A 288,358-nucleotide genomic window follows, 5' to 3' on the forward strand; every position below is an offset into this window, starting at 1 on the left:
AATAAAAAGAGAAAAAGAATGGCAATCATTAAAAAGTTAGGAAACAACAGATGCTGGAGAGGATGTGGATAAATAGGAACACTTTTACACACTTGGTGGGACTGGAAACTAGTTCAACCATTGTGAAAGACAGTGTGACGGTTCCTCAAGGATCTAGAACTAGAAATACCATTTGACCCAGCCATCCCATTACTGGGTATATGCCCAAAGGATTATAAATCATGCTACTATAAAGACACACACACACATATGTTTATAGTGACATTATTCACAACAGCAAAGGCTTGGAACCAAGCCAAATATCCATCAATGATAGACTGGATTAAGAAAATGTGGCACATATACACCATGGAATACTATGTAGCCATAAAAAAGGATGAATTAATGTCCTTTGTGGGGACATGGATGAAGCTGGAAACCATCATTCTGAGCAAACTATCAAAAGGACAGAAAACCAAACACCGCATGTTCTCACTCATAGGTGGGAATTAAACAATGAGAACACCTGGACACAGGACAGGGAACATCTCACACTGGGGCCTGTCGTGGGTGGGGGTCTGGGGAAGGGATAGCATTAGGAGAAATACTTAATGTAAATGACGAGTTAATGGGTGCAGCAAACTAACATAGTACATGTATACCTATATAACAAACCTGCATATTGTGCACATGTACCCTAGAACTTAAAGTATAATTTAAAAAAAAAAAAAAAAGAATACAGGATTGGCTTGTTTTTTTGTTTTGTTTTGTTTTTTGTTTTTTTGGGTTTTTTTTGACAGAGTCTTGCTCTGTCTCCCAGACTGGAGTACAGTGGCACGATCTCAGTTCACTGCAACCTCCACCTCCTGGGCTCAAGCGATTCTCTGGCCTCAGCCTCTCCAGTAACTGAGATTACAGGTGCACACCACCACACACCCAGCTAATTTTTGTATTTCTTGGTAGAGACGGGGTTTCACTATGTTGGCCAGGTTGGTCTTGAACTGCTGACCTCATGATTCACCCACCTCGGCCTCCCAAAGTGCAGGGATTACAGGTGTGAGCCACTGTGCCCGGCTGATGGACCTGTATTACTACTATTACTATTATTCTTATATCCATTTCACTAATGTGGAAATGGAGCCTCAAAGAAGTTATGCATGTTACCAAAAATTGACTAATAGCTGACCCTGAATTTGGACATAAACCTATCAACTCCAAGCCCGCAAATGCTCTGTGGAGTGCTCTACTCTGAGTTAAAAGGACACTTTCCTAGACCATATGGGAGCAGAAGTCCTCAGTTCTTTCATGTTCTTTCATCCAATTCTATCAATGGGACAGTTGTTCTACCATAGCCAAATCGCTAACAGAGCATTGATTCTTCATTTTAGCTATTGGGAGTGCTCTAACTGCTCGCTGAATTTTTCAATGTACTTCCAGACAATGAGTGAGTTTTGGGGAGAATAACGAAATGTGAAGCAGCTACAGAGAGGTGATGTCACCTAATGGAATATGTCCTATGTTAGTTCTCCCAACTTGGATTATAGGCCCCCATCACACCTCCCAATTGTTATCTAAATAGCAGAGACTCTTGGCAAGTCACTTAACCTCTCTGTGCTTCTAATAATAACTACAATAAAACCAGTATCACCTGAAAAAAAAAATGCTTAACATAATTTAACCATTACTGAAATTCAAATAGGGAGACAACATTTCACAGCCACTAGGATTGCTGGTGTGAAAGTTAATTATTCAAATTGAGTCATTCTTGTCATACCCAAATAAATCAGTCAAGGGGCCACAGGGAAAAAGCCCTGGGAGCTCATAGCACCTGATCCAAAAATTAAATCTTCTATAAGCCCAGCTGCTGAAATGGCCTGCTGTAACCCCAAGACCAAGTTTACCTAGCAGCTGCTGAAACAACCTGCTGGGACCCTAACACTGGTTTTACTTACCACCATCACTCACTAATCAGAGCTAGCAAGAAGCTTGCTATCTCCCAAAAGCTTCTCTAGTGTGAACGAACTTTCTTTCAAAACAATAAAGAATATGTCTTTTTCTAATAACATTTCCAACATTCTCTTTGGGACATACTGAGGACAACTTGGTCTGTGTGTATGCCCTAAATTGCTTTCCAAATAAAACATTTTAAATGTAAAAAAAAAAAAAAAGGTTGCATCAACGTTCATCAAATATATTGGCCTGAAGTTTTTTGTTTTTGTTTTTGTTGTGCCTCTGCCAGGTTTTGGTATCAAGATGATGCTGGCTCCATAGAACACGTTGAAAAGGAGTTACTCCTTCGTAATGTTTTGAAATAGTTTCTGTATGAATTGTACCAGCTTTTCTTTGTACACCTGGTAGAATCTGGCTGTGAATCCATCAGGCCCCAGGTTTTTTTCTTAGTAGGCTATTTATTACTGATTTAATTTTGGAGCTTGTTATTGGTCTTTTGAGGAAATTTATTTCTACCTGGCTCAGTCCTTGGACAGTGTATGCGTCTGGGAATTTATTCATCTCTTTTGGGTTTTCTAGTTTGTGAGAGTAGAGGCATTCATAGTAGTTTATAACGTTTGTCTTTTTTTTTTTTTTTTCTTTTTGAAGGGATAAGTAGTATCATTTTATTAAACATTTCTAATTCTGTTTATTTGAATCTTCTCTTTTTTTTTTTATTAGTCTAGCTAGTGGACTAATTTATTAAATTTTTCAAAAAACCAACTCCTGGATTTATTGATCTTTTGAACTCTTTTTCCTGTCTTGATTTTCTTCAGTTCAGCTCTGATTTTGATTTGTTTTTATCTGCTGGTAGCTTTGCAGTTGATTTATTCCTGCTTCTCTAATTATTTTAGTTGTGAAGTTAGGTTGTTAATTTGAAATCTTTCTAACTTTTGATGTGGGCATTTAATACTATAAATTTTCCTCTTAACATGCCTTACCTGTGTCTCACACATTCTGATATTTTGAATCTTTGTTTTCATGATTTTAAAAGAACTTCTTGATTTCTACCTTAATTTCATTATTTACCCAAAAATCATTCAGGAGTATGTTGCTTAATTTCCATGTAATTGCAGTTTTGAGCAATTTTCATAGTCACGACTTCTATTGTTAATAGTATGTTTGGCATGATTTTAGTTCTTTTATGTCTGTTGGGGATTGTTTTCTGTCTAATTATGTGTCAATATTAGAATATGTGCCACGTGGCAATGGAAAGAATGTATATTTTGTTGATTTGGGATGGAGAGTTCTGTAAAGGCCAATTAGATCCATTTGGTTTAATGTTAAGCTCAGGTCCTGAATATCTTTGTTAATTTTCTGCCTCTATAATCTGTCTAATATTGTCAGTGGAGTGTTGAAGTATTCCACTATTATTGTGTGGGAGTCTATGTCTCTTTGTCTCTTGGTAGGTCTCTAAGAACTTGTTCTGTGAATCTGATTGTTGCTGTGTTGAGTTCACATATATTTAGAATAGTTAGGTCTTCTTGCTGAATTGAACCCTTTATCATTATGTAATGCCTTTGTCTTTTCCGTCTTTTTTGATCTTTGTTGGTTTTAAATCTCTTTAGTCTGAAATTAGAACTCTAGCCCCTGCTTTCTTTTGTTTTCCATTTGCTTAGTATATTTCCTTTCATCTCTTTAATTTGAGCCTATGAATGTCATGATGTGTGACATGGGTCTTTTGAGGACAGTATATCATTGAGTCTTTCTTTTGTATCCAGCTTTCCACTCTGTACATTCTAAGTGGGGCATTTAGCCCACATGCATTCAAGTTTAGTATTGGTAGATGTGAATCTGTTCCTGTCATTGTGTTGTTAGCTGGTTTTTATGTTGGCTTGTTTGTGTGGTTGCTTAACAGTGACACTGGTCCATGTGTTTAAGTGCGTTTTTGTATTAGCTGATAGCAGTCTTTCCTTTCTATATTTAGTGCCCCTTTCAAGATCTCTTGTAAGGTATGTCTGGTGGTAAGATATTGCTTATCTGAAAATGATCTTAGTTCTTCTTCACATAGGAAACTTAGTTTGATTAGATATAAAATTCTTGGTGGAAATTTTTTTGTTTAGGAATGTTGAATATAAGCCCCAATCTCTTCTGGCTTATAGGGTTTCTGCTGAGAGGTCCACTGTTAGCCTGATAGGGCTTCCTTTGTAGGTGACTTGCCTTTTGTCTCTAGAAGTCTTTGCATTTTTTCTTTTATTTTAACATTGGAAAATCTGATGATTATGTATCTTGAGGATGAACTTCTTGTTTAGAATCTTGCAGGAGTTCTCTGTAGTTCCTGAATTTTACTGTTGACCTCTCTAGCAAGATGGGGGAAGTTTTCATGAACGATCGCCTGAAATATGTTATCCACATTTTTCACCTTCATCCCCTTCCTTTAAAACATGCCAATGATTTGCAGGTTTGGTCTTTTTACATAATCCAATACTTCTTGGAGGTTTTGTTTATTCCTTTTTATACTTTTTTCTTTTTTTTTTTCTTACTGCCTTATTTCAGAGAACTACTTTTTAAGTCCTGAGATTCTTTCCTCAGCTTGGTTTATTCTGCTGTTGATAACTTGTAATTGCATTGTGAAATTCTTGTATTGTGTTACTTAGCTCTGATCCATTAGGTTCTGTTTTATACTGGCTATTCATCCTTCAGCTACTGTGTTACTTTATTGTGATTCTTATTTTCCTTGGATTGGGTTTGTCATCCTCCTGAATCTCAATGAAAAATATGGGACACTTCACAAATTTGTGTGTTATCCTTTTACAAGTGCCATGCTAATCTTCTTTGTATCATTCCAACTTTGGTATATCTGCTGCCAAATTGAGCATGATAGTGTATTTTCAACAAGGCCCTTTTGCTAATATCAATTTATATAACAAATTAGTAAAATCATATTATTCCCTTTTTAACAAGTATCCTGCTGGGAATGATGGCTCATAACTGTAATCCTACCACTTCGGGAGACAAAGGCAGGAGATTTTCTTAATCTCAGGAATTCAATATCAGCCTGGGTTCCATCTCTACAGAAAATAAATTTACAAAACATTAGCTCAGTGTGGTGGTGCATGCCTGTAGTTGAGCTACTGGGAAGCCTGTGGTGGAAGGATCACTTGAGCCCAGTAGACTGAGGCAACAGTGAGCCATGATCATGCCACTGTACTTCAGCCTGGGTAACAGAGCAAGACCTCTCTCAAAAGCAAAACAAAAGAAAACAAATATCCAAGGTCTTCTGTGGTGTCAATGTTGCTAATTTCCATTCACATAAACACTATGTTGTTATGTCTTAATGTTTTAACACTATTTTAAAATATTTAAAGTTAATGCAGTGTTTATATTTACACAGAGTCATGATATTTTTATTTTACTTTACCAATCATAAACTTAATGAAAATTTGTGAAGAGGTTATTGCTAATTAAACTTATAAACTAAAAACTTTCCAAGGCGGGTCTCAATCAATTTAGAAGTTTATTTTGCCAAGGTTAAGGACATACTCAGAAAAAATAAGCAAGGAATTATAGAAACAGTCTGTGGTCTGTGTTTTTATCCAAGGATGCCTGAGGGCTTCAGTATTTAAAGGGAAAAATTGGGCTGGAGGACACAGATGGAGGGTCTAGTAATTCACATGTTGCAAGAGAAAAAGGAGTAAGTGGAGGAATAGTTAATTTTGTATTCTAAATATCAGAGGGCCTCTTCTCCTCCAAAGGAATGCAGCTCCTTGACAGCAACGGAACAAAGCTGAATGGAGAATGACTTTGACGAGTTGAGAGAAGAAGTCTTCAGACGATCGGTAATAACAAACTTCTCCGGGCTAAAGGAGGATGTTCGAACCCATAGCAAAAACTAAAAACCTTGAAAAAAGATTAGATGAATGGCTAACTAGAATAAACAGCATAGAGAAGACCTTAAATGACCTGATGGAGCTGAAAACCATGGCACAAGAACTACGTGATGCATGCACAAGCTTCAGTAGCCAATTCAATCAAGTGGAAGAAACGGTATCAGTGACTGAAGATCAAATGAATGAAATGAAGTGAGAAGAGAAGTTTAGAGAAAAAAGACCAAAAAGAAACAAACAAAGCCTCCAAGAGATATGAGACTATGTGAAAAGACCAAATCTACATCTGATTGGTGTACCCAAAAGTGATGGGGAGAATGGAATCAAGCTGGAAAACACTCTTCAGGATATTATCCAGGAGAACTTCCCCAACCTAACAAGGCAGGCCAACATTCAAATTCAGGAAATACAGAGAACACCACAAAGATACTCTCGAGAAGAGTAACTCAAGACACATAATTATCAGAATCACCAAGGTTGAAATGAAAGAAAAAAATGTTAAGGGCAGCAAGAGAGAAAGGTTAAGTTACCCACAGAGGGAAGCCCATCAGAATAATAGCGGATCTCTCAGCAGAAACTCTACGACCCAGAAGAGAGTGGGGGCCAATATTCAACATTCTTAAGAAAAGAATTTTCAACCCAGAATTTCATATCCGGCCAAACTAAGTTTCATCAGTGAAGGAGAAAAAAAATCCTTTACAGACAAAGCAAATGTCGAGAGATTTTGTGACCACCAGGCCTGCCTTACAAGAGCTCCTGAAGGAAGCACTAAACATGGAAAGGAACAACCAGTGCCAGCCACTGCAAAAACACGCCAAACTGTAAAGACCATCAATGCTAGGAAGAAACTGCATCAACTAACAAGCAAAATAACCAGTTAACATCATAATGACAGGATCAAAATCACATATAAAAATATTAACCTTAAATGTAAATGGGCTAAGTGCTCCAATTAAAAGACACAGACTGGCAAATTTGATGAAGAGTCAAGACCCATCAGGGTGCTGTATTCAGGAGGCCCATCTCATGTGCAGAGACACACATAGGCTCAAAATACAGGGATGGAGTAAGATCTACCAAGCAAATAGAAAACAACAAAAAGAGCAGGGGTTGAAATCCTAGTCTCTGACAAAACAGACTTTCAACCAACAAAGATCAAAAGAGACAAAGAAGGCCATTACATAATGGTAAAGGGATCATTTCAACAAGAAGAGCTAACAATCCTAAATATATATTAACCCAATACAGGAGCACCCAGATTCATAAAGCAAGTACTTAGAGACCTACAAAGAGACTTAGACTCCCACACAATAATAATGGGAGACTTTAACACCCTACTTTCAACATTAGACAGATCAATGAGACAGAAAGTGAACAAGGATATCCAGAAATTGAACTCAGCTCTGCACCAAGCAGGCCTAATAGACATCTACAGAATTCTCCACCCCAAATCAACAGAATATACGTTTTTCTCAGCACTATATAGCACTTATTCCAAAATTGACCACATAGTTGGAAGTAAAGCACTCCTCAGTAAATGTAAAGAACAGAAATTGTAACAAACTGTCTCTCAGACCACAGTGCAATCAAACTAGAACTCAGGATTAAGAAACTCACTCAGAACCACTCAACTACATGGAAACTGAACAATCTGCTCCTGAATGACTACTGGGTACATAACAAAATGAAGGCAGAAATAAAGATGTTCTTTGAAACCAATGAGAACAAAGACACAACATACCAGAATCTCTGGGACACATTTAAAGCAGTGTGTAGAGGGAAATTTATAGCACTAAATGCTCACAAGAGAAAGTAGGAGACATCTGAAGTTGACACCCTAACATCACAATTAAAAGAATTAGAGAAGCAAGAGCAAACACATTCAAAAGCTAGCAGAAGGCAAGAAATAACTAAGACAAGAGCAGAACTGAAGGAAGTAGAGACACAGAAAATCCTTCAAACAATCAATGAATCCAGGAGGTGGTTTTTTTGATAAGATCAACAAAATTGATAGACCCCTAGGAAGACTAATAAAGAAGAAAAGAGAGAAGAATCAAACAGACACAATATAAAATGATAAAGGGGTATCACCACTGATTCCACAGAAATACAAACTACCATCAGAGAATACTATAAACAACTCTACGCAAATAAACTAGAAAATTTAGAAGAAATGGATAAATTCCTGGACACATACACCCTCCAAACACTAAACCAGGAAGAAGTTGAATCTCTGAGTAGACCAATAACAGGTTCTGAAATTGAGGCAATAATAGCCTACCAACCAAAAACTCTGCAGGACCAAACATATTCACATTTGAATTATACCAGAGGTACAAAGAAGAGCTGGTACCGTTCCTTCTGAAACTAGTCCAATCAACAGAAAAAGAGGGAATCCTCCCTAACTCATTTTATGAGTCCAGCATCATCCTGATACCAAAGCCTGGCAGAGACACAACAAAAAAAGAGAATTTTAGACCAATATCCCTGATGGACATCGATACAAAAATCCTCAGTAAAATACTGGCAAATGGAATCCAGCAGCACATCAAAAAGCTTATCCACCACGATCAAGTTGGCTTCATCCCTGGGATGCAAGACTGGTTCAACATACACAAATCAATAAATGTAATCCATCATATAAATAGAACCAAAGACAAAAACCGCATGATTATCTCAATAGATGCACAAAAGACCTTCGACAAAATTCGACAGCGCTTCATGCTAAAAACTCTCAATAAACTAGGTTTTGATGGGACATACCTTAAAATAATAAGAGCTATTTATGACAAACGCACAGCCAATATCATACTCAATGGGCAAAAACTGGAAGCATTCCCTTTGATAACTGGCACAAGACAGGGATGCCCTCTCTCACCACTCCTGTTAAACATAGTTTTGAAAGTTCTGGCCAGGGCAATAAGGCAAAAGAAAAAACTAAAGGGTATTCAATTAGGAAAAGAGGAAGTCAAATTGTCCCTGTTTGCAGATGCCATGATTGTATATTTAGAAAACCCCATCGTCTCAGTCCAAAATCTCCTTAAGCTGATAAGTAACTTCAGCAGTCTCAGGATACAAAATCAATATGCAAAAATCACAAGCATTCCTATACACCAATAACAGACAAACAGAGAGCCAAATCACGAGTGAACTCCCATTCACAATGGCTTCAAAGAGAATAAAATACCTAGGAATTCAACTTACAAGGGATGTGAAGTACCTCTTCAAGGAGAACTACAAACCACTGCTCAATAAATTAGAAGAGGACACAAACAAATGGAAGAACATTCCATGCTCATGGATAGGAAGAATCAATATCTTGAAAATGGCCATACTGCCCAAGATAATTTATAGATTCAATGCCATCCCCATCAAGGTACAAATGACTTTCTTCACAGAATTGGAAAAAGTTACTTTAAAGTTCGTATGGAACCAAAAAAGAACCCTCATTGCCAAGACAATCCGAAGTCAAAAGAACAAAGTTGGAGGCATCACACTACCTGACTTCAAACTATACTACAAGGCTACAGTAACCAAAACAGCATGATACTGGTACCAAAGCAGAGATATAGACCAATGGAACACAACAGAGACCTCAGAAGTAATACCACACATCTACAACCATCTGATCTTTGGCAAACCTGATAAAAACAAGAAATGGGGAAAGGATTCCCTATTTAATAAATGGTGCCGGGAAAACTGGCTAGCCATATGTAGACAGTTGAAACTGGATCCCTTCCTTACACCTTATACAAAATTAAATTCAAGATGGAATAAAGACTTAAATATTAGACCTAAAACCATAAAAACCCTGGAAGAAAACCTAGGTAATGCCATTCAGGACATAGGCATAGGCAAGGACTTCATGACTAAAACACCAAAAGCAATGGCAACAAAAGCCAAAATTGACAAATGGGATCCAATTAAACTAAAGAGCTTCTGCACAGCAAAAGAAACTGCCATCACAGTGAACAGGCAACCTACAGAATGGGAGAAAATTTTTACAATCTACCTATGTGAGAAAGGGCTCATATCCAGAATCTACAAAGAACTCAAACAAATTTACAAGAAAAAAATCAAACAACCCGATCAAAAAGTGGGCAAAGGATATGAGCAGATACTTCTCAAAAGAAGACATTTATGCAGCCAACAGACACGTGAAAAAATGCTTACCATCATTGGCCATCAGAGAAATGCAAATCAAGACCACAATGAGATACCATCTCACACCAGTTAGAATGGCGATCATTAAAAAGTCAGGAAACAACAGGTGCTAGAGAGGATGTGGAGAGATAGGAACACTTTTACACTGTTGGTGGGACTGGAAACTAGTTCAACCATTGTGGAAGACAGTGTGGCGATTCCTCAAGGATCTAGAACCAGAAATACCATTTGACCCAGCCATCCCCTTACTGGGTATATACCCGAAGGATTATAAATCATGCTACTATAAAGACACATGCACATGTATGTTTATTGCTGCACTATTCACAATAGCAAAGACTTGGAACCAACCCAAATGTCCATCAATGGTAGACTGGATTAAGAAAATATGGCACGTATACACCATGGAATACTATGCAACCATAAAAAAGGATGAGTTCATGTCCTTTGTAGAGACATGGATGTAACTGGAAACCATCATTCTCAGCAAACTATCACAAGGACAGAAATCCAAACACCACATGTTCTCACTCATAGGTGGGAATTGAGTAATGAGAACACTTGGACACAGGGTGGGAAACATCACACACCAGGGCCTGTCATGGGGTTGTGGGAAGGGGGAAGGATAGCATTAGGAGATATACCTAATGTAAATGATGAGTTAACGGGTACAGCACACCAACATGTCACATTATACATATGTAACAAACCTGCAGGTTGTGCATATGTACCCTAGAACTTAAAGTATAATAAATAATAAATAAATAAATAAATAAATAAATAAATAAATAAATAAATGTGTTAATGTTGGCAAGTTAAATAAATAATAATGCTCAACAAATTTAAAACAGTCATAATTATACCAAACATAGTATTGGACTGTTGAGCAATAAAAATAGAAGTGAAGACTAAGACAATTCCTCAAAACAATGCAATTACATGAAAATTAAACAACATGCTCCAGAATGATTTTTGGGTAAAGACACCAAATTAAGACACCAAATCAAGTAGTTCTTTGAAATTAATGAGGACAAAGATACAACATTTCAGAATCTCTGGGACACAGCTAAGGCAGTTTTAAGAGAGAAATTCATAGCACTAAATGCTCACATCAAAAGTTAGAAAGATCTCAAATTAAAAACTTAAATTCACAACTGAAAGAATTAGAGAAGGAAGAACAAATTAACCCCCAAGCTAGCAGGAGACAAGAAATAACCAAAATCAGAGCTACCCTGAAGGATATCAAGACACAAACAAACTCATTCAAAATATCAATGAATCCAGATTTTTTTAAGTAATTTTATTTTTGAGATGGAGTCTCACTCTGTTGTTCAGGTTGGAGTTCAGTGGCATGATCTCAGCTCACTACAAGCAGCAAGGCATTCGAGACGTGACATGACTTATTCTGAAAGCATTCAGTTATATGCATTAACAAAGAGATGGTTGTATGTTTAAAAGGGAAGCAGGGCATAAAAGTTAGGAAAATTTGTAACCTCACCATGTGGTAGAAAAGAAAAACTATTTTTCTGGAAAGGAAATCAAGCCTGATGCAGAAAGTTGCATAAGTAACAAGGAGCTGAATGTTAATAGCCAACACAATGGGGAAATGTCTCCAGGGCATGTCAGAGATCTTCACAGCAGCCCCTCCAATCACATGCCCAGAGGCCTAGGAGGAAAAAATGGTTTCACCGTCTGTGCCCAGAGCCTCGCTGCTCTGTGCAGCCCTGAAATACGGCACCCTGCATCTCAGTTACTTCAGTTCCAGCTGTGGTTAAAAGGGGCTAAGATACAGCTTGCGCAATTGCTTCAGAGAGTGCAAACCACAGCTCTTGGTGGCTTCCACATGGTGTTAGGCCTGCAAGTGTGCAGAAGACGAGATAAGGTTTGGGAACCTCTGCCTAGATTTCAGAGGATATATGGAAACACCTGTATCTCCAGGCAAAAATCTGATGCAGAGATGGAGCCCTAATGGAAAACCTCTGCAAAGGCAGTAAGGAAGGAAAATGTAGGGTTGGAGCACTCACATGGAGTCCTCACTGGGCACTGCCTAGTAGAGCTGTGAAAAGAAGGTCACCATCCTCCAGACTACAGAATGGTAGATCCACCAACAGCTTGCACCATGCACCTGGAAAAGCCACAGGCACTCAATGCCAGCCTGTAAAGGCAGTTGCAGGGGATGTAGCCTGCAGAACTACAGAGGTGGAGCTGCCCAAGGCCATGGGAACCCACCCCTTGCATCAGCATGCCTTGGATGTGAGACATGGAGTCAAAGGAGATTTTGGAGTTTTAAGGTTTAATGACTTCCTGACTGCATTTTAGACTTGCATGGGACCTCTCTAGTTCCTTTGCTCTGGCCAAGTTCTTCCAGTTGAAATGGGAACATTTATCTAATTCCTGTACTCTCAGTGATTCTTGGAAGTAACTAACTTGCTTTTGATTTTACAGGCTCATAGGCACAAGTGACCTGCCTTGTCTCAGATGATACTTTAAAGATGTACTTTTGAGTTAATGCTGGAATGAGTTAAGGCTGGGGGACTGTTGAGAAGGCACGATTGGTTTTGAAATACGAAAACAACATGAGATTTGGGAGTTCCACATGGCTGAAGAGGACTCACAATCATGGTGGAAGGCGGAGGAGGAGCAAATGCACATCTTACATGGTGGCAGGCAAGAGACCGTGTGCAGGGGAACTTCCCTTCATAAAACCCTCAGATTGCCAGGTATGGTGGCTCACCCCTGTAATCCCAACACTTTGGGAGGCTGAGGTCAGTGGATCACCTGAGGTCAGGAGTTCAAGACCAGCCTGGCCAACATGGTGAAACCCCATCTCCACTAAAAATACAAAAATTAGCCAGATATGGTGGTGGGCAGCTGTAATCCCAGCTACTCAGTAGGCTGAGGCAGGAGAATCACTTGAACCCAGGAGGTGGAGGTTGCAGTTAGCCAAGATTGCACCATTGCACTCCAGCCTGGGCAACAAGAGTAAAACTCTGTCCTGAAAAAAACAAAAAAATACCCTCAGATCTCATGAAACTTATTCACTATCACAAGAATAGCATGGGGAAAAGCTGCCCCCATGATTCAATTACCTCCCACTGGGTCTCTCCCATGACATGTGGGGATTATGGGAGCTAAAATTTAAGATGAGGTTTGGGTGAGGCTAAAATTTAAGATGAGATTTGATGAATTTAAGATGAGATAGCCCAACCATACCACTATGTCTTTAGAAAATTTTAAATTCATATCTTAAATTTTTAACAAACATTTATGTTGGTTTTCATTTTTCTCTGGCATCTTTTTCAGTAGCTTAATAATCAACCTTTTGAATTTTTTTATCTGGTATTTCAAAGATTTCGTCCTAGTTTGAATCCATTGCTGGAGGGCTAGTGTGATCTTTTGGGGGTGTTATAGAATCATTTTGCCATTTTCCCTAAACTATTTTACTGGTTTCTTCTTATTTGGGTAGACTATTTTTTTCAGTTATTTTTCTTTTTTTTTAATTTATTTTTTATTATTATTATACTTTAAGTTGTAGGGTACATGTGCATAACGTGCAAGTTTGTTACATATGTGTACTTGTGCCATGTTGGTGTGCTGCACCATCAACTGATCAACTCGTCAGCTCCCATCAACTCGTCATTTACATCAGGTATAACTCCCAATGCTATCCCTCCCCCCTCCCCCCTCCCCATGATAGGCCCCAGTGTGTGATGTTCCCCTTCCCGAGTCCAAGTGATCTCATTGTTCAGTTCCCACCTATGAGTGAGAACATGCGATGTTTGGTTTTCTGTTCTTGTGATAGTTTGCTAGGAATGATGGTTGCCAGCTGCATCCATGTCCCTACAAAGGACACAAACTCATCCTTTTTTATGGCTGAATAGTATTCCATGGTGTATATGTGCCACATTTTCTTAATCCAGTCTGTCACTGATGGACATTTGGGTTGATTCCAAGTCTTTGCTATTGTGAATAGTGCCACAATAAACATACGTGTGCATGTGTCTTTATAGCAGCATGATTTATAACCCTTTGGGTATATACCTAGTAATGGGATGGCTGGGTCATATGGTACATCTAGTTCTAGATCCTTGAGGAATCGCCATACTGTTTTCCATAATGGTTGAACTAGTTTACAATCCCACCAACAGTGTAAAAGTGTTCCTATTTCTCCACATCCTCTCCAGCACCTGTTGTTTCCTGACTTTTTAATGATCGCCATTCTAACTGGTGTGAGATGGTATCTCATTGTGGTCTTGATTTGCATTTCTCTGATGGCCAGCGATGATGAGCATTTTTTCATGTGTCTGTTGGCTGTATGAATGTCTTCTTTTGAGAAGTGTCTGCTCATATCCTTTGCCCACTTTTTGATGGGGTTGTTTGTTTTTTTCTTGTAAATTTGTTTGAGTTCTTTGTAGGTCCTGGATATTAGCCCTTTGTCAGATGAGTAGATTGCAAAAATTTTCTCCCATTCTGTAGGTTGCCTGTTCACTCTGATGGTAGTTTCTTTTGCTGTGCAGAAGCTCTTTAGTTTAATGAGATCCCATTTGTCAATTTTGGCTTTTGCTGCCGTTGCTTTTGGTGTTTTAGACATGAAGTCTTTGCCCATGCCTATGTCCTGAATGGTACTACCTAGGTTTTCCTCTAGGGTTTTTATGGTATTAGATCTAACATTTAAGTCTCTAATCCATCTTGAATTAATTTTCGTATAAGGAGGAAGGAAAGGATTCAGTTTCAGCTTTCTACTTATGGCTAGCCAATTTTCCCAGCACCATTTATTAAATAGGGAATCCTTTCCCCATTTCTTGTTTCTCTCAGGTTTGTCAAAGATCAGATGGCTGTAGATGTGTGGTATTATTTCTATTTATTTTTTATTTCACTTTTTAAAAATTTCTTTCCCCCACCCTTAAGGATGTGACTTTAATATTTACAGCTTATTGTAGCCTAACTTGGCTCTTGGTGCTTTGAACTGTACAGACTGTATGAGTTCCTTGGTTAGAGAAAGTCTCTATAATGATTTCCTCAGATGCTGGTTCCAATAGCAACGTGCTTGGTGTTTAAGCACGTTCACTGTCTCCTATAGTGTATAAATGGCAGAGGTCTCTTGAAACATCTCTTTCTCCCATGGTGTGTATTTACTTATTTAGATATTCCTCAGTATTTTATTTACTAGGTTGAATAGTTTAGGCTTCAGGCCAAGAGTGGAAGTGTCCACAGTTATAAATTGGCTGTGGCTAAAGCAGGTGGGTAAATGCCATACCAAATGGTGGAAAGAGGTCCTGGTCTTCACAGGGGTGGCTGGGAAAGCTTTCAGTGAAATGCACTGAGGTCTTATCAGAGAGAATGACCAGAGCTTCCTCACCTATTTTGACAAACCAGCAGAAAAGCTATCCACCTCCCAGACACACTCCTGACCCCATGCTCCAGCTATTCGAATCATATAGGCATCTCTTTTATATGCAGAAATGTTGCTGTTCCAAGTAGAGAAGAATTGTGACTTTATCTCTCATGCAAGCCTGCACCTGGAGGGTGCTCTTCCTGTGGGGTTGCAGTCACCTTGAAGTGTTCTAAAGAAGCTGTCTGTAGGTGCACCCACACCAAGCTTTCATGGGAAAAGCCCCAGCTATGTCTGCAGTAGTAGAGGAGGGGATAAAGAAGTCATGTTCTCCAAGACCCTTCAGGAGCACCAGGGATGCCTGACTGTTGGGGTAAAGCTGCAGTCTTTCCCTGATAAGCCCAGCACTGCAACTATGCCTCTGCTGAAAGAAACCTTCCACCAGCGAAAATATCTAAGACTCAAGTCCTGTTGTCCAGATTCTTTTTTCCCATGGGGTACTCCCTTGATGTGGTAAACTTCCCTTTCTCCCTAGGAGTAGAATACCTGAGAGCCAGACTACTTTGAATGCTGTTTCTCCTTTGGGTCTGGTCACCCAGTGGTGTAGCTGTCACACTCCAGGCTGGTGCTAGGGGATGTCTGCAAAGGATTCAGTGATGTTACCTGTCCTCAAGTCTCCCAGTATCAGGTACCAGCACAAGCTCTAATGATGGTGGCAAGAAAGTGGTGTAGACTCTGTGAGATTCTTTGGTTATAGACAGCCTTAGTGTGTTAGCTTTCTCAAATACCACTTACAGTAGTAATGAACAAGTGACATGGACAGACTCAGGACCTCCTGTTTAACCACGGCGGTGCAGGCTATGGTAATAGCTAAGGTCATGTACAAGTTTTCTCCTTCCTGGGCTCAGTGCCATTCTACCTGGAGATGCTGTAATGGACTGGATTGGCTGACCTTCAGCCAGGAGGTGACGCTTTCAAAAGAGCAGTAGCTGTGGTAGTAGCAGTGGAATTTATGCTTGCCTTATAGTACCCAGGGGCAATACTCTGGTTTCTCAGGTGATAGGCAGGGCTATAAATCTCCCAAAAGTTTCTGTCCTTCATATTAAGCTACCGGGGGTGGGGGCAGTGGAAGGGCAAAGCCAAGTTGGGGCTGGGTCAGGCAGGTCCTTGCTCAGACTCTCCAGGTGCAGAGCAAGCAATGGCCCTGTGAAAGTCAGGGGTCAGTTTCTGGCCACTGGGGTAATGTTCCACCAAGCACCATAACTCTCTGCTCCACAGAAGAGTTCAGACAGGGAGTGAGAAGTACCAGGTGGCAATAAGTCCCACCCAGCTCCCACACACGTAGCAAGGCAGATCTCCCACATGCAGTTTTCCACTACCCACAGCAAGCTAAGTTCCAGGTCGTCTACACTCAGAACTTAAAACCGCCCCATATCATCAGCTTTCCCCATGAAGACAGAAACCACTGCATTCAGGTCACACCTCTCCCAGTCTGCTGGCACAGCCAGGGCACCCAGCTCCTGCGCTTGTGGCTGCAGCACACTTCCCACTCACCTCCTGGTTCTGGCCAAGGCGCTTCTGCCCCACTAAAGGTTACAGCATAAAATTCAGTTGGGAGCTTCTTTCAACCTGTGACCACTGCCTGAGTTAGTTGGCAGATTTCTGTGAGGTCTCCTGTGAAGCAGAATAAGGAATGGCTTCCTTGGACCATGCTGAAGATGGGAATGCAGGCAAGTTTCTTCCCACTGCCATTCCTACTTTTATATTTCTCACCACTCTCTTACTCAGTTCTGGCACAGGGTAGGGTTAAGACCTTCCCCTGTGGTCTGGATTTCCATTTTCCCAGATGGGGGTGTATATTCTGGAGGCAGTCTCTCTCCTCTCACATTCTGGGGATGTAACAGTTTTTCACCTGGCTCACGGTGTAGGTGGCAGCCTGCTGCTTCTTTAAAAGAATCTATGGATTTTAGTTTTCCTGTTAAGTTCTTGCATTGTTTCTTGGGGGAAAAAGTTCACAGTGTGAGTATCTACACACAATTTTGTGTTTTCAAGTGGGAGAGGCATGCGAACATTGCCTTGAATCTGCCATCTTGGGGGGGAAAAACCCACAAGAGATTTTAATGGAAAAATCAAAACTGGACTGATAATATTTTTATTTTAATTTGTAAGAAAGACATAATATCTTCCAGGTAAATCAAAAAGAAAGAGCAATCCTCTGAATTATTCTGATTCATACATTTCAACCTGAAATTGGAGGAGAGTAGATGGTACTAAAGTAAGCCTGACTAAGAAGTTCTAAAGCTTATCAACATCAGGCTATCTCTGCATAGTGCCAGGCATGTGGTTGGAAGCTGAAATATTCAAACACCCAGATGTTTGGCTAAACAACATCAGATTTCTAAATATTTAGGAATATCCAAATTTTTAAATGCTTTGTTTTCAGTTGCACTTCACGTTTAGATGTTACATGGAATCTTAAATACAGAAAGAAAAGAGTGGAGAAAATTTTCCATACAAACTCTAGGCATTTAATTCTGTACTAAGAAAAAAAAGACCTACTGGAGATCAAGCATGAATACTGGGAAAGTTACACACGGTATAACCAATCACAAATGAGCAATTAAGCAAACAAGCAAGCAAACCCCCAGCCATACCATAGCCAAAGCATGAGTAGCTTTGCAAATACCTGTTATTGAAACAACCGAAGTCAAATTGGACTGAACCATAACATAAAAAGTCATTTATACTAATGGTAAAGTCAGTATTACATGGTGGTTAAGAGCAGGAATTTTCAAATCACCAAGACCTAGGTTTAAATTCTGGCTCTGTAATCTTCATTAGCCTCAATATCTTCACCAGTAAATAGGGATATAAATAGGTCTTGCCTCATAGGGCAATGTGAACATTAATGAGATAACGCATTTAAAGTCCATAGCCTAGTGTTTGACATATGGTAAATACTTGATATATGTTAGCTTTAAAAAATATGAGCTTTTTTGTAGAATTATAACATAATAGGAAGCTAGTTTGACTATTTTCACACATGGATAAGTCTTTGTAATTATTCACGATAAACTCATTTACCTACAAATGAGTCACACACCTGTAGATAAATAGAATTTCAATAAATTAGAGACATTATAATTTTTATTTCAAACAAAAACTTATGCAACTTTGTCAACAAAATATAAATATCTAACATAGTGAGATTTTACTATTGCCTAAAACATATTTTGCAAATAAGTTATCATTCCCCATTTGTACTTAAAGAACATTTACCTGAATAAAAATGTTTTTAGAGATAGCATCATACTGTTAGATAATGGAGATTCAAAAGAGATATAAAATTTTACATCTCATATTATGATAGCTTGGCTTTACAATGTCACTAAATAAAGACATACAATATAGAAGAGGGAATAAAGAATAAATTACATTTAAAGAATATGCTCATATTCATTCAAATCAAGTAACTTGCAGGTTCAAGTAAACAGAAAGTACCCTCAATTCATTTTATGCACTGGTTATATTTTTTTAAAGAGATAACCAGTAAACAATATCATACCAAAGTAATACTTTTTTAAAAAAAATAATTTTCCAAGAAATGTCATGTGGGCCAAAAGAGTAATACATTCCAAATTTCTGTAGTCCATCAGTTATTCCTCCAGATCCCTAGCCAATTTGCCTTCTTAGCTGTAAGGGGGAGGTTTAGTAAGGAGTAGGACTACTCCATGTTGGTTGGAACTGGAAGTCTCAATATTTAATTTTAACAATCTATATAAACTATAGGGGAACACCAAAAAAAAAAAAAAAAAACTTATTCAGCTAATTAACTTGAATATGCTTACTTTCAACAAACCATGTTGTATGTATTAAAATTTACTATGTTGAATTAGTCATAGTAAAACATTTTCAAATTGCTTGTCCTCCTCATTTTAAAATGATAGAATTAAAAAAGCTACTATAGTAGGCAACTTCTAAGAAGGCCCTCAGTGATCCCTACCTCCTGGTATACACATCCTTGTGTCTACTCTCCTCCCCTTAAATGTGGGCTGAACTTCATAACTTGCTTCTAACAAACGGGATACAGCAATAGCAATGGAATGTCACTTCCGAAATTAGGTTACAAATAAACTGTGACTTCCATCTTGTGCACCTTCTCTTTAACCTCACTCACATGCTCTGAGGGAAGTCAGCTATCATATTGTGAGCATCCCTATGGAGAGGCCCACATGGCAATAAACTGATATCTCTAGCCAACAGCCAGGCAGAATCTGAGGCCTGCCAGGAACCATGTGAGAGAAGTTGGAAGCAAGTCATTCCCAAGTTGAGCTCTGAGATGACAGCAGCTGCCAACATTTTGAATGCAACCTTGTAAAAATCCCCGAGTCAGAGGCTTTCAGCTAAGCTATGCTCAGATTCAAGACCCACAAAAGCCATAACACAAATGATTGTTATTTGTGTTACAGTTGATTGTATAAGCCTCTAAGTTTTAGGGTAATTTATTACACAGCAATAGATAAATAATGTTGCTACTAAAATCAATAATACACCAATTGCAGAGATTCACTGGAGTCCAGGTTTTATTTTCACTCACTTCCATTCCATATTTTACCCATTTGTATCTAAGAGCTATGATAATGACATTTTAATTATGTTTATATTTTGTTTCCATCATTTATTTCTGATATAGGTGGGTGCACATTTTAGAAAGTTCATGAGCAGTATCTTTTTCACTGACAACTGAATAATATATACTTTTTCTTTTTTGTCTCTATGCAATTTATAAAACATAGAGGAAAATCTCCTTAGATCTATGAAGGTGCTGGGTAGAATGAGGAAAAGGGATGGGTGATTAGATTACACAAGATGACCTTCAAGTTCCTTTCCATTGCTAAAATTCTATGACTCTATAAGAAGGAAAATTTTTTGTCATGTTTTTCTCTTCCTCCTCCTCTTCTCCTTCTCCTGCTCTCCACTCTTGAGCAATGTATATGCTCAATATGAACTACATGGTTCCTTTTTGGAGGTGAAAGGCTAGAAGCATCTGTGCTCAGGTAGTCTCCCAAGTATGCAGCTGTCACTGTTCAGTACCTAATGTGGCAACTGCCAGAGCAACCTGGAAAGGTGCCAACTTCTACTGAAAGGCTGCTCCAGTTGGGCAAAAGCCCGGTTGGAGCAGAGAATCTCATAGAGTATATCATAGAAAGAAAATGTTTTTCTGCCCTTGACAGTTATGGTAAGCGTATTGTTGCAAGGTTTGTATTTACGAGGGGACAATCAGGGTAAATATTTTTCTATAATAATGATAACTTGCATTTATCTAGTGCTTTATGCTTTGGGGTTGGTCAAGCAAGAAAAGTGAAATAAAGAGATTAGATCAATTGCCCATATACATACACAGCTGTGACCTAATCTGTAGACCTGAGTCAAGCCTACAACTTGTCTTTAGATTCCTGGTTCACTGACCTTTAATTATTGTGAGGCTCTGTTTTAAACACAATATTATTTTCTAGGAAGGGATAATAAGTCAATCAAACAAATTGCTAATATAAAAACATTGTACTATATTTTTTAAACAGATAGATCATTGTATCATAGTTTTATTTGAAAGAAAATTGAATTCCATATAAACAAGATGGTAGTCAACTTCAACTTGAATGGCCATAACTCAAGGATGAAACACTAATGGTTTTGCAAAGTTTTATAAAATGATGTACAAGAGTCTAAAGGTAAAATAGTAGGGCAATTTATTTAAAGGAGTTAGCACAATAATTAACTCAAAATTTCTTTCTAATATTCTGAGAATATTTGCATTCTGATATCTTAGTTGGCCTCTCAAAGTAACATCACTACATCACAATTTTAAATATACCCTTTGATTAAATGATACTGTGAAATAACAACTGGAAGAAATCTGCAGCCTGAAATAGCTTGGAGCATTAAAACAAGTAAGAGGGTTTTATTGAGTACACATGGACATATGTATATTTGAGGATGAATGGTGCAAGGAGGGAGAGAATTCAAAAACTCCTTATAAGGTACTATGTTGATTACCTGGATGATAAAATAATCTGTACACCAAACCACTGTGACACAATTTACCTATATAACAAAACTGGACATGTACCCTTGAACCTAAAATAAAAATAATAAATAAGTAAAATTTTAAAAATTAATAAAGTAATAAGGTTTTGAGGTTGGCCATTTTTAATAGCCAAATGCATTCTCTCATACATATGTGTTTTTAATTCAAGAAACAAAATGCATGGTGTTAAATTTTTTAATACTATCTTTATTGTAGCAGCATTTCAAAACAAAAAAAAAGCCTAAGTAATATCAAATTCTAACCTTCACTTTATGCCAAATTCACTTCTAATCATTGCTCATTGGTGGAGATTGTTTACCTATTTTTAAAAATTGATATCATATAATTTGTTATTAAAATGTAATTAGATTTCAAATGATCAGTACTAACAATTGGTACAAATAAAAATTAAATACTCAATGTTGGTTAATTTAAACATTTGCTGGGTGAGTAATTCTTTCAAAATAGCAGCTTAATACAAGATCTTATCTAATAGAAACCATACACAAAAACAACAGAGACAGCGAATCTTATCTTTCAAGTTGGTACTCAACTTGAAATTTTTGAATATTTAGATACCAAGAAATTGGCATCATTGACCTTCAGGGTTAGAGTGGGAAGCAGAGCAATAGTGGAGGATTAGAGTTGTAGAAGTAGTCAGCTCCTTAAGAAGACTAGAGAACTAGAGAATGGTAGGATATTTAAGTAGAAAGACAGAAAATGCAATGATAGTTTTTTAAAAAATTGAATATAATTCAAAACCTTTTTAAAAACACAAGTCAAAAAATCTTTTTTTGGTCTAGAATATTTTATGTATGAATTTAAATTTAATACCACTATGAAATGATAAATATAATAGTAATAAAATATATGATATACAAGTAAAATATTTTGTCTTTAAAATATTCACAATACATCTGTGGAATGTGCATAAAGAAAATTTAACTCAAGGTGCTCTATGTTTTTAATACCTTCATTTTATAAATGACATACAGATCGTCTAGCCTATCAACAGGATTCTGAACATCTAATACCAATTAATGGCTAGTTGCCATGACACAGATATGAGAAATGGGATCAGTACATGGCATAACAGATGGCATTATTCCATACAGATGGTGCTTTGTGCTATATTAAGTAAATTTGTAGAACTGAGAAACATATATTTATGTTTTATGGTGCCAGTATCCTATAAATTGTGACGCAGATAAAATACAACACAGAATTTGGAGACAAAGGAGGGTGTCTTGTTGACTAAGAATATTTTTCGATAGCTACTAGACTAAAAAGTGATTTTTGGTTATGGAGCACCATCTAGAGGAAATGTAAGAAAATGTCCTTAAGCAAGAATGGAGTAAAATGAAAATCAAATTTGAAACAATCACATAAAAAAACTCTAAGGAACCAACAACTTTTAGTATTATATATAATTTTGAAGCTCTACCATCATCCAGTCATCGATTATTTTTTACTTAAAAAGTAACTTTTTAAAATTATTTTTTCCATAGGTTATTGGGAGTACAGGCGGTATTTGGTTACATGAGTAAATTCTTTAGTAGTGATTTATGAGATTTTGTTGTACCCATTACCTGAGCAGTATACACTGCACCCTATTTGTAGTCTTTTATGCCTCAACCCCCTTTTCACCCCTCCCCCCAAGTCCTCAAAGTCCATTATATCATTCTTCTGCCTTTATGTCCTCATACCTTAGCTCCCACATATCAGTGAGAACATACGATGTTTGGTTTTCAATTTCTGAGTTACTTCACTTAGAATGAAAGTCTCCAATCTCATCCAGGTCACTGCAAGTGCCATTAATTCATTTGAAAAAGTAAAGTCTTAATAGTGTTTTATATGACGGTTTATTTATAATTTCTATTTCTTTTTTTTTTTTTTTTTTTTTTTTTTTTGAGACAGAGTCTGGCTCTGTCGCCCAGGCTGGAGTGCAGTGGCCGGATCTCAGCTCACTGCAAGCTCCGCCTCCCGGGTTCACGCCATTCTCCTGCCTCAGCCTCCCGAGTAACTGGGACTACAGGCGCCCGCCACCTCGCCCGGCTAGGTTTTTGTATTTTTTAGTAGAGACGGGGTTTCACTGTGTTAGCCAGGATGGTCTCGATCTCCTGACCTCGTGATCCGCCCGTCTCGGCCTCCCAAAGTGCTGGGATTACAGGCTTGAGCCACCGCGCCCGGCCTATAATTTCTATTTCTTTCTGAGGAGTTTTCTACAACACAGTTCTTTTTAGAATGACAGAACTGAAAAGGACTTTAGAAATCATGTGGGCCACTTTCTTCCTTTTACAGGTGAGGAACATGAGGCTCAGAGTAGAGAAATAGCTTTCTAAGGGTCTTAATTACATTAATGATAGGACAAGGATTAAAATATAGAAAGTCCTTTCTCATTGTAACACACTACCCTTTAAACTGTATCATGCTGAATACACAGATTTTACTTTGGATTAAACAAAAGATCAACAAGACTACTGAAACTTCTCTAATCCTACTAAAATGTATACCACAGAGTGACTATATCCTCATCCTCCTAATATAGTTTTAAAACACATCTATTTGTATGTAATGGAAATCAATCTTTTTCCCTTCTAGTTTATAAACCTGTTATAGCTGAATAACTGATGAGTTTTTGGTAGGTTATAACATTAAGCAACATAAAAACTGAATTGTCGAGTATAAAATGGATAAAGCTAATAACTGTTTCCCCAATTAAGAATGAGAACTTTTTGATCCACCACCCTCCACTGGTAATAATAATTAACATATAACTCGTTTCTACTGGAGAATTACTGAAATGAAAGAAAGGTCGGTCCATGTGATTAGTAGAAGGTATGCTGGTTTTGTTGTCAGAGATCTGGATTTGAAACCCAAATACACCACAAGCTGCATAAATTTGGACAAGTCATTGAAGTGTCCTAAACCTCAGTGTCTTCATATGCAGAAGAAACTTTTAATAATACCAACTTCTAAGGGTTGTTATAGGAATTAAAGTGAGATAATGCCTGCAGAACCCTTAGCACAATGCATGGCTAACAAATGTTTACTTCTAATTGAAAGAAAAGCAATGCCAAGAATTAGTAAATTTCATATTAATTTCTAAAAACAAATGAAGATTTCTTGAGTATAATATTCCCTGCCTAAAAACTGACTGTTATGTGGGTCGGCGGGAGGGGTCCTCAGACCTCTGTTAAAATGCAAATGTAGGGGTCCTATTTTGAATATTGGAATCAAGGTCATTGGGGTTGTTTTTAACATAAAACTGCATACCGTGAATCTCAGAATAGAGTTGCAGTGGTTCTCAATCAGGGTGATTTTCTCCCCAGAGGATATTTGGCAATGTCTGGAGACACTTTTTGTTGTCCAACTTAGGTAGGGGTATGGTACAGACATCTAGTGGGAAGAGATCAGGAATGCTTCTAAACATGCTACAGTGTACAAGACGGTCCCCGCCCAACATACACACACACACTAAATTATGCACCCAAAAATGTCAACTGTGACAAGGTTGAGAAACCCTGGATTAATGTATGAAAGTTACAGTTTATCAGAAACTAATAATGAATACAAGTTTGATAAATATTTGAAGCATTTGCTGTGATAGGCACTTGAACAAAATAAAAGTTTTCATCCATGAAGTCTTAAAAATCAGAATATAGTATGCCATTTAATATATGGAACATATATGGAATGTTCAGGTATAGGTTCCATATACCTGAAAATGTGTCCATACCATCTAGAGATATTTGTAAAGAACTTTATTGGCCTAAGACTTTCAACTGGCCATCTTGATTTTTTTTTTTTCATTTCTAGTTACTCTAAATAGAAACAGATTCATTATAAAACTTTAGATCACGGCCCCAGGCTTCAAGTAGCTTACAATTGAGCTGAAAGGTAAGACATGCATTCAAGAAAGTCTACTATTCAGGAGTCCTGTCTATCTCATTCACCCCTATATCTCTTGTGCTTGGCACAGCAGCTTGGAATACAAAATACTCAATAAATAGTCTTAAACGGAAATAAAACAACTAGGGAACAAGGTCCAAGAGTATAGGTTCAAGTAAAATATTAATAAAAAATTAATGTTGTAGAATTGAGAGAAGGGAAAAATCTGTATAACTTTAGTAGTAAAAATAGGTCAGGAAAGTTTCCTTTAAAGGGGTAGATGTTAAATAAAATATAAAATTGTAGACAATATAAATATAAAAGTAGATAATTTGAGGTTCTAACTTCTGCTTGCTTAAGTTTAGTCATTCTCCCTTAAACTCAATGGTCTAGCTAATTGATCTGAAACTATATGGTCTGAACTAATTGAATTTCTTCCCAAAACATCATGTTCTCTATGACACTTAGGTTTTTATACATGTTGTTTTTTCTGTCTGGAACTGACTTTCCAACCTTATCCACCCCTTCAATCTTCTTTATGTGGTTAACTCCTACTCATCATTCAGGTCTCCACTAGATATTACAGTCTCTGGGAAATCCTCCATGAGCTCCACCAAGATTAGGTTAGGAGATTTTTTTATATTCCAATAATACTTTCTACTTCAACTGCAGCCCTTGCCACACTGTATGATAATATTCTGTTTACATGTCAGTGTTCGCCATCGGTCAATAAGCTTGCCATGTGCAGGAAATGTGCCTTGTTCACCTTTGTATTTCAAATATCTACGACATTGCCTAGCACAGAGTAAGCATTCAGGAAATTTTGTTGGATCAAAAAAAAATGAATAATATAGAACTAAGATGAGGAGAGATGATAGGACTATAAACATAATTTGGAAGTCATTAAATCAGAGATGGTAGTTAATGCCAAGAGACTGTGAGTTATCTAGAGAAGAGAGAAAACAGAAAACAGCCAAGGGCTAAATATTCACACTTCGGTAATAACAACTAAGAAACATGAAAATAAATTAGAGTAAATAAAGAAAACAGAAGGAACAGTTGGAGATTCAGGAAGACAAATGGAATGGTATAGTATAGTAGAAACCAAAGTTGGAATTTCAAGAGGATTCTGTCCCAAGCAGCAAAACCACAGGACAGAGAAAGGTGGTTATATTTCACATTTTTTCCACAGTAGCAGTAGTAATAGAAGCCTGATTGAAGAGATTAAGGAGGAAATTAAGCTAAAAAGGCATAGAGACTTCAGTATGAGTCTTAGTTCAACTAGGAGAGAGAGAAAGAGAGAGACCACACAGTAATTTGAATAGAGGGAAGTTTAAGATAAAGAATGTTATATAATAACAGCAGATGAGAATAATGAGGGATTGATTAGAAAAAAGTAAGGTGACCTCTAAAGAATATAGGAATAGCAAAAATAAGGAGCAACTACTACTTCTAGGGTTGAAATAGAGTACCCAAGGAGAGCATTCCCACCCAACTCCAGCCGAGGGCTGAGATCCAGACCTTGTTGGAGTGGACACTACCATGAAAGATCAGTCACTGTGGCATTATGCTGGTGGAACTTGCTAGAAATTAATCCTTTAGGGCTTACTGGAAAATCACCCTCTAAGGAGCCTGGGAAAGCTAATCATGCCAATGTGTCTCATTTGGAAGCTGTCTGCTAGAATAATGCCTGAGGGGCAAGGAGTGTCAATGGAAACTGGGAGGTGAGCACTGAAGAAGCTGCCCATGGCATAGAAGCTGGGCAATGGGGAAACTTCCATATGCCTTAGGTGTCTGCAGGTAAAATCTCCAGTGAGAAAGACGGTAGAGAAACTGATGTCTTCGTGTGAGAGCCAGATTTTGTTGGGGTTGATAAACAGGTTTTAGGATAAAGTGAAATTTGCCTACAAAGAATCAGGGGCTTCACAAATCACCTTACTAAGAAGAAAAAGAGAAAATATAGGACAACTGAGAGTAAAATGAAGTGGGGATGTGTTGAATGAATATTTGTATCTTGAAAGAGGTAACAGAAATAAGAGACTTGCATCTTCATTGAATGGATATCGAAAATTTAAATGGAAGAAGTAGTGGGATGGAACTAAAGATTACAGTCATAGAATTTTACAGCCAGGAGTACACTCACTGTATAGATATTTTTTAAAAGCTTAAAAGTATTAGGTGATTTTTCCACAGTTGTACCATTAATGGAGGAGCCAGGATTAGAACAAAAGTTTTCTGACCCTCACAGTATTACTCTTTCTACTGCATCATGCTGGAAAGGGCTATTTTGAAAGAAGTAAACTACTAATTAGCCATCAGAATTTCAAAGGATACACATAAAATGCACTTTGATGATGTTAGCTCAGGTGGGAAGCAAGGTTACTCAAACTAAGAAATTCATATCAAACACATTTGTAGAAAGATTTTAGTATTGTAATGCACTTTGAAGAAAGAGTAGGTACTTGAGGACTAGTGATTTAACTTTATCATTTAAAATGTAAAACGATAGGCTGGGCATGGTGGCTGTCACCTGTAACCCCAATACTTTTGGAGGCCAAGTCAGGAGGATTGTTTGAGCCCAGGAGTTCAAAACCAGCCTGACCAACATAGTGAGACATTTCCTCTAAAAAAATCTTTAAAAATTAGTGGAGCATGATGATGCACACTTGTAGTCCCAGCTACTCGGGATGCTGAGGTTGGAGAATGGCTTGAATCTTGGAGATCAAGGCTGCAGTGGGCCATGATCACACTGTGCCCAGCCTGACCATCTCTTAAAGATGAAAAACTAATGCTGTGGCCAAACTCTCTTCCTGGATGTGCAGAAGCCATCCCAAGATGAGTGGGGTTGCGAAGGAAGCCATCATGGTCCTGAAAAAGAGCCTAAACCAGGCTTGCTAAGTCTGAATTTGGAGCAGCAGAGACTCCCATTGATCTGAGTTCATGGAATATCACTTCCTTATTGGAGGTGAAACTCATTGAGAAGATAGATGACCACCTGACCCACCTCTACAGGCTGGCAGGCTCCAGACCTGGCTAATAAAAAGCTTCTTGTTGACAACTGGGATTCTCCCAAGCCCAGTGACCTATGACACCCAACAGCCTTCCCATGATCCTTCTGAACTGGAACTTGTGCCAAAGTCACTTTCTCCAGTGTAAGACAGCTTTTTAACCACCCTAGAACTCTCTCCTAGTTGGTAGACCAAATGAAAACAATAAAACCTCTTTTTTTTTCTGCCATAAATAATACAGACAGACAGATAGGTGATTGAATAAAAGATATATATTTTAAATAGCTTTCTTAGTGCCTAGCAATAACCAATTAAAACAACATAAATTGGTGAGAGAAGACTTCTTTCAGAGGTCTTAACAGAGCCCTGATATTTACCAGCACTGTGACCTTGAGCAAGCCATGAAATCTCTTGGAGTCTTAATTTCCTTATCTCTAAAACGAGCATAATAAATGCCTACTACACAGAATTCTTGTGAGAACTATAAATAATACATGCAAAGGTCTAGGCCAATGCTTAGCATATAATGGGTACAAAGCAACATCGATCTATAAGAATTCCAGAAGAATTAACATTACTGAGTGAATTAAAATTTTAACAAGGAATATGTAGAATCTTTGTAAAGAAAACTTCACTAAAACATATAAATGTGTAATTAAGTGAATCAAGAAACATGACAGTGGCCACTGAGTGGAAAAAATGTAAATAAATAAATAAAGCAAATGGAAAACAGAAAAAAAAGCAGGGGTTGCACTCTCAATTTCAGACAAAACAGAGCTTAAACCAACAAAGATCTAAAAAGACAAAGAAGGGCATTACCTATAAAGGGTTCAATTCAACAACAAGATCCTACTATCCTAAATTTCTATGCACCCAACACAGGAGCACCCAGATTCATAGAACAAGTTTTTAGACATCTGCAAAGAGACTTAGATTCGCATAAAATAATAGTGGGAGGCTTCAATGCCCCCACTTACAGTATTAGACAGACTAAGGCAGAAAATTAACAAAGATATTCGGGACCTGAACTCAGCACCGGATCAAGTGGATCTGACAGACACCTAAAGAAGTGTCCATCCAAAAACAACAGAATATACATTCTTCTCATTGCCACATGGCACATATTCAAAAACAGATCACATGATTGGATATAAAACACTGAATGACTTTTGTTTGTTTGTTTTTATTATACTTTAAGTTCTAGGGTACATGTGCACAATGTGCAGGTTTGTTACATATGTATACATGTGAAATGTTGGTGTGCTGCACCCATTAACTCGTCATTTACATTAGGTATATCTACCAGTGCTATCCCTCCCGCCTCCCTCCACCCCACGACAGGCCCCGGTGTGTGATGTTCCCCTTCCTGTGTTAAGTGTTCTCATTGTTCAATTCCCACCTATGCATGAGAACATGCGGTGTTTGGTTTTTTGTCCTTGCAATAGTTTGCTGAGAATGATGGTTTCCAGCTTCATCCATGTCCCTACAAAGAACATGAACTCATCCTTTTTTATGGCTGCATAGTATTCCATGGTGTATATGTGCCACATTTTCTTAATCCAGTCCATCTTTGGTGGGCATTTGGGTTGGTTCCAAGTCTTTGCTATTGTGAACAAAACACTGAATGACTTTTGAGTAAAGAATAAAATTAGATCAGCAATCAAGAAGTTTTTTTTGTTTGTTTTTTTGTTTTGTTTTGTTTTTAATGGAGTTTCACTCTTGTTGTCCAGGCTGGAGTGCAATGATGCAATCTCGGCTCACCACAACCTCTACCTCCCAGGTTCTAGCGATTCTCCTGCTTCAGCTTCCTGAGTAGCTGGGATTACAGGCATGTGCCACCACCCCCCGGCTAATTTTTATATTTTTAGTAGAGACAGGGTTTCTCCACGTTAGTCAGGCTGGTCTCAAACTCCTGACCTCAGGTGATCCGCCTGCCTTGACCTACCAAAGTGCTGAGTTTACAGGCGTGAGCCACCATGTCTGGCCAAGTTCTTAAACCACCAATGATATTCTTCATAGAACTAGAAAAAAAAAAATTTAATTCATATGGAACCAAAAAAGAGCCCAAACATCAAAGGCAATTCTAACCAAAAAGAACAAAGCTGGAGGCATCATGTTACACAACTTTATATTACAGGGTTACAGTAATCAAAACAGTGTGGTACTGGTGCAAGAACAGATACATAGATGAATGGAACAGAATAGAGAGCCCAGAAGTAATGACACACACCCACAATTATCTGATCTTTGACAAAGCTAACAAGAACAGGAAAAACCAAGATAGAACTCCCTATTCAATAAATGATGCTGAGATAACTGTCTAGTCATATGTAGATGATTGAAACTGGACCACTTCCTTGACTTAAATATAAAACCCAAAACTGAAAACCCTGGAAGACAACCTAGGCAATAACATGCTGGACATAGGAATGGGCAAATATTTGGTGATGAGGATGCCAAAAGCAATTGCAACAAAAGCAAAAATTGACAAATGGGAACCAATTAAACTAAAGAGCTCTGCACAGCCAAAGAAACTATCAACGGAATAAAGAGACAGCCTACAGAATGGAAGAAAATTTTTGCAAATATACATTCAACAAAGGTCTAATACCCAGCATCTACAGCGAACTTAAACAAAATTACAAGAAAAAAAACATTGAAAACTAAGCAAAGGACAAGAATAGGCACTTTTCAAAAGAATACAGACATGTGGCCAACAGGCAAATGAAGAAAAGCTCAATATTACTGACAATTAGAGAAATGCAAATCAAAACCACAATGTGATACCATCTTGCACCAGGCAGAATGGCTATTACTGAAAAATAACTGGTGTGGGAGAGGTTGCAGAGAAAAAGGAATGTTTATATACTGTTGGTGGGAATAAAAATTAGTTCAGCCATTGTGGAAAGCAGTATGGCAATTACTCAAAGACCTAAATACAGAAATAACATTTGGCCCAGCAATCCTTACAACAAATATACCCAAAAGAATATAAATTGTTCTATCATAAAGACACATATACATATATGTTTATTGAAGCACTATTCACAATAGCAAAGAGAGTGAATCGACCTAAAAGCTTATCAATAGTAGACTGGATAAAGAAAATGTGGTAGATACATACCATGGAATACTATGCAGCCATAAAAGAGAACAAGATCATGTCCTTTGCAAGAACATGGATGAAGCTGGAAGCCATTTTCCTTAACAAACTAGTGCAGGAAGAGAAACCCAAATACCGCATGTTCTTACTTATGAATGGGAGTTAAATGATGAGAACTCATGGACACATAGAGGGGAACAACAAACGCTAGGGCCTATTGGAGGGTGGAAGGTGGAAAGAGGGAGAGGATCAGAAAAAAATAACTAATGGATACTAGGCTTAATACCTGGGTGATCAAATAATCTGTACAATAAATCCCTATGACACAAGTTTACCTATATAACACAACTGCACATGTACCCCTAAACTTAACATTTTTTTTAAAAAAAGAAACATGATAGTAGTCACTAAGTAGTATAAAAGTTAAATAAATAAATAAATAGAAACATGACAGGTTGAGTGCAGTGGCTCATGCCTGTAATCCCGGCACTTTGAGAGGCCCAGGTGGGAGGATCACTTGAGGCTAGGAATTTGAAATGAGCCTGGGCAACACAGCAAGACCCCATCTGTAAAGAAAAAAGAAAGAAACATAACATACACAGCACAATTGCAGTCAATATCCTCAATGTAAAATATGAGAGTGGAGAAGAAAAACATGACAACATTTTTCTGAAGTTTCTCTGAAAAAACAAATAGAAGATAATGGCTTAAAAATGAAAAAGAGAAAAAAATCTTATGTGTGAAAGCTAGCCTTGTCAGATATTAAAATTTAATGTAACCTACAATGATTAAATTAAAATAATATTGGCACCAGATCAATGGAACAGAATAGACAGTGAAGAAACAGACCTTAGTATAACACTTTAATAGATGGCAAAGAGAGTATAATGCAACAATTGTGAAAGTAAAGATATTTAATAAATAATGTTGGAACAACTGCTTGGCTATTTCATAAACAATCCTCTCATATCATATAAATTCCAGCTGGATTAAAAGTAGTTAAATTTTCTTAATACAAAAAATCAAATTATAAAAATTTAAAATAGTAGAAAAAAGGTTGATTATGTAATAAATTTCAGGATGAGGGGTCACTTTCTAAGTTTAGGAACAATGGGAAATAAATTATAAAATAAAACAATAGATAGGATTGAATTTTATAAACTCTTCATCATTAACAACATAAATCAAATTTTAAAAGAACAAGATTGGAAAAATTACCTGCAACAAATATTACAGAAAGGTGGCTACAGTCTTAATATATAAATAGTTCATACAAATTGATAAGAAAAATACAAAAACTCCAGTATATAAATGAATAAAGGACATAAGTAATTAGATGATTCACGGGAGATAAAACATAAATGGCTAATGAAAAAGTAACATGTTTAATTTCACTAAATCAAAGAACTTCAACTAAAAATAGACAATAACGATTTTACCTAATCTATTAGAAACATATGTATGATGGTTTCGTGATAAAGCACTTTCACACACTACTGGAAGAAATAATAAAATTAGTGGGATACAGTGGCATACCTTGTAGTTCCAGCTACTTGAGCAGGAGGATTACTTGAGTCCAGGAATTCAGGGATGCAGTATGCTGTGATCTTGTGTGTGAATAGCCACTCCACTCCAGCCTGGGCAACATAGTGAGATCTTGTCTCTGAAAAAAATTAGTGGGAGTATAAATTAGTATATTTCTGAAAAGTAATTTGGTATTATTTTTGGAGAGCTTTTAAAAATGTTCATATTAGGCCAGGCACGGTGGCTCACACCTGTAATCCCAGCACTTTGGGAGGCCAAAGTGGGTGAATCAGTTGAGGTCAGGAGTTCAAGACCAGCATGCCCAACATGGAGAAATCCCATCTCTACTAAAAAATACAAAAACCAGCCAGGCGTGGTGGTGCACCTGTAGTCTCAGCTTCTTGGGAGGCTGAGGCAGGAGAATCACTTGAACCTGGAAGGTAGAGGTTGCAGAGAGCCAACATCACACCACTGCACTCCAGCCTGGGCAACAGAGCGAGACTCCATCTCAAAAAAAAAAAAAAAAAAAAAAAAGTTCATATTATTTAACCCAGTAATTTAAGTTTTATGGAACTATCCTAAGGACCTAATCCAAAATACAGACAAATATTAATGCATGATTATGTCTAATAGTGCTTTAGTTATTATAATAAAGGGAAATAAACCAACATAGAATATTAAGCTAAAGTAATTATAGTATGTCCAAACAATGTAATTCTTCACAGCTATTAAAACAAATTAATGAACAGTTTTTAATGACATAAGAAAACATTTATGCCATACTGTCAAATGAAATGAAAGCAGAAATCAGACAATTTTGGAAACAAATAAGGCATAATGTCAGGTTGGAAAGAAATGTGACAAAATACTAAGAGTGGTTCTTTCTGAGTGGTGAGATTTTCTATTTATGTGATAGTGTTGAAATACTTATTTTTATATTAAAAGGACAAAACATGTTTACTGTTAAAAATATATTTAAAAGTTCAGAATATAAAAATTGAAAAGTAATCAGAGCGCGGCTGAGCGGCCCCGCAGCCAATCCCGGAGGAGCGGCCGGCTGGCGTCCGCCGCGCCCAGGAGTTGGGGAATGTCCTACAAACCCATCGCTCCTGCCCCCAGCAGCACCCCTGGCTCCAGCACCCCTGGGCCGGGCACCCTGATCCCTACAGGAAGCGTCCCGTCGCCGTCGGGCTCAGTGCCAGGAGCCGCCGCTCCTTTTAGACAGCTGTTTAACGACTTTGGACCGCCTTCCATGGGCTACGTGCAGGCTACGTGCAGGCGACGAAGCCACCCGGCGCCCAGGGCTCCCAGAGCACCTACACGGACCTGCTGTCAGTCATAGAGGAGATGGGCAAAGAGATCCGGCCCACCTATGCTGGCAGCAAGAGCGCCATGGAGCGCCTGAAGAGAGGTATCATCCATGCTCTGGCCCTAGTCAGAGAGTGCCTGGCAGAGACAGAGCGGAACGCCCGCACGTAACAGGAAGCGCCTCGGCCTCAGCGTCTGGACCTTTCTCGGCCACTGCAGAGCACCCGCTTCTCCCTGGCCTTCATCCCGAGTTGCATTAACCATCCTGGGCTTCCTGTCCTGTGTCCCTTGGTGGGTCCCCTCCAGGAACCAAAGAGCGGCTCTCACTCCAGGTGGCAGCACTAAGGACATCCCCCCACAACAAGAGTTAGCAGCGAGGTCCCCATGAGTCCCGCCCATGACCTACCAACAGTGTTGCCCACCGGAACTTTCTGTGGTCCCCACCGCTCAGCCCTTCCCAGCCCTTCTCCCACTTTGTCCTGAGCCGCCTTCTCCCCCAGCAGGGGCTCAGGCCTGGCACCTCACTGCCTTGTGTCCTGAGCCATAGTGACTCTTTTATCATGCTGAATTCTGCCAAACTTCTAACTAATACCAATAATGCCAAACTAATACCAATACTACTCAAACCAGTTTTTAAAAAATAGAGCACAAGGGAACACTTCCAAACTCATTCTGCAAGGCCAGTAGTACCCTGATACCAAAACCAGACGAAGACACATCATAAAAAGGAAACTACAGGCTAATATCTCTGATGAATATTAATGCAAAAATCCTCAACAAAATACTAACAAACTGGTTTCAACAATAAATTAGAAAGATAATTGATCATGACCAGTACCATTTATTCCTGGGATGCAAGGAGAGTTAAATATGTGCAAATCAATCAGTGTGATACATCATATCAATAGAATGAAGGATAAAAACAATCTGATCATTTTAATTGATCCTGAAAAACACTGATAAAATTCAACATCCCTTCATGATAAAAACCCTCAAAAACTAGGAATAGAAGAAATAAATGTCAACATAATAAAAGCCATATATGACAGACCCACAGCTAGTATCCTACTGAATAGAGAAAAACTGAAAGGCTTTTCTCTAAGATCTAAACATGACAATAATACCATTTTCACCACTATTATTCAACATAATACTGGAACTCCTAGTAAAAGCAATCAAACAAGAGAAAGATATAAAAGGCATCAAAATTGGAAAGGAAGAAGGTGGATCACTTGAGCTCAGGAGTTTGAGCCCAGCCTGGGCAACATAGTGAGACCCCCTCTCTACAAAAAATACAAATATTAGCCAGGCATGGTGGCACACACCTGTAGTCCCAGCTACTTGGGAGGCTGAGGCAGGAGAATTGCTTGAGCCTGGGAGGTGGAAGTTTCAGTGAGTTGAGATTATGCTATTGCACTCCAGCATGGGAGACAGGAGTAAAACATTATCTCAAAAAAAAAAAGTACAAAAGATTTGAATAGACATTTCTCCAAGAAAACATACAAATGGCAAACAGACATGAAAATGTGCTCAACATCATGGATCATCAGAAAAATGTGAATCAAAACTACAATGAGATATCATCTTACCCCAGATAAAATGGCTTTTATCCAAAAGTCAGGCAATAGAAAATGCTCACGAGGATGTGGAGAAAAGGGAACCCTTATACACCATTGGTGGAAACGTAAATTTACATTTACATTTGGAATGGAAATGTACAACCACTATGAAGAACAGTTTGGAGAGTCCTCAAAACTAAAACTTGAGGTACCATATGATCCAACATCCCCACTGCGGGTATATACCCCCACCCAAAAAATAAATATATATATTGAAGACACATCTGCACTCTTACGTTTGTTGCAGCACTATTTAAAATAGCTAAGATTTGGAAGCAACCTAAATGTCCACCAATAGATGAATGGATAAGGAAAATGTGATACATATACACAATGGAGTACTATTCAACCATAAAAAAATGAGATCATGTCATTTGTAACAGCGTGGATGAAACTGAATATTATTATGTTAATGAAATCAGCCAGGCACATAAAGATAAACTTCACATGTTCTTACTTATTTGTGGGATCTAAAAGTTAAAAAAAAATAGATTTCATGGACATAGACAGTAGAAGAATGGTTACCAGAGGCTGGGAAGTGTAGTGGGGGACTAGCAGGGAGGTGAGAATTGTTAATGAGTACCAAAAAACAAAAATAAAATAATGGTCTCTCTGCCCGGGTAGGTCTAGCAGTGTTGGACACACACATCCCACTAGTGGTTGGGGTCACTGGCATTGGTTGAATATCACCCCCAGCTTTGGCCATGGCCATGGGTGAGATTTGGCACCCAGAGCCTCCAGGGGCCTCAGCTTGTTGTACACTGCCCCATGTGCAGCAGTGGAACCCAGGCCCTGATGGGCACTGTGGCCTCTGCCCCAGTGTGGCCACTCATGTGGTCTAGCCCCTGGGTCTGGCCTTCAACCCCTAAACCTGTCTTCTCTCTGCAGGAAACTGATCCTCTCACACCTGAGCCCAAAACTGCCAGGTCTGTGGAAAGGGGGAGACTCAGCTGGCTCTGTTTTTCAAATAAAACTGTTTGTCTAAAAGAAAAAATTTTAAAAAAATGGATAAAACCTACTATTTGATGACACAACAAGGTGACTATAGTCAATAATAAGTTAATTGTACAGTTTAAAATAACTTCATGGATGTAATTGGATTGTTTATAACTCAAAAGATAAGCGCTTGAGAAAATGGATGCCTCATTCTTCATGCTGTGATTATTTTACATTTAATGCCTATATGAAAACATCTCATGTACTCCATAAATATATATGTATACCTACTCTGTACTCACACAAATTAAAAAATAAAAGAAAAAGTGTAAACCAAAAATAAAGCTCTAAGCCCCCCAACTATCTAAACAGACCCCTGTTCTTAGTTGAAGGTATTCCAAAATCAACCTGATAAACTGGTTTTGGTCATGATGGGAAGTGAGGGAGGTGTGTAAGACATGACTCACAGCTGACCAGCATACACATCAACAAAAGACCTTAAGAATGACAGAACAGACTCTTTAAGTCTAATAATAAAAAATTAAAAAAAAAAAAAAAAAAAAAACATTTACAATCTATTTTCTCTGAAGTGTGCTACCTGGGGCTTCATCTACATGATAAAACCTTGGTCTCCACAACCCCTTATTATAATGCAGACACTCCTTTCTGTTGATTCCAGGTCTTCATATAATAACTCTTTCAAACAATTGCCAATCAGACAATCTTTTCATCCACCTATCACCTGAAAGTCCAGACTTCCAGTTGTCCCACCTTTCCAGACAAAACCAATGTACATTTTACATGTATTGATCGATGTTTTATGTCTCCCTAAAATGTATAAAACCAGTTGTAGCTCAACCACCTTGTGCACACGTCGTCAGGGGCTCCTGAGACTGTATCATGGGCATGTCCTTAACTTTGGCAAAATAAGCTTCTAAATTGATGGAGACTTGTCTTAGATACTCTTTATTTTACAAACTGGTAACCATGAAGGAACTCTGAGTAGAGGTTCCCCTGACCTTTGTCAAATCTCCTATCCATGCTTGGTAACAGTTTGAGCTATCGTTATTGCTCAATCTAATAGAAAAAATTTACTGGCTTTGGAGGCCCTCCTACAGAGAATCTCTGGTCTCCCAAAATTTTGTTAGAATCTGAGATTTATTTTGTTGTATGACTCCTTTTCTGGAGTTGTACTTTTTTCCAACAAGGAAGGTGAGTTTTCCTGATTCCATAACAATGGAAAGCAGGCAACTCCCTCTGGGGTTTCAGCTCGCCTCCAACAGGGAAGATGAGTTTGAGGTTTTTTTCTGCTTCTAAAATAGTACAGAGCAGTCTTATGCATGGGCCCCATTCCTAGATAAGCAGCTTAGTTCGGTTTGTCTGTCTTGAAAGTTCTCCTTAATGACTAAATGTTAAAACTGACAACCAACTGGTTTTAATTTCTGACCATTAGAGTACTCAGCAATCACATTGTTTTGGTTATTCTCCCATTGGATTTGGCCAACTCTACCCAACTTGGTCAAACCTAAATGAGAATTCCAAATTATGGGGAATAAGGCTTCCGAATTGGCTAAAATTCCTCACTGCTGTAGGATAAAAAAAAAACCAAAAACAAATCACGTACTTGGTTTCTCCATTCACTTCCTTTCTTTAAAAAAAAAAAAAAAAATGTTCTGGCCGGGCGCGGTGGCTCAAGCTTGTGATCCCAGCCCTTTGGGAGGCCGAGATGGGCGGATCACAAGGTCAGGAGATCGAGACCATCCTGGCTAACACGGTGAAACCCCGTCTGTACTAAAAAGTACAAAAAACTAGCCGGGCGAGGTGGCGGGCGCCTGTAGTCCGAGCTACTCGGGAGGCTGAGGCAGGGGAATGGCGTAAACCCGGGAGGCGGAGCTTGCAGTGAGCCGAGATCGTGCCACTGCATTCCAGCCGGGGTGACAGAGCGAGACTCCGTCTCAAAAAAAAAAAAAAAAAAAGTTCTTTCAATTACTTTTCTTCGCCCTATTCCTCCCTCCAATTTTGCCATCTTCAGTACAAAGTTAAAAATCTAGAGAGGGCTTCTAATGCTCAGACACCTTAAAGAACTCAGAATAAAGGTGCCATTCATGCCCCTTTTGTGGTGTTCAGCTTTCTTTGTGGAGTTGCAAGAGTCATGAGTAGATTCTTAAGTCTTGTATTGCATTAACTCACCTCTTTGAGTTTGGGGGGAATCAGAGATTATCTTGTACTGCGAGAATTTGACCTTGATGTGTGTAATGGCAGGTGAGAGCTACAAAGTTAGGGGATGGCTGAGGATAGTTTTCAGGAAGGGGTCTGGGCTGAGTATTTTCTCCTGGGAAGTTGCTGTTTAGCATCCTAATTCTAGTTTGAAGGTGCATTCTAAAAGGTCTTCTCCATTGCCTTTTTCTAAAGACAAAGAGAGTCATCCCCTTTTGGGTATCCCATTTGGTTTCCAGTTCAGAGGTGCATTTCAAAGGGTCTTCTCCATTGTTTTTTCCTCCTGAAATTAAGGTCAGTTGGTTTGTCTGCACATTTGCATGAGGAACTGAACTGTAATTTGCATAGACAAATGAGAGACTGAGCTACTTGGCTTCAAAAAGAAAGGGGATTTAGCCCCTCCCAGCCAAAAGGCACCCCTGGGTGACTGGGGACTGAGTGGGAGTGTCTGAAGGTTGACCGCCCACCCCCCACCTCCCCTCCCACCCCCCCCCTCCCCACCCCCCCCCACCCCCCCCCCCTCCCCGCCACAATGTGAAGTGGCCCTACAAGGAACCAACAACATTTGTTTAAAAAGGCCTTGTCCGGAAAATGCATATAAGAGCTGATCACTAGGCATTTTGAGCGCTCTTGGAGGTGGTAGACCTCTGGTGAGAGAAATTGCGACATGTAAGAGGGCAGAAATGACTCAGTGGTGAAACACTGTGGAGTCCCACTGACAATCAGAACACATTAATACACACAAACACACACACACACACACACACACCCGTAGGCCACAACTCAGGTCCTCTTTTTTAGAAAAAGAGGTGAGAAACAATCTAAGAATGAAGAAAGAGGCTGGGCATGGTAGCTCACACCTGTAATACCAACACTTTGGGAGGCTGAGGCAGGAAGATCACTTGAGGTCAGGAGTTCGAGACAAGCCTGGTCAACATGGTGAAACCCCGTTTCTACTAAATATACAAAAATTAGCCGGGCGTGGTGGTGCATGCTTGTAGTCCCAGCTACTCAGGAGGCTGAGGAAGGAGAATCACTTGAGCCCAAAAGGCAGAGGTTGCAGTGAGCCAAGATCATGCCACTGCACTCCAGCCTGGGTGACAGAGCAAGACTCCATCTCAAAATAAATACATACAAAAATACATAAAAATGAAGAAAGAGAAGGAGAATGATCCTCTTTTTGGTAACCCATTGGTATTATGGTGCCTCTACTTGCAAGTGTGTGGGTAAAATGGAAAAGTTTGAGGGCATTTCAGGTTTTTTAGTACTCCAGTTGATTACATATTATGGTCTGCTGTACACATTTTAAACTGATGAGCAAATTACATCCAGGAAAAATTCAAAGCCCAAAGATCAACCTGCAGCTATAGAGTTCCTAAGCTCTCTATTTCTCTATTTTTTTTTCTGCCTGCTATAAATCTGTTGTTACTTTTCTACTGAGGTGAAAACTACTGTTTGGATCCAACTTTTTCTTTGTGTTTATTTTTTGTTTTTGTGAAGCAATGGGTTTGTATTAATATACAATGGCTAGAGTTCCGAAGTAAAATATATGAGATCCTTGTATGAGTGTGTTGTGTGGGTTTATGTATACATGCATGTATTTTGTTATGTGTTGTGGCCACAAGGTACCAAATTGGATTAAAGTTAAAGAGTATTCATAAATTAAGTAAGTGATAATCCCAAATGCTTTTCAAGTTCATGTGACTTAAGTAAAATTTTCTATAAATAAGCCAAATATAATATTATTGGTAAAGTAATAGTAGAAATGTCTTAAGAATTGTCAACACTTTTAGTTGCATTTATTGATGAAGCAGTTTCATTCTTATGCTTGCCAAATACTATAAAATGTCAAAATTTGGCATAAGGGTTATAAAACCAAAAACATAGCCCCAAACAGAATGATCTTCGCTTGTGCAATTTTTGATAAGTAAGACAATTAATATTGTTGGTTCAATGAAAAGAGCTAACTTCTGAATTATTGGTAAAATACCCATATACTTCACCTCAAGTTTCTTATGTAGGTAAAAATCTGAAATTTATAGGCTATAAAAATATTTAACAGGGAAATAACTTTAAATAATGACTAACACTGTTTTCATACATAATCTAGGTAAACCATTAAAAATAAATAAATTTGTCAAGAAAATATAATGGAATACATGCTCATAAATACACTTGTAATATAATCTATGTTAATAGATATTTATTAAATGTCTGGGTAATTTCCAAATTATAAATTTATAGGAACACATTTTTTAAAAGAATGTGTTCCTATTAAAAGGTAAATAATTTTTGTCTAATTCAAAAGTTATTTAAAGGTTACATACAAAACACAGTGAAAAGAACCAGGAAGTAAGAGAGATTTAAAGAAAGTTATAGGCCAGATGTGGTGGCTCACGCCTGTAATCCCAGCACCTCGGGAGACTGAGGTGGGAGTTCGAGACCAGCCTGGCCAACAGGGTGAAACCTCGTCTCTACTGAAAATACAAAAAAGAAAAACTAGCTGGGCTTGGTGGCGCGCAGCTGTAGTCCCAGCTGCTTAGGAGGCTGAGGCGGGAGAATTACTTGAACCCAGAAGGTGGAGGTTGCAGAGAGCCAAGATCGCACCATTGCACTCCAACCTGAGTGACAGGGTGGGTGAGGCTCTATCTCGAAAAAATAAAATAAAAAATAAATAAGTAAAGTTATAGATATAAAGAGGTATTGTTAGTATGAAAGGTGAAAAGAAAAATGACTTTGTATAAGAGAGAAACTTGTCTGGTAAATTTCTGTCCCAAAATAAAATTACTGGTTGTTTAAGAATGGTGGATATTTAAGACAAAACAGATAGTCCAAGCACATCATAAATGTTCTGTGTAAATTGTAATAAGAGTCACAAAAAAAATATTTAAAAAGTCTTGTGCTTAAATTGGCTATAATTAAAGGAAAATGACAACAGTCTTCCTAGAAATTAGCATTTGATGTTAAAAATACACTAACGTAAAACTCAAGTATTGGTTAGAACAAGATTTTCTTAAAAACATTGACGTATTTTTTTATTTTATTTTATTTTATTTTTTTTGAGACGGAGTCTCACTCTATTGCCCAGGCTGGAGTGCAGTGGCATGATCTTGGCTCACTGCAACCTCTGCCGCCCGGGTTCAAGTGATTCTCCTGCCTCAGTCTCCCGAGCAGCTGGGATTACAGGCGCCTGCCATAGCGCTCGGCTAATGTTTGTAGTTTTAGTAGAGACGGGGTTTCACCTTGTCGGTCATGCTGTTCTCGAACTCATGACCTCGTGATCCGTCCATCTTGGCCTCCCACAGTACTGGGATTACAGGTGTGAGCCACTGCACCGGGCCTGACTTAATTTTAACGAAAGATGTTTTTAATTTTAAAATTCTGTAATTTGTTATTTTTCTAAATTCTTTAGATTGATACCTTAGAAGTTCAACTTCTACTGCATCTTGCTGCCTCAGCTCTCCCTTTTGAGAAGGCCTGGGATAGTAAATCACTCCTTCAACTTTTATTGGCTCCTGTAACGCTTTTTTTTTTAAAAAAATTAATAGTCTAAAGTAAGGGAGAGAATTTTTGAAAACAGGGATGTAAAAATGTTATAAGATCTGCCTTTTTCTGTACGTCTGTTATGTCTATATGTTTTATATGTATCATGTGAAAGTGATATTTCACTACCAAACCATATGAAAGAGTTCTAATCAATTGGCTTAAAGAAAAGTAAGTACTTATCAGGCTAATAAAAACTAGCTCTGATGCCTTTTAGTTCACATGACTTTAGTAATATTTGGTAAGATAAATTTGGTAAATTTAATCTTAAAATTCTCTCCAGTTGCTTAAAATTTTAAAAAGCATGTTATGTTAACTTAAGTGATCCTCAATTTTTTGCACTGGGAATCTGGTTTACTAAGAGATAAAATAAGAGAGTAAAAAGTGATTTTGGTGAAGTTTATAAAACACAAGAATGTGGTTTTTGCTAGTTTAGAGGCTAGGGGTTTTTTTTTTTGTTTTTTGGGGTTTTTTTTCTAGTTTAGAGGCGATTCCAAACTTCTAAAAATATACAGGCAGCCGGGCGCTGTGGCTCACACTTGTAATCCCAGAGCTTTGGGAGGCCAAGGCAGGCAGATCGCCTGAGTTCAGAAGTTCAAGACCAGCCTGACCAACATGGCGAAAGTCCGTCTCTACTAAAAATACAAAAATTAACCAGGTGTGGTGGCGTGCATCTGTAATCCCAGTGACTTGTGAGGCTGAGGTAAGAGAATCACTTGAACCCGGGATGTGGAGGTTGCAGTGAGCCAAGATCGTGCCACTGCACTCCAGCCTGGGAGACAGTGAGACTCCATCTCAAAAAAAAAATATATATATATATACACACACACACACACACATTCATATATATACACACACACATACATATATACACACACACACACACATACAGACAAAACTAAATGAATAAAGAGAAAATCAAAGGGTGGGAAATTAGAAACCTTTGATTCCTTGGTTATTATCTGTACAGTGTAAAAGTGTAAAATGAAATTAAAGAATAATGCTGAGGCTGGGCGGAGTGACTCATGACTGTAATCCCAGCACTTTGGGAAGCCGAGGTGGGCGGATCACCTGAGGTCGGGAGTTTGAGACCAGCCTGACCAACAGGAAGAAATGCCATCTCTACAAAAAACACAAAATTAGCCAGGCGCGGTGGTGCATGCCTGTAACCCCAGCTACTTGGGAGGCTGAGGAAGGAGAATCGCTTGAACCCAGGAGGCTGAGGTTGCAGTAAACTGAGATTGCACCATTGCACTCCAGCCTGGGCAACAACAGCAAAACTCTGTCTAATAATAATGATAGTAATAATGCTGAGTTGGACCTTGATTCTAGAGAGAGCTCAGATTTAAATCAGTCTAAGTTTACACCACCAGCCTGAAAGCTGCACCCCAAGGGCAGAATTATGCAGGGCAACAGAAAGGAACTCTCAAACCTGTGGTTACCAAGATAGTCAATATGAGGGAAGGGCAAAACCAGTCATAGAGTATAATGTAAAGAAATGGTTCCATTTTGTAGTTTTGTGTCATCCACTTCCTGAGAACCCTTTAATAGAATGTAAAAATAACTACTTTAAGGGCAGTATCTTATATTTTAAATGCTACAGAATGAAAGAGCATGTTTGGGTTGTTACAGAACCCATAGCTTACTATTAGACAATCACTGATGATTATATGTGATCCAGATGAAGAGCAGGTTATTTGTGAGAGAACAATCAGCCCAGTGGATTGGATGAATGCCACTTAAGGTCTGTTTACCCTGAGAAGGGGATTTCCCACCTCTCTCTATAAAATACCAAGTGAAGCATCCCAGATGAAGTAACTGATATTCCTTATATGCAAGCCATGTGGGACTGGATTTATGATAACTAAGATATGTTTCCACTGAATATGCCTATTACCCAGATCATGGTAAAAGCTGTGGTTAAGGGGGCCCCTTCTATATGGGCACCCTGGATGACATTACGTCTGCAGAATCAAACAACTGTTTAAGAAGCCTTATCAAATTTTCTGTCCTTCATGGGTCTTACAGATGTTAATAGAACATTACAGTAATTAACCACAACAAAAAAGGGAAAGGCAAAAGGGAGTCAAAGGACTCATCCCAGAATGGTGGAAATCGTTAGATGTTTATTAAGAAATGAAATGAAATGAAAATTGATGGAGTTACGGCAAAGGTCTTTACAACACCATCAAAGGTTGGGTGAAACAAAGGGAGTCCCTGCTAGGGAGTCCCTGCTGGGTCCCCCCTACATGAAAAGGTCCCACATCACTTTCTTACATTTGCCCCATGTCGGAGGAATTTAAGAAAAAAACAAAAGGGAAAAGGTATAATGAGCAAGCTAACATTACCTGGGGCAAAGCTGAGTTGAGTTAAGGTAAAGATTGACAAATGAGCTTGAGTCTCTTGGCTCAACTCCATGCTGGGAACCCAAATCCTTTTCCACCAGAAATGGTAAAATGGTCTGGTAGTAGACAAGAAAAGTTCCTGGGACCAGAACATAAAAATGTAAAGACTGATAGGATTATGAAATTTGAGACGCTTAAACAGGCTTTTTGTAAGGTAGTTGTGACTCCTTTACCTAAATTTCCTATGAAAATGGGAATTGTACCTCACTACGGGATGTTTTCCCTATCTAGTACCATAAAACTGAAGGCATGTAAATCTGACCTTTGAGAAATGTTCATTGGATACACTAAATGGGAACTAGTAAGATTGCCTGAGCCTACAGAATATAGGGTGGAAGCTAGAGTGCTGGTCAGGACAAATCCTTCATTTGTTAGCTCTTTGTGGAGCGTTTATTGGGGCTTATGACAAAAGCCTGTGAGCACTTTCCAATGATAACTACTGGAAGTTTGGACTAGAGAATTTCCACTTAAGGTATATTTACTGCCTTGCTATGGAATACTAACTAAAGCTACCCCTATGCTAACAAAAATAATAGTGCCCCTAAGATTTCCATGATAAAATGAATGTGGTTTTTATAGGATCATGCTATCTGGGGATGCAAGGAGGAGGTATTCATTAGCGGGGAGCCTCTTTTTCCCTGAGGACTGGCTCTAGCAATGTGAATAGCTGCTAGATTTTTTCAGTGCCAGATAAACAGCTCTCATCTGACAAGAGCTGGTTGGCTTGTGAATGGCAGTTCCAAGGTGAACAAACAACATTTTGTTTGAAAGTCTGCTGATTTGGTTAAAGGAGCGTCATGAAAATATTTTTATTTATTTATTTATGTATTTATTAGTTATTTATAGTTTAGAGCAATTGGGTAAAGTATGTTTTTGTAAGCAAATTTACCTTTCTCTCTATCTGAGGTCTCCAAAATTTGGAAACTGTTCATGCATATTCTGATTTCATAACAATATAATTTGCATAAGTTTACTAAGAGTCTTTTTAAAAAGAAAATAAGACAATTGGAGACTCTGGTTATTTTTCCAAGGCTTTGACTAGAATAACACATTTTTAGGTAAAGTTCAGCAAAGCCTACTTGAAAAGAGCCTATATCGTCAAACAATTCTTGCTGCACTTTGTGTAAATAATCAGGCCAAGTATAATAAGCCTAAAACTTATTTCACACACAAATTGGTCTTACTGTAATTTCTCCTTAGTAGAAAAGGAGGACTAGAGGAGAGAAATTGTTTCAAAGGAAAACTATAACACCTTTTACTAGACTACAGCCTTGAATTTTGTTTTTGAGTGAAAATTGAATCATGAATTATTTCTGGGCTACAATAATATTCTAAAGAGTATCAGTATAACTTTCTTCATGTTTTTAGTTGGTATCCTAATGGAATAGGTTCCTTTTTCTGTTCTGACACGCACATTCTCTTTCTATTGTCAAACTATTGTTATTTATTTCTCGTAGTTTTACTTCTTCTGAGAAAATCAGAATCATGTATTCAGAAGACTAGAGATGATTTGAAAAGGCCTGCAAATCTTTGTCATTTTGAATCCCACTGGATCCGGTTAGTTTTTCACTGCAAATGTCCTACTGCTAAACCTATACGAACAACTTTCCTCTAGGCCCAGGGACTATCCCAGAAGAAGTGGGTGTGTGAGATTATAAGGGCCAGTTTTGAGGAACAGAATTAATTCAGACCCTGCAAATCAAGGATGGGTACTTGGATGCCTAAACAGCTGGCAAAATACGGGACTTTGTCTTCTGGATAATTACATGCATGGCACCATTTCATCCATCACAACCATAAAGAATTTTCTGCTTTCTGTAGAATTAAAAGAAAATTATTACTGAGAGGATATAAAGATACCTGTGATGAAGCCTACTGGGTATAATAGTCCCAGTTATGATATTTATCCAGATAGATATAGACTTAAAAAAATTATCAGCCACCTTAGGACAAATTGCTAAAAGAGGGCAAAAAGCATTGTGGCACAAGTCTCTAAACTCCTTAGCCAAAAAGTTTTAACAAGGCTTATGTTTTGTACAGATAATTGTTACATTGTAACTAAAACCAAGACCACAGTAGCTCACTATATAGAAGTTAAAAGTAGATAAGTCAGTTTTGTAACCTCACATTTGACTTTTTGTTTGGTGACTTTTATATACAAAATTTTAAGGGTTAATAAATGCCTGTTGATGTCCATTCCTGTTTGGCCTAGAACATTTAAATTGGCTATAAATCTTTTTTTTTTTTTTTTTTAGTTTAATGTATTTTAATAGCAAACTTACAGGAACAGCACAGAAGACAGACAACATTAAAAACATGTACTTGCATGTAGGACAACTCAGAAAAGTATAGTGAATGGATGGAATCTACTGTACAATAAAAATGCTACAAACACCATTTAGTTGCCATCAATAAGAAATTTACTTGTTTTAAAAAAATCCAAATGCTGGCATTGTCCAGAAAAATTTAACAGGTTTATTTATAATTATTATAAAGTTGAACCGCTGAAACTTGTTCACTGAAACATTTTAACTTGCATTAATGCTTTACGCCTCTGCATTTATATTAAAAATTCACACACAAATGAAAATGGAAAAACTGCCAATACCTGATTTCTGTCCCCTATTTTTCCACTCACAATCATATACTTAGATACCTTTTGACCCCATAGAAAAAAAATATCTAACGTTCAGAACTACCAATAACAGGAAGAAGAGAATTTTTTTTTTTTTTTTTTTAAGAATGAAATGTTTCCCATCATAGTGGATTCTTAAGCACGTTCTCCACGTATGCGGCGTGCTAGCTGGATGTCTTTTGGCATAATTGTTACACGTTTGGCATGGATAGCACACAGGTTGGTGTCTTCAAAAAGGCCAACCAGATAGGCCTCACTTGCCTCCTGCAAAGCACCAATAGCTGCGCTCTGGAAGCGCAGATCTGTTTTAAAGTCCTGAGCAATTTCTTGCACCAGACGCTGGAAGGGAAGTTTGCAAATCAGAAGTTCAGTGGACTGCTGATAACGTCTAATTTCACGGAGTGCCACAGTACCAGGCCTGTAACGATGAGGTTTCTTCACCCCTCCAGTAGAGGGCGCACTCTTGCGAGCGGCTTTTGTAGCCAGTTGCTTCCTGGGTGCTTTACCACCGGTCGATTTGCGGGCAGTCTGCTTTGTACGAGCCATGGTACAGAGACCTCCTTACTTACTGGCTATAAATCTTTTGGCTCTAAGTCCCTTGGCCCTAGGGTTCCCACTGAGGGAGAGGATGGACCTGGGCCAGGCAGCCATGCTGCCTGAGTAATACTATGGGTCAAAACAGAAGTTTGGTGGCCATCAATGTAACTTCTGGCAAATCTTGGCCAGAAAGGGGAGAATATCAACCAAAAATAAAATTCTAAGCCCCTCAACCATCTGAACAGACCTGCTTCTTGGTTAGGGGCATTCCAAAGTTAACCTGAAAAACTAGTTTCATCCATAATGAAAAGTGAGAGAGAAGTGTCAGACATGCCTCACAGCTGACCAGCATTCACATCAACACAGACACCTTAAAACTGATAGAACAGGCCGGGCGCGGTGGCTCAAGCCTGTAATCCCAGCACTTTGGGAGGCCGAGATGGGCGGATCACGAGGTCAGGAGATCGAGACCATCCTGGCTAACACGGTGAAACCCCGTCTCTACTAAAAATACAAAAAACTAGCCGGGCACGGTGGCGGGCGCCTGTAGTCCCAGTTACTCGGGAGGCTGAGGCAGGAGAATGGCGTGAACCCGGGAGGCGGAGCTTGCAGTGAGCTGAGATCTGGCCACTGCACTCCACCCTGGGCGACAGAGCGAGACTCTGTCTCAAAAAAAAAAAAAAAAAAAAAAACTGATAGAACAAGGTCAAGTGCAGTGGCTCATGCCTGTAATCTCGGCACTTTGGGAGGCCAAGGTGGGTGGATCACCTGAGGTCAGGAGTTCAAGAACAGCCTGGCCAACATGGTGAAACCCTGTCACTACTAAAAATACAAAAATTAGCTGGGCGTGGTGATGCGTGCTTATTGTAATCCCAGCTACTTGGGAGGCTGAGGCAGGAGAATTGCTTGAACCCAGGAGGCACAGATTGCAGTGAGCCGAGACCATGTCATTGCACTCCCGCCTGGGCAATAAGAGCAAAACTCAGTCTCAAAAAAAAAAAAAAAAAAAAAAAAAAAAAAAAAAAAAAAAAAAAAAGACTGATAGAACAGCCTCTTTAAATCTAGTAAGAAACATTTACTATCTATTTTCTCTGAAGCCTGCTACCTGGGAGCTTAATCTACATGACAAAACCTTGGTCTCCACAACCCCTTATTATAACCCAGATTCCTTTCTATTGATTCCAGGTCTTTAAGTAATAATTCTTTCAACCAATTGCCAATCAGAAAATCTTTGAATCTGTCTATGACCAGGAAGCCCCCACTTTTAGTTGTCCTGCCTTTTCAGAACGAACGAATGCACATGTTATGTGTATTGATTGATGTTTTATGTCTCCCTAAAATGTATAAAACCAGTTGTAGCTCAACCACCTTGTGCCCATATTTTCAGGACTTCCTGAGGCATTGTCATAGGCATGTCCTTAATTTTGGCAAAAGAAACTTCTAAAATGATTGAGACTTGTCTCAGATACTCTTTTGTTTACAAAGAGAATATTAATTTTTAGGCTTTGTATGATAACTTAATTACTGAAGATAAATTATGCTTCCTCAGTGACAACAAAGATAAACTAAGTCAGCTAATATAATATAGGCTTTTATTTAGATTACTTCACATCATTCCCCACCTAACAATTCATTACAATTTTTCCTGTTGTCAATGTGTTGAATCCCTGTAATTTGTACTGAATCCCCTCACATATACTCTAAATCTTCGGAAATCCATGGCAAATATCTTCATAAGTTTATTAAGAAACCAGGACCAACGAGCAAACACAGGTTCCATACAAACTGATAAAATCTTGGGCCTTTAAATTAGAGATTTAGGGTTCTCAAAACAGTCACTACAGACAGGATTAGCTACAAACGGTGTTAATAACTGTTTCACACAAGCAAATATTGAAGAGATAACTATAATACTTTTCCCCTTGAGAAAGCTATGGTACATGACTAGGTTTATAAAATACTGTAATGACTACTTCACTCAAGACTTACATTATAATTTTACAGAATTAAGATAGTCAATATTAAGATAGAAAAAGCAATGTGCTGGTTACTTCACCATTTTTAATAATAAAATAAATATTACATCATACAATGCAGAGTCTGAGAAGAGGTACAAAAATTAAAATGTAGAAATTTGATTTGTAAAAGAACATCAGAATCAGATACATCCCCTCTCCATAGAGGGCTCTGCAGTGAGGCCACAGGTAGGGTAACACCCTCCTGGCAAAAACAACTTGCTGGCAGTGTCTCTCAGGACTGTTGTCTGGCCTCTCCCAGGGCACAGGGAGAGATAAATTGCACTGAAAAAAAAGAGCTCAGCCGGGTGCGGTGGCTCAAGCCTGTAATCCCAGCACTTTGGGAGTCCGAGACGGGCGGATCACGAGGTCAAGAGATTGAGACCATCCTGGTTAACACGGTGAAACCCCGTCTCTACTAAAAAACACAAAAAACTGGCCAGGCGAGGTGGCGGGCGCCTGTAGTCCCAGCTACTCGGGAGGCTGAGGCAGGAGAATGGCATAAACCCGGGAGGCGGAGCTTGCAGTGAGCCGAGATCCGGCCACTGCACTCCAGCCTGGGCGACAGAGCCAGACTCGTCTCAAAAAAAAAAAAAAAAGAGAGAGCTCAGCTTCCCAGAATCAGAGTTGCCTTGGGTTGGGTGGTGGTGAAGGCAGATATCAGGCAGAAGTTTTGCAGGGATAGCAGGACACAAACTGCAGCCTGGAGCAGCTAGAGGTCCTCAACCATGCAGAGAAATAGACAAGTTTACCATTTTAAGTGAGTTCTCCTTACTTAAAAGACTTTCATCTAGTTTCCGGGAAAATATAACAAAGGGCTTATAAACTGCTTTCACTTGATGCATAAGGCTCAATGTTCTTGGGAGTTAAAAGGAATGTGGTTAACATTGTCCAATGCCTTGAGGAGACAGATAATAAATAGGGGAGATGAGGCACAGATAAATGCAATTGACTCTTAAATAACAGACTACTTTTAAAAAGTAAAATAGCAACTGAGAAATGTTCAAATGATGAAGGCATCTTCAGGTGGCTTCCTTTGTCATTCCCTGTTTTGGCTTGCACTTATTTTTCCTTTTGGTATTTTTCAAATTTTTTGTTTTTGTCTTTACAATTGTGAAGATATCTGGAGTCTCCAGCGAACTCAGGACTCTCAGCTACTTAGGCTTTTGTGTGTCTGTTTTTCATCTCAGCAGTCTTCATTTTACTTGACTGCTATCCTTAAGAAAAAGAAACAGGTAATTATTAAACATTTCCGGGACATAACAAGTATTAGTAATAGCTGAGAAGCCACTAGATACCAGGTACTTAGAGAAGTATGTAGAATTCAGTAAAAAAGTCCAATCTCTTCATCAAGGAACTGGTATTCCAGGGTATAATGCTCCTGTAGAAAAATGATGTCAAAAATCAAGCTTTAAATTATGTATATGTCATTACCTTCCGAAGTAGCAATGAAAGACACATAAGAGAGCATAAAGAAAAAGAGTGCAGGCCCATGTAAAAAACCCAGAATACTAAACATCCTTCCAACCCCACTATCTTATGGATGAAGACAATTGGCATAAATAGCATTACTTTAATCTATTTATCTAAAACTTTCATGTTTAGAGAAGGTAAACATGAGAGTATTCCAGGTTTGAAACTGACTGGTTTTCATAATTGTAAAGTTAAGTAGGTAGACACAGTCTCTTGGTGTACAAAAGGAATTAAGTAAAAGGTAAACATGGCAAAGTCATTTGGGGACAGAACACTCTCTGAGTGAAATTAACCCAGCGTATATCACTGGAGGGTTATCAGCTGGAGGATTATGTTTAAGAAAATCATTATGGCTTACTTCTGCCAGAGAGGGCAGGGAGAGGAAAAGTCCACTTCATATTTAGGTTTGCTCTAGTTATCTGAAGGATCCGGATGGAACTGAAGCCTCTGTCTTACTTATTAAATAAATATGGGAACATAAACATAAATAAAAGAGGGTCCCATAATCTCAAAAGCATAAAGATTTGGAATGGCTGAAAAAAGAGAATGAGTTTGTGAACTAAACCACAAAGCATACAAATTTCCCATAGACTTTTGCCATTATTGCAGACTTGCTCCCTGTGTTTTACTATGCCTGTAGAAATACCCTGGAGGCTTTGAGTGAAAGCAGAGCCATTTCAGGAACATAACCTAGCTATGGATAATCTCTCTACACTGGTGCTACTCTATGCCCATATGGCATTTGAGTGTCCTCAATCTTTTTATTTGTTAGATAGGGTAGTAGTAATGCCAATGTCTACAAAGCAGTTTATTGGTTTTAAGAGATTCTGCTTTATTTATTATTAGGTTTAATAAATATAACCACAGGTAGTAAATGCTAGAGGGTAACTAAATACGGTGAATCTAGAGAAAGAAGGGTTATACTACAAAAAGTACTTAAAATATTATTTTAAAAAATACCTTCAGGCAGAGCAAGTGGCTCACACTTGTAATACCAGCACTTTGGGAGGCCGAGGTGGGTGGATCACCTGAGGTCAAGAGTTCAACACCAGCCTTGCCAAGATGGCGAAACTCCGTCTCTATTAAAAAATACAAAATTAGCCGGGCATGGTGACAGGCACCTGTAATCCCAGCTACTCGAGAGGCTGAGGCAGGAGAATCGCTTGAACCCGGGAGGCAGAGGTTGCAGTGAGCCGAGATCGTGCCAGGGCACTCCAGCCTGGGCGACACAGCGAGACTCCATCTCAGTACACTTTGTTCTAAGTCATTACAGCAATAAAAGACTGAAGTAGAATCTCCTTTCGGTAGGGCTAATTAACAAACATGCCCCAAAATGAAACTGTTTTCTTTGGAGAGAGGAGAGTTGTAATGATAAGTCTTTGCAGAATATATTCTACAATTGTGACCACATATATCTGGTCGAATATGTTTATACTGTTGGAACAAACTAGAAAAGAACTACAAGAAGGTACAGTCTAGAGAATGGAAAATGACAGGGTAATATTAACACCTTTAATTATTAAACTTAATTTTGCCATTACTTTAAAGAGAGTATGTTTAGCTTCCAAAGCTACTCATTATTTAGTGTGTTAAAGCTAATAAAAGGCCAAGTGCAGTGGCTCACGCCTGTAATCCCAGCACTTTGGGAGACCGAGGCAGGTGGATTACTTGAGGTCAGGAATTCAAGACCAGCCTGAACACCATGAAACCCCGTCTCTACTAAAAACACAAAACTTAGCCAGGCGTGGTGGCACACTCCTGTAATCCCAGCTGCTCAGGAGGATAAGGCAGGAGAATCACTTGAACCCGGGAGGCGGAGCTTGCAATGAGCCGAGATTGTGCCACTGCACTCCAGCTGTGCAACACAGCAAGACTTCCTTTAAAAAAAAAAAAAAAAAAAAAAAAAAAAAAAAGCTAGGCCGGGCACTGTGGCTTAAGCCTGTAATCTCAGCACTTTATGAGGCTGAGATGGGCAGATCACGAGGTCAGGAGATCGAGACCATTCTGGCTAAAACGGTGAAACCCTGTCTCTACTAAAAGTACAAAAAAATTAGCCGGGCGTAGTGGCGGGCGCCTGTAGTCCCAGCTACTCGGGAGGCTGAGGCAGGAGAATGGCGTGAACCCGGGAGTGATTTTGCAGTGAGCCAAGATCGCGCCACTGCACTCCAGCCTGGGCGACTGAGCTAGACTCCGTCTCAAAAACACAAATAAACGAACAAACAAACAAAAAAGCTAGTAAAAATATCCTTCCCTTTCAAAGGTTTTGCTATATTCTGTTTCCATTACTAACCACTTCCCCTCATATACTTCAGCAAATATATTCCTTATATAAATATTTAGCTATTTACCAGTTTTTTATTTTTATTGAGATATAATTCAATATCATATACTTCCCTTTTTTATTTTATTTATTTATTTTTGAGACGGAGTCTTGCTCTGTCACCCAGGCTGGAGTGCAGTGGCACGATCTCGGCTCACTGCAAGCTCTGCCTCCTGGGTTCATGCCATTCTCCTGTGTCAGCCTCCCAAATAGTTGGGACTACAGGCGCCCGCCACCATGCCCGGCTAATTTTTTGAATTTTTAGTAGAGATGGGGTTTCACCGTGTTAGCCAGGATGGTCTCGATCTCCTAACCTCGTGATCTGCCCGCCTAGGCCTTCCAAAGTGCTGGGATTACAGGCATGAGCCACAGTGCCTGGACTTTATTTTTTAGACAGGGTCTCTCTCTGTCACCCAGGCTGGAGTGCAGTGGCACGATCTCGTCTCACTGCAGCCTCAACTTCCTGTGCTAAAGGAACCCTCCCAACTCAGCCTCCCAAGTAGCTGGGACCACAGGCATTCACCACCACGCCCAGCTATTTTTTTAAATTTTTTTAAATTTTTCGTAGAGACAGGGTTTCACCATGCTGCCCAGGCTGGTCTTGAACTCCTGAGTTCAAGTGATCTGCCTGCCTCAGCCTCCCAAAGTGCTGGGATGACGGTGTGAGTCACTGCACCTGGCCCCTACTTTACTTATTTAAAATACACAACTCTGTGGATTTTAGTACATTCACAGAGTTATGCAATCATAACCACAACCTATTTTAATTTTTCACTATATATTTAATTGACATAAAATTTTATATATTTATCATCTTTGACATATTTTGAAGTCTATATACATCTGTTACCTCACATAGCATTTTTGTGGTGAGAACACTTAACATGCACTCTCTTTGCATTTTTCAAGAATACAGTATATCTTCACTAACTATAGCAATCATGCTATAAGTAGATCTCTTAAACTTATTCCCCCTAATTGTAATTATGTTTTCTTTGACCAATATCCTCCCATCCCCTCTCCCCCTTAATCACTTCAGCCTCTAGGAACCACCATTATACTCACCACATATATGAGTGAAAGCATATGATATTTGTCTTCCTGTGCCTGGCTCATTTCACTTACTATCCTCCAAGTTCATCCATGGTGATGCAAATAGCAGGATTTCCTTCTTTTTAATGAATGAATAGTATTCCAATGTGTATATATCATATTTTCCTTGTTCATTTATGTGTTGATGGACAGCTGGGTTAATTCCATATCTTGGCTACTGTAAATAATGCTGCAATAAACGTGGGAGTGAAAATACCTTTTGTATATACTGATTTCATTTTGTTTTGATATATAACCAGTAGTAACATCATATAGCAGCTCTATTTTTAACATTTTTAGGAACCTCCATAAAATCTGCATAAAGGTTGTACTGATTTATATTTCCACTAACAGTGTTACTACAAGAGTTTCTTTTTCCTTACATGCTTGCCAACACTTGTTATCTTTTGTCTTTTTGACAATAGCTTGTCTTCATTTGCTTGATGTTGCTGTAACTAAATATTTGAGACAGGTAATTTGTAAAAAATAAAGGTTTATTTAGCTCATGATTCTGGAAGCTGGGAAGTCCAAGATTGACAGGCTGCATTGGTGAGAACATTCTTGCCAGTGGGAACTCTGTAGAGTCCCTGATGGTGCAGGAAATCACATGACAAGAGGGCTAACCATGCTAGCTCAGGTATCACTTTCTCCTCTTATAAACCCACTAATGCTCCACCCAAACACCACAGTCAGATTTCCCACCCTCTTAATACTGTTAAAATTAGTGTGAAATTTCTATATGAATTTCAGAAGGCACAAACCACCAAAATGTGACATAGCCATTCTAACAGGAGTGAGGTGACATCTCATTGTGGTTTTGATTTGCATTTTACTGATGATTAGTTTTCTTGAGTATTTTTTCATATACTTGTTGGCCATTTGTATGTCTTCTGTTGAGAAATGTCTATTCAATCCTTTTGTTTGTTAATCAGGTTGTTTTCTTTTTTTTTTTTTTTTTTTTTTTTTTTTTGAGGCGGAGTTTCACTCTGTCGCCCAGGCTGGAGTGCAGTGGCCGGATCTCAGCTCACTGCAAGCTCCGCCTCCCGGGTTCACGCCATTCTCCTGCCTCAGCCTCCCGAGTAGCTGGGACTACAGGCGCCCGCCACCTCGCCCGGCTAGATTTTTGTATTTTTTAGTAGAGACGGGGTTTCACCGGGTTAGCCAGGATGGTCTTGATCTCCTGACCTCGTGATCCGCCCGTCTCGGCCTCCCAAAGTGCTGGGATTACAGGCTTGAGCCACCGCGCCCGGCCAATCAGGTTGTTTTCTTGTTACTGAGTTGTTTAAGTTCCTTATATATTTTAAATATTAATCCCTTATCATATGTATAGATTGCAAATATTTTCTCTTATTCTATAGGTTGTCACTTCACTCTGTTGATTGTTTCCTTTGCTGTGCTGGAGCTTTTTAGTTTGATGTAATTCCATTTGACCATTTTTGTTTTTGCTATCTGTGCTTTTGAGATTTTATCTAAAAAAATCATTCTCCAGACCGATGTCATGGAGCTTTTTCTCAATGTTAAATTCTAGAATTTTCATGGTTTCAGTTAATAGTTTCGGGTCTTACATTTAAGTGTTTAATCCATCTTGAGATGCTTTCAGTGTATGGTGAGAGATAAGAATCTAATTTTACAGGCAGATACTGGTTTTTATGTCACCTTACATTAAAAAGCCCCCTTTCCCCATTTTGTGTTTCTGGCACCTTTGTGAAAAATTTATTTGCTCTAAATGCACAAATTTATTTCTGTGAAGAATGTCATAATTGTCTTGATAGAAATTGCATTAAATCTAGATAGTACTTTGTGTGGTATGGATATTTTAACAGTATTAATTCTTCTAGTTTATGAACACAGAATAGCTTTCCATTTATTTGTGTCTTCTTTGATTACTTTTCAAAATTTATTATTATTATTATTTCACTAGTTTTGAGGAACAGGTAGTGTTTAGTTACATGGATAAGTTTTTTAGGTGAGGTTTCTGAGATTTTGGTGCACCCATCCCATCACCTGATTAGTGTGCATTGTACCCAATGTGTAGTATTTTATTCCTCACTCCCTCCAACCCTTCCCCGCAAGTCTCCAGAGTCCATTATGTCATTCTTATGTCTTTGCATCCTCATAGCTTAGATCCCACATACAAGTGAGAATATATAATGTTTGTTTTTCCATTCATAAGTTACTTCACTTAGAAAAATGATCTCCAACTCCATCAGGTTGCTGTGAATGCCATTATTTTATTCCTTTTTATGGCTGAGTAGTATTCCATGGTATAACACATTTAGGCCAAGCACAGTAGCTCATGCTTGCAATCCCAGCACTTTGGGAGGCCAAGGCAGGTGGACTGCTTGAAGTCAGGAGTTAGAGACCAGCCTGACCAACATGGGGAAACCCTGTCTCTGCTAAAAAATACAAACATTACCTGGGCATGGTGGAATGCACCTGTAATCCTAGCTACTCGAGTGGCTGAGGCATGAGAATCACTTGAAAAAAGGAGGTGGCAGTTTCAGGGAGTCAAGATCACACAACTGCACTCCAGCCTGGGTGACAGAGTGACTCTCTCTATCTATATATCTATATCTCTATATATCTATATCTATATATACACACAACAGAATGACTCTATATATCTATATAGATATATAGATACACACACACACACACACATATATATATATAATCTTGCATATCACATTACTTTATCCACTTATTGGTTGATGGGCATTTAGGCTGGTTTTATATTTTTGCAACTGTAAATTGTACTGCTTTAAACATTTGTGTGCAAGTGTTTTTTTCATATAATGACTTATTTTCCTCTGGGTAGATACCCAGTAGTGAGATTGCTGGATCAAATGGTAGTTCTACTTTTAGTTATTTAAGGAATTTCCATACTGTTTTCCACAGTGGTTGTACAGTTTACATTCTCACAAGCAGTTCCCTTTTCACCACATACACACCAATATCTAATTTTTAAAAAAAATTTTTTACTTATGGTCATTCTTGCACAAGCACGGTGGTATTGCATTGTGGTTTGGATTTGCATTTCCCCGATAATTAGTAATGTTGAGCATTTTTTATATGTTTTTTGGCCACTTGTATATCTTCTTTTGGTAATTGTCTATTCATGTTCTTAGCCAACTTTTTTATGGAATTAATTATGTTTTTTTTTTTTTTTCCTTTGCTGACTTGTTTGAGTTCCTTGTAGAGTTTGGGTATTAGTCCTTTGTCAGATGCACAGTTTGCAAATATTTTCTCCCACTCTGCGGGTTGTCTGTTTATTCTGCTGATTATTTCTTTTGCTGTGCAGAAGCTCTTTAGTTTAATTCGGTCCTATCTATTTATTTTTGTTTTTGTTTTTGTTGCATTTGCTTTTGGGTTTTTGGTCACGAACTCTTTGCCTAGGCCAATGACTAGCATAATTTTTACAATGTTATCTTCTAGAATTTTTATGGTTTCAGGTCTTAGATTTAAGTCTTTGATCCATCTTGAGTTGATTTTTGTATAAGGTGAGAGATGAGCATACAGTTCCACTTTCTCCATGTGGCCTGCCAATTATCCCAGCACCATTTGTTGAATAGGATATCCTTTCCCCACTTTATGTTTTGTTTGCCTTGTCAGAGATCAGTTGGCTATAAATATTTGGCTTTATTTTTGAATTCACTGTTCCATTGGTCTGTATGCCTGTTTTTACACCACTATCATACTACATTACAAGGTAAGTATAGCCTCATAATGTAGTTTGAACTTGGTTAATGTGATGTCTTCAGATTTGTTCTTTTGCTTAGTCTTGTTTTGGCTATGTGGGCTCTTTTCTGGTTCCATATAAATTTTAGGATTGTTTTTTCTAGTTCTACGAAGAATTATAATGGTATTTTGATGGGGATTGCATTGAATTTATAGATTTCTTTTGGCAGTATGGTCGTTTTGACAATATCAATTCTACCCATCCATGAGCCTGGGATGTGTTTCCATTTGTTTCTGCCGTCTATGATTTCTTTCAGCATTCTTTTGTAGTTTTCCTTATAGAGACCTTTCACCTCTTTGGTAGGTATGTTCCTAAGTTTTACTTTTCTTAACAGCTGTTGTAAATGGTTTTGAGTTCTCTATTTGATCTCAGCTTGGTCACTATTAGTGTATAGCAGTGCTACTGATTTGTGTACATTGATTTTGTATCCTGAAACTTTGCTGAATTAATTTATCAGATCTAAGAGTTTTATGGATGAGTCTTTAGGGCTTTCTATTTATATGATCATATCATTGGCAAACAGCGACAGGTTGATGTCCTCATTACCAATTTGGATGCCTTTTATTTCTTTCTCTTGTCAGATTGCTCTGGCTAGGAATTCTAGTACTATGTCGAATAGAAGTGATGAAAGTGGGCATCTTTGTCTTATCCCAGGTCTCAGGGGAATGTTTTGAACTTTTATCTCTTCAGTATAATATTGGCTGTGTGTTTTCCATAGATCGCTTTTATTACCTTAAGGTATGTCCCCTTTTTGCCATTTTTTGCTGAGAGTTTTAACCATAAATGAATGCTGGATTTTGTTAAATGCTTTTTTCTGCATCTATTGAGATGATCATGATTTTTGTTTTTACTTCTATTTATGTGGTGTATCATATTTATTGACTTGCATATGTGTAACCCTGAATCCCTGGCATAAAACCCACTTGATCACGATGTATTATCTCTTTGATATGTACTGAATTCTGTTAGCTAATATTTTGTTGAGAATTTTTGCATCTATGTTCATCAGGGATATTTGGTTTGTAGTTTTCCTTTTTGTTATGTCCTTTCCTGGTTTTTGTATTAGGGTAATGACTGGCTTCATAGAATGTTTTAGGTAGGATTTCCTCTTTCTCTATCTTTTGAAATAATTTCTATAAGATTGGTACCAATTCTTATTTGAATGTCTGATAGAATTCAGCTGTGAATCCATCTGGTCCTGGACTTTTTTTGTTGGCAATTTTTATTACTGTTTCAATGTCATGAATTGTTATTGGTCTGTTCAGAGTTCCTATTTCTTTCTGGTTTTATTTAGGAGGGTTGTATATTTTCAAGAATGTATCTATCTCCTCTAGGTTTTCAAGTTTGTGCATATAAAGGTGTTCATAGTAGCCTTGAATAATATTTTGTATTTCTGTGGTATCAGTTGTAATATCTCCCATTCATTCCTAATTGAGGTTATTTAGACCTTCTCTCTTCTTTTCTTGGTTAATCTCACTAATTGTCCATCAATTTTGTTTATCATTTCAAAAAACCAACTTTTTGATTTTTTATCTTTTGTATAATTATGCTTTGATTTAATTTAGTTCTGTTCTTATCATGTTTTTTTTTTTTCTTCTGCTAGGTTTGGGTTTGGTTTGTTCTTGTTTCTCTAGTTCTTTGAGGTGTTGGCTTAGATTGTCTGTTTGTACCCTTTCAGACCTTTTGATGTAGGCACTTAACGCTATGAGCTTTTCTCTTAGCACCGCTTTTGCTGTATCCCAGAGGTTTTTTTTTTTTTTTTTTTTTTTTTTTTGAGACGGAGTCTCGCTCTGTCGCTCGGGCTAGAGTGCAGTGGCCGGATCTCAGCTCACTGCAAGCTCCGCCTCCCGGGTTTACGCCATTCTCCTGCCTCAGCCTCCCGAATAGCTGGGACTACAGGCGCCCGCCACCTCGCCCGGCTAGTTTTTTGTATTTTTTTAGTAGAGACGGGGTTTCACCATGTTAGCCAGGATGGTCTCGATCTCCTGACCTCGTGATCCACCCGCCTCGGCCTCCCAGAGTGCTGGGATTACAGGCTTGAGCCACCGCGCCCGGCATCCCAGAGGTTTTAACAGGTTTTGTCACTATTATCATTCAGTTCAAATAATTTTTTATTTTCCATTTTGATAACATTGTTGACCCAAGGATTATTCAGGGGCAGATTATTTAATTTCCATGTATTTGTATAGTTTTGAGGGTCCCTTTTGGAGTTAATTTCTAATTTTATTACACCATGGTCTAAGAGGATACTTAATATAATTTCAATGTTCTGGCCGGGCGTGGTGGATCACACCTGTAATCCCAGCATTTGGGAGGTTGAGGCAAGTGGATCACTTGAGGTCAGGAATTTGAGACCAGCCTGGCCAACATGGTGAAACCCCATCTCTACTAAAAATACAAAAATTAGCTGGGTGTGGTGGCGTGCACCTATAATCCCAGCTACTCAGGAGGTTGAGCCAGGAGAATTGCTTGAACTCAGGGAGTGGAGGTTGCGGTGAGCTGAGATTGTGCCACTGCACTTCAGCCTGGCCAACAGAGGGAGACTTTGTCTCAATAAAAAGAAACAAAATAAAATAAAATAAAGTAAATAATTTAGATTTTTAACAATGTACTGAGTCTTTTTTAGTGGCCTATCATATGGTCTATCTTGGAAAAAGTTTCATGTGCTGTTGTAAAGAGTGTATACTTTTCAGTTGTTTGGTAGAATGTTTTGTAAATATCTGTTAAGTTCATTTGTTCCAGGGTATAGTTTAAGTCCATTGTTTCTTTGTTAACTTTCTGTCTTGATAACCTGTCTAGTGCTTTCAGTGGAATATTAAAGTTCTCCACTATTTTTGTGTTGTTATCTCATTTCTTTTGTCTACTAGTAATTGTTATATAAATTTGGGAGCTCCCATGTTAGGTGCATGTATATTCAGGATTGTGATATTTTCTTGTTGTACTGACCCTTTTATCATGATACAGTGCCCTTCATTGTCTTTTTAAACTGTTGTTGCTTTAAACTTTGTTTTTTCTAGTATAAGAACAGCTATTCCTTCTCAATTTTTTTTTTTTCATTTGCATGGAATATCTTTTTCCACCTCTTTACCTTAGGTTTATGTGAGCTCTTATGTGTCAGGTGAGTGTCTCAAAGATAGCAGACTTTCTCTTTGAGACAGCAGACTGTCTCAAAGACAGCAGAATAAAAATTGGTAAATTTTTATTCATTCTGCCATTCTGTATCTTTTAAGTGAAGCGTTTAGATAATTTACATTCAATATTAGTATTCAGATATAAGATACTGTTTTATTCATCATGCTAGTTGTTGCCTGAATATCTTAGTTTTTTTTCCCACTGTGTTATTGTTTTATACGTCCTGTGAGATTTATGCTTTAAGGGGCTTCTATTTTGGTGGATTTCGAGGGTTTTTTTCAAGATTTAGGACTCCTTTTAGCAGTTCTTTTAGTACTGGCTTGGTAGTGACCAATTCTCTCAGCATTTGTTTGTCTCAAAAAGATTTCATCTCTCCTTCATTTATGAAGCTTAGTTTTGATGGATACAAAACTCAAGGCTGATCATTGTTTTAAGGAGGCTAAAGATAAGACCCCAAACTTTTCTGGCTTACAAAGTTTCTGCTGAGAAATCTGCTCTTAATCTGATAGGTTTTCCTTCATAAGTTACCTGATGCTATTGCATCACAGCTCTTAAGATTCTTTCCTTCGCCTTGACTTTAGATAACCTGATGACTATGTGTATAGGTGATTAACTTTTTGCAATGAATTTCCCAGGTATTCTTTGAGCTTCTTGTATTTGGATGTCTAGATTCCTAGCAACACTAGAGATTATTTCTTCAATTATTCCCTCATATATGTTTTCCTAACTTTTAGATTTATCTTCTTCAAGAACACCAGTTATTCTTATATTTGGTTATTTAACATAATACTAAATGTCTTGGAGGTTTTGCTTATTTTTTTAATCTTCTTTTTTTAGTTTTGTTTTGTTGGATTGGGTTAATTCAAAAGCCTTGTCTTTGAGCTCTGAAGTTCTTTTTTTCTACTTGTTTGCTTCTATTCTTGAAACTTTCCAGTGTATTTTGCATTTTTCTCAGTGTGTCTTTTATATCCAGAAGTTGTGATTGTCTTTTCTTTATGAGATCTATTTCTCTGGAGACTTTTTCATCCATATTCTGTTATTTTTTAAATTTCATTAAATTGGTTTTCATTCTCTGGTGCCTCCTTGAGTAGCCTCATAATCAATCTTCTGAATTCTTTATCTGGAAATTCAGAGATTTCTTCTTGGTTTGAATCCATTGCAGGAGAGCTAATGTGATATTTTGGGGGTGTTACAGAACCTTGTTTGGTCATATTACCAGAATTACTTTTCTGGTTCCTTCTCATTTGGGTAGACTGTTTCAGTGGAAATATCTGGAACTCAAGGGCTGCTGTTCAGATTCTTTTGTCCCATGAGGTGATCCCTCGATGTGGTACTCTCCCCATTCCTTTATAGATAGAACTTCCTGAGAGCCAGACTGCTGTGAGTGCTATTGCTCTTCTGGGTCTAGCCACCTAGCGGGGCTACCAGTCTCCAGACTGTTGCTGGGGAATGTTTGCAAGGAGACCTGTGATGTGATCCATCTTTAGGTCTCCTAGCCATGGATACCAGCACCTGTTCCAGTGAACATGGCAGTGGAGTGAAGTCAATTCTGTGGGAGTCCTTGGTTGTAGTTTTTGTTTAGTGTGCTGGTTTTCTCAAATGCTGGTTATGTTAGCAGTGAAGTTGTCATGTGCAACACTCTGTTTACCCAGGGTGTTGCAGGTGGTGGAATTAGTGGTTGTTATCCTTCTTTGGCGCAGGTTTCTTCTGTTATGACTTGTTTTAACTGCTTGAGTTGGTTGGCTTTTAGCCAGGAGGTGGTGCTTTCAAGGGAGTACTAGCTGCAGGAGTAGAAGAGGGATATAATCTTGTCCTACATTGGCCTGAACGAATGCTTGGGTTTCTCAGGTGATGGGCAGGGCCATAGCACTCCAAGAGAGTATGTCTTTTGTCTTCGGGGGTTTTGTCTCTCTTGCAACATTCCCAGTGGCAAGCCACTTCTTTCAAAGGGTCTGTGAATTTTTTGGTTTTCTTGTTATGCTCCTGCGGTGGTTCTTAGAGCAAAAGTTCACAGTGTGAGTGTCCAGATGCTGTTCTGTCCATCTAAGCAAGAGCTGCATGTTAGCCCTGTCTCCTGTCCGCAATTTTTTTCTCCCCTCTTCAATTTCTTTTATCAGTGTGTTATAGTTTTCAGCATAGATCTTTTACCTCCTCGGTTAAATTTATTCCTAAGGATTTTTTTTGTAGCTATTATAAATGAGATTGTTTTATTTCTTTTTCAGATAGTTCACTGTCTTATTTCTTTCTCTTTCATAATTGACCTGGATAGGACCTTCAGGACTATGTTAAATTGGGCAAAAGTAGGTATTCTTGTCTTGTTCCAGATATCAGAGAAAAAAAGCTTTCAGTTTTTCCCTGTGGAATACGAGGTTAGCAGATTTGTCATAGGTGGCATCTACTTTAAGATACATATTTTCTTTTCTTTTTCTTTTTTTTTCCATTGAGATGGAGTCTCACTCTGTCATCCAGGTTGGAGTGCAGTGGCACAATCTTGGCTCACCACAAACTCCACCTCCTGGGTACAAGCAATTCTCGTGTCTCAGACTCCCAAGTATCTGGGATTACAGGTGTGCACCATCGCACCTGGCTAATTTTTGTATTTTTAGTACAGATGGGGTTTCACCATGTTGGCCAGGTTGGTCTAGAACTCCTGACCTCAAGTGATCTGCCTGCCTCAGCCACCCAAAGTGCTGGAATTACAGGTGTGAGCCACCATGCCTGGCCAAGATACATATTTTCTATACCTAATTTGTTGAGAGTTTTTATCATGAAAAGATGTTAGATTTTTTTCAAATGCTTTTTTTTGCATGTATTGAAATGATCATAAAATTTTTATACTTTATTCTGTTACTATGATATATTATGTATGTTGATTTGCATCTGTTGACCCCACCTTGCATCCCTGGGATGAACTCTCATTTGATCATGATGAATGATCTTTGTAATATGTTCCTGAATTCAGTTTGCTCATTTTTTTTTGAAAATTTCTACATCTATGTTCATCAATGATACTGGCCTACAGCTTTCCTTTTTTGTCTGGTTTTGATATTATGGTAAGGCTGGCTTCATAGAATGAGTTTGGAAGTATTTCCTCCTCTTCAATTTTTTGGAAGAGTTTGAAAAGAATTGGTATCGGTTCTTTAAATCTTTGGTAGAATTCAACAGTGAAGCCATCAGCTTTGTGCTTTTCTTTAATGAGAGATTTTTCATTACTGATTCAATCTTCTTACTTATTATTGCTCTGTTTAGGTTTTCTATTTTTCATAATTCAATCTTCGTAGGATATGTGTCAAACAAATTATTCATTTATTCTAGGTTATCAAATGTTGGCATGTTATTGTTCATACTAGTCTCTTATGACCCTTCGTATTTCTGTGATATCAGCTCTAATATCTCTTTGTTCATCTCTTATTTTATTTGAGCCTCCTCTCTTTTTTCCTTAGTCTAGTTAAAGGTTTGTTGATTTTGTCTATCTTTTCAAAAAATCCAACTCTTCATTTTATTGATTTTATATTGATTTTTCATATTGTTTTTACAGATTCTATTTTATTTCTGCTTCAATCTTTATTATTTCTTTCTTTCTACTAATTTTAAGTTTAGTTTCTTCTTGTTTTTCTTATTCCCCGTGATGTAACATTAGGTTGTTTATTTGAGATTATTCTTCTTTTTTGATATAGGTGTGTATTGCTATTAACTTCTCTCTTAGAATTGCTTTTGCTGTATCTCATAGGTTTTAGTACATTGTGTTTCCATTTTCATGGAATAATGACCTTAAGGGGTAATGCAGGTAATATCTGAAAAATAATTTTAATTTCCCTTTTAACTTCTTTATTGACCCATTGGTTATTTAGGAACATGTTGTTTAATATACATGTATTTATGTATTTTCTGCAGTTCTTTCTGTTATTGAATCTAGTTTTATACCATTTTTGTCAAAAAGATATTTGAGGCCAGGCACTGTAGCTTATGCCTGTAATGCCAGCACTTTGGGAGGCTGAGGTGAGAGGGCTGCTGGCGCTCAGGAGGTCAAGATCAGCCAGGACAACATAGCGAGATCTTGTCTCAATAAATTAATTAATTAATTAATTAATTAAAAAGTTAGGCAGGCATGATGGTATACACCTGTAGTCCCAGCAGAGGTGGGAGGATCACTTAAGCCTAGGAGGTGGAGTATACAGTAACACATAATCACAACACTGCACTCCAACCTTGGCAACACAGTGAGATCCTGTCTCAAAAAAATAAAACAAATACATGATATGATTTCAATTTTCTTAAATTTGTTAAGACTTGTTTTGTGGACTAAAATATATATTTTTTCTCCCAGAGTGTTGCACGTGCAGTTCAGAAGAATGTGTATTCTACAGCTGTCAGATGGAATATTCTATAAATATCCGTTAGGTACATTTGTTCTAGAGTGCAGTTTAAATCTGATGTTCCTTTGTTGACCTTCTGTCTGGATGATCTGTCCACTGTTGAAAGTGATGAGTTGCAGTCCCATAATGTTATTATTTTGCAGTCTATCTCTCCCTTCAGATTGATTAATATTTGCACATGTGTAATATGTGTGTAGATGCTTCAATGTTGAGTGCATATATATTTACAATAGTTATATCCTCTTGCTAAATCGACCATTTTATCATTATATAGTATTTTTTGTCTCTTTTTACAGTTGTAGTTGGCCGTCAGTGACACAGGCTAAAAGTTGAGTTCATTTTGCAGGGGCTAAGTGTTTTCCTCTGGCATCGAGGCAGGTTTGTAGACTCAGTCCGAGGGACCAGTCTGGAGTCAGGTACTATGGGGTATGCCCAGTGCTGGGTTTTACTGTGGCAGGCTCGGTATTGGGGTCTAAGGCAAAGTTTCTCTCTTTTCCTCAAGAGGATGGTATGTGTCTCCACTCCGTGTTGCATGAAGTTGTGGAAGAGATAATGCAGGTAATGTCACACTGTTCTTTCTACCCTCTCCAATGCATCTTTTTTATTATGCTATAACCAAGTACTGTGATCTCTCATCTGGTTCTCTTAGATTTTGTGAAGGTATTTTCATGTATGGAGAGTTGTTCACACTGTTGTTTCTGCAGGGAGATGACTGCTGGAGAGTCCTATCCCACCATCTTGCTCCAGTTTCTCTATGTCTTACCACAATCAATTTTAGAACATTTCATCACTTCCCCCCAAAACCCACATCAATTGGCAATCACCCCCATTTTACCCCAAGTCTTTCAGTCCTGGCAACCAATAATCTACTTTCTATCTTAATAATTATTCTAATCTGGACATGTCATATGTGGTGTTTTTTGAATGAATTCTTTTACTTAGTATAGTATTTTCAAAGTTCATTCATGTTTGTACCATACATCAGTACTTCTTCTCTTTAAATTGTGGAATAATATTTTATTGTGTGAATATGCTATATTTGTTTACCATTCATCAGTCGATGGACATTTAAGTTGTTTCCACTTTCTTGCTATTATGAATATTCATGTACAATTTTTGAGATGGGCATATGTTTTTAATTCTCCTGAGTATATATCCAGAAGTGGAATTGTTGGGTAACCCTGTTTAGATAATTGAGGAACTGCCAAATAATTTTCCAAAGCAGCATATGAAGGTTCCAAATTACATTCCTATCAGCATATGAAGGTTCCAATTTTGCCACATCCGTGTCAACACTCATTATCTATTTGATAACAGCCTTTATACTGTGTATGAAGTAATTTTGATTTGTATTTCTCTTTTGGCTAAAGAGGCTGAGGATCTTTTCATGTAATTATTCAATGTCTTTGTCTATTTTCTAGTTGGGTTATTTACCTTTTTATTTTTAATTTCTAAGAGTTTTTTTTTATATATTCAAGCTCCTTATGTCAGATACATAATTAGCAAATAATTTTCCCATTATGTCGGTTTTCTTTCCATATCCTTAATAGTGCCTTTTGACACACAAAAGTATTTTATTTTGATGAAGTCTAATTTTTATATATATATGTATATATATACTTTTTTTTAACTTGAGCTTTTGGTGTCATATCTAATAAACCATTTTCTTTTTTTTTTTTTTTTTTTGAGACGGAGTCTCGCTGTGTCTCCCAGGCTGGAGTGCAGTGGCGTGATCTCGGCTCACTGCAAACTCCGCCTCCCAGGTTCACGCCATTCTCCTGCCTCAGCCTCCCAAGTAGCTGGGACTACAGGCACCCGCCACCACGCCCGGCTAGTTTTTTGTATTTTTAGTAGAGACGGGGTTTCACCATGTTAGCCAGGATAGTCTCGATCTCCTGACCTCGTGATCCACCCGCCTCGGCCTCCCAAAGTGCTGGGATTACAGGCTTGAGCCACCGCGCCCGGCCTCTAATAAACCATTTTCAAATCCAAGATTATGAAGATGTACATCTATGCTTTCTTTTAATGGTTTCATAGTTTTAGCTGTTACATTTATGTCTTTGATCCAGTTTGAGTTCATTTTGTATATGGTGTGAAGTAGAGCTCCAAATTCATACTTTTTCATGTGGATATCCAGTTGTTTTAGCATCATTTGTGGAAGAGACTATTCCTTATTCCTTCCCCCATTAAATTCTTTTGAAATTCTTGTCAAAAGTCAATTTACTAGAAATGTGAAGGTGTACTTCTATACCCTCAATTATTTTCTATTGATCTATGTCTATCCTTATGCCAGTATTTCACTGTCTCAAATACTAAAGCATTGTAGTAAGTTTTGATACCAAGAAGTGAGTCCTCCAACTTTGTTCTTTTTCAAGTCTCTTTTGACTATTCTGGTGCGTTTCATTTCCAAAATAGTTTTAGGATCAGTTTGCCAGTTTCTGGGGGGGGGGAGGGGAACCACCTGGGATTTTTACACGCATTGTATCATTAATACATCTGTAAATTAATGCAATGCCTGTAAAAGTATTGCAGTATTAACAATAGTGAGTCTTCTGATACATAAACATAGACTCCCTTTCCATTTGTTTGGTCTTCTTTAACTGCTTTTAACCATGTTTTTGTGGTTTTTAGTAGAGAAACCTTGAATGGCCTTGGTTAAATTTATTCTCAACTATTTGATTCTGTTTGGTGCTACCGTGAATGGAATTGCTTTCCTAATTTTACTTTCAGAGTGTTCATTGAAAGTATACAAAAATACAACTGATTTTTGTACATTGATTTTTTTTTAATCCTGAAGATTTACATAACTTGTTTATTTGTTATAATAGATTTTAATGGATCATTTAGGTGCTCTATATAAAAAATCATGGCATCTATAAATAGAGTTTTTATCTTCCCTTTCTAAACAGGATGTCTTTTATTTCATTTTCTTGCCTAATTGCCCTTGCTAGAACCTGACATAAAATGTTGAACAGAAGTGATGAAAAGAGACATCCTTTTTGAGTTTAATCCCTAAGATTAGTTAAGAATAAGCTCAGTCTTTACTCCATGAAGTATTATGTTAGCTCTGGGGTATTTTATAGATGCCTTTTGTCAAGTTGAAGTAGTTTCCTTTTATTCCTAGTTTATTCAATGTGTGTATGTGTGTGTTTGTGCGTGTTTATCATGAAGGAGTGTTAGGTTTTGTCAGATGCTTTTTCTGCAACTATTAAGATAGTCAAGGGGCCAAGATGGCCGAATAGGAACAGCTCCGGTCTGCAGCTCCCAGTGAGACTAACGCAGAATGTGGGTGTTTCTGCATTTCCAACTGAGGTACCCAGTTCATCTCATTGGGACTGATTAGGCAGTGGGTCCAACTCACGGAGGGCAAGCAGAAGCAGGGTGGGACATCACTTCACCCAGGAAGTGCAAAGGACCAGGGACCTCCCTCTCCCCACCTGAGGGAAGCCACAAGGAACTGTGCTATCCAGCCAGGATACTATGCTTTTCTCACGGTTTGCAATCTGCAGATCAGGAGATTCCCTTGTGGGCCTAACCACCAGGGTCCTAGGTTTTAAGCAAAAAGCTGGGCGGCTGTTTGGGCAGACACCAAGCCAACTGCAGGAGTGTTTTATTTTTTGTACATTAGTGGCTCCTGGAACCCCAGTGACACAGAAACACTTACTCCCCTGGAAATGAGACTGAAGCCAGGGAGCCAAGTGGTCTTGCTGAGTGGGTCCTACTCCCATAGAGTCCAGCAAGCTAAGCACCACTGGCTTGAAATTATCCCTGCCAGAACAGCAGTCTGAAGTCTGGGATGATTGACGTGTGTGTGTGGTGGGGGGGGGGGAGGGTGGGCGCGGGATGGGGGGCGGGCGCGTGGTGTCAGCCATTACTGAGGCTTTAGTAGGCGGTTTTTCCCTGACAGTGCTAAGGAAGCTGGGAGGTCTAGGCTGGGTGCAGAAAAGTGGCTGTGGCCAGACTGCTTCTCTAGATTCCTCCTCACTGGACAGGGTATATCTGAAGAAAAGGTAACAACTCCAGTCAGAGGCTTATAAACAAAACCACCATCTCCCTGGGACAGAGCACCTGTGGGAAGGGGTGGCTGTGGGCACAGCTTCAGCAGATTTTATCATGCCTTCCTGCTGGCCCTTAAGAGAGCAGCTGATCCTGACAAGAGGGATTCTCCCAGCACAGTGCACCAGCTCTGATAAGGGACAGACTGCCTCCTCAAGTGGGTCCTAACTGGGAGACATCTCCCAGCAAGAGTCGACAGACACCTCATACAGGAGAGCTCTGGCTGGCATCTGGTGGGTGCCCCTCTGGGAGGAATCTTCCAGAGGAAGAAACAGGCAGCAATCTTTGCTGTTCTGCAGCCTCTGTTGGTGATACACAGGCAAACAGGATCTGGAGAGGACCTCCAGCAAACTCCAGCAGACCTGCAGAAGAGGGGCCTGACCATTAGAAGACAAACTAACAAACAGAAAGAAACAACATCAACATCAACATAAAGGACCCCTCACTAAAATCCCATCCAAAGGTCATCAGCCTTAAAGATCAAAGGTAGGTAAATCCACGATGAGGAAAAACTAGCACAAAAATACTGAAAATTCCAAAAACCAGAATGACTCTTCTCCTCCAAAGTATCACACTCCTCTCCAGCAAGGGCACAAACTGGATTAAGAATGAGACAGACAAGGTCGGGTGCAGTGGATCATGCCTGCAATCCCAGCACTTTGGGAGGCCGAGGCGGGCAGATCACAAGGTCAGGAGATTGAGACCATCCTGGCTAACATGGTGAAACCCGTCTCTACTAAAAATACAAAAAAAAAAAAAAAATAGCTGGGTGTAGTGGCGGGCGCCTGTAGTCCCAGCTACTTGGGAGGCTGAGGCAGGAGAATGGCATGAACCCGGGAGGTGGAGCTTGCAGTGAGCCAAGATCATGCCACTGCACTCCAGCCTGGGTGACAGAGAGAGATTCCATCTCAAAAAAAAAAAAAAAAAAAAAAAAAAGATTGAGACACATGAATTGACAGAGTAGGCTTCAGCAAGTGGGTAATAACAAACTCCTCTGAGCTACAGGAGCATGTTCTAACCCAATACAAGGAAGCTAAGAACCTTGATAAAAGGATACAGGAACTGCTAACTACTATAACTACTTTAGAGAGTAACATAAATGACCTGATGGAGCTGAAAAACACAGCATGAGAACTTCGTGAAGCATATAGAAGTATCAATAGTTGAATTGATCAAGTGGAAGAAAGTCTATCAGAGACTGAAGATCAACTTACTGAAATAAGGTATGAAGATAAGATTAGAAAAAAAGGAATGAAAAGTAACAAACAAAGCCTCCAAGAAATAAGGAACTATGTGAAAAGACCAAACCTACGATTGATTGAGGTCCCAGAAAGTGACGGGGAGAATGGAACCAAGTTGAAACACACACTTCAGGATATTATCCCAGAGAACTTCCCCAACCTAGCAAGATAGGCCAACATTCAAATTCAGGAAATACAGAGAACACTAATAAGATACTCCTCGAGAAAAACAACCCTAAGACGCATAATCATCAGATTCTCCAAGATTGAAACAAAGGAGAAAACATTAAGGACAGCCAGAGAGAAAGGTCAGGTTACCTACAAAGGGCAGCCCATCAGACTAAAAGTGGATCTCTCTGCAGAAACCCTACATCCAGAAGAGAGTGGGGGCCAATATTCAGCATCCTCAAAGAAAAGGATTTTCAACCCAGAATTTCATATCCAGCAAAATTAAGCTTCATAAGTGAAGGAGAAATAAAATCCTTCCCAGACAAGCAAACGCTGAGGGATTTTGTCACCTCCAGGCCTGCCTTACAAGAACTCCTGAAGGAAGCACTAAAAATGGAAAGGAAAAACCAGTAACAGCCACTGCAAAAACAGGGCAAATTATAATGACCAATGACACCATGAAGAAACTGCATCAACTAATGTGCAAAATAACCAGCTAACATCATGATGACAGCATCAAATTCACATATAACAATATTAACCTTAAATGTAAATGGCTAAATATCCCAATTAAAAGACACAGACTGGCAAATTGGATAAAGAGTCAAGACCCATCAGTGTGCTGTATTCAGGAGACCCATCTTATGTGAAAAGACACACATAGGATCAAAATAAAAGGATGGAGGAATATTTACAAAGCAAATGGAAAGCAAAAAAAAAAAAAAAAAAAAAAAAAAAGCAGGGGTTGCAATCCTACTCTCTGATAAAACAGACTTTAAACCAACAAAGATCAAAAAAGACAAAGAAGGGCATTACATAATGGTAAAGGGATCAGTGCAACAGGAAAAGCGAACTATCCTAAATAAATATGTACCCAATACAGGAGCATCCAAATTCATAAAGCAAGTTATTAGAGACCTACAAAGAGACTGAGACTCTCACACAATAATAGTGGGAAGCTTTAATATCACACTGTCATTATTAGATAGATTAACAAGACAGAAAATTAATAAGGATATTCAGGACTTGAACCCAACTCTGGACAAAGCAGACCTAACAGACATCTATAGAACTCTCCACCCCAAATCAACAGAATATACATTCTTCTCAGTGCCACATAGCACGTATTCTAAAATTGACCACATAATTGGAAGAAAAACACTCCTCAGCAAACACAAAAGAACTGAAATCATAACAAACAGTCTCTCAGACTACAGTGCAAGCAAATTAGAACTCAGGATTAAGACACTCACTCAAAACCACACAACTACATGGGAATTGAATAATCTGCCTCTGAATGATTACTAGGTAAATAACGAAATTAACACAGAAATAAGTAAGTTCTTTGAAACCAACGACTACAAAGAGACAACGTACCAGAATCTCAGGGACACAGCTAAAGCAGTGTTAAGAGGGAAATTTATAGCACTAAACGTCCACAACAGAAAGTGGGAAAGATCTAAAACTAACACCCTAACAGCACAATTGAAAGAACTTGAGAAGCAAAAGCAAATAAATTCAAAAGCTAGCAGGAGACAAGAAATAACTAAGATCAGAGCAGAACTGAAGGAGATAGAGACACAAAAAGCCCTTCAAAAAATAAATGAATGCAGGAGCTGGTTTTTTGAAAAGATTAACAAAATAGATGGACTACTAGCTAGACAAATAAGGAAGAAAAAAGAGAAGAATCAAATAGGTACAATAAAAAATGAAAAAGCGGATATCACAGAAATACAAACTACCATCAGAGAATACTACAAAACCTCTATGCAAATAAACTAGAAAATCTAGAAGAAATGGGTAAATTCCTGGATACATACACCCTCCCAAGACCAAACCAGGAACAAAGTGAATCCCTGAATAGACTGATAGCAAGTTCTGAAAGTGGGGCAGTAATTAATAGCCTACCAACCAAAAAAACCCAGGACAAAACAGATTCCCAGCTGAATTCTATCAGAGGTACAAAGAGGAGCTGGTACCATTCTTTCTGATACTATTCCAAACAATAGAAAAAGAGGGTCCCTTCCCTAACTCATTTTACGAGGCCAGCTGATACCAAAACCTGGCAGAGACACAACAATGAAAGAACATTTCAGGACAATATCCCCGATGATGGATGCAAAAATCCTCAATAAAATACTGGCAAACCAAATCCAGCAGCACATCAAAAAGCTTATTCACTACAGTCAAGTCAGCTTCATCTCTGGGATGCAAGGCTGGTTCAACATATGCAAGCCAATAAACAGAACCCATCACATAAACAGAACCAATGACAAAAACCACGATTATCTCAATAGATTCAGAAAAGGCCTTTGATAAAACTCAACATCCCTTCATGCTAAAAACTTTCAATAAACTAGGTATTGATGGAATGTATCTAAAAATAATAAGAGCTATTGATGATAAATCCAAAGCCACTATCATACTGAATGGGTAAAAGCTGGAAACATTTCCTTTGAAAACTGGCACAAGACAAGGATGCCCTCTCTCACCACTCCTATTCAACATAGTTCTGGCCAGGGCAATAAGGCAAGAGAAAGAAATAAAGAGTATTCAAATAAGAAGAGAGGAAGTCAAATTGTCTCTGTTTGCAGATGACATGATTATGTACTTAGAAAACCCCATCATCTCAACCCACAAACTCGTTAAGCTTATAATCTACTTCAGCACAGTCTCAGGATATAAAATCAATGTGCAACAATCACAAGCATTTCTATACACCAACAATAGACAACCAGAGATCCAAATCATGAGCAAACCCCCATTCGCAATTGCTACAAAGAGAATAAAATAAAATAATAGAATACAACTTACAAGGGATGTGAAGGAACACTTCAAGGAGAACTACAAACCACTACTCAACAAAATAAAGAAGGACACAAACAAATGGAAAAGCATTCCATGTTCACGGATAAGAAGAATCAATATCATGAAACTGGCCATATTGCCCGAAGTAATTTATAGATTCAATGCTATTCCCATTAAGCTACCATTGACTTTCTTCACAGAATTAGAAACAACTACTTTAAATTTCATATGGAACCAAAAAAGAGCCCATAAAGCCAAGACAATCCTAAGCAAAAAGAACAAAGCTGGGGGCATTATGCTATGTGACTTCAAACTATACTACAAGTCTAAGGTAACCAAAACAGCATGGTACTGGTACCAAAACAGATATATAGACCAACAGAACAGAACAGAGACCTCAGAAATAACACCACCCATCTACAACCATCTGATCTTCCACAAACCTGACAGAAACAAGCAATAGGGAAAGGACTCCCTATTCAGCAAATTGCGCTGGGAAAATTGGCTAGCCATATGCAGAAAACAGAATCCAGACCCCTTCCTTACACCTTATACAAAAATTAACTCATGATGGGTTAAAGACTTAAATGTAAAACCCCAAACCATAAAAACCCTAGAAGAAAACCTAGGCAATACCCTTCAGAACATAGGCATGGGCAAAGACTTCATTACTAAAACACCAAAAGCAATGGCAACAAAAGCCAAAATTGACAAATGGGATCTAATTAAACTAAAGAGCTTCTGCACAGAAAAAGAAACTATCAATCAGAGTGAACAGACAACCTACAGAATGGGAGAAAATTTTTGCAAGCTACCCATCTGACAATGGTCTAATAGCCAGAATCTTCAAGAAGTTAAAAAAAAATTACGAGAAAACAAACAAACAAACAACCCCATCAAGAAGTGGGCCAGGGATATGAACAGGCATTTCTCAAAAGAAGACATTTAGCGCCGGGCACGGTGGCTCATGCCTGTAATCCCAGCATTTTGGGAGGCCGAGAGGGGCGGATCAAGAGGTCAGGAGATTGAGACCATCCTGGCTAACATGATGAAACCCCGTCTCTACTAAAAATACAAAAAATTAGTCCGGCGTGGTGGCGGGAGCCTGTAGTCCCAGCTACTTGGGAGGCTGAGGCAGGAGAATGGCATGAACCTGGGAGGCAGAGCTTGCGGTGAGCAGAGATCGCGCTACTGCACTCCAGCCTGGATGACAGAGCGAGACTCCATCTCAAAAAAAAAAAAAAGACATTTAGGCAACCAAGAAATATATGAAAAAAGGCTCATCATCACTGGTCATTAGAGAAATGCAAATCAAAACCACAATGAGATACCATCTTATACCAGTTACAATGGTGATTATTAAAAAGTCAGGAAAGAACAGATGCTAGTGAGGCTCTGGAGAAATAGGAACACTTTTACACTGTTGGTGGGAGTGCTAATTAGTTCAACCATTGTGGCAGACAGTGTGGCTATTCTTCAAGGATCTAGAACCAGAAATACCATTTGACCCAACAATCCCATTACTTGGTATATACCCAAAGGATTATAAATCATTCTACCATAAAGACACATGCACATGTATATTTATTCTAGCACTATTTATAATAGCAAAGACTTGGAACCAACCCAAATGTCCATAAATGATAGAATGGATAAAGAAAATGTGTCACATATTCACTATGGAATACTATGCAGCCATAAAAAAGAATGAGTTTATGTCCTTTCCAGGGACAAGAATGACACTAGAAGCCATCATTCTCAGCAAACTAAAACAGGAACAGAAAACCAAACACTGCATGTTCTCATTCATAAATGGGAGTTGAACAATGAGAACACATGGGCACAGGAGTGGAACATCACACACTGGGGCCTGTCGGGGGGTGGGGTGCAAGGGGAGGGAAGGCATTAGGACAAATACTTAATGCATGCAGGTCTTTAAGCCTAGATGATGGGTTGATAGGTGCAGAAACCACCATGGCACCTGTATACCTATGCAACAAACTTGCATGTTCTGCACATGTATCCCAGAACTTAAAGTAAAATTAAAAAGAAAAAAAAAAGATGGTCATGTGAGTTTTGTCTTGTATTCTGTAAATATTGTGTATTACTAATTGTTTTTCACATGTTATACTTACCTTGCATTCCTTAGATAAATCCCATTCGATAATAGTTTATAATCCTTTTTATATGTTTGAACTTATATTACTGGGATTTTGTCAGATTTTTGCATCTATATTCATAAGATATAAAATTGACAGGTTTTTTGGCTGGACGTGGTGGCTCACACCTGTAATCACAGCACTTTGGGAGGCTGAGGCGGATGGATCACTTGAGGTCAGGAGTTCGAGACTAGCCTGGCCAATCTGATGAAACCCCATCTCTACTAAAAATGCAAAAATTAGCCAGGCGTGATGGCACACGCCTGTAATTCCAGCACTTTGGGGAGGCCGAGGTGGGCTGATCATGAGGTCAGGAGTTCAAGACCATCCTGGCCAATCTGATGAAACCCCATCTATACTAAAAATACAAAAATTAGCTGGGCGTGGTGGCACATGCCTGTAGTCCCAGCTACTCAGGGGGCTGAGGCAGGAGAATAGCTTGGACCCAGGAGGCGGAGGTTGCAGTGAGCCGAGATCGTGCCACTGCACTCCAGCCTGGCGACAGAGTGAGACTCTGTCTCAAAAAAAAAAAAAAAAAAAAAAAATTTTTCATGATGTTTTTGTTTGCTTGTGACATCAGGGTAATACTGGCCTTATAGAATGAGTTGGGAAATGTCCACTTCTCTTTCATTTTTTTTTTTTAATTTATTTATTATTATTATACTTTAAGTTGTAGGGTACATGTGCATAACGTGCAGGTTTGTTACATATGTATACTTGTGCCATGTTGGTGTGCTGCACTTCTCTTTCATTTTTTTGAAGAATTTTAAAGAATTGCCATTAATTCTTATTTATTTATTTATTTATTTAGAGACAGAATCTCACTTTGTCACCCAGGCTGGAGTGCAGTGGTGTGGTCATGGCTCACTGCAGCCTTGATCTCTTGGACTCAAGTGCTCCTTCCACATCAGCCTCCTTAGTAGCTGGAACTGCAGGCATGAACTACCACACTTAGCTAATTTTTGTATTTTTTCTGTGGACATGAGGTTTCACCATGTTGCCCAGGCTGGTCTCGAACTCCTGGGATAAAGCAATACATCCATGTTGGCCTCTCAAAGTGCTGAGATTACAGGTGTGAGCCACTATGTCCAGCCTATGAATTCTCCTTTAAATGTTTGATATAATTAACCCGTGAAGCCATATACGTGTAGGCTTTATTTGTTGAAAGGGGTTTTTTTTTTTAATTATTAGCTCAATACTTTTATTATAAATATATTTAGAATTTCTATTTTTTTCCTTGAGTCCATTTTGATAGATTATGTATTTCCAAGAATTTTCCATTTCATTTAGGTTATCTAATTGGTTGGCATACACTTCTTCTCAATATTATAACCCTCTCTCGTTTCTGTGAGTTTGGCAGTAACATCTCTTTTATTCCTGATTTCAGTAATTTGAGCCTTCTCTCTTTGTTTTTCCTTGGTCAGCTTTTATTGTATTCATCTCAAAGTAATTTTCTAATTTCTCTTTGACTCGTTATTTAGGAATGTGCTATTTTCTTTTCTTTTCTTTTCTTTTCTTTCTTTTTTTTTTTTTTTTAAGTGACAGAGTCTCACTCTGTTGCCCAGGCTGGAGTGCAGTGGCACAATCTCAGCTCACTGCAACCTCCGCCCCCGGGGTGCAAGTGATTCTCCTGCCTCAGCCTCCGAGTAGCTAGGATTATAGGCGCCTGCCACTGCACCAAGCTAATTTTTGTATTTTTAATAGAGACAGGGTTTCACCATCTTGGCCAGTCTGGTCTTGAACTCCTGACCTCCTGATCTACCCATCTTGGCCTCCCAAAGTGTTGGGATTACAGGCATGAGCCACTGTTCCCGGCCTTCATTTTTTTTTTTTTTTTTTTTTTTTGGAGATGGAGTCTCACTCTGTTGCCCAGGCTGGAGTGCAGTGGCATGATCTCAGCTCACTGCAACCTCTGCCTCCCAGGTTCAAGCAATTCTCCTGCCTCAGCCTCCTGAGTAGCTGAGATTACAGGTGCAGGCCACCACACCGGCTAATTTCTGTATTTTTAGTAGAGACGGAGTTTCATCATGTTGGCCAGGCTGGGCTTGAACTCCTGACCTCGTGATCTGCCTGCCTTGGCCTCCCAAAGTATTGGGATTACAGGCATGAGCCACCACACTGGCCTTGTTATATTAATCCTATTTATAATTTCTTGTTCTCTGCATCTGTTCCTGTGGCTTTAAGGTGCCATCTGGAATTACTTCCATATCCCAATACGGCTTTGTTCCAATCCATCTTCTTTTTGCTGTTATTGACAGATACATAATATTTCTATATGTTATAGGCTGAACCATGCATTACATACACATTGTTTTATAAAACTGTTTTCTAAATAATTTAAGAAAGAATAAATACGCATTCATATTCCCTTTTATAATTACATAACTATCTTTACCATTGCTCTTTGTTTTTCGTGTGGATTTGAATTACTTTCTGGATTCAGTTGCTTTCAGCATAAACAACTCTCTTTGGTATTTCTTGTAATGTAGGTCTGCTAGAAACAAACTTTCTCACTTTATGTGGAAAAGTTTTTTTTTTTTGAGACGGAGTCTCGCTCTGTCACCCAGGCTGGAGTGCAGTGGCCCGCTCTCTGCTCACTGCAAGCTCCGCCTCCCGGGTTCGCGCAATTCTCCTGCCTCAGCCTCCCGAGCAGCTGGGACTACAGGCGCCCGCCACCTCGCCCGGCTTATTTTTTTGTATTTTTAGTAGAGACGGGGTTTCACCATGTTAGCCAGGATGGTCTCGATCTCCTGACCTCGTGATCCGCCCGTCTCGGCCTCCCAAAGTGCTGGGATTACAGGCTTGAGCCACCGCGCCCGGCCCATGTGGAAAAGTTTTATTTCATCTTCAATGTTAAAGTTAGCTTTGCTGAATATATGATTTTTGTTTAATGAATGTTTTCACTGGGCACATTGAGTATGTTATCACACTGCCTTCTGGCCTCCATTGTTTCTGGTGAGAAGTCAGCTTTTAATCTTCCTTTGTAAATTTCTAAGTGATGAGTCATTTTTCTCTTGCTGCTTTCAAGATTTTCTCTTTGTCTTCTAGCATTTTTATTATAATATGTCAGCTTGTGGATCTCTGCATTTATCTTACTTGCAGTTCATGGAGCTTTCTGCATGTGTTGATTAATGCTTTTCAAGAAATTGGGAAGTTTTTAGCCATTATTTCATTATTTTTTTCTGCTTCCTTCTCTTTCTTTCCTTCTAATAGTCCCCTTACACATATGTTGGTGCATATAATGTCCCATAATTCTCTGAGGCCCTCTTCATTTTCCTTCATTCTTGTTTTCTCTGCTCTTTAGAGTTAATATGCTCTATTAATCTGTAATCAAGTTTGTTAATTCTTTATTCTCCCAGTTCAAATGGACTCTTGTTCCCTCTAGTGAGTTTTTCATTTCAATTATTGTTCTTTTGAACCCCAGGATCTCTATTTCATTTTTAAAAATATTTCCTCTTTTTATTTATATTCTCTGTTTGATTTGACATTAACAACACACCTTCTTTCATTTCTTTAATACTAGTTTCCTTTAGTCCTTCAAATATATTTATCATGGTTACTTTGAAGACTTTGTCTACTAAATCTGACATCTGGTAATTTTCATAGGCAGTTTCTGTTGCCTGCTCTTTTGGTAGTGTACAGTTTATACTTTCCTGTTTATTTGCATGCCTCAAAGTTTTTTGTTAGAAACTAGATATTTTAGATAACATATTGTAGCAACCCTGGGTATTTGTTCTTCCCACTGCAGGTCTTATTATTTTTGTGTGCTTATTAACCTCATTGTGTGAAACTGCTGATGTTGTTGGTCAGGGGGTACAGTCTTGGGTAGGCACATAATTACCCTGGGATAACACTGATTTTGGCAGGGCTCCCTTTAACTGCCTCTTTCCCCGATCACAGCCAGCTCTTATATCACTCTAATTAGCTGCTGATTGCTGTTTTGTTTTCGACAACACCCTGGGGCATAAACTGCTTCACAGACTGATCCAATCAAATTTGGGCACCTTAGTAGGAATATTTTCTTAGGTTAGTGTTTAGGACTTGCTCTGACTCTTGGAGGACTCTTTTTTGCTGCCTTTCCCCTCTGTCTTCTCTCCAGTAAACTGGCTGGCCTACAGTTTAGCCTATAATTTTAATAAATTTATCAGTTTTCTCCCCCTTCTTTGTTCTTGACAGCACCCTTAGGCTTGAATTTTTCCACACCCAGTTGCAAATAAAGTCAGTTATTTTAGGGAGAGATTCAGAGCTCTTTCTTTTAAGGCCTACCTTTCCCTTCGGGCAGAATCTCTGAGCCGAAGTTCTGGTCCTGGAGACTGGAACAATGGCACAATTCTCTCTGATATCTCTGCTTGAGAATACCAGTGCTTGGTGGAGGAAGAAGACAATAGCCCTAAATCTCTTTAGCTTGCCTCTCTTAGAATACATCTACTGCTCCTTAATCCAGGGCCAGGGAGATTGATGCCCTAGTATGCTCAGTACCACCAATGCTCAAGATTTAGCTTTGTCCTATGGTTAGGGGCAGGGTGGAAAAAAGGAGCCACCACCTCTTGGCCATACCAAACCAGAACTTAGCCTCAGCAACAGGTAATTGGGGGAAGCATGAGAAATGGTGATGTCCTGCTCCTCCTAGGAAGATAGCCCTCTAACTGAGATCTAGGAGGAATAAGGAGTCTTGTATTTTTGGATATTTCAGTCTAGAGTAGAGCTCCCCTCTTCACTGGGCTGGGAGGCAAGGTTGGAAGAGTGGGTTTTGGTTCATTTACCACAAACTTTCACTGTTCTTAAAATTTTGGCAGCTTTTTCTTGAATAAATGATTTTTCATTTGTTTAATGTCATTAGAAACATTTCTTGAGACTTTAGATGATTGTTTATATAATTTTCACCAGTTTCACTATGAGCTGGTTCACAAAGTTCCTCAGGCTGCATGACAGAAGTGGCATGTATCAATTTACATGTAATGTTAGTATAGATGTAGGTGGAATTATACTATATTAGTTTGTTTTTGATATCTCATGTCTTTTTTGTTCTATTCCTCCTTTCCTGCTTTCTTTGGTACTAAGTAAATATTTCCTAGTAAAATTTTTGGCCGGGCGCGGTGGCTCAAGCCTGTAATCCCAGCACTTTGGGAGGCCGAGACGGGTGGATCACGAGGTCAGGAGATCGAGACCATCCTGGCTAAACCGGCAAAACCCCGTCTCTACTAAAAATACAAAAAACTAGCCGGGTGAGTTGGCGGGCGCCTGTAATCCCAGCTACTCGGGAGGCTGAGGCAGGAGAATGGCGTGAACCCGGGAGGCGGAGTTTGCAGTGAGCCGAGATCACGCCACTGCACTCCAGCCTGGGCGACAGAGCGAGACTCCGTCTCAAAAAAAAAAAAAAAAAAAAAAAAATTTTTGATTTTTTCCACTATATTTTAAAAATTTTCTTAGTGGTTGCGCGATGGTTTGCCATATGCTTCTTAGCTAATCAGAATATACTTCATTTTTTAAAATTTAATTTAATTTTTTTTAGAGACAAGGTCTTGCTCTTTTTCCCAGAGGTGAGTGCAGTGGTGCAATCACAGCTCACTGCAACCTCAAAATCCTGGGCTCAAGTGATCTTCCCACCTTAGCCTCCTGAGTAGCTGAACCTACTGGCGTATGCCACCACACCTCACTATTTTTTGTTTTTCTTTGCAGAGACAGGGTTCTCACTATGTTGCTTAGGCTGGTCTCAAACTTCTAGCCTCAAGTGATCCTCCCACCTTGACCTCCCAAAGCACTGGGATTACAGGTATGAGGCACCATGCCCAGCCTTATATTTCATGTTTCTATTATCTCTTTTGAGGTATACAAATGCTACTCTTTTATAGCTCTATTCCCTCTTGTCTCTTTTTTCCATTATTATTCATATTACATCCATGCAATATGTTAAAATATGTTAATATATTATGATGCATGTAACATATTAAACATAATACATTATTTTAATTATTACTCTATATAATTTTTTTAAAAAGCTGAGATAATAAAAGGAAGCAACTATTTACTTACAGTTATATTAATCTTATTGATTTAACACATCTGTTCTTCCATCTCAGTATTTCCTACCATTTTTCTTTTCTCCTGTCTTCCTAGGGAGAACCATTAAGTTTTTAACATTTATATTCCATTAGAATGTGATTTTTTTCTTTTTTTAATTTGAGATAGAGTCTCACTCTGTTGCCCAGGCTGGAGTGTAGTGGTGCAATCTTGGCTTACTGCAACCTCTGCCTCCTGGGTTTAAGCAATTCTTGATTCTCATGCCTCAGCCTCCTGAGTAGCTGGGATTACAGGAGTGCACTACCATATCCAGCTAAGTTTTGTATTTTTAGTAGAGACGGGGTTTTGCTATGTTGACGAGGCTGGTCGTGAACTCCTGGCCTCAAGTGATCTGCTCGCCTTGGCCTCCCAAAGTGCTGGGATTACAGGCATGAGCCACTGAACCCGGCTTAAAATATGCTTTTTAAAGACCAAAGTAAAATAAAAATGTGTTGGTGGATTGAATTGTGTCCTCCCAAAAGATGTCCATGTCCTAACCCCAGTAATTGTGAATATGATCTTACTTAGAAATAGGGTCTTTGTGGGTGTAATTAAGTTAGGGTTCTGGAGATGAGATCATCCTGGATTAAGGGTGAGCCTGAAATCCAATGACTTATAAGAAAAGGGAGAGGAAGATTTGATATGTCATATGAAACAAGGCCTTATGAAGGCGGAAGAGGACATTAGAATTATGCACTCACAAACCAAGGAATGCCAGGAGCCACCAGAAGCTGGAAGAAGCAAAGGATTCTCCCCTAGAGCATGGTCTTGGCAAACACCTTGATTTTGGACTTCTGGCCTCCAGAACTGTGAGAGAACAAATTTCTGTTGTTTTAAGCCACCCAGATTGTAATAACTTGTTATGGCAGCCCTAGAAAACTAGTATACCTACCAAGTAAACATTCCAGATTTATCTTCTACGTAAATCAATTTTTGCTTCAGTTTATAAAAACTTTCCTCCCTGTCCATGTAAGACTTTGGCCACAGGGTTTAGAGCAGTGATTCTATTGTTACAAAATACTTCAAACATTAGTCCTCATTTATTAGTATTGATCTTGAACAACAAACAAACACATTTCATGGGAACACATACATTTCAATAACTTTCCTATTCCCTATCTAGGCATTACAATCAAGAAAGTAGCAGGGAAGTTGTGCCAGTTCATCAATTTGTTGCTCATCATCTCCAAATTCACCATTATTGACTGCTCTGTGAAAATGGATCTGAGCCATTTAAGTATTTTTCCTTTTGTCAGCTGGCACTGAAGCTTTTCCAGTAGAGGAAACTGGAAAGATGGTGCAGAAAGAAAAGCTTTTGCTCCCTGCTTCTGGCCGGCTTACTGGGTAGGGTGTTCCTGCAGCTTGTGCAGCTCTCTGCAGTGGCTGGCTTCTGTGCTGCAGTTTTGGCAGCATCAGGCAGCTTCCCGTGGCACCCTCCCTCTTGCAGTTTTTGTAGTAAAGTTCCTCTGCTGAAATACTTCCCTATGAACATCCTTCTCAGGCACTCTAGTAGGCTAATTGCAGAGGGTGGGTTTCCAGCAAGTTCTAGAATGCAGAGTTCCAGTAATTTCCAGAGGTTGGCGTTTCAGCAAGTTCTGCCTGTAAGGAAATACAGAATCTTCTGGCCGTAGAGTGAGTCTCCACTGGCTATGTTCTCTCCAAGAAGGTCTGGATCTCAGCTAAGGGCAGAGAGTAAGCGTGGAGGGTGCTTCATCTCAGTTCCAGGGGTAGTGGCTATCATATCTACTATTATATACTTGCTATATCTATGGTATTTAGAGTTCTCTTTACTTCTTACTTCTCTTTACTTCTTGCTAGCTAAGCCCTCATCATTCCAATTTCCTGTTATCATTAATAATTATTTATCCTAAACTTCCCTTATTCAAATGATCATGGGCTTTTTCCCTCCTGAATGAACTCAGACTGATACACAGGCGATCATGGAATCGCCACATAAATTTTGAAAGAGTACACAAATATATTTTCACATGAATTTTATAACAATTCCTTGAAGTAGACATGGCAAGTACTATTTATTATTCACATTTTACAGGTGAGGAATGAGGTTCACAGGCTGTGAGTGAACCAAAGTCATAGTCATTTTTATCATTTGTAAAATGAGAATAACAATCGAACCTGTCTCCTAGGGTCATTGTAAAGATTAAATGAGGTAAGCACGTAAAAGTGCTTAGGAGATGATAATGGCTTGTTAAGTGTTAACTGTTACATACAGGTCAAACATCCCTAATATAAAAATCCAAAATTCAAAATGCTCCAAAATCCAAAATTTTTGAGTGCCAACATGATGACACAAATGGAAAATTCCACATCTGACCTCAAGTGGAGGATCACAGTCAAAAGGCAGTCAAGACTTTGTTTCATGCACAAAGTTATTGAAAATATTATATAAAATTATCTTCAGTCTATGTGTATAAGGTATAAATGAAACAAATAAAATTCACATTTAGACTTGGGTCCTATAGCTGAAATATCTCATTATGTATATGCAAATATTCCAAAATCTGAAAAAGTCCAAAATCCAAAGTATTTCTGGTCCCAAGCACTTTGGATAAGGAACACTCAACCTGTACATTATACTTGAACTATAAAAGTATTCAGTCCGGTATTTTGCCAAACTACTTGCAATAAGTTGTCTGGGTCTCATGTATCTTTTTGTATCATTTTGTTTTATCAATTATTCGTATTTGTTTTGTCAAGTTGCATAGCAATAACAACCAAAGATAAGCCTATCACTTCACAATTACCTCCTGTGGTTATTGCTTTCTGAGGAAAAAAAAAAAAAATTACAAGTGAGAGCTAATCAACCTAGGCTAAGTTTGGTTAGCTTAGAAATTCAAGGCCCACTGTGGTCAATGGCAGAGCTCTGAGTGAGGCAACCCAATTCCCAAGAATATAGTCCTAAATTTAGATGAACCTTCAAATTGGAATATTTCAGTGTAAATAATACATGCAACTTAAAATGCATTTCTAGTCTCATCAGGTTTAGGTGAGGGAGTGCGGTGAGGACAGGATGTTAAGGGAAAGTAGGGAAGGAAAGGACCTAGTTTACTAATCTGTGTCAATTATCATACCAACCCCTTTGATCACTGAAGATTTCAGCAACCAAATACTGAAGGTCAGTGCGGTACCAAGAGTTGGGGTTATATATTAAACAGTGTAGTCCCGAACCTGTAGAAAACTATTGAAACCTTGCATAGAGATAGGCAAAAATACAGAAAGATTATTGAAAACTCTTGGTTAAAGTACTTCAGTAGTATTTGAAAACACAATAGGAAATTACCCTGTAGGAATGGGATAGATACGGCACGTGTTAAACTTTCAGAAGGGGGAACATGCTTTACGGTTGATTGCAAATTTCTCATGCAATACTTGTCAGAATCTGGGAGCATTTTAAGTGGTCTTCTAACAATATAAGCCCCGTATTTTTGACTGGTAAGTACAACATTTTCATTTGGTTACTACTACTACTACTAATAATAATAATTTTAAACAGAAACAAGTCACGACCAAATAGCGACTCTTATCCTCCCCCAGGCATAAAACCCTTTAGCCAGCTAGCCGCCTTTCCACGGGGTAGAGTGTAAACAAACAAATAAAACCGCTTTGGTGCCGGGAGGAAAAAGGGGAAAGGAGTCGAGTCAAAACACCTTCTCTCAAGTTCCTCAGGATCAACCCAGGGGGAAGGGTCCTCCACCGGAAAGGGCCGGATTGCCTTCACAGGAAGGGCAAGTCACTCCGGAGCTCGCAGACGCGAATGCCACCACAGAGTTCCAAGACGGCTGCCAGAGCGTCGGCCGTCAGTTAGCACCTCCCCCTCTTTCCCAGAGCTGTAGCTAAGCAACCATCGGGCTCCCGGAGAGTCTAGGCTCGGCTGCTGTATTAGTGCCTCTAGCGGGGAACTATGAGCGCTGCAAAACCCTATCACCATTTTTACCCTCCCCTCTCTCCACCCCCTTTGCCCCCGCCCACCTCTTCGCCACTTCGGCTCCTCCCTCTTCTTCTCGCTCCGTCTATTTCTCTCTCTCTCTCCGCCCCCCCCACCCCCCGCGTCTCTCTCTCTCTCTCTCTTTCTCTCTCTCTCTCTCTCTCTCTCTCTGTACTCTCTCCCTCTCTCTTCTCTCTCTCTGTCTCTCTCACTCACTCTCTCCCTCTCCCTCTCCCTCTCCTCTCTCTCCTTCCTCCTCCGCCTCCTCAGCTCTTGGGCTAGAATATCTATGGGTCGAAACGTGATGCGATGAATTCGAGAGAGAGCGAAACTAGGACGAGGAGTGCGGCGGAAGCGGCGGGACTCCCGGGCATGGGGGCTTCACCACAATAGAGGCAGCGCCCCCACCCGCCCCCGCCAGCCCCTCCGGAGCGAAGCCCCCAAACCCCCTCGGGAAAAGGATGGCGGCGGCACCTACCCAGATCGAAGCCGGTGGGTAGCTGTGTCGGGGGGTGGGGGGTGCTAAGGGAATGGGGGCTTAGCGCGAAGGCTGTCAGTTTCTTTTGAAAAAGCTTCTATTTCTCTTCTCTTCATCCCTCTCAACCTCTTTTCCCCCTTCTTCCCCAGAGCTGTATTACCTGATCGCTAGGTTCTTGCAGTCTGGACCCTGCAACAAATCCGCTCAGGTAAGGGGAAGAAAGAGATCTGGGAGTCGTGGTGAATGATCCCAGTGGGGAAATCGAGGCAGCGGGACGAGCAGTTCCGCTGAGGGTGAGGGATAGGCCGGCCTTGACTAGTCAAACAGTCAGCGGCTGGGCTTTAAGTGTGGAGGGAGGAATGGGTTGTTGGCCCGAGCTGCTCCTCATATCTGTGTTTCCCTTTTGCTCAGGTGCTAGTGCAGGAGCTCGAGGAGCATCAGGTACGGAGCCCCTTCGGGAAGGGTGGGGAGGGTTGAGGTGAGACTGGAGGAGAAGGGGAGGGCAAGTCAGGGGCGGAAGACTGGCCGGGATAGAGGCTTCGATCTGGGTACCCGTTGCTGTTGTCACCGGGGTGAATTGGCTTCTTCCCTCAAAAGGGGCAGACAACGCTGGGGTCTTAACTCGTCTCCGCTTTATGCTTGTGGGAGGCGGTTTTTCAGGATTTCCTTCTCCGCGGCCCCCCTTCCCCCCCATATACTCGTCTAGCTCTGAGCCAATAGCTATCAGGCCGAGAGAAATAAAGACGCTAAAGTGTTGAGGCTGGGACACAGGTTGGGTCCAGTTGATGGGGAGCGGAGGCTTTTCCTTCATCATTTGCCCCCCCCTTCCCCCTTTCTTTTCGTCCGGCCCCCAGCTGATTCCGCGCCGCTTAGATTGGGAGGGGAAAGAGCACCGAAGAAGCTTCGAGGATCTGGTGAGTAAAGTTTTCATTTCAACTTAACCTAACTCTTTCACCACTCCCTCCCCACCTTGTACCCCCAACCCGCTCCCCACCTCTCAGCCGACGAGGTTCTAGAGCTCAGTGCAGAGCCAAAGAACGACTGCCCCTTCCCCCATCCCTGCTAGTCGGAAAAAGGGTACCTTGCCCTCCCCTCGGCCCTGCTTGTTTCCACCCGAAAACTTTGAAGAATGTGAGTTGATTATCAGAGGTGCCGTGTTGTGGATTATGAATATGTTACAAACATTGGGGAAGGCCCATTGTAGGCGGAAAAGGGAGAGAAACCAAGGGGTTATCTTGGGGCACGTACTAAGGTCTGACGCTGGCCAATGACAGCGTTGGTAACAGCCCGGAGTTCCGGATTAGTGGAAGAAAACTGGTTTCTGGTTGGTCCTGGCCTGAAATACGGGAACTAAGGCCAGGCTTGGTCTTTTTTTGCGGGGGGGTTAAGGGGGAGGCGTGGGAGGAAGGGGCTCTGGAGGGGAATTGACGGACCAGGGATTAGGAAAAACGACATAATTAAAAATAATAAGGAACGTCAAGCCAATTTCAAATTTTGCCGGTTAGGTGATGGTCTACTGAGTAAAAGCATAATCGTTATGTATCTCTGATTTTATAAGCTCATTCAATCACCAGTTAAGTCGCATTTTCATAGACCCGTTTTCACTAAATAAAAACTGAGTTATCACTTTTTGAGAATTGGTGAAACACGATTTTGGGTTTACAGGGAGACAACAATGGACATATTTGAAAATGGAATATACTTTAGTGAAGGACCAAAGGCATTGGATTGTCTGCGTTGTTTCTTCTGCAAATATAATTCATAGTATAAATATACTTTGTATTCAGCATTGACACACAAAAACAGGTGATCCTTTTTATTTTGCGGGGGAGGTTCCCTTGTGTTAGCTGCTGCCACAGTGCATTGGAGGGTAGTGAAAGGAGAAAGGAATGATGTTACTAAAATCTAAATTCAGCTATCTTTCCTTCAAATAAGATCCAAGTGGAGGAAAATCGGACAAAGTTAAAGAAAGTTGGAGGTGTATGGTAGACTCTAAATATAAATGATTTAAAATTTGCTTGCAATAAGACTATATTTAAATTGCTTTAGTGTTCATTTTGTTATTTTTATATTATAACAGTGAGGCCACATTTTTATCAAGTCTACCGATTGTATAGTTTTCTTATATTTTGCAAGTCACAGAAAATGGTATAATTGTGATAAGGGTAAACTCGACCATCTGTACTATTATCAGTAATAATTTCTCATATGGAGAAAAATTAGTTTTGAAAAACTTCATGTACTGCCAGGTTAATTTGTAGTCAGTCTTTCTGTTGGACTTAAGTCTTTCCCTCCCCCTAAAAGAGGCAAAAACAACAATGCCTACTAATATGTTTTAACACTTAATGACTGATACAGGTTTTTGTATATAGTTTCAATACTGAGGTGTATTGAAAATGTTTTCCTTTACATTTGTCCCTCTCACAGCCTATATGTGTTTTTTTAAGCAAGTGACAAAGGAGATTAAAAGGAAAAAGCTTTTTTGAAACTAACTTGACGGTAATAAAAATGAAATGAAAATCAAAGTAATTAAAAAATAGAGTCTCCTGACCAAAAAAACCCCAACCACCCAGTTTACTAGACTTTTCCTCATATTGTAAAGACATATTTTTACATAATTGTGATCAGTGTCTATTTTATGCTTCATATTTTTCTTAACATTGAAAAATGTACTTGTGTATTTGAATACTCATCATTATTTTAATGGTAAGAAAAAATTCAGTTGTATTTAAGGTACTATATAATTTGAACCAAGCTTCCAGCTGAGCATTTGAGCTACTTCCAGACTTTTACTAATAACTTTGCATAGTTAGGTGGTCTTTTTCTGCTTTTCACTTTCTCCCCTATCCCTTCTGCCCCCAGTTATTTTCCTGGACTTTATTCCCTAAAGTGGAGTTACCAGGTCAAAGGGTATCATGAGTTTTATAGCTCTTGTCATATATTGTTTGCTCTCCAGAAGACTGTACTAATTTATAATGTCATAATCTAGGTATTTAGAGTGAGTTTTTTAATAGTTTTAAATCATTCGGTTTCTTTAATATTTAATAGATGTCAATAGCTCTTGGTTGACTTAGGTAGCTTTTTTTCGTTACTAGTGAGGCTTGACCTTTAAGGAATTAAAAAAAATTGTTAATTCTTACATATATTCAATTTTAATCTATCTTCTAAATATTTTCTGTTTTTATATTTTCTTATTTTTTTATGTACACAGAGTTTCTTCTATTGTTTGAACATTATAGTTTAGATACTATGGTTTTCTTTTACATGTCTATGGACTTCTTTGTAAGGGAAGATGGGCAGGGTTGAGTGATAATTTGAACAGACGTGTAGTGGCTGAGAAGGGAATGTGCAGTGTTGGTTTGATTGCTAGTTTTGTCAGTAATATTGTTGATTAAAATTATTTCACATCTGAGCTGATTTTGAGTGGCTTCTTTGTAGAAGAGATGGGATACTTTTTCTTGGGGTAGGTTTTTTTTTTTTTGGATGGAGTCTTGCTCTATCACCAGGCTGGAGTGCGGTGTTGGGATTTTGGCTCACTGCAGCCTCCGCCTCCCAGGTTCAAGCGATTCTCCTGCTTCAGCCTCCCAAGTAGCTGGAACTACAGGTGCGCGCCACCATGCCCAGCTAAATTTTGTATTTTTTAGTAGAGACGAGGTTTCACCATGTTGGCCAGGATGGTCTTGATTTCTTGACCTCACGATCCGTCCACCTTGGCCACCTCAGCATCCCAAAATGCTAGGATTACAGGCGTGAGCCACCGTGCCCTGCCTGGGGTAGGTATTTTTTAAATTGCCATTGGAATGATGGATTTATAAAGTGTGGTCCTTGATTTAGCTGCATGTTTTGGATTGAAATTTAGGGCAAAATATTAATAAATAGTATCATCTAGATTTATCTGGAATATTACATTATATAACAGTACTACAAACTTAAGGTGTATTGAGGTATGAAAAGGAAAGAAGACAAGTGTACAATGAAGTGTTAACTAGGATATCAACATAGTAAATTGGGGTTGCATGGCCACGTATACTGCATATATGAGACAAAAATTCTGCCTTTTTGTTCATATGTATACTTGCATTTGAACCGATTGTCATTAATGCTTAACTTAATTTATCCAGAATAATATTAAGGTAATGATAAATTGGATTTCTTCAACATTTCATTACTGTTGGTAGTTGTAATGAAATCCTTACCTTCTGTTTTCTGAAACAATCATCTGATTCCGTGTTTACACTAAATTACATATTCTAGAAATCCTTGCCTTCTGTTTTCTGAAATGGTCGTCTGATTTAGTGTTTAGTGTTTTACTCGTAATTTTGAACACAAAGGAAGGTGCTTTTTTCTTAAAGCTGCTGGCAGTTAAGTATTGACGTATCCTGATCTGAAATGTCATTTAAAAAAGAATCTGTACATGAAGCTTCTTGGTCAGTTTATGTTGAACTGTAAGGTTTTTGAATATGGCATTTAAAATATAACACTCTCAATTTTCCAGAATTTTAAGTAATAATAGAGGGAAAATTTTGAAGTTGTGATTGTTTCTGAATTTTGATCTGGGCACTTTATTTTCTGCTTCCTAGTTGGCTGTTACCACATAATAGAGTTAGATTTGCTTCTTGCAATTCTTCTTAAGGTAGATAATTTGAATAATACAGACGTCCTTTCATTTGTGGTGACCTTATTGAGTTGTTGGCTAATTTATTGCTTCCTCCTTGGAGCATTATTGGGGACAACAGAGTAATCAGGGTTGTGTGTATTTAAATGAACAGTTCCTGTTAATCTGTAAGTTTTATATATTGAAATGGTGATTTGGAAACTTTTTAAAAACTACAAAGATTTTAAAATCATTTTTAGGAGACTCCTATTGTAAGATTGAACCAGGGCCTGGTGTGGTGGCTCATGCCTGTAATCCCAGCACTTTGAGAGGCTGAGGCAGGTGGATCACTTGAGGTCAGGAGTTCAAGACCAGCCTGGCTAACACGGTGAAACCCCGTTTCTACTAAAAGTACAAACATTAGCCGGGTGTGGTAGCTCATGTCTGTAATTCCAGCTACTCAGGAGGCTGAGGCATGAGAAATGCTTGAGCCCTGGAAGCAGAGGTCGCAGTGAGCTGGAATCGAACCACTGCACTCCAGCCTGGGTGACTGAGACTCTGTCTGAAAAAAAAAAGAAAAAAAAAAAGACTGAACCAAAGTTATAAATATGTTTAGGTATGGTATATAGTTTTACATTTATTTCGCATTTTCATCTGTAAAACTGAAAGCACCAGTTAGTGCTTACATTTGGAATGACATAAATTGTATTACTCTCATTTTATATGCAAAATACTAGAAGTAATTTTATGCTTTTTATGAAAAAACTTTTATAAAGATTGTTTGTTATTGTCCTTAAAAAGTATACATACATCTATGATTATATGTTGTTGTAAGAACTTGCATCTGCATATAACACATTCAAGTTCAAAAGTGTTTTCACATTATCTCATTTGATCCTTACCAACTACTTTAAAACACTGTATTTAAATTCCAGATATACCTGTATTCTTTTCTTAACCAGCTGTTGTTCTCCAATTACTAATAATATGTTAAATTGTCAATGAGAACAGCAGAATGATCTTTGAGTGCTGGTAGCATAGTTATTGCATCTGTAAGTGTGGAAGCAGTTTAAGCATGTGTGATTTATTAACTGCCATGTGGACATAGCCATAGTTAGGAAGAATAGGATGCATCATGGGATATCAAAAAGCATTCTCTGCTCAACCCCAGTGCAGTGTATTGTGCATAAAATGCTTAACTGATAGGTATTATGACAGATAGAGGTCAATATCTGGAAATCAGTATTCCTGACTACTCCTGACTACTGACTTCCTTGAGCCACCACGTGCTTTCTGAAATATGTTGGCTTTAGTTATTTGTCTAGATAGATCCTTGGCATTTTTTTTTTTTCCACATATGGGCTTGTACTTTCAATGATTTAAAATCCTTTTGGAGATTTATCATTAATCTTAGGATAACTGGTATCTCAGTACAAATGAGGTATTGTGAAAGTGAAGAGAGCTGGTGTTAGGGACTAATACTTTGGATTCAGTGAATTTGCCTTAATGAAATTTTGCCCTGAGCATCTTTGTCATATTTGAATATTAGTTTTAGTTCCTGTGTTTTAGTTTTTGTTTTACTACTGATGTTGATTACTGATTGATTAATGAACACTTTTCTTTTGGTAGGCAGCAAAATAGTATTCTAAAAAGGCAGTTTAGTGTTTGTGTCATAATTTAGAGATGACCTTGCTTGACATTTCTTACGTGGGATTTTGTGAGTAGTAGAAAAGTCCCTAATATTTAGTATTTAGTAAATATTTAGTATTTACTTGTTGAGTGACCCTAGGGAAATTACTTAAGCTCTCAGAGATTGAATTTCCTCAATTATAAAATGAAAATTTCCCATTTGTTGTGGGGAACAAGTGAGTTAAAGGTGAAAGAATGCGTTTTGTTAATTGTAAAATGCTGTGCAAATGAATTGTTCACTGTATTTTAAAATTAGGATAGAGAGACCGAACAACCAGCATGGAAATCTGGAGAACTATGACCACAGATGTTATATTTTCTTAGTTGATGAAATATCACCCCCTAATTTTCTTAATTTTTTAAAATTTATTTTTATTTTTTTAAGATGGGAGTCTTGCTCTGTCGCCCAGGCTGGAGTGCAGTGGCGCTATCTTGGATCACTGCAACCTCCGCCTCCCAGGTACAAGTGATTCTCTTTCCTCAGCCTCCCGAGTAGCTGGGATTATAGGCGTGCACCACCAGGCCTGGGTAATTTTTGTATTTTCAGTAGAGATGGGGTTTCACCATGTTGGCCAAGGCTAACATTGAACTCCTGACCTCCAGTGATCCACCCACCTCGACCTCCTAAAGTGTTGGGATTATAGGCATGAGCCACCATTCCTGGCCCTTAATATTTTTATAAAGTAAGGGGCATATAAAACAGTACTATAAAAAAAGAATATTTAAAATATTAGTGTCAGAATTGAACTCAGAATGAGTGAGCTGTGTCTGTGTTAACACAAACATGAATGTATGTCAAAAGATATTTAGTGTAATTTATATAGGTGTAGTACTCACTTTTTTTTTTAAAACAAATGGGAAGTTTATTGTGAGTCTTTCAGATGTCTTATTGCAGGGATTCTCAACCCTTCTGATTGTATACTGAATTTATTTTCTATATATATATATATATATATTTTTTTTTTTTTTTTTTTTTTGAGACGGAGTCTCGCTCTGTCGCCCAGGCTGGAGCGCAGTGACCGGATCTCGGCTCACTGCAAGCTCCGCTTCCCGGGTTCAGGCCATTCTCCTGCCTCAGCCTCCCGAGTAGCTGGGACTACAGGCGCCCGCCACCTCACCCGGCTAGTTTTTTTGTATTTTTTTAGTAGAGACGGGGTTTCACCCTGTTAGCCAGGATGGTCTCGATCTCCTGACCTCGTGATCCGCCGCCCGTCTTGGCCTCCCAAAGTGCTGGGATTACAGGCTTGAGCCACCGCGCCCGGCTATTTTCTATATATTATTGAGATTTATTTGTTTATTTATTGAGACAGAGTTTTGCTCTGTGACCCAGGCTAGAGTGAAGTGGCAGTCACTGCAACCTCCACTTCCCTGGCTCAAGCGGTTCTCTTGCCCTAGCTTCCAGAGTAGCTGGGATAACAGGCATGCACCACCACACGCAGCTAATTTTTTGTATTTTTAGTAGACATGGGGTTTCATCATGTTGGCCAGGCTGGTCTTGAACTCCTGACCTCAAGTGATCAGCCCACCTAGGCCTTCCAAAGTGCTGGGATTACAAGCATGAGCCACCACGCCTGGCCTATTTACTCGTATTTTAAGTTACCCTGTTTAAGGTGTTTTCTCAGCTGGGCTTGGTGGCTCATGCCTGTAATCCCAGCACTTTGGGAGGCCTAGGTGGGTGGATCATGAGGTCAGGAGTTCAAGACCAGCCTGGCTAAAATGATGAAACCCTTTCTCTACTAAAAATACAGAAAATTAGCCAGGCTCGGTGACAGGCACCTGTAATCCCAGCTACTCTAGAGGCTGAGGCAGGAGAATCCATTGAATTCGGAGGGTGGGGGTTTCAGTGAGCCGAGATCTGGCCACTGCCCTCCAGCCTGGGTGACAGAGTGAGACTCCGTCTCAAAAAAAAAAAAAAAAAAGATGTTTTCTCATGCCCTTTAGTATGTGCCATTGTGCTTTACAGTTAGCTGAGTGTCAATTATTTGTTCAGTTTTCTTAACTTTTCTTAGAAGCATGGTATATATATTTTTGGTTTATTTTATCTGCTAGTTGGTACTGAGTTCTTTTGTTGGACTTTTCTCTGCTGAGCACCTACTAGAATGTGGGTGGGTTCCCTGTCCTTGTCTTAATTTCATCTACCCTCAGGCTATAGTGCTTTTAAGTGCTTTCTTGAGATAGTATAACCCAGAGAATACTTGACCCTAGGAGGGTCGCTTCTGGTTGTCTCTTTCTTGAGGAAATCTTACAACTAATAAAAAGAAATGCTATGCATAATGATTAGCATTTTCAAAGGAGAGTGATAGGAAGTTTTAACATTTTGTAAGTGCGACTAGAGAAAGGCCTGCCTGCTGTCTTCTTTTTTTTTTTCTTTTCCTGCCCAGTTTTTCACTTCTCTTTCAAATTCAGCAACCATTAAAACACAGCATTTGATTTAGGTTATTGTAGACATGAAAAACAGAAAACCCAGTTTTTTTTTATGATTTCTTTTATGTGCAAAGAGAAAAACCAGTTAATTTTTTATGTTTTTTTCCAGTCTTGGTTTTTTTTTTTTTTTTTTTTTTTTTTTTGGTACAAGTATTTGTATTTTTTTTTTTTTTGAGGCAACATCTTACTCTGTTACCCAGGCTGGAGTGCAGTGGCTGGATCATGGCTCACTGCAGCCTTGACCTCCGGGGCTCAATCGATCCTCCCACCTCAGCCTCTGAGTAGCTGGGACTACAGGCGTGCACCATCATGCCTGGCTAATAATTTTATGTTTTGTAAAGACGGGTTCTCACTTTTTTTTTGCCCAAGCTGGTCTTGATTTCTTGGGCTCAAGCGGTCCTCCTGGGATTACAGACCTGAGCCCTGTACCCTGAGGTTTTTCATTAAAAAAAAAAAAAGGCCTTCTTAATAAGTATATATTATGCGCTACCTACCATGCAAAATTTTACTGGGTTGGGGTGCCTTTCTCTTTGTTTGGAATGCCGTCCTTTCTCTTTCTGTCTTGTGAACTTTTCATATATTTTTCAAGGGTGAAACTGGACATGAACCCTTAAACCTCTACGCAAAATTAGGTGTACCTTACTTCTTTGCTTCTTTAGTTCTCTGTACTGACCTCTGGGCACTTGCAGCTTTAATTTGTTTCTACTTACTATTTTGTTTGCTCCTCTGAGACTATGGGTTCCCTTAGGGCAGCGATTTAATCTTTCCATTGCTTTCCTATACTTTAAATGGCTGAATGAATGCATGAGTGAATGACTGTGTTTGTCCTAACCGAATTTTAGGAGATAGTTATCATTACTCTTTTACAGATGAGGAAGTTCAGGTTGAGAGGCTAAGAAACTTTGCCTAAGGTCACATAAGTAGTAACTGGGGATGCTGCAAAGATTCAAATCAGTCTCTCTACTAGATCATACTACCAAAAAAGAGTAACAGCTAGTAAATTGTAGAGCCTGAATAATCCAGGCTCTCAGACTTCAAAGTACCCTGCTTATCTCTGTAGTACACTTACATTGATATAAAGCTTTGCTGTATTTTTCAAAATCCATTTTGTTTTCTGTCTCTAAAGAGCAAAATATTATGTGACTAACTTTTGTATATGCCTGTTCTGTCCTCTAAATGAATCAATCAATCCCAGGCAAAATGTTACATTTTACTTTTTTTTTTTTTTTTTTGAGGCGGAGTCTCGCTCTGTCGCCCAGGCTGGAGTGCAGTGGCCAGATCTCAGCTCACTGCAAGCTCCGCCTCCCGGGTTCCCGCCATTCTCCTGCCTCAGCCTCCCGAGTAGCTGGGACTACAGGCGCCCGCCACCTCGCCCAGCTAGATTTTTGTATTTTTTAGTAGAGACGGGGTTTCACCGTGTTAGCCAGGATGGTCTTGATCTCCTGACCTCGTGATCCACCCGTCTCGGCCTCCCAAAGTGCTGGGATTACAGGCTTGAGCCACCGCGCCCGGCCACATTTTACTTTTTGAGCATGCAATCCCAGTTTGCTTCTTCATTTAGCTTCTGTAGCCACAGTCTTGGAAAACAAATAGCTTATTCTCTGCTATATTTGTTTTTTAGAGTTACTTGTCTGATACTATTATTTTTAAAAGCCAGGGTAAACAAATACTTTTGGTGTTTGAAAATTAGTATTTCAAATGTAGCTCCTGGTGCAGTTCTGGCCTCCTGAGATTCCCTACCTTTCACGTTTTATTCAGTGCCCAGCTGGATTTCTTTTAACTAATTATGATGAATAGTATCATCTCAGTGAGTTTTCTGGTTTTCTCAGTTGTCATAATGATTCTGAAGTATGGTAATTCAGTTATTAGATTTGCTCTTTAGGTCAGCCAGTCTAACTATCAAGAAGGTTTATAATCTAGGGTTAATTTAATGTCTTTCAGTTTATTCAGATTTACAGTTCTCATTGCTTTGCAGCTTTGTGTTAATGATCTCTATCATCAATTTTTCAACTGCCTTAAGGGGACAGTAGTAGAAAGAGCAGTGGGCAGAGAAACCCAGATTCCTGTCTTGTTTCATTGTAACAATTGGACAAGGCACTTTACTTCTTCTGTAAGGTGTGGGGTTAGGTTGATTATACATAGGGATCCTTTCATTTCAGAGATTCTATAATTTAACTTTTAGAGCTGTTTTATAGAATAATACAGAAGTTTGAATTATACTCTTAACAAAAACCTTTTTTAGTAGAGATGGAGGTCTCACTATGTTGCCCAGGATGGTCTGGAACTCCTGGCCTCAAAGTGATCCTCCCGCCTCTGTCTCCCAAGTGCTGAGATTACAGGCGTGAGCCACCACACCCGGCCTCGTATTATACTCTGGTTTCTTTTTGTGTTTTTTTTTTTCCCGTATTATACACTTAAACTTTGTTTATAGAGAATGTTTTTCTTCTGCAAGCCTCAGAGCACTTAACTGTTCCGTGTTGGCCATTATATTCCAGAGAGATAAATGTAGTTAAATGACTGAAATTAGAATGTTTGAGCTTTAAACAAAAAGAGTGATTTATAATATTAAGACATTAATTTTATAGGCCATTATATAACAATATAGATTTATTTAAAAATGTAAAAAAAAAAAAACAACTATTCAGGGTAGGTAAGAGTTCTTATGTTTGAAAAGATCACCTTTAAAAAGTTCCAGCTTTAATGAAAAGCAAATGGATTCAAGTAAGCAGTTAACTACCCTTATAAGACCTAAAGTTTGATTTAGAAGAAACATTTTAAGAACTACATCGATATAGTTTGGAAGCCTGCTAAAGTGGTTTGAAGGAGAAGCTAGCTATCATGTTTAAACTCAAAAGATTGTTATTGCCATTATTTTGATCGAATCTGTTTCTCTAGTGTTATAATCATATTTTATTTGTTTATTTATTTATTTTTGAGGTGGAGTCTCGCTCTGTCGCCCAGTCTGGAGTGCAGTGGCGTGATCTCGGCTCACTGCAACTTCTGCCTCCCGAGTTCAAGTGATTCTCCTGCCTCAGCCTCCCGAGGAGCTGGGACTACAGGCGCCCACAACCATGCCCAGCTAATTTTTTTTATTTTTAGTAGAGACGGAGTTTCACCGTGTTAGCCAGGATGGTCTCTATCTTCTGACCCCGTGATCCACCCGCCTTGGCCTCCCAAAGTGCTGGGATTACAGGGGTGAACCACCGCACCCAGCCATATAATCAGATTTTTATTGATTTTAGAGAAAAGGACATTTTCATGTAACTGCTTAGAAATCAAGCAGTTTTCTATTGTATAGAGTGAAAATCAAACTTGTTTATTGTACAAGACTTTAAAGGGATAGTTAGGAGTAAATTGTATTTGCTGAATATATAGACCTCATTTATGACCATTAATGATCCTGTATTTTTGAATTATTACTGAGTGATTGATAAATCTTTTTATATAATTAGCTGAAAATCAAGCATCATTATTTCAATAAAATGAAATAGACAGGGAGCTTAAGATATCAGTTTAAGATATAACTCCAACAAATTTTCTTTCTATAGGAGGGTAATGCTAAAAATTCTAATTATATAACTCCCATTTTCTGGATTGTATATGCTAAATATGTTGTATTTCTAGGGTAGTTAAGTGAAGTTTTTATGTAACAACTGAATATCTTGAGTTGGTCCAGAGGATTAAAAAAAGTAATTACCAGTAAAGACGTCAACTACTACTCTATGTAGAAGCCCTCTTACAGCATTTACTTGATGAAAAAATAATAGCTGATAACAGAAGCCCAGTTTATCTAAGACAGTTTTGGGAAAAAAGGCATAAGCTGTTATAGTTGTTAATATGCAGCACTTGAGTTTTTTTCCAGATACAAATTTTAAGAGTACTAATTATGTTTGCATATAATCATATTTAGGAAATGCCTTAATGTACAGGGTGTGAATTATAAACTAGGATTTTAGGATATCACTCTGTAGATGACAGGAAATGATTTATTCTTATTTTTCTTTTTGTTTTTTTTTGTAGAGATGAGGGTCCTGCTATGTTTACCAGGCTAGTCTCGAACTCCTAGCTTCAAGCAATCCTCCCTCCTCGGCCTCCCAAAGTGCTGGGATTACAGGCGTGAGCCACCGTTCCCAGCCATGAAGTATTTTTTAGATTGAATCATCAGCTGCATTGACTTTAATATTACCTCTATATTTTTTTAAAACATAGCTCTGTATAGTTATTTGCTTGGAAGAAAAACTAAAGATGTGAGAATTAATGGATAGAATTTACTTAATCCTCTGTCCTGATGCATAAACTAAACCCTGGAGATGCAAATCTGAAATAATCTGATTACCATTCTTCCTGAGCATCATGACAGTTGCACAAGCTTCAATTATTTTGGTAGATTCAAATTGTTTTTTGAAGGAACTTACCAAAGATATATAGCAGGATATAATTTAAAACAAAAATAATCACGGGTGATACACTCATGTTACCAGAATTCTGAATACATGTTTGACTGTGGTTCTTTGACCTGTGTTTCCTAGGAAATCAAAAAAGGCAACCTGATACGAGAATTTGAGATTTTTCCTCCAGGAATTCTTACAATAACATCGATTAGGCTGGGCGCAGTGGCTCACACCTGTAATCCCAGCACTTTGGGAGGCCAAAGCGGGCAGATCACGGGGTCAGGAGTTCGAGACCAGCCTGGCCAACATGGTGAAACCCCGTCTCTACTAAAAATACAGAAATTAGCTGGACATGGTGGCTTGCACCTGTAATCCCAGCTACTCTGGAGGCTAAGGCAGGAGAATCACTTGAACCCGGGAGGCGGAGGTTGCAGTGAGCCGAGATCATGCCACTGCGTTCCAGCCTGGGTGACAGAGCAAGACTCCGACTCAAAAAAACAAAAACATTGATTATAGTTAGACTTTACTTTGATTTTTATTCATTTATTCAACAAATATTTATTTGGTCCTGCTTTATGCCCAGCACTTTTTTGGGTGCTAGGAATACAGCATTGAAGAAAACATACAAAATACCTTCTCCCGTGGTGATCGCCAGAGATGATTTAGAAAATTATTCTTTTGTGTTTTATTGTTGTTCTTTTTTTTTGGAGATAGGGTCACCCAGGGGCTGGAGTGCAGTGACAGGAACACAGCTCACTGCAGCCTTGACCTTGTGGGCTCAAGCAATCCTCCCACTGCAGTCTCCGAGTAGCTGGGACTCCAGGCGTGTCACCATGCCCGGCTACTTTTTATTGTTGTTGTTCTTTTTTTTTTTTTTCACTTATTTTCATTCAGAGCTATAATTTTTACATTTTTTGTAGGGATGAGATCTCACTATGTTGCCCAGGCTGATCTTGAACTGAAGTGATTCTCCTACCTTTGCCTCCCAAAGTGCTGGGATTACAGGCATGAGACACTGTTCCCAGCCCTTTGTTGTTCTTGATTGACTTGGTGGTAATACTATTGATGTGTGTCCTATTCAATGGCATATACACACACACACACGCATATGTATATATACATATACATATATACACATACATATATAGATACACATATGTATTTGTACATATACACATACATATACGTGTATATACATATATGTGTATATATGCCACTGAATATATATACACACATATGTGTGTATATTGTATATATGTATATACATATGTATATTGTATATATGTATATACATATGTGTATATATACATATATCCACACACAATTATAGCACTTACAAAAATTGACATTGTAACCAGAAGTAGATTTTAGGACCTATTTCAAGATGAGGATGTAGATGTTTACTTTATCTAAAAGATTTTTAATATTCTGGTTTTTCTGTTTATTGTTTTAACAATTAAGTATTTATGAAACACCTCAAGGATTTATACATTAGCTTAGATTAAAAATACAGCACAATTTTTGTTGTTTTATAGTTTCATTCTTATCTATATGTGGTATCTAATGTCCAGAATTTTACTTGGTTTTTTAAAAACAAGTTTTTGTTTCAAGGAATTTTGGCTACATAGCTGAGTTATTTAAAGCATAGTATTTATAACATTGTTAGTTTTATACCCTTTTGGAAACAAGTTAACTTTAATAGGAAAAACAATTTTGCTTTATGGGTTGTGGGTTTGGTGCAAGCAATGCCTTTCACTTGTATTCTTATCATTTGTATAGAATCTAGGTATTCTGGTTTTGGATCAGTTCGTCACTACTGATTGAATCAAGTAATAGAGAGTTTACTCATCACTTGTGTGCTTTTTTGATTTTGGCATGTTAGTTGCTTTATAACACTTATTTCGTAAGATTAACAGCTAAGCAAATGACTTTATCAAGACATTTAAATGTATATTAGAGTGCCATGCCATGTAAATGTTGTCATATCATTTAAATGTGCTTATTTTGTGACCGTTTCTTAAATTTGGTTAATTATTAAATATTTAAAATTTTCTCTTCCTGATTCCATATGTATATGGAATATGCGCGCGCGCGCACACACACACACACACACATATATATGTATTTTTGTTTGTTTGTTTTTGATTTTTTTTTTAGTCGAGGTCTTTCTCTCTCACCCAGGCTGGAGTGTGGTGGTGCAGTCTCGGCTCACTGCAACCTCTGCCTCTGCGGCTCAAGTGATCCTCTCACCTCAGCCTCCCGAATAGCTGAGACTACAGGTGCAGCCACCATACCCAGCTAATTTTTGTATTTTTTGTAGAAATAGGGTTTTGTTGTGTGGCCGAGGCTGGTATCAAACTCCTGGGCTCAAGCCATCCACCTGCCTTGGCTTCTAAAAGTGCTGGGATTATCTGCCTGAGCTACTGCACCTGGCTCTGATTCCATATTTTATTTATTTTTATTTTTTTATTTCTTTTTTTGAGTCAGAGTCTTGCTCTGTTGCTCAGATGGGAGTGCAGTCGCCCAATCTTGGCTCACTGCAACTTCCACCTACTGGGTTCAAGTGATTCTCCTGCCTCAGCCTCCTGAGTAACTGGGGTTAGAGGTGTGCAGCAACATGCCTGGCTAATTTTGTATTTTTAGTAGAGACGGGGTTTCACCATGTTGGCCAGGCTTGTCTCAAATTTCTGACCTCAAGTGATTGACCTGCCTCAGCCTCCCAAAGTTTTGGGATTACAGGCATGAGCCACCATGCCCAGGCCTGATTCTATATTTTAAAACTGTACTTTGCTCTATAATGGAACAGTTTAGTAGTAGAATAGATTTATATTTTTAAACCAAATAAATGTGTTTTTCCTGTGTACTTTTTTAGGTGGCAGCAAATGCACACATTCCTCCAGACTACCTCCTTAAAATTTGTGAGAGAATTGGTCCTTTACTAGATAAAGAGATCCCTCAGAGTGTTCCTGGGGTACAGACATTATTAGGTGTCGGTCGGCAGTCTCTGCTACGGGATGCCAAAGGTGAGATTTTCAGAATTTAGAACTGTGATATCGGAGGAAGGAGTGGAGAGTAGCTTATTTTTAGGTTGAGTAAATGTTCCCGTACTTTTATAAATACTAGTTTTTCTTGTCTTGCCAATGTTGTTTTTGTTTTCTTAGTGTACAAGTAAATTTTTAGAGACCTGAAAAGGAGTACTTTTCTGTAGAAGTGAATATATAGAGGTAAAGAATATAAAATAACCTTTGTAATCATGGAATAGAGATCTCAAAGATTGCTGCTTTGATTAATACAGTATAAATACTTAACATATTCTTTCATTATAATGTTCTTACACTTTATTAGTTTTGATGATGTCATCCTAATGATACTGTGCTTTTTGTAACAGGTAAATGAAAATTATATGTACAATTTTAATATTTGAACATATTTAAGCAAAAATATCAACCCATCAGTAATTTTTTTTTTTTTTTTTTTTTTGAGACGGTGTCTTGCTCTGTCACCAGGCTGGAGTGCAGTGGTGTGATCTCGGCTCACTGCAGCCTCCGCCTCCCAGGTTCAAGCAATTCTCCTGCCTCAGCCTCTCCGAGTAGCTGGGACTACAGTTGTGTGCCACCTTGCCCAGCTAATTTTTGTATTTTTAGTAGAGACAGGATTTCACTATGTTGGCCAGGATGGTCTCAATCTCTTGACCTCGTGATCCGCCCGCCTTGGCCTCCCAAAGTGCTGGGATTACAGGTTTGAGTCACCGCGCCTGGCCTCAGTAATTGTTAAATAAGCTTTTCTCCTCTGTTCATTTTCAGTGTTTTACAGATTTTTCCCAAGTTTTACCTGGAACTTCAATATGTCAAACATATAAAGTGGTATTTGATAAACATAAACATGTAAAAGTAGTCATTAAAGATGTCTATTGGAGTAATAAATACTTAAGGTCTAGCAGCCCATTTATTTCTGTTTTGTTTAATTAGCATACTATTTTAAAAAATCCTAATTCTCCAAGATAAATAGTTGTGTAATGATACCAGATTTTAAGCATCTCATTTTATAATTTAAGGAAATTCTTAATTGAGTTTATTTGGAAGCTTTCAAGAGAGCTTTTGGCTTTTTGTTTTGAAGCCAAGTTATTAGTAATATTTAATATTTCCTTACATTTTTTGACTTAAACATGAAAGAGAAAAAAACACAGCTCTTGATAATCAGTTACCGTCTGATATGCGGTGCTCTTATCTGTTATGACACAACTGGCAAGTATTTCATAATACGAGCATGTACCCAAGTATAAATATGCCTGAATTTTCCCTGGCATACTTGTGCTATAGTTATATCCTTGCTTATACGGTTTTATATGAGTAGACGTGTAAGCCTAAAGATCAAGAAGAACTGATGTAAACTTTAAAGCTTATTAATCTGTGACATATTTATATAAGATTCAAATATGTGCATAAAAAAAGCTTTAGTTCAAGACTAGCTTAGAAATAAAATATCCAGATGATATGTTTAGGTGTTGGTGTTTACCAGTTATAAATTTAGTTTATAACATGTTCAAATACCTATTATTTTCATTTTGGTTTAATAATTAAAAATGTATTCCAACAAATGAAATTAAAATCAGACATTTGCTTCTGAGACATGGGTTAAAAAAAAGAAAAAAACAAACTGCTCAATTCCTTAGCTAACCTTTGTTCTTTTTGTATAGACTGTAAGAGTACACTATGGAATGGGTCTGCTTTTGCGGCTCTACATAGAGGCAGACCTCCAGAACTACCTGTAAATTATGTGAAACCTCCAAATGTGGGTGAGTAATATACCTGTGTGTTATAAACAGGTTGTTGATTCTTTCCTTACTGAACTCAGTAGGAAGACAAAAATAGGTACCAAAATTAAATTGGAAGTATAAACAAACTGTTTACATTCCTGAGGAGTTTCATGGCTAGTCCAGATTTTTTAAACATTTTTACTTGAAGCACGTATAATATTTTATAAAAGGTGATCTTTGTTTTCTTTATTTCATTTCATTTCACTTCTTTCTTAGCAGAAACTTTTTTTTAATATAGTATAGACGTTTTTAGCCATATGGTTGTCTATTTACATGTCTATGTGCTGAGTTTCCCAAACAAAAGTACATTATTTATATGTGTTATTTTCCAAAATTATAATGATGTTATACATTTTTATATGTCTGTATTAAGACAAAAAGTCACCTTTCTTGGTTCCAGTTTAATGAAATTCACATCTCATTCAAATTATTCTTGGGACATCTCTGGCCAGACCATTATGAAGAAATAATAGTAGTGGTTCCCAAAGAGATCTAGATACAAAACTATTTATATTAAAGTTCGCCCTCACAAAGTATGTGCAAAACCAAGGTGCTGGGTGAGTAATTGCTCCTCTGCTCCATTACTTTCTCACTCTTATAAAAAATTACATTATGTTATGTAGTGTATAGTACAGAATATGCGTAAAATTTGAAAGGGATGAATTTCAGATAGAAAAATATGAATACTTTTTAAAAAGGAATATTTCTTATACCATAAGCTTTGTAGTTTATCCTCAGAGGTTAAGTAAGATGTATTTAGACAAAATCATTGATTAGACATTCATAGGACTTATTCAGGGAAATTGGATACTCTGGAGTATATTGCTAAAAATACTCTTCCATAGGTTGGATATTACTTGGAAAAGTTGAGTCTCATTGAACATGGTATTGCTAACTTTTTTTTTTTCCTTTCAAGGGTAGTTTGTTTATCCACCAGAATTTTCCAGCTTTAGTCATAATTAATACATTGAATTGAGATAACTTTTGTTATTCATGCATTTACTTATTTTCAAAATACAATATTTTTAGCTATACTGTCAACATTATTTTGTTAGTGTGTTATACTTCATGGGTCACATGTGAAATGCTGAAGAGCAACCATTACAGTATTAGGTTTACAGGCTTTCTTTATCCCTTCTTTCCTTCTCTTTCAGCTAAGCATATACTTTCAAACTTCTGCTGGTTTTGTAAAATAAACTGTTTACACAGATTGGAATCTGTTTGTTATTCTTTTAGTAATTGCTTAGGAATTGTCATGTCCCTGGCATTGATGCTTTTAAATTCATTTTAAATCTGGCATGTTATTTGGGGAGGAGCTTTTAGAACAGAGGCAATTCAATCATGATGTATTTTCACGTAGTACCTGGTACTCAAGATGCTTAAGTTTAAGTATTTAGAATTAAAAGCCTGACAAAAACTCACTAAGATGGACATGAAATCTTCTTTCCAGTTTGTGATTTGAGGCAGTTTTCTCTTTGTGGGTCATAGTTCTCCATAGCTACTTTCAAACCAGTCAGTTTTATAGGTTGCCAATCTAAACAAAACTTAATCATGAAGGTATATCTTTTTTTTTTTTTTTTTTTGAGACAGAATCTCACTCTTGTCTCTTGTCACTCAGGCTAGAGTGCAGTGGCACAATCTCTGCTCACTGCAACCTCCCCCTCCCTTGTTCAAGCAATTCTTGTGCTTTAGCCCTCTGAGTAGCTGGTATTACAGGCATGCACCACCACACCCAACTAATTTTTTTATTTTGTATTTTTAGTAGAGATGGGGCTTCATCATGATGGCCAGGCTGGTCTTGAACTCCTGGCCTCAAATGATCCACCCGCCTTGGCCTCCCAGAGTGCTCGGATTACGGGCGTGAGCCACCGCGCCTGTCTGGTATATCCTCTTGAAAGTTCTGTTGAATCTTAGAACTATAAAGAACTGACACTCTTTTTCGGGGGTGGGGGGAGGGTGGGAAAGGAGTTCCATGGTCAAGTAAATGTGGGAAACAGCTTTTTAAAAATGGGGAAAAGTTGAATGAATGGAGGAATTTTCATATGTTAAAATGCATTGCTCACCTTAAATAGGGAGCATTTCCCAAGTAATTTAAGCATGGAAACTCTTTCCAGAATATCTGTAAGATCCTGGAAACAGATCTAAAGATCCTGTAAGTTCCTGGGAACAGATTTGGGGAACTTGATTGAAAATCCTTTTGTTTGCAGCAGAGAAACCCAAAGCTCAGAGAAGTTATTTGATTGGCCTAAATTGCTTGTCTTCTAAATAGACTATCTATCATATTCATGGTCAGATGTCACCATATTTTCTTGGTATGACAGCTTTACAATCAGATAGCTCCAAAGACAGAGTATATAGCCATACTTTTTTAAGTCAACTATATTAGGATATTATTGACATAAAAGGCTGTCTTCTTAAGTGTGCAATTCAATAAGTTTTGACAAATTGTATACATTTTTGTGTAACCACCACCACAATAAAAATAGGGAACATTTTTATCAGCCTTAGTATCACTTGCTTAACCCCTGGAAACCAGTAATCTTTCTGTGACTGACTGTGCTTCACGTTATTTAAAATGTCATCTAAATTAAATCATGTAGTAAGTAGCCTTTTGTGTCTGTCTAATTTCACTTAGACCAGTGCTTTTGAAATTCATGCGTGTCATTTCATGTATCAGTAGTTTATTTATTTTATTACCAAGTAGTATTCCATTCTATGAGTTTACCATAATCTGTTCAATAATTTTGCCTATTATGGATAAAGCTATTACAATATTCATGTACAGGTCTTTGCATGAATGTCTTTCTTTATTTCTTTGGGTAAATAAATAGGTAGTGCAGTCAGTCGTTGGATCATATGTTAAATACAACTTTAACTTTATAAGAAACTGCCAAACTGTTGTGAAAGTAGCTATTATATGTTGTATTCCCACCAGCAATATATGAGATTTCTAGTTGTCCCACATTCTCACCAGCTTCTGATACTGTCAGTTGGTATCTTTTCATGTGCATATTTGCCAGTCTATGGATCTTTAGTGAAGTATTCACCCATTTTTTAAATTGAGTTGTTTGGATTTTTTTTTTTATTATTGAGTTTTGAGGTTCTTTATCTATTTTGGGTACAAATCCTTTGTATTTTGCAAATATTTTCTCTCAGTATGCAGTTGTCGCCTCCCTTCTCCCTCCTCTCCCTTCCCCTCCCCTCCCATCTTTTTTAATTGAGATGGGGTTTAGCTTTGTTGCCCAGGCTGGCCTCAAACTCCTGAGCTGAGCAATCACCTGCCTCGGCCTCCCCCTGGGATTACAGGCGTGAGCCACTGTCCCTGGCCCTATGTTATTAACAGTGTCTTTCAAAGAACAGAAATTTTTGCTGAAGTCTAATTTATTAGTTTTGTCTTTAAGATTGTACTTTTTGTGTTCAAAGAAGTATTTGCCTAACTCATGCTCACAGAGATTTTCTCCTATATTCTAGAAGTTTTATAGTTTTGTTGTATATTTAGACTTTTGATCATTTTAATTTTATACCAGGTATGTGGTTTAGATTGAATTCCTTTTTTTTTTTAATTTTTATTTTTGCATATGGGTGTCTAATTCCAGTATCATTTGTTGAAAAGGCCATCTTTTTCCCCATTGGATTATCGTGGCACATTTGTCGAAAATAATTTAACCATGTGTATATGAGTCTTTCTGGACTCTCTGCTATCTGAGTCTTCCAACTTTGCTCTCATTTTTAAAAATTTTTTTGGCTTTTCCATTCCTTAGCATTTTCACATAAATTTTAGAATCAGCTTCTCAATTTCCCCAAAAAGAAGGTACTGGGGTTTTGCAATTGCACTGAATCTATAGAGACATTTTAGAATAACTGACATCTTGACAGCATTGAGCCTTCTAACCCAGGAACGTAGTATATCTCTCTATTTATGTAAATCTTTAATTTCTCTTAGCAGCGTTTTGTAGTTTTCAGTGTTGAGGTCTTAACACATCTATTGTGAAAACTTTCCCTAAGGATTTTATGGTTTTTATACTGTTTTAAATTGTATTTTTAAGATTTTTGATTTCCAGTTTGTTGCTAGTAGATAGAATTGTTTTTCTTTTTGTTTTGTTTTGTTTTTCTGTATATTGACCTCAGTACATTTATTTACTAAATTTAATGCCTTTTTTTCCTTGAGATTCTTTGTGATTCTTTACATAGATAACCCTGTTGTCTGTAAATAAAGATAGGTTTACTTTTTCCTTTCTGATTGTATGTGCCTTCTATTTCTTTTTCTTAAATTATTGAACTGCTAGTGCCTCTACTACAATGGTGGATTAGGCCGGGTGCGGTGGCTTACGCCTGTAATTCCAGCACTTTGGGAGGCCGAGACGGGCAGATCAGGTCAGGAGTTCAAGACCAGGTTGGCTAACATGGTGAAACCCCCTCTCTACTAAAAATATAAAAATTAGCTGGGCTTGGTAGTGCATGCCTATAATCCTAGCTACTTGGGAGGCTGAGGCAGGAGAATCGCTTGAACCTGGGAGGTGGAGGTCGCTGTGAGCCAAAATTGCACGACTGACTGCACTCCAGCCTGGGCAACAGATCAAGACTCCATATATATGTATGTATATATATAGGCAAATTAAAAGGGTGAGAGTGTACAGGTTTGCCTTGTTCCTGATCATAGGGTGAAAGCAGATCATCTTTCACCATTAAGTATAATGATAAATGCCTTTTTTTCAGTTGGAGGATGTTCCCTTCTCTTCCCACTATGCATAGAATTTGTATCATAAATGAACATGTCCCTCTTTTCATTCTGCCCGTTATATTTGGAATTACATTAGTAATTTTTCGGGGCATATTTTAACTGGTATTTTATATAAAACAGTGCTACTCAATAGAACCTTCTTTGACAATAGAGATATTGCAACTAAGAAATTAAATATTTATTTTATTTAATTTTAATTAATTTGCAAACACATGTGGCTAGTGTCCTCTATATTGGATAGTGTAGATCTAGAATAATATGGGAACAGGTAAGCTACTCTGGATAGGTACATACTTAGAAATCATTCTATTTTAAAGATACACGCACACATATGTTTATTGTAGCACTATTCACAATAGCAAAGACAGGGAACCAACCAAACCTGGAAGCCATCTCATCCTCAGCAACAAACCTCAGCAAACTAACACAGGAACAGAAAACTAAACACTACATGTTCTCACTTATAAATGGGAGCTGAACAATGAGAACATATGGACACGGGGCGGGGGCAGAACACACACCAGGGCCTCTTGTGGGGGTGAGGGAAGGGAAAGCATCAGGACAAATAGCTAAGGCATGTGGGACTCAATACCTAGGTGACAGGTTAAGTGCAGCAAACCACCATGGTACGCATTTACCTATGTAATAAACCTGCACGTTCTGCACATGTATCCCAGAGCTTAAAATAAAATTTTTTAAAAAGTGTCTTTAATGTTTATTTGAAGAACTAGTATTGTTGATATTATCCATCATGGTAACAATTTTAGGAATTTTCCTAATTATCATTAAACAATTTTTATAAAATTACCTAGAAATGGTAGCAGGATGGCTCATTCATTTGAGACTCATTCACAGTTTCTAGTTTTTATAGGTACATAGTAGATGTGTATATTTGTTGGGTATGTGAGATATTTTGTACAGGGATACAATGCGTAATAATCACCTGAAGGTAAATGAGGTGCCCATCACCTCAAGCATTTATCCTTTCTTTGTGGTTACATAGATATTCCAATTATATTTTTAGTTATTTAAAAATGTACAATAAATTATTCTTGACTCTAATCACCCTGTTGTACTATCAAATACTAGATCTTACTCATTCTATCTAACTATATTTTTTTACCCATTAACCATCCCCACTTTCCCCCTCTTTCCCACTATCCTTCCCAGCCTCTGGTAACCGTCATTCTGCTGTTTCCATGAGTTTAATTGTTTTAATTTTTAGCTCCTACAAATGAGTGAGAACATGTAGTTTTTCTTCTGTGCTTGGCTTATTTCACTTAATATAACGTTCTCCAGTTCTATCCATGTTGTTATAAATGACAGGATCTCATTCTGTTTTATGTCTGAACAGTATTCCATTGTGTATATATACCACATTTTCTTTATCTGTTTGTCTGGTGATGAATACTTAGGTTCAAAATCTTGGCTATTGTGAATAGTACTGCAATAGACATGGGAGTGCAGATATCTCTTCAATATACTGTTTTGCTTTCTTTCGGGTATATACCTAGCAGTAGGATCACTGAATTATATGGTAGTCCTATTTTTAGTTCTTTGAGGAGCTTCCATACTCTTAACCATAGTGGCTATACTGATTTACATTTCCACCAAGAGTGTACAAGGGTTCCCTTTTCTCCAAAACCTCGCCAGCATTTATTATTGCATGTCTTTTGGATTTTTTTTTTTTTTTTTTTTTTTTTTTTTTTTTTTGAGACTGGGTCTCACTCTGTCACCCAGGCTGGAGTGCAGTGGCGCATCTCAGCTCACTGCAACCACCGCCTCCCGGGTTCAAGTGATTCTTTCACCTCAGCCTCCTAGTAGCTGGGACTACAGGTGCACACTACCACGCCTGGCTAATTTTTGTATTTTTTTGGTAGAGATGGAGTTTTACCATGTTGGCCTGGCTGGTCTTGAATTCCTGACCTCAGGTGATTTGCCTGCTTCTGCCTCCCAAAGTGGTGGAATTACAGGCATGACCCACTGCACCCGGCCCTCATTATAGTTTTGATTTGCATTTCTCTGATGATCCACGATGTTGAGCACCTGTTGATATGCCTGTTTGTCATTTGTATATTTTCTTTTGAGAAATGTCTATTCAGATCTTTTGCCCATTTTTAAATTGAATTATTAGATTTTTGTTTTCTATTGAATTGTTTGAGCTCCTTTTACATTCTGGTTATTTTTATTTATTTATTTTTAAATAGGATCTTGCCTTATTCTGTCACCGAGGCTGGAGTGCACTGGTTCAATCATAACTCACTGCAGCCACCAACTTCTAGTGAGTTTCCTGCCTCAGTTTCCTGAGTAGCTGGAACTATAGGCATGCACCACCACTTCTGGATAATTAAAATATATGTATTTTTGTAGAGATAGAGTCTCACTGTGTTATCCAGTCTGGTTTCTAACTCCTGGCCTCAAGTGATCCTCCCATCTCTGCCTCCCAAAAGTATTGGAATTACAGGCGTGAGTCACTGTGCCCGGCTATATTCTGGTTATTGATCCTTTGTCAGATGAATAGTTCGCAAAATTTTTTCTCATTCTTTGGGTTGTCTTTTCATTTTGTTGATTGTTTCCTTTGTTGTGCACCAACTTTTTTTGCTGTGGTTGCCTGTGCTTTTGGGGTATTACTCAAGAGATCAGAAATCCTTACCCAGTCCAATGTCCTGGAGAGTTTCACCAATGTTTTCTTTTAGTGGTTTCATGGAGGTCTTAAATTTAGGTCTTCAACCCATTTTGATTTGATTCTTGTATATGGTGAGAGATAGGGGTCTCGTTTCATTCTTCTGCCTATGGGTATCCAATTTTCCTAGCACCATTTATTCAAGAGATTGTCCTTTTTCCAATATGTGTTCTTGGGACCTTTGTTGAATATCAGTTCACTTAAGACATACGGATTTATTTCTCAGTTCTCTAATCTGTTCCATTGGTCTATGTTTCTGTTTTTATGCCGGTACCATACTGTTTTGGTTACAATAGCCCTGTAGTATAATTTGAAGTCAGGTAAGTGATTTCTCGAGTTTTATTATTTTTACTCAGGATAGTGTCATCTATTCTGGGTCTTTTGTGGTTCCATATCCATTTTAGGATTATTTCTTCTATTTCTGTGAGTGTCATTGGTATTTTTTGATTGGGATTGCATTAAATCTGTAGATTGCTTTGAGTAGAATGGATATTGTAACAATATATTTCTTATAATTCATGAATATGGAATGTCTTTCCTTTTTTGTATCTTCTTCAGTTTTTTTCATCAGTGTTTTATAGTTTTCGTTGTAGGGACCTTTCACTTCTTTGGTTAAGTTTATTCCTAGGTATTTTATTTTATTTATAGCTATACTAAATGGGATTACTTTCTTGATTTCCTTTTCATATTGTTCTCCGTTAGCATATAGAAACACTACTGATTTTTGTATGCATGTTTATATTTCTAAACTGAGGCAAGGGTATGATGCAGTAAGACTGTATTTTTAAACATTTTTTTCCCAAGGAAATCTCAACTGCACGACCCCTACTACTCCCCAATTCAGCAGGAAGCAGTTAGAGCGGTCGTTGGCCAACCTCCCCAGCAGCACTTGGATTTTCTTGTTGAGAGCGGGAACTGAGAGACAGGACTAACTGGATTTCCTAGGCCGACTAAGAATCCCTAAGCCTAGCTGGGAAGGTGACCGCATCCACCTTTAAACAAGGGGCTTGCAACTTAGCTCACACGCGACCAATCAGGTAGTAAAGACAGCTCACTAAAATGCTAATTAGATAAAACCAGAAGGTAAAGAAATAGCCAATCATCTATCGCCTGAGAACACATGGGGAGGGATAGTGATCGGAATATAAACCCAGGCATTGGAGCCAGCAATGGCAACCCCCTTTGGTTCCTCTCCCGTTTTATGGGAGCTCTGTTTTCACTCTATTAAATCTTGCAACTGCAAAGAAAAATTGTTTTTTGTTTTTTTATCTTTAGTACAAGTGGCATGTAGCAATATCCTGTAATTTATATAGTAAGCCTGTAATTTACACTGTATACAGCTCAGGAGCCTTGCATTAATTCTAAAGTCAAATTAATATTTACATGTTGCTCTAAGCTTTCATTTAGCGTTGATTGACTCTTGACTTATTGGCCATTGTATCGTTATATGTCACTCTTCATGCCAGAATTCACTTGGACGTGAGGGATCTATCTCTTGTTTATATGTAAATGTAAATGGAAAGAAAGTCTAATTTAAACTGTTTATCGGCTGAGGTGACTGAGTTTCTGCCAGGAGTATATATCACTCTCTCTAATTTTATGTAGTTCCTATATCTTGCCTATGTATCATACTTTTGCTAGGTTTTGCTTTTTGTGGCCTGCCTCCCTCTACTTACCACCTTCCTCCTCTTTGTACTCTCATAATTGTGCCTGAAGTGAGTTGCTTCTGAAGCCATTACTTTTATGTACCTGGAGAAGAGCGAGAGATTCTTGTCACACCTGCAAGTAATTAAACTGGAATGTAAACTCAATCTTTTGTATTTTCCACATTGTAAGTGCTCATTAAATATTAAATAGATGGAAGTGCTATGATTGTTGCCACATGGAAACTGAAGTATCCTTTTAAGATGTGTTTATGGGTTTATATAGCCTATATGTGTTTCTAGCCCCTTATATCCATTTCTGAAATCAGTATTGTAGTAATATTAGGATTAATAATTTAGTAGCTTTTTTTAAATGAAACAGATTTTATTATATGAGGGCTTATTTTATTAAGTAAAATATAAGGAAAAAAGTATTTTCTCTGTTTAATCCTAGTATGAACATGTTTTTTCTTTCCTCATTATTATTATTCCTTTAGATTTTTCTTTCAGTATACACCAAACTATTAATCTTTTGATGTTTGTTCTATATGTTTAACTCAGTACTTTATAGAAATAGAACTTTATACTTCACAAAGGGAAGAGGTAAAACAGTGCTAGGTTTGTTTAGTTGGAGGAAAAGACAGTCTAAAACTTCTGTGTATGTTAACCAAATCAAGTTAAAAAGTTTAGAAGAGGATTTAAAAAAAAAATAAAGATTTGGGATGTTAATCATTCCAAATTATATAAGTGAACTTTGCAGAAAGCCTGAAAGGAATTGGAAATAATGTTTCTTTGCCATATTTCACTTAATATTACCCTAGCAAAAAGATGTTCAATGGCCATGAATATCAATAGCCTGTAGAACTTACTAGTGTTATTTAAGTTGTACTGTGGATTGATGTTATGAGATGTGATTGGCATCAACGTTGAAGACTATATACTTTTACTATTGTTGGTTAAGGTTTTAGAGACATAATTCGATCCATAGAATCAAATCCATGAAAGAAGTAATTCTATACTTTTGTAATTTTACTAGAATTATCACGTTTTATTCATATTCATTTTTGTCGCTTTTGTGGCTTGTTTCAATATTTTAGTCTATATTAATCTGTTTAGTTGTTGGAGCTTTTTTAGGAAACCCCCAACGAAGCTTCACCAAAAACTAGCTGGGACTACAGGCATGCACGGCCATGTCTGGCTAATTTTTTAATTTTTTTTTGTAGAAACGAGGTTTTGTCATGTTGCCCAGGCTGGTCTCGAACTTCTGGCCTCAAGAGATCTGGTTTGCTTCCCAAAGTACTGGGATTACAAGCAGGAACCACTGCACCTGGCCACTTTCCAGTGTTTTTGGCAGTATTTTCTTAGTCTATTATTGTCCTGTCTACTTAATAGAAATTTATATGCTTACTACATTTTAACCAATCAGAGGGTTGCATACATTCTATTTTCTTTCTTTCTTTCTTTTTTTTTTTTGAGACAGAGTTTCACCCTTGTTGCCCAGGCTGGAGTGCAGTGGCACGATCTTGGATCACTGCAACCTCCACCTCCCAGGTTCAAGTGATTCTCCTGCCTCAGCCTCCCGAGTAGCTGGGATTACAGGCATGCGTCACCACGCCCAGCTAATTTTTTGTATTTTTAGTAGAGATGGGGTTTCACCATGTTGACCAGGCTGGTCTTGAACTCCTGACCTCAGTTGATCCACCCACCTCGGCCTCCCAAAGTGCTGAGATTACAGGTGTGAGCCCCCGCTTCTGACCGTGTTCTATTTTCTGATGAAATTGTTTGTTTTTGAGATGGAGTCTTGCTCTATTGCTTAGACTGGAGTGCAGTGGCACCATTTTGGCTGAGTGCAAACTCCACCTCCCAAGTTCAAGCGATTCTCATGCCTCAGCCTCCCAAGTAGCTGGGATTACAGGTGTGCGCCACTATGCTCAGCTAATTTTTGTATTTTTAGTAGAGACCGGGTTTCACAATGTTGGCTGGGCTGGTCTCGAACTCCTGACCTCAAATGATCCACCTGTCTCGGCCTCCCAAAGTGCTGGAATGACAGGTGTGAGCCACTGTGCCTGGCGAAATTTTTAAAAAATAAAACTAATGTTGACCAAGTTATTTATTTGTAAAAGAGAAAATATGAATCCAAGGTTATTTTAGCTCTGCTTAATTACGTACAGCTTGTTTTCTGAAAAACTCTTTGTATTTGAAGATGAGGATATTGATGATGATAGGTGTGGTACAAGAAGCCTGATCTATGAACAGTAGTCCTTTCTGCCCTATGTCTATACAGCTTTAAGACTATATTTGGTCAGTAGTTATTGGCTGAGCCTTGTACTATTTTTGATTCAGTCTTAATCTTTTGCTGAAAGCACTCGTCTCCTTGCTTCATCCCCCACTGGGCCTTCGTATTCTTGACTTAAAATTGAGGTAGATGTGCAGCTACTGTTTCTTAGAAGTTTAAAACTTTGTTTTGAAGTTGGTTACAGGATTTTCCTAATCCTATAAGCATCATATTTGAACATTACTTTGGTAATAATGTTTTTGTCCTATCCCCTTTAAGTCTGGCCTACTAAAGTTGGGTTGAGATTATTATTCTTTCAAATAGCTAGATTTTCTATTTTCCAAAGACTTATTGGTAACAGGCATTTTTCAACTCTGAGTTTTTTAAAGCTTAAAACACAATAGAATCTTATTTTTTACCTTGTCATAGATGAAATGTGGCTTCTATGTTTATGAAGTTAGCTTGACCTATGGCCAAAATAATTTGGTTTCTCTTTCAATGCCATTTATTGAAAAATTGGAAACAGTCTATTTTTATATAATTTACATTAAAATTTAAAAATTAGGCTGAATGTGATGGCTGAAGCCTGTCATCTGGCACTTTGGGAGGCCTAGGATGGAGGATCCATTTAGCCCAGGAATTTGAGACCAGCCTGGGCAACAAAGTGAGATCGCACCTCTAGCCAAAAAATAAAAAAATAAAAAAATTAGAAAATTACGTAAGGATTTCATATATACTATGTTTAACTTTAATGATTGCAGGTAACAGATAAAATTGCCCAAGAGTTATGTGATTCATTCGTATTCAAAAAATCAGAGGCTGGCCATGGTGGCTCATGCCTGTAATCCCAACAGTTTGGGAGGCCAGTGCTAGAGGATCACTTGAGCCCAGGAATTTGAGACTAGCCTGGGCAGCGTGGTGAGACCCTGTCTCTACAAAAATTAAACAATAAAAAATTAGCCAAGTGTGCCTATAGCTCCAGCTACTCAGGAATCTGAGGCAGCAGGATCACTTGAGCCCAGGAGGTTGAGGCTGCAGTGAGCTGTGTTCACGCCATTGCACTCCAGTCAGGGTGACAGAGTGAGACCCTGTCTCAAAATAATAATAATAATAATACCACCAATTTGTATACTTCTGGTTTTTTCTGGAACTTGGTGCCAATTTGCTGATAAACTGTCTTTCCCAGCAGATATGATAGTTACCTGGCTTTGGTTAAGTCCTATATCTCTTAGCATTATTGATCAGAATATTTCCTGTGATAATAAACATAATTCAGTGAGTTACTCATCTTTCTTGGGAGTAAAAGTCTATTGTGGTTAGTGATTTTCTGGTTTAGGCTCAGGAGGTTTTTTAGGGGGGTCTTAAGAGTGCTTTTGTTGACAGGAAACTGCTGAATCTGTAGGATAATTCAAAATGCATTTTTTTGTTTAAGCATAATCCACCAAGGACCACTAAGAATTAGCCTGTAGTCTGAGAAAATCAGATGTATTGGTGTATAGTAAGTGAGTAAACTCCCAAGTAACAATGAAAGGCCTCTGGATAAGAGGGATGAGGGAAGTTTTTTGTAAAGTTTGGTTTACGTTAAAGTATTCTGAGGAGGGTCTGATGGAAGCCAGGATCACTTCTAGATTGGTGGCTGTTACTGAGGCAAATTGGAACAAGTGGGGATTAACTATGGATCGGGTATCGTCATGAAGCAAGGACATTTTAGGAACTGGGTATCTCCCTCTGGTAATAAGTGAAAATAGCAAAGTGGGTCCAGGGTCACTGCTGGTAAGAAAGCAGTAATCACTCGAGAGGGAGTCTTCATGATATTTTACAACTGCCTCATAACCTTGGGAAAAACAATGTTTCCTGTTAATTTTGCAGCTGGTTTTATCTATGTCTGTCTTCCCAAGCCTGATTAATTGCACGGTTGCTTTTTTATTTTTTCAGTCCTAGCTGATATTCACTCTTTCAGTCCCAGATAGATTTTGACTCTTTAACATGTAGTCTTATAAATATTTCAAAAGCAGTGGTCAATATATAGCATTTTGTTATTGATTTTACTTAAGGACTCTCCTCAATGTTCTTAGTCTGTTGAGTTGAAAATCCTTTATTTTAGCCTAGAAACATTTTTCTGACACCACTTTAAAATTTCATGCCTGTGTGAAATAGTTGTAATGCAAACAGATTTTTTTTCTAATGTAAATAAAGACTGGATTGGTTAGTGGTCTAACAACTCTGATGTGACCATCTTGGAATACTCTTTGAATCTTGATGAGCTTTTCAGTAGAACCAAATTTATTTGAAGCCAGAGCCTTTGCTTATGGTGTTGTCTCTCAGGTGGAGGTAAGATTGAGGGATATTATGTAGAATTTTTGCTGTTAAATTATTTCTTATTGCAGGCTCACAGCAGATTACATTTTGTAAAATGTCATTAAATAGACAATATTGAAAAGCGGGAAGACTATTAAACTAGAATCAGGAGACCTAGATTGAGCCTCTGCTATTTTTTTTTTTTTTTTTTTTTGAGATGGAGTCTCGCTCTGTCACCCAGGCTGGAGTACAGTGGCCGGATCTCAGCTCACTGCAAGCTCCGCCTCCCGGGTTTATGCCATTCTCCTGCCTCAGCCTCCTGAGTAGCTGGGACTACAGGTGCCCGCCACCTCGTCTGGCTAGTTTTTTGTATTTTTTAGTAGAGACGGGGTTTCACCCTGTTAGCCAGGATGGTCTTGATCTCCTGACCTCGTGATCCGCCCGTCTCGGCCTCCCAAAGTGCTGGGATTACAGGCTTGAGCCACCGCACCCGGCCAAGCCTCTGCTATTTTTTGACTCTGTGATGTTAGGCAACACACTTAGTTTCTTTGAGCCTTAATTTCCTTATTTACAAAGTGAAGAAACTTACCTTCAAATCTCACAAGACTACTGTGAACTCATGAGATGTCTGTGAATACTTTATAAGCTTTGAAACATTATGAAAATATAATTTGTAATTATGATATTGGATCACAGATGCTGATATATTGGTAATGATAATAGTGACTCAGATTAAAAATTCAATGTTTGTGTTATCTTTATGAAAAGACTTTGTAGCTCATATGTAATGATACTGGGACTCTAATATCCCAACTTTAGTATTAGACCTAAGTGCTTTGACTTCAAATCTAGTGCTCTTTGCACAAAAGTATCCTGGCAAAGTAAAAGGTGTTTTTTAGTTGCCATGATAGAACCTCTTGTCAGGTATTTTAAGTGTTCTGCAATCTTTATAATACACATATTTGCTGTCACTTTCCCAATTAGTTTTCATCCTCTGATTTCTGTTTAGAATCATAGTTTTGTATGTGTTTTAAATAAGACATGAGATAATATGGTAGGAATTGGTAAAAAGCCATCATTTTATTCAATATAGTCAGGGCCCCAATTGTGTCAAGTAAAGCCCCTTGAAAAACAAGTAGTGGTTTTATTAAGAGGAGAATAGCCTGTTTGACATAACAAAGGTTTAGAGTTTGTGATGGGAGTTGAGACTGGAAAAGGAGGTAGGGGACCAAATTATTCTACATCCTCTATGCCAGGAGTCTGCAAACTTTTTTGTGTAAAGGGCCAGATAATAAATGTTTTTGGCTTTCTGGAACATTTGGTCTCTGTTGCAGTTACTCAACTCTGTTGCTGTGAAAACAGCCATAGAGAAACTAAGAAGGCAAGGTATAGAGAGGCAGGGAGAATCAGAAATGATATCTTGTAAGCCGTAAGAGAATTACAGAGTTGATTAACATTTCCTGTAAAGCTTAATCTATGGCATTTATTTTTATCAATGGTATTAGAAGATTGAATGATATTACTTAATTTTCTAGAAATAAGTTTGATTTGATTCAGCAAATACGTGAACACCAAATATATGTAAAGCATTTTCCAAAGTGTTCAGGGCAGTTGTTGCTCTCAAAGAGTTTACTTTTTGGAGAAGATTAAGCAGATGCCAGAATGTGATTGTAGTATAGGACTTAAACTAAGTGATTTAAGGGAAGTATAAAGTGTAATGGGCATTAAAAGAAGACCAATTTTGTTGATCTTATCAAAAACCCAGCTCCTGGATTCATTGAAACGGATTAAGAAAAACATGGGAAGACTTCAAAGAATAAATGACCTTTGAGATAACTTTGAAGGGTTCATTGTAACTTGAAATGGAACTTTCCAGGTGAGAAGATACCTGCATAGGACAGAGGAGGAGACCTGTCTATTTCAGGTGGAGAATTTATGCCCTGGAGGAGTAGGAATTTTGGTTGGATATTTTGGTAAGGGTGGGACCAGATTAATTAAAACAAATACCTGAGCGCCTTTCCAAGGGACTGAGCTGGCTTAGTGCTGATAGTTACACATTAATCCTTATTCTCAAATGCTTAAAATCTTAAATCAGAAATATGTAACTAGTATAAGATATACCACGGTAAGGGCCAGAACTGAAGCAGGAGAGTTCATGTTTAGCTGACGTGATTGAGAAAGATTTCATGAAAAAGGATGCAATTTTAGCCTGTGCCTCCAAGAATAAAAAGGATATTGATAGGTCGAAATGACAGAGGTGGGCATAAGGCTAAAGGAATAGCAGAAAAAAAGGTGCTGGGGTGGTACACTGGGAGATGTTTGGCTTAAGACTCAGGAAATTGCTTATGGTCATATCAGATATCCTCAGTTTTACCTGTACTCATTTATGTATATATCTACGTTGCATGCTAAGTTATGTACAGTTTTAGTAATTACGTATCCACTAGCGCAGTCAAGATAAAGAAGTTTTATGTCCTCAAGGATCATCATGTTACTCTTTTATAACCACATCGGCTTCCCTCCTGTGTGACCCCCCACCCCATGTTTTCAATCACTAATCTGTATTGTATTTCTATAGTTCCATCATTTCAAGAAAAGTTATATCAATGGAATTATACACTATGTAACGTTCTTTTGCTCAGCATAATTTCCTGACCATTCATCCTATTTGTTGCACGTGTCATTCATTCCTTTTTACTGCTGAGTGATATTCCATGGTATGGATGTCCCACAATTTGTTTGGCCATTCACCAATTGAAGGACATCTGGGATGATTCCAGTTTTTGGCTATTATAAATAAAGCTGCTATGAACATTAATGTAAGGGTTATTTGTGAACACAAACTTTCATTTTTCTGGAATAAATGCCCAAGTTTGTAATTGGGGATCATATGGTAATTGAATGTTTTGTGGCTTTTTTTGTTTGTTTCTTAGAGTTTTATTATTAATTTCTGTTCTTAATTACTTTCTTCAGGATCATTTTTTTTTTCAATAATACTTTAAGTTCTAGGGTACATGTGCACAACGTGCAGGTTTGTTATATAGGTATACATGTGCCATGTTGGTGTGCTGCACCCATTAACTCGTCATTTACATTAGGTATATCTCCTAATGCTATCCCTCCCCCTGGCCCCTAAACCATGACAGGCCCAAGTGTGTGATGTTCCCTACCCTGTGTCCAAGTGTGCCCATTGTTCAGTTCCCGATTGAGAACATACTGTGTTTGGTTTTCTGTCCTTATGATAGTTTGCTCAGAATGATGGTTTCCAGCTGTATCCATGTCCTTGCAAAGGACAAGAACTCATCCTTTTTTATGGCTTCATAGTATTCTATGGTATATATGTGTCATATTTTCTTAATCCAGTCTATCATTGATGGACATGTGGGTTGGTTCCAAGTTTTTGCTATTGTGAACAGTGCCGCATTAAACATACGTGTGCGTGTGTCTTTATAGTAGCATGATTTATAATCCTTTGGGTATATACCCAGTAATGGGATGGCTGGGTCAAATGGTATTTCTAGTTCTAGATCCTTGAGGAATCACCACATTGTCTTTCACAATGGTTGAACTAGTTTACAGTCCCATCAATAGTGTAAAAGCATTCCTGTTTCTTCATATCCTCTCCAACATCTGTTGTTTCCTGACTTTTTAATGATTGCCATTCTAACTGGTGTGACATGGTATCTCATTGTGGTTTTGATTTGCATTTCTCTGATGACCAGTGATGATGAGCATTTGTTCATGTGTCTGTTGGCTGTATGAATGTCTTCTTTTGAGAAGTATCTGTTCATATCCTTTGCCCACTTTTTGATGGGGTTGTTTGTTTTTTTCTTGTAAATTTGTTTAAGTTCTTTGTAGATTCTGGATATTAACCCTTTGTCAGATGAGTAGATTGCAGAAATTTTCTCCCATTCTATAGGTTGCCTATACAGTCTGATGGTAGTTTCTTTTGCTGTGCAGAAGCTCTTTAGTTTAATTAGCTCCCATTTGTCTTATTTTGGCTTTTGTTGCCATTGCTTTTAGTGTTTTAGTCATGAAGTTTCAGCTTTCTACATATGACTGGCCAGTTTTTCCAGCACCATTTATTAAATAGGGAATCCTTTCCCTATATCTTGTTTTTGTCGGATTTGTCAAAGATCAGATGGTTGTAGATGTGCGGTGTTATTTCTGAGGCCTCTGTTCTGTTCCATTGGTCTATATATCTGTTTTGGTACCAGTACCATGCTGTTTTGGTTACTGTACCTTGTAGTATAGTTTGAAGTCAGGTAGCATGATGCCTCCAGCTTTGTTCTTTTTGATTAGGATTGTGTTGGCAATGCGGGCTCTTTTTTGGTTCCATATGAACTTTACTTTAAAGTTTTTTTCCAATTCTGTGAAGAAAGTCATTGGTAGCTTGATGGGGATGGCGTTGAATCTGTAAATTACCTTGGGCAGTATGGCCATTTTCACGATATTGATTCTTCCTATTCATGAGCATGGAATGTTCTTCCATTTGTTTGTGTCCTACTGTATTTCATTGAGCAGTGGTTTGTAGTTCTCCTTGAAGAGATCCTTCACATCCCTTGTAAGTTGGATTCCTAGGTATTTTATTCTCTTTGAAGCAGTTGTGAATGGGAGTTCACTCATGATTTGGCTCTCTGTTTGTCTGTTATTGGTGTATAAGAATGGCTTTGATTTTTGCACATTGATTTTGTATCCTGAGACTTTGCTAAAGTTGCTTATCAGCTTAGGGAGATTTTGGGCTGCGATGATGGGGTTTTTTAAATATACAATCATGTCATCTGCAAAGAGGGACAGTTTGACTTCTTCTTTTCCTGATTGAATACCCTTTATTTCTTTCTCTTGCCTGATTGCCCTGGCCAGAACTTCCAACACTATGTTGAATAGGAGTGGTGAGAGAGGGCATCCCTGTCTTGTGCCAGTTATCAAAGGGAATGCTTCCAGGTTTTGCCCATTCAGTATGATATTGGCTGTGGGTTTGTCATAAATAGCTCTTATTATTTTGAAATACGTTCGATCAATACCTAGTTTATTGAGAGTTTTTAGCATGAAGGGCTGTTGAATTTTGTCAAAAGCCTTTTCTGCATCTATTGAGATAATCATGTGGTTTTTGTCACTGGTTCTGTTTATATGATGGATTATGTTTATTGATTTGCGTATACTGAACCAGCCTTGCATCTCAGGAATAAAGCCGACTTGATCATGGTGTGTAAACTTTTTGATGTGCTGCTGGATTCAGTTTGCCAGTATTTTATTGAGGAATTTCACTTCGATGTTCATCAGGGATATTGGTCTAAAATTCTCTTTTTTTGTTGTGTCTCTGCCAGGCCTTGGTATCAAGCTGATGTTGGCCTCATAAAATGAATTAGGGAGGATTCCCTCTTTTTATGTTGATTGGACTAGTTTCAGAAGGAATGGTACCAGCTCCTCTTTGTACCTCTGGTAGGATTTGGCTGTGAATCCACCTGGTCCCGGACTTTTTTTGGTTGGTAGGCTATTAATTATTGCCTCGATTTCAGAGCCTGTTCATAGTCTGTTCAGAGATTCAGCTTCTTTCTGGTTTAGTCCTGGGAGGGTGTATGTGTCCAGGAATTTATCCATTTCTTCTAGATTTTCTAGTTAATTATTAATTTGCATAGAGGTGTTTATAGTATTCTCTGTTGGTAGTTTGTATTTCTGTGGGATCGGTGGTAATACTCCTTTATCATTTTTTATTGTGTCTATTTGATTCTTCTCTCTTTTCTTCTTTATTAGTCTTGCTAGTGGTCTGTCAATTTTGTTGATCTTGTCAAAAAACCAGCTCCTGGATTCATTGATTTTTTTTTTTGAAGTGTTTTTTGTGTCTCTATCTCCTTCAGTTCTCCTCTGATCTTAGTTGTTACCTTCTGCTAACTTTTGAATGTGTTTATTCTTGCTTCTCTAGTTCTTTTAAGTGTGATGTTAGGGTGTCAATTTTAGATCTTTCCTGATTTCTCTTGTGTGCATTTAGTGCTGTAAATTTCCCTGTACCCACTGTTTTAAATGTGTCCCAGAGATTCTGGTACGTTGTGTCTTTGTTCTCATTGGTTTCAAAGAACATCTTTTTTTCTGCCTTCATTTCGTTATTTATCCAGTAGTCATTCAGCAGTAGGTTGTTCAGTTTCCATGTAGTTTTGTGGTTTCGAGTGAGTTTCTTAATCCTGAGTTCTAATTTGATTACACTGTGGTCTGAGAGGCAATTTGTTGTGATTTCTGTTCTTTTCCATTTGCTGAGGAGTGCTTTACTTCCAACTATGTGGTCAATTTTGGAATAAGTGTGATGTGGTGCTGAGAAGAATGTATTTTCTGTTGATTTGTGGTGGAAAGTTCTGTGGATGTCTATTAGGTCTTCTTGTTGCAGAGCTGAGTTCAGTTCCTGGATATCCTTGTTAACCTTCTGTCTTGTTGATCCTGTTGACAGTGGGGTGTTAAAGTCTCCCATTATTGTTGTGTGGGAGTATACGTCTCTTTGTAGGTCTCTAAGGACTTGCTTTATGAATCTGGGTGCTCCTGTGTTGGGTACATATATATTTAGGATAGTTAGCTCTTCTTGTTGCATTGATCCCTTTACCATTGTATAGTGGCCTTCTTTGTCTCTTTTGATCTTTGTTGGTTGAAAGTCTGTTTCATCAGAGACTAGGATTGCAACCCCTGCTTTTTTTTTTTTTTTTTTTTTTTTTTTTTTTGCTTTCCATTAGCTTGGTAGATCTTCCTCCATCCCTTTATTTTGAGCCTATGTGTGTCTCTGCACATGAGATGGGTCTCCTGAATATATCACACTGATGAGTCTTGACTCTTTATCCAATTTGCCAGTCTGTGTCTTTTAATTGGAGCACTTAACCCATTCACATTTAAGGTTAATATTGTTATGTGTCAATTTGATCATGTCATTATGATGTTAGGTGGTTATTTTGCCTGTTAGTTGATGCAGTTTCTTCCTAGCCTCGATGGTCTTTACATTTTGGCATGTTTTTGCAATGGCTGGTACCAGTTGTTCCTTTCCATGTTTAGTGCTTCCTTCAGGAGCTCTTGTAAGGCAGGCCTGGTGGTCACAAAATCTCTCACCGTTTGCTTGTCTGTAAAAGATTTTATTTCTCCTTCACTTATGAAGCTTAGTTTGGCTGCGTATGAAATTCTGGATTGAAAATTCTTTTCTTTAATAATGTTGAATATTGGCATCCACTCTCTTCTGGCTTGTAGAGTTTCTGCTGAGAGATCCGCTGTTACCCCTTTGTGGGTAACCTGACCTTTCTCTCTGGCTGCCCTTAACATTTTTCCTTCATTTCAACCTTGGTGAATCTGACAATTATGTGTCTTGGGGTTGCTCTTCTTGAGGAGTATCTTTGTGGTGTTCTCTGTATTTCCTGAATTTGAATGCTGATCTGCCTTGCTAGGTTGGAGAAGTTCTCCTGGATAATATCCTGAAGAGTGTTTTCCAACTTGGTTCCATTCTCCCCATCAGTTTCAGGTATAGCAATCAAATGTATATTTGGTCTTTTCACATAGTCCCATATTTCTTGGAGGCTTTGTTCTTTTCTTTTTACTCTTTTTTCTCTAAAGTTGTCACTTTATTTCATTAATTTGATCTCCAGTTACTGATACCACCCTTTCTTTCACTTGATCATATTGGCTATTGAAGCTTGTGCATGCATCATATAGTTCCCGTGCCATGGTTTTCAGCTCCATCAGGCCATTTAAGGTCTTCTCTGCACTGTTTATTCTAGTTAGCCATTCGTCTAATCTTTTTTCAAGGTTTTTAGTTTCCTTGCAATGGGTTCGAACATCCTCCTTTAGCTCAGAGAAGTTTGTTATTACCAGCCTTCTGAAGCTTACTTCTATCAGCTCGTCAGAGTCATTCTCCATCCAGCTTTGTTCCGTTGCTGGCAAGGAGCTGCGATCCTTTGGAGGAGAAGAGGCTTTCTGGTTTTTAGAATTTTCAGCTTTTCTGCTCTGGGTTTCCCCATCTTTGTGGTTTTATCTACCTTTGGTCTTTGATGTTGGTGACCTACAGATGGGGTTTTGGTGTGGATATTGATGCTATTCCTTTCTGTTTGTTAGTTTTCCTTCTAACAGTTACGTCTCTCAGCTGCAGGTCTGTTGGAGTTTGCTGGAGGTCCACTCCAGACCCTGTTTGCCTGGGTATCACCAGTGGAGGCTGCAGAACAGCAAATATTTTTTCCTGATTCTTCTTCTAGAAACTTTGTCCCAGAGGGGCACCAGGCTGTATGAGGTGTCAGTTGGCCCCTACTGGGAGTTGTCTCCCAGTTAGGCTACACGGGGGTCAGGGAGCCACTTGAGGAGGCAGCCTTTCTGTTCTCTGAGCTCAAACGCTGTGCTGGGAGAACCACTGCTCTCTTCAGATCTGTCAGGCAGGGATGTTTAAGTGCAGAAGTTTCTGCTGCGTTTTGTTCAGCTATGCCCTGTCCCCAGAGGTGGAGACTACAGAGGCAGTGGGACTCACTGAGCTGAGGTGGGCTTCTCCCAGTTCAAGCTTCCTGTGGCTTTGTTTAGCTACTCCAGCCTCAGCAATGGTGGACACCCCTCCCCCTGCCAGGCTGCTGCCTTGCAGGTGGATCTCAGACTGGTGAGCCACCAGTAAGCAAGGCTCTGTGGGCTTGGGATCCGCTAAGCCCAGGTGCGGGATATAATCTCCTAGTGTGCCATTTGCTAAGATTTTTGGGAAAGTACAGTATTTGGGCGGGAGTGTCCCGGTTTTCCAGGTGCTGTCTCTCAAGGCTTCCCTTGGCTAGGAAACCGACCCCTTGCGCTTCCCAGGTGAGGCGATGCCCCGCCCTGCTTTGGCTTGCCTTCCAAGGGCTGCCCCCACTGTCCAACCAGTGCCAATGAAATGAACCAGCTACCTCGGTTGGAAATACAGAAATCACCCATCTTCTGCATCGATCACGCTGGGAGCTGCAGACTGGAGCTGTTCCTATTCAGCCATCTTGGAACAGAATGCCTATGTTTTGTGTTTTAAGAGTGACTGTAGCATTTGATGTTCCCACTAGCAATGCATTAGCGATCTAGTTTCTCTACATCCTTGCCAGCAGTTTGTCTTGTCAAAGTTTTTTATTTTAGCTTTTCTTGTGCATATGTAGTAAAATATCTCATTGTGATTTTGATTTGTATTTCCTTGCTGGCTCCTGTATAGTCAGGGTACGTCAGAGAAACAGAATCAGTAGGATTGATAGATATATTTATTATAAGGAATTCGTTTATGTGATTATGGAGGTTGAGAAGTCCCATGATCTTCCGTCTGCAAGCTGAAGACCCAGGAAAGCTGGTGGTATAAGATCCTGTCCAAGTCCAAAAGCCTGAGAACCAGGAAAACTGATGGTGTAAATTCCAGTCCAGGTGCAGAAGAGAGAGATGTCTCAGCTTGAAAATAGACAGAGAGGGAATCCTCCCTTAACCTGCCTTTTGTTCTATTCAGACCTCCAAGGCGTTGAATGAAGCCCACCTGATTCATTGGGGACGGCAATCTGCTTTACTCCATCTACCAATTCAAATGTAATCACATGCAAACATACCCAGAATAATGTTTAGCCCAATGTTTGTGCATTCTGTGACCCAGTCCGGTTGACACATTAAAACTATCACAGATTCACCCTTTGTCAATTTGGCATCTACACACATTTCCTTAACTTATCTTTATTTGGAGGATTAAGCATTTAATCCTCCAAATAAAGATAATAACAAGGTCATAATTTCACTTGCCATGATACATCTGTTTGCATACGACTGAAATACATTAGACCTCTTCCGCAGGAGAGGAAAGAAAGTCCTTGAGTGGTGTTCACTTTTCTCTGTAGCTTGTAACGTAAATACAATGAGGTAAAATTAACATCAGTTCATATTATTACGTAATATTTAATTAACATTAAATATAAGTTAGTACATCTTATGTTACATGATAAAGGAAAGCAAAGAAACTGTTTTATACACACACAGATACATCATTACAAAACAAGGAGGAATAGTCTTTAATAACACTTACAGTACTCAGTTCTATAACTGGTCACATGGTTGTAGCTGGTATGTATAACTACCCTCTTTTACTACCCAGAATAGTAAAATAAGGTAGAGTGACCCAAACCTTCATTCCTGAAATGTCTGGGCCATTAGTTGTTCTCCCTGGATTGTATTGTAATTTTCCATTGACCTTAATCACAGGGCATGGTAATACTAAGAGATGCTCTAAAGGGTCTCTTGTATTTCAAACATTCTCTTTCTTACCTCTATTGTGGAGTAGCAGTCCTGTTTCCTCTCAGTAGTCAGTGTCAATCAATATGGTAACTACCCTCTTTGCCTGTTGACTCAGAGGCATTGGATACTTGCTTAAAGTGATTAGCTGGGCAGCAGTCTTAACTTCCAGCTTAATAGAATTATTGTTGTGTCTCCTGGTAGAAGCATTCCTCCTTTTGGAACTATAAGACCTCTAGGCCAGCAGAGCAGAAGTTCATTGGAAAAGGAAGCAAAAATTTTGCTAGTGGGTCTACTAAGTAATAGTGTTTGATGACACTCTGTTTTTACCACTTAATTCCTAGACCCTAGAATCCTGGCTGTGGGAAAAATAGCACCATGTATTGTATGCTGATGGCCCAAATTGATATATAAAATTAACTATCACAGCTACTAATGTTGAACATCTTTTTGTATGCTTATTTACCATATGTATATGCTTTTTGGTGAAGTGTCTATGTCTTTTTCCCATTTTCTAATTAGATTATTTTTAATTTCATTGTTGAGCTTTAAGAGTTTTTCATGTATTCTAGATACTAGTTTTTTGTCGGATATATTCTCTGCAAATATTTTCTCCTAGTCTGTCTTTTCGTTCTTTTCACGTGGGCTTTCAAAGTCTAAAATTTAAAAAAATTGATGACACCCTGTTTATCAATTTTCCCTTTTATGGATCTTGCTTTTGTTGTCAAGTTTAAGAATTCTTTGCTTAGTCCCATACTCTGAAGATTTTCTCCTGTGTCTTTTTTTCTAAACGTGTGATAGTTTAATGCCTTAATTTAATTCTATGATTAATTTTGAGTTTAATTCTGTAAAGTGTAAGGTTTAGGTCAGGGTTCATTATTATTTTACTTCTGGATGTCAGATTGCTTCAGCACCATTTGTTGAAAAGGCTGTTCTTTCTCCACTGAAATTGAGCTGTACCTTTGTTAAAAACCAGTTAAGAAAATTTATGCAAATTTTTGGGGCCCTTTATTCTGTTTCATTCATTTGTGTGTTTATCTCCTCACCAATAGCATGCTATTTTGATTACTGTCGCTATGTAGTAAGCCTTAATATTGGGAAGAATACTCCCTCTCATTTTATTTTTGTAAAGATTGTTTTCTATGTTCTAGGGCCTTTCTCTGAAGTTTAGAATACACTCCTTGATGTCTACAAAAGTTCTTTGGTAGGAATTGTGTTAAACCTATAAATCATTTGGGGAGAATTGACATGTTACTCTGTCATACCTTCCAATCTATGAACATAGTATAGTATGTGTCTCCATTTATTGTGGTCTTTAATTTTTTTCTTCACCATTTTGTAATTTCCAGGATAGAGATACTGTGCATATTCTGTTAAATGTATATTTAAGTATCGTTTTCTTTGGTGTGATCGTAAATGGTATTTTGTTTTTAATTTTTGTTTCTAAATGTTCATTTTTAGTGTATAAAAATGCAGTTGAGTTTTGTGTGTTGCTCTTGTTTCGTGTGACCTTGCTGGAACTAATCTCTTATTTCTAGTAGATTTTAAACATCTTCTTAGGGCCTATTCTATCCTACTTTTGTTGCTTTGGCAGATTTATGTTCTAGGTCAGTTTGAGCTAGAATTTAAGATATGGGATGAAATCCGTTGTAGTCATTGGAACATAGTTAGCTATTGGGGTATATGATAATGATTTTTCATTTTTCTCTCATTTTAAGAAAAGCAACTATAAAAGCAGCCATAGCAAAGAGATCAACCTTTGAAACCAGATTGCCTGGGTTTGAATCTTGACTACTACTTAATAGCTAAGGATCTTAGGAAAGTGAGTTAACCCTTCTATACCTCAATTTCTACATATTTAGAAAGGAGATAATAATAGTACTCACTTCGTATGGTTAAATAAGGTAAACATGTAATGTGCTTAGAATAGTACCTGGCATATAAAAATCATTAAATACTAACTTCTGTAATTTAAAAGGGTATTTAAAAAATATATCATCGACTCTGGTCAGCAAAGTATAGGTAAAATTTTTGCATATATTTTATTTTCTTTGTAGTAGTGATCACTATTCATTAGAGTCACCAGACTAATACCAAACTTTTGCCTGGTATTCCTACCCTACCCTATTCTGACATGTGAGAGTACTGAGACCCCAGAGAGGAAAGGAAAGGGTAAAGGAACTAAGCTTTAATGAGCAAATGCCTACTGTGCTAGACATTCTACAAAATTCACCTCATTTAATTCTTAGATAGGGGAATATAACCTGATTTGTAGATTTTATAGGTAAGGAAGAAGCTTTGGCCACTTGTTCTTTTTTCAATACTATATTGCAAGTACATCATTCTACCAAGGTAGGGAGAATTGGTAAAGCCAGAGGTGGTTCTGCCAGCACTTAATTGAGCACTTAATCTGGCCTCTTGATTTTCCCACAGGATTGCTTTGTATTTTATGCCTTTATCCCACTCCTTTCCCCATCCCCCCAGCACATACCCTTTTGGTTTATCTCCTGCTATTGAGTAGGCACTTGGCACCCCAAAAAAATGAGTTCACTGCTTTAGATCCATTAATATTTTTTATTTGGTGGGAGATAAACATTGCTGATATATTTAAACATGAAGTGCTCAGCAGCAACTGTGGTATATGAAAAAGAACATTTGACCCAAGTTCATGCCCCTTCTCTATCACTTATCGCTTTTAGGACTTAAGAAAACTTGCTTCATCAACATGGTCCTTAGTTTTATTATATGTAAAATGAGAGGTTGCATTAAGAATTTATCTTTAATGTCCCTTCGAGGTTTAGCACAATTCTGTAAGAGATTCTAGTTCAAAGAGAGAAAGGCAAAACATGTTTGCTTGTAAACTACTTCCGAGAGCTTCAGAAATGGTGATTAACCCCTCAGTCTTCACTAGAGTTGGTTTGTATCTTTGAGGTTTGCATCTTTTTATTGCCAAAGTCAGCTGATTTTTTTGTCTGTTGCATTTTTTTAATCTTGAGAATTAAAGGACACAAAGCTCAGTTGCGTTTTAAATGTAAATCCCCATGAAAATTTCATAAGGACATAGAAAATGAGTAGTAATATTGTTTCTAATTGTACCTGTGGGCAAATGTGTCTTCATGTGGTTGAATCAAATGCTTATGATTTCTACAAAAATGGGCCTTTCTAATGCACTTTAAATTTGGATTCTGCTATTGATATCTGTGTCCCAATAAGAAATGATGTGATGTGGAGTATAGATTTCATAAAAAATACTAATTTTATTTCTAATATGGAGCCGTTTTTCAATACACAGACAAGGAAGACCCTTAAATACCTAAGAATCTAATTCAAATTTATTCTAATTAAATATGTAAAATATTAAACCTTAAGTTTAGTATAAAGTGATAACTGCTTTACACCTGATTACCACTTTTTGTCTTTCCTCAGTACTTAACAATTTTTGGCGTCTTTGCCTGCTAATTCAAATTTTTTCTTAGTAAATATGTAAAATGTTAAACCTTAAGTTTAGTATAAAATGACAATTGCTTTACGCCTGATTACCACTTTTTGACTTTCCTCAGTATTTAACAATTTTTGACTTCTTTGCCTGTCATATAATTGCTTCAGTGTGTTTCAGCATAGTCTTCTTGTGGGTTTTTTTTTTTTTTTTGGTCTAATAATCTATTTTTCATTCATGAAGATAATAGAAGGAAATGTGCTTTGAGGTATTTTATGCAGAAGTTATGCATTTCCAGTGATCCTTTTATTTCTTCTTATTACTGGCCTAGATGGTGATATAATTGACTGGATTTAGAACAAACTGGTCTTGAACTACAGGAAGGAATAAGTTGATGTACTAATAAGGTATCATTAGTATAACCACTCTGTAATAATTTCTTGATTTGGATTCATTGTTATTAAACATCTTTGTTATTGAGTCTTTTTTTCTTTGGTTTATCACCAGTTAATATTGAGGGTCTAATACTAACTAAGCTAACCAATAGGTTTTAAGACATGGAGTCTCACTCTGTCACCCAAACTGGAGTGCAGTGACAAGATCATAGTTCACTGCAACCTTCAACTCCTGGGCTGGAGGGATCCTCCCACCTCAGCCTCCCTAGTAGCTGGGATTATAGGTGGGAATTACCACACTCTGGTACTAAGCTTTTAAGTCAGGATAGTAAATTAGTACATCTTGTACTACACTGGCTAAAACACTTTTTTTCTAACACTAATACTTTAGCAGATTACTGGTAACTTTTTTCTAAAATAATGGGTTGCATTGCTAATGGGTAGGACAATGAAGAAAGAAAGAAAATAATCACATCCTTATAATAGATTCAAGATGTCACAGAGTAAGGAAAGCAAATCTATTATTGAAGGATATATGAAGAAAATCACAGTCTGGTTTGAACTTTGTTAATTTGGGTTACAATATTTCATATTATAATTTTGAAACAAAGCAATTTAAATATGTGAAATGTATTAGTATTCCAGTGCAGATTAGACTATCATACACTTCAAATGGCATTTTCCTGTGCCTTTTTTCAAAGTCCATTCAGTGTTCTTAATTTCTAAAGGTAATTCATTAGCATCTAAAGATATTAGTAGAAAAAATCGACCAATTTCAGGAGAACCTTTATTTGAATTGTATTCATTTTAATTAAATCTTTACTATGTTTTTGATATAATTGGAGGCTTTTATGGGATAACTTTATCCCTGTTACTGTTCATCAGCACTTATAACTGATGTTGAAAAAACACCGAAAATTAAGCCCAGATAAGTTTATTTTGCTGTTTGTTAGGGTCAATGGTAAAAATACCCAGTTTATAAAAACATAATGGATAGCAGGTGTAATAGAAAAGAAATCCACAAAGAAGGAGTTGGTCAGTAATTCACAAGAGAAAACATTAAGGGTTCAGCAGAGTACTTACAAATATTAAGTATGAAGTAACAAAGTAAACTAGAAGCTTTAACATGAAGAGTTATAGAAACTTGACGCGGGATTAGTGTTTAATATATAGTAAGATTGGCTATTCTTGGTCTTAATTGGAAGGTGAGGAGTAGCAGTGCATGTTAAGTGCATTTAGGAATCTATAGACCAAAATGTGGCTGTGAAATGTGAAAAACACTGGATGGGGATAAAAGGAGTGCTAAATCTATATGGGATTATATTACAGACTAGACAGTATAGATGATGATTTCCTAATAGGTAAAAAGCAGGATACCCAGATCAAACTAATGCTCGACACTTCCCTTCCCCTCCACACTCCAATTATAGCTATCATGTTGAGCCATATGAAATCACTGCTTTTGTATGTAGAAAGCAATTATTAGCTATTTCATATTGTTTGACCCCTATAGAAATGCCCAAAAGGACCTTTAAAGTTCTAATTTGCGTATGGGGAAGGAACCCATAGATTTTATTATATGGGAATAGATGGTATAACATTCATAGCTGGAACGTAAGAGCTGGAGAGAATAATATTTTGCATTAATTTTCTCTATCAAGGATACTGATATATATTCAAAGGGTAGAGCAAGCATAGTTAGAGAAAAGAAAATGCAAGGTAGATTAGTACCTACCTGCTTTAAGAAGCCCAAATTAATTAAAGCCTGCTATACTGAAGTAATTTTCACTGAAAGATATTCTTTGTGAAATCAAAGTAGACAAGAGGAGTAGAAATGGCCCAGTGGGCAAGTATACAAAAAGGAAAAAAGAATAGATTCTAGAAACTATAGATGGTGAACTCAGCTTTAACCCCAGACAAAATTTTAGACAGGTTTATTCGCCAGGTGTTTGTGCACTTTCAGAAGATGGTCAGACTAACTTTATTTTCTCTTTCATCTGAGCACGAGATACTGTAAGGCAGCATTTTAAGAAACCTAATGTAGCCTTTGCAATCTTAAGCTTCATTCATAGAAGTGTAGTTTCCTGATGAAGGAAAATAATACACTGTACTCTGCGCTGATAAGACCACTGGAACATTGTGCTCTTACTATTTTAAAAGGTTCAGACATTGATATCAACTAGAGACCTCCCAGAAGAAAGTAGCCACAATAATATTTATGGCGAAGGAGTGTTTTTCTTGAGGGGATGTTAGGAAAGAGAAGTAACTATAAATTACAGCTGTGAGTAATGTAGAAGGGACTTAACATGTTGAAAGAAAACTTAAGGTACAAATGATAGCTGTCTTTATTTCATGGATTACCATGTAACAAAAGGAATTGACTTTTTTCTTTTTAGTTTATTTTTTAAAGATGGGATCTCGCAATATTGCCCAGACTGGAGTGCAGTGGCTATTCCTACACAGATCATAGCACATCCTTCCACCTCGGCCTCTGAGTAGCTGAGACTACGGGCACCACCATATTATTTTCTTTTTTAATGTCGCTCCCAAGGGTAGAACCTGGACAACTCTCTGGAAATTACAGGGAGAGAGATTAAGTTCAATTAAAGGTAGAGTCTCCCCTAATTAGAGCAACTCTACATATGAACTGGCCATTCCTGGAAAAGAAAAACCTTATCTTTACTAGTGTTCAGGCAGAGGTCGAATGGCCATCTGCCATTTAGGTTATAGAAAGGATAATTTTGTGAGGAGGTAGTTTGGACTAGAATTGATGGTTCCCAAACTTGGCAGAGTATCACCATCACTGCAGAGCTTGTTAGAAAAACATTTTGAGAGTTGTATAGGTTTTTGTAGATCACTTTTTCCCCAATGAAGTGTTTCATTCCTGAAATTGGATAAGTGATACAAGCTTTGCAGAGGAGAATGTAAATTCCATGAGTACAGAGACCTTGTTTGACTTTTTTATTTTTTATTTTTTTGAGATGGAGTTTCACTCTTGTTGCCCAGGCTAGAAAGCAATGGCGTGATCTCGGCTCACTGCAGCCTCCGCCTCCCGGGTTCAAGCGATTCGCCTGCCTCAGCCTCCTGAGTAGCTGGGATTACAGGCATGCACTACCACGCCTGGCTTTGTATTTTTGTTAGAGACGGGGTTTCACCATGTTGGTCAGGCTGGTCTCGAACTCCCTACCTCAGGTGATCCACTCCCTTGACCTCCCAAAGTGCTGGGATTACAGGCGTGAGCCACCGTGCCTGGCCTATTTGGCTTGTTTATAAGCAGTATCTCCAGGATCTATCACAGTGCTTTAGTTCCTAGTAAGAGGTAAACCAATGTTATGTTTTAAAGAAAGCAGTTAAGTCCATTGATGACTGTTTATTGATCTTATGACTTTATAAATTTGTAAAATATATACAGTAAATCTATTATCCTGTTGTTATTTGAATATTTAAGAAGTATGGTCTATCATTGAGTTAGTTCATTTTGTCTTTTGTTAGAGAACAATTTAGAAGCTTATAGTATGAAATTTTAAATATAAATAAGAGACATAATGGATTCTGAATAGAATATTTTGTATTCAAATACACTGTATTCAAATCTATATTTGACTAACTTATCTACTAGTGAATTATTCAGCGTTGCTAAATTAAATATGAAGAAATGTTTTTCTGAAAAGGAAAGTTCTTCAAATATTTTAAGACAATTTACATGTTTATATTACCATTCAAGAAAAATCTATAGTTAATTCATGGTTGGAAACTGACTGTAATCTCAGCTTTCAAGATATAAAGGAGTCGTAAGTATTATATATTGTTTTTTATAAGTTGTAAATTCTTAACAACAGTGGGTGAAGAAGCATACGTTATGTTTTCCTGACTAAAATTATGTTGATTGACTGCCCTGTTGTAATGAGTTTTTAGCAGTGTATTGCCATTTTACTTTTGTGACATAGTGGGGTTAAATTTTTTATTAAATAGAGCTGGGGATAATGTTACTTAACTTTTAGGGTGCTTTTGAAATAATTAAGGTACTTATCAAAGTAACTAATTATATATACTAAAACTTATTACATAACCTTGAAGTATTGTAGATTTTAAAGTTTAACAGTGGGAATGTAATGATGCTATTATAATGAATGTGTCAGGCTAGGAGTATGGGTTTTTTGGTCATTTATTTGTAGTTGTTTCTTAACATTTAATACTTCATTCTACTTACAACAGAAGTTAAATTGCTCATTTCTAAACTTGCATCATGCTTATATTAAAACTAAAAAGAAACAATTCACTCAGTGTCATTTGATAGAGACATTTAGATAGAACACAGTGGTAGCCTTGTGCATGTTTGTGTGTGTGTGCAAGTGCATATGTGTGTGTTCGTTTTTTAAACTGTTATTTTAGATAAAAGGAAAAATGGTTTGGAGCATTCTCCTCCCCCCAGGGAAGAGTGTGATATTCATGCTAGAAGAATGAGATCCAGTTCTTCCCAGTAAAATACTCATGAATTGGTCAGAAGGGAACACTTTTCAATTGTATCTCTATAATCAATTATCAGCCATTAACATTTGCGGAACACGTTCCTAATAAAGGCTACCATAGTAAGTAAAGCAAGAATCAGTACTGAAAATTAATGGCTAAATGGAGAATATGTGCAAAAGAGAGTGGTGTTGACCGACTTCCTTCCTTCCTTCCTTCCTTCCTTCCTTCCTTCCTTCCTTCCTTCCTTCCTTCCTTCCTTCCTTCCTTCCTTCCTTCTTCTCTCTCTCTCTCTCTTTCTTTCTCTTTCTCTCTCTTTCTTTTCTTTCTTTCTGTCTGCCTGCCTTTCTTTCTTTCCTTCTTTCTTTCTTTCCTTCCTTCTTTCTTTCTTTCTTTCTTTCTTTCTTTCTTTCTTTCTTTCTTTCTTTCTTTCTTTCTTTCTTTCTTTCTTTCTTCTTTCTTTCTTTCTTTCTTTCTTTCTTTCTTTCTTTCTTTCTTTCTTTCTTTCTTTCTTTCTTTCTTTCTTCCTTTCTTTCTTTCCTTCTTTCTTTCTTTCCTTCTTTCTTTCTTTCTTTCTTTCCTTCCTTCCTTCCTTCCTTCCTTCCTTCCTTCCTTCCTTCCTTCCTTCTTTCCTTCTTTCCTTCCTTCTTTTCTTTTCTTTTTTCTTTCTTTTTCTTTCTTTTTTTTTTTTTTGACGGAGTTTTGCTCTTGTTGCCCAGGCTGGAGTACAATGGTACGATCTCAGCTCACTGCAACCTCTGCCTCCTCGGTTCAAGCAATTCTCCTGCCTCAGCCTCCAGAGTAGCTGGGATTACAGGCGTGCACCACCACGCCCAGCTAATTTTTGTATTTTTAGTAGAGACAGGGTTTCTCCATGTTGGTCAGGCTGGTCTTGAACTCCCGACCTCAGGTGATCCACCTACCTCAGCCTCTCAAAGTGCTGGGATTACAGATGTGAGCCGACATTATTTCTTAATGTATAGAGACTAAGACCTGTTGTATTAACAATGACTGAGAAAAAAATATATAGACACCATTTCCAGTGCCAGATGAATAAGTAAAAAACTGAACTCGGAGAAGGAACTTTTAATGATATATGTCATATCTTATGTTAGATTTTTCTTGAATAGCTGTTAGGTACTATTGGGAAGAATCTAATAGAAAATGTATGTTTAAGATAAAAATATATTTTTAAGAGTATTAAGTGAAATTTAAAAAATTTCGTCATTCTTTTAACACAAAGCAGTTGACTTCATTTCTTTTGTTTCTTTATGGTCCTTATCCATACATTTGTGCATAAACTTACATAGTTAATAGTGTACACATAATTTTGTATTTTATATTTTTGCTGTGTAGCCCCTAATTTTTTTCACATTGCTTTTTATATTATTGATTCCAATGTAATAGTCTATCAAATATTCCATAATTTATATAATTAACCATTCCCTTGATACTGGACTTGTAGGTTGTTTTTAATTCACTGGCTTTATAAATAGTACTACTTTAAATATTTTATATATGTAACTGTTTTTTGCTACTCACTTATGTCCCCAGGATAGATGCCCAGAGGTGGAGTAATGGATGTACATATTTTCATGGCTCTTCAAATATATTGCCAAGTTATTTTCCTAAGGGATCATGTCACTGTATGGTGCTTTTAGAAATGGAGGTGTATATCAGTTTTAAGTATTAATTGCTAACATTAGGTTTTTGAATTTTTAGAAATGCTAATTTATTAGGTGTAAAATTATGCCTCATTTTCATTTAAATTTCTTTGATAACTGGCAAAATAGTTGTATCTTTTCTGTGAGTCAGCATATTATTTATATTTCATATATTGTGCCTTATCTATTAACTTTTTTTTACCAAATCATCTTTTGGGTGTTGATGGTGTTCTTATAGCTCATTAGTTTTATATGTATTTTAAAATATTAAGATTTTTCCATTTTGTAAATATTTTCACTTTTTTCTTTTCAATTTTTACTTTTTTTTGTAAAGAGGTTTTTAAAAGTAAACTAATAGCACAGCTAAAAGATAATATACCAGAGATGCGAAGATGGTTCAACATATACAAATGTATAAATGAAATACATCACATAAGCAGAATCAAGGAAGAAACCATATAATCATCTCAGTAGAGGCAGAAAAAACATTTCTTAAAATTCAGTATTCCGCCGCCTTTTTTTTTTTTTAATTTGAGACAGAGTTTCACTCTGTTGCCCAGGCTGGAGTGCAGTGGCGCCATCTCGGCTTACTGCAACTTCCGCCTCCTGGGTTCAAGCGATTCTCCAGCCTCAGCCTCCTGAGTAGCTGGGATTACAGGTTCATACCATCACATCTGGCTAATTTTTTGTATTTTTAGTGGAGATGGGGTTTCACCATGTTGGCTAGGCTGATCTCGAACTCCTGACCTCAAGTGATCTGCCTGCCTTGGCCTCTCAAAGTGCTGGGATTAAAGGCATGAGCCACCATGCCCGGCTTCAGCATTCCTCTTTGATAAAAACCCTCAACAAATTGGGCATAGAAGGAACATATCTCAAAATAATAAAGGGCATGTATGATAAACCTACAGCTGATATCATATTGAATGAGGAAAAGCTGAAAGCATTTCTTCTAAGAATTGGAGCAAGACAAGAGTACCTGCTTTCACTCCTCCTATTCAATTTAGTAATGGAAGTCCTAGCGAGAGCGGTCAGATGAGAGAAGACATGAAAGGCATCCAAATTGGAAAAGAGGAAGTCAAATGATCTCTGCTGATGATATGATCTTATACCTAGAAAATGCTAAAGACTCTTCCAAAGGACTCCTAGATTTGATAAATGAATTCAGTAAAGTTTCAGGTTACAAAATCAAAGTACGAAAATTAGCATTTCTGATACCAAAAATGACCAAGCTAAGACAAAATCAAGAGGCCAATGATAGCTACAAAAAAAAAAAAAAAAAAAAAACCAAAAATCTAGGAATATATTTAACCAAGGAGGTGAAAGATCTCTATATAGAAAACTACAGAACACTTAGGAAATTGTAGATGACACAAACAAATAGAAAAATAGCCTGTGCTCATGGATTGTAAAAAACAATATTGTTAAAATGATCATATTTTTGAAAGCAACCTACAGATTCAGTGTAATCTCCATGAAAATACCAATATCATTTTCACAGAAAAAAAAAAAAAAAAAAAAACCTTAAAATTCATATGGAACGAAAAAGAGTGCGGATAGCCACAGTAGTCCTGAGCAAAAAGAACAAAGCTGGAGACATCATGTTACCTGATGTAAATTACGTTACAAGGCTCTAGTAACCAAAACAGCATTGTACGGGTATAAAAATAGACAAAAGACCAAAGGAACAGAATAGAGAACCCAGAAATAAATCCACATATTTATAGCCAACTGATCTTTGACAAAGCTGACAAGAACATGCATTGGGAAAAGGACACCCTCTTCTATAAACAGTGCTGGGATAAATGAATGTTCATATGTAGCAGAATAAAACTGGACCCCTATTCTAACCATATAAAAAATCAACTCAAGATGAATTAAAAACTTAAATGTAATACCCACAACTATAAAAGTAATAGAGGAAAACAGTGAAAACTCTTTTGGACATTGGTCTAGGCAAAAAACTTATGAGTAAGACCTCAAGGCCAGGTATGGTGACTCATGCCTGTTATCCCAGCACTTTGGGAGGCCGAGGTGGGCAGATCACCTGAGGTCAGGAGTTCAAGACCAGCCTGCCCAACATGGCAAAAGGCTGTCTCTACTAAAAATACAAAAAATTAGCCAGGCGTGGTGGCAGGCGCCTGTAATCTCAGCTACTCGGGAGGCTGAGGCAGGAGGATTGCTTGAACCCGGGAGGTAGAGGTTGCAGTGATCCGAGATCATACCACTGCACTCCAGCCTGGGTGACAAGAGTGAAACTCTGTTTAAAAAAAAAAAAAAAAAAAAAAAAAAAAACCCTGAAAAACACAGGCAACAAAAACGAAAATAGACAAATGGGACTTATTGAAGTCCTAAAGTACTAAAAAGCTTACGCACAACAAAAGAAGCAATCAGCAGAGTGAAGAGATAACCTGTAGAATGGCAGAAAATAATTGCGAATTATCCATCTGATAGGGGACTAATAACCAAAATATACAAGGGACTCAACTCAACAACAAAACTCAGAAACAATCCCATTAATAAGTGGCTGAAGACATAAATAGATATTTTTCAAAAGAAGACATGCAAACGGCCAATAGGTATACGAAAAAATGCTCGGCTGGGTGTGATGGTTCACGCCTATAGTCCCAGCACTTTGGGAGGCTGAGGCAGGTGGATCACCTGAGGTCAGGAGTTTGAGACCAGCCTGGCCAATGTGACAAAACCCTGTCTTTACTAAAAATACAAAAATGAGCTGGGTGTGGTGGTGGGCACCTGTAATCCCAGCTACTTGGGAGACTAAGGCAGGAACCTGAACATGGGAGGTGGAGGTTGCAGTGAGCTAATATGGTGCCACTGCACTCCAGCCTGGGTGACAGAGCGAGACTTCATCTTAAGAAAGAAAGAAAGGAAGAGAAAATGCTTAACATCACTAATTATTAGAGAAATTTTAATTAAAACCACAATGAAATATCATCTTACCTCAGTCAGATTGGCTATTAATAAAAAAAAAATTAAAAAGAAACATATTGGTGAGGCTGTGCAGAAAAGAAATCTTAACACACTGTTGGTAGGATTATAAATAAGTACAGCCTCTGTGGTAAATAGTATGGCCATTTCTCAAAGAACTAAAAATAGAATGTCCATTCAATCCAGTAAACCCATTGCTGGGTATATAACCCAGAGGAAAATAAATCATTATATCAAAAAGATACTTGCACTAGTATGTTTATAATGGCACTATTCACAATAGCAAAGATGTGAAATCAACTTAAGTGTCATCAGTGGATGAATGGATAAAGAAAATGCTTTGGAAGGCCAACGTGAAAGGATCACTTGAGCCCAGGAATTCAAGACCAGCCTGGGCAGCATAGAGAGACCCAATCTCTAAAACAACAGCAAAAAATTAGCTGGGCATGGTGGCACGCATCTGTGGTCCCAGCAACTTGGGAGGCTGAGGTGGGAGGATCAATTGACCCCAGGAGGTCTTGGCTGCAGTGAGCTGTGATAGTGCCACTGCATTCCAGCCTGGGCGACAAAGCGAGATCATGTTTAAAATAATAATAATACTTAAATAAAAATGAATAAATTTAAAAAAACATTAAAAAAAGGAAAATGTGCTATATGTATATAATCAAGTACTATTCAGCCATAAAAAAAGGAAGTCATGTTATTTGCAGCAATATGGATGGAACTGGAGGTCATTATCTTAAGTGAAACAAGCCAGGTACAGAAAGTCAAATATCACATGTTCTCATGAACTCGTAAGTGGGTGCTGCAAAATGTGTACATCTGGATGTAGGGAGTGGAGTGGTAGACAATGGAGACTCAGAAGGGTGAGGCTGTGGGAGGGGAATGGATGTTGAGAAATTACTTAATGAGTACAATGTATGATATTTGGGTGTTGTATGCCCTAAAAACCCTGCCTTGACCACTGTGCAATCTTTGCATGTAACAAAATTGCACACATAGCCCATGAATTTGTATGAATAATGAAATAGTTTTAAAAAAACGCATTTTGCTTATGTACTTAACTGTGTTTCTTTGGCTATTAAGGAACGCAAATATCTGTTAGATGAATGAGTGGATTTTCTTTCTGGTAGTTATTTACTTTTCCCATCTCTTTCTCTGGCTCTTGCTGTCCTTCTCTTTTTGTTTGTTTCATTCATTTATTCATTTTTATTGGCAAATAATTTTGTATATTCAAGGTGTACAATGTCATGTTTTGATCTATGTATACGTTACAAAGATTCAACCAAACTAATTAGCATATCCATCACCTCACCAACATTTTCCTGTGGTGAGAACATTACAAATCTATTCTTTTAGCAATTTTGAAATACGCGTTTTGTTATTATTAACTGTGGTCACCATGTAGTACGGTAGATGTCAATACTTATTGCTCCAGTCTGACTGAAACTTTGTGCCCTTTGATCAGCATCTCCCCTTTCCTTACCCCTCTCCTTTCCTTGTATCCGCTGGTAACTACCTTTCTACTCTGTTTTTATGAGAGCAACTTTTTTAGCTTCTACATAAGTGATATCAAACAGTATTTGTTTTTCTGTGCTTGGCTTTTTTCACTTAGCATAATGTCTTCCAAGTTCATCCAAGTTGTTGTGAATGGCAGAATTTCCAATTTCTTTCCTTTATAAGACTTAATGGTTTTCGTGTGTGTGTGTATGTTTCTGTGTGTGTGTGTGTGTGTGTGTGTGTGTATAAAATACTTTGAACCATTCATCTGATGGACACTTAGATTGCTACCATATCTTGGCTATTGTGACTAATGCTGCAATGAACATGAGAGTGCAGGTATCTCTTTGACATTGATTTCAATTCCTTTGGATATATATCCAGAAGTAGGATTAGTGGATCGTATGCTATTTACATTTTCAATTTCTTGAGGAACCTCCATACTATTTTCCAAAACATTTCAATTTACATTGCTGCCAGCAGTATGCAAAACGTTTCCTTTTCTGTATATCCTTACCAACACAGATTAGTATTTGTCTTTTTGATAATACCCATTCTAACAGGTGTGAAGTGATATATCATTGTTCCTTTAATTTGCATGTCCCTGATGACTGGAGGTGTTGAGCATTTTTTCGTATATCCATTGGCCATTTGTATGTCTTCTTTTGAGAAATGTTTGTTCAGATCTCTTGCCCAGGTTTTAATTACTTTTTTTTTTTTTTTTTGCTATTGAGTTTCTTATATATTTTAGATATTAACCCTTTATCAGATAGATGGTATGCAGGTGTTTTCTCCCAATCTGTGAGTTGTATCATCTGTCTGCTAATTGTTTCCTTTGCTGTGCAGAAGCTTTTTAGTTTGATACTATCCCATTTGTCTGTTTCTGATTTTGTTGCCTGTGTTTGGAGTCCTACCCAAGAAATCATTGGCCAGAACAGTGTTGTGAAGCTTTTCCCTTATGTTTTCTTCTAGTGACCTTACTCTTTGAGATCTTCTGTTTAAGTCTTTAATTCATTTTAAGTTGGTTTTTGTACATGTTGTGAGAATAGGGTTCAGTTTCATTCTTTTGCATGTGGATATCCAGTTTCCCAGCACCACTTACTGAAGAAACTGTCCTTTCCCCATTGTGTGTTCTTGGAATTTAAGTTGAATATTGTTTTATTTTAAATGCTTGGATTAATTTCTGGACTTTATATCCTGTTCCCTTGGTTGGTGTGTCTGTTTCTATGTCAGTATCATGCTGTTTCTATTAAATAAGCTTTATCATACCTTTTAAAATCAGGGAGAATGATGCCTCTAGCCTCATTGTTTTTGCACAAGATTGTTTTAGTTGTTTGGGGTCTTTTCTGGTTTCATTTGAATTTTAGGATTTTTTTTTCTATTTCTGTGAAAAATGTCATTGAAATTTTCATAGAGATTGCATTAGATCTGTAAATATCTTTGGGTAGAATGGACATTTTTGACATTGAGCGGCTGAATGGATGAAAAAACGTGACCCAATAGTATGCTGCCTACAGGAGACACTCATCATCTCTAAGGACACCCATAGACTGAAAATAGAGAGTTGGAAAGACATATTCCTTACAAATGGAATCCAAAAGAGAACAGGGGTAGTTTTGTTTATATCAGATATAAGAGACTTGAAAAAGTGAATAGTGACAAAAAACGTCACATGTAATGATAGAGATGTTAGTTCATCAAGAAGTTTGGCAGTTGTAAATATATATGCACCCAACATTGGAGCATTGGAGCACCTAAATATACAAGGCATATATGATAAAAACTGAAGGGAGGGGGAGAGAGAGACAGAGAGACAGAGAGACAGAGACACTACAACTCCAGTACAATAACAGGAGACTTCACTACCTCACTTTCAACATTGGACAGATTATGTAGACAGAAAATCAATAAGGAAATATTGTACTTAAACCACATTTCAGACTAATTGGACCTAATAGACATTTATAGAACATCTCAGCTCAAGTACATGTGGAATATTCTCCAGGATAGATCATATTTTAGGACACAAAGCAAGTCTTAACAAATTTAAGGAGATTGAAATCATATTAAGCATCTTTTCTAATCACAATGGCATGAGACTAAAAGTAACAGGAGGAATCTTGGAAGGCTCACAGATGTATGCAAATTAAGCAACCTACTTTTGAAAAACCATGAGTCGAAGAATAAATTAAAAGGGAAATTGAGGCAAATAAAAATGGAAACACAACATACCAAAACTTATGGGATGCAGCAAAAACAGTCCTGAGATGTAAGTTTATAGCAGTAAACATTAAAAAAGATAGAAAATATTGACATTGAACCTCAAGGAACTAGAAAAAGATGAACAAAGTATGCCCAACCTTAGCAGAAGGAAGGAATAAGGAAGATCGGAGCAGAAATAGACAAGATAGAGACTTGAAAAACAACAGAAAAGATTAACAAATCTTAAAGTTGTTTTATTGAGAAGATAAACAATATTGACAAATTTTTAGGTAGACTTAAGAAAAAAACAAAAGACTCAGAATCAGAGATGAAAGTGGAAACTGAACAGACCAATAACAAATAATGAGATTGAATTGGTAGTAAAAAGTCTTCCATCAAAGAAAAGCTTAGGACCAAATGACTTTTCTGTTGAATTCTACCAAACATTTAAAGCAGAACTTACACCAGTGTTTTTCAAACTCTTCCAAAAAATTGAAGTGGAGAGAATACTTTCAAATTCATTTTATGAGATCAGCATTACCCTGATACCAAATTCAGACAAGGATACTACAGGAAAACTAAAGGCCAATATGCCTTTTGAGCGTAGATGCAAAAGGCTGGGTGCAGTGGCTCATGCCTGTAGTCCCAGCACTTTGGGAGGCCGAGGTGGGCAGATCACTTGAGGTCAGGAGTTTGAGACCAGTCTGGCCAACATGGTGATGCATCCCTGTAATCCTAGCCACTTGGGAGGCGGCGGCAGGAGAATCACTTGAACCCAGGAGGCGGAGGTTGTAGTGAGCCAAGATTGTGCTACCGCACTACAGCCTGAGTGAATGAGCGAGACTTGATCTAAAAAAACAAAACAAAACAAAACAAAAAAACGCACAAGTCCTTAACAAAATACTAGCAAACTGAATTCGACAGCACATTAAAAAGGTCAATCACTGTGATCAAGTGGGATTCATCCCTGGGATGCAAGATTGGCTCAGGATATGTAATTCAGTAAATGTGGTGCACAATATTAACAAGATGAAGGGCAAAACCTGCATGATCATTTTAATAGATGCAGAAACAGTATTTGACAAAATTCATGATAAAATCTCTCAACATAAGAGGTATAGAAGGAATGTATCTCAGCTGGGCAAGGCGACTCATGCCTGTAATACCAGCACTTTGGGAGGCTGAGGTGGGTGAATTATCTGAGGTCAGGAGTTCTAGACCAGTGTGACTAACATGTTGAAACCCCGTCTCTAATAAGAAGATGCCCATTCTCGCCACTTATATTCAATGTAGTATAGGAAGTCTGAGCCAGTGCAATTAGGCCAGAAAATGAAAGAAACAAAATGCATCCATATAGTAAAAGAAGGAGTGAAATTTTCTGTTTTCTGATGACATGATCTTATATATAGAAAACCCTAAAAATCCACCAAAAGAACCCTCTTAGAACTGATATACAAATTGAGTAATGTTGCAGATTACAAAATTAACTTGACAATCTGCATTGTTTCTATACTCTAACAATGAACTATCCAAAGAAATCAAGGAAATAATTCCATTTGTGATAGGATCTAAGAAAGTACTTTGGAGTAAATTTAAGTATAGGCGAAAGAGCTGTATAGTGAAAACTATAAAACATTGATGAAAGAAATTGAAGATTCAAATAAATGGAAAGGCATCCAGTGCTCATGGATTTGCTTTCTATCTCCTGCAGCTCCCCTTCTCAGAACTGCTTTTCTGTTTGTTTGTTTTTTTTCTTTTTTCCTTCTATTAGTAATGATGTTTTTTGCTTTTATACTGCAAGCAGTGATTTTAATCTGGGGCAGTTTCTTACCCTAGACAACATCTGCAGATATTTTTGTCATAACTTAGTGTTGGGGGGATCCTGCTAGCATCTAGTGGGGACAGGTGAGAGATGCTGCAAAACACCCTACAATGGAAAGTCCCCATAGCAAAGAATCATTCAACAGAGAGTATCAATAGTTTCAAGGTTGAGAAGCCCTGCCATAACCTGTCTCCACTGCATCTACCTGCAAAGTATGAAGAGACAAAAGCCAAGCAGAAGTAATGGTTAATTGTTTTAAGGAACTCAGAGCAGTAAGAAACGTTTCATTGGAGAAGGAAGTTTTCTGAAGTCCCAAATTAGGGTACCAGCCCTTCCTATCTTGGAGTCATGGGATTTTCTTGTGATTGAGATGGTAACACCTGCCAAAAAGAAATCCTCTTGCCTGATACTGATGCTTATGCAGTTCCTCCCATTATTTACTCAGCATCTTGCAGTATTACATAACTACTCAGGTCTCTTATGTGTTCTAATTGTTTATATTCAACATGTCACTGATTTTGCTATTCATTATTCATTTTTTGTCATTTTGTCAGTTAAAATGGCCAGTGGATCTGCCTTTGCCTGAAAGAAAGACTTCATTGCTCTTAAAATTGTGAGATGTTGAAAGATTTAATATTTTTGATTGTGGCATGGTTCTAATCATACTAATCTAGCTAGAACTCAGTTCTTGCTTTAATCTTGCCCTGCTTGAACATGAAGCTATTTTCATTTTGTACTGTATTATTTATGCAGTGTGGTAAAATGTCACTTTGTCTCAAGGTGACCTTTGAAGTTATAGGGAGTCTATGTTTTGATTAAAATATATTGTGTGGGGTATTAAGCATTTTTAGTGTATAAGGGAAGGTGAAGATGTTCACAGGACAAGTGGGTGGCTGTAAAGTTTTGCATAGAGATCAAGATTTGTTTTTTAGATATGAGCAGAATCCACCTGGTAATTGGAGAAGAATTGTGTAGACTTACGATATATTATGTCATTTTTTGAGAAAATGGAGAACAAGGCAAAGCGAACAAGAAAAAAGAAATGAGACAGGACCTAAAATGACTTCATAGGAGATGAAGCCTTTAAAGTTCAGTGTTAACTAGAGGGAGAGCCTCTAAATTCAGAAACCAAAAGGAAAGAACCCATAGAAAAACCTAGGTTGTTTGCAACATAAAATCTTTGTAACATCATAGATTCCTTATCTTTTCACTGTATAGTTTTTTTTACTTGTATTACTCTTGAATTTTTAGGGGCAGTCATACATGTGGTGGATAGGTGTGAGGAGGTAGGACAAGAATTTATGAAATTCCTGTATAATTTTTTAGAGGAATATACTTAACCAAGTACAGTTTTATTCTAAAATTTCTTCATGTTATAGAAAGATTTACCCATGTATTTAAAATGACAGTCTCTTTGACTATAGCATACCAAGAAAGGCAAAGTGAGAATGTGCTTGGGAAACCACAGTAAGCCAAGCAGAATATCAGACCTTTGGGATTTAATGGAAGAGTATTCTTGGTGCTTTCTTGTAGTAAACTGGAGTTCATAAAATCCTGAACTATGTAAGGGAATTTAGACTTCTCACAGGGCAGAATTGCTATAATATATGTACTCTGTTTTGTCTCATCTTAATATTTATGACTTAATTTCATGAAATCAGTTTCACTTTTAAGTTTTAAGTTAATTTCTTATTTTTTTCAGTGAATATCACCTCTGCCAGGCAATTAACCGGATGTAGTCGCTTCGGTCATATTTTCCCTTCATCTGCTTACCAGCACATTAAGATGCATAAGAGAATTCTGGGGCACTTGTCATCTGTCTACTGTGTAGCATTTGACCGAAGTGGGAGAAGAATTTTTACAGTGAGTTTAAAATTTATAATATGGTAACATATATAGAATTACAACAATTGAAGCCAGACTGCATGGCATGGCATTGCGATTTGTAAGCAGTTCACCTTTTTTGGATATATGGGTGCAGAAAAAGATGAGTGGAAATTGAAAAAATTTTCTCATTTTGTATAAGTAAACGAGTGAACGAAAATGTTTACTATCTTCTTGGAAGTTTAATTTAACAAAGTTAAATCTTCAGAAGACCTTATATTCTAGAAGTGGTTAATTTATGTGAAACAAGTATACTCTATTTCATTTCATTCAATTTTAGCAAACATTTATTAAAATGCACTTCCGTGTGTCACTTAGTGTAATTGCTGCCAGTTTTGCCTAAATAATGATTTCATGACATTTTTTTGATTAGATAGTTGAACTACACCGTAATGAAGATTATAGCTATTTTTTATATCTTTTTCTTCGTTTTAGTACTGTTTATTTTTTAAGCTGAACTTTTATTAAGCAGATAATACTGTATGCTTTTGAGTACAAAATTGTAGTACACCAGTATTTCCAAAAAAAAAAAAAGCTTAGTCTCATTGCTTTAGTATTAACAAAGAAGTGTGGGTAATAGCATAATTTTATTTTTATATTTGTATGCTACAACGAATGAAGCGGAAGTTATTCGGGAAGTTATTACACCTTAGAGTTTATTTTGGACTCTTCCATTAATTACTTAATGACTCTAAATGCATCACATAAGTATTTGGATGTTAGTGATCATGATGAGGATGATGAATGCTATATTTTATTAAACAGATAATTGTTAAGTAACTTTTCTACCATAGTAGAGTAGAATTGCTCTTTACAGTTCACTCTTCTGAAATTCTCAAAAGGAAGTTTAATATATTTTTACCAGAAATAATCATTAACGGCTAGCCTCATGTTTACTGAGAAATGCATGTAGACTTCAGGTTAAATTCTGAATAATTTGTGGAAAAAATATTTAAAGAATTTAGAAAAAAGGCTGTCAGGTCTAAAGATAGAAATGATGGTAAAAATGCTTAATGCCAAATCACTAAAAAGTGAGTTTAAAATATCTTGAGTTGTCAGGATTGGTGGTAATTTTGAAAAGTTCTTCATAAATGCCATCGTCACTTTGGAAAATGCTTTGTTATTGCTGTCATTTGGACATCATTTATACTTGCTACTGGATCCCTATTATATGTAGAGAGGAGACTAAAAAGTAAAGACTTAGAAGTAATTTAATAAAATCTTCTTTTTGGCTGTTTTTTGGGTGGGGGGATTGTGGTGAATTTCTGCTTCATTATAAATCTATTGTCCTTTTGTTACTATAGGGTTCAGATGACTGTTTAGTAAAAATTTGGGCTACAGATGATGGACGTCTTCTTGCTACACTTCGTGGACACTCTGCTGAAATTTCTGACATGGCTGTTAACTATGAAAACACTCTTATTGCCGCAGGCAGCTGTGATAAGGTAGTAAGAGTATGGTGTCTTCGAACTTGTGCACCTGTTGCAGTCCTTCAGGGCCATTCAGCTTCTATTACTTCCATACAGGTAAGAAAAGTGATAAAATTTACCTCGAACATATGTAATAAAGGTGAGAATTCTCTGATTTCATGTTACATTGTATAGATAATAGCCCAAATAATAGCAAGAGAAAAATGCTCTCTTCTGGACTTTGCTCCTACCCTGCAGCAAGGTATTTTTTTAAGTTCCTTTTTCATATAATTCTCTTTTCAAAAAAATAAGTAAAAAGATGATTTAAAGAGTCCTATAAATAGAGTGAGACATCTTATTTGTATTTGTTAAGGAGGGAGAAAACCTGTAAATGCCTTAAGAGCACACTCTTTCCTGTTAGAATATAAACGGGTTCTAACTTGAATATTGGCATACCTTGTATTAATATTTAATGCAAGATGTTTGCCAGTCAGATTTAGTATGTGTGTGTCTGTGTTTAGGTTAATATGAGAGGAATTTTTATTCTTAGTTTCAGTGATTTTTTTAAATTTCAATTTGATGTGTTTTATTTTGTTTTGTTGTCACCCATGCTGGAGTGCAGTGGCGGGATCTCAGCTCACTGCAACCTCCACCTCCCAGGTTCAAGTGATCTTCCCACCTCCACCTCCTGAGTAGCTGGGACTACTGGCATGCACCACCACATCTGGCTAAATTTTGTATTTTTTGTAGAGACGGGGGTTCGCCATGTTGCCCAGGCTGGTCTCAAACTCCTGGACTCAAGCGCAATTCCTCTGGCTTTGGCTTCCCAAACTGCTGGGATTACAGGCGCATGAGCCACTGCACTCAGCCTCAATTTGATTTTTAATGTAGAATATGTTGGCTGCTTTTAATACTTGTCCACATACTGGTTTTACCAGATGTTGGTAGTGAAAGTCATGGATAATTTAAAATATTTTTTATTTAATAAAACTAATGAAACTGAACTTTTGTCCTCTTCTTTGTATTGAGAGAAAAACAGAGGAATCTTAAAAATTTTACACTTTGGAGAAAGAGACCACTTTTGGAGGAGATAATTACTCCCATTTACTTTTGTTTATTCTTTAGGAAATCATAAGTATGCCATTTTTTGGTGTTATTTAAATAATATGTCATCTTTTTATGGGGAGCTAGCAAGAATTGGGTTCAGTGTATGTTGAATTTGAAAAAGTTCATGTCAAAATTTTGATTATTTGAAATTATTTCATGGATTTTGATTTGGGAGATTATCATTTACTTGTGATCTCACTATCATATCTGACTGATTATTTCTGAAATTTGGACATACTGTCATATGCCACTGAAAAAAATCATTTTATTATAGTAGTCCCCCTTATCTGCAGTTTGGCTTTCCAAGGTTTCAATTACCCACCGTCAGCCATAGTTTGAAAATAGGTGAATGCAGTGCTGTGACATACTTTGGGAAAGAGACCACATTCATGTAACTTTTATTACAGTGTATTGTTATAATTTTATAGCAATATTATAAGGTATTATTTGTTAATTTCCTACTGTGCCCAGTTTATAAATTAAGCTTATCATAGGTATGTAGGCACAGGAAAAAACAGGGCTTGGTACTATTCAAGGTTTCAGGCATCCATAGGAGGTCTTGACATGTGTCCTCTGCAGATTATTTAGTAGTAATGAAATTATTACATTATTTAGTAATAATGAAAAATATTTATGATACTGTTGTTTTTTTTCATAGTTTCATTTGCTAGTTTGTTTTCTCATTTTTTTTTTTTTTGAGATGGGGTCTGTCGCCCAGGCTGGAGTGCAGTGGTGCGATCTTGGCTCACTGCAAGCTCGGCCTCCCGAGTTCACGCCATTCTCCTGCCTCAGCCTCCTAAGTAGCTGGGACTACAGGCGCCCGCCACCACGCCCGGCTAATTTTTTGTATTTTTATAGAGACGGAGTTTCACCATGTTAGCCAGGATGGTCTCGATCTCCTGACCTCGTGATCTACCCGCCTCGGCCTCCCAAAGTGCTGGGATTACAGGCGTGAGCCACCGCGCCCAGCCTTTTCTCATTTCTTTTACATATTGTAGTGCCTTAGAGATCTGTAGACCTTTCTATCATACTCTTTCTCTTAGTCATCTCATGGATTTGAATTTCATCTGTAAACTGATGATTTCAAACTTCCATCTCCATTTAGGAACTATCTTTTAGCTTCATACTTGTTTATGCAACTATCTTCTTGGAATCATCACATGTATGTCTACTAGGTATTTCGAACTCATTATATTCAAAATTGAACTAATTTTTCTTCCTCATATCTCCCCAAGCCTTTTCATCCAAACAAATGGCAATACCCTGCTCTCAACGGCTCAGAGTAGTCATCCCTTTTATCTTTCTCTTATACTTTGTATCTAAAACTTGTCAGCAAGTCATGTTGGTTCTACCATCAAACTGTATCTAGAATCTGGCAAATTCTCATGACCTCTATTATTGCTATCCTGTTTTAAGGCACTATCATCTGTAGTCTAGATTATTGAAATAGACTTCTAACCGATCTGCCTGCATCTTCCATTCCCTTTCCCCTGCCCCTTCCATTCCCTTTCCCCTGCCCCAGTTAAGTCTCTCAGTTTAACAGACAAAGTTATTTTAAAATGGCAGTTAAATCATGTCACTGGTGCTCAGGACCATCAGTAGCTTCCAATCTCAGAGTTAAAACTGAAGTCTCCACAATGCTCTGTATTCTCAGCCTCCTTGGTGCTCTTCAGTCTCATCTACTGCATGTTTGCCTTTTTCACTCTGCTTAACTGCTGGCCACTTTGCTTTTCTTGAACATTCTAGGTGTACATGGCAGCTTTGACTTTTACTGTTTCCTGTCTCTGGAGTGGTCTTCCCTGGATATTCACATAGTTTGTTTTCTCAGTTTGTATGTGCTTTGTGCACATGTCACCTTCTCAGGGAGACCTCTGACCACCTTATTGCTCTGATTAAAATTGTAAACCACCGCCCCCTAGCCCCCTCCACTGTGTGCACAGCAACTCTGTATCTTCCCTTCTGTTTCATTTTTCTCTGTAGTAATAGTCATCTTTTGGTATTCTTTATATGTTCTTTATTATTTGTGTATTGACTGTCTTTATTAACATCAGTGATATATTATACTCCCACGTTTTGTATTTTTTTAACAAAATTTAGTTAGAATGGTATGATGCTAATACTGGTTACCACTGAATGGCAGAATTACATGTTACTTTTTTTCTGTTTTTCCACATTTCCTAAATTTTCTACAGTAGGTATGTATTAATTTGTCAGGAATACAAAAATAAATGTTATATTAAACAATCCGTAACATGGTTTCTCATTTAAAACAATTCTATTAAGACACATTAATGGGCCAGATCCCCCTTTGTGATTGATGAAGCAATTTTAATGCAATGGAGATAAAGGTTTCAATGTTTCTTCACTTTATAAAATTATACTATTTCATATTTAATTGTCTAATTCCTGTAAATCTAAGATCAGCAAATATACAGGCCAGATAGTAAATATTTAGGCTTTGCATGTCATACAGTCTCTGTCACAACTGCTCGGCTCTGTTCCCATAGTGCAAAAGCAGCCATAGACAGTGTAAGGTGACTGTGTTCCAATAACGCTATATTTACAGAAACAGGCAGCAAGCTGAATTTGGTGTGTTGGCTGTATTTGTGGATTACTGCTGTAGATTTTAGAGTAAGCTTTTGTTGTTGTTGTTGAGACAGAGTCTTGCTGTGTGACCCAGGCTGGAGTGCGGTGGTATGATCTCGGCTCACTGCAACCTCTGCCTTCTGGCTTCAAGCGATTCTCATGCCTCAGCCTCCTGAGTAGCTGAGATTACAAGCATGTGCCACCATGCCCAGCTAATTATTTTATTTTATTTTTTATTATAGCTTATGTTCTAGGGTACATGTTCACAACATGCAGGTTTGTTACATATGTATACATGTGACATGTCGGCGTGCTGCACCCATTAACTCGTCATTTACATTATGTATATCTCCTAATGCTATCCCTCTCCCATCCCCCCACCCCACAACAGGCCCCAGTGTGTGATGTTCCCCTTCCTGTGTCCAGGTGTTCTCATTGTTCAATTCCCACCTATGAGTGAGAACATGCTGTGTTTGGTTTTTTGTTCTTGCGATAGTTTGCTGAGAATGATGGTTTCCAGCTGCATCCATGTCCCTACAAAGGACATGAACTCATCCTTTTTTATGGCTGCATAGTATTCCATGGTGTATATGTGCCACATTTTCTTAATCCAATCTGTCGTTGTTGAACATTTGGGTTCGTTCCAAGTCTCTGCTCTTTTGAATAGTGCTGCAGTAAACATGTGTGCATGTGTCTTTATAGCAGCATGATTTATAACCCTTTGGATACATACCCAGTAATGGGATGGCAGGGTCAAATGATATTTCTAGTTCTAGATCCTTGAGGAATTGTCACACTCTCTTCCACAATGGTTGAACTAGTTTACAGTCCCACCAACAGTGTAAAAGTGTTCCTATTTCTTTACATCCTCTCCAGCACCTGTTGTTGCCTGACTTTTTAATGATTGCCAGTCTAACTGGTGTGAGATGGTATCTCATTGTGGTTTTGATTTGCATTCCTCTGATGACTAGTGATGATGAGCATTTTTTCATGTGTCTGTTGGCTGCATAAATGCCATAGGCAAGGGCAAGGACTTCATGTCTAAAACACCAAAAGCAATGGCAACAAAAGCCAAAATTGACAAATGGGATCTAATTAAACTAAAGAGCTTCTGCACAGCAAAAGAAACTACCATCAGAGTGAACAGGCAACCTACAAAATGGGAGAAAATTTTTGCAATCTACTCATCTGACAAAGGGCTAATATCCAGAACCTACAAAGAACTCAAACAAATTTTTTATTTTTAATAGAGACGAGGTTTTGCCATATCAGTCAGTCTGGTCTCAAACTCCTGACCTCAGGTGATCTGCCTGCCTCGGCCTCCCAAAGTGCTGAGATTACAGGTGTGAGCCACTGCGCCCAGCCAGATTAAGCTTTTTAATGCAAATTTCTCAATCTCAGAAATGAAAATATAGTTAACCCTTTGTATCTGTAGATTCTGCATCTGTGGCTTCAACCAGCTGAGGAACAAAAGTCATTTGAAAAAAATTAATCTTCCTACTGAACATGTACAGATTTTTTTCTTGCCATTATCCCTTAAATAATATAGTATAACAACAAATCACTACAACATTTATATTGTATTAGGTATTATCAGTAATTTAGAGATGATTTGAAGTATACAGGAGGATGTACATATGTTATCTGCAAATACCATACCATTTTATATCAGAGACTTGAGCATCTGCTGATTTTAGTATCCATGGGAGGTCCTGGAAGCATCTCAATGATACCAACAGAGGACTATATAGGCATGAGTCCTGGTTTCTTTACTGCACATCAGTTATTAATGGATAATATTAATGAGTAATTTTTGTTTGAATTCATCTCTGTTGTCTTTAGAAGTTCTGTGCTTCCAAACAAAGAAGCTAAGTAAATTACTTCTAATATCTATAATGATAATTTTCTTTTGATTTGCATTCAAAATGTATTCAAACCCTATACATCTTAATCCTTAGTCATCATCTCAGTGGAAATGTTTAATTATCTTCATTTGGGATTTTAAAAACTCACTGACATGTAGGAAACTCTTGTCCAGTTTTCAGCTTTTTCCTGTGTCCCAGACATCAGGAGCTCAGTTGTTCTTTTTCCTTTTCTGTGATTCTTTTCTGAGGATATGTAAAATGCTGAGAGTAAGAGCCTGAGAAGCCCACATGATAAAGGCCTTGATCCTTCTGACATATTAGTAGTCCTCTATATTGACAACTTAGGTTTTTTTTAACTTGATCTCCATTTCTCCACAATGATATGATATGAATAATGATTTGACCTATTTTACATTATTTATGGAAACAAATGGCTTACATCTAAAAAGGACAAAATTATATACTTCATTGAATGAAACTGGATTTTAAAGTGAAAAAATAATAAAACCAAATACTTGGATATTAACTTCCCAAGTGTTTTTAGATTTACTTCTAATCCTCTGTCCATCTGAACTATAAAAATTCCACAGTTGTTTCTATAAGTGTATATATATAGCACATGTGTAAAGTTTTAAATAGTAATGCGCTTGTGAGTTTATTCTCCACTGAAAGTGATTAAAAAAATCTTAAAGTGTGTGTAATATTAAATAATTTAAAAGTAATTTTTTTATAACTAAAACATTTTATCCAAAGTTCAGTTACTTTTTCTATAGTTTTTTGATATTTTTAAATTTTTATAAGGTATTTATTAATCTAGGAAAGTAAAATAGTCCCTTGAGACAAAAATTTTTAACTGAATTTATTGAAATTATGTTTGTTAAATGATTATAATTTAAAAATACTCTGTGTTTGATGTTAGGCTGAACATGAAAACTTTATTTGAATCATATTTTTTTTTGTTTTTTTTTAAGTTTTGTCCATCAACTAAAGGCACAAACAGATACCTCACTTCTACTGGTGCTGATGGAACAATCTGTTTCTGGCAATGGCATGTCAAAACAATGAAGTTTAGGTAAGTTTAGAAATTTTGTGAAAAATTAAACATGTTAATTTTTATCTATTGCCTTGATTCTTAATAGTCCATGTATTTAAATAGATATATGTATATATATTTATATATGTGTATGTGTATTTGTGTATACATATCCATACCTACTTCAATAGATTAAGAGATTTTAGGATAAATTTTTTTTGATATTAATGTTGAAGAGACAATTTATATAGAAAATTCTGGTAGAATTTTATTTGTTTCATTTCTTACTTTGGTAAGAAATCTCATAATGGTAGTAGTAAGTAATATGGTTAATAAAACTGTAGTAATACTGATATCGTAAATGATGTTTGCAAGATTAAATGCATTTTTAACCTAATTGATGGGAATAGTACTTATTGACCACATTCCTTTTGTTTTTTTCTGTAATATTGATGCTAAATCGATCAATATCCAGTAGTGTGCTAACATTCTGGCCCATTAGCTAAACATGATGAAACATAAAAACACCTTATTTTTCCTCTTTAGAGATCGCCCAGTGAAATTTACTGAGAGATCCAGACCTGGAGTCCAGATATCTTGTTCATCTTTCAGTTCTGGTATGTGTAAAACTAGAATGTTTTGAGCATCTGGAATATTAAACGATCCAGTTGTAAAAACAGATTATGTGATTTATGAATAAAAAGATACACATTTGAGTGTTAATTGAAGGATATCAAAAATCTGAACCATGTGTTATGATAGATAAACTCTTTTGGACTCTAATGTGTAAGGTTGATTTTTTTTTCCTTATTCATAATTTAATACATTTTTATATAATGGTGATTTTGCTTGGTAAAAACAGACCCCCTACTCTAAATATCCACTAACAAAAAAATTTACTTCCCCTACAATCAACACAAAAATTCTGCCCTGAGTTACAAAAAAACATGTACTGTTGTTCCATATTGAAAACACTTTTACAGTGCTTTTTCTACTGCTAAGAATCCTACGTTAGTTAACCTTTTTTTCCCCCATTTTTTTGATTGTGGTGAAATATACAGAACTTAAAATTTTATCATTTTAGCCATTTTTAAGTGTACAGTTTGTAACTTTAAGTATATTCACATTGTTCTGCATCTGTCACACCATCCATCTCTAGAACTTTTTCATCATCCCAAAAGCAGTTGACTTTTTACACTCAACCACTATGGCCACGGTAAAGAGAATTGTAGATGATGAATTGTCTTTTTTTTTTTTTTTTTTGAGACGGAGACTCGCTCTGTCGCCCGGGCTGGAGTGCAGTGGCCGGATCTTAGCTCACCGCAAGCTCCGCCTCCCGGGTTTACGCTGCCTCAGCCTCCCGAGTAGCTGAGACTACAGGAGCCCACCTAGTTTTTTGTATTTTTTTAGTAGAGACGGGGTTTCATTGTGTTAGCCAGGATGGTCTCGATCTCCTGACCTCGTGATCCGCCCGTCTCGGCCTCCCAAAGTGCTGAGATTACAGGCTTGAGCCACCGCGCCCGGCCGATAAATTGTCTTATAAATAATTTTGGAACATTACATTTCTAAATAAAGGAATGCATTCCTCAAGGATGTCTTCTTTAATGTCTTCTTTAATGTGTATGATCATAGGCCTGTATTCAGTGTATATATAGTTTGTAGATTTTGTTGGATGAATGATATAGTTTTACATTTTCTCTGAATCACTAGTATGTCTCCAATAATTAGAAAACAACCTTGTGTTTCTTGAAGCCTTTCTACTAATGCAAGGTGTAGCATACAACTAAGGAAGTAATGAGAGGGTTTTTAGGGTTCCTTGGTACTATGTTTTGTTTTGTTTTTTAATCTTCTAGGCGGTATGTTCATTACAACTGGTAGTACTGACCATGTGATTAGAATATATTATTTGGGTTCTGAGGTTCCTGAGAAAATTGCTGAATTAGAGTCACATACGGTAAGAGAAAATCAGAAACAGTTGCTTTATTTTTGAATATCCTTGAAAAGTTTATTTCATTTCTTTTCTGATGTGTACCATAGTAATATATACAAATCACAAATTTTGGCTTACACTTTACTCTTGTCATCAGTACTATACATACTAGTAAAAGTATGAGTTAATTATTCTAAAAGATTTTAAATAGTAGTCTCTAAACTATGGTACTTATAGACCGTCAGATGATTCCATTGGAAAATAATTAGATAAATGATGTGGGAAACAGGAAATGATTATTTTCAAAAATTAATAAAATTACGTGGAAAATCTAATGCAACTACTATTAAATTAACTATTTTAAGGTGTTATCTTACATTAGTGTGCTGTCTTATTATGGAGAACGTAATAAACTAATATCTATTTAGAAGTATTTGTCTCTTGAGATATGGTTTATAAGGTTTCCCTATGTCTGGTTTGTTTCCTATTACTGCCAATAAGCAGTCCTCATTAGTTAGTACATTGTTTTGGGCCTCATTGAAATTAAAAAAAAAAAAAAATCTACTTGATGATGTTTTTACCTATTAATTTGAGAGAAAGAGCACTTAATTCATTTTACAAATAAGTCCATTTTAACCAAAAATCTGTTTTATGTCTTAGGATAAAGTTGTTGCTGTTCAGTTCTGTAACAATGGAGACAGGTAATTATGTAATACATATTTGTGTAAACAGATGTTTGATATATGTTACTACCATTCCCTCAGGTGCAGCTACTTCTATGATAGATACCTTATTTCTGTCCAGTTATTTAGGTTCAAAGCCCTTGTTTGTCTTTGATGACATCCTTAGCCGTCACTTCCACAATCTCATCCAAGTAGTAACCATAGCCTATCAGGTCTTCCTTTCTGAGTGCTTTCTTTTTTGTTTATTTTGCTCTATTTCTTTTAGCACCCACGTTATTCAAGCATTTCATTATTTGACCTGTGACCTGTCCATCTCTGCCAGTGTAACTTTGTTCTTTTTTTTTTTTTTTTTTTTTTTTTAAGATGGAGTCTCGCTCTGTTGCCTAGGCTGGAGTGCAGTGGTGTGATCTCGGCTCACTGCAACCTCCATCTCCTGGGTTCAAGTGATTCTCCTGCCTCAGTCTCCCGAATAGCTGGGATTACAGGTGCATGCCACCACACCTCGCTAATTTTTTTGTATTTTTAGTAGAGAGGGGGTTTCACCGTATTAGCCAGGATGGTCTTGATTTCCTGACCTTATCTGCCCGCCTCGGCCTCCCAAAGTGCTGGCATGAGCCACCGTGACCAGCCAACATTGTTCTTTACAGAAATCTTTAGTGTTTCCTCTTCTCTGTCTATGGAGTGGAATTCAAATGTCTTAGCCTGGCATTCAGAGCTCTTTACCACATGACTTAGATCTACATTCTTTTCTACTGTTCTCCATATGAATCCTTAGATCCGGCCTAATTGATATACCCTGCTCCTGTTCACATCTCATCCATTCCTCTGCTTATACTTTTCCTCATATCCTCTCTACCAAGAAACGCCATTTCCTACTTTCCCCTAACCTCTTTCTCTTTCTCTCCTACTTTCTGTCTTTCTCTTTTCCTCTCATGTCCCTCTCCTTTCTTTTTTTCCCCCTCTTCTTAACTAGGTCTTATCTTCCTTTTACGGTTCATGCCCTACCTGAAACCTTTCCTGAATGTTCCAGCATTTAATTGTCTTGACTTTCTCTGAATATCTGTATCACTCATTATCCCTATATCCCTAAAGTCAGAAATTATATGCAGATATCCTTGCACTCTCTAAAGTGTCTAATCCCAAAAAGATGACAGCCAAAAAGGCTCTAGCCTAAAAGTTTGCCTAGCATAATAGATTAAAAATTTTAAGCACCTAGCATTAATTTGTTTCCAGTACGGGTTATTTCATATCCAAAATACTTGGTACCAGAAGTGGATATTTTTTCAGATTTTGGAATATTTGCATATTATAATGAGATGCTGGGAGATGGAACCCAAGTCTAAACACAATTCATTTATGTTTCATGTATACCTTACACACGTAGCCTGAAAGTAATTTTATACAATATTTTATATAATTTTGTGCATGAAACAAAGTTTTGACTATTTGGTGACCCATCACAAGAGGCCAGGTGTGGACTTTTTGACATCTGGCGTCATGTTGACACTCAAACACTTTCAGATTTTAGAATTTTGGATTCGACTAGTTCAACTTGTATGTCTATAAGGACTTTTTTTTTTGGAGGCGGAGTCTCACTCTGTCACCCAGGCTGGAGTGCAGTGGCACGATCTTGGCTCACTGCAAGCTCCGTCTCCTGGGTTCACGCCATTCTCCTGCCTCAGCCTCCCGAGTAGCTGGGACTACAGGACCATGCCACCGTGCCTGGCTAATATTTTTGTATTTTTAGTAGAGACGGGGTTTCACCATGTTAGCCAGGATGGTCTTGATCTCCTGACTTCGTGATCCGCCCGCCTCGGCCCCGCAAAGTGCTGGGATTACAGGCGTGAGCCACTGCGCCCGGCCTATAAGGACTTTATAGGATGATCATGTTCTATTTTTAAATAACTTTTGACTGCAAATAATTACACTGATGGAGTTGTTCATTTTTGTCAAATTTGAGAGTAAATAATGATGGTCTACAAAGAGTGATGTCTATATTAGGAATGAAAAAACCACCAAATAAATTTTAAGGTTGACTTGATTGCATTATACTGAGTTAGATGCTTGAACATTAGTATAGCTACTATTCTTTCATGCTAGAAGAACCTAAATTTTTAACTCCCTGTCTTTTTCCATTAAGGAAAAATTACATTATTGTGGTCTTAATTATTCGTGTGACCAATAAACACATGAGGAGATGTCCAATTTTACTAATAATCAAAGAAATATAAATTAAAATAACAGTCACTTTTTTTTCTTTCAGAATGACAAGATAATGAAAAATGATAATCCCAATATTGCCAAGGGTTTTGGGAAAATGGACACTTCTACAACTTGTGATGAGATTGTAAATTATTAAAAAAACTTTTCAGGGAAACAATTTGGCAGTATGTATCAAAAGCTTTAAAAATACACCTACTCTGACTCAGCAAATATATGTATGAGGTTGTACAAAGATTATATAGAGATGTTCATCACAGCATTATTTATAATGGTGAAGATTGGAAACAATAGTTGATCATTAAGGGATTAATTAAATAAATTTTGGTACATTCATATAGTTGAACACTTATTAAAAGTGATAGTTTTGTACTTGGAAACATAGAAATAGATCAACAAAATACAGTTAAGCTAGGGAAAAACATTTATAGTTCAGTTCAATTTTTTGTGGTAGAAACTATTGAAGTGTATATGTCTGTATTTTATAAATTCTGAAAATAGAAACCGAAGCGTTGACAGTGACAGAAGTATGAGTGAATATGTATTCTTTTTAAATGACATCTTTATTGAAATATAATTTAAATAACATAAAATTCATTGGTTTTTAGTATATTCATAGGGTTGTGCAACCATCACCACAGTCAATTTTAGAACATTTTCATTGGCCCTGAAAGAAGCTCATACCCTTTAGCTGTCAACCTCCAATTCTCCTATCCCTTCACTCCCAGCTCTGGGTAACCATTAATCTACTTTTTGTCTTTATAGGTTTGCCTATTCAAGATCCATCTATGTTACTGTGTCTATCATTCTTTCTTTCTTTCTTTTTTTTTTTTTTTGGCTGAATAATATTTCATTGTATGAATACGCTATATTTCATTTATCCATTTATCCCATTGATGGACATTTGGGTTGTTTCCACTTTTTGACTTATTATGAATAATGCTGCCATGAATATTCATGTACACATTTTTATGTGGACTTATGTTTTCATTACTCTTGGATATATACCTGGGAGTAGAATTTCCGGGTCATATGATGACTATGTTTAACATTTTGAAGAACTGCCAAGCTGTTTTCCAAAGTGACTGTACCATTTTACATTCCCCTCAGTAGTGTGTGAGGGTTAATGTGTTACTTATATTATCAAAAAAAAGTGATTTACATTTTGAGAAAATTAATAAAGTTATTTTAACTCTGTCTAGTTTAAGATTTGTTAGTGGAAGTCGAGATGGAACGGCAAGAATTTGGCAGTATCAGCAACAAGAATGGAAGAGTATAGTGCTCGACATGGCTACTAAAATGACTGGGTAAGAATATATGTTAGATGTTTATGTGGTTCTCATGATATATTTTACATTGAGTTTAATAATGAATATAAAATATCTTTTTACATTAGTAAATAGTTTGAAGTTAATTGTAGACATGAAGTTTGCATCTGTACAGCCTCTAAGCAAATCATCTTTACTGTTGATTGACAGACTGGATGACAGGAATATTGCTGATTCATTTGATATTCTGGTCTGTTGTGACTCAAAGATCTCTGTGTTCTACTGATGCCTATAGAGCCATTCTCTGCCTTAGATTTTTATAGGTCATTAAAAAATATATCTATATTACTTTCTACCTTGAGAGTTGTCCCTGTTAAATGTCATCATATGTTTAACTTTTTCTTTAATTTTCTAAGGATACTTTCATAATATTTTATATTGTTAGCATTCCTACTCAGTAATATATTTACACTTAATCAGCATTCAGTTTCGTCATCTTCACTGTTGATTGGAAGATACATAATTACTTCTTTGGGACACTACAGCTTCTTTAGGGTATGGCCCTGAAATCAACTGTCTTTCCATTAGCTGCAGTATAAAAATGACTTTTTCATCATAGTTACCTATTGATAATGTCATATTTAATTACATAAAAATGGTACTAAATTTTCTACTGCTTTTTTATAAGACCTATGGGTTTTCTAAAAAATTCATATTTAAGAGAATAAATTGGCCATTATGTTTTCCTGTTTTCTGATAACCAACATAAGCATGAATTTTATTTTTCAAGGTATTTATAGATTTCTTAGTAGTTCCATAATTTTTGGTTCTCAAGGAACTATTTACCAAATTTTTGTCATTTTGGGGTCTTTTCTTCTCCCTGAATTAAGCTAACAGGTATTGCCCTATGCAGATACATTTACTTTTTTCTTTCATGAATACTTAACAGTATAGTTTAGGATTTTTTAATCTAAACAGTTGTGTACTCCTGGAGAAATTATGTCATAATTTGCTACTTAACATGCACCTTTGTCCAAAATTCATAAGATATGAATATTGCAAATTGTTTTGTTTAGCAATAATTTGCCATCTGGAGAAGACAAGATCACTAAACTTAAGGTGACTATGGTGGCCTGGGATCGCTATGATACCACAGTTATTACTGCAGTGAATAATTTTCTTTTGAAAGTGTGGAATTCTATCACAGGACAGCTTCTTCATACATTATCTGTAAGTATTTTATTTTTAGAGTAATTAAAATGGTCAAAAAGCACATTATTTTAAGACACAGGAAATTTAAGTTCCAGTTTCCTTTCTGTGATATACTATACTAGCCCTTGGAAAAATGATTTTCTGAGAGGCCTCTTTTGACATAGCTGTAAAATAGGGATGACACACACTATACCTGCTAAAAGCAAGTATGAAATCTTTTCAAGATCTTTTCTAAGTCTAGTAGTTACTCATCTACTGTGTTATTGTGTGCAATGAGGACATATAAGTTATTTTGTTTTTACCAGGGGTTGGCATTTTTTCATTGTTACCGTTATAGGGGCAGAGCGTACCTTATTTTGGTAAAGATATCCTACATAGTCTACCTTTAGTGATTAGTTTATGCAAGGAATTAGGGGTAAGAGGAAGAAGTAGGAAAAGAAAGGTATTTTTTCCTCTTTCAGAAAGTGTATATTTGTCATTGTAAGAGGCTACAGTATTTGTGATGTAAAAAGTTGAAAGGATTAATAGCAGAAATCACATGGGTGGTGTTGATGTTTTTCAGTTTATCATAATACTGGTTGACTTCAGATTAAGTTTAATTTTAAAACCTTATTTTGTCTGTTTCAACTATCAATTCATAAGCATTTTAAGGAGAGAATGCCAAATGCTTGCCATGCGATCACTCGTTAGTAAGTGATAAGGTTCAGACTAGAAACCAATTCTTCCGACTCAACTCAGTTGTCTTTGTAGTATATCATGGTGTTTATGTATCAGAGGGATGTAAAGTTCTTCTATTTTGCAAATGCTGTTTGAGCATCAGCTGTGTGCCAAAAGTGGGTTAGGTGTTAGATATAAATGGTAAATTAGACAGAGTCTTGTCATGCCAGAGCTTATAGCCTATTATGAGAAATACTTTTAATCAGATAAGTACTAAGAAAGAAAAATGCGAGATAGAATGCAAACTTCTAACAGGGTAACCAAATTTGATATGGGAGGCTTAGAGAAAACTTCCTGAGGAAGTGTAGTTTGGGTTAAGTTTTGAAAGATAAGTAAGAATTATCCAAATCTCAACTTAAGTGTCAACTCCTTGATTAGGCCTTCCCTGATCAAACAATCCAAGATAGCCTCCTCGTCTTTGTCTTATTATGTCACCTTGCTTTACTTTTACTAGGTTCATCACTATCTGATATTTTATTGTTATGTTTTCTTATTTATTTACTGCCTCTACATGGTAGGGTATCAGTAAATATTTGGTAAATCAAATATGTGAGGAGACTGGGGCGTGTTTCTAGAAAGAGGGAATGGCGTGTGCAAAGGTCCTGAGGTAGATAGGAGCTGAAAGAAAGCCAATTTAGCTATATCACAGAGAGCAGAAACAGAGTCTCCCCAGATACAATGGGAAAAGTGGACAGGGGCCAGACTAGGATTTTGTAGGATCTATTGTAAGACCAATAGAAAATCATTAAGGGTTTTGCTTTTGAAAAATACCTTTTAATTCTGGTCACAGAAGAGGGAATCGATTGGAATGAGTTGAGAGTGACTGCAGGTAGATTATAGGAGTCTGATAGTAGCCAGGATGAGTGAGGATGATAATTTAGATTTGTGTGGGGGTGGTGGAAATAAAAGTGTGCTTACCAAATACAAATATGGCATTTTAAGATGATAAATTGATAAATTTTAAGACATTACTTATTTTGACTAGATCTTGTTCCCCATGATCTAGTAACTATGTCCTCTCCTAAGGCGTGTGACCCAAAAAAAGGAAAATCCCCAGCTTCAAAGTTCTTTTTTTTCCCCCTAATGTACATTGAAGTAGTCATGTCATTATCATTAGAGTTTAGCAAACTAGCTTTATTTTTTGCTGGGTACGAACCTGAGAAAATATTGGCTATATCAAATTGATTCTTTTAGCAAGGGATTTTGTTATAGCAAAGAAATAACTTTTTCTGTAGTCACTGGGAAGAATTTTGGTAAACTTTGAGTTGTGATGGTATTTATCATAAGGGGATTTTTCCTACTAATCTTATCACTACATTTTGAGCCAGTCTAAAGTTATATTTTCTTTCAGTAAGCTGTATTTTTGTCCATAATCATAATATGGTAGGATACTCTATTATTCTACTTTTTTTAATAGCATGATTTGGGACAAAATGCACTTTTGAGATTTGTAGGATATGATCATTTTTTAGACACTACTGATGTATAATGTGATAGTGTGTTCCTAAGATAAGTGCAGCTTCGGAATGTTCTCTATGCTTTTCTAAGGCTTGGAGCCTGTTCTTAAACATATACTCTCTAGTCAGGAGTTAAGTCCAAAGAAAATGAACAATGGTCTTAAAGCAGATGTTTGTAAACTTTTCCTTTACGAGGCATATAAACATATAACATATGTAAACTTGTTATATGTTATATAAACATATAACATATGTAAACATGTTATATATTGTATAAACATATAACATAAAGCATTGGTTTTCAAACTTCTTTCTTTTTAGCAGAAAATGTATTTTCTAGATAACATCTTAAATGGAGCTCCCAAATGTAAAGTAGATGTAGAGCAGAACCACTGTGCTTTATCCTTTGAATGTATCATGAGGCCTACTAAAATACAATTTGAATACCAGTAATAGAGAATAGAGTGCTGAATTGTATTGATCATTGTTTCAGAATTGGGTGTTATAGAAAGATTCTGTTTGTCATATATTCTGTGGCCTTTTAAATAGCCCAGTCCTAAATTCCACTTCAGAGCCTTGGTTAATGAGCTGTATTGTTTAGACTATATTTTAAAAACATTTCTGGATCTTCTGTTTATTGAATACTTGATAAAATCAGCAGTTTATAAGGAAATCTCACTGAGGTATATTGTTCATGTAGTATCCACGTAGTAAATGCTGTTTATTATTCTGCATAAATCCATTTGAACCAGACTGATAGCACACTGAAGACCTTTTTACCAAATGAACAAGACATTTTGTGTTGCTTTTCATTTTTAATACTGATTTTTATTATAGGGACATGATGACGAAGTATTCGTTCTGGAAGCCCATCCATTTGATCAAAGGATTATACTTTCAGCAGGTCATGATGGGAACATTTTTATTTGGGACCTTGACCGGGGGACCAAAATTCGGAATTACTTTAACATGGTAAGAGACACCTGTGTCTAGTTCACATTCAAACCAACTTCTCTTATATAATAACTTGGTTAATTAAAGTATACCTAGTACAAAGGAACCTCTTGTCATTTGTGTTTAAATTGGTTAAATAATTCAGAGAATAACTCAAGAACTGAGAATAAGGCCAGTTGAGCCTTTCAAGATGTTAGCATTTTCTTAGGTGTTAGCATTTTCCAAATTCTGTTCCCCAGCCCTAAATTGCAGATACTCAAATGTATTAAGCTTTGGAGTTAACACCTAACCAAAATCACAAAAAGATTGATGTTTAAAATGTAATTCTCATTTATGAATTATAACAGTGACTGTAATACTTGTGTCTGCCCCTGGTAAACCTCATATGATTTAGTAATCAGAAAGTTGTTTGGCAAACATGGACTTGGAGATATGGATGCTCTTAAGATATGTCTCATACAAGCCATGGAAAAATCTGGTGAGCTATCTCTCCTCTCAGAACACCCTTCTATGGTGATGGGAATACTCATATCCTCTTAAGAATAATTCTGACTAAACATTTCTAAATTGTTGGTTGGCCTTTGAGTTTACTTTTATATGCTTTATATAGACCCAGAGCAAAGACAGATCCTCTGTCTTTTATTAGTAAAATTGATTGTGTGCTTTAATTTTAGGATGGTTATTTTAAGGCTTCATTGCATTATAACTTAAGATGTGAAGATAGTATCTTGACTTTGCTGAGGTAGTGCCTTTGTCATTTTGGTTGCATTTAGTTCTATTTTAATCTTCACAGTCACTCATTTAGTATTTCATGAGGTATGTCATTGCTAGCAATGATTGATTTTATCCATTGCAATTTGCCTCTCCCTAATTTCTTTCAGGGATTTACTGTTTCAGTAGGGTTCTGGCTACAGAAGCCAGAGAGTACTTTGGAATGTTTGTGCATCACAGAGTCCATGGTATTAGCAAGGAAAAGTTATCACCTATCTATTATTTGAAAATTACTCTTAAGATGACTTGAGACTCCTCTGAATTTCAGATTGAAGGCCAAGGCCATGGTGCGGTGTTTGATTGTAAATTTTCACCGGATGGAAACCATTTTGCCTGCACAGATTCTCATGGGCATTTGCTGCTTTTTGGTTTTGGATGCAGTAAATACTATGAAAAGGTTAGCATATTTTAATTTTGCTGTAGAGTATAATTTAGGATTGTGTCATTCACAAATTTTGTTTAAAGTCCTCCAGTTAATAAGGGCTGTTATGTGTCAGTAGATATAAAATAAAAGAAAGTTGTCTTTCTTAGTAAAGGTTCTCAATTGTGATCTGCACTGCCAGAACGTTATGTTTGGCTGTGCAGATCACGATTGAGATAAATTACAGGGTGATGAAGACATAAAAATTCCTGAGGAAATCCTTTTGCTTTGAACATATTCTCTACTGCCTTCCAGGTATAATAGGAGAGTAATTCTAATACATCACATCTTCTACTTCTCATGAATTGGGAATAGACTGCTGGCGACTGAATATGTTTATTTTCTTAGGTGGCTATTTTACTTATTATTGATCCTGTTAAAATACTTTGGGAGCTAACTTAATTGGTTCTTTATGTTTTGCTAGCTGTGAATTTGAGAAAGTTTATAGAATTGTAGAGTTGGAAGAGAACTCAATCATTGAGGTCAGCTCAATAATTGTATTAATATCAGGTTTGAGTGTCTTTGATGTGATTGATATTTACCTGTTTTATCATATGTATTATACTGCATCTGTCTTCATTTGAATAAAAATAAGCAAGAAAAACATAATTATATAGGTTTGTGTAATTTTTACAACTTAAATACAAATGCCCAACTATATCTACTGGGTTGTTGCTTTAGTTCTTCTTATCATAATAGAAGAAATATGATATGTCTAAAAATTAATACAGATTATAGGATTTTGTGGAGAAAAGAGAATTACCATCTAGGTAATTCAATTCTATTCTACCTAAAGGGGGAATATAGGGCAACAAAGGACTATAAGAGTATGCAAAAAATTATCTGATTTAAAAAATGAGTGTGCTCTAGGAATGAAAACAAGTATTTACTTATAAATTCCCTGTGTATGTTAACCCACTAAAAATCTGTCATAAAGATTCCAGATCAGATGTTCTTCCACACGGATTATCGTCCTCTTATTCGTGATGCCAATAACTATGTATTGGATGAACAAACCCAACAAGCTCCTCACCTCATGCCTCCTCCATTTTTGGTGGATGTTGATGGAAATCCTCATCCCACAAAATTCCAACGATTGGTACCAGGACGGGAAAATTGTAAAGATGAACAGCTTATACCACAGCTGGGATATGTGGCTAATGGTATGTTTCCTCTAAAAGTAAATATAAAACATTTTGCACAATATTATACATTACTGCTGTATTCTCTATGATGTATGCCTCCTGCTAAACTCTGGAGTAGGTTATAATATGTTTCATCTTCTGTTACTGTTAATTTTCAGTTGTATAGTACTTTTAACCTTAGCATAGTACTTTTTCATTGTTTATCTCACCTGGACACAGATAAGTGGGTTAGGACAAACATAAACATATATGCTCAAGCAGATAATGTATTGACCTATTTCTTTAGAAAACCTTATATATGTATGAACCTGTTGTTTTCTATAGTATTGAGTTGTAGTAAAAGCTTTTGTAACTGGTGGAATTCCACTGCTTATAGTATTGATATTTTAGTTTGAGAGTTCATAGTTAATTAAACTAAGAAGGTGAAACTTTGAAAAACCACAGACTGGCCAGGAGTGGTGGCTCACGCCTATAATACCAGCACTTTTGGAGGCCGAGGTGGGTGGATTACTTGAGGTTAGGCATTCGAGACCAGCCTGGCCAACGTGGTGAAACCCCGTCTCTACTAAAAATGCAAAAATTAGCTGGGGGTGATGGTGCCTGGCTGTAATCCCAACTACTTGGGTGGCTGAGACACAAGAACCACTTGAACCCAGGAGGCGGAGGTTGCGGTGAGCCAAGATTGTGCCACTGCACTCCAGACTGGGCGACAGAGTCAGACTGTCTCAATAAAAAGAAAACAACCCCTACCCCGCAGCTGGAGGTAGCTATTTACCTATTCTCATGTTTGAAATGCAAAGAGTTATTGGGTGTAGAGTAAGCGGATGTGACTATTTAAATAACACTCGGTCTTGGGAGATATTGGGAAAGCAGAGATGAATGTGATATATGATGGGAAGATAGGAGAATAAAACATTGGAATAAGCTATTTTCTATCAAAGAAACTTACTCTCTTCTGGTTAGCATATTTCCATTATTTATTCTGCCCTCTACCCCCACATAAAATGCCTTCATATCTTACTTTGGTACTTGTAGGTTGTCTTCAGGTATGAGCTAGTAAGTTACTGATTTGCAAGTAGAATTTTGTATCTTGGCTAGGGAATTAAGGCTTAAACTGACCCTCATAGAATGAAATGCTGCACATCTTTTTATGTTCTTGCTTATAAAGGTTGTAGAGCAGGGAAATGGTATTAGACATGTGCCTGTAGTTACTGTGATGATATATTTATTAGCCAAGGAGAAAAGGTGTGAATATTAATTAAATGGGAGATAAACTTGAAAACAAAGGAATAAGAAAGTCTAATTTATCAGATTTTATTTCTTGTATATTTCTTGTAAGATCTGATCACTTGGTTACTCTGTCAAATCTGACCAGAGGACAAGATGAAAACCAGGGCAATGATATACTTAAGAAAGAAAAAGATTTAACATTTTCATTCAGAAATAATCATTAAATTTCAGTGTATATAAAAAATAATTTTGTACTCATTAAAACACTAAAATGTTATCAAAAGACAATAATAGTTCAAAGATCATCATTTTGACTTCTTTCAAAAAGGAAATTTTCACAAAGGAGGATGCAAAGCATTTTAGGTATCCGTGGTTAAACTTGTTTAATTAAATCTTACTCAAAACTCTTATGGCATAGCTAGTTGCTGTTAGGCAGCAAACCTATACAGCATTTAACTGCACTGAATACCATAGACAGTTATAAATACAATGGTACATATTTATCTAAGCATATCTAGACAGAAAAGGTACAGTAAAAATATGGTATAAAAGATAAAGAATGGTATACCTGTGTAAAGCACTTACCATGAAATGGAGCTTACAAGACTGCAAATGCTGTGGGTGATTCAGTGAGGGAGTGGTTGAATGTGAAGACCTAGAACATTACGATAGTGTACACTTTATCAACACTGTACACTTAGGCTATGCTAAATGTGTATAAACAATATTTTTCTTTCTTCAGTAACAAATTAACCTTAGCTTACTGGAAACACTTTTTAGGTTTTTTGTTTTGTTTTTTTAACTTTTCGACTCTTTTGTAATAATACTTAGCTTAAAACACAAATACTTTGTACAACTGTATAAAAATAGTTTTTATATCCTTATTCTATAAGGTTTTTCTATTTTTAAAATTTTTATTGTTTTACTTTTTAAACTTTTTAAAAGTTAAGACACAAACACACATTAGCCTAGGTCTACACAGAGTCAAGATTATCCATATCCCTGTCTTCTACCTCCACATCTTGCTTGTCCCACTGGAAGGTCTTCAGGGGCAATATGGAGCTGTCGTCTCTTATGATAACAATACCCTTTTCTGGAATACCTCCTGGAGGACCTTCTTGAGGCCGTTTTACAGTGCAATTTTTTTTAGTAATTAAAAGTAGTACATTTCAAGATGATACGATGTATGGTATAGTGCATACATAAAACAGTAATATAGTCATTTACTACCAAATATTATGTACTGTGCATAATTGTGTGTGCTATGCTTTTATATAACTGGCAGTGCAGTGGGTTTGCTTATCCCAACATCACCACAAACATGTGAGTACTGCATTGCACTTTGAGGCTATGATGTCACTAAACAATAAGAGTTTTTCAGCTTCATTATGATCTCATGAGACTACCATTGTATATGTGGTTTATCTTTGACTGAAATGTTGTTATGCAGCACTTGATTGTATTTTTAAAGATGAGAAGGCCCTCATAATAATGTCTAATTTGGGAGCATTGGTTAAGTCAGACACATAAGCTAGTACATCAAAAATATTTAAAGTTTTTAATAAAATGTTTCATTTGATACTTTATTTTACATTTAATCCTGTTTTTAATCATTTGTGTAGAAATTTATAGGTTGTTTTTACTATGTTGAAGGTATACTAAAATGTAAGTAATTTTGGGGCTTTGTATCTGGTCTTATTAAGGTGATGGTGAGGTAGTAGAACAGGTAATTGGGCAGCAAACCAATGACCAAGATGAGAGCATTCTTGATGGAATAATCAGGGAGCTGCAGAGAGAACAAGACCTGAGACTAATTAATGAAGGAGATGTTCCACATTTTCCAGTTAATAGAGCATACTCTGTTAATGGTGGTAAGTATTTTTATACTTGTAAAGGGTGTAGTGTATGTACTGTAATTATTTTACTTTTCCCAAATAATTACATGGAAAATATTTTACCTTTATAAATAAAAACATTTTTATTAATTTGCAATTTTGATATCAGATATATCAAAGTCTCATAATCTCATCATTTGTGGGTAAAATGACTTAAGGTCTCCTGAGAAATTCAGGTGATGCATTTTAATACACTGTCTTCTTTTTACTCAGTAATTTATCTGTAATCTTTACATTTGTTTTAAGAAGTGAAGTGCTACAGTATGTCTAGCCCTCTTGTAGGGGAACCAACCTATACAGTTTTCAAAATTAAAACTACCTTAAGTTTAGAAATTACTGCCAATTCCTCTTTTGTGGAGAGGAAAGCAGAATACCATGCTCCTCTCTTGAATTAAAAAAAAAATACACTGAAGACAAGAAGCTGTCTTAGGGAATACAGATGCAGCTTCTGAATTGACTTATAATAGTTTGATCTTAATACCAGTGGAAGTTATTGTATAATTAATTATCTTAAAATGAATATTCTATCCTTAAATGATATTAAAATGATATCCTATCCTATCTTTTACATTAAACGTGAAAATGAATATTCTATCCTTAAATGATATTAAAATGATATCCTATCCTATCTTTTACATGAAACGTGCCAGGGCATCTGAGTTTTATATAAATCTCAGCTTTTATCAAGAGCTATTAGTTTTATCTTCAAATGTAGTCATCTTATGAGATTTTTTTTCAGATTTATTTCTTTTCATATATTTGTAACTAGAGTCATTTATCTGTGTAACATTGCATTTTAGATTTCATAGAAATGAATAAGGTGATTTAAATTTGTGGTGATTCACAGAGTATTTTACTAATTTCCTGATTTCTTCAATATCTCATAAAATTAAAAAAATTCATTTGGGTTACTTGAACACCTAACTCAGATAAGCTTTTCTGAACCTGGAACAAGATAACAAGTGGGCTGATAATCCTATCTATCCAGGTCCTTTATTCCTGAGACGTGAAACTTTCTCAGAGCCCTGATTTAAATATCCATTAATGAAATCAGTATTCTGTTGTACCTTCAATACTAGGTTTCTGTGGACAGATTAGAAATGACATTAGTCAAGAGACCCCACTGACTTCTATTGGTAATATTCATTTGTTTTGAAATTTTTCTGACATTTAACAGTTGGATGTTTCAGTTTCCATTTGTGTTTTATTTGTAAATATAAGAAAAATAACATGAACCTTTCTGGAGTATTAAAAAATAAAACTTCTGTTACTTTGTTTTCTTTTTTTCTTTGCTCATCAATCTTGAAAGTGAAATTTTGATTTAAAAAAATAATTATTTACACTTTGAATCTTAACATTTTTGAAAGTTTTATTGATGCTTTATCTAGAAACACTGTAATGGAGAGAATAAAGATAGAATTTAGATCAAAAAGCTGCTTCCTGAACTAGCACTAATAAACATTTGTGAATCTCCAAATCATGTTGAATACATTTTTTTATATTCTGTGAGCATTTAGTAGATGTCAGATGTGAAACTACTTTGAAAAAGATTAAAATAATTATAGAAATTTTAAACATTTCTCAATAAAAGTGCTTGCCTTATTTATAACAATATGAAAAACATAAAGGAGGGTACAGAAAATATAGAACAAAGGGATAGCAATTCTTACAGCAGTACTATCTTTGAATCTGCTCTTTTATTTAGAGCTGTGTTCTGGAAAACTGTGGTGCCTTTGCTCAGAAAGTGACAATTTTCCTTGTTTTTGTTTTAGCTCTGAGAAGTCCAAACATGGACATATCTTCTTCCCCAAACATCAGGCTTAGAAGACATAGTAGTCAAATTGAAGGTGTTAGACAAATGCATAACAATGCTCCTCGGAGCCAGATGGCCACTGAAAGAGATCTCATGGCATGGAGCAGAAGAGTGGTGGTCAATGAACTAAATAATGGGGTTAGTAGGTGAGTCAATAAGGTAACATTTAGAAGAAAATTTAAAGCTTTATTCTTAGGAAGTGAATTGAAATGTACTATGTTAGCCTAGTAAATGAGGTATTTTAAAATATAGTTTAGTCATGCATTAGTTTTTCCATATTATTCCAGTGAGTTCACTCCATAACAAATAACGATTATCTTTAGCTTTGTGCTGAATGCTTTGGGGAATATTGAAAATGCAAAACATTATCTCTGTTCTCAGTTTATAGCCTAGATTTGAAGAAAAGAATACAAGTAGTATTAAGAACTCATGAGGTCTTACGTAATTAAATATGTGAGTGATATATGGGCCCTAACATTTGAGCAACCTGGGGGTACAATTATTTGCTAGATGCTAGTGCTTAGAGTATCTTTAGAAATGTCATTTAGGTAGACTTCATTGGATGAAAGAATTTCATTAGGATTAATTTCAAACTTACAATCCCTATTCGTATTTGTAAACCCTGAAATTTGCTGTAATAACAACTTTCAGATACTCCACAGCAACTGGAAATTCATTTAGAAAAGAGAAAGGACATTTACAGAGAATATGTACAATTCATTTTAATCAAGTATCTTCCTAACCAAGCTTTTACCAGATCAACCAACAAGTACCAAAATTAATTTGGTTTCTCCTTTTCTTCTGCTTTCTGCTATAAGAAGGCAGCAGTAATAAGAAAAAAGAAAGACATAATTAACTTGTGTCTTTGGAGTAAATGATGATTTACTCAAAACATTGAAAGCAGAATTGAAAGCAGGGACTCAAAGACATTTGTATACCAGTGTTAAATGTGACATTATTCACAATAACCAAATGGAAACAACTCAATTGTCCACCAACAGATGAACAGATAAACAAATTGTGGTATATGTACAAAATGGCATATCATTCAGCTACAGAAAAGAATGTTCTGATACCTGCTACAACATGGATAAACATGCTAAGTGAAAGAAGCCAGAGACAAAAGGACAAATATTATATGATTCCACTTATATGAAATATCTGGACTAGGCAAATTCATAGAGACATACAATAGATTAGAGGTTTTCAGGGGCTAGGAAGAAGGAGAAAATGGGGAGCTATTGCTTAATGGTCACAGAGTTTATCTTTGAAGTGATGAAAAAGTTTTGGAAATGCTGATAATGGTTGCACAATTTTCTGAATGTAATTAATGCCACTGGATTATACACCTAAAAATAGTTCAGGTGGCAAATTATATGTTTAAAAGTATTTTTGTTATCTGATTCTTAGATGATTGGTTTTCTTTTTGATGATTTTCTGTTACTTTGACCTTTGACTTGTTATTAGGGTACAGGAAGAATGTCGAACTGCAAAAGGTGACATAGAAATCAGTCTTTATACAGTTGAAAAGAAGAAAAAGCCATCTTATACTACTCAAAGGGTAAGTATAGTTTTACAATACTTTGGGATACACTATTTGCAAATATTTGTAGATAATAGGCTTTTGAGAGGCAGCAGTTATGTATTAAGAGACTGTTTTAGTAGGTATCTGCATATAAGGCACCTACTTTTTGAGCCACAAATTGAGATATATGATTGTTATTAATAAGAATAAAGTTATAAGTCAAGAGTGTCCCCCCAAATCTAGGACATGTGGTCATTGTAGGTATAAGATATTTGTATAAAAATAACCATTTTTATATGATCAAAGTGGAACCTTAAATATATTATCAGATCACTAATTAGAATGTAAAACAAATGATCCAGATATCCTAGGCCAGAGATTGACAAACTATAGCCCATGGGCCAAATCAGTTCTGCTACCTATTTCTGTTAATTTTTATGGGAACACAGCCACGTTCACTTATTTATATCTTGTATATGGTTGCTTTCAGGCTGTAAGACAGAATTGAATAGTTGTAACAGAGATTGTATGACTTGCAAAGCCAAAAAATATTTACACTTTGGTCCTTTGCAGAAAAAGTTTGCTGATCCCTACCCTAGACCCATTCCTGGCTTACCAAATCATTTAGGAGCAAAACATGATCTGTATATTGTGATGTACTATAGAAAGAAACTGCTAAGCAGAATACTCTCAGGTACACCAAATGTATAATTTTGTTCCCAAATTTAACCATAGTTTCTATAGAGTGTGGTAATTTGAAGAGTCTAGGATGATTTTGATGTTGTTAAACAAATCTAGGTAATGGACCCTGATTTTGTATTTTTTTTTTCCATAATTGATAAACAGAAATTTAGATAAATATGAAATGGGTATCTTCAAATATTAGATCATTTTGATGTTTGCTTTCTTAACTCTTTTATTGTTAAGAAATTAACTTTATTTTGTTAGTTTTTTTTTTTTTAAGAGATTTTTGAATGACTCAGAACAGTGATTTTTATTCTTTTTTCCTACTAAGCTGATTTCATCAAACATCAGACTTGACTGAGACTAATGGACAGGGTACTTAGGTCTGTAGATATTTTTGCTTAGTTGAAAATGTGAAACATTTACATACACTTTTAAACTTGTTGGTTCCTAATTACATTCTAGGATTGCAGCTTAGCTAAATGGAGTATCAATAGTAATGTTTTGTATTTGTAAAGGTTAGAATAAAATAGTTTTCACTTCAAATTTTAGTTGTTAAAAATTAAATCTCTATTTTGACCTTTTTACTAAATGAATATACTGCCAATTCTTGTTATAACTATAAGTAAGTTATCCATAGTAACTCAATTTCTTTTCTTCTATATTGTCCACAAATAGTAGAAATAACCCTCAATGGGATATAAGGGATTAAACATGGCATGAATTTCTGTGTGTCTGTGTGCCTTCAATGAAGAGTCAAATTCTAAAATATTTGAAGAGATTTATTCCGAGCCCAAAATGAGTGACCAGTGGTCTGTGGCACAGCCCTTAAGAGATCCTGAGACTCTGTGCCCGAGATGGTTGGGCTACACCTTGGTTGTATACATTTTAGGGAGACATAAGACATCAATCAATAGATGTAAAATGTACATTGGTTTGGTGCAGAAAAGCAGGACAACTGGAAGGTGGGTAGTGGGCTTCCAGGTCAATTTCCAATCCAAGATTTTCTGACTGGAAATTGGTTGAAAGAGTTTTTATCTAAAGACCTGGAATGAATAGAAGGGAATGTCTGGATTAAGATAAGGGTTTAGATAGCTGGGCATGGTGGTGCATGCCTGTAATCCCAGCTACTCGCAGGCTGAGGCGGGAGGCTGAGGCAGGAGAATTGCTTGAACCTGGGAGGCGGAGGTTGCAGTGAGCCGAGATCGTGCCATCGCACTCTAGCCTGGGCAACTAGAGTGAAACTCTGTCTCAAAAAAAAAAAAAAAAATGACGGTTTGTGAAGACCAAGATTCTTTATTATGCATATGAAGCCTCCAGGTAGCAAACTTCAGAGAAAATAGTTGTAAATGTTTATTATCAGACTTAAGAAGATGCCAGAGTCTTACTTGATTCTCTCTTGAAGGGGATCCTCTGCACAATGTAGGTTTTCCCCCACAAGAGACAGCTTTGCAGGGCTATTTCAAGATATGGCGGAGAAACATTTGGGGTTAAAATACTCTGATTCCCCTCCTTATCTGTCATGTGATGTTATGCCAAAGTGAGGTTGGAAAAGTAAAGCCATGTTATATAGAGTTAAATAAAACCACTCTGATGGGACTCTATGGTTTGTAAGGCACGACTCTCCAGACGCTTGAGATAGGAATTTGAGCAAGAGAAGAAAAAAGGAGCAGAGTTTAGATTTCAGTTCCAAAAATTAAATTGTTACTTTTTGTATGTAGATTGTTTTGAGTCCTTTCCCTTCTGTTGTTAGAAGTAATCTAAGATTTATTATTTCATTTTTATTTTAAACAACTCTCTCCTGGACCTAGTTTTGTATTTCAGAGGTGGGGGGTTGGAGATTGGACTAAATTTATAATTTAACTCTTATAATTTAACTCTTAAGAATCTTAAGAATGCTGTTGATGAAAGAATCAAACTCTGTAAAATATTTGAAGAGATTTGTTCTGAGCCATATATGAGTGACCAGTGACTGATCTCAAGAAGTAGTCCTGAGAACATATGCCTAAGATGGTCAGGCTACTGGTTGGATTTGTACAATTTAGGGAGACAAGACATCTATCAGTACATGTAAGACAGTACATTGGTTTGGTGCAGAAAGGCAGGACAACTCAGGGGGGTGTGGCAGAGGAGGTTCCAGGTCATAGGTAGATTCTAAAATTTTCTAATTAGCAATTAGTTGAAAGAGTTAAGTTATTGTCTAAAGACCTAGAATCAATGGAAGGAAATGTCTGGCTTAAGATAAGGAGTTTTAGAGACCAAGATTCTCATTACGCAGAAGAAGCCTCTAGGTAGTTTTTTCACAGAGAGTAGATAGCAAATGTTTCTTTTCAGACTTAAATAAAAGTGCCAGACTCTTGGTTGATTCTCTCCTGGATCAGGAAAAAGGCCTGGAAAGAGAAAGGGATTCTCTACAGAATGTTGATTTTAAGACAGCTTTACCGGGCTATTTCAAGAAATGACAAAGAAACATATTTGCGGTTAAAATATTTTGATTTCTTTCTTTCTCTGTTGTATGATGTTATGCTAGAGTCAGACTGGAAAGTTAAAACATATTATATAGGGTTAAGTAAAACCCCTCTGATGCGACTTCGTGGTTTGTAAAGCGTGGAACCTCCCCTCCCGTGCCCACCCCCGCAGAAGGCCTCTTAGATATTCTAGATCTTTAGAATATATAGAATAAAAAGTATCTAAGAGGCCACCCCCACAGAAGGCCTCTTAGATAGAAATTTGGGCAAGAGAAATAAAAGATCAGAGTTTAGTCTTCAATGTTAATCTAGCATGAACAAAAGTGTAGATTATTACATCCACTTATATATCTTAGCACTTTAAAAAAGTTTTCTAGATTTTTGAATAACTAAATAAATACACATTATATATACACAAATGTTACTGAAATGTCTTGCTTCATCCTATTATAATTCTGAATAATGTGGCATATGTAAATTATGAATGGGCAAATTCTTGCAACCCAGACATTTCTTTTTTTTTTTTTTTTTTCAGGAAGTGAAACAATTTTATTTTACAGTTGGCTTTAAAATCACAAAGACACTTACTTTTTTCATATAAAAACATTAGTACAGATACCTGTACTTTCTAGAAAATGATTATATAGGCATCTCAAAGAAAAATGTACACCATTATATGGTTTTAGTGAAGTTGCTTAGAAAAAGCTCAAATCTGGACTGATACCTAAAACATACCATTCCACTACCATTCTACTGATGATTAGTATCATCAGTATGTCTTCCAGCATTATTACGTATTTGATAATACATACATAGGCTGGCTTATCACTTAATGTTCCATTGGTTCTTCAGCCTTTTCTGCTGGTTCATCAGCAGGTTGAGGAGGCTGTGCCAGCTGGCTTGTCACTCAATGTTTCATTGGTTCTTCAGCCTTTTCTGCTGGTTCATCAGCAGGCTGAGCAGGCTGTGCCTTTCTCTGTGGCCTTTCTTCAAGACCTTCCAGGAATGGAGACACATCATCATCATCATCATCATCATCATCATCATCATTATCATTATCATACATTGTAAACTCCAAATTTTTACCAGCATTTCCAATGGGAACGTTTTTGTAGTTATGTCCTGTTCTGCAGGAATTGCCTCTCTTAAGGCATGCAGACCATGTTTAACCAGTTCATTTGAATTGTATTCCATAAATTTGCACATATGTCTCTCCAAGTAAGTACAAGCTGACTGAGAACGGGTCCCAATGGACATAGCTCTGTAGTCAAAATAGTCAGCAGATGGCCAAGTTTGGAAAATGCGAGGCCCATATCAACATAACCAGCAATAAGTAGCCCAACACCATATGGTCTCCAGCCATATTGTTGTGTTGATATTTGGGTCTTGCTTCCAATTAGAGATACAAGAGAAGACACAGGAAGTGGTCTATTGCATACAAATCTGGAATTGAAACACTCCTGGCACATAAAATTACATAACAGTCTACCATCATCAGTAAGCCCTGCAGTTGAGATACTAATATGGTTGTCAACATGGAGAATATTTTCTGATGAGCTGCAAGCTCCGATGGTGCCCTTTTCAATGCAATCAATAGTGCGTGGGTTTTTGATTTCAGACCAACTGTGGCTGAACCTTGTTTAACAGCTTCCATTGCATAGTCAGTTTGATGAATCCTGCTCCAGACAATGATATCATTGTCATACTGGTTTCCAAACATGGTTCCGGCACAGGTCTGGTTGCAGCCTCTGGCAAAACTGAGGATCAAGGAGTTGCTGCCTAAACTATCACTCTGCAGTGTACAGAGAAGTCTGTGGGACTTTGCAAACCCAGACTTTTCAGCACTGTCTTTAATTTGATCACAAGGTTTACAAAATAGGAGAGTGATCAGTATTAGTGGAAAGTGGGTTAAATATGTATAAATATAGTTATATGTTGGCTTTCTTTGGGGGAACTTATTCTCATCTCCTACTCACCCCTACCCTCCACCTAATTTCCTTTATATATGTTCCTTGTGTGTTTACTGAGATTTTCCTTTTTTAAAATTTATTATTATTCTCTTTTACAGAATGATTATGAGCCTAGCTGTGGGCGTTCTTTACGAAGGACACAGCGCAAACGTCAGCATACTTACCAAACACGGTCCAACATAGAGCATAATTCACAACCTTCATGTCAAAATTCAGGTGTACAGGAAGACTCAGACAGCTCCTCAGAGGTTAGATATATACTATTATTTATTTGATGTAGTTTTTTGTTTCCCAGTTCGTACCATCCATTTGGGTTTAAGGGTCACTTCTTTAATAGAAAATTATTTTTATTGTATTCTTGTAAGAGATTTGTTCATTAATAATACATTTAGTAGGTATATTTGGGCATATTTAATTCCTTTAGGTGTCTTCTTGGATTTGTACCTCAGATGCTGTCTTTGTGAGGGTATCAAATATGCCAGCAAGAGTTTGCCTTTGACACAGTGAAAAAAAGAGTTTAAGAGGAAATCAGCCTAGAAATGGAAAGGAGCGAAATATAAAGAACTTTAATAAGTTCCACAGTTTCAGAACTGTTTGGCTATCTAATCAACATAATATACACATTTTTTGTTATTATTGACTTCACCTCTCATGGAGATCATTGAGTGTTGATTTTTCTCAGATTTACCTTTTTCATGGTAATGAATAAAGAGTGTAGCTTCTTTTCATCTTGTTCTTCTGTTCTCCAGTCTTTTTGTTCTCTTAACAGCTTTCATTGTTAAATGCATAATGAAGGTTTAATCATGCATTGACAATATATGGTACTCTCATTCTCGTGCCATTCCCAATTCTTTTTTTTTTTTTTTTTTTTGAGATGGAGTCTTGCTCTGTCCCCAGGCCGGAGTGCAGTGACACGTACTTGGCTCACTGCAACCTCTGTCTCCCAAGTTCAAGAGATTCTCCTGCCTCGGCCTCCCCAGTAGCTGGGATTACAGGCATGCACCACCATGCATGGCTAATTTTTGTATTTTTAGTAGAGCCAGGGTTTCACCCTGTTGGCCAGGCTGATCTTGAACTCCTGACTTCAGGTCATCTGCCCGCCTCGGCCTCCCAAAGTGCTAGGATTACAGGCATGAGCCACTGCACCTGGCCCCATTCACAGTTCTTAAACTGTTATCAAAGATGTCCTCCATTCATGCCCCACCCCCACCCATATGAAATCTTGATCTTAAAAGAATGATCACTGTTCAGGAACTGATGCTCCCCCCACCCTTTTAAAAAAAGACAGAAACAAACAAGCAGAAGACAGAGTCTTGTTCTGTTGCCCAGGCTGGAGTGCAGTGCCTCAATCTCAGCTGACTGCAGCCCCCACCTCCCAGGTTCAAGCAATCTTCCTGTCTCGTCCTCCGAAGTATCTAGGACTACAGGTGCACGCCACCATGCCCTGCTAATTTTTGTATTTTTAGTAGAGACAGGGTTTCACCATGTTGGTCAGACTGGTCTCGAACTCCTGACCTCAGATGATCTGCCTGCCTTGGCCTTCCAAAGTGCTGGGACTACAGGGATGAGCCACTGTGCCTGGCCTGATGCTCCCTTTTAAATGTAATGTGATAACAGCATTATGGTTGTACTTCTAAAACAAATCCTAATCTTAATACATATTTATGGTTAAAATGGTTTTTTTGGTCATGATGTGCATCAAACTAATGCTAAGAGTATAAGGCAGTGGGTGAGGGTATAGATAAAATAGGAAGTTAATTATTGTCTAAACTGGAGATTGTGTACACGGGTTATCTGTTCTCTCTACTGTATTTAAAATTTTACATAAAAAAGATAATTAAAATTTTTAGTGGAGAGTAATTATATTAACTTGATAGAGACATATAGGCATTTTTAAAACAATGTTTCTAATGTATTTAAGAGTTATATTTGGACTTAAAAAATCTATTGAAGGCCGGGCGCGGTGGCTCAAGCCTGTAATCCCAGCACTTTGGGAGGCCGAGACGGGCGGATCACGAGGTCAGGAGATCGAGACCATCCTGGCGAACTCGGTGAAACCCCGTCTCTACTAAAAAATACAAAAAAAAAAAAAAAAAACTAGCCGGGCGAGGTGGCGGGCGCCTGTAGTCCCAGCTACTCGGGAGGCTGAGGCAGGAGAATGGCGTGAACCCGGGAGGCGGAGCTTGCAGTGAGCTGAGATCCGGCCACTGTACCCCAGCCCGGGCGACAGAGCGAGACTCCGTCTCAAAAAAAAAAAAAAAAAAAAAAAAAAAAAAAAAAAAAAATCTATTGAGTCTTTGAAATCATAAAAAGATGTTTTATATCAATAAGATAATGATGCCAGAAATTTAGAAATACCTAGTAGACTTAGTTGTGAGTTACAGATATACTTAGAACAATAATTATGTGCATTTTAAGGAGAGCATTTTTTGAGGGCAGAATTCAAAAAATGCTGTAAAATAGGTAGTGGTTTTTTAACTAGAAATACTTTAGGTGGTAATATCCATATATCTTAATTGCTGGCTCTTTGTTGTAGGAAGACGAAACTGTTGGCACAAGTGATGCTTCAGTAGAGGATCCTGTTGTTGAATGGCAAAGTGAAAGTTCTTCCAGGTAGTTTTAATGATTTCAATTTGGTCGAATTTATTGAACAGTTTTAATATGAAATTATGTTCTTGCAGGAAATTGGTAAAATCAGAATTAAAGTAGTGTTTTATAGTAGAAAAGGTACTGGCTGGAAGCCGAGAGACCTGATGTGATCCTGGCTCTCCCAATATCTTTCTGACGTCACTGTGGGCCTTTTAGTTTCTTCATCTACAAAATAAGATTCTTTTTAAATCCAAGATTCTACATCTTGGCAATTATATTCACCCTCTGCATAATGATCTTTCAGCCAATGACAGAGTGCATATGACGATGGTCCCATAATGAAGCTGAAAAATTCCTGTCACCTAGTGACATCATACCCATTGTAACACTGTAGCACAAAGCATTATTCACGTGTTTGTGGGGATGCTGGTGTAAGTTAACTTGCTGAACTGTCAGTCATACAAAAGTTTAGCATATACAGTTATGTACAGTATATAGTACTTAATAAACAACTATGTTACTGGTTTATTTACTATGCTATACTTATATATTATTATGTTTTCTTCATTTCATTTTTGATTCTTTTAGAGATGGTGTCTTGCTATGTTGCCCAGGCACGCCTTGAACTCCTGGGCTCGAGCAGTCCTCCCACCTCAGGCTCAGCCTCCTGAGTAGCAGGGTGTACAGATGCACACCAATATGCTCAGTTTATGCTATACTTTTTGTTGTTATTTTAGAGTGTACTTGTTGTACTTGTAATAAATTATTAAGTGTAAAATATCCTCAGTCAGGTCCTCCAAGAGATATTCCAGAAGAAGGCATTATTATCATTGGAGATAAAAGCTCCATGTGTTTTTGTCCTTGAATACCTTCCAGTGGGAACAGGAAAAGATGTGGAGGTGGAAGACAGTGATATTGATGATCCTGACCCTCTGTAGGCTTAGGCTAATGTTTGTGTCTTAGTTTTTAAATGAAGTTTTAAAATAAAATTGAAAAAAATTAAACCTTAAAAATAGAAAAAAACCTTATAGAGTAAGGAGATAAAGAAAAAATTTGCCGAGCGTGGTGGCTCACTTCTGTAATCCCAGCACTTTTGGAGGCCGAGGCGGGAGGATCACTTGAGGTCAGGTGTTCGAGACCAGCCTGGCCAACATGGTAAAACCCCATCTCTACTAAAAATACAAAAATTATCCAGATGAGGTGGCGGAGGCCTGTAATCCCAGTTACTCAGGAGGCTGAGGCAGGATAATTGCTTGAACTTGCAAGGTGGAGATTGCAGTGAGCCGAGATTGTGCCATTGCACTCCAGCCTGTGCGACAAGAGCGAAACTCTGTCTCAAGAAGAAAAAAAAAAAATACGGCTGTACAATGTGTTTTAAGCTAAGCGTTATTACAAAACAGTCAAAAAGTTAAAAAAAAGCTAAAAAGTGTAAAGTAAAAATGTTACAGTAAGCTAAGATTAATTTCTTACTGAAGAAATAAAATTTTTTAAAATAAATTTAGTGTAACCTAAGTGTAGTGTTTGTAAAGTCTTCAATAGTGTACAGTCATTTTCTAGGTCTTCACATTCACTCACCATCACTCACTGACTCACCACCAGCAACTTTCAGTTCTATAAACTCCATTCATGTTAAGTGCCCTATGTAGGTATACATTTTTTAAAATCTTTTACACCACATTTTTACTGTAGCTTTTCTATGTGTAGATATACACTTAGTATTGTGTAGATATATACTTAGCATTGTGTTAAAATTGCCAACTGTATTCAGTACAGTCACATGCTGTACAAATTTGTAGCCTTGGAGCGATAGGCTCTACTATATAGCATAGCTGTGTAGTAGGCTATACTGTCTAGGTTTGTGTAAGTATACTCTGTATGATGTTCACACAATGACAAAATCACCTCATGATGCATTTCTCTGAAAGTATCGTCTTTGTTAAGTGACACATGACTGTATATGACTGTATATGTATTTATTTCAGTTTTAAAATAATCCCATTTCAACATTTCCAAGAATAAGATGCTTTTTTATTTTGAAGAAGCTTTTGTGATTTTGGACGGGATTTTAACTCCTTCTTGGATTTAATGAAATCCAAGAAGGATTTCATTAAAATTACTAAGATAATGATTGAAATTCTATATTGATTTTCTTTTTTTTTTGTTTTGAGATGGAGTCTTACTGTCACCCAGGCTGGAGTGCAATGGTGCGGTCTTGGCTCACTGCAATCTCTGCCTCTTGGATTCCAGTGATTCTCCCCTCTCAGCCTCCCAAGTAGCTGGGACTACAGGCGCATGCCACCACACCCGGCTAATTTTTGTATTTTTAGTAGAGATAGGGTTTTGCCATGTTGGCCAGGCTGGTCTCGAACTCCTGATCTCGTGATCCACCCACCTCGGCCTCCCAAAGTGCTGGGATTACAGGTGTGAGCCACCGCGCCTGGCTGATATTTTTTCTCTTAAGTTAGAACAAAATCCAGCCATGTCATTTATAATGCTGTTTGATTACAGAATGATCTTTCAATTATTAAGTAAAACTACTCCTTTTCTGTACTTAGGTATCCATAATTTTGATTTATTTACAGTGATTCATCAAGTGAATATTCTGATTGGACAGCAGATGCTGGAATAAATTTACAACCCCCAAAAAGACAAACCAGACAGACAACACGGAAAATATGCAGCAGCTCTGATGAGGAAAATGTGAAGTCCCTAGAAGAAAGGCAAAAGAAACCTAAGCAGACTAGAAAGAAGGTTTGTAACTTTATAAGTTATTTTGTTTTTGTTATTTTTTGTTTTTCTGCCTTTGATACTTAAATATTTAATAGTAACCTTGACTTTTCTCTAAAAATAACATTTCATCTGAGAAAGTAAGTAAAAGTAGTTTCACTTCAAAATGCAAAGAATTTTTGAAATTTTTCTGTTACCAAAGGTAGAGGCTAGAATGTTTCATTACAATTTGTTATTCAAACATATTCACAATCATTTGTTAAAATGTGGCAATGTCCTAAAATAAACTACTGTCTCACAAAATTATTATTCTTGTCACCTTTATCTGACAACATTATTATTCTTGTCATGTGGTATTTTGAGTCCTAATTTTTAACATTTTTAACTTGTAACATGGAAGAGTATGATGAATTGTATAGGACTCTTCCTCCATTCCACTGTTTTTTGGTGTTTTTATTAGAGAGATGGGGTCTCGTTATGTTGCCCAGAGTGGAGTGCAGTGGCTATTCACAGGCATAATCATAACACACTGCAGACTCGAACTGCTAGGCTCAAGCAATACTCCCACCTCAGCCTCCTGGTTAGCTGGGACTACTGTTGTGTACCACTGTGCCTGGCTTACCTTTATGTTTTTATTTCATCCCAGTGACAGTTTCTTTTCCCTACTATAAATTCATTTAAATGATTTAAAGACTTGGTTTATGTAGTTATTATAATTTTAACTTCAAAATTGATTATAGACACATTCTGTAGTCTTTTGCTTTAGTAGACATAATTATTTTCTAGATTATCACTATTTTATTGGCAAAAACTTATTCTTACATTTGAATTCATGTGGTAGTCAAGAGACATATGTAAAAGTTATGGTTTTCAGGTAGTATATAGTGTCAAGTTATTACCTGTCAGTTAAAATTTAGTAACGGGATTTTTTTTGTTGGCAGAAAAGTTGTATGTAATACAGCAAAATCATTCAAATTTATATACGTTAGGTTTCATTGTATCCTGAAATTTTTAATCTTCTCTACCTACTATTTTTCATACTATTGTTTATGTGTTTTATGTATTGGAGAACTATGTTTTATACATATACTGTTCATGTTTTTATGTTTTAGAAAGGAGGACTGGTTTCTATGGCAGGTGAGCCTAATGAAGAATGGTTTGCCCCTCAGTGGATCTTGGATACTATACCCCGACGTTCCCCATTTGTTCCACAAATGGGAGATGAGGTAATTGTTACCTGTTATAACCTTTTTCTGTGTAGCCTCAAGAGCACTAACTTTAATCAGTCTGAATATATTTATATTCCTAATTCCATTATAATAATATATACAGTATCTTATCTGCTCTGCTTAATTATATATTTCTTGTGGAAGGTGATTGAACAGTGTTAATCTTTGTATCCTTCGTAGGGCCTGGCACAGTAGCTTCAGTCTATTAGATGCTCATTGAATATGGAGATAAATTAATCAGCTTATGAAGTCATGAAAATAATTGGCTTTATTTTAATCTGAATTGCCACTTAGTAGAATTGAGTGGTATTTTGAGTCCTCATTCATGTTCCAATATTTTTTTTTAAAAGAAAAGTTCAACCTGAAAGAAAGTACATAAGAAGGTATTTACTCCTTTAAATGAGTAGGGGAATGTAATTTTGCAAACAGGTCTTTCTCTCTGAGTCTGTGATTGACAAGTATAGCCGTATTTATTATTGGCCAGAAATTAATCAAAATTCTACCTGGTAAAAAAATTTCATTTTATTTTGAAATTTAGTATTATTTTATAAAATAATAAAATAATATTGGAACATTAGAACTCTTTTTGGCTTGGATATTGTCTGATATACTAATTTTTTTTTATTGATTCAATGTTTTTACACAGTTTTAAATTTAAGAGTGATAGTAGAAATGTAATATTGTCATTGCAGCAGCAGAAGGAGCAAAACCTTGCAAATTGACTCTAAACATTTTGGGAACAATAAAAATTTTACAAAACTTTTTTGTAATTGCCTCTTATAGAGATCTTATATCAGAGTAGCTATCAAATAGCCTTACAAATAAATTATTACCTGCTGTTTATCTTTAGATATTTTTAAATGTTTCTTTTGATGTTTTCTTATAGGTATTGGACTTCTGAGTAATGCTTGTTTGCATAATTATGTTAATACATATTTTCTGACGAATGCTATACTTAAAAACAGAGAACTTGTAAAATGTTACTGGCATATCTCAAATCACTATTTCTTATAGTTACTGCCTGTTTTTATTTTCTGGAGGCAGAAGAGGAGTCATGTTTAATTACCTTAGAAAACTTTATAGAACAAAACAAGGATCTACACACTCTAGGATCTGATGAGACTCCTGTCTAAAGGACCATTTTTCTCCATTCTTTGGTTGAATTCCTTTTCCTCTATGTTGTTAAACTTACTATATCCTTATATGCTTCAAGACTAATGTATATGAGGTGAAGACAGTTCTTCAGGTAATGAGGAAGATGTATGTAAATCAGACAATGAATATGTAGAGGATGTTTTTAAAGAAATTATAAAGGCAAACATACACTTTTTATATAATTCATTTCTTAATGGCAACATTACTTTTTACTTCATCTTACTATTAAGCCTTTATTGTCTTGCCTAGATATCCCTACCCACAGATCATTACTTCTTAAAATTATCATTTTCAAGGTCTAATTCAAATACTAACTTTTCCAGGATGTTGTCCTTGTTTTTCATTGACCAGTTCCTCTGTCCTCATAAGCTTTTCTACCTAAATTATCTTTCTCTTCTGATATATAATATATTCTACCTTGTGTTATAGTTATATATCCACATGTGCTTCCATATCCTAGAGGAAATGTTTTTATACCTTATCACAGCATCTAGTGCCTATACACAGATGTTCAATGATCAGTATTTGTTGAGTTCAGGAATGAATATATAATAAAGGATATCTTAATGTCATGTGTATTATTGGTTTTTAAACCTTACAATTATTTTATTTACTAATTTTAAACTTTTTTTATTTTCTACTCAAATTTTTAGCTATTAGAAATTCTAACTTAGTATTGATTGGTAGAGTATGTTAATGTATTTTAGAAATCTCATAATATGGTATTTTTTGTTACTTTCTTTTATTTACTTATCTCTATCACTACTTTTTTTTTTTTTTTTGACCGACTCTTGCTCTGTTGCCCAGGCTAGAGTGCAGTGGAGCTGTCTTGGCTCACTGCAACCTCTGCCTCCTGGGTTCAAAGCGATACTCCTGCCTCAGCCTCCAGAGTAGCTGGGATTACAGGCGTGCACCACCATGACCAACGAAGTTTTGTATTTTTAGTAGAGACGGGATTTCACCATGTTGGCCAGGCTGGTCTCGAACGCCAGACCTCAGGTGATCTGCCCGCCTCGGCCTCTCAAAGTGCTGGGATTACAGGTGTGAGCCACTGTGCCTAGCCTCTATCACTGCTTTTAAACTTGAGGAAAAGAAACTTTTTGTAATAAATACAGAAAACGATAGTAAATGGTGGCTTAAAGAGCTGAAGAATTAAGTAATTGAATTCATTTTCCTTCCATAATATGCCAGTTCTGACATGAACTCCTGTAACAGGCAACTTTTAATTTGCCTTGAAATTACTCCATTTACTAACCTGTGATTTATACTGTTTATATGAAATGTGTAGACTGAATATTAAAATTTTGATAGAGTGTCAGTTATAATTTGAAGTATAGTATAGCTGTCCTTTGGTATCCACACAGAATTGGCTCTAGCACCCCTTGCAAATAACAGAATCTACAAGGACATTATATAAAAAGCCTAGTATTTGCATATAATCTATGTACATCCTCCTATATACTTTAAATTGTCTCTATATTATGATACCTAATACAATGTAAATGCTGTATTAATTGTTGTTATACGATACTGGTTTTTTATTTGTATCATCATTTATTTATTTATTTGTTTTTTGTGAGGGAGTTTTGCTCTTGTTGCCCAGGTTGGAGTGCAATGTTGTGATCTCGGCTCACTGCAACTTCCACTTCCCGAGTTCAAGTGATTCTCCTGCCTCAGCCTCCCGAGCAGCTGGGATTACAGGCATGTGTTACCACGCCCAGCTAATTTTTGTATTTTTATTAGAGACGGGGTTTTGCAACGTTGGTCAGGCTGATCTCGAACTCCTGACCTCAGGTGATCCACCTGCCTCAACCTCCCAAAGTTCTGGGATTAAAGGCGTGAGCCACCATGCCCGGCGTAATTGTATTGTTTTGTATATCTATATCTATATCTATGTCTATATCTATATCTATATCTATATCTATAGATATAGATATATCAAATATTTTCAACCTGCAGTTGATTGGATTTGATGATGCAGAAGCTGTGGATATGGAGGGGCACATATACTTTAAAATATGACCAGTTTTGTGTACATTTTCCGTGATTCTGCTTCTTCAGCACACTTGTGAAGCTGATTGAAGGGAAAGGACTGTGTTTACTGTGTTTATATGATGTGGTAATGAGCACAGGGCTACATAGGCGTGAGTACTGAATTAACATAATTTGAAACCTTTATCGTATGAAGTCTTTCAGTATTATAATTATTTCTTTCTGCAAACAGAAGAGGATGTTTGTAGGAATATATATTGGACATACAGTGTTATATAGGATGCTGCTGTTTAATACCTTATGTTTTCTGTTTTAGCTTATCTATTTTAGGCAAGGACATGAAGCTTATGTTCGGGCTGTAAGGAAATCAAAAATATACAGTGTTAATTTACAAAAACAGCCATGGAACAAAATGGATCTCAGGGTAAGTTTGCCAAATTCATAAGCTATGCAATTGAAGTAGCTTTGGAATTAAATTGCTTACCCATGGTTTTTTTCCTCAGTTTTATGAATATTTCACTGTTGATTTTGTATCCAAGATAAGATGGTATACTATACTCTTGTAGAACTGAATATGATGGATCACATTTTATATGTTTCTTAAAATTTGTATGCTATTTTCTATTGTCTAGTCTATACTAGTCCATAATTAGAGCAAAGCAGGAGTTCCCTTGTGTGGATATATTCTCTAATCAGCAACTTTGTATGTTCTGGATGCTTCATAAACTGAGCGTGTAGACTATAAACACTCTCAAGGTTCTGACAGCTTTGGTATATATTAAATAGGATAAATCACAATAAGCCCCGAAACTTATGGTGTTTTGTAAAATAGCTGTTGTAATATATTACCCATGTAGCTACATATATAATACCCATGTGGCTCCATACTTTATGGAGAATGATTTTGTCCATAAATATTTCATTCATTTGTACATATATATGTGTGTCTATATATGCACACGCACACAGACAGACATAGGTGTACATTCACCACCATTTCTACCTAGGTTTATTTGTGTTTCAGTTTGGTTTTCTGAACAAGAGACTAAAGGGCCATTTTATGATAGTTTTCCAGGTAAATGAAGGGTTGTGTGATGATTCTTGACAGGAAGGATATAAGAGAGAATATGTATCTTTATTTATTTATTTTTTATTTCTTTGAGACAGAGTCTCACTCTGTTGCCCAGGTTGGAGTGCAGTGGCCCTGTCTCGCCTCACTGCAACCTCCGCCTCCGGGGTTCAAGTGATTCTTCTGCCTCAGCCTCCTGAGTAGCTGGGATTACAGGCACATGCCACCACGCCTGGCTAAGTTTTGTATTTTTATTGGAGACGGGATTTCGCCATGTTGACCAGGCTAGTCTTGAACTCCTGACCGCAGCGTGATCCACCCGCCTCAGCTTCCCAAAGTGCTGGGATACAGGCATGAGCCACTGTGCCCAGCTGAGAATATGTATATTTATTAAAATAAAGATTTGATTTAGATGTTTGTAAAACATTTTATTAATGTCATCAGGTGGTAAAGTAGCTTATCACGTGAGCTTTACATAATCATCTTCTGGAAGATAGGGACAGCTCCTATCTATTCTGTATCAAGTAAAAGTTGAGTTCTTCTTTAGATTCACAGGACTGAATAAAACATGTGATTTCTTACTTTTTTTTTTTTAAAAAAAAAAAAACAAAAAACAAAACAGAGTCTTGCTCTGTCACCCAGGCTGGAGTGCAATAGAGCGATCTCCACTCACTGCAACCTCTGCCTCCCAGGTGCAAGCAATTCTCCTGCCTCAGCCTCTCGAGTAGCTGGGATTACAGGCGCCCACCACCACGCCTATCTAATTTTTGCCTTTTTAGTAAAGATGGAGTTTCACCATGTTGGCCAGGCCGGTCTCAAACTCCTGACCTCAGGTGATCCACCCTCCTTGGCCTCCAAAGGTGCTGGGATTACAGGAATGAGCTGCCACATCCAGCCAAGTTCTTTCTTTTTATCCTAACCTTGTTGTTCTAGGAAATTGTAGGAGCAGCTTATATGTGGTAAATGAGCTTAGCCTTTGGGATAAGACCTGGATTTCAATTGTAGCTCTGCTATATGCTAGTATATAACTTTAAGCAGGACCCTATACCTACAAAGATCAGTTTTGCCATCAGTTAAATGTGACTAATAATTAGTGAATGTGTATGATTATTGTAAGATCATATCCAGAATCTATAAGGAACTTAACAAGCATAAAAACAAACAATCTCATTAAAAAATGGGTAAAGGACATGAACAGACACTTCTTAAAAGAAAATGTATAAGTGGCCAACAAACATGTGAAAAAATGCTAAAACATCACTTATTAGGGAAATGCAAATCAAAACCACAAGATACCATCTCACACCAGTCAGAATGGGTATTATTAAAAAGTCAAAACAAACAAATAGATGCTTGTGAGGTTGTGGAGAGGGGAGAATACTTATACACTACTGGTGGGAATGTGAATTAGTTCAGCCACTGTGGAAAGCAGTCTGGAGATTTCTCAGAAAACTTAAAGTAGAACTACCCAAATTCCATTACTGGATGTATATCCAAAGGAATATAAATTGTTCTACCGTGAAGACACATGCACAAGCATGTTCATCATAGCACTATTCACAATAGCAAAGACATGGAATCAATCTAGATGCCCGTCAGTGGTAGACTGGATAAAAAAAAAATGTACGTATACATCATGGAATACTATGTAGCTATAAAAAAATGAGATCATGGCCTTTACAGCAACATAGATGAAGCTGAAGGCCATTATTGTAAGTAAAACAGCTAAAAAACAAAAAATCAAGTACTACATGCCCTCACTTAACAAATGGGTGCTAAACAGTTGGACAATTGGACATGTAGATGGAAATGATAGACACTGGGGACTCCAAAGGAAGGGAGATTAGGAGAGGGATAGGGTTTAAAAAATTAGCTATTTGGTACAATGGTTACTCTTTGGAGGATGGGTACACTAGAAACAAACCCCACCATTATGCAATATATCCATGTAACAAACCTGCACGTGTACCCCATGAATCTAAAGTAAAACAAAAACAACAAAAAAGATAATGTTGTAGATATTAAAAAATGTAAGTCTTCACCCCAAACATGTACACGTACATATATACCTGTATGCTTACATACTGTGTTTTTGCTAGGGGAGTGATTTTTAACCAGAGCATCATACTGCACTAGGGAGTTTTTCCAAAATAGATATATTACCAAGCTGTACCCCAAACATAGAATTCGATTCTATAGGTATAGGATTTCAGAACATTAAATTTGAAGCATTTCCCCAGGTGATGTGGCTGCTCATTCTTGGTTTAGAGCATTGCACTAAACTACAACCTGCTATTAAGAGTTAAGAGCCATGTCTTATTACCTTTAACACTTAGTGTAGTGCCTGGCATTTAGAGAATCTTCAGATATTAATAAATTGTTCAAGTAATAATGAAATACTATGCAAATGTTAAGTAATTATTTATAATGAAAGTAATAATTTATTGGTATTCTCATGAATAGGAGCAAGAGTTTGTTAAGATTGTAGGAATCAAATATGAGGTTGGCCCACCCACACTGTGCTGCTTGAAGCTTGCATTTCTGGACCCAATTTCAGGCAAAATGACTGGAGAATCTTTTTCCATTAAGTGAGTAGTTATCTCTGGGTCTCTGTGTTTGAGTGTGTGTATTTTAATGCCTATTGTATATTCTACAGAGTACAGGGCTCAATGGGAGAGAAAACACTATAGCATTCTGTACTACAGGGTTTAGAATTATAAAGACCAGAGTTTAATTCCTAGTTTGTTTCTCCATTTTATTTATATTTGTGTGTGTGTGTGTGTGTGTGTGTGTGTGTGTGTGTGTGTATGTGTATGTATTTATGTTATGGATAGTTAGATAGATAAGTTCATAAGCAAGTTACTTAACCTCTCTGAATTTGTGTCTTCATTTGTAAAATGGAAATGGTAATCTCTTCCTAAAGATTGTTGTGAGGCATCAAAGACAAACCTTTATAATTCCCTAATCGAATGTTTGAAACATGGTAGTTGCTTTTATTTCTGTTAATAATAACAGGAATAATAAGTCAGAGACTCTTTATGTGAAGCTGAGTTTAAAATGTAAGGAGATTAAAGAACATTAATTCATACTCCTTAATATAAAATACCTCATATTAATGTTTATAAACCTGTATTGGCATCTTTATATTTTTAAAGTAATATGACAGTAGGCAGGGCACTCTCAAACAGATCAGATAAGATGGTGTTTAAGTAAAGGCATTTCTAGGGACCGTGAGGTTTGCACAATTTTCTTAATGGGTCTACAATAAACATATATCCTTGGACATTTAGCAACATATATTGTTATATCTCTATATTGATTCATATGTGCTTTATTTTCTGTATAGGTATCATGACATGCCAGATGTCATTGACTTCCTTGTGCTACATCAGTTTTATAATGAAGCCAAAGAAAGGAACTGGCAGATTGGTAAGTATAGAATTGTTTTTTAATAACTATTAAGCTTATGTATAGTAAGTAACTTTTTAACTGTGATTGAACAGAAAGAAACTAGCTTATCATTTAACTGAAAAAAGCTGTCAGAGAAACTAGAAAACTTAAGTTAAAATTTCCTTTTAGTTATTTCTCATGCACATTGTATGTGGCATATAATCTCTAAACCTTCTGCAAATATCTACTCTATTAGTATACAAATAGGAATATAAAGAAAATTCGCAAATGTCAGTTGCCCTAAAATAGAGCACTTTACACTTAGGTTTTAAAACAGATGATTACTGATTGTGATTTGTTTCCTTTTTTCCTTCTTCCATCTTTGTTTCCCTCCCTGTCACCTTCCCACCCTCTTTTGCTCGTTTACCTTCCTTCCTTTTCTTTTTCGATTATAAAAAACAGTATAACAATAATGTAAAGGAAAACATTTTAAAAGTTAAATTTGCTTATAGCTCTATTGTGTAACAATACAGAACATAAGGATTTTTAAACTATTGACTTTTTTGCACACTTAATTACTTTGGCCTGAATTTTAAAAATCTAATTGTAGCCATACGTATTAGTTCATTTTCACACTGCTATAAAGATACTACCTGAGACTGGGTAATTTATAAAGAAAAAATTGTTTATTTCACAGTTCCACATGACTCGGGAGGCCTTAGGAAATTTACAATCATGGCAGAAGGCAAAAGGGAAGCAAGACTTTCTTCATATGGCTGCAGGAGACAGAGAGTTAGAAGGGGAAGTGCCACACTTTCAAACCATCAGATCTTGTGAAAACTCACTTACCATCACGAGAACAGCATGAGGGAAATTGCCCCTATAATCCAATCAGCTCCCACCAAGTCCCTGCCCGGATGTGAGGGGATTAGAATTCAAGATAAGATAATGGTGGGGACACAGAGCCTAGCCATGTCATTCAGCCCCCGGCCCCTCCCAAATCTCATGTCCTCATTTCAAAACCAATCAACAGTCCCCCAAAGTCTTAACTCATTCCAGCATTAACTCAAAAAGTCCACGTCCAAAGTATCATCTGAGACAAGGCAAGTCACTTCTGCCTATGAACAAGTTTGTTACTTGCTAGATATAATGGGGGTACAGGCATTGGATAAATACACCCATTCCAAATGGGAGAAATTGGCCAAAACGAAGGGACTGAAGGCTCCATGCAAGTCTGAAATCCAGCGGGGCAGTCAAATTTTAAAGCTCCCAAATGATCTCCTCTGACTCCATGTCTCACATCCAGGTCACGCTGATGCAAGAGGTGGGTTCCCATGCTCTTGGGCAGCTCCATCCCTGTGACTTTGCAGGGTATATCCCCTTTCCCAGCTGCTTTCACAGGCTGGCGTTGAGTGTCTGCAGCTTTTCCAGGCACACTGTGCGTGCTGTCGGTGAATCTGCCATTCTGGGGTCTGGAGGACGGTGACCTTCTTCTCACAACTCCACTAGGCAGTGCCCCAGTGGGGGCTCTGTATGGGGGCTCCAACCCCACTTTTCCCTTCTGCACTGTCCTAGCAGAGATTCTCCATGAGGGCTCTGCCCCGGCAGCAGACTTTTACCTGGATATCCAGGCATTTCCATACATCCTCTGAAATCTAGGTGGAGGTTCCCAAACCTCAATTCTTGACTTCTATGCATCTACAGGTCCAACACCACGTGGAAGCTACCAAGGTTTGGGGCTTGCAACCTTTGAAACAACAGCCTGAGCAATACCTTGACCCCTTTTATTCATGGCTGGAGCTGGAGCAGCTGGCAAACAGAGCACCAAGTTCCAAGTGTGCACAGAGCAGGGGGGCAGCCCCAAGAAACGATTTTTTCCTTCTAGGCCCCGGGGCTTGTGATGGGAGGGGCTGCCTTGAAGAGCTCTGACATGCTCTGGAGACATTTTCCCCATTTTTTTGATGATTAACATTTGACTCCTAGTTACTTATGCAAATTTCTGCAGCTGGCTTGAATTTCTCCTCAGAAAATGGGTTTTTCTTTTTCTTTTTTTTTCTTTTTTTTTTTTTGAGACAGAGTCTCGCTCTGTCGCCCAGGCTGGAGTGCAGTGGCCAGATCTCAGCTCACTGCAAGCTCCGCCTCCTGAGTTTATGCCATTCTCCTGCCTCAGCCTCCCGAGTAGCTGGGACTACAGGCACCCACCACCTCGCCCGGCTAGGTTTTTGTATTTTTTAGTAGAGACGGGGTTTCACCGTGTTAGCCAGGATGGTTTTGATCTGACCTCGTGATCCGCCCGTCTCGGCCTCCCAAAGTGCTGGGATTACAGGCTTGAGCCACCGTGCCCGGCCAGGTTTTTCTTTTTTATCGTATCAGTCATCAGGCTGCAAAATTTCTGAACTTTAATGCTCTGTTTCCCTTTTAAAGATAAGTTTCAATTCCAAACAATATCTTTGTGAATACATAAAACTGAATACTTTTAACAGCAGCCAAGTCACTCCTTGAATGCTTTACTGCTTAGAAATGTCTTTCACCAGATACCTTAAATCATCTCTCTCAAGTTCAAGGTTCCACAGATCTCTAGGGCATGGGTAAAATGCTGCCTGTGTCTTTACTATAGCATAGCATGTGTGACCTTTACTCTAGTTCTCAATAAGTTCCTGATCTCCATCTGAGACCACCTCAGCCTGGACTTCATTGTTCATATGACTATTAGCATTTTGATCAAAACCATTCAACAAGTCTCTAGAAAGTTCCAAACTTTCCTACATCTTCCTTGATTTATAGCCTGCCTTGAAGATCTGTAATGTACAAACTAGTATGAAGAGATTTTTAAATAAAGCTAAAAGCAAGATAGAAGAATCAACTGCATTTATGTACATAAGTAATACAATAAGAAGTGTGCCTAATGATGATGCTAAGGAATTGAAAAAAGTTATCATTTATTTAAGAAGATGTGGTCATATGTAATTTATTTCAGAAAGATTTCTACCACTTGGAAATCAAAATACATGAAGAGGTTAAAACGTAAAATAATCACTTATCTCGAAAACCTAGATGGAAGCTTCTGATAATGCTAGATACAATGTTACTTCTGTAGTCAACAAAAAGCAGTAATTTAGAGTGGGAACAGAGCTAATATTCTCAAGAGCATCCTTTTAAGAATTTTAAAACGTTATAGGTGATAGATTCCGCAGTATAATAGATGACGCCTGGTGGTTTGGAACTGTGGAGAGTCAGCAGCCTTTTCAACCAGAGTATCCTGATAGTTCTTTCCAGTGTTACAGTGTTCAGTAAGTATGTTTATGATCTTTTATGCCTAATATGATATTGTAGTAGTATGTGGACTTTTAAAAACCTCCACCAGGAGTAATGCCCTTTTATCTGACTTATCTAGTCTCACAATACCTGTACCTGTAAAGAAGAAATTTGATGGTAAAGTGCTCAGTTCTTCCCTTGTTTTAGTCAAAGCAAAGTTCTTTGTTTTCTTTGACTAAAACAAAGGAATAACTAAACACTTTATTTCTACCTCTTTTATTGTCTGCATTTTTTATTAACTATTTCTGCTTCAGACAAGAATTGCAACTATTTTTTAATGGGAAATACGGAAACTAATTTACTACTTAAAGTAATTGTTATTGCTGGAATATAGCAATTAATATTAGTACTTAGTCTTTTGTTTAGTCGTATGAATTCTAGGCAGAGGTGGTTGCCTCATGTTTGGAAGTACTATTTGTTTGCAACATTTACTTTAATTCTTCTTGAAAATCCAGAGTTGTAAGATTGCTAACGAATAAATCCCCTCAAGAATGATAGAAGAAATGCTCATTCTATGAGGACTGACTTTTAGTCTCCGTATTGACTAAAAGTAGGCTTTCTGCCCTCTAAGTTTCATAGAGATGGACCATGTTTTCTCTATTAGAAGTTTATTGTTATCTGTATATAACCAGAGTTGTACTTTCAAGACAACTATATTGCCCTTTTCAAATCTCACCCCCAAGAAGTCATGTAAAATTGTGGTAGTATATGAAAGGAAGTACTCTATGATTAATTTGATTTGCATCTTCTTATTTTTTAATAGCTGGGACAATAATGAGAGAGAAAAGATGAGCCCCTGGGATATGGAGCCAATTCCAGAAGGAAGTAAATATGCTTTTACAAATGAATTATAATTCTTTTAAAAGTAAAATGATATTCACGTGATATTGGAAACTAATTTTTTTCTGATTTTTTTTTTTTAATCTTATACCTAGCTGCCTTTCCAGATGAAGTTGGTGCTGGTGTCCCTGTCTCCCAGGAAGAATTGACTGCTTTGCTATACAAACCCCAGGAAGGAGAGTGGGGGGCTCATTCCAGAGATGAAGAATGTGAACGGGTTATTCAGGGCATCAACCACCTTCTTTCCCTGGGTATGATGAATGTGAAAAAAATTTAGGAGCATGCAGAGGAGCTAGGAAAATCAGCAGAAATTTTAAGTTCTACAAAAGGATATACAGTTTCTCACTGTACACTTTACTTTTAACTCAAGAAGCACAGTGATTCTAGTTTTAATATTAACAGTTTTATATGCTTGGCCAAAGTAGTAACTGATAATTTTCTTTAAGCAATCTGGGGGATAATAGTGAAGGTAACCATGTAAGTGTCTATTTCCTTTTTGCATCACTTTGATTCTCTAGCTGTTCCCTGAGCCTGACTTTGGATGGGTTTTTTGGTAAGGACAGTGGATGAGTAATGTATTTTACCCACGTGAATAGTTAAATTTTCTAAAACATGTCACTTGAGAAGTTTGGCATTTATCTAGGAAAGACAGAAATCTGAAGTTAAACCCAGTGCTCCTCTAATTTTGTTTTACCTGATTTGAACCAGTGTATCATGCATGATTCATAGATATGATATCCAAATATAAAGAATAACATTCTGTTTGTATAATGGAATCCTCATGGTTTTAGAAATGTAGTATATCACCCTCCCTTCTTGTTTATATATGAATAAATGTTTGTTACCATGAGATGTTAATGTCCTTTATAGCTACCTTATTTGATTTTGATGATTTTGTAGATTTTGCCAGCCCTTTTGCTGTTCCAGTGGATCTCAGTGCCTACCCCTTGTATTGTACTGTAGTTGCTTATCCAACTGACCTCAATACCATCAGGCGGAGACTTGAAAATCGCTTTTACAGGTCTGTTTTTTTTTAAATCACTTATTATAAAATTTATAGCTTTATGGCTTTTGCTTTCCTTTTTGAGATCTGCGTTTTCATAGTATAACATGATCATCCAAAAGATCCACACCAAAATTTCCTTTAAAAATTTAGAACATTAATTCCCTTTATTTAGTAGATTCTCACTCTTGGGGATAGAGAAGAAAGGCTGAGAGGAAAATATGGGTAGTACAAATGGTGTGTAAAACAAAAACTACATTTAACTTTAGTTTATTAAAGGCAATTTAAGTGGTTTGTGGATTCATCATGATTAAGGTGCTACTGATTTGGAGCATGTTTAAATCCTCTGTTGGAGAATTTGGTCACAGTTAATTAGATTTAGTTACCAGCCCTGAAATATATACAGGAAAGGAGCCAAGTAATTTTTTTCTTTGTTTTGGTTGGGATGGGAGATGATTATGGGAAGGCAGTAGAGGGCATTTCTTGGTCCATCTCTCATCCAAGTCTCCTACTGACCACAGTATTCCATGACTGGTTAATCTGCCTTTGCAATTGAGAACTGGTTATATTTTCATAACATATTATTTTGATTTGATATTTATATCATAAAAGTAATTAGATAAAAATCTGTCATTTTTTGGAATCTGGTTTTTGTTGTTGTTGTTGTTGCTCTTCTTGGTTCTTCCCCTGAAAACTAAAGTAAACATTCTTTTGACCTTGTCAAATGACTCTTTACGCATAATGTCCTAGGTCAGTTTAAGTTTTGTATATACATTCCAGTGGTTCAAAATCCCTGCTTGTGCTTTAAATACTGTAACTATATCATCTCCTTTTAGTGCTCATCAGTCAAATATATTGAGTTATATGCATATTGGAACACCTTTGACATACTATGTTTAAGTACATATTTGTTCCATATTGTATATTCCTAAAATATACTCTAAATGTATCAGCCAAGACTAACAGAGTATTTTTTGTTTCACAGGAGAATATCAGCATTAATGTGGGAGGTACGCTATATTGAGCATAATGCCAGGACTTTCAATGAGCCAGACAGTCCTATAGTTAAAGCAGCTAAAATTGTAACTGATGTCTTACTTCGATTTATTGGGTAAGAAGCAGTTTTAGCTTCCAGAGAATCTAACTTAAGGTTTTTAAAAAATGAATTTTTAAAAAATTAATTGAAAAATTGTAAAAATTACTGAAGCTATTGAAATGACTTGTTTCTTAGGGATCAGAGCTGTACTGATATACTGGATACTTATAATAAAATTAAAGCAGAAGAACGAAACAGCACTGATGCAGAGGAGGTAAGAATCACAGCATGATTAGTAGGAATGAGTTATTTTTCTCTTATTTGAAGTACAGTATTATGTGTAAATGTTGTAATTGGCCATGAACAGCAAAACAGATTTTTGAAAGCTGGCTGAATACTAGCGTCTTTTAAAGTGTACTTAGATGGCATATACCAAAAATAAAATAGTGCTGCAGGGTTTATTCAGAGACAGGGGGCCAGTCATCATATTTGACACAGTGGGTGTAAATGATGAGAAATCAACACTTTATTTTCCAACATTTAGAAACAAGATAAGTGCTCAATATTTTAAAAGAATGCTTAGTTGATAAAAATTTCAGTAAGGATGTTATTTTCTATATGCTGTATAGAAAATATTAAAGTATTTTAAAGTTTCAGGCTTGAAAGTCTAAATTTTCAGTAGTTTTGTGAAATTGCTACTCGATTTCCTTTCTGAAAATTTATAAAGATAAACTAGTCTCTTCTGAATGAAATGGAAGTAGTACGCAGCAGACCCTCATATTCCTGATTTCCCCCTATGTTTCTAATTTACACAAAGCCATATTTGACTGCAGGTTATGATCGAAACAAAAACCAAAATAGAGGTTGGAACAATATTGGAAAGTGGTAATTCACAAATCTTTACTGGAAAACAATTCATCCCAGGGATGAGTGACTCACATGTGCTAGATTGTGTTGCAGTAGCATGAGATATTTTGCATGTTTATATTATTTATACTGTTAATCTCCAGAATGGTAAATCTCCAATGCTGTTTTTTTAATTTTTTCATGAAAGTGTGTCTGACAATGAAATATATTATTGCAGTTAAATGTTATTTACATAATAAGGAAAACATGATATACCAATGAGATATTATTATAGTTTCTTGACACCTAAGAAAAATCTATCACTAATATTTTGTATATTTTCTTATATATTCCTTATATTTTCTCTGACCTTTCACATAAATGTATTTTAGCTCGAAATTTGGTGTAGCAGGAATTTCACTTCAGAGTAGCACTGTTTGGGTTAAAATAGAAAACTTAAGTAAAAATATAACTCAACAGCTTTATTTTATTAGAAAGGAGTACCAATATCTCATGAGCTGCTTTTGATTTTCTACTACATATTACCCAGTATTTCACCATCACTAGTGGTGCTTGGGTCTTGACTCTTCGTATTAAAAAAATTATGCCTTCGAGAGATACTTAACTGAAATAGATCTCTTTCCTATAGGAAAATATAAATGCATATTATATGAGATCTATTTCTTGAAATGGCAATGGAGTAATCATGAATAATTAATAATTGTATATTAAATGAGCATGTCATATAGAATAAGGTTTTTAAAAATTACTAACACTTAGGTACAATTTTAGCAAATAGCAACCACTATACTGTTCCCCTCCTTTCCGATTCTTATTTAAAGAGAAACCTTGTTTAATTCTTCTTCCAGTATATTTTCCAGCTTGTACACTGCATATTGGGAAAGTTTGGCGTGAGTCTCCCTCTATCTTTTGTTCTACTTGCTGCTTCAGTGGGGGAAGTTAACTGTGATTTTATTTCCCATTTATTTGTAAATGTCCATCTAATTTATATGACTTTGAATGTAACTTACAGTCTTTTCCCACTCTTCTTTTTTAATTTAGGATACAGAAATGGTTGATTTAGATTCAGACGGTCCTGGTACTTCATCTGGAAGAAGGGTGAGTAAATAAGTGAACTGCTTAGGAGATGCGTTTTCAGGTTTCCTGTGTCAGTGATCCTTAAGACCAACCCCATATTTGGAGAATTGCTAGAAGGATTCTTGTAACTAAGTATATTAGGTATGCTCATTGATAAGATTTACTACAGTGATGCAGTAAGGGTACCCAGTTGAGTCATGGGGGAAAACACACTGGCAGAGTCTGGAGAAATTTATGTACAGGCTTCCTTATGCTATTAATATCTTTCCCCTGTGTGGGCTCACATATCACACTCTTTTTCCAGCATGTGAGTGATTAGAGACTCAGTCCCCAAAGATTTTACTGGGGGCTGGTTATTTGGGTACACTCTGACTATCACATACTGAGATTCCAGATTCCCAGAAGGAAATCAGGTATTCAGCACAAATCACATTGTTTATACTGTCTAGGGGCAGTAAACTGTCTTAATAATTTAGGAAGCCGTTCAAATGCCAAGTTCCCAAATGCCAGCCAAGGCAACCTTGGAAGCAAGCTCTGGCCTGCTTTGTTAACTCTTTTGTGCAGACTTCTGCTCTATAATAATTAGACATGTAGTTATTTTATATAAGGAACAATATATTTTGAAATACTGAAAGAGATCGTAACAAAATCAAATGGTACAGAACAGAATTTATCATGACCTCAAAGGATTTCTGGGAAACAAAAATCATTCAAGTGTTCTTTTGAGAAAAATATGATGCCATTGTCAAGTATACTTAACTACCAGCAAATATTAAGGCATTATAACTTGATCTTGTAGAGGAAAGAAGCATTTGTTCCTCTGTACATTATTTGAAGTTCAGATTTGAGTACTAGAATTCTTGCCATTTCCATGAATATAATGTCTAGGTTTTTTTGCTCATTAATTATTTTTGCCAGTGAAAATACTGTCTAATTTAAGCTAAGAATCTAAAATAGCAGCTGCGCTATATATATACAGATAGATCTATTAACATTAGGGACTCATGAGAAAATCAATTGAGTTAAGGAAAGATCTTTTACATATAACTCTATTAAAATCTGTAGGTCAAATGCCGAGGCAGAAGACAGTCTTTAAAGTGTAATCCTGATGCTTGGAAAAAACAATGCAAAGAACTATTGAGCCTCATTTATGAACGTGAAGACTCAGAGCCATTTCGACAGCCAGCCGATCTTCTTTCTTACCCAGTAAGCATACAATTGTTTAAATAATTGTCAGTATGATAATTTCCCATAAATGTCCATGCTAAAATCTAGATAAGAGCAATGTTCTCACTCCCTGCTTTCCTTTCTTTTTTTCCAATCTTTTGATTGTGAAAGTAGTAGTGTGACTAGTTGATTTTTTAAAAAATGCCGTTGTGTCTTCAGTGTGTAAATTATACAGTTGTAAAAGAAAAATTTGAATCAGAATTCATTTGCTATTCTTTCCCACTTTTATTTCAGATGTTTATTTAATACATTTTACTAAACTCGAATACACCTCTGTACACTGTAGATGTTTGGTGACATGTCAATCCTGTGTAATTTATACTGAATGTGTTATCAATATGGCCACTTAGAGTAACCAGTATACCAGTATGACTTTTCTTTTCAATGAAGGTAAAAGGATGACAACTTTGATTGTAGGATTTCTTTTCTGGGAGTGTATCTATTCATTGAGGTAGTATAGATAGCAAATCTATTTTAACTTTTTCAGAGAAGAGGTACAGCACTATTTTAGAAATACATCAGACCATCCTATGAGTTTACTACACATTGGTATTCTCTGTATACTGTAGGTCTCAGTTGGGAAAAAATATCATTCAAATAAGGAACAAGATTGTGTTCAACAGAACTTGTTTGTTTGCTTGTAGGGAGTTTGGGTAAAATAAATTAGTCTTGTGTTTTTCATAGCAAAGGAGAATGACGAATGTATAATTCCTTCACCTAAAAGTACAGCCAATAAAAACATGATTCCAGTGTATGGATCTTTGAGACTTAAGTCATAATTGTGTTACATGTCTTGATATTTTGTTATAGTTGTCTGGAAACCAGTATATGCTCTTTACCCTAATAGGGTTATCAGGAGCAAGAGGGAGAATCCTCAGAGTCTGTTGTTCCAGAAAGACAACAAGATTCATCTCTTTCTGAGGTAGGCCTGGTAGTCTCTTAAAAGACGTACTGATTGTTTTTACTTTCTAAACTCTCCATACTGTACATGAACCTTTTATAATTTGTTAAGACTGCCTTCTAACTCTGCTCCCTTTTTACTTTTGTTTGATATTTCGATCATTTATTTTTTTGTTCCTCTTCCTGAATCAACATGTGTTCTCAAGATTGTTCTTTGTGTCCTCCTTGTAAATGTTTACTTTTTAATGTAGATCTGAAGCTACTGCAGCAGAGTAGAAAACATCGATTACATAATATAATTGTGTCTGTATTGCAGCTGATTATTCCCACTGGAACTTCATTCAGCAAGCAGGCTGAGTCTCTTAAATTTTGGTCATCGTACTACACAAGTTCTAACATAAGCCATACTGTGTGTTAGAATACACTTCTGTTTTTTTATGATTTAAGAAAATAAGATATATTTAGAACATTTGTGATTTCTCATACTTTGAAAAATATTTTCTCTCTGTTTATAATACTTTTTATCTGTCCCCTTCTGGCTTTTTGGCTTTTCCTAGGAGGGAAATGTGGAGATTTTACTTCTTGAAGATTCTAAATACAATAAGGAATCTAATACTGAGTATGGTTTTCACTCTGAAACTTGTTTTTGAGGCTTGTAGCATATATAGGAATTAAATTTCAGATGTAACTCCATCTGATAACCCTAGGAAAATCTTTACTGGATTTAGGTTAAAATGGAATCTCTCCTCTTCCCTAATCAAAATCAAATGAATTATGGACCTGTAAGATGGAATCCCTTCGATGAAGCAAAGGTATCACATTGATTTAAAATCAGAAAGGAGAAAGGCACAAACATGACCAACTTGACTTTGTCCCTTAACTAATGACACTTAAGTAGAATGTTCTCATAGCAAGGAATCGTGGAAATATGTAGCTAATTTGTAGAGTGGAACAATTTAATGATATGTGAATAATCCCATCTTTTATCATTAAACAGTGTGCTGGGGTTTTGGAGGTTGTATCAGCCTTTAAGCAAGACATGGAAGCTGTAGAGATGAAGCCAACGGCTATGGATTTTCTATTCTTTCCCTTCGTAGTTATTTATGGTTATTACTGTGGTGTGAGGGCTAAGGCTTTCCCACAGACTTCTGCTGTTTTTATGAGCCACCAAAAGATGTTTTGGGGTTGTGGGGAGGTAGGTGGCACATTGAAAAGCAATGTGTTTATCTCATGGTGGATTGTAGTAGGTGATACCAATTGTAGTCCCATTGTATTCCTTAATATTGCTATGCAGTTTGAGTATTTAATAACACATTCTTCTTTGTAGGATTATCAAGATGTTATAGATACTCCTGTGGACTTCAGCACTGTGAAAGAAACTTTGGAAGCAGGAAACTATGGTAGTCCTCTGGAATTTTATAAGGATGTTCGCCAAATATTCAACAACTCCAAAGCTTGTACCTCTAATAAAAAGTCAAGGGTATGATTATTAGTTGGGTTAATTATCAGGCAGTTTTCTTTAACCAGTTACTGAAATTTGGTCCTCAGTATCTTTTTTGAAATATGGATTGCTTGTTAGGCATGCATAAAGATATATTTAGCAGTCATTCTGAAATTAACCGCCTTTTCCTTTCTCTTACTTGTCTCTTTACTCTTTAGTAATAATTATTTATAGCTACTAGAGAAAGAACAAGGAGAGGAGAGATAGTAATTTGAGTACACTTTAATATGTCTAATAAGTGACTTAGTAAATAGAAAGGGGATTGACAGTGTTAATTTATGTGAAATATTTTTATTAGCGCTGAATATGTATGTTCCATTTATTCTAACAGATAATAAACCATCTTGGGAAGTTGTAACTGCTTATTTATATTCACATTTAATATTTTCCCTATATTTTGTCAGAACTTAAAGTATATTCAGAATAGAAAAATAGTAATTATTTTTTTCTTTTGAAATCACTGGTATCTGATTAACTTTTAATCAGTTGCACAGTAAATATATACTTGCGTACTTCCATGTTATGGAAAATGCATTTCCACTAATTTCTGCAAACATAATTTGTTTACACTTGCTTCCCCTCCCCCTTGATCCTGATTGCTAGAGTGAAATTTTCTATAGAAAGTTTGGGAAACACAGAGAAGTATAAAGAAGAAAACAAAAATCACCTGTGAAACCTATCACCTATTTTTACTTACAGTTACTGTTTACTTCCAGGATTTTCTACATTAACACATACATCTACATATGTTTATATATTCTTTATAATAGTAGATTTCGTATTTTGAAGCATTTTTTGTTACTTAAGTATTATGAATGTTTTCCTGTATCGTCTTGACTCTTTGAAAACAAGGTTTTTAATGGTATTCTGTTGTGTGGTTGTTTTATGTTATACTAACCAGTGTTCTTTGGCTAGAGATTTAGGTTGTTTCCAGTTATTCATTTTACATGAATAATGCTATAGGTAATATCTTTAACATTCTTGAATATAATTTTTTATGTATATAATTCTGTGGTATTTCTTAGGGACAAATTCCCAGAAATAAAATTATTAGCCAAAGGATGTGTGTATCTTTAAGGTTTTTTAGTAGACTATATATTGTCCTTTAGAATGCTGTTTCAATTTATATTCTCTCTTGCATTGTATCAGAGTCTTTTTTTTCCTACCCTTTAGAACATTGAATACTATATTTGAAAAACATTTATTTTTAGGTGAAAATGGTATCCTACTTTAGTTATTTGAGAAGAATTTTTCAAGTGAACAAATATTTTGTCCGTAATGATGATGCTTAATATCGGTCTAGGCATGTTTATACCTTTTTAAAAAATACAAAACTAGTTAAGACTATATAATTTCTGCCTTCTCAGATTTATAGCATGATGCTGCGATTATCTGCCTTATTTGAAAGTCATATCAAAAATATCATCTCTGAGTATAAGTCAGCAATCCAGAGTCAGAAGAGGAGAAGGCCACGGTACAGAAAACGTCTAAGAAGCAGCAGCAGTTCGTTATCTAGTAGTGGAGCACCTAGGTATCATTACATTGATATAACATTTTTTTGTTCTCAAAGCATTTTGTGTGTATTACCTAATTTATGAAAGTTGATGAATAGTTTGAGGAGATCCCAAGAGGTCTTTTTGTTTGTTTGTTTCCTAGACTCTTATGCCTATGTAGAGTTAGTAACCAAAAGAACTATTTATGTGGATTTTACTATCCCAGAAACTTTTTTTTTAATTTTAATGATTGAACTTTCACTGTCAAATTATCTATTTCAAGCATTTTACATGAACTTTAGGGCATTTCCTCTTTGGTCAGCTAATACCTGACCTTGATACCTCTTTGTATCATACTGTCTATCATAATATGTTGCTAACAGAAAAAAAAAATGCTCGTTGTTACGTATTTTTACTTCCAGTCCAAAAGGGAAGCAGAAACAAATGAAGTTGCAGCCTAAAAATGACCAGAATACCTCAGTATCTTATGCCAGGACTAGCTCTCCTTTCTCATCTCCTGGTAAATATGTCTTTTGTTTTTGGTGTTCTGTATCTCAGTTTAATTCTGATGTTAGGGATATGGAAGAGGCAGCATGGTTTATAGTGCAAAGAACAATGGATTTAGATTTTTAAACATTGTGTTTTATTCCCAATTCTACTTGCTAGTTTTGTGTCCCTGAGTATGACATTAGGCCATATGATTAATTTTCTTTATTAGACTACATGAAAAGTCTCTTAGTTTTAAATTTTATGATTAAATGATTAATGTCTATAATATCTCAGAGCACTCATCTACAATATATTTACCAACGTAATATTTGAAAATTTGTGATGTGCAATTGGACAAGTTTTTCTGACATTCAACCATTTGTTCTCAAAATATTCATATCATTTTGTTCGAGAAATTTATAATTTTGGTGTTGGAATAGAGAAACTTATAATGTTGGTGTTGGAATAAAATAAGAGAGATATGGTTTTAAAAAGTAGGCTTTCCTGAAAACATGATAATTATGTTAGTATTAAAATCTTTTTAAATGCAAGTTTCAGATGCTGCTGAAGGGCTTTCACTATATCTACTTGATGATGAGCCAGATGGGCCATTTTCTTCATCGAGCTTTGGTGGATATAGCCGAAGTGGAAATAGCCATGACCCAGGGAAAGCCAAATCATTGCGAAATAGAGTTTTGCCAGTTAAACAAGGTAGGAAATAAATACGGGACAAGACATTTATTATTTATTTCTTTATGACAGAAGATAAATCATTTAAAAGCTGACATACTGGCATAGTAAAAACTAGTGTATCCTTATAGTTAATGAGAATTTTGTCACATATGAGTCAGATGGCATTTCATATTCATAACTGGGAACAGGCCATTAACAGATTTCCAATAGCTATTTTCAAATGTATTTTAGTCTTAAAATAAAATGTAAAATGGGGCCAGGCATGGTGGCTCACACCTGTAATCCCAGCACTTTCAGAAGCCGAGGTAGGAGGATCACTTGAGGCCAGGAAATTGAGATCAGCCTGGACAACAAAGCAAGACCTAATCTCTACCCAAAAAAAAAAAAAAAAAAAAGTAAAAATTAGCCACATGTGGTGGCCCACAACTCCCAGCTACTTGGGAAACTGAGGTGGGAGAAGCGCTTGAGCCAGGAGTAGGAGACTACGGTGAGCTATGATTGTGCCACTACACTCCACCCTGTGTGACAGAGTGAGACTCTATCTCAAACATAAATAAATAAAATAAAAGGAATTGGGAGAAAAAACTAAATGAAGAGTTCTTTCCCCAAGCACATGAAAACACATTTAGGATTTTTCATTTATTAAACCATATTAATAAGAAAGGAGAGTTTCCAAAGTCATCTTTAAATAGGTCTCATATTTTTGTGGCCCACTGCAGTAAAAATATGAGTCTGGGCTGGGAAATGAGCCTTCTTTCAGTCAACAGCCGCTTCTACCACCTTCCTTAAGGTTTTCCAGTTATATAAGTCAGATATCCTCTTCCCTAGGGGCCTGCTGTATCACAAAGTCAGTGGTTTTCAGACTGTGCCCTGCCCGTTTCTGGGGCATCCACAAAAGTACTTCAGGCATTCTCAGAAGAACCTTCTGCATTTAACCAGACAGTTCTGTTTGTTATTTCATATAAGGAGATGCTATTTTACTTTTTATTAGGAGAAAAATGTTCACTGCTTGAAAAGAAATCACTGACCTAATTCATTATGTGCCTCTATCTTGGACCATACAAGGGACATCAATTATCATAAATATTTGAAGTTTATTGTTACTCAAACTTTCTTCTTATACTTAGTCCTATATTAGGGACTTTGAATGTATTCAAAGAAAGTTCTAACATGTTCAGCTATTTGAAGTTTGTGAATAATATTTAATATGCTTTTTCAAATAATTTTATTGGAATATACGTTTAATTTTATATACATTTTAAGGCAAGATTAAGTAGCTTATCCATTGTTATTTAACTATCAAATAACTTAAAAATAGGCTTTTCCAAAGATATTTTATAGTGACTATGTAAGAAATATTGAAACATATTTGATTACTTGAAAATAATTAGTGCCTTTGTCTTTCCCAATTTATATCTTTAGTGTCTCCTCTGATCTTGCATACTTATGCCATTGCCTTTTTTTCATTTTACTCTTCCTTCCACTGCCAAGATTAATCCATGTTTCCTTCATCTATTTTGCTTTTCCCATCCACAGAGTCGTTTATCCTTTGTAGTATGGTGTCTGTCCCGACCACTCTTCAAAAGCTGTTCTCGAACTCATCAGTACTCTTCAGTGGCCAGCTAGTGTCGTTTTTTAGTTTTTAACTTCTCAATCTCTGTATCATTGCATGTTGTTGATTACCTTCTCTATGAACTCTACTCTTAAGCTTCTATACTCTATTGATTAGCTTATATCTTTTATTTCTGTTTCTTCTCTTTGCAGAGTTTGCCACTGTTTTTTGTTTGCTTGTTTTTGTCTTCCACAAATAAAGGAATCTAATGACTATATCCGTCATCTTGACGTGATGACTCTCCAAATGTATATGCACCGCTTAGATATCTCTTTATTCTATTAGAATAATTTCCAAGTGCTTCCTTAAAAAATTAAAAAAAAATCTTCGGTTGCTTATCATCTTTGCATCTCAAACTTGCTTCTTTTTCTTTGCTCACTATTTTAGTTAATGGTGTCACCATCTTTCTTGCCACCCAGCTTAAAATTTCAGTGTTTTTTGACTCTTCATTTACCCCTCATACCTAGTCAGTTGCCAAGTTTTGTGAATTCCACAACTCTTTAATACCACTTAAACCTTCTGTGTAGTTTCTACTGCTATCACCCTAGTCTCCAGCCTAGAGTATTAGTCAGCTTGAGTTTCCATAACAAGATACCACAGACTGGGTGGCTTAAACAGCAGACATTCATTTTCTCACAGAGCTGGAGGCTCGATCCAATGTCAAGGTGCCATATAGGTGTGTATCTGATAAGGGCTTTTTCCCTGGCTTCTATATGTCCACCTTCTTGCTTTGTCCTCATGTGACCTTGCCTCTACAGAGAGACAGAGGGAAATACCTCTAGTATCTCTTCTTCTTCCTGTAAGAACGGTCAGTCCTGTTGAGTTATAGTCCCACCCATATAATAACCTCATTTAACCTTAATTACCTCCTTAAATGCCCTAATCTCCAAATGTAGTCGCTTCAGGGGTTAGGGCTTCCATGAATTTTGAAGGGATACGATTCAGTCCATAACACCCAGACTTATTAGATTAATCTTGTAATTATCTTCAGCCCTAATCTTACTTCTTTTCAGTTCTTCCAGTCTGCTCTCTTGATTCCTTCCTACCTCACTGGCTGGTCCTCCATTTTATTTGTTGGTTCTTCTTTATCTTTAAATGTTTGAACATCTCAGGTCTCAGTCTTCAGCCACCTTGTCTGTCTTTACTTACTCATTCAGTGAGCTCTCCTAGTTCTCATTACCCTAAATATTATCTCTACTGAAAATTTCCACAATTATATCTCCAGCCCCACCCTCTCCCCTGAGCTCCAGACTGGTGTTTATTTATTTATTTATTTTTTAAAAAGTCTTTCCTGGGATCTGTGTCAACATCTAAAATGGAATCTTGATTTTTCCAGTGCCCTGCTCAAACCTGTTGCTCCTTCAGTGTTCTCTACCTCAAAATATCTCTACCATTCACCCAGTTGCTTAGACCATAAAACCTAGGAGTCAGTCTTCATTCTGTGCTTGACACTTGACATATGGTCTGTCAGCAAGTCCCATCAGTTAAGCCTTTGAAATGTTTCTCTAGAAGGAAATATTCCAAATATAGTCACTTATCATCACATCTATTGACATATCCTTCATCATGTCTTACCTAGAATACTGCACTGGATACCCAAACAGTCTCTCCTTCCACTTTCAGTCTTGCCTCCTCTGTGATCTTTTGTATATACAGCAACCATACCATTTTAAAAATATAAATCAGATTCTTTCTCCAGCTTAAAATTCTTCACTGGCACTCATCTCCTACCACTCACTGTTTTTCTATTCCACTGTGGTTATACTGGCTTGCTTTCTGTTCCCTCCTCTGGAATGTTCTTTCCCTACATCTGACTTCATTCAGTTATTTCTTCTAATACTACCTCTGTAGAGAAGTCTTCCCTATCTAAAATACACTTCCTTCTACACATAAATACTCTTTTTAAAAATCCTCTTTATAACATGTCTGTGTGAAATTTTATTATTAATTTATCACTTTATTGTCTTTCAAGGTATTCCCACTAAAATACAGATTCCAAGAGCAAGGACTGTCCCTTTCATTGCCATATTCAAATCTTCTAGCAATGCCTTGCTAATAGTAGACAATGAATAAAAATTTATTGACCAAATGAATGAAACTAATTCATGTTCTCAGATAATTCTTCCTGAAGTAGGCCCTTAAAACTTCTGCCTAAACCTCATTGCCATCATTCCACCCCCATAATCTCCTCCCCCTCCCAAAAAAGCAGACAAAAATGAACACTTTAATATCTTATATTTTGAAGAAATTTAAATTCTTACTCTGACACCCTCTGTGATTTTATTCCACGTATTTTTGGGAACTGTAGACTGTTTTTGAACCTAAATAACCATTTTGTCAATGTTGAAGCTTAACAATTAAAAATCATTTATTTTAATTTAGATCACTCCCTTGATGGACCCCTTACAAATGGTGATGGCAGAGAACCCCGGACAGGAATCAAGAGAAAACTACTTAGTGCATCAGAAGAAGATGAAAACATGGGAGGAGAAGATAAAGAGAAAAAAGAAACAAAAGAGAAGTCTCATTTATCCACCTCAGAGAGTGGAGAGTTAGGATCCAGTTTAAGTTCTGAAAGTACCTGTGGTTCTGACTCTGACTCTGAATCAACTTCCAGAACAGATCAAGATTACGTAGATGGAGACCATGATTATAGCAAATTCATACAAACCAGACCTAAAAGAAAACTCAGAAAGCAACATGGCAATGGAAAAAGAAATTGGAAGACCAGAGGCACAGGAGGAAGAGGCAGATGGGGAAGATGGGGTAGATGGAGTAGAGGAGGCAGAGGAAGAGGAGGCAGGGGACGAGGGAGTAGAGGAAGAGGTGGAGGTGGCACTAGGGGGAGGGGAAGAGGGAGAGGAGGAAGAGGTGCTTCTAGAGGAGCTACCAGAGCCAAACGAGCACGTATTGCAGATGATGAATTTGATACCATGTTTTCAGGACGTTTCAGTAGACTGCCTCGAATTAAAACAAGAAACCAAGGCAGGAGGACTGTTTTATATAATGATGATTCTGATAATGACAATTTTGTGTCCACTGAGGATCCTCTGAATCTTGGTACATCCAGATCAGGCAGAGTGCGTAAAATGACAGAAAAAGCCAGGGTTAGCCATCTCATGGGATGGAATTATTAACAGTTAATAAATTTAGAATAACTTAAAAAATTCAATGGCCTTCTACTGCAGGGAATTTACCAGGAAATCTACAAAGCAAGTTGTGTGGGGACTTCTGCTTCCTTTCACATTGGTGCTTTTCCATTTATGCCAGTATACATTTGTTTCAAGACTTTTGATCTCCACACTTCATTTGTTCAAATAAGCCTTACTCATTAGGCCTTAAATTAAAAGAAATTCTGCCCACACACACACACACACACACACACACACACACGAAACACAACACAGACACACTACAGATTTACTACATTAAAGGAGCATTCAGCTTCTTAAAGAGTAGCATGACATTTTTATCTCAATAGAATAGCCCTCTTTTGCTTTTGTATCACAGAAGTATAGCACCTTCTTACAGAGTTTTATATAGTTTGTTTTTGCCATTTTGATTCCTATACCCAGTAATAATAACTTTTGCACAATACACCAATCCTAAAGGCAGCTATTAAATGTTTACAGTTTCTATATTGTAAGAGCGATCTGGATTATTTTACTCTTCCCAGGCCAAACTTTCATGACTTGTACTGAACTGAAGTATATATTTATACTACAGTTTTTTGGGGGGTGGGGGGATCTTGATATGCTTTTCATTGATTTGCATAATTCACGTTAAAGGTGAGAAAGGGTTGGTGCCTTGTAAATATGTAGCAGATCTTCGTGGTGTGTTCTGATGTGTGCATTAACTTTATTAAAAAAGAATACTTGAGGTATCAATCTAGACAAGGTGCCAAATGCAAAAGTTTCCTGCATCAGTTTTTTTTCCTATCACATTTTATTGCATTAATAGAATTTGTGTAGCTTAAATAACTTAAACATTTGAAAAATCCTCATCCACAAAGAACAACTTCTTTGAACAGTAGCTCAGCTACCTCTTAACTACAACTACTGGAAACATTAAGGAAAATAGATGCTGTTATTCCTTACTGACTAAGGAGAAATAGAACAAGCTTAGTAGGAATGAATACCCATAAGTTATAAGCTGAGAGGTTGTTAATAATTGTATTGGCTCTCAAATTAATAATTGTAATTAACAAACTTTCATAAGTATAGTATGCTCTACCTTAGGCTTTCTTAGAACATGAACATATTTGTGTAAGTAGACTTGGGCTACTGCTCATATATTTCTGCTCCACTTACCATTTAACAGCTGTGAGTTACTGGTTTTCATTTGAATCTTAAAATTTAACAAAGCACCTAGTTTGAGTTGGAATGTTTTGGCTAGCTAGTATTATGAATCAACTTAGAGATTCTGCTCATATCATTCCAAAGGGTTCTTCTGTTCTAGTCTTTCAGGAAAGAACCTTATTGCACTGCACACTGATGTTGTGAATCATTATTTTATAGATAAAAAGCATCTTTAAAAACCCTTATTGTCTTGTTTACAGCAGTAGAGTGCACATGGTTCCATAAGTGAGCTTGAGTTTCAAGGTCAATTTTAGTCCCCAAATTTAATATTACAGATTTGTTGATTTGTTAGATACTTACATTTCTGAGGTAAGAGGGATAATATCAATTTATGTTTCTGTAACAGCAAATTTGTTGCACTTAGATCAGGCTCATGGGATAAAACAGACTTCTTAGTGTATACCTAGCTATCCCAGGATATTTCTTAAGCTAATGTGTTTGTCTCATGCTTTCAGTCATTTCATGCATCTGAAAACCCTTAAGTGCAGAGGAAGGTGTACACACATAAAACTTTGCTTTTTTGGTAGGGTCGGCAGTAGGGTTATTCTTGGACTAACATCTTTAAGCAGTTTTCACTTGCAGTAGAAATGATGTTCAGGCTTTAAGAGAAAGTATTGTTGTGAATTGTTAATGGCACTAACTTCTGTTACTAGACAGCAGACCAAGCTATTTTTTTGTTGTAGTCTTTTTTTCACTAAACCAAAACTACTTCTGGTTGTAACTCAGCTGCCACTTTTAACCATAGTAGAGATTCAAAACGTTCCTATTTGAAACTACATTTGGTTTTTGCTAAAACATGCTGTTTCAGTTATTTATCTCTTGGGCATTTAGACTAAATCGTGCCTGTATTCCTGAAATCAATAATACTTTGGCCTATCCTGATCTAAGTAACATAGTTACTTAAATTCCTGGATATACCCAAATATGGATCACATGTATCATTTTAGTGTGAAATTTTTTGTTGACATTCTTCTATGAAGAGCTGACCTCTTGAAATGTAGAAGAATTGACATTTGTGTGATTTTGGCTATCTGGAGCTTTATTTATAATTTATTTTGAAAAATAAAAATGCCACATTTATTTCCCAAATGTCAAGATTTTCTAGAATTAGATAATTAGAATAATAAGGCTGAAGACATTTTAAAGCATATTTTATATGTAGTGAAATACTGTGAAAATATTAGTGAACAGCACTTTGCTGTAATGTTTATTTCAGTTATTAAGATTTAAAGAGTTAGTCATCAGGGTATGTTAGATAAACATAGTTATCATTTATTAAACAAACAGATAATTTTCTGTTTGCATGCAAATTATTTTAATAAGTGTGAAAATAAAAGTTTGGAAGATAGTATTTTTACTTTTATATCTGGACTTTTTTCCCCCCAATTTACACTTTGCTTTCTTGTAATACCACCTCCTGTGAATGTGTTGTAATTAGTATCACATTGATTACTTTATCATTTTAATTTCTTTGAGGCCCTTTAAACTTAACGTAAAATCTGGGTCCAGCCATAGCAAAGCAAGTAGGAAATGAACAAAGAATTTTGAAGAAAAGCCTAAATCTTAAATTGCTAAGAAAAACCACTGTTATATTTAGGCCCATGAGAGCATATACATGTATAATCCTAATCCTATGCTAGATATGAATAGTCAGTGAGCTGTAATATTTCTCATAAATGCTAATAATGTTTAAATTCCCAGCTTTAAGATCTTAGTGTGTGTATATATTTATAAAATCTGAACTGTGTGTTTCTTCTATGGCTTACTGTGTGTTTCTCTTTCAGCAATAGGATGCTCTCTCAAACATTCACTAGCCTACTAGCCCAATTACTAAATTTTTGTATATGTGTGTTTGTGCAGTTGTATGTGTGTAAAGTTTTTTCCCCAACTTGACACACCTTATCTCCGACATTCAAAAAAAGAGAACATTTTGTATGGAGGACAGTCTACCAACTTTTTGCCTCTGTACAGCTCTTAGCCTGTATATTTACTGCTTGATCATCCATTTCATTATGCCTTCTAGATAACCAGTCCAGATTTTATCATGTATCTGTGTCCCTCTATTCTTTTTGTTTCCCTTTTTAATTTTTTTTCTTTTTTTTTCCCTCCCCAGAAATCAGACTTGTGTTGGAATTCTTCTCTACAACACTTTGTTTCACCCAGATGCAAAGTAACAAAGTAACTGAGTAAAATTATAAATCTCATTCTGCACAACTGTGTGCTCAGCTATTTAACTCAGCCTTCTAATGCTTTGAAGTACATTTCAGTTATTTATGTTTTTGTTGTTTTTGTTTTAATCCCGTAGATTGTCATCAGACAATAATAGAGTGATTGAAAGAGAAAGATGTAAATGCCACTTCTAACTTTTTGATAAAACTTTTTTGAGCATTTTTCAAAAATTTGTGTGTTTCTGGTAATGGGGAATTGAAACACCTTTTGCTTGTTTATGTATGTTGGGAATCATTTTATGTACATTTACCAACTGGTACTTATCTTCAAGTTGGAATTTTCACATCCATAAAAGGGAGACTTGCATCATATATAATTTTCAGTATACTTTGCTGTCCAGCCTTTTAAACAATTACAGTCATATTTTGAGTTCTGAGATGAATAGTTCTAGGGGAAGGGATGGAACTTTTGACATGTAAAGTCCATTGTTTTAAATGCTAACCCCATCCCCAATATTTTTGTGGAGCGTGAGGCTTTATGAAAGGTTTATCAGAAATAGAATATTCTAAGGTCACTTTTATGGCTTGTTTCAAAAATTAGTATGAAAGTATTTTCATGCTTTTTGTTTCTCATCTTTTAGCAAAGCTTCTTTACCAAGTTTTGATTAAATTCCAACATAAAATTAAGTTTTTTCATGGTGCTATATTTTGTGGAATATGGGTAGCACTCAGGTTTCTTTCTTTTCTTTTCTCTTTACTTTTCCCCTTCCTTCCTTCCTCTCCTTCCTTCTTTCCTTCGTTCCTTCGTTCCTCCCTCCCTCCCTCCCTCCCTCCCTCCCTTCCTTCCTTCCTTCCTTCCTTCCTTCCTTCCTTCCTCACCTCGGCCTCCCAAAGTGCTGGGATTACAGGCGTGAGCCACCGTGCCCGGCCTATATACCCTTATTATTGATTGTTTCTTTTTTCATCTTTTCAATCCTGCTTACTTTTATCCTCACTTTCCTTTCTGCCATGAAAACTGCACCTAATTTACCACACTTAAGATTGGCAATTTTTGATTCATTGATGGGAGAAGTATAGTAGAAAGGCCCTGCAGTTTAGAATTAAGTTGTGTTTGTTTATTTACATGTATGCCCATTTCTTCTAAATTAAATCTAGAATATGAGACTTTGACATATAAAAGCATGATAAGTATTTTCTTAAAAAATAAAACTATTGATAACTAATGAAACCACCATTGGTCATTGAATTTTAAAATGATATGCAAAAATATTTAGAAATCCAGTTGGGAAATGTGTTTTGCATATGTCACCAGATACACATTAGGCAGTACTTCAAATGTTAATTCTTAAACAATACTGTGGTGATGGCAATCAGTAATTTATTTCTTTGTCCTGTAACTTATCATTCTTGTCTTTTGTAATCTCTTACACAGTATTAACATAACTGTACCTTTTATTTGTTCTTGGTATCCATACATTTTAAGATGGAAAAATCAGTTCATAGTTGATATGATATTGTATATGGGCAAAATGTCCATTAAACTAAAATTCAGTAAAAAAGGTAATCTAAACTGGCTTGATTTATAAAAGATGTTTTGTTTGGCAGTTGTCAGTCATTAATAAGCAATTATCTTCAAAGACAAAAAACTGGACTAATTTGTTGCCATTCTTTATGGGATGTTTACAATAAAATTCCAAGTTGTTTGGAATCAATTGCACTCTTGCTGCTTTATGCCTTAATTTATGTACCAGAGAAAAATTAACCAGAAGAAAGAAATATGGAGTTACCTATTCAGCTTTAGAGATTGTAACATGTAACTCTTAGGTCTTGTTTCTTTGTCATAGAATATTTTATTACTATTATTTTTTAATCTGAGAAACTAGGATGCTTCTTCCTATCAAAGAAAAGGTTTTGTTTTTTGTTTTTGTTTTCATCTTAGACATTGCAAATATTCTTTGGGTCACTTTTAGGATAATAAATATGATGTTTACACTTTAAATGTGGGCTGCTTGGTGCATTCAATAACAGCCTGCAAAGCATTTGTCAACATTTTGTTTTGCAGAGCTTTTCAAAATGAATAGATCTCTAATATATTTATGACTTATGACTTTTAACAGCTGAGCTATATATCCCTGGCATTTTAAAATATATGGTCAGATTACCTATACTGTAAATGGTGCTTTAATTCAGTATAAGTGTAGGAGGGAGAGAAGTGAGGTGAAATGATCTGAATGCTCTAACAGGAACATTCATAACCTATATAGTTACCAGAATTTGTCTCCCAATGGCAAACATTCCACTAGATACAAGATAAATAAGCTGGCCAAAGACTGGACTGTATCTTTGATGTATATACTGTCTATTTTGTGTATTTAGAATAAAAAAAATGCATTTAGGACAAAAGTAGCCTGATTTTTTACAATATTCAGAGATTGAAGTGGAGATAAGTTGTTTGGTATTTTGTTTAGTTGCTTAATTGGTTAGAGATAGTCCTCTTTAAGGATATAAAAATCTTACATTAAAAATTTTTGGTTAAGGCTAGGCACAGTGACCCACACTTATAATCTCAGCATTTGGGGAGGCTATGTTGGAAGGATTGTTTGAGCCCAGGAGTTCAAGACCAGCCTGGGCAACATAGTGAGACACCATATCTACAAAACAATTTTTTTTTTTATTAGCTGGGCGTGGTTGTGTGTGCCTGTAAGTCCCAGGTACTTGGGAGACAAGTGGGAGAATCACTTGAACCTGGGGGGTCAAGGCCGCAGTGAGCTGTGATCATGCCACTGCACTCCAGCCTGAGGATCTGTTTTTTTTTTTCCAAGTTGAGAAGGTCAAGAAAAAGGTGCTCTCCATTCTCTCTCAATTATACGTTCTTGACAATTTAAAGCTACTTTACAAAAATGTGCAAAATAAAACCAATATATTGAGCCTGTGAGTTGATCTTTTAAATGGGATTTTTGGTGGGATAGTTAAGCCTATAAGCTTACAGTGGTTTTCTCAGGTCATTTATATAAATACTTAAGGGCTTTTTAATGCTACAAAACATAGGTAGATCAAACAATAATATTAAATGAAGTAAAATTTTTATGGTATCAATTTTTTCCCCAAAGTTTTAGGGACACATTTTTCTTTCCTTTCTATGTTACTTTAATAGATTTTTCTTTGCCAGCTGTGACAATTGCCTTAATGAAGTTCTTATCTACAGATTATAAGCATTTAATTATAATTATAAAATCTTATGATTTTAATTATTATAATTCTAGACATCTAATTTTAACAGTTATTAATTAACAAATATTTAATTCGATGTTGGAGACTTAAAAGTCTTTCTGATTCTAGTATTAATTTTGAATTGCCGCGTTGCCTGGTCAGCATCTTTGCAGTTCTCTTCAATTTTATAAGTTTTGTAAGTAAATATATGAAGAAACAAAAACATTTTAAATTCTTTAATTTAGGTGACTAATATTAATTGGTGGAGCTTATTCATTTTTAAGGATTTTTGTGGTTGATTTTTGTCATGTTGCAATTATAGTTAGAATTTGTGTAACAACATGTTAATTTGTATTGGCAATTTTGTATAGTCTGTTAAGTAATTTAAGTCCAGGAAACTGCTAACATGTTCCGTCCTCCCTTGGCTTTTAAAAAAAGCTTACAATATGTTTAAATGAAATTTGCATACCAAATTGTGTAATCATTTGAAAAGTACTATTTTGTTACCCTTGAGTATTATTCATCTAAAATATTAATAATGAAGTGCTGGTAGTTCTGAATTATTTCCATATGTTAAATTTTACTTTATAAATTAGATTCAGTATTGTTTATAAAACAAGTGTTTTTGTCTAGTCTGACCCTATAGAGCAAAAAATATGCCCATGATATCCTCATAGTCATGAAATTACCAAGTCATCCTTTTACTTTTGTAGATTTGTGTTCATTTTTATTCTAAATGTGGTTTGTCGTTTTCATAAGAAAAAGAAGTTATTAAAACAAAGCAGTAGTTGAAGGTTGTGGTACATACATTTTTGCTTTCCAGTTTTCTCAAAAATTTAAGACTGCTGAATAAAACGACAAGTTTTTAACACTAAAAATACCTTTTATAACTTTGCTTATAAGTATTCAAGCAGAAAATCTCGGAGAATTATCTGAGGTAATGAGCCACATTCTTTCTCTAAACATATGTTGGCATCTCCTTCAAAAAAGATATTTACCAGTGGGAAGTGGTAGCCTGTTCTCTTCATATTAGTGAGAAGAAACAGCTTAAAAAAAAAAAAAAAAAAAAAAAAAAAAAAAAGACTAGACTGTTGCTACCTAGATTTGTTCACTTTTTTATTCATTCATTCAGCATTTACTGAGTGTCTTCTATGTGCCAAGCACTGGAATTTTATAAAGAGCTTTACAGTTCACAGAGTCCATAATCTCAATCATCAGGATGACATTATCAGTTAATTTGATTTTTCAGATCAGAAAGATGAGTTTTAGTGAAATCACGTAATTTGCCTAAGCCTACATGGCTACTCACTAGAAAAGCCTTGATTCATCCAGCATATCTGCTTCCAGGTTTCTAGTCTTAACTTTTATTAATAAGATGTTTTGTTCTATTTTCTTTCTTCCCAATCTCTATGAAATGGAGACTTCTAAGTCATGCATGTGTATCTTGAAAATAACCTTTGTTTTTGCTTCTGGCTCAAATCTTTTAATAAAGAGGACCTTGAGATACGGATCTTCAAACCTCTTAGTGCTTTGGAATTTTTAATACTACCACGTTTGGAAGTAGAAAAATGATTGAAGCTCAAATGATTGAATTGTATATCTTACACACTCTTACAAAAAAGTAAATGCCCAAGAAAAGTGTAGAGGATTTACTTCTATCTTATTTTGAAGATTAATTGTGCTAATATACACAAATGTGCTTTGCAATGTGTGACTTTAAAAAATGATCTGTTACTGCAGTCTTCCCTACTCTGTGCTTCCTTGCCAGTGCAAAACCTTGAAGTTTGAGTTCAAACGGGTTTCAGGTACAGTTCTCAGAGAATGCAACAGGGTTCCTGACTTAATCCCTGAGTTTAATTTAGGGTTTTTGTTTTGGGGTGTTCTTACTTTACATCCTTTGAACTATCTCTCAGTTTTACTCATTAGTTAATGTATCACTCCCCTTCCCTTCCCTTCCCTTCCCTTCCCTTCCCTTCCCTTCCCTTCCCTTCTTCCCTTCCCTCCCCTCCCCTTCCCTTCTTCCCTTTCCTTCCCTTCCCTTCTTCCCTTTCCTTCCCTTCTTCCCTTCTTCCCTTCACTTCTTCCCTTCCCTTCCCTTCTTTTTCCCTTCCCTTCCCTTCCCTTCCCTTCTTCCTTTCCCTTCCCTTCTTCCTTTCCCTTCCTTTCCCTTCCCTTCTTCCTTTCCCTTCCCTTCCCTTCCCTCCCCTCCCCTCCCCTCCCCTTTTTTGAGAGGGAGTTTAACTCTTGTCACCCAGGCTGGAGTCACCCAATGACGCAGTCTCGGCTCACTGCAACCTCCACCTCCCATATTCAAGCGATTCTCCTGCCTTCAGCCTCCCAAGTAGCTGGGATTACAAGTGTGCACCACCACACCCGGCTAATTTTTGTATTTTTAGTAGAGACGGGGTTTCACCACGTGGCCCAGGCTGGTCTCAAACTCCTGACTTCAGGTGATCTGCCCTCCTCGGCCTCCCAAAGTGCTGAAATTACAGGCCTGAGCCACCGCAACCGGCCAGTGTCACTCTTTTTTTACACCAATCCATATACCAGTCCTTTGGAATCGTTTTAATTATTTGTGGGTTTTTTTTTTTTTCTTTCTAATTAAGACTTTGGGGCAGGAGTGTTGGTTGACAAAGGTCGAGTGACCCTATAAATATAGTAAAGTGAACTTGAACCACTGCTGATTTAAATTTTTTTATAACTCTTCTGTCACAGTATATGTTGTTATTAGGGGCTATTAGGGGGAAATGTTTCAAGTAATTTAACTCAAAGACTCGTGCATTTGCTCTCTTTATTCTCAAGAAATGGGGTTTTGCAGTGGTCCTTGAGAAGACATTAGGCCTACTCAAGTTGCATTTGGTTCATAGCATTTATGTTAATCTCATTCATATTTCACAATGCCATCTTTTCTCCTCTCCTAAACAGCTTCCACTTGGTCTGCTCGTCATCCAAGGAAAAGTGTTGGCTTTCAGCAGATAGACTATTGAATTATGTCAACAAAGATCTCTGTAAAAATCAAAGAGGGAATACAAAATAAAATATATTAATTGGATTTATTTTTCTAGCTAGATAAAGTGCAGCAGGTTTGACTAGCTGATTATACCTACACTAATCTTTGCTTGTATTAGGAGAACATAAGCTAGAAATCTAGGTCAGAGCTTTGTTCTGTGGTTAGATACAGTCATGCAGCCTTGCTTATATTCCTCACAATGTGTATTTCGATGGAAGTAGCCTGACCTGGAGTCAGGTGCTGTGGTTATTATGAGAGTTAAGGGGATAAGGGAAGCCTTTGAGATCTTTCTAAGAACCATGTTAACTAGAGGAGAGAAGAGAATGGGGTTTGAAGGTTTAATGAGGAATGAAATTCCATAGTGTTCAGGGTTTGGATGTCAATGCCTTCAGTGAGCACAGCAGTCTCAGATCACTGGAAACAGGTTTGGGGAAGGCCCCACGTAAGTTTTGGGGTTTTTTATTGTTGTGTTGTTTTTTGTTTGTTTTGTTTTGCTTTTTGGTAGAAGTGTAGGTGCATGAAGGGGGAATTTGCAGGATTCTTGGTGGGGATAGGGACATTTTAATGTTATAATTATTGCATTATAGTAGTTGTGTTTCTTGAGGTCTCAAACCTATTAGGTATTATTGTTAACACTCTTTTACAGATGAGGAAACTGAGGTTTAGAAAGGCAAAGGAATTGACCAGATATCACACTGCTGTTAAATGGCAGGATTTATCCTCAGATATGTTTCCAAAACCTGTTTGCTTAACTATTATGCATGCCACTTCTCATCAGGCTAGTTTTAATACTAGCTGTTGGAGACTTGCTGAGTGGCTTTAGCCAAGCTCCTTGTTCTCCTTGGTTTCAGTTATCTTTAGTTGTGTAAGGCTGAAGTTGATCACTAAATGATTTCCAAGGTCTTTATGTTTCTATTTAAAAAAAGCTTATCCTTTCTTTATGCACCTTCCTAGTCTAACATACTTCCATTGGAGGTTCAATTTTCTTATAATCTTTATGAGCTCTGTATCCTACTTGTTAAAATTATTTATTTGAAGTCAAATATCCCGTATGAACTGCTTTAGGTTTCTGTTTTCATAAGAAAGCCTTATCAAATTCAATTTAGGAAGTGTAAAAGTCATTGGAAAGATTGACTAACGTCATGACCATGAAGAACTCCAATAACTCACTCCTCAGTGACACTTGTGGAAACTATGTTTTAAAAAACACAAGCCTCTGGAGATGGTCCACAGGGCAAGCAACAAGATAATCTGTGAAAATTTAGTAAGAAAGGTGAGAATCTGTGGTATTTGAACCAAGACTACTCTCTTTATTTTCATCGCATCCCAGACTTCACTCTAAACTGCTTCAGCCAAGAACACAAGGCACACTGTGTCCCCGGAAGCTTGCCATTGTCCCCATAACCAGCTCCAGAACCCTGGCTCAGACATTTTGCCTGGGGGGAGAAGCAGACTATAAAACATACAGCTTATAATCTCTTTCCAAAGGAATTGACTTTAGTTACAACAGGCCTTAAGAGTGCTCTTTAAGAGCAATGGAGATTGTGGAGAAAGGCGAGTGAAGAGATTCAACCTACAGACTAACCTGTAGGCAAGCTAGCTTGCCGGAAAGAACCAAGGAGTAAGACAGTTGGGAGGAGTCCTCCTAGGGTCAGAACAATATCAAACACTAATCAAAAACTATTCCTTCAAAAGAACAAGCATTTAATTGGATTTGTTTAGAGCAATTTATGCCACAGGGCATTACTGAAAACAATTCAGTAATCAGTTTGTGACTAGTGGATTCTAACAGCTGCGTGTGGGCATGGAAAGAGAGGAAGAAACCCCAACCCAAGCCACTGTCATCCCAGGTGGGCATACCAGAAGATGAGCCTCCCTGAGGAGCAACATAAGACTCCTGGGAGGATAAAGAGACTTCAATAAAATAATCCAGCCTTTTACTAAACACATAAGCAAATAAGAATACCAAGCATGGAGGGTTAGGGGTGTCAGTACCAAGAGTTACTAAAATGCATTATCTAAAAATCCAGTTTCCAACAAAATAGTCATAAGATGTAGAAAATGAAAAGGGAAAATGGCAGAAGTAAATCCAGCTATATAAATAATGAAATGTGAATGGATTAAATGATCTAATCAAAAGGCAGATTTTAATAAAAATTTTTTAAAAAACTCGTTTACAGGAGACATTATAGATTTAAATATACAAATAAATGAAAAGTAAACGAATGGCAAAGACACATACAATACAAGCAGCAATCACAAGAAACGTAGAGAGAATATGGTAAATACAAGCAGTGGACTTTAAAACAAAAACTTAGAGTTCCATTTATAATAAAAGGTTCAATCCCTCAGGGAGAAAAAAAAACAATTATGAATATATGCACCTAACAGCAGAGCTCCCAAAAAGTAGACAGAATTGAAGGAGAAATAGTTCAGCAGTAAATATTTGGGGACTCACTACCCCACTTTTAATAATGTATGGAATAGGAAGAAAATTAACAAGGATATAAAAGGCTTTAACGACACTATAATCCAACTAGACCTAACAGGCATAGAACACTCCACCCAAGAACAGCAGAATACACATTCTCAAGTGCAGGTGGTATATTCTCTGGAATATACTATAGGCAAGACCATAAAACAAACTTTGATAGGTTTAAAAGGATCAGAATTATACGAAGTATATTCTTCCACCACAGTGCAATAAAATTAGAAACTAATAACAGGAGGAACTTGGGAAATTTACAAATATGTGGAAGTTAAACAACACACTCCTAAATAACCAACAGATCAAAGAAAAACCACAACAAATCAGAAAATACCGCAGTCCACCCTTATCTGTGATTTTGCTTTCCTCAGTTACCCCATAGTCAACTGTGGTCTGAAAATATTAAATGGAAGATTCCAGAAATAAATAATTCATAAGTTTTACATCGCATGCCCTTCTGAGTAGTGTGACGAAATCTTACACATCCCACTCTGTCCTGCCCAGGATGCGAATCATCTCTTTGTTCAGCATATCCATGTTGCATATGCTACCCACCCACAGTCACTTAGTAGCTCTTATCAGATTATATATGTGTGTGTGTGTGTATATATATATATGTGTGTGTGTGTATATATATATATGTGTGTGTATATATATATATGATTTGGTAATATCTAGTTTCAGACATCCACTTGGAGTTCTGGTATGCATCTCCTGTGATTAAGAGAGGATTACTGTACATTGAGAGAAACAAAAATACATATACCAAGACTTATGGGATCAGCAAAAACAGGGCTGAGAGGGAAATTTATGGTAGCATGTACCTATATATAAAAGGAAGAAAGTTCTCAAATCAATAACCTACCCTTCCAGCTTAGAAAATTAGAAAAAAATGGAGAAAACTAAACCCAAAGCAAGCAGAAAGGAGGAAATAAGAAGAGCAGAAATAAAAGAATGAAATAGGGAACAGAAAGCAGTAAGTAATGTCATACAAAGAGATTCAAATTATTAAAATCTGAAATGTAAGACAGAACATCACTACTTACCTCACAGAAATTAAAAGGCTTATTAGAGAATATTGAGAACAATGGTATATTCGTCTGGTAGGGCTGACATAACAAGATACTATAGACTGTGTGGCTTAAACAGCAGTCATTTATTTTGTCACATTCTGGAGGCTTGAAGTCCAAGTTCAAAGTGCTGACAGGGTTGGTTTCTCCTGAGGCCTCTCCCCATGACATGCAGATAGCCACTTTCTTACCATATTCTTCCATAGCATTTTCTCTCTGTGCATGTGCACACACACACAAGTCTAGTGTCTCCTTCTTATAATAAAGACACTAGTCATTGGAGTAGGGCCACAGCCTTATGACCTCATTTAACCTTAAGTACCTCATAAAAGGTTTTGTCTTCAAACAGTCACATTGGTGGTTGGGACTTCAACATGTGAATTTAGGTAGAACACAATTCAGTCTATAACAGCATGCCAACAAATTCGATAATGGAAAAAAACAGATAAATGCCTAGAAAGACACTATTAAAACTGACTAAAAATAAAACAGAAAGTCTGAATAGACCTATAACGGGCAGTAAAGAGATTGAATTAATGATTTTAAAACTGCCCCCCACCCCCCAAAAAAAAACCCAGTCCTAGATGACTTTACTGGTGAATTCTACCAAGTGTTTTTTTTTTTTTTCTTTTTTAAACACCAATTCTTCACAACTATTGCAGAAAATATAAGAGAAAGGAATATTTTCCAACTAATTACATGATGCCAGTATTATGCTGATACCAAATCTGACAAAGACATTACAAGAAAATTACAGGCCAATAGTCTTTGAATATAGGCACAAAAGTCATCAAAAATACTAACAAACAAAATCCAGTAACGTATAAAAAGTACGTATACCATGACCAAATGGGATTATCCTAGAAAGGTTGGTTTAAAATATAAAATTCAATCAATGTAATATGCCATACTAATATAATAAAATCAAAATCACATAATCATAATCATTAGAATAAAAAAAAATTTGATAAAGTTCAACAGCGTTAATGATAAAACTTTGCAGCAAACTAGGAATAGAAGGAGACTTCCTCAAAAGATAAAGAGCACCTATGAAAAATTCATAGCAAGTAACACACTTAATAGTAAAATACTGAATACTTTCCTTTTAAGATCAGGGGATCTCCTTAAGACAGGATTTCTGGTCTCTACTTCTATTCAATAGTGTCTGAGGTTCTAACATCAGCAATTAAAAAAAAATAGGCGGAATGGAAAGGAAGTGAAACTATTCGCAGGTGATATGATCTTATATAGTGAAAAATCTTAAAGAATGCATGAAAAAAGTTTTAGAACAAATGAACAAGTATGCCAAGCTTGCATGATACATGAGCAAGATAGAAAAATCAGTTCTTTATTTACTTTAGCAGTGAAGAATACAAAAATGAAATCAAGAAAGCCATTCCCTTTACAATAGCATCAAAAAGGGTACAATACTTAGAAATAAGTTTAGCAAAATAAGTGCAAGACCTGTAGACTGAGAATTACAAAACATTGTTGAAAAGAATACCTAAATAAATGGAAAGTAATTCCATGTTTACGATTTGGAAGACATGATATTGTTAAGATGGTAATATGCCCCACATTGACCTACAGATTCAACACAGTCTCTAGCCAAATTCTAGCTGGCTGCTTTTTGCAAAACCTGCAGAAATTGATACGGAAATGCAAGGAACTCAGAATAGCCAAAACAATCCTGAAAAAAAAAAGTTGGAAGATTCACACTCCCCAAATTCAATCCTTACTAAAAGTTACTATAAGGAACACTATGGGGTACTGAAATGAAGATGGGCATACAGATCAATGGAACAAAACTGAGAACACAGAAAATAGCCCATACATCTATGATTGATTTTTGACAGTGGCGCTGACAATTCAATGGGGGAAATGAATAGTCCTTTCAACAAATGTTGTTCTGACAACTGGATAACCAGATGCAAAAAAACAAAAACAAAAACAAAAACAAAAAAACAAACAAAAACAAAAGTTGGACCACTACATCACACCACATATAAAAATTAACTCAAAATAGATCAAAGACCTGTAGGCAGGAGTTAAAACTATAAAACGCTTTGAAGAAAACCCTGGTATAAATACTTGTTAGATTAGGCAATGGTTTCTTAGGTATGACACCTAAGGCACAAACAACCAAAGGAAAAAAATATAAATTGGACTCTATCGAAATTAACCACTTTTGTGCATCAAAGAACACTATCAGGAAAGTGAAAACCCAAAAATGGGAGAAAATGTTTTGCAAATCATGTATCGATAAGGGTCTAGTTTCCAGAATATATGTGAAGAACTTAAATCTCGACCACAAAAAGATAACCCAATTTACAAATGGGCAAATAATTTGAATAAACATTTTTCCAAAGAACTTAAACAAATGGCCAATAGTTACATGAAAAGTTGCTTAGTATTATTAATCATTAGGAAAATGCAAATCAAAACCACAATGAGATACCACTTTTCATCCAGTAGGATGGCTGTAATAAAAAAGACAATGACAAATATTGATGAGGATGTGGAGTAGTTGGAACCCTCATACCTTGCTGATGAGAAGGTAAAATTGTGCAGCCACTTTGGAAAACATTTTTGCAGCTCCTGAAAAAGTTAAACTGAGTTACCATATACCCAAGAGAACTATAAACATAAGTCCGCACAAAAAGTTGTACACAAGATGGGCATTGTGGAGCATGCCTGTAGTCCCAGTTACTTGGGAGGCTGAGGTGGAAGCATCGCTTAAGCCCGGGAGATAAGAGACCGCAGTGAGCCATAATCGCGCCACTACACTCCAGCCCGAGCAACAGAGCAGGACCCTGACACGCACACATAAACACACACACGCACACACACGCACACACAGCTGTACACAAAAGTTCACAGCAATATTATTCATAAAAACAAAAAAATACAAACAACTCAATGTCCATCAACTGGTGAATAAACAAAATGTGGTATACTCATACACGGGAATATTATTTATCCTAAAAAAGATTGAGGTACTGATATATGCTACAACATGGATGAACCTTGAAAATATTATGCTAAGTGAAATCAGCCAGTCACAAAAGGTCATATATTGTGTGATTTCACTTACAATCGTCCCTTGGTATACATGGGGGATTGGTTCCAGGATTGCGTGAATATAGCCAAATCCGCACATAATCAAGTCCCAGAGTTGGCCCTCGGGAAGCTGCATATATGAAAAGTTGATCCTCCATATATGTGGGTTTTGCATCCTGTGAATACTGCATTTTTGATCCATGTTTGGTTGAAAAAAAAATCCGCATATAAGTGGACCAGAGCAGTTCAAACCCATGTTGTTCAAGGGTCAACTGTATATTAAATGTACGAAATAGACAAATCTATAGCGACAGAAAGTAGATTAGTGGTTGCCAAGAGTTAGGGTGGAGGGAGTGGGGATGTGCTAATAGGCTTTGTGTTTCTTTGGGGGGTCATTAAAATGTTCTATAATTAGATTACAGTAATGGTTGTACAACTGTAAATATAATGAAAACCACTGAACTGTACATATTAAAGCAGTTAACTTTATGCTATATAAGTTGTATCTCAATAATGATGTTAAAAATGTAAAGAGCCTCGAATAATGACAGACTAATCAGATTTTCTTTAAAATTAAATAAAACGAGTTTTGATTAAGTTTAAATCATGATTCTGGCATCTTTTAAAATATTTTTCCTCTCCCACATGTAATTGAAATACTCAAAAGTGACAGCTTAGAGGAATGCACTTTTCTGTTGATAGTTTGTCACCATTACCTCTCTTCTACAACTTCCACCTGATGTGAGTCAACCACCAACATAGTGTGAAAGAAATATGAATGGTATTCTGAAATAGGTGTGTGGAAAAAAGTAATAGGTATTTGGCTACTGAAAATAATTTAGTGAAAGATACCGCTGCATATTCCAATTATTTAGTTGCAAGATGGAGGCTATCGTAGTCTGTTTTCTGTTGCTCATAACAGAATACCTGAAGCTAAGTAATTTATAAAGAAAAGAAATTTATTTTTCACTCAGACGCTGAGAAATCTAAGGTCGAGGAGTTACATCTGATGAGAGCCTTCTTGCTGATAAGGACTCTGAAGAGTCCCAAGATGGCATAGAACATCACTTGGTGAGGGGGCTGCTAATGTGCTACCTAAAGTTTCTCTTCCTTTTCTTAAAAAGCCATTGGTTCGCCTCCCACGATAACCCATTAATCCATTAACCCATTAATCCATTAACCCATTAATCCATGAATGGAACCCTCATGACCCAGTCACCTCTTAAAGGCCCTACCTCTGAATACTGCCATATCGAGGATTCAGTTTCAACTTGAGCGTTGCAGCTGACAATAAAACCATAGATAACAGAGGTCTAGTCCCATGACTGGAAGGCTACCCAGAGCTGTGGCAAGAACTGAGCGATTTTCATCTCTAGCTTCCTGGGGAGTACAGCAGGGTAGTCACCAGCAGTAACACCAAAGCCCTTTTAGATGAGTTACTCCCACAGACCAAACTTCAAAAATATTGGGGAAAAAGGGTGTTCCTTATTCATTATGTAATATGGCTTTGTGAGATTGTTAATGAGCCTTATCGAAGAGATGAAATGGCAGCATTTCAAGTTCTGCACACCTCCATTATTCCTCTGTTAGATATTAGAAACTAGCCCTTTTCTAAGGTCACGTTCCGCCCTCACAACACTCATTGTTCCTTCCTCCTAAAGCAGAACAGAAAGGAAACTCGGGTAGAGGAGTGAGGACGTGGCCATACAAATGGTGAGACCCCAATAGCTATATAAATTCCTTTCACTGACTCCAAATTTTATCTGTTTCAAAGTATTAGAATCAACTGGAATATGTTAAGGCCTGTAAGCTTTGTATTGCAATTCACAAATGGTTTATCACCTCTGCCTGGCTCAAAGTTTCTAAGGCTTTACCACTAAATCCATAAAACTATGTGGTTTTAATTATTTTTAAATCAAATTCCATTTTCTCCTATTGTAATACACTTCATTTGGAAGGGTTAGAAACCAGTTTCTCTCCGTTTCATCAATAGTGTCTGAGCTTATTATTCCAACCACATGTTTGTACAAAAAAAAGATGCAGAGATATGATCACTTAATTGACTGTAATAAGATTTACTTCCAGTAGCTTGTTCTTCATCACAGGAGTGAGGAAATTGTCACTTAATTCCGTAAACTTCTGAACTGAAATGTAGAATCATTCATAGTTTAACTGTATTGATATAAAGTGAACTAAGGATGATCATGTAAACTTTTTTTTTTTTTTGCCTAGGCTGGAGTGCAATGGCGCCATCTCGGCTCACCGCAACCTCTGCCTCCCGGGTTCAAGCGATTCTCCTGCCTCAGCCTCTCGAGTAGCTGGGATTACAGACATGTGCCACTACATCCGGCTAATTTTTGTATTTGTAGTAGAGATGGGGTTTCTCCATGTTGGTCAGGCTGGTCTCGAACTCCCGACCACAGGTGATCTGCCCGCCTCGGCCTTCCAAAGTGCTGAGATTACAGGTGTGAGCCACTGTGCCCAGCCAATAATCTAAACTTTTTACCATAAGTCACAAGACCCTAGATGATTTGGGATCTCCCTGCCTTTGTTGTTTTGCTTCATTGCCTTTGGACTTGCTGTCCTTCTGTCTGAATTATATTTTGCATGGCTGCTTCCTACTTCTTATTTAGGTTTCAGCTCAAATATCATATCTTTAGAAAGGTCTTCTCTGGCAATCCTATCTAATAAAACAGCCCTCCCCACCTTGTGTTCTCATCATTATTTGAAATTATCTTTGCTTGTCTGTCTCAATGCATTAGACTTGCAGCTCCATGAAGATGAAGACCTTGTTTCTCTTGTTAATCTAAAAGATTAGTTGGCACAAAGTAGATTTGCAAAAAAAAAATTTTTTTTGGTTAATTAATTTCTTGAAATTGTTACTATGTTGGTAGCATTGTCTTTTAGAAACCAGTGTATCTAAGGATACTTTCTTCAAGCAAATTTATTTTTGTCATACTCACTGATATCAGCAATAATAGAAGAATTGTAGAAATGTCTTGATACCATATTATGCGTCTGCTTGATGGATCCTTTTCATATTCTTGCTTGAGGTGACAATAAAGGCAACATTTAATCTGTAACACAGAGGTACATCAGGTAAAAGACACAATGTGATATGATAGTGTAAGTTGGTAATTTGGTTTAATTTATTAATAAATCAAGTGAAAAATTTTAGATGTTGAAAATCATGCTTCAGGGAACTTGAGAACTCAACACTGAGGTGGAGCGTTTAATTTTTCAAAAGTAACTCCAAGAAAATAGTGTGATAAACAAATTTTATTATTTCACCTTTTGGAGGCAAATCTGCTTAAATAAATGCCAGGAGTGCTATTAAATTAAAGTCTTGTCAAAATAAGTTGCAGAAGGTAGACAAAAAGGAAAAGATTCCCAAGAAGTGTGCCTTCATAGTCAAAATGGGACTTCTAGATCTCAGCGTCAACTGTCGCCAAAAACTTCAATGCCTTGTAACTTTATATGTAGAGCAAAATAATCTTCAGTATAAGCAGGAGTAAAACATCATAAGGTGTTCTTGATTAAAGACAACAAAGTTCTGTGAAAAAACATTTTAATGTAGATGGAAAATACTTTTGGTAGTGGTAAATGCATTATATGCAAATACATTGTATAAATTTATAATACAATCATTTTAAAAAGACTTCCTTATTATAGACAGCAGTTTGATAGTTTCTCAAAAAGTTAAATATAAAAATATCATATGATCCAGCCATTCCATTCTGAAGTATAAAAGAATTGAAAGCAGGGACTCAAATGAGTATTTGTACACCAACTTTCGTAGCAAAATTATTCATGATAAGCAAAAGGTATAACAACCTAAATGTCCGTGAATGGATAAACAATACACGGTATATGTTCCATACAATGGAATTTTATTCAGCCTTAAAAGGGAAGGAAATTCTGACCCATGTTACAACATGAATGAACCTCAAAGACATTATTTTAGTGAAATAAACCAGTCACAAAAGGCCAAATACTTTATGATTCCACTTACATGAGGTAACTAGAGAATTCAAATTCATAGAGAGTATTTGGTTTTGTCAGGGCATAGTAGAGGGGAGAATAGGGAATTATTATTATTTTTAATTATTATTTTTCAATAGTTTTGGGGGGTACAGTTTGTTTTTGGTTACATGGATGAGTTATTAAGTGGTGAATTCTGAGATTTTAGTGTGCCCATCACCTAAGCAGTGTACATTGTACCCAATACATAGTCTTTTATCCCTCACTTACTTCCCAACCTTTCCCCTACATGAGTTCCCAAAGTCCATTATATCACTGTATACTTCTTTGTGTCCTCATACTTTAACTCCCACTTATAAGTGAGAACACACAATATTTGGTTTTCCATTCCTGAGTTACTTCAGTTGGAATAATGGCCTCCAACTCCATCCAAGTTGCTGCAAAAGACATTATTTTGTTCCTTTTTATGGCTGGGTAGTATTCCCTGGTATATACATACCACATTTTGTTTATCCACTCGTTGGCACTTAGGTTTCATATCTTTGCAATTGCAAATTGTGCTGCTATAAACATGTGTGTGCATGTGTCTTTCTCATATGATGACTTCTTTTCCTCTGAGTGTAGTTGCTGGATCGAAGGGTAAATTTACTTTTAGTTCTTTAAGGAATCTCCATATTGTTTTCCATAGTGGTTGTACTAATTTACATTCCCTCCAGCAACGTAGAAGTGTTTCCTTTTAACCACATTCTCACCAACATCTATTGTTTTTTGACTTGTATTATGGCCAAAAAGAATTATTGTTTAATGGGTATGTAGTTTCTGTTTAAGATAATGAAAAAGTTCTGGAAATCTATAGTGGTGATGGTTACACAACATTGTAAATATACTTAATGACACTAAGTTGTATACTTTAAATGGTTAAAATGATAAAATTCATGTTATGTATATTTTACCACAATTTTTAAAAAGGGCCTTTGTTTTCTTGCCTATTTATTTGTTTTAGCTATCTGGATTTAATTTCTTTTATTATAACCAACTCCATTGTCTGAGACGCCAGCTTGAGCCTTGGTATCAGGGAGACCTGGGTTCCAGTCTTTACTCTGCTACTTGATAACTGTGTGACCTTTTATTCATGACATAACCTTTCTGAACTTCAATTTTCTCAGCTGTAAAATGGATTTTCAATTTTTAAGGAGTGAAATCTTGGCTCTGGACAAAACTATATGCAGAAAAAAAGTTATATAGAACCACAAAAGATAGAACATATAAAAGTAGTAAAACAATGCTCTTAGATATAGGAGGTGTGTGTCTATTGTGAGGTGGGGACAGGGGGTGCTGATGAGGAAATATCATTAGCATTATCCCTCCCCACAAGTCACCTCCGTGGAATCCTCCAGGACAGAAAGTAGCATGGTTTAAAGATGAATTCCCATCTAAGTCTACTTGCTAGGAAGGGCAATGAACATTTCTGAAATACTGATACATTTACTTAAATATTTTCAAAATTGTTAACATGTATACTTGAGATGAAGACTGAACAAAAACTTATTGACAAATCAGAGTATTTATTGATGGGAAATGTTTTTATTGACTTAAGGTTTTAATTCATGTTTATCATATGGGATTACTTTACCCAACAACTTTAATAGATATTAGCTATATATACATACACACACACACAATAAAAAAAGATAAAAACCACTTCTAGCTGTGCTCTAATAGCTTTTCCACCTCTGACATGCTATGATTATTTTCCTTAGAAAATTTGTAGTTGTTGGACCATGGAAAAGCCACTGTTAGGAACAATCTTCTGAGATGATAAGAGTGTAAAAGCACTTTGTAAACTGCGAAGACTTTCACAGCTGGGAGCTACAGTTGTCGTTACTATGGCATATTTGATCCTAAGTGTCATGAAATAGAACATTGAACAGAAAAATCAGAATATGCAGATCCCTTCCTGCAGTGGTATTTAGGAATACAGAGAGATACCAGTTGATGCTAAAAAGCAAATGCAGACAGCACAGACAGAACACTAGATGGCAGCAGCAGAAACAGGTTAAAAAGTAGAAACAATAGTGTTAGATGCTTCGGCCCACCCTTCCTCTCCTTCTTTAAGATACAAATTCTCATCTTGTTTTCATTAACAAACAAACAAACAAACAAAAAACTCGTTATCGAAAATTCATTAGGTTAACTTTTAGATCTAAAAATGTTAATATTTAACACTAATCTAAGAACCCATCTTCATTGTGTAATCAGAAGAAACAAATAAAAGTAGAAACTTAAAGACAGGTCCAGAACTCCTTAAGTGAATAGTTACCAAGATTCTCCTACTTCGTTGCTGATAAAGGCTTAATAAGGTATGGTCCATATCTGATATGGACCGTATCAGTGCTGATAAAGGCTTGATAAAGGTATGGTCCATACACCATAACTTTAGTATTCTTGGCACTAGAGTATGAAGTTAATTGAACTCTTTGTAACTAATTGAAGAGCAGAAATGGGCTGAGATCAGCATATACTACACTCATACATGCATTAAGGTTAGATGTGGAATAAATAGTTGGCCAGAGGGCTTAAAGCACTTGCACATTCATTTTGCTCTTTCTCAGTACGGTTTGCCACAGCATGCTACAAATAAAGCTAAAGTACCAGGCTAGCTTTCTTCCATTTTCTCATTGCAAACATTTGTTGAATGCCTCATACATTTAGGTGCTGTGATAAATGAGGCATAGACCATCCTTAAGACACAGTCTAATGAAGAAGACAGAAAGTATTTACAGTGCAATAAGACAAACACAAACTAAAGGTAAATTCAGGATATTAAGAGAACACCTCACCCAACTATGAAAGATAACAAGTAACAGGATTAGAGAGAGAGAGAAGAGTAAGTACAGAGGCACTTCTGTTTGAGAAAGCATATTCGGCAAACTGGAAGTAACTCAATATTCCTTCAAGTATTGTGACAGCAATGGAAGGGGAATGTAGTACGACAGAGACATGAGGCTGGATGACAGACAGAGGCCAGATCGCAAAGGATCTTGGGAAAAGAATTTGAATTTTATCCTGTAATCAATCACTAGTTGTTCTTTTAAGTAAAATAGTAACACGATTTTATTTTAGAAAAATTATTTACTGTAGTATGGAGGCAGTATTGGGTGGTGGGAAGGAGACGGTTCAAGAGGACAGGCAGAGAAACCAGTTAAGAGGCTGTCACTATACTCCCAAGCAAGAGATGAAAGTGACTTATCTTTACTAGGGGAATGGCATTGAAGCTGGAGAAAAGTAGATGGCTCCAGAGATGTAGAATAGTCAGACTTGGTGGTTTATTCAATGTGAAAACTTGAAGAGAAGAAAATATTATGAATGATGGCCTGGTTTCTGGCTTGCGCAGTATGAATCGAGAACACAGGAGAAGGAAGGAGTTGGGAGTATGACAGCAAGATGATAAATTTAGTTTTCAACATGTTGAATATAAAGGAACTATGGAACATTCAAGTACTGCAGGAAGTTGAATAGATAGGTTTGTTTGGGATGAAGACAGTGTTGGGAGTTATCAATATATAGATGGTAGCCAGAACCAGAAGAATAAATCAGATTGATCATGGAAAGTGTGTGGGTTTAAAAGTGTGTGGGTTACGATTAAAATTCCAAAGAACATAAACATTTAAGGGATGAATGATATTACAATTTACAAAGGAAACTGAGATAGACAAGGGTAGATTGAAGGTCAAGTGCTGACAAGGACAGAAACTTCTCTTAGATTTAGTACTGTGAAACTCTTAGGTAATTTTTGTAATGGCAGTTTCTGATAAAAGGTGAGAGAAATCCAGATGCCAGTTAATTGAAGCAAGAGTGGGAAGAGAATGTCTAGTTGTATAGTGGACTAGATATGTTGAGGAACTTTCTCACAATGCATCAAGTATATTCTCAATAAAACAGATGTTTAATGTATTGCTGGGCTCAGAAAGTAAGAGAAAGTTTCTAGGCATCTTCTCTGCTAGCCAAAAAGTGGGTAAGCTGAAAATATGCAGCTAGCAACAAGTAAGCAGAAAGATGGCTTAGATATCAGGGTAAATATTATTATTAGTGCTGACATGGATAAGGACACTAATATTGAACCGGCAGAAATCAAGGGAGCTGAATTTCAGCCTGTGGGCATTAGGCCAAGATCCACCCCTGCAAAAGAGCTACAGTGGTCTCTGGTTTGTAATGTACCCTGGCACATGCAGAGGCAAAAGCAAATCTTCTCTGGAGGAAAACATCTTGAATCTAAATCCCTTGCAGTCTCACAGATAAATATTAATTAACTGTGATCTCACTATAATATTACCAAACACACAAGGACAAAACCATTATGAGTGGATGCAAACAAATCAAAAGCAAATGATAGGCTTAGATTCCAACAGACTTCCTGTAGTTACCTGAGTAATCACTTACAGATTATAAAACAACTGTGCATCATGAACTGCACTGTGGTTTGGTTATGGTTTGTTTGTCCGCATGAAAACTCATGTTGAAATTTGATTCCCAAAGGTACAGTGCTGAGAGTTAGAACCTAGAGAGAAGTGTCTGGGTCATGGGAGCATATCCCTCATGAATGGCTTCATGTTGTTCTTGAGTAGTGAGTATGTTTTAACTCTTGCAAGACTCTATTGGTTCTCATGGGAATGAATTAGTTCTTGTCAAGAGTCGGTTGTTATAAACTCTGGATGCCTCTCAGGTTTTCCCCTTATTGGATGGTTCTGGTTTCCCTTTGATCTTCTCCACCATGTTGTGACATGGCATGGATGTCATTGCCAGAAGCCAGAGCCATGCTCTTCATTTTCCAGACTATAGGACTGGAAATAATCCTATTTTCTTTACAAATTACCAAGTTTCAGTTATTCATTTATAGCAGCACAAAACAGATTAAGACAAACTATTTTATGAAATGCATGCCAACATCTAAAAATAAGTAGGCAATAAAATTATATACCTACATATATATCTCCAAATGAAACTTGAAACACTGAAAACAATCATTAAAAAATCAACATATGTGCTAAACATCATATTAGACAGTGTTAAGAACATATTAGCAAACTAGAAGATACATCTCAGGAAACTATGCATAATGCAACAGAGAAGGAAAAATGGAAAATATGAAGGAGGAGTTTATGAGACAGAGGATGAGAAATTTTAATGTATGTCACATAAAACAATAAGGAGAATGGAAAAAATGTAATATTTGAAAAGATAATGACTAAGAATTTTCCAAACCTTATAAAAGACATGTATCCACAGATATTGGAAGCAAAAAATATACAAAGCAGGATAAATAAAAAGAAATTCTTGTCCAGACATTTGGTGACATACCCCAAACAAAGAGAAACTTTTAAAAGAAGCTAGAGGAAAAAATAGAAGTGTTCTTCTAGTCATTTTCACAATATTGATTCTATCCATCCATGAGTATTGGATTTGTTTCCATTTGTTTGTGTTATCTACTATTTCTTTCAGCATTGTTTTGTCATTTTCCTTGTAGAGGTCTTTCATATCCTTGGTTAGGTATATTCCTAAATATTTTATGTTTTTTGCAGCTATTGTGAAAGAAATTTAGTTCTTGATTTGATTCTCAGCTTGGTTGCTGTGGGTGGATAGCAGAGCTACTGATTTGTGTACATTAATTTTGTATCCTAAGTTTGCTGAATTTATCTACCAGTTCTAGGAGCTTTTTGAAGCCTACATAAAATATAGGAAAACGTAAAATAAATATAATGATGCATCTTAAAGAACTAGAAAAGTAAGAGCAAAACCAGCCCAGTATTAGAAGAAAAGAAATAATACACATCAGAGCAGAAATGAATGAAATTGAAATGAAGAATACAATATTAAACATCAACAAAATGAAAAGTTGGCTTTTTCAAAAGATAAACAAAATTGATGAACGTTTATCCAGACTAAGACGAAAAGAGAAGACCCACATGAAAAAAATCAGAGATGAAAAAGGAGACATTAAAACTGACATTACAGAAAGTCAAAGGATAATTAAAGGCCACGGTGAGCAACTATATGCCAATAAACTGAAAACCCTAGAAAAACTGATAGATCCCTAGACACATACAAGCTACCAAGATTTAACCATAAAGAAATCCAAAAGCTGAGTAGACTGATAACAACAAATGATTTCAAAGACATAATACAAAGTCTTGAAGAAAACAAAATATGGGGATCTGATGGCTCCAGTGCTGAAGTTTTTCAAACATTTTAAGATAAAAAAAAAAGATGCCAATCCTACTCAAATTATTCTAAAAAAGCAGAGGAAGAGGGAATACTTCCAAACTCATTCTATGAGGCCAGCATTATCCTGATATCAAAACAAGACAAAAACACCTAAAAAAAAAGAGGAAAACTACAGACCAACACCTTTGATGAAAATCTATGCAAAAATCCTCAACAAAATACTAGCCAACTGAATTCCACAATATATTAAAAGTATGATTAAATATGACCAAGTGGGATTTATCCCAGAGATAAATGGATGGTTCAAGACATGCAAGTCTAGCAGTGTGATACATCATATCAACAGAATGAAGGACAAAAACCATATTACCATTTCAATTAATGCTGAAAAAGCATGTGATAAAATTCAGCATCCTTTCATAATAAAATAGCTCAAAAAACTTGGTATAGAAGGAACAGCCTCAACGTAATAAAAGTATGACAAACCACAGATAGTATTATAATGAATGGAGAAAACGGAAAGCCTTTCCTCTAAGGTATGCAACACAAAAAGTATGCCCACTTTCACCAGTTATTCAATATAGTACTGAAAGTTATAAACAGAGCAATCAAATGAGAGAAAGAAATAAATGGCATCCAAATTCAAAAAGAAGCAGCCAAATCATCCTTGTTTGCTGATATAATCTTTTATTTGGAAAAACCTAAAGACTCAAACAAAAAAATATTTAGAACAGATAAACAAGTTTAGTAAATTTGCAGGGTACAATATTAACATACAAAATCAGTAGAATTTCTGTATGCCGACAGTGAACTACCTAAAAAGAAAATCAAGATATTAATCCCATTTACAATAGCTACAAATAAAATATCTAAGAATTAACCAAAGATGTGAAAGATCTATACAATAAAAACTATAAAATATTGATGCAAGAAATTGAAGAGGGTTCAACAAAATGAAAATATATTTCATGTTCATGTATTGGAAGAATCAACACTGTTAAAATGTCCATAATACCCAAAACAATGTACAGATTCAATGCAAGCCCTATCAAAATGCCTATTAAATTATTTACAGAAATAGAAAAAATAATCCAAAAAGTATATGGAACCACAAAAGACCCACAACAGACAAAGCTATCCTGAGCAAAAAGAACAAAACTAGAGAAATCACATTACCTGACTTCATATTATACTACAAAGCTATAGTAACCAAAACAGCATGGTACTCGCATAAAAACAGGCACATAGTGAATGAACTAGAAGAGAGAACCCCAAAACAAATTTATATATATACAGTGAACTCATTTTTGACAAAAGTGCCAAGAATACATTGGGGAAAGGACAGTCTTTTCAATAAAGAGTGCTGGGAATACTGGTTATTTATATGTAGAAAAGTGAAACTAGACCTCTATATTTTTCCATATACTGGAATCAAATAAAAGAGAACTAAATACTTAAATCTAAGACCCCTAACTATGAAACCACTTAAAGAAAACATTGGGGAAACTTTCCAGGACATTGGACTTGGTTTTTTGAGTAATACTGTACAAGCACAGCCAACCAAAGCAAAGATGGACAAATTGGATCACGTAAAGTTAAAAAGTTTCTTCAAAATAGAAGGAACAATCAATAAAGTGAACATACAACCCACAGAATGGGAGAAAATATTTGTAAACTATCAATCTGACAACTCTATGGGAAAAAAATATTTAATCAGATGAAAAAATGGACAAAATATTTGAATAGGCATTTCTCAACAGAAGATACACAAATGTTAAACAGGCATATGAAAAGGTGCTCAGTATCATTGATCATCCGAAATTCAAATAAAAACTACAATAAAATATTATCTCCCCCTGGTAAAAATGACTTTTTTTTGATAAGACAGGCAAAAACAAATGCTGGCAAGAATATAGGAATAAGGTGGGAATATAAATTAGTACAACCACTATGGAGAACAGTTTGGAGGTTCTGCAAAAAACTAAAAATAGGACTACCACATGATCCAGAAATCATACTGCTACGTATATGCCCAAAAGGAAGGGGATTAGTATATTGAAGAGATATCTGCCCTCACTTGTTTGTTGCAGCACTATTCACAATAGCCAAGATTTGGAAGCAACCTAAATGTTCATCAACAAAAGTATTGAGAAATAAAATTTGGTAATATACACAATGGAGTACTATTCAGCCATAAAATAATGAGATCTTGTCATTTGTAACAACATGGGTTGTTAAGTGAAACATGCCAGACAGAGAAAGATAAACTTCACATGTTCTCCCTTATTTGTAGAAACTAAAAATTCAAACCATTGAACTCATAGAGCTAGAGAATAGAATGATGGTTACCAGAGGCTGGGAAGTGTAGTGGGGTGGGAGGGAGTGAGGATGGTTAGTTGGTACAAAATATTATATAGTTAGATAGAATAAATGAGATATAGTAGTTGATAGTACAACAGAATTACTACAGTCAACAATAATGTATTGTATATTAAAAATAACAAAAAGAGTATAATTGCATTGTCTGTAACATAAAAGTTCTTGAGGTGACGGACACCCCATTTACCCTGATATGATTATTACACATTATATGACTATGAAAATATCTCATGTACCCCATAAATATATACACATACTATATGCCTACAAAAATAAAAATTAAAAAATGGGAAAAACAAGTGTGAAATAAACACCTCTGAATAATTTACCCCTAATAGACCTTTACTAAAGGAACTTCTAAAGAATGTAGTCCAGTATATCCTTCAGAATGAAAGTAATCCCTGAAGGAAAGTCAGTGATGCAAGAAGAAATGATGATCAAGAAATTTGGTAAATAATTAGATAAATATAGATAAGCAGTTTGCAAAATTAAAAATAATGTCTAATTTGTGGCATTTTAAAATGACAGAAAATCAATAATTTAGAAAGCATACAATTAGAGTAAACATGTTTGAAAGTTTATTTCTTATTCAAGTAGGAGGTTAAAATATTTTTTTACTGTATTTTCTTTATCTAATTCACCAATAACTGCAATTTTTAGAATGTAGTGACTACTTTGGAACATCTGGGTAGTCATTTATGGCTTGATTCTGCTTCCCTACAAAAAGCTGAGTAAATAGAATGTTTGGACCACTGCATCCTCCTACACAGAGTTAAGCTGCAGGTGAAATAAGATTGCAGAGTTCTGCAGACCACCTTCGCATCAATGCACCTTCGCATCAATGAGCGGTGACTCATGCCTGTAATCCCAGCACTTTGCGAGGCCAAGGCAGACAGATCACTTGAGGCCAGGAGTTAGAGACCAGCCTGGCCATCCTGACAGAACCCTGTCTCTACTAAAAACACAAAAATAGGCTGGCATGGTGGCGCCTGCCTGTAATCCCAGTTACTCTGGTGGCTGAGGCACGAGAATCGAGAATCGCTTGTTGCAGTAAGCCAAGATCGAGATGGCACCACTGTACTCCAGCCTGGGCCGCAGAGCAAGACTCTGTCAAAAAAAAAAAAAACAACAACAAACAAACAAACAAACAAAAACCCACAACAACAACAACAAAAAAGTCAATTATTTGCTAGAATTGAGGGAGTAGAATCACAGATAGGTAGGCTTTGATGGGACAGTGACAGGTTCAGATAGAAACAGCTACGGAAGAAAGGCAGTCACTACGCCAGGTCCATAACTGACTAATCTGAAGTACCATGTCACAACAAGGTATTAGTGGCTGGAAATGGCTTAGCAGTTACTTTGAAGAGAGAAGAGGAAGCTGTAGTTTAACAGGGGAAATCAATAACGGAAAATTTAAACTCAACGGAGTGAATCTGTAAGAGAGAAATTTTATGCATTTTGTCAAGAGATGCATGAGAGATAACTGAGTTAGGAACAGTAGCTAGAACATCTTTGCTAGAATGGGGCCCATCAACAACCATTCATTATATTTCACTTTTTTTCATCTTTCCTCTCTCACTCATTCTATTCTGTTAAATAACTACATTTCTATATTTTCAAGTGAAGAAGGTCATAGTCACAGCTTAAATTATATGCAAGCAGAAAAGGTAACTACCTCCAGGTAAGTGAGGGGCTTTAGTCAATAACAGAAAATTTAAACTCAGAGTGAATCTTTTAAAGGAGTAATTTCAGGCATTTTGTCAAGAGATGTATAGGAGACAACTGAGTACAAAATTTATGCCAAAACCCCTCAAAATATGATTTTTTTTCTTATTAAGTAGAGAACTTTCATTTTTTCACTTAAGGGAAACACTTTGAGGCTTCTCTTTGTCATATTCAAATAGCCATCATTACTACTCTTGCAACTTGTGGCCACTGTTTAGTAAAACTTGGGTTACTTGAACATAAGCACAGTGATATTTAGACAGTTAATACAATAACTGACATGGCCACTAAGTAACTAATAGCTGGGTAGGATATACAGTGTGGATTTTTATCATGTTAACTGGATCCCTACCTATGACTACAGACAAAAGTAAACTCAAAGTGGATGATAGGCTTAAATGTAAGATACAAAACTGTGAAGTTACTAGAAGGAAACATAGGGAAAATACTTCATGACATTGGACTGTACAATGATATTTTGGATAAAACCTCAAAAGCACAGGTAATAGAAGCAAAAATAGACAAATGGGATTATATAAAACTTAAAAGCTTCTACACCACAGAGAAAACAATCAGCAAAGTGAAGACAACCTACCACATGGGGGAAAATATTTGCAAACTATACATCTGAAAAAAAGGTTAATATCCAGAATATATAAGGAACTCAAACAACTCAATAGCAAGCAAACAAAAAATCCCCAAATAATTGGATTTAAAAATAGGCAAAAGGCCTTAATAAACATTTTTCAAATTAAGATATAAAAATGGCCAAGAGGTATGCCTTAGTCAATTTTGTGTTGCTGTAACAGAATGCCTGAGACTGGGTAAATATATATAAAGAAAAGAGGTTTATTCAGCTCACAGTTCCACATGCTGGGAAGTTCAAGGTCATGGCCTGGATTTTTGGTGAGAGCCTTCATGTTGTGTCATAACATGGCAAAGAAGGTCTAAGGGAAAGTGAACACATGCAAAGAATAAAAATTCAAGGAGTGTCCTGGCTTTAAAGCAACTCACTCTTGTGGGAACATTCCTGTAAAAACTAATCCAGTCTCAAGAGAGCAAGAACTCATTACTATGAAAACAGCAGCAAGACATTCATGAGAAATCTACCCTCACGACCCAAACAATTCTTATTAGGCACTGCCTCCAAACACTGCCACACTGGGGATCAAATTTTAATATGAGTTTTGCTGGGGACAAGCTTAAACCACAGTAAAGTATATAAAAAATTCTCAACATCACTAATCATCAGAGAATTACAAATTAAAACCACAATGACGTATCACGTCATTCCAATAAGAACTGCTAATATAAAAAAGAGAACAGATAACAAGTATTGGCAAGAATATGAAGAAATGGGAACTATTACACACTTTTTTGGAAATGTAAATTAGTACAGCCATTTGAGGAACACTATGGAAGCTCCTCAAAAAACTAAAAATAGAACTATCGTATGATCCAATAATCTCACTACTGGGTATATATCCAAAGGAAATGCAATCAGTATGTTGAAGAGATATCTGCCCTGCCATATTTACTGCAGCACTATTCACAATAGCCACAATATGGAATCAAGCTAAGTGCTCAACAATGAATGAATGGATAAGAAAATGTGGTATATATAAACAATGGAATACTATTTAGCCATAAAGAAGAATAAAATTCTGTGGCAACATAGATGAGCTTGGAAGACATGACATTAAATAAAATAAGCCAGACACAGAAATACAAATATCACATATTTTCAATCATAGGAATATGTTTAAAAGTTGATTTCATAGAAGTAGTAAATAGAATAGTAGCTACTAGAAACTGGGGAGGAGAAGGGAGATGAGGAGAGAAAGTCCTCTTGGTACAAAGTTACAATTAGAAAGAAAATAGAATTTCTGGTGTCTTATTGCATAGTGGGGTGACTACGGGGACAATAATATGATATTGTATACCTCCAAATAGCTAGATGAGAGGGATTTTTATGTTCCACCACAAAGAAATGATAAATGTTTGAGGTGATGGATATACTAATTACTTGAATTTAATAATTATGCAATATATACACATATTGAAACATCACATTGTGCCTCATAAACATGAAAAATTATTATGTGTCAATTAAAAACATTAAATAAAAAATAAAATTGTAACTTAAAAACTTATGAATTGCTTATTTCTGAAATATTCCATTTAATATTTTCAGACTGCAGTTGGTCTTGGGTAACTGAAACCATGAAAAGTGTAACCATGGATGAAGGGGGACGACTGTACTTGCAAACCACAGTTGATTCACAATTTTTCTCCAACTGAACCTTTGTTTCAGAGTGGTTAAGATTAAAAGGTATCTCACAGCCAATATCATACTGAACGGGCAAAAACTGGAAGCATTCCCTTTGAAAACTGGCACAAGACAGGGATGCCCTCTCTCACCACTCCTATTCAACATAGTGTTGGAAGTTCTGGCTAGGGCAATCAGGCGAGAGAAAGAAATAAAGGTATTCAATTAGGAAAAGAAGAAGTCAGATTGTCCCTGTTTGCAGATGACATGATTGCATATTTAGAAAACCCCATCATCTCAGCCCAAAATCTCCTTAAGCTGATAAGCAACTTCGGCAAAGTCTCAGGATACAAAATCAATGTGCAAAAATCACAAGCATTCTTATACACCAATAACAGACAAACAGAGAGCCAAATCATGAATGAACTCCCATTCACAATTGCTTCAAAGAGAATAAAATACGTAGGAATCCAACTTACAAGGGATGTGAAGGACTTCTTTAAGGAGAAATACATACCACTGCTCAATGAAATAAAAGAGGACACAAACAAATGAAGAACATACTATGCTCATGGATAGGAAGAATAAATATTGTAAAAATGGCCATACTGCCCAAGGTAATTTATAGATTCAATGCCATCTCCATTAAGCTACCAATGAGTTTTTTCACAGAATTGGAAAAAACTGCTTTAAAGTTCATATGGAACCAAAAAAGAGCCTGCATTGCCAAGACAATCCTAAGCCAAAAGAACAAAGCTGGAAGCATCATGCTACCTGACTTCAAACTATACTACAAGGCTACAGTAACCAAAACAGCATGGTACTGGTACCAAAACAGAGATATAGACCAATGGAACAGAACAGAGTCCTCAGAAATAATATCACACATCTACAGCCATCTGATCTTTGACAAACCTGAGAAAAACAAGAAATGGGGAAAGGATTCCCTATTTAATATATGGTGCTGGGAAAATTGGCTAGCCATAAGTAGAAAGCTGAAACTGGATTCTTTACTTACTCCTTATATGAAAATTAATTCAAGTTGGATTAGAGACTTACATGTTAGACCTAAAACCATAAAAACCCTAGAAGAAAACCTAGGTAATACCATTCAGGACATAGGCATGGGCAAGGACTTCATGTCTAAAACACCAAAAGCCAGGGCAACAAAAGCCAAAATTGACAAATGGGATCTAATTAAACTAAAGAGCTTCTGCACAGCAAAAGAAACTACCATCAGAGTGAACAGGCAACCTACAGAATGGGAGAAAATTTTCACAATCTACTCATCTGACAAAGGGCTAATATCCAGAACCTACAAAGAACTCAATCAAATTTACAAGAAAAAAACAAACAATCCATCAAAAAGTGGGCAAAGGATATGAACAGACACTCCTCAAAAGAAGACGTTTATACAGCCAACAGACACATGAAAAAATGCTCATCATCACTCACCATCAGAGAACTGAAAATCAAAACCACAATGAGATACCATCTCACACCAGTTAGAATGGCAATCATTAAAAAGTCAGGAAACAACAGGTGCTGGAGAGGATGTAGAGAAATACGAACACTTTTACACTGTTGGTGGGATTGTAAACTAGTTCAACCATTGTGGAAGACAGTGTGGTGATTCCTCAAGGATCTAGAACTAGAAATACCATTTGACCCAGCCATCACATTACTGGGTATATACCCAAAGGATTATAAATCATGCTGCTATAAAGACACATGCACACGTATGTTTATTGTGGCACTATTCACAATAGCAAAGACTTGGAATCAACCCAAATGTCTATCAGTGACAGACTGGATTCAGAAAATGTGGCACATATATACCATGGAATACTATGCAGCCATAAAAAAGGATGAGTTCCTGTCCTTTTTAGGGACATGGCTGTAGCTGGAAACCATCATTCTCAGCAAACTATCACAAGAACAGAAAACCAAACACCGCATGTTCTCACTCATAGTTGGGAATTGAACAATGAGATCACTTGGACACAGGAAGGGGAGCATCACACATCGGGGCCTATTGTGGGGAGTGGGGAGTGGGGAGGAATAGCATTAGGAGATGATATACATAATGTGAATGACGAGTTAATGGGTGCAGCACACCAACAGGGCACATGTATACATATGTAACAAACCTGCACGTTGTGGACATGTACCCTAGAACTTGAAGTATAATAATAAAGGCATCTTTCCTACTGTTTTGCTTACTCTTACTAACCTGCCAGGTTTTGATAGAGGCTTATCAGGCAGCTGCCCAAAGTTAGGTAACAACAGGCTGAAGAATGACTGGAAGGCTCAAGTCCTTCTGAGATGGACTTTATAATGAAAACTTTAACTAAAACATCTTTGTTAAAGTTTGAAACCAAAAGAAAGAATAAAGGGCAAATCTATTCCAAAACAATCAAAGTGATTGTTGTCATGCACTGTTTGTGAAGTGTGGAATACCACACCTCTAATTTACTGAAAGAGTTTTTGAGTTGAGTCATGGCTAGTGTCAGCTTGGAAGTTAAGCAAGGACTGATTGTGAATATGACATACTCTTTATTTTTTGCCCACTGACATGAAGAGAACTCCAAAATTGTTTTTGTGTCACTGACACTTTTGGATGCCTCTGTTATGGGTTCATGAACAAATGCAACCTAGGGCTTCCACTACGCTAGTTTATTTGTCTTATTTCTGAAAGATCTGACTGATTCAGCTCACACCTTAAGTGAAAGATTAATGACTTAGTTTGATAAAATAAGAAGAGTAGTTCTTCGGAATTCCTAGGTTAGAGTCAGTCTTATTTATATATTGTTTTGATTCAATTACATTGCAAGGGTAGGGGGAAGGTGGAGTTTGAAGGAATTTTCTGGATTCATAGATAAGAAAAAATGTTCATAACTTCGTTGAAACACAAGTTTTAAAGATAACAAGAGCTATTAATCTGAGGAGATTTTTTGGAGTATCTGTGTCTATAACTTGGTTATGTTTTGTTTTACTTTAATCAGGTAGCAGAAGTTTTTCTTCTTTTGCAAGAGTTGTGAACACAAATTAGCAACAACGTGAACATATGTATGTATTATTAATATTGTGAAAGAATACATAATAATAAAAATAGTCAAAAGTTGCTTCAGAAAGAATATATTTCAGTAAAATAATAAACATAAACATTAAAAAACATTATAAAAAAGAAGGAAAGACAATGTGAAGAATAAAAAAGGAAGAAATGAGCAGAGTGTAAGTTATTTCATTCTAGTGGGACTGCAGAATATAAAATAATGATAGCTATCATTAATTGACTTTTTAAAAATGTTCTGGGTACAGTTCTAAGTAATTTAAATATGCTAGCTCACATAATCCTCACAGAGGTAGGTATGATTATTATCCTCACTATATAGGTGAGGAATAAGCAAACTGAGACCCAGGACTGTTAGGTAAATTTGCCAAGATAACACAACCAGGATGCTGAAAAGTTTAGAATCTAACTTAAGCAATCTGACTCCAGAGCTCAAGTTCTTAATGACTGCAATATAATGTGAGAAACTAACTTCCTACTCATACTACTAAGAGCCTCTTTTAGTACCTACTTTTAAAATTATGCTAGTGACACTTGAAAAAAAAGATGAATATTTCTGGCAAACCAATTTTTAAAAACACTGACCAAGTTACTATATGGCTCAAATACTAGGCAAGTGATCTTACTTGTACCCTTGCATAGAGACATAAATATGAAACGCAAGATAGCAAGGTGCAATGGTTGTTTACTAATGTTATATATCCAGATGTAGACATTTTGATTTAGCCACTATCACGGTCACTTCTTGGACTTTGTTATCATCTGGATAGTTAAATGTAACATATATAGAAGAAAAGTTGAATTAAAATAGCAGAAGAAAAAAATCAGTAGAAGCCAAGGACCTCCACCTCTGGCTATAATGATGCAATTTGTATCATATTAATTTTCCCACTGAAAACACTTGTAAATACTGGATAAAAACCAACCATTCCAAACCAAACCAAAATTCTTACTCATGGGAAGGCATCAGAGAGCAATCAGGCATCTAGGACCTGGGAGACTGAAATCCCAGAGAGAGGGGAAACACTGAGGTAAGCCAAACCATACCTGATGCTTTCGTTATTTGGGGGCATTTGCTCATACTTATGTGGGACATGTAAGTTAAAAATAAATTCATAATATAAAGTGTTCAGCAGTCTTAACAAAAACCAGACTTCATATCTTAAGATATTAAGAGAGACAAAAACCAGACTTAATATGTTAAGAATAAAAGTGAACTACAGAGAAGTAAGCAGAACTAATAGTACTGTCACAAAACAAAATAAATAACAATTAAAATTTAGGGCTTGCCGAAGAAGAGGAGGCCAGGAAAATCCTTAGGATTTTAGTTGAGATCATTAAAGGGCAAACAAGAAATAGACCAGCTGTTAAAATGCCTGATGACAAGCCTAAAACCATCTCAGTTCCTGATTGAATCAAGGTGTTTTGTCCTTCTTATAACTACAGGAGGGGCAAATTCTACCTAGAATAAGATAGCATCCAGATTATCAACAAGTTTTTATATACACTATCCAGCATGCAACCTAAAATTAGTCATCTTTGAACAATGTAGGACCAAATGAGATAAAACCAAGAGATAAAAATACACAATAGAAGCACACCAAGTGGTTTATATATTGGAATTTCCAGGCACTTTAAAATAACTTTGATTATGCCTGTACCATGATCCTATGTATATACTCAAAAGAAATCAGTGTATATATAACAAAATACATAAATAACAGTGTTCACTGCAGCTTTATTCATAACTAAAAGTACAAACAAACCATATATCCATAAGCAGTTGGAATTAGTATACTTTGTATATTTAATGTATGAATATTACATTTTAATAAAAAAGAAAGACCAATAAAATAATTATGATTAATGTATTCAAAATACGAAAACAAAAAAATTAGTAGAAAACTGGAATCTATATTACAAATTAAGATTAAAGAACCAAACAATAAAATATTTGAAAGGAGGGTGGGGCCAAGATGGCCAACTAGAAGCAGCGGCAGTTGGAGGCTCCCCACTGAGAAGAACCAAAACAACATGTAAATCCTGCACCGGCAACTGAAGTATGCAGGTTCTATCATCAGAACTGACTAGATGGTTGGTATGATCATCAAAGATCAAGGAAAACAGGGTGGTGTGTTGGCCCACCCGAGAGCCACATGAGGCAGGGGAGCCCCCACTCCCCAGCCAAAACAGGCAGTGAGTGAGCATGCTACTTAGCCTGGGGAACCATGCTTTATCTATGGAACTGTGCAACCCAAAGATCTGAAGATCATATTTGTGAGCCCATGCTACCAGGACCTTGGGCCCTAACCACAGGGTCATGCAAATTCTCAACAGCCACTCAGCTGAAATCTGCCTAAGATTACCAAGATCAAGGGGGAGAAGCGGCTGCTACCTGCTGTTTAAGATGTCTGAGCTCCCTGAGGGAGGGGTGACAGTCATCACTGTGGCTGCTACCTAAAATGCTGAACTCTTTGGGGGGAAGAGTGGCAGCCAGCACTGCAGCTCTAGGCTGAATTCTTCCCCTGCTGGAGCTGGGGAGACTGGATGGCTTGGTTCCAAGAGGTATTCCCTACAGTGCAGCAAACTGGCTGTGGCAGAGGGTGACCAGACTGCCTCTTTAGGCCAGACTCTGACCCATCCCTTCTTACTTGCTTGGGCCTCCATGCAGGAACTCCAGCAACTCCAGCCAGCGTCCCAGGGACAGAACTCTGACCTCTCTGGGCCTGAGACCCTAGGGAGAGGGTTGGCCATAGTCTCCACAGACCAGCGGGTTTAGTCTTTCCCCCTGCTAGCTCTGAGGAATCCAGGCAGCTGAGACAAGTGGATTTCCCCTCAGTACAGCACAAACCCTCCATGAAAAAACAGTCAAAGTGCTTTGTTAAATGGGTTCTGGTTCCCCTGCTCCCCAACTAGGTGAGACCCCCCCCGCACAACAGGGGCCACCAGAAGCCTTATACAGGGGCATTCTTATTGGCATTAGGTCAGTGCCCCTCAAGGTCGGCGATCCCAGAGGAGGTAGCAGGCACAAATCTTTGCTGTTCTCCAGTCTCCTCCGGTGACATCTCTAGGTACAGGAGCACCCCAGATGAATAGCGCCTGAAGTGAACTCCCAGTAAACTGCAACAGCCCTGTAGAACAGGGACCTGACTATTGAAAGAAAAACAAATAAACAGCAACAACAACAGAATCAACAAAAAAGTCCCCACAAAAGCCTCATCTGAGGGTCAGCAGCCTCAAAGATCAAAACTAGATGAACTCATGAAGATGATGAAGAATCAATAAAAAAAACTCTGAAAACTCAAAAGGCCGGAGTGTGTTTTCTCCTCCAAATGATCACAACACATCTCCAGCAAGGGCACGGAACTAGAAGGAGGATGAGATGGACAAATTGAAAGAAGTAGGCTTTAGAAGGTGGGTAATAACAAACTTCACTGAAGTAAAGAAGCATGTTCTTACCCAATGTAAAGAAGCTAAGAACCATGATAAAAGGTTACAGGAGCTGCTAACTAGAATAACCAGTTTAGAGAGGAACATAAATGACCTGATAGAGCTGAAAAGCATGAGAACTTTGTGATGCATATACAAGTATCAGCAACCAAATCAATCAAACAGAAGAAAGAATATCAGAGGCTGAATACTATCTCACTGAAATAATGCAGGCAGACAAGATCAGAGAATAAAAAAATAAAATGGAATGAACAAAACTTCCGACAACTATGGGACTATGTAAAAAGACCAAAACTATGACTGTTTGTAGTACCTGAAAGAGACAGAGAGAATGGAACCAAGTTGGAAAACACACTTCAGAATATCATCCAGGAGAACTTCCCCAACCTAGCAAGACAGGCTGACATTCAAATTCAGGAAATACAGAGAACCCCAGTAAGATACCCCACGAGAAGATCAAATACAAGACACACAATCATCAGATTCTCCAAGGTTGAAATGAAGGAAAAAATGTTAAGGGCCGCCAGCAAGAAAGGCCAGGTCACCTACAAAGGGGAGCCCATCAGACTAATAGCAGACATCTTGGCAGAAACCCTACAGCCAGAAGAGAATAGGGTTCAATATTCAAAATTTTTTAAAACAGAAATTTTCAACCCAGAATTTCATATCTGGCCAAAATAAGCTTCAGAAGCAAAGCAGAAATAAAATCTTTTTTAGACAATCAAATGATGAGGGAATTTGTCACCACCAGACCTGCCTTGCAAGAGCTCCTGAACAAAGCACTAAATGTGGAAACAAAAAACCAGTACCAGCCTTTGCAAAAATGCACTGAAATGCAAAGACCAATGACACAATGAAGAACCTGCATCAAATGGTGTGCAAAATAACCAGTTAGCATCACGATGACAGGATCAAATTCAAACATGACAATATTAACCTTAAATGTAAATGGGCTAAATGCCCCAATTAAAAGACAAAATGTGTTAGAGTCAAGACCCACCAGTGTGCTGTATTCAAGAGACCTATATCATGTGCAGAGACACACAAATCTACAAAATAAAGGGATGGAAGAAAATTTACCAAGCAAATGGAAAGCAGAAAAAAAAGCAAGGGTTGCAATTCTAGTTTCTGGCAAAATAGACTTTAAACCAACAAGAATAAAAAAAGACAAAGAAGGGCCTTACATAATGCCCAAAATTCAACAAGAAGAGTTGACTATCCTACATGTAGGATATGCACCCAATACAGGGGCACCAAGATTCATAAAACAAGTTCTTAGAGACCTACAAAGAGACTTAGACTCCCAAACAATAATAGTGGGAGACTGTAACACCCCACTGTCAATATTAGACAGATCATCAAAACAGAAAATTAACAAGGATATTCAGGACTTTAACTCAGCTCTGGATCAAGTGGATCTGATAAATATCTACAGAACTCTGCACTCCAAAGCAACAGGATATATATTCTTCTCAGTACCACAGGGCACTTACTCTAGAATCAATCAAATAATTGGAAGTAAAACACTCCTCAGCAAATGCAAAAATATTGAAATAATAACAAAGTCTTTCAGACCACAGTGAAATTAAATTAGAACTCAAGATTAAGAAACTCACTCAAAACCACACAACTACATGGAAATTGAACAACCTGCTCCTGAATGACTCCTGGGTAAATAATGAAATTAAGGAAGAAATCAAAAAGTTATTTGAAACCAATGAGAACAAAGAGACAACATATCAGAATCTCTGGGACACAGATAAAGCAGTGTTAAGAGGGAGATTTATAGCCCTAAATGCCCACATCAGAAAGCTAAAAAAAATCTCACATCAACACCTTAACATCACAACTAAAAGAACTAGAGAAGCAAGAACAAACAAACCCAAAAGCTAGCAGAAGACAAGAAATATCTAAGATTGGAGTGGAACTGAAAGAGATAGAGACACAAGGAAATCATTCAAACAATCAATGACTGCAGGAGCTGGCTTTTTGATAAAAATAATAAAAGAGACAGACTGGCCAGGGAGGGTGAATCACTTGAGGTTAGGAGTTTGTGACCAGCCTGGCTGGTGAAACCCCATCTCTACTAAAAATATAAAAGTTAGCCAGGTCTGGTGATGTGTGGCTGTAATCCCAGCTACTCAGGAGGCTGGAGAATTGCTTGAACCTGGGAGGCGGAGGTCACAGTGAGCTGAGATTGTGCCACTGCACTCCAGTCTGGGCAACAAGGGAGAGTACATCTCAAAAAAAAAAAAAAAAAAAGAAAAAGAAAAAGAAAAAATAGACGGTTAGCTAGACGAATAAAGAGGAAATGAGAGAAGAATCAAATAGACACAATAAAAAGTGATAATGGTTGTTATCACCACTGACCCAACAGAAATACAAACTACCATCAGAGAATACTATAAACACCTCTATGTGAATAAACTAGAAAATCTAGAGGAAATGGATAAATTCCTGAACACATACACCCTCCCAGCAAGAAATCAGGAAAAAGTCAAATCCTTGAATAGACCAATAAAAAGTTCTGAAATTGAGGCGCCAATTAGCAACCTACCAACCAAAAAAGCTCAGGACAAGACTAATACACAGCCAAATTATACCAGAGGTACAAAGAGGAGCTGGTACCATTCCTTTTGAAACTATTCCAAACACATGAAAAGGAGGAACTTCTCCCTAACTCATTTTATGAGGCCAGCATCATCCTGATACCAAAACCTGGTGGAGACACAACCAAAAGAGAAACCTTCAGGCCAATACCCCTGATGAGGCTGTCAGTTGTTTCTAGGAACTTCATGTCAGAGAAACACAAAGCTGCTGCCAATGGGAATGTTTAGCTGGAGGTGGGGTGTCTGTACTGCAGGCCCAAGCTGGCAGCCTTGCCTGGTGAAAAGCAGGGGGTCAGAGGCTCACAGGGAAGAGAGACTTGTCTCTTTGCATGGTGACTGTGGTGTGCTGGAGTTGTGAGTAAAGTAATCAGGGTCTTTGTTTATTCCCCAGCTCAAAGGCAGCAAGGGCAAGTACCACTTCAAGTACCATTTAACAGAGAGCCTGTTGGCTGTCTCAGAATTTCACCCCACATAAATACAAAGCTGCCACTGACTGAAGTGTTCAGGTGTGGGTAGTGTGGCTCCCGTGGGAGTTCAGGCCAGGAGGCCTTTGCCAGTGAGAAGTAGAAGGGGCAGGGACCCACAAGGAAAACAGCCTAGTTGTTTTTCTGTATGGAAGCTTCAGTGTGCTGGAGCCCCATGACAGTTCTTGGGCTCTTTGCTCCCTCCCCAACAAGCGGAGTAGGAGTGGAGGCTGCAGCAGTGGCAAAGGCTGTGGCCTATGTAGTACCTCTGGGGGCTCTGTCCCAGAGAAATGCAGAGCTGTGACTGGCCCAAGTGCTCAAACAGAGGTAGGGTGGTTGCACTGGAGTCCTTGGCCAGTGCTCTTTGCCTGGTGAGGGGCAGTGGAGGTGAGACCTGCAGTCCATCCACTCCTTAGCATCATGGATGTATCCCCTATTCTGGCAGTGTGTAAGAGAACCTGGTTTCTTTTGTTGACAGAGCTACAGCAGCTGACACCATGGGGCTCAGAGATCCAAGGCACTTGGGGCTTCAGATGGACCCAAGCAGCAGCTCTGTCCACACTTCATGCAGCTTTCTGTTTCAGTCTGGTGATCTCAGAGTGGAGGCATCAAGGAGTATCTCCTGTCCCCTGGATTGCAAAGGTCCATGGCAGAAGTGTGGGTCCCTGGAAGCTGTTGCTCACTCACCCTTTCCCTATGGTGGGGAGCCTCTCTTAGCTCCATGCCAATCCTGAGTGGGTGACTGTCCTTCCTCCCTCCACTCTGCTCTCTATGGGTCCAAATTGCTTCCTTGTTGAATTTCAACATGGCCTCTGGGATGATTCAGTTGAGAAGCTAGTGCTTATTTACCATTCTGTCTCCTCTCTGTGAGAGCAGTGCACACTAGTTGCTTCTAGTCAGCCATCTTGGCACCTCCCCACCAAGACAAAAATCTTAAAAGCAGCCAGAACAAAAGAAATATTAAGGGAACAAAACAAGAATGGCAACTGTCTTTCATCAGAAACTATGCAAGCCAGAACACAGTGGAGTTACATGTTTAAAGCACTGAAAATAAAAATCAATCTGGAGTATTATATCTAGTAGAAAATCTTTTTTTGTTCATTTTCAATCAGAGAATGAAACAGCATATGTATTTTAAAAATGAAAGTGAAATAAAGATATCTTTGACAAACAAAGGCTAAAAGAATTAATTATGAGCAGACTTGTGTTGTGAAAAATATAAAACAAGTTATTCAGGGAGAAGAAAAAGTATTTCAGGTGGAAATTTGGATCTACGCAAAGAAATAAAGAAAGCCAAAAATGGTAAATATGTTAATGAATGATATATTTGTCAGGTGATGAATATGTTAATTAACTTGATTTAATAATTCAACAATGTATACATTCATTAAAACACGATGTTGAACACCAAAAATACAGGAGGGTTTGTCATTTAAAAATAAAATTAAATAAATAAAAAATTATGAATCATTTGAAAATCTTTTAAAAAGATGTTTGAATGGCTAAATGTTTATTCACTGAATAAGCTATGAAAGTATAATTTTCAAAAAGATAAAATCATTACTTTTATAAAAATATAATATGAACACATGTGAAAGATTTTATTCAACTCACCAATTAATGAGGGAACCAGAAATATGGTAAAAACATGTTTGAGAAGCTAATTATGTATAGGCCACTTTATAAAAAGCTTTTAGAATTGCTAGATTAGATAGAAAGCTGGTTAAGTATTACAAGACATAAACTGTAAACTTTGGGATTAACTGTTCTAACAGGCAGAAATTAGTTGTATTGCCTCTACACAAATAATCTATAAATTAGCATGTACCTTCGGTAAGTCTGTGGCTTTTAATCAACAACAAGGAGTTAAACTAGATTAATTATTCTAAATAATCCTTGGATAGTCCTTGACCCTGTATGACATTAAAAGACATGCTGCATACATTTTCCTTGTTTTCAAGTTTTAGATAATATTTCATAGTAGAATAAATGGATAAATAAAATTCCCTTTTTAGTACAAAAGTTGATTTTTAAATATCACAGTGGAACTTGGATTGGTGGACTGAAAAAGTGGGAAAAAGGAAAACCACTAGACCACTGAACAAAGAACATTAGCTTTACAGGCAACATTCAGCTTCAAATTCTAGTTCTCCTACTTTCTAACCACATGGCCCCCAAAATAATTTGCCCTACTTGAGCTGAGTGACCCAATTTGTGAAATGGGAATGATAATGATCATAATAACAATCTCGTCACATGTCTCATAATGTATTAAATTACATGACATGAAGTTTCGGAAATATACTCTCAATACAAATGGCTCTACAAATTAACAGAATTGTTAATAAGAATAACATGGCCAATTGAAGCTATAGGTAAATTTAATTACAACCTTAGTTTCCACGTGGATAAATGCTTCTTAAGAAATCTTCAGCTTTAAAAATGTAAAGCAGAGAAGTCTTAGATTCAGTTTCCTCTCATAAACTCTCAACAATCTTTCTTAGCATAGTCACCTCCCTCAGGCCATATCAATCTCTCCATTATCTGGACACTTATTACACAAAGAATCCAAAGACTACAGTTACTTCATGTAGTTTTGTGCATAATCATATACAGGATTATCCTGTGTATTTTTTGATCTAGGTGTGTTCTCCTGATTTCTGCAGCTAGATTGTAACCTCCAATAATCTAAACAGAAATATCAAACACTTGGCTTTTTAAATGCCTCCTGTTGCCTCATGCACAGATCTGGGCACAGAGTTGTTCATTAATATTTTGAACAGATAGTAAAATAACTAAGATATGGCCAATCAGTTTTAAAAAGTAAAACTTCTACCCAGGCTATATGGTATATGAAGACATAATGTACTGACAGTATTGTGCCGTGGTTAAAGATACAACTTGAGTATTCATCATCTGCAATGTTTGGGACCAGTAGTGTTTTGGATTTCAGAATATTTGCATATACATAATATAATATTTTAGGAATGGGACCCAAGTCTAAACATGAAATTCATTTATGTTTCATATGTGCCTTATACACCATGCTGAGGTAATTTTATACAATATTTTAAATAATTTTGTACATGAAAAAAAGTTTGTGTACGCTGAACCATCAGGAAACTAAGATGCACAGCCAGCCATATGCACAATCTGTGGTTGTTGGCATTACCATTATTCCTGACTCTGAATATATATGCTGCCAATATGTAGTCATTTTCTTATAGTTATTCACACATAAGTACCTAACAATAAAAAAATATGGCTGTGGCCTCTCACATGAGGTCAGGTGTGGAATTTTCCACTTGTGGCCTTATATTCATACTCAAAAGGTTTCATGTTTTGGAACATTTTACATTTTGTATTTTTGGATTAGGGCTGTTCAGCTTGTACATGCTTTAGACCCAGAGTACCAAGATTTAAATCCTAGATTTTTTACTTTTTAGCTGTACACTCTTCGGCAAGTGACTCTTTGTGTTTTGATTTCTTCATCAATAGAATAGATAATATAATAAACGTACCTCAAAAGTGTGATGATAAAATTAAATAAATATCTATAAATTAATTTTAGAATTATGTGCCTGGCACATAGTAAATTCTTAAAAATGTAAACTATTATAGTATTCATATTTACTTCCTACCCAATACTTTCAGATATGGAATAAAGTTTATGCTCTAAAGATGGTTTTAAAATAAAATAAAATAAATGGATAAGCCATTTGTGACTTAAACTCTTTAGAGTATTCCAAATACATTATTTTGACCTAGGGAGCATGGAAGATGAGGGAATGAAAGTCAGAGGGAATTTGAGAGAAGTTTCAGTATTAGTGGGGTTGGTGGTTGTGAGTGAAAGTTGAAGAATGGAAGTTTCTAGGATTAGAAAATCTTCATAAAAATTTGGTTTTACGTTAAAATTCTAAAGATGACAAGCAATTGTTTCTCACTGCTCTTCTTCTGTCTTTATATTTCCACATTTTATCAGCATTTCAAGTTTGGTTGCTGTGAACAACAGGTACACAGTGGAACTGAGCTGAATTTAATTTTCAGTAATTTAGAATATACTGGAAAAACCGGTGCCACTTTGTAGCTAGGAATTGACTCATTTGGCATCCTTAGAAGTTGGGGATTGGGATGCCGAGACGGGCGGATCACGAGGTCAGGAGATCGAGACCACCCTGGCTAACACAGTGAAACCCCTTCTCTACTAAAAAATACAAAAAAACTAGCCGGGCAAGGTGGCCGGCGCCTGTAGTCCCAGCTACTCGGGAGGCTGAGGCAGGAGAATGGCGTAAATCCGGGAGGCGGGGCTTGCAGTGAGCTGAGATCCGGCCACTGCACTCCAGCCTGGGCGACAGAGCGAGACTCCCTCTCAAAAAAAAAAAAAAAAAAAAGAAGTTGGGGAAGGATATTCTCTAACTTGCAGGGGAGAAAGTAGTGGAATGGTGGGTACTGTTGTTCAATCAGCCTAAGACTACTGGGGACAACCTTGCAGTCTGACAAAATCAGGTTTATTGACCCATTGCAATGAGGGAGACCCATTGCAATGAGGGAGACCCATTGCAATGCGGGAGATCCTTACACCAGAAGAATCATGGGGTATTTCACAAAACCAAGGGAAAAAATAAAATTACTATAGGATTTGAGAGAAGGGTGGAGTTTATGTGAAATTTAAATGAAGCAGTGTTGTCATAGACAAAACAGGGCTGTTTGTAAAGGGATCAACATCTGGTCTGAACTTCAAAGTGGACTCATAATCCTGGTTTTTTTTTTTTTTTTTTAAAGTAATTGTAATGTAGATGTGGAATATTATATCCAGAAAAGCCTTGTCTGAATCTCTTGTGCCTTAGTTGGAACTCAAGGCTGCCTCTGTGGGGCAAAGTGATTCAATTCTCCGGGCAGACTAGGGATATTTTATTCTTTCTGATAGAGTTTCAAACAACGATGTTTTTGGTAGTGTATGATTTTAGAGAGAGCAGTAGTCACTCAAAAAAAGGGATTGTCTCTGTTTGCAGATGACATGATTGCATATTTAGAAAACCCCATTGCCTCATCCCAAAATCTACTTAAGCTGATAAGCAACTTCAGCAAAGTCTCAGGATACAAAATCAATGTGCAAAAATCACAAGCATTCTTATACACCAATAACAGACAAACAGAGAGCCAAATCATGAATGAACTCCCATTCACAATTGCTTCAAAGATAATAAAATACCTAGGAATCCAACTTACAAGGGAGGTGAAGGACCTCTCCAAAGAGAACTACAAATCACTGCTCAGTGAAATAAAAGAAGACACAAACAAATGGAAGAACATACCATTCTCATGGATAGGAAGAATCAATATTGTGGAAATGGCCATACTGCCCAAGGTAATTTATAGATTCAATGCCATCTCCATTAAGCTACCAATGACTTTCTTCACAGAATTGTAAAAAACTGCTTTAAAGTTCATATGGAACCAAAAAAGAACCCACATTGCCAAGAAAATCCTAAGCCAAAAGAACAAAGCTGGAAGCATCATGTTACCTGACTTCAAACTATATTACAAGGCTATAGTAACCAAAACAGCATGGTATTGATAACAAAACAGAGATATAGACCAATGGAACAGAACAGAGTCCTCAGAAATAATATCACACATCTACAACCATCTGATCTTTGACAAACCTGAGAAAAACAAGAAATGGGGAAATGATTCCCTATTTAATAAATGGTGCTGGGAAAATTGGCTAGCCATAAGTAGAAAGCTGAAACTAGATCTTTTCCTTACACCTTGTATGAAAATTAATTCAAGATGGATTAGAGACTTAAATGTTAGACCTAAAGCCATAAAAACCCTAGAAGAAAACCTAGGTAATACCATTCATGACATAGGCATGGACAAGGACTTCATGTCTAAAACACCAAAAGCAATGGCAACAAAAGCCAAAATTGACAAATGGGATCTCATTAAACTAAAGAGCTTCTGCACAGCAAAAGAAACTACCATCAGAGTGAACAGGCAACCTACAGAATGGGAGAAAATTTTGCAATCTACTCATCTGACAAAGGGCTACTATCCAGAACGTATAAAGAACTCAATCAAATTTACAAGAAAAAAACAAACAACCCCATCAAAGAGTGGGCAAAGGATATGAACACACACTTCTTAAAAGAAGACATTTATACAGCCAACAGACACATGAAAAAATGCTCACCATCACTCACCATCAGAGAAATGCAAATCAAAACCACAATGAGATACCATCTCACACCAGTTAGAATGGCAATCATTAAAAAGTCAGGAAACAACAGCTGGAGAGGATGTGGAGAAATAGGAACACTTACACTGTTGGTGGGACTGTAAACTAGTTCAACCATTGTGGAAGAGAGTGTGGCGATTCCTCAAGGATCTAGAACTAGAAATACCATTTGACCCAGCCATCCCATTACTGGGTATATACCCAAAGGCTTATAAATCATGTTGCTATAAAGACACATGCACATGTATGTTTATTGCGGCACTATTCACAACAGCAAAGACTTGGAATCAACCCAAATGTCCATCAGTGACAGACTGGATTCAGAAAATGTGGCACATATACACCATGGAATGCTATGCAGCCAAAAAAAAGGATGCGTTTGTGTCCTTTTTAGGGACATGACTGCAGCTGGAAACCATCATTCTCAGCAAACTATCACAAGAACAGAAAACCAAATACTGCGTGTTCTCGCTCATAGGTGGGAATTGAACAATGAGATCACTTGGACACAGGAAGGGGAACATCACACAGTGGGTCCTATTGTGGAGAGGAGGTAGGGGGGAGGGATAGCATTAGGAGATATACCTAATGTAAATGACGAGTTAATGGGTGCAGCACACCAAGATGGCATATGTATACATATGTAACAAACCTGCACGTTGTGCACGTGTACCCTAGAACTTAAAGTATAAAAAAAAAAATCAAAAAAAGAAACAACAACAACAACAACAACAAAAGGGATTGTTATGGCATTTTACAGCTGCAGTGTGTCTTTGGGAAATACATTGTTTCCTGTTAACATTAAATAGCATTATCTTTGTCTTTAGTTAGGTGAATAGCAACTGAAGGCTTTTATAGTCCAAACTAATTTTTACTCTCTCAAAACCATTTGGACAGCTTCATTCCACAAGTTGGGTACTTAATGTTCAAAGAGTGCTTGATTTTCTAAGTTTCTTTTAGTCAACTGAATTTTCCAATTTTTACTGTAGTCCCGATCCCTTTCCCCTCTACCCAGAATAATAACCTCTTGTAATTTTGTCTGGATTGGTATCTAGAGTTTAGGGTCATCAAACAAATATATACATGCATGACTTTTAAGAGGAGATCAATATGCTGAGGAATAGCAACAGTGAGTCAGACTTGTTTATGAGTTAAGTGGGGCCCCGAGTAGTAACTAGTAATAGCCTTGGTAAGTAAGTGGAAAGGAGAGGTTGTACTTACCTATCTGCCCTGAGGTTTGCAATAGATAAGGTTATTCACTCGGAAACTACTTTTGGGGGCCATGGCTGTGTACACTCTGAGAGGCCGTGCAAATTTATAGCAGAAGACAAATATTTACAACAGTAATTAGGAGAGTACTTGGGCATCAGAATCACCTGGATAACTTTTTTTTTACCTACCTGTCACTGCCCATTTCTCTTATATCTTGTCCTGAGGGCATGCCTCCGATTGAGAAAAACAGATTGAGAGAAAATGATGAATAATTTCAGAACTGCAAATGTGACTAAAATAGTTTAATTTTCTGTGTGCTTGATTTTAAATTTTAGAATACTGCAATATTGAATTTATAAACCCATTGTACTTTCCAAAAAGTTTAGTTTCAAGTAGGATATTTTCTGTCATAGCTAAAGTGTCTCCATTTAGTTTAGTTCTAGGAAGTTCTTAGGTTCCCTGCCTCCAGATCTTATTCTTCTGCCTCATTTCCCCCCTGAGAGATGTGATCCCCATAAATCTTTATGGGAGGTGGAGGGACTGATGGTCTGTCTTCTGTAACTACTTCACACTGGCTTGGGGCATAGTTCCTACCTATTGGGGATCACGGAACTCTCACCCTGCTCTGTCTAGTGGAGGCATGGTAGCTCCTTGACAGCCGGGGGTGGTGTCTTTACCTGTAAATTACTGCAACCTTCATTGCATAATCATCTGAAGCTTGATGGTCTCTAGGCGAGAGGAAATAAATTTGGTTAAAATATTTAATGGGAACTTTATGGGGTAGATGGATACCTATGCTGTCAGGAATGTTTCTTATGGGATTTTTAGGAGAAAAACAAAACCTGGTTTGTGGTCTGTTCTAGGACCCATGTGTTTCTTTAATGTGTTCTAGGACCTATGTGTTTCTTCTTAGCATGAGTGACTCCATTTTGCTTTGATTTGGTCTGTTGGGGCCTAGCACATGAGTTCAGTACAAAACAATGGCCTCCCATAATTTGTTTAAAAACATTCCCCATTTTTGGTCAGGTTCTCACTTAGGTGAGAGTTTACCAAAATTTAGGGCCTCAGTGCCACTCTCAGTAACCATCACTATGGGTTTCTGGTCTCAGCACATCATTCATAGGTTACAGTGCCCTCATGGTTGCACATTTCTTTCAACTCTTGTCATTCCAGTTGAAGAGAGACCATTTGTCATTCTACAGATGGCTGCATGCAAACATTTAAAACCTTCGAGACAATACAGTGCACCAAGAAGACTATTATTATGACTGTCAGGAGGATAATATCAACAGTTTGGAGTATGTTCTTTACCCAGGATCCTCATAAACTAAACTTTCTAAAATCAAATAATGAGCTAAAGAGTCTACTAATTTAACTAAGCAGTCTCTTTGTTAATCCACCATGAATGAATATAATACTTGCTGTTTTTTCCATAGGCCACGAGTGCCATCAGCTGCACAGATACTTCTCTGTTCAGTCAATACCTTTTTTTTTTTTTTTTTTTTTTTTTTTTTCTGACAGTCTTGCTCTGTCACCCAGGCGGGAGTGCAGTAGCCTGATCTAGGCTCACTGCAATCTCCACCTCCTGGGTTCAAGCAGTTCTCCTCCCTCAGCCTCCCGAGTAACTAGAATTACAGGCAAGTGCCACTATGCCCGGCTAATTTTATATTTCCAGTAGAAACAGAATTTCACTATGTTGACCAGGCTGGTCTCAAACTCGTGACCTCAAGTGATCCACCTGCCTCGGCCTCCCAAAGTGCTGGGATTGCAGGCATGAGCCACCACACCTGGGCTGTTCAGTCAATTCTATTATGACCTTCACAAGAGAAGTTAAAGTCTGTTATGTAACTGTAGCCTTTACAGTAGAATTTGCTATAGAACCTATCATGAGAGATACATTTCTAATCATTGCTTCTTTTACTCCAAACCATGGAACAAGGACCTAACAAATGATGCCCTTCTAGAAAAGCAAAAGCCTCCTGGCAATGTTCTCTTTAACCCATGATGTGGTTTAAGAGAAGTGAACCAATGTTCCGTCTCTGACTGATAATGGGACAACATATGTATCACTAGAGTTTTTCACCTACATTGCACCTTAATCTTTTCTCTATCAAAGTATAAGATTATCCATGCATAAGACTGGCTGCAAATTCCTTTGCAAATAAAAGTATACCCCATAAGTGCACATAACAGACCCCTTTTTCACTTCTATTATTCATAGAGGGCTAACCAATAAAAAATATTCAAAGATAGGAGTCTCATGATAGTAGAAGTCTTTTTCTGTGATCTTGGGAAAAGCTATTCACATCAAGGATGTCATCTTCCTCTGGGAAGGAATTTCCCTGGTTAGCTTTACTTTAAGGGTTCTAATAGGTGAACAGTTCCAAGAGCATGGAGGGGCCCTTCTCAGTTGAGAGATTATGAACCCAAAGTTCAAAGTCCTGAAGTTTTGCTGCAGTGTGGAGGGCAAGGCCAGTTTTTCTCTGATGTTCTCAGAAGATCGAAACCATAGAAAGTTTTTTTACCCTGTGAAAATACACCTTACCATAATAATCTACTGTTATAACATCAGTCCTCTTGCATGGAAAAGCTTTTATACAACCAGAAAACATGCATTGAAAATAACAATTTGATGAAATCCCTTCATAAAATGTTTAAATGGCCCATCGAGTGACAGATATAACTGAAGTTTTGATTGTTTCCCAAGAAATATGGGACCAAACATTGGTTATAAACTGTTTTTGCAGTTTGTAGGTCACCACACCAATATATTAAATTTGGATCATTTTATCTTTTCCATGATGAGACATGGAATGCAGGAGTTTTAACAATGAAAACTTTAAGAAAACTCAGGAAAGACAAGGTGAACATCCTGGTTCTCCATGAGTTCATACTTAATTAACATTAGATTTATATCCTCTTGAACACCCAGTTGTTTCTCCAAACTAGAGGCATAGCACTGATAACTGATGAGTTATCCTAAGTAATTTGACTTACACCATGGAGTTCATTCAAATGTACACCTAAATAATTTCAGTATCAGCTTGTTTAACATGAAAATTTGACAAAGTATTGCCTTGGTATTCAGTTAATTTTTTGTTCTACTTGGATTCCTTTATACAAGGATATTTGGTTATTTCTTTGATTTACAATAACTTAACATACTAACCATAATTATGATTGATAGCATGTATTCAGACATGTTAGGATTTTAGAAATCCCATACAATTTTGAGCATATATTAATATTTCACACACAGAATTTATTATAAGATTAATTTTTGGCTGGGTGCAGTGGCTCATGCCTGTTATCCCAGCATTTTGGCAGGCCAAGGCTGGTGGATTATCTGAGGTCAGGAGTTCAAGGTCAGCCTGGTCAACCTGGTGAAACCCCGTCTCTACTAAAAATAAAAAAAAATTAGCTTGATGTGGTGGTGGGCACCTGTAATCTCAGCTACTTGGGAGGCTGAAGCAGGAGAATCACTTGAACCCAGGAGGTGAAGGTTGCAGTGAGTGGAGATTAACCATTGCACTCCAGCCTGGGCAACAAGAGTGAAACTCCAACTCAAAAAAAAAAAAATTAATATTTTATAAACCTTCTACAACTTACTCGAACCTTTAGTTTCATCCTAACTTAAAACAATCATTTAACCCTTTAGGAAAAAAAAAATTCACATTCCCATGCCTTCTAATGATCTTTCACAAAAAACACATTTCATTTTTTTTTAACATACATTGCATGTAAAAGTCTTTCTTTAGCAGTCTCAATTATATGTTACAATGTTAATTCTTAGCAACTTTTAATTTTGGTGAAAACCTTGGTAAGTTCAGAATTTTAATTATGTACTAGGTGTGGAGCCTAGGACCCAGACAAAAGTGTAGATATGGTTTGACTCTCTCCAGCATCTAACTCCATGTGGCCCAGGCTTTACCTACATGTAAAGCAGGCAAGCTGTACAGTTAAGAGTTATAGTGGCATTTTATGAAGCATTTAGGAGTCCTAATTATCTTCAAATTGTACAACATTTCTTGCATACATTCTCTTTCACAAATCATTTCATGACTTACACAGACCATACATGACATTTGGATATTCTGACTTTTCCAAAACATCCCTCTTTTAAACAAACAGTTGTTTTACTCTAGGACAAAAATTTACCATACAAGATCCTTTCTTATATAAAATATCTCTTTTTTATAACCTTCTTTGCATAGCTAGAGGGCATGGCTAATTGCGCAGGTCCCCAGGCCTTATTTAGAATCTAATGCTCCAAAATAAATTGAACAATTTTTAGAAGCCAAAGAAGCAGTTTATGACCTAAAGCATTTAGCAGACCTAATATCTGACTTGCATAATTTATACCAAATGTTTACATTTTGAAGATATTTTTATTTTAAGTCACATGAACTAAATAAAAGACAGTATACTTTTTACTTTTCTGACAAAATATTTAATAAGCTGTTATTATTATTAAAATAAGCTCTTATTATTAAACCAATTAAGTAAGCTTTTAAAAATATTACACATACAATACATATAAATACACAGACAGAAGATAAAGGATTCATTCCTCAAGCCAGGAATTGAACCCTAAACCTGGGCTGCCATTGTGAAAAGAGAAAGCACAGGCACATGGTTACAAAGTCAAGCTCTCAAGGATATGACTGACCAGTTTGCTGGGCCATCTTAAATAGAGAACATATGGGGGTCCTAGGCATGCATTTTATCCTAATATACCCCTCTTTATGACCAAACAATACAGATAGACACACAAAGCATACTAGATTCACTACAGCGTAAGACCAGCCTCAGAATTCTTTTTTTGTATTAATCAAAACTTTACAGAAGAGATAAACAGTGACTTTTACCACTCATTTAACCAGTTTGCAAAGAGAAAGAGAGGTCGAAGTCTGACTGGTAAGAAATTGTTACCCTTTTCCTGGTATTCCAGGTTTCTTGTTTGTATTTCCCTGAGTGAGCCTAGTAATCCTGTTCAACTGTATGCAAATACATTCCCATGAATTTACAATATTTACAAATAGTTCACAATTTTTGGAAACATTAGGCAGAGAGAGAAATATGACTCAAATTCTGTTTATGAAATTATACTCGACACACTTAAAGTATCAGGAAGCCTAAAATCCAGAAAGTTAAAGTTTAAAAAGCTGCTGTGCTCCATTAATTCCTGCAGGTCTGACAAAGGTAGCCTAGGAATTCCTGATTAATGGAACAATTACTTGCTAAAAATGCATAGGAAACAAACTAACTATTCACATAACCAAATAAAAGCCTTCCCCTAAAATCTAAAAAAAAACCCCCACCGCTTTATTTATATGCATACACAAACAAGGCCTAGAGGAAGATACACAGCAAATGAATAAAAATTAGAAGTGAAAGCAAACAAACAGAAAACCAACCCTAAATTTTCCTATTCAATCTACCCTGGAGGCTACAGTGTTACCCAGAGCCTCCCAAAACCCACATCATTAATAATTTATTCCTAATACACACTTAAATATCCTTAGGTCCACCAATATCACTATGCATTTTATGCGATCAAGAAATTCACTCTAGGCACGTGACAATAAGTACTCTAGGGCCAGCACTACCCATGCAAAACAGTAAACATAGTGTCAAGCAATGTAAGTATGTATGTGAAATTTAGCTCCACGCTAAATCTGGTTTCATGCCTAACTATATTAAAAAATAATAATTGCCAAACTGCTGATGCATTTCTTTACAATATTTTTCATTCAACTTTAATCAAGACGAAGAGCTTTAACTATGAAAATGTTGAATAGCCAAATGTCTCCAATTCTCTATCAGGTTATAAAGAGTATTTTATTATGGAAACCTTTTTAACTTCTTTCTCCCCTACTTACTGATCCTTACTACCTTGTTTCATAAATAACCTTTTCAAATCTGTAATTTGAACTAACTTTTAGGTAACTTCAAAATTAGATGAGATTATTATTTTTCTGGCAAATAACACAACCCTTTCTGGCACATTTTGTATACAGAATTATGTTTATGTGTTAACTAGAACTCTTATCCTTAGTAACCTAAAACTTTAGCAAAATCCTAAAAAGCAAGAAATCTTGAACCATCAGATATGGACATTTATAGATAAGTATTTTTCTACAATTTTTAGAAACACATTTCCCCATATCACAAACTTTTAAAATTGGAAATGACCCAGATATTCAATGAGCATCAAAAATAATTTTAATATTTTAATTTACACAAAAAGTTTACTTAAAACATTTATCCCATTCACTGTACTCAATTCTTTCACTTTTTTTTTTGTTTGTTTGTTTTTTTGAGACGAAGTCTCACTTTGTCACGCAAGCTGAAGTGCAGCGGTGTGATCTCGGCTCACTGCAGCCTCCACCTCCTGGGTTTGAGCAATTCTCTTTCCTCAGCCTCCTGAGTAGCTGGGATTACAGGCACACACTACCACGCCTGGCTAACTTTTGTCTATTTAGTAGAAACGAGGATTTACCATGTTGGCCAGGCTGGTCAACAACTCCTGACCTCAAGTAATCTTCCCACCTCAGCCTCCCATAGTGCTGGGATTACAGGCGTGAGTCACCATGATAGACCAATTCTTTCACTTTTAAGAGTTTACTTAGACTACTTCTGTAAACAGATATTAGACGCTATCATTTAAAGTTAGTTATTTCCTTGCTAACCATGTTTTTAATAGCCACTGAACATCAGGTGTTCAACTAAACCTAAGAGCGAGCCTCAAATTTAAATACGTAGGTATTTTTGCCAATAACTCAGAAAATTAAGCTAACATTAAATTATTCTCATTTGTCAAGAGAAAAGGCAGACAAACCAAGATTATTTTGTTTTGTCTGGGTTCATCATTTCTATGTCAAACACTGACATCACAAAGTATCTAGCAAAGACAAACATAAAATCCAGACAAATATATGCTGACAATTCTGAAGGCATTTCTATTTTTATTTTACCAATAATTTTAAAGCCAACTTGTTTAGTAAAGTTATACTTAAGTCACGTGAAGTTGAAAATTGCCTAAACTTATTTACCTAATTTATGAGCGTTCTTTTACTTATGAAAATGTGCACAGAGCCTGGAGGTATGACTGACAATTTACCAAGTGAAAATGTCTTCACTTTTCTTGGGGGTGAATCACATTTTTATCACGCACGTCCATGTGAAGAGAGTCCACCAAACAGGCTTTGTGTGAGCAATAAGGCTATTTAACCTGGGTGCAGGCGAGCTGAGTCCGAAAAAGGAGTCAGCAAAGGGTGGTGGGATTATCATTAGTTCTTATAGGTTTGGGATACGCGTACAAAGTATATACTTAAGGATGGGGGAGAATATTACAAAGTACCTTCCTAAGGGCAGGGGAGAATATATTGTGTCAGTTAGGGTGGGGCAGGAACAAATCACAGTGGTGGAATGTCATCAGTTAAGGCTATTTTCACTTATTTTGTGATCTTCAGTTGCTTCAGGCCATCTGGATGTATACATGCAGGTCACAGGGAATATGATGGCATAGCTTGGGCACAGAGGCCTGACAGTTATGAGATATTGGCTATTTCACAGAACATAGTTTAATAGTTTTAACTGAGAAAAATATAATGATAGATTTCATGTGCTTGCTTGGAGGACATAGAATTACTAGTAGATTCCCTAGAAAATGAGGAAGCACTAGTGAGTAAGTAACTGTCAAGTTTCATTTTTGATTTTGTTTACGTCTACTCCAAGTTATTAGGTAATTCTGGAAGTTTGTGGATAAAGACATATTAATAACACATTTGAACAATTGGGCTAGCTCTATTTCTTTCTCTGACACTGCTGGGTGTCTAAGAGGTTTGTCTTTGCATCTCTCTCTCTCTCTCTTTTTTCTTTTCTTGCATCTCTCTTTTTTAATGCACTGTTAGATTGAGCTTTCCTTCCCCCCACCCCCACCAACCTGAAAAGGAGAAAGATGGTGTGTCATGTGACAATTTAGAATTTTATTTGAGCCTTGTGCTCCTGGAAAGCAGGGACAGTCGAGAATCCCTCACAAACAAATACCCTTTTGTGTTCTGAGCAGCTAACCACAAAGGATCACTTTGCCATGGTGTATTCTGAGAATTAACTGCCTCTGTCCTTCAGATAAGACTCACTGTGCACCTTTTCTCATGGCAGATAAATGGATAAACAAAATGTGGTATATACGCAATGGACTATTATTCAGAATTAAGAAGGAACGAAATTCTGATATATGCTACAACAGGGATAAGCCTTGAAAACATTATGCTAAGTGGAGTCTTACACAAAAGGATGAATATTATATAATTCCACTTGTATAACGTACCTAGGATAAGCTAATTCTTAGAGATGAAAAAGAAGAATAGAGGTTACCAGGGGCTAAGGGGATAGAATGGGGAGTTCTTGTTTAATAGGTACAGAGATTCTATTTGGGATGACGAAAATGGATAGTGGTAATGGTAGCACAATGTTGTGAATGTCATTTAATTTTAGGCTTAATATTATTAAAATGGTAGATTTCATGTTATGTATATTTTACCACAATAAAAAAATTAAAAGTTTAATATGAGATTATTTATAAATATTTCCAGCAAAGCAAACTTTTAAAAGGCCTATATGGTAAATTACCGTTCTTTTTGCATCTATCTAAATAGTCAAATTTCATGATACCAGCCTTATTTCATGGTCAAAAGTAATACTTCTTTGAGATTCACATTGATCAAAAATGGGGCAACTACAGAGGTAAATTTTGTGTTTCAATAGAAAACTAAGCATAATCTATAGCACAACATTTGGAGTTATCGATTCTACCGTTGTTATTTTATCTTTGAGTTATTTGCACATTTTTATAATTCAGAGTTACTAATGGGTATGCAAACTCTGACTTACCTGGTAAAGATATAATTGAATTGCTTAAAATCTCCATTTTAGCCACCCCCCCCAATATAGTTTTAGTACCTAACAGTAAATTGGACTAGATTTTAGGTATCCCTTTTTAAAGATGCCTAGGCTTTAGGACCCTAAAACAACTGACCTTTGCCACATCCTTTCAATAGATGATTCAACCAGTTTTCCAGGAAGAATGCCAACAACAGTCATTGAGAGACTATTTCATGAACCCTGGTAGGGCAGGCTTTAAATTACTTCTGAGTTTTTCAGTGACAAACTTAATTTGTCTCCAACAAAGGGGGAATTGACAATGTTAAACTTTATCTGAGCCCTGTGCTCTGGGAAATCAACTCAAAACTTTTCTCAAGCTTTTTTTTTTTTTTTTTTCTTTGCTTGTATGTTTTGAGAACTGATTGAGGCAGAAGAATGTGGAGAATGAGGCAGGAGAATAGCAATGGAATTAAAAGTTGGATAAAGGGTGGAATGAGTAAAAGCATTGAGCAGAAGCCAGGTGAAGGGGCGGGTAATCAAGAAGCAAGATAGGAGGTAGAAATTAAGTGGCCAAAACAAAAAATAAGATGAAGAAGCAAGCAAGGACTCCAAAGCCGGCAGGATCTGGACCAAACTAGTAAGGGGCAACTCTTCAGGAATAGGCATGCGCATTAAAGAGAAGAAATATCCTTAAAATGAATCTGTACGATAATCAGCTCATTAAAGCTCATGCACATGGACGGTATATCTTTCATGTAGTTAAAATTATGGGATAGAGGCATGTGAAAGTACGCATTGGTCAAAGTAACTAAGCAACACACCTATCAGTCAAAAAGGCAGACACTGGCTAGAGATTAAGCAGCCTTGGGAAGAGAAGGAAAAAAACACATAAAAGACACAAAGTACACCAAAGTAATGCTGATCACATCTTGCAGAGGTCAGTTCGTTCTCTTTCTCTGAGAGTGTAATACTGTGCTTAATAAACTTTTGTTGCTTGCTTTGTTATCTGTGTTTGTCTCACTCCATTCTTTGTTTGGGACACCAAGAGCCTAGAACTGCACGGTGGCATCCAGTAACAACCACCTCCACCCTTTAAATAAGACTTATCTTTCTCAAGATAAGTCTTCCTCAAGACTCCTGTCTCTAACCATCTTTATAAAACTTCAGGCCCCTTTCTTTTTCTTAATTAATAATTTGATTCTTTGTTGATAAACTTTGTATGTATGGCAATAGCCTGAATAAAATAACCTCCTTCAATTGTCTGCTGCATTTTTGGCTTTTATACAAGAGAATAAGAATAACCCCTGGGAAAATGTGCAGGTTGTGAAGTTTGTTTTTGGGTCTCACACCTTCCCTTTCAGAGCTCAATTAAAGTGGACTCAATAATGCTTACCGAAATGTACTAGTATATGTACTGATGAATGTATGAATTTTTCTTCCTCTCCTAAATTTACTCTTCTTTTTTCTAATCCTTAAGCATCCACTTTTTAACTTCAATTTTTGGTAATTCTTGCTACAAATAGAATGACAAGGAATTTCTTCCGCTCTGAGTCACACTTTCATTTTGATAGATTTGGCAAAAGATAAATCTGAGAACCAAAGAATGAAATAGAAGGCCTCTGGTGGTAGTAATGGTGAAGAGAGAGGTTTGGGAGCTGGGTATTCTGTTCCTTAAAGCCTTAAATTCCTCCACAGAGGAGGCTTTTTATTCCACTTATCCTTGAAAATATATCTATATGTAGAAATAATGGCTAGAGAAAGAAAGGGAGTTTGAGTGGAAATGTATGATTCCTATGCATCAGGGTGACTCCAGGACAAGTGCCTCTGCAGTCCCAGGACATGTATCTTCATTAGGTGCTCTCCATAATAAAACAGTAAAATTATTTAAAGCCTTAGGACAGTGGTTTTTAAGTTTTGCATGAGACTCTTTTTATTTTATTTTATTTTACTTTAAGTTCTGGGATACATGTGGAGAACGTGCAGGTTTGTTACATAGGTATATGTGTGCCATGGTGGTTTGCTGCACCTATCAACCCGTCATCTAGGTTTTAAGCCCTGCATGCATTAGGTATTTGTCCTAATGCTCTCCCTCCCCTTGCCTCACACCCCCTGACACGTCCCAGTGTGTGATGTTCCCCTCCCTGTGTCCATGTGTTCTCATTGTTCAACTCCCACTTATGAGTGAGAACATGAAGTTTTTGGTTTTCTGAGAATCTTATAAAATAATTTTGATAAACTTTTCTCTCCATTACATATTTTTAGTTTGATATCAAACATTGATTATAAGTTTAAATAGTTGTAGGGGATGCAATTTTTAGTGTATTGCAAATATTGAGATTTTTAATAAAAGTTTTACATCATAAATGCAACAAGTGACATCTAACTACCATAGTAATTTGATACACACCATCATCAACTTAGAAAATAAATAAATGAGCTCTTCCTTAACAGTCAGAAAGCTTTTATTGTTTATTTTTCTCTTTGAATTGTATGTTTGTTCTATTTTCCCCACATAACTTTAGGCTAATTTAATATATTTATATGCTTGAAGATCTGTTATTTATAATAGGTATTGATATGCAATAAATTAAAATATAGCTGTGTTATAAAACTTTTAAAACTTATATTTTAATTTCAGGTGTACATATACAGGTTGGTTATATAGGTAAACTCTCGCTATGGGAGTTCATTGTACAGATTATTACATTGCCCATGTATTAATCCTAGCACCCATTAGTTATTTTTCCTGATCCTCTCCCTCCTCCCACACTCCTCCCTCTGATAGTACCCAGTGTGTGTTGTTCCTCTCTATGTATCCATGTGTTCTCATTTAGATTCCACTCTCACTTATAAGTGAGAAAATGCTGTATTTGTTTCACTCTTTCTGTATAAGTTTGCTAAGAATAATGGCCTCCAGCTTCATCCATGTTCCTGCAAAGTACATGGTATCATTCTTTTTTATGGCTATGTAATATTCCATGGTGTATATACACCATATTTAATTTATCCAGTCTACCACTGATGGGTATTTAGGTTGATTCCATGTCTTTGCAATTGTGAATAGTGCTACAATGTATATACATGTGCATGTGTCTTTATGATAAAATAATTTATATTTCTTTTAGATAGGACTTGAAAAAAATGGCAAACAGTAGGCAGGAATAGATTGCAGCTCCCACTCAGACAGACAGCAGTGTGTGGAGACTTGCATCATGAACTTTTGCTTCAGAACTACTACAGGAATAGATCAGGAAAGCCAAGAGAACCCACACAGACTCTCTGAAGGAAGCAGATTGCTCTCGCAGGACCTGGGAGACAGCCCAAATATGGTCCTGATATTCATGGCTGACAGATCTGCAGAAAATTCACATCACAAGACTCTGTGCAGACAACCCCCAATACCAGTCTGGAGGCTGGTAGATCTGCTGCGTGGCTGGATCCAGAAGAGAGATAACAATTACTACAGCTTGACTCTCAGGAAGCCATATCCCTAGGAAAAGGGGGAGAGAACTAAATCAAGGGAGCACACCGTGGTACAAAATAATATAAAAAGCAGCCATGAGCCCTAGTTCTTCCCTCTGACATAGGCTACCCAAATGAGAAGGAACCAGAAAAGCAGTTCTGGAAATATGACAAAAGAAGGTTCTACAACATCCCCCAGAAAATCACACTAGCTCACCAGCAATAGATCAAAATCAAGAAGAAATCCCTGATTTACCTGAAAGAGAATTCAGAAGGTCAGTTATGAAACTAATCACAGAGGCAACAGAGAAAGGTGAAGTTCAATTTAAAGAAATCAAATAAATCATACAAGAAATGAGGGGAGAAATCTTCAGTGAAATAGAGAGCATAAATAATAAAACAGTTACAACTTCAGGAAGTAAACAACAAACTTAGAGAAATGCGAAATGTTCTGGGAGTCTCAGCAATAGAATCAAACAAGCAGAAAAAACCCTTCAAAACTCAAAAACAAGGTTATTGAATTAAACCAATTCAACAAAGACAAAGAAAAAAAAGAAGAAAAATGAATAAAGCCTCCAATAAGTTTCAAACCCTTTTAAATGATGAAACCTAAGAATAACTGGCATTTCTGAGAAAGAAGAAAAATCTAAAAGTCTGGAAAATATATTTGGGGAAATAATTGAGAAAAACTTTTCCAGCCTTACTGGAGACCTAGACATTCAAATACAAGAAGCTCAAAGAACACCTGGGAAATTCATCCCCCAAAAGATTATTACCTAGGCCCATTATCGTCAGGTTATCTAAAGTCAAGATGAAGAAAGGAATCTTAAGAACTGTGAGGCAAAAGCACCAGGTAACCTATAAAGGAAATCCTATGAAATTAACAGCAGATTTCTCAGCAGAAACCCCACAAGCTAGAGGGAATTGGAACCCTTTCTTCAGCCTCCTTAAACAAAACAATTATCAGCCAAGTATTTTGTGTTCAGCGAAACTAAGGTTCGTAAATGAAGGAAAGATACAGTATTTTTCAGACAAACAACTGCAGAGAGAACTCACAACTACCAAGCCAGCCCTACAAGAACTATTAAAAGGAGCTCTAAATCTTGAAACAAATCCTAGAAGCACATCAAAACAGAATGTCTTTAAAGCATAAATCTCACAGGACCTATAGAATAAAGTACAATTAAGAAAAAAAACAAGGTATGCAGGCAAAAAACAGCATGATGAATGAAATAATACCTCACATCTCAATACTAGCATTAAACAAAAATGGCCTAAATGCTCTACTTGAAAAATACAGAATTGCAGAATGGATAAGAAATCACCAACCAACTATCTGCTGCCTTTAAGAGACTAATCTAACACATAAGGACGCACATAAACTTACAGTAAAGGGGTGGAAAAAGACATTCCATGCAAATGGGCACCAAAAACAAGCAGGAGTAGCTATTCTTATATCAGACAAAACACACTTTAAAGCAACAGCAGTTAAAAAAGACAGAGAGGGACATTATATAATTATAACAGGACTAGTCCAACAGGAAAATATCACAATGATAAATATATATGTACCTAACACTGGAGCTCCCAAATTTATTAAAAAATTACTACTAGACCTAAAAAATGAGATAGACAGCAACACAATAATCGTGAAGGAATTCAATATTCCACTAACAGGACTAGACAGGTTGTCAAGACAGAAAGTCATCAAAGAAACAATGGATTTAAACTACACCCTGGGACAAATGGACTTAACAGATACTTACATAACATTCTACCCTACAACTGCTCAAAATACATTCTATTCATCAGCATATGGAACTTTCTCCAAAACACACCATATGATAGGCCACAAAACAAGTTTCAATCTATTTAAAAGAATTTAAATTATATCAAGTACTCTCTCATACCACAGTGGAATAAAACTAAAAATCAACTCCAAAAGAAACCTTCAAAACCAAGCAAATACACAGAAATTAAATAACCTGCTACTGAATAATCATTGGGTCAACAATGAAATCAAGAGGGAAATTAAAATATTATTTAAACTGAACAATAATAGTGACATAGCCTATCAAAACCTCTGGGATAAAGCAAAGGTGACACCAAGAGGAAAGTTCATAGCCCTAAATACCTACATCAAAAAGTCTAAAAGAGCACAAATACACAATTTAAGGTCACACCTCAAAGAACTAGTGAAATAAGAACTAACCAAACTCAGCAGAAGGAGGGAATTAGCCAAGATCAGAGCAGAACTAAATTAAATTGAAACAAACAAACAAAAAAAATACAAATGATAATTGAAAGTAAAAGCTGGTTATTTGAAAATAAAAATAAAATTGATAGACCATTAGCAAGATTAACCAAGAATAAAAGAGAGAAAATACAAATAAACTCAAATAGAAATGAAACAGGAAATACGACAATTGACACCACAGAAATACAAAGATCATTCAAGGATACTATGAACATCTTTACATTCATAATCTAGAAAACTTAGAAGAGATGGGTAGATTCCTAGAAAGATGCAACCCTCCAACTTAAATCAGAAAGAATTAGATACCATGAATAGACCAATAACAACCGTGAGATTGAAATGGCAATAAAAAATTACCAACACAAAAAAGTCAGGATCAGACAGATTGACAGCTGAATTCTACCAGACATTCAAAAATGAATTTGTACCAATCCTATTGACACTATTCCACAAGATAGAGAAAGAGGGAATTCTCCCTATATCATTCTATGAAGCCAGTATCACCCTAATACCAAAACCAGGAAAGGACATAACAAAAAAGAATACTACAGATCAACATCCCTGCTAAACATAGATGCAAAAATTCATAACAAAATACTAGCTAACCAAATCCATCAACATATCAAAAAGATAATCCACCGTGATCAAGTGGGTTTTATATCAAAGATACACGGATGGTTTAATACATGCAAGTCAATAAATGTGATACACCACATAAACAGAATTAAAAACAAAATCACATGATCTCAATAGACACAGAAGAAGCACTTGACAAAATCCAGCATCCCCTTATGATCAAAACCCTCAGCAAAATCGGCACACAGGAACATACCTCAAGGTAACAGAAGCCATCTATGACAAAACCATAGCCAGTATAATACTGAATGGGGAAATGTTGGAAGCATTTCCTCTGATAACTGGAACAAGACAAGGATACCCACTCTCACCACTTCTATTCAACATAGTGCTGGAAGTCCTAGCCAAAACAATCATACAAGAGAAAGAAATAAAGGGCATCCAAGTCAGTAAAGAGGAAGTCAAACTGTTGCTGTTTGCTGATGTTAAGATTGTATACCTAGAAAACCCTAAAGACTCATTCAAAAAGCTCCTAGAACTGATAGATAAATTCACCAAAGTTTCAGGATAAAAAATTAATGTATACAAATTAGTAGCTCTGCTATAAACCAACAGCAACCGAACTAAGAATCACATCAAGAACTCAACCCCTTTTAGAGTAGCTGCAAAAAGTAAAATACATAGGAATATACCTAACCAAGGTGATGTGACACTTCTACAAGGAAAAGTACAAAACATTGGTGAAAGGAATCATGGATGACACAAAGAAATGGAAACACATATAATGCTTATGGATGGGTAGAATCAATATTGTAAAAATGACCATACTGCCAAAAGTAATCTACAAAATTAATTCAATTCCCTTCAAAATACACCATCATTCTTCACAGGACTAGAAAAAAAAAATCCTAACATTCATGTGGAACAACAACAACAAAAAAGTGTGCATAGCCAAAGCAAGACTAAGCAAAAATAACAAATCTGGAGATAGCACATTACTCAATTTCAAAGTATACTACAAGGCTATAGTCACCAAAACAGTATAGTACTGTTATAAAAATAGAGACATAGACCAATGGAATAGAATAGAGAACCCATAAATAAACCCAAATACGTACAGCCAACTGATCTTTGGCAAAGCAAACAAACACATTAAGTGGGAAAAGGACACCCTATTTAACAAATGAACTTGAGATAACTGGCCAGCCATATGTAGGAGAATGTAACTGGATCATCGTCTCTCAACATATACAAAAATCAACTTAAGATTGATTAAGGACTCACATCTAAGACCTGAAGCTATACAAATTCTAGAAGATAACATAAAAAATACCCTTCTAGACATTGGTTTAGGCAAGGATTTTATGACTGAGAACCTAAAAGCAAATGCAATACAAAGAAAGATAAATAGGTGGGATTTAATTAAACTAAAGAGCTTTTGTATGGCAAAAAGAACAGTCAGCAGAGTAAACACACAACCCATAGAGTGGGAGAAAATGTTCACAATCTACAAATCTGACAAAGGACTAATATCCAGAATCTACAATGAACTCAAATTAGCAAGAAAAAACAAACAAACAAACAATTCCATCAAAAAGTGGGCTAAGGACATGAATAGAAAATTCTCAAAAGAAGATAAACACATGGACAACAAACATATGAAGAACTGCTCAACATCTTTAATGATCAGGGAAATGCAAATCAAAAGCACAATGAGATACCACCTTACTTCTGCAATAATGGCCATAATCAAGAAATCAAAAAATAGTAAATGTTGGCATGGATGAGGTGAAAAGTGAACACTTTTACACTGCTGATGGGAGTGTAAACTAGTACAACCACTATGGAAAACCGTGTGGAGATTCCTTAAATAAATAAAAGTAGTATTATCATTTGATCCGGCAATCCCACCACAGGATATCTACCCAGAGGAAAAGAAGTCACTATATGAAAAAGATACTCATACACACATATTTGTAACAGTAAAATTCATAATTGCAAAAATGTGGAACCAATCCAAATGTCCATCAAACAGTGAGTGGATAAAGAAATTGTGATATATATATACATGATGGAATACTACTCAGCCATAAAAAAGTATGAAATAATGGCATTCACAGCAACCTGGATGGGATTGTAGGCTATTATCCTAAGTGAAGTAACTCAGGAATGAAAAACCAAACATTTTATGTTCTCACTCATAAGTGGGAGCTAAGCTATGAGGATTCAAAGGCATAAGAATGACACAATGGACTTTGGGGAATCAGGGGGAAAGGGTGGGAAGTGGGTGAGGGATAAAAAAATACAAATTGGGTTCAGTGTATACTGCTCAGGTGATGGGTGCACCAAATCTCACAAATCACAGCTAAAGAACTTACTCATGTAACAAAATACCACCTGTTTTCCAAAAACTTATGAAAATAAAAAAATAAAAAAATTGCATTCCTTTGGGTACATACCCAGTAATGAGATTGCTGGGTCGAATGGTAGTTCTGCTTTCAGCTCTTTGAGGAATCACCACACTGCTTTCCACAATGACTGAACTAATTTACACTCGCATCAACAGTGTATAAGCATTCATTTTTTTTCCCCACAACCTCATCAACATCTGTTGTTTTTTGACTTTTTGTAATAGCTTCTGGGTCAAAACTTTTTTTTTTTTTTTTTTTTGTAATAGCCATTCTGACTTGTGTGAGATGCTATCTCGTTGTTTTGATTTGCATTTCTCTAACGATCCACGATGTTGAGCTTTTTTCCCATGTGCATTTTGCCACATATATGTCTTCTTTTGAAAAGTGTCTGCTCATGTAATTTGCCCACTTTTTAATAAAGTTGTTTGTTTTACTCTTGTAAATTTAAGTTCCTTATACATCCTAGATGTTAGACTTTTGTTAGATGCATAATTTGCAAAAATTTTCTCCCATTTTGTAGGTTGTCGGTTTACTCTGTTGACAGTTTCTTTTGCTGTGCAGAAGCTCCTTTTTATTTTTTATTTTTTTGAACTGGGATCTCCCTCTTTCCCCAGGCTGGAGTGAAGTGGTGTGATCTGGGCTCACTCCAACCCCCACCATCTGGGTTCAAGCAATTCTCCTGCCTCAGTCTCCTGAGTAGCTGGGATTACAGACACCCACCACCAAACCCAGCTAACTTTTGTATTTTCAGTAGAAATGTGGTTTTACCATGTTGGCCAAGCTGGTCTCAAACTCCTGTCCTCAAGTGATCCACCCACCTCAACTTCCCAAACTGCTGGAATTACAGGAATGAACCATCGCGCCTGACCACAAAAGCTATTAAGTCTAATTAAATCCCATTTGTCAATTTCTTTTTTTGATAAATTTTTTGGTGTCTTTGTCTTTGCCCATTCCTATGTCCAGGATGGTATTGCTTAGGTTGTCTTCCAGGATTTTTATAGTTTTGGTTTTACATTTAAATTTTTAATCCATCTTGAATTCATTTTTGTATATAGTTTAAGAAATGGGGCTAGGCGCGGTGGCTCACGCCTGTAATCCCAGCACTTTGGGAGGCCAAGGCAGGCGGATCATCTGAGATCAGGAGTTCGAGACCAGCCTGGCCAACATGGTGAACCCCGTTTCTACTAAAAAACAAAAAAATTAGCTAGGCATGGTGGCAGGCGCCTGTAATCCCAGCTACTCAGGAGGCTGAGGCAGGAGAATCGCTTGTACCGGGGAGGCGGAGGTTGCAGTGAGTGGAGACTGCGATTTAACACTCCAGTCTGGGCAACTGGAGCAAAACTTCATCTCAAAGAAAAAAAAAGAAATAAAAAAAGAAAGAAAAGAAATGGGTCCAGCTTCAAGCTTCTGCATGTGGCTAGCCAGTCTTCTCAGCACCATTCATTGAACTGAGAGTCTTTTTCCCATAGCTTGTTTTTGTCAGCTTTGTGAAAGATTAAATGATTGTAGGTCTGTGGACTTATTTCTGGACTCTCTATTTTGTTCAATTGGTCTATAGGCCTCTTTCTTGTGCCAATACCATGCTTTTTTGGTTACTGTAGCCGTGTAGTATACTTTGAAGTCAGGTAATGTGATTCCTCCAGTTTTGTTCTTTTTGCTTAAGATTGCCTTGGTTAATTGAGCTCTTTTTTGGTTCCATTTGAATTTTAAAATAGTTTTTTTGTTTTCTAGTTCTGTGAAGAATTTCATTGGCAGTTTGATAGGAATAGCATTAAATCTGTAAATTGCTTTGGGCAATATAGCCATTTTAATAATATTGACTCTTCCTTTCTGTGTTCGTGGGATGTTTTTCCCTCTGTTTTTGTCTTTTCTGATTTCTTTGAGCAGCGTTTTGTAATTCTCATTGTAGACATCTTTTATCACCCTGGTTAACTATTCCTGGGTATTTTATTCCTAGGTGTTCCTAGGATTACCTTTCTGACTTGGTTCTCATTTTGGTTGTTGTTGTTGTACAAAATTGCTAGTGATTTTCATACATTGATTTTGTATCCTGAAACTTTGCTGAAGTTGTTTATGAGATGAAGAACCTTCTGGGTCAATTTTTTTTAAAGATATAGAATCATATCATATACAAATTGGAAGAGTTTGACTATGCCTCTTTCTATTTGGATAACATTTATTTCTTTCTCTTGCCTGATTGCTCTGGCTGGGACTTCCACTATTATATTAAATAGGAGAGGTTAGAGAAAGCATCATTGTCTTGTGCTGGATTTCAAGGGGAATTCTTTCAGCTTTTGGCCATTCAGTGTTATGTTTACTGTGGATTTGAAATAATTGACTGTGGGTTTGCCACGGTTCATTATATTGAAGTATATTTCTTCAATACTTAGTTTATTGAGAGTTTTTAACATGAAGAGGTGTTGAATTTTATTGAAAGCCTATTCTGTCTCTGTTGAGACAATCATGTGGTTTTTTTATTTAGTTATGTTTATGTCATGAATCACATTTATTGATTTGTGTCTGTTGAACCAACATTGCATCCCAGAGATGAAGCCTACTTGTGCTGATGGATTAGCATTTTGATGTGTTGCTGTATTCGATTTGCAAGTATTTTGTTGAAGATTTTTGCATCGGTGTTAATCAAGGATATTGGACTGAAGTTTCATTTTCTCATGTCTCTTCTAGGTTTTGGTATCAGGGTGATACCTGCCTCACAAAATGAGTTGGGGAGGAGTCCCACCTCTTCAATTCTTTTAGAATAGTTTCAGTAAGAATGGTATTACCTCTTTGTACATCTGGTAGAATTCGTCCTGAATCTATTGGTTCCTGGGCTTTTTTTTTTTTTTTTTTTTTTTTTTTGCTGGCAGGTTATTTATTACTGATTCAATTTTGGAGTTTGTTATTGGTCTGTTCATGGAATTAATTTATTCCTGATTCAGTCTTGACAAAGTGTATGCTTTCGGGAATTTATCCTTCTAAGGTTTCTAGTTTTTGTACATAGAGGTTTCATAGTAGTTTCTGATGGTTATTTTTGTTTCTGTGGTGTCCGTGGCAACACTCCCTTTGTCATTTCTAATTGTGTTTATTTGGATCTTCTCTCTTTTATTCTTTATTAGCCTAGCTAGTGGACTATTTGCCTTTTTTTTTCCCCAAAAAAACCAAAAACAAACAAACAAACAAACAAAAAAACTCCTGAATTTGTGCAATATTTGAATAGTTTTTTCATGTCTTGAATTTCTTTAGTTCAACGCTGAATTAGGTTATCTCTTGTCCTCTGCTATCTTTGGGGTTGATTTCTTCTTGCTTCTCAAATTCCTTCAGTTGTGACATTAGGTAGTTAATTTGAGATCTTTCTAACTTTTTTATGTGGGCATTTAGCGCTATGAAGTTTTCTTTTAACACTCCCTTAGCTGTGTCCTAAAGATTCTAGGATGTTATCTTTGTTCTTATTAGTTTCAAAGAACGTCTTAATTTCTGCTTTAATTTCATTATTTACCCAAAGATCATTCAGGAGTATGTTGTTTAATTTCCATACAATTGCACAGATTTGAGAGCTTTTCTTAATTTTTTAAAGTGGGCATCATCTATTTTATTGTATTTTAATTTAATTTCAACTATTTTTGGGGAACAGGTCATTTTTGGTTACATGGATATGTTCCTTAGTGGTAATTTCTGAGATTTTGGTGCACCCATCACCCAAGCAGTGCACCCTGTACCCAATGTATAATCTTTTATCCTTACCTCCTTTTCACTTTTTTCCCCAAGTACTGAAAGTCCATTATATAATTCTAATGCTTTTACATCTTCATAGCTTAGCTGCCACTTATTTGTGAGGACACGCAATATTTGGTTTTTCATTCCTGAGTTACTTCATTTAGAATAATGGTCTCCAACTTTACCCAAGTTGCTATAAATGCCACTATTTTGTTTCCTTTTATGGCTAAATAGTATTCCATGGTGTGTATATACCAGATTTTCTGTATCCACTCATTGATTGATTGACATTTAGGATGGTTCTATATTTTTTGCAATTGCAAATTGTGCTGCTATAAACGTGTGTGCAAGTGCATTTTTTCATATAATGACTTCTTTTCCTCTGGGTAGATACCCAGAAGTGGGATTGCTAGATCAAATGGTAGTTCTACATTTAATATTTTAGAAATTTTCATATTCTTTTTCATAGTGATTGTACTAGTTTACATTCCCACCAGCAGCTTACAAGTGTTCCCTTTTCACCACATGTATTATGTTTTGATTTTTTATTTATGGCCATTCTTAGAGAAGTAAGATGATATTTCATTGTGGTCTTAATTTGCATTTACCTGATAATTAGTGATGTTAATCATTTGTATATCTTTTTCGAGAATTGTCTATTCATGTCCTTTGCCCACTTTATGATAGAATTGTTTTTTTTTCTTGCTGGTTTGTTTGCATTCCTTGTAGATTCTGGCTATTAGTCTTTTGTCAAATGCATAGTTTGTAAATATTTTCTCCCATTTTATGATTTGTCTGTTTACTCTGCTGATTATTTCTTTTTTAATTAGGTTCCATCTATTTATTTTTGCTCCTACTGCATTTGCTCTTGGGTTCCTTGTCATAAACTCTTGGCTGAAGTCAATGTCTAGAAAAGTTTTTCCAATGCTATCTTCTAAAAGTTTTATAGTTTCAGGTCTTAGATGTAAGTCTTTGGTTCATCTTGAGTTGATTTTTATACAAGATGAGGGATGAGGAATCAGTTTTATTTTTTTACATGTGGCTTGCCAATTATCTAAGCAGCATTGTTTAAGAGGATATCCTTTCCCCACTTTTTTTGTTTGCTTTGTTGAACTTGTAAACCCCCAAACTTTGAGACAGGTGTCAAATAATTTTAAAAGTTTATTTTGCAAAGGTTGAGAATGTGCCCATAACACAGCCTCAGGAAGTCCTGATGACATGTGCCCAAGGTGGTCAGGGCATAGGTTGGTTTTATACATTTTAGGGAGACGTGAGACATCCATCAACGTGTAAGAAACACATTAGTTTCATCTAGAAACAAGCCTCATACCAACTGGGTACTTTCTGGTCATATGTAGGTGAAAGACAGATGGTTGCATTCTTTTAGTTTATGATAAATCTTTCCAAAGGAGGCAGTCAGAATCTGCATCTATCTCTGTGAGCAAAGGGATAGCTTGAATAGGAGTCAGACTTGACCTGAGTGGTTCCCAGCTTGAAGGGGCCCAAGATATTTTTCTTTCACAATTCCCCCTTTTTCTTTTTAACAATCTTTTGGAGAAAGCATTTCATAAGAAAATGAGTCTCTGTCTCACGTTTCATCTGATCTGTCATGCATAAGATCGTTTATTTTTAGATGAATAGGTCCAAAAAGCTCATTTTTAGCAGGTGGTGAAGTCTCATGTCTTATGAAGAGAAAATAGGAGGAAGAAAAGGATATAAAACAACAAAAGAACAGTCTTGGACAAATCAATATAGGCCACATTACTCTGAAAACCATACATTAGTAGGCAGGTATAAAAGTGGCTTATGTATGTACATAGATTATTGTTATTTTCTTCTGAAGTTTAAGTTGCCTGGCTTCAGTTCACAGGGTTTAAAAAAAAAACATAGCTTAGTTTTCAGTGACCCCAAATTAGGAAAAATGAAAAAGATAAGACAAAATTGGAAACATTATTTTGAAGACTTGTAGCCAAGAAAAATCAGAATTTGGTCCAAACTCTAGAAAATAATAAAAAATGAAAAAGAAAGAAACCCCATTAGGCAAGACTAGAATCTAACAACAGGTGTACAATTGTTTTTAAATATAATTTATTCTCTCCAGTTTCCCATTTTACTAAAGACAAACCATGGTAGGACTGGTTTGCTTATTATACTTGGCTTAAATATTTTTATACAGTGCAGCAAGAATATTTTTTACATAGGCTTTTACATTGGCTTTGATGGATTCTTGG

The 288,358-nt window shown here is 36.9% G+C and overlaps 2 protein-coding genes, 1 long non-coding RNA gene, 2 other non-coding genes and 2 pseudogenes across 6 annotated transcripts; 3 read left to right on the forward strand and 4 right to left on the reverse strand.

Moving 5' to 3' along the window:
• Nucleotides 1-4,680: 4,680 nt before the first annotated feature.
• On the reverse strand, nt 4,681-4,787 carry LOC119621128 (U6 spliceosomal RNA). Its single transcript, XR_005237647.2, has one exon. It is a non-coding gene; the product is annotated as a U6 spliceosomal RNA (small nuclear RNA).
• Nucleotides 4,788-33,942: 29,155 nt separating this feature from the next.
• On the forward strand, nt 33,943-34,748 carry LOC103232949 (cyclin-dependent kinase 2-associated protein 2 pseudogene; annotated as a pseudogene).
• Nucleotides 34,749-36,506: 1,758 nt separating this feature from the next.
• LOC119621134 (small nucleolar RNA ACA64) lies at nt 36,507-36,633 on the forward strand. The gene has a single exon (XR_005237653.1). It is a non-coding gene; the product is annotated as a small nucleolar RNA ACA64 (small nucleolar RNA).
• Nucleotides 36,634-47,166: 10,533 nt separating this feature from the next.
• On the reverse strand, nt 47,167-48,131 carry LOC103232262 (histone H3.3A-like). Its single transcript, XM_007992162.3, has one exon. The coding sequence runs from the start codon at nt 48,112-48,114 to the stop codon at nt 47,704-47,706; it is 411 nt and encodes a 136-aa protein (XP_007990353.1). The 5' UTR covers nt 48,115-48,131; the 3' UTR covers nt 47,167-47,703.
• A 35,637-nt stretch (nt 48,132-83,768) lies between these two features.
• On the reverse strand, nt 83,769-86,493 carry LOC119621117 (uncharacterized). The gene is made up of 2 exons (XR_005237632.2): nt 86,413-86,493; nt 83,769-84,423 (listed from the first exon to the last, which is right to left on the reverse strand). It is a non-coding gene; the product is annotated as an uncharacterized lncRNA (long non-coding RNA).
• Nucleotides 86,494-86,743: 250 nt separating this feature from the next.
• On the forward strand, nt 86,744-220,755 carry BRWD3 (bromodomain and WD repeat domain containing 3). 2 transcript variants are annotated; one of them, XM_037989497.2, is made up of 41 exons: nt 86,744-87,182; nt 87,318-87,376; nt 87,580-87,609; nt 88,023-88,082; nt 103,139-103,289; nt 104,963-105,061; nt 149,078-149,238; nt 150,564-150,785; nt 157,198-157,298; nt 157,806-157,876; nt 159,113-159,213; nt 159,850-159,890; nt 163,295-163,399; nt 164,437-164,590; nt 167,584-167,718; nt 168,740-168,868; nt 169,830-170,055; nt 172,971-173,138; nt 174,935-175,121; nt 176,443-176,536; nt 181,721-181,870; nt 184,159-184,235; nt 186,794-186,962; nt 188,051-188,164; nt 191,631-191,738; nt 194,847-194,971; nt 195,730-195,812; nt 198,952-199,063; nt 199,852-199,913; nt 200,024-200,179; nt 200,829-200,949; nt 201,917-202,042; nt 202,163-202,241; nt 203,876-203,932; nt 204,977-205,117; nt 205,986-206,060; nt 207,366-207,518; nt 208,907-209,070; nt 209,455-209,552; nt 210,074-210,232; nt 214,209-220,755. In XM_037989497.2, the coding sequence occupies exons 1-41, from the start codon at nt 87,152-87,154 to the stop codon at nt 214,961-214,963; spliced, it is 5,409 nt and encodes a 1,802-aa protein (XP_037845425.1). In that variant the 5' UTR covers nt 86,744-87,151; the 3' UTR covers nt 214,964-220,755. The 2 variants fall into 2 exon arrangements, with proteins under 2 accessions (XP_037845425.1, XP_007990352.1); XM_007992161.3 differs by having other exon boundaries at nt 86,807-87,182; nt 210,080-210,232.
• Nucleotides 180,477-181,553, reverse strand: LOC103232260 (proteasome subunit alpha type-1 pseudogene; annotated as a pseudogene).
• Nucleotides 220,756-288,358: the final 67,603 nt, after the last annotated feature.

The sequence above is a fragment of the Chlorocebus sabaeus genome, chromosome X (assembly GCF_047675955.1).
Source record: "Chlorocebus sabaeus isolate Y175 chromosome X, mChlSab1.0.hap1, whole genome shotgun sequence".
Lineage (NCBI taxonomy): Eukaryota > Metazoa > Chordata > Mammalia > Primates > Cercopithecidae > Chlorocebus > Chlorocebus sabaeus.

Bases quoted from the DNA above. Each gene is read 5' to 3' on its own strand.
- BRWD3 (XM_037989497.2), top strand. From the start codon at position 87,152: ATGGCGGCGGCACCTACCCAGATCGAAGCCG. The intron at 199,064-199,851 runs GTAAGTATGTTT...ATTTTTTAATAG, and splicing joins TTCCAGTGTTACAGTGTTCA to CTGGGACAATAATGAGAGAG. The intron at 209,071-209,454 runs GTATCATTACAT...TTTTACTTCCAG, and splicing joins TCTAGTAGTGGAGCACCTAG to TCCAAAAGGGAAGCAGAAAC.
- LOC103232262 (XM_007992162.3), bottom strand. From the start codon at position 48,114: ATGGCTCGTACAAAGCAGACTGCCCGCAAATCGACCGGTGGTAAAGCA.